Genomic DNA, 263,221 nt, shown 5'->3' with positions numbered 1-263,221 from the left:
GCACGCTCCTGATGAGGCTAAGTATTGTGTGTGGCCTCCACGTGCCTGTATGACCTCCCTACAACGCCTGGGCACGCTCCTGATGAGGCTGAGTATTGTGTGTGGCCTCCACGTGCCTGTATGACCTCCCTACAACGCCTGGGCATGCTCCTGATGAGGCCGAGTATTGTGTGTGGCCTCCACGTGCCTGTATGACCTCCCTACAACGCCTGGGCACGCTCCTGATGAGGCCGAGTATTGTGTGTGGCCTCCACGTGCCTGTATGACCTCCCTACAATGCCTGGGCATGCTCCTGATGAGGCTGAGTATTGTGTGTGGCCTCCACATGCCTGTATGACCCCCCTACAACGCCTGGGCATGCTCCTGATGAGGCTAAGTATTGTGTGTGTGGCCTCCACGTGCCTCTATGACCTCCCTACAACGCCTGGGCACGCTCCTGATGAGGCTGAGTATTGTGTGTGGCCTCCACGTGCCTGTATGATCTCCCTACAACGCCTGGGCATGCTCCTGATGAGGCTGAGTATTGTGTATGGCCTCCACGTGCCGGTATGACCTCCTTACAACGCCTGGGCATGCTCCTGATGAGGCTCAGTATTGTGTGTGGCCTCCACGTGCCTGTATGACCTCCCTACAACGCCTGGGCATGCTCCTGATGAGGCTGAGTATTGTGTGTGGCCTCCACGTGCCTGTATGACCTCTCTACAATGACTGGGCATGCTCCTGATGAGGCTGAGTATTGTGTGTGTGGCCTCCACGTGCCTCTATGACCTCCCTACAACGCCTGGGCACGCTACTGATGAGGCTGAGTATTGTGTGTGGCCTCCACGTGCCTGTATGATCTCCCTACAACGCCTGGGCATGCTCCTGATGAGGCTGAGTATTGTGTATGGCCTCCACTTGCCTGTATGATCTCCCTACAACGCCTGGGCATGCTCCTGATGAGGCTGAGTATTGTGTATGGCCTCCACGTGCCTGTATGATCTCCCTACAACGCCTGGGCATGCTCCTGATGAGGCTGAGTATTGTGTGTGGCCTCCACGTGCCTGTATGACCTCCCTACAATGCCTGGGCATGCTACTGATGAGGCTGAGTATTGCTTGAGGCCTCCACGTGCCTGTATGACCTCCCTACAACGCCTGGGCATGCTCCTGATGAGGCTGAGTATTGTGTGTGGCCTCCACGTGCCTGTATGACCTCCCTACAATGCCTGGGCATGTTGCTGATGAGGCTGAGTATTGTTTGAGGCCTCCACGTGCCTGTATGACCTCCCTACAATGCCTGGGCATGCTCCTGATGAGGCTGAGTATTGTGTGTGGCCTCCACGTGCCTGTATGACCTCCCTACAACGCCTGGGCATGCTCCTGATGAGGCTGAGTATTGTGTTTGGCCTCCACGTGCCTGTATGACCTCCCTACAACGCCTGGGCACTCTCCTGATGAGGCTGAGTATTGTGTGTGGCCTCCACGTGCCTGTATGACCTCCCTACAACGCCTGGGCACGCTCCTGATGAGGCTAAGTATTGTGTGTGGCCTCCACGTGCCTGTATGACCTCCCTACAATGCCTGGGCACGCTCCTGATGAGGCTGAGTATTGTGTGTGGCCTCCACGTGCCTGTATGACCTCCCTACAACGCCTGGGCATGCTCCTGATGAGGCCGAGTATTGTGTGTGGCCTCCACGTGCCTGTATGACCTCCCTACAACGCCTGGGCACGCTCCTGATGAGGCCGAGTATTGTGTGTGGCCTCCACGTGCCTGTATGACCTCCCTACAATGCCTGGGCACGCTCCTGATGAGGCTGAGTATTGTGTGTGGCCTCCACATGCCTGTATGACCTCCCTACAACGCCTGGGCATGCTCCTGATGAGGCCGAGTATTGTGTGTGGCCTCCACGTGCCTGTATGACCTCCCTACAACGCCTGGGCACGCTCCTGATGAGGCCGAGTATTGTGTGTGGCCTCCACGTGCCTGTATGACCTCCCTACAATGCCTGGGCATGCTCCTGATGAGGCTGAGTATTGTGTGTGGCCTCCACGTGTCTGTATGACCTCCCTACAACGCCGGGGCATGCTCCTGATGAGGCTGAGTATTGTGTGTGGCCTCCACATGCCTGTATGACCCCCCTACAACGCCTGGGCATGCTCCTGATGAGGCTGAGTATTGTGTGTGTGGCCTCCACGTGCCTCTATGACCTCCCTACAACGCCTGGGCATGCTCCTGATGAGGCTGAGTATTGTGTGTGGCCTCCACGTGCCTGTATGATCTCCCTACAACGCCTGGGCATGCTCCTTATGAGGCTGAGTATTGTGTGTGGCCTCCACGTGCCGGTATGACCTCCCTACAACGCCTGGGCACGCTCCTGATGAGGCTGAGTATTGTGTGTGGCCTCCACGTGCCTGTATGATCTCCCTACAACGCCTGGGCATGCTCCTGATGAGGCTGAGTATTGTGTATGGCCTCCAGGTGCCGGTATGACCTCCCTACAACGCCTGGCCATGCTCCTGATGAGGCTGAGTATTGTGTGTGGCCTCCACGTGCCTGTATGACCTCCCTACAACGCCTGGGCATGCTCCTTATGAGGCTGAGTATTGTGTGTGGCCTCCACGTGCCTGTATGACCTCCCTACAACGCCTGGGCATGCTCCTGATGAGGCTCAGTATTGTGTGCGGCCTCCACGTGCCTGTATGACCACCCTACAACGCCTGGGCACGCTCCTGATGAGGCTGAGTATTGTGTGTGGCCTCCACACGCCTGTATGCCCTCCCTACAATGCCTGGGCATGCTCCTGATGAGGCTGAGTATTGTGTGTGGCCTCCACACGCCTGTATGCCCTCCCTACAATGCCTGGGCATGCTCCTGATGAGGCTGAGTATTGTGTGTGGCCTCCACGTGCCTGTATGACCTCCCTACAATGCCTGGGCATGCTCCTGATGAGGCTGAGTATTGTTTGAGGCCTCCACGTGCCTGTATGACCTCCCTACAACGCCTGGGCATGCTCCTGATGAGGCTGAGTATTGTGTGTGGCCTCCACGAGCCTGTATGACCTTCCTACAACGCCTGGGCATGCTCCTGATGAGGCTGAGTATTGTGTTTGGCCTCCACGTGCCTGTATGACCTCCCTACAACGCCTGGGCACTCTCCTGATGAGGCTGAGTATTGTGTGTGGCCTCCACGTGCCTGTATGACCTCCCTACAACGCCTGGGCACGCTCCTGATGAGGCTAAGTATTGTGTGTGGCCTCCACGTGCCTGTATGACCTCCCTACAACGCCTGGGCACGCTCCTGATGAGGCTGAGTATTGTGTGTGGCCTCCACGTGCCTGTATGACCTCCCTACAACGCCTGGGCATGCTCCTGATGAGGCCGAGTATTGTGTGTGGCCTCCACGTGCCTGTATGACCTCCCTACAACGCCTGGGCACGCTCCTGATGAGGCCGAGTATTGTGTGTGGCCTCCACGTGCCTGTATGACCTCCCTACAATGCCTGGGCATGCTCCTGATGAGGCTGAGTATTGTGTGTGGCCTCCACATGCCTGTATGACCCCCCTACAACGCCTGGGCATGCTCCTGATGAGGCTAAGTATTGTGTGTGTGGCCTCCACGTGCCTCTATGACCTCCCTACAACGCCTGGGCACGCTCCTGATGAGGCTGAGTATTGTGTGTGGCCTCCACGTGCCTGTATGATCTCCCTACAACGCCTGGGCATGCTCCTGATGAGGCTGAGTATTGTGTATGGCCTCCACGTGCCGGTATGACCTCCTTACAACGCCTGGGCATGCTCCTGATGAGGCTCAGTATTGTGTGTGGCCTCCACGTGCCTGTATGACCTCCCTACAACGCCTGGGCATGCTCCTGATGAGGCTGAGTATTGTGTGTGGCCTCCACGTGCCTGTATGACCTCTCTACAATGACTGGGCATGCTCCTGATGAGGCTGAGTATTGTGTGTGTGGCCTCCACGTGCCTCTATGACCTCCCTACAACGCCTGGGCACGCTACTGATGAGGCTGAGTATTGTGTGTGGCCTCCACGTGCCTGTATGATCTCCCTACAACGCCTGGGCATGCTCCTGATGAGGCTGAGTATTGTGTATGGCCTCCACTTGCCTGTATGATCTCCCTACAACGCCTGGGCATGCTCCTGATGAGGCTGAGTATTGTGTATGGCCTCCACGTGCCTGTATGATCTCCCTACAACGCCTGGGCATGCTCCTGATGAGGCTGAGTATTGTGTGTGGCCTCCACGTGCCTGTATGACCTCCCTACAACGCCTGGGCATGCTCCTGATGAGGCTGAGTATTGTGTGTGGCCTCCACGTGCCTGTATGACCTCCCTACAACGCCTGGGCATGCTCCTGTTGAGGCTCAGTATTGTGTGTGGCCTCCACGTGCCTGTATGACCTCCCTACAACGCCTGGGCATGCTCCTGATGAGGCTGAGTATTGTGTGCGGCCTCCACGTGCCTGTATGACCTCCCTACAACGCCTGGGCATGCTCCTGATGAGGCTGAGTATTGTGTGTGGCCTCCACGTGCCTGTATGACCTCCCTACACCCCCTGGGCATGCTCCTGATGAGGCTGAGAATTGTGTGTGGCCTCCACGTGCCGGTATGACCTCCCTACAATGCCTGGGCATGCTCCTGATGAGGCTGAGTATTGTGTGTGGCCTCCACATGCCTGTATGACCTCCCTACAACGCCTGGGCATGCTCCTGATGAGGCTGAGTATTGTGTGTGGCCTCCACGTGCCTGTATGACCTCTCTACAATGACTGGGCATGCTTCTGATGAGGCTGAGTATTGTGTGTGGCCTCCACGTGCCTGTATGACCTCCCTACAACGCCTGGGCATGCTCCTGATGAGGCTGAGTATTGTGTGTGTGGCGTCCACGTGCCTCTATGATCTCCCTACAACGCCTGGGCATGCTCCTTATGAGGCTGAGTATTGTGTGTGGCCTCCACGTGCCGGTATGACCTCCCTACAACGCCTGGGCACGCTCCTGATGAGGCTGAGTATTGTGTGTGGCCTCCACGTGCCTGTATGATCTCCCTACAACGCCTGGGCATGCTCCTGATGAGGCTGAGTATTGTGTATGGCCTCCAGGTGCCGGTATGACCTCCCTACAACGCCTGGCCATGCTCCTGATGAGGCTGAGTATTGTGTGTGGCCTCCACGTGCCTGTATGACCTCCCTACAACGCCTGGGCATGCTCCTTATGAGGCTGAGTATTGTGTGTGGCCTCCACGTGCCTGTATGACCTCCCTACAACGCCTGGGCATGCTCCTGATGAGGCTCAGTATTGTGTGCGGCCTCCACGTGCCTGTATGACCACCCTACAACGCCTGGGCACGCTCCTGATGAGGCTGAGTATTGTGTGTGGCCTCCACACGCCTGTATGCCCTCCCTACAATGCCTGGGCATGCTCCTGATGAGGCTGAGTATTGTGTGTGGCCTCCACACGCCTGTATGCCCTCCCTACAATGCCTGGGCATGCTCCTGATGAGGCTGAGTATTGTGTGTGGCCTCCACGTGCCTGTATGACCTCCCTACAATGCCTGGGCATGCTCCTGATGAGGCTGAGTATTGTTTGAGGCCTCCACGTGCCTGTATGACCTCCCTACAACGCCTGGGCATGCTCCTGATGAGGCTGAGTATTGTGTGTGGCCTCCACGTGCCTGTATGACCTCCCTACAACGCCTGGGCATGCTCCTGATGAGGCTGAGTATTGTGTGTGGCCTCCACGAGCCTGTATGACCTCCCTACAACGCCTGGGCATGCTCCTGATGAGGCTGAGTATTGTGTTTGGCCTCCACGTGCCTGTATGACCTCCCTACAACGCCTGGGCACGCTCCTGATGAGGCCGAGTATTGTGTGTGGCCTCCACGTGCCTGTATGACCTCCCTACAATGCCTGGGCACGCTCCTGATGAGGCTGAGTATTGTGTGTGGCCTCCACGTGCCTGTATGACCTCCCTACAACGCCTGGGCACGCTCCTGATGAGGCTAAGTATTGTGTGTGGCCTCCACGTGCCTGTATGACCTCCCTACAACGCCTGGGCACGCTCCTGATGAGGCTGAGTATTGTGTGTGGCCTCCACGTGCCTGTATGACCTCCCTACAACGCCTGGGCATGCTCCTGATGAGGCCGAGTATTGTGTGTGGCCTCCACGTGCCTGTATGACCTCCCTACAACGCCTGGGCACGCTCCTGATGAGGCCGAGTATTGTGTGTGGCCTCCACGTGCCTGTATGACCTCCCTACAATGCCTGGGCATGCTCCTGATGAGGCTGAGTATTGTGTGTGGCCTCCACATGCCTGTATGACCCCCCTACAACGCCTGGGCATGCTCCTGATGAGGCTAAGTATTGTGTGTGTGGCCTCCACGTGCCTCTATGACCTCCCTACAACGCCTGGGCACGCTCCTGATGAGGCTGAGTATTGTGTGTGGCCTCCACGTGCCTGTATGATCTCCCTACAACGCCTGGGCATGCTCCTGATGAGGCTGAGTATTGTGTATGGCCTCCACGTGCCGGTATGACCTCCTTACAACGCCTGGGCATGCTCCTGATGAGGCTCAGTATTGTGTGTGGCCTCCACGTGCCTGTATGACCTCCCTACAACGCCTGGGCATGCTCCTGATGAGGCTGAGTATTGTGTGTGGCCTCCACGTGCCTGTATGACCTCTCTACAATGACTGGGCATGCTCCTGATGAGGCTGAGTATTGTGTGTGTGGCCTCCACGTGCCTCTATGACCTCCCTACAACGCCTGGGCACGCTACTGATGAGGCTGAGTATTGTGTGTGGCCTCCACGTGCCTGTATGATCTCCCTACAACGCCTGGGCATGCTCCTGATGAGGCTGAGTATTGTGTGTGGCCTCCACGTGCCTGTATGACCTCTCTACAATGACTGGGCATGCTCCTGATGAGGCTGAGTATTGTGTGTGTGGCCTCCACGTGCCTCTATGACCTCCCTACAACGCCTGGGCACGCTACTGATGAGGCTGAGTATTGTGTGTGGCCTCCACGTGCCTGTATGATCTCCCTACAACGCCTGGGCATGCTCCTGATGAGGCTGAGTATTGTGTATGGCCTCCACTTGCCTGTATGATCTCCCTACAACGCCTGGGCATGCTCCTGATGAGGCTGAGTATTGTGTATGGCCTCCACGTGCCTGTATGATCTCCCTACAACGCCTGGGCATGCTCCTGATGAGGCTGAGTATTGTGTATGGCCTCCACGTGCCTGTATGATCTCCCTACAACGCCTGGGCATGCTCCTGATGAGGCTGAGTATTGTGTGTGGCCTCCACGTGCCTGTATGACCTCCCTACAACGCCTGGGCATGCTCCTGTTGAGGCTCAGTATTGTGTGTGGCCTCCACGTGCCTGTATGACCTCCCTACAACGCCTGGGCATGCTCCTGATGAGGCTGAGTATTGTGTGCGGCCTCCACGTGCCTGTATGACCTCCCTACAACGCCTGGGCATGCTCCTGATGAGGCTGAGTATTGTGTGTGGCCTCCACGTGCCTGTATGACCTCCCTACACCCCCTGGGCATGCTCCTGATGAGGCTGAGAATTGTGTGTGGCCTCCACGTGCCGGTATGACCTCCCTACAATGCCTGGGCATGCTCCTGATGAGGCTGAGTATTGTGTGTGGCCTCCACGTGCCTGTATGACCTCCCTACAACGCCTGGGCATGCTCCTGATGAGGCTGAGTATTGTGTGTGGCCTCCACGTGCCTGTATGACCTCTCTACAATGACTGGGCATGCTTCTGATGAGGCTGAGTATTGTGTGTGGCCTCCACGTGCCTGTATGACCTCCCTACAACGCCTGGGCATGCTCCTGATGAGGCTGAGTATTGTGTGTGGCCTCCACGTGCCTGTATGACCTCCCTACAATGCCTGGGCATGCTACTGATGAGGCTGAGTATTGCTTGAGGCCTCCACGTGCCTGTATGACCTCCCTACAACGCCTGGGCATGCTCCTGATGAGGCTGAGTATTGTGTGTGGCCTCCACGTGCCTGTATGACCTCCCTACAATGCCTGGGCATGTTGCTGATGAGGCTGAGTATTGTTTGAGGCCTCCACGTGCCTGTATGACCTCCCTACAATGCCTGGGCATGCTCCTGATGAGGCTGAGTATTGTGTGTGGCCTCCACGTGCCTGTATGACCTCCCTACAACGCCTGGGCATGCTCCTGATGAGGCTGAGTATTGTGTTTGGCCTCCACGTGCCTGTATGACCTCCCTACAACGCCTGGGCACTCTCCTGATGAGGCTGAGTATTGTGTGTGGCCTCCACGTGCCTGTATGACCTCCCTACAACGCCTGGGCACGCTCCTGATGAGGCTAAGTATTGTGTGTGGCCTCCACGTGCCTGTATGACCTCCCTACAATGCCTGGGCACGCTCCTGATGAGGCTGAGTATTGTGTGTGGCCTCCACGTGCCTGTATGACCTCCCTACAACGCCTGGGCATGCTCCTGATGAGGCCGAGTATTGTGTGTGGCCTCCACGTGCCTGTATGACCTCCCTACAACGCCTGGGCACGCTCCTGATGAGGCCGAGTATTGTGTGTGGCCTCCACGTGCCTGTATGACCTCCCTACAATGCCTGGGCACGCTCCTGATGAGGCTGAGTATTGTGTGTGGCCTCCACATGCCTGTATGACCTCCCTACAACGCCTGGGCATGCTCCTGATGAGGCCGAGTATTGTGTGTGGCCTCCACGTGCCTGTATGACCTCCCTACAACGCCTGGGCACGCTCCTGATGAGGCCGAGTATTGTGTGTGGCCTCCACGTGCCTGTATGACCTCCCTACAATGCCTGGGCATGCTCCTGATGAGGCTGAGTATTGTGTGTGGCCTCCACGTGTCTGTATGACCTCCCTACAACGCCTGGGCATGCTCCTGATGAGGCTGAGTATTGTGTGTGGCCTCCACATGCCTGTATGACCCCCCTACAACGCCTGGGCATGCTCCTGATGAGGCTGAGTATTGTGTGTGTGGCCTCCACGTGCCTCTATGACCTCCCTACAACGCCTGGGCATGCTCCTGATGAGGCTGAGTATTGTGTGTGGCCTCCACGTGCCTGTATGATCTCCCTACAACGCCTGGGCATGCTCCTTATGAGGCTGAGTATTGTGTGTGGCCTCCACGTGCCGGTATGACCTCCCTACAACGCCTGGGCACGCTCCTGATGAGGCTGAGTATTGTGTGTGGCCTCCACGTGCCTGTATGATCTCCCTACAACGCCTGGGCATGCTCCTGATGAGGCTGAGTATTGTGTATGGCCTCCAGGTGCCGGTATGACCTCCCTACAACGCCTGGCCATGCCCTGATGAGGCTGAGTATTGTGTGTGGCCTCCACGTGCCTGTATGACCTCCCTACAACGCCTGGGCATGCTCCTTATGAGGCTGAGTATTGTGTGTGGCCTCCACGTGCCTGTATGACCTCCCTACAACGCCTGGGCATGCTCCTGATGAGGCTCAGTATTGTGTGCGGCCTCCACGTGCCTGTATGACCACCCTACAACGCCTGGGCACGCTCCTGATGAGGCTGAGTATTGTGTGTGGCCTCCACACGCCTGTATGCCCTCCCTACAATGCCTGGGCATGCTCCTGATGAGGCTGAGTATTGTGTGTGGCCTCCACACGCCTGTATGCCCTCCCTACAATGCCTGGGCATGCTCCTGATGAGGCTGAGTATTGTGTGTGGCCTCCACGTGCCTGTATGACCTCCCTACAATGCCTGGGCATGCTCCTGATGAGGCTGAGTATTGTTTGAGGCCTCCACGTGCCTGTATGACCTCCCTACAACGCCTGGGCATGCTCCTGATGAGGCTGAGTATTGTGTGTGGCCTCCACGTGCCTTTATGACCTCCCTACAACGCCTGGGCATGCTCCTGATGAGGCTGAGTATTGTGTGTGGCCTCCACGAGCCTGTATGACCTCCCTACAACGCCTGGGCATGCTCCTGATGAGGCTGAGTATTGTGTTTGGCCTCCACGTGCCTGTATGACCTCCCTACAACGCCTGGGCACTCTCCTGATGAGGCTGAGTATTGTGTGTGGCCTCCACGTGCCTGTATGACCTCCCTACAACGCCTGGGCACGCTCCTGATGAGGCTAAGTATTGCGTGTGGCCTCCACGTGCCTGTATGACCTCCCTACAACGCCTGGGCACGCTCCTGATGAGGCTGAGTATTGTGTGTGGCCTCCACGTGCCTGTATGACCTCCCTACAACGCCTGGGCATGCTCCTGATGAGGCCGAGTATTGTGTGTGGCCTCCACGTGCCTGTATGACCTCCCTACAACGCCTGGGCACGCTCCTGATGAGGCCGAGTATTGTGTGTGGCCTCCACGTGCCTGTATGACCTCCCTACAATGCCTGGGCATGCTCCTGATGAGGCTGAGTATTGTGTGTGGCCTCCACATGCCTGTATGACCCCCCTACAACGCCTGGGCATGCTCCTGATGAGGCTAAGTATTGTGTGTGTGGCCTCCACGTGCCTCTATGACCTCCCTACAACGCCTGGGCACGCTCCTGATGAGGCTGAGTATTGTGTGTGGCCTCCACGTGCCTGTATGATCTCCCTACAATGCCTGGGCATGCTCCTGATGAGGCTGAGTATTGTGTATGGCCTCCACGTGCCGGTATGACCTCCTTACAACGCCTGGGCATGCTCCTGATGAGGCTCAGTATTGTGTGTGGCCTCCACGTGCCTGTATGACCTCCCTACAACGCCTGGGCATGCTCCTGATGAGGCTGAGTATTGTGTGTGGCCTCCACGTGCCTGTATGACCTCTCTACAATGACTGGGCATGCTCCTGATGAGGCTGAGTATTGTGTGTGTGGCCTCCACGTGCCTCTATGACCTCCCTACAACGCCTGGGCACGCTACTGATGAGGCTGAGTATTGTGTGTGGCCTCCACGTGCCTGTATGATCTCCCTACAACGCCTGGGCATGCTCCTGATGAGGCTGAGTATTGTGTATGGCCTCCACTTGCCTGTATGATCTCCCTACAACGCCTGGGCATGCTCCTGATGAGGCTGAGTATTGTGTATGGCCTCCACGTGCCTGTATGATCTCCCTACAACGCCTGGGCATGCTCCTGATGAGGCTGAGTATTGTGTGTGGCCTCCACGTGCCTGTATGACCTCCCTACAACGCCTGGGCATGCTCCTGATGAGGCTGAGTATTGTGTGTGGCCTCCACGTGCCTGTATGACCTCCCTACAACGCCTGGGCATGCTCCTGTTGAGGCTCAGTATTGTGTGTGGCCTCCACGTGCCTGTATGACCTCCCTACAATGCCTGGGCATGCTCCTGATGAGGCTGAGTATTGTGTGTGGCCTCCACGTGCCTGTATGACCTCCCTGCAACGCCTGGGCATGCTCCTGATGAGGCTCAGTATTGTGTGTGGCCGCCACGTGCCTGTATGACCTCCCTACAACGCCTGGGCATGCTCCAGATGAGGCTCAGTATTGTGTGTGGCCTCCACGTGCCTGTATGACCTCCCTACAATGCCTGTGACGCGCCCCCTGGGCCAGTGCTGTTAGGGATACCCGGAGCCGGATCAGATGGGGGTTGTAGTCTCCGAGTGGCTGTGACCCGGTCCGTGCCCAGGGTGTCAAGCTCAGTGTGTGGCAGTCCTTACTGATGTTACTAAGTTCTTTATGTCGACTACGCCACCCGTTGAATTGCGGTCACTACGGCCGCCGCTGCAGCAGGGTCCGCTGAGGCTGATGGTGTTTGTGCAGCTTTGGTAGTATAACCCCCAACGGGAGGGGTATAGCCTCAGGGGGTCAGGTGCAGAGGATGGTGGTTGTGGAAGTGCAGGGAAGATGGTAATGAGAGTCAGAGTCGGGTTGTGCAGTTCAGGGTTCTTTACTTACTGCTGTTCTTGTACCGGTCACTCCGGCCTTGAGTGACCACCCGAGCCGTGCTGCGTCCACCAGGTCCTGGACTCGGCCAACCCCCAAGTAGTTCTGGAGCGTGGTTCTGAGCTCCCTCTCTGTCCTGTCCTCGTCTCTGGCCTTCCCCACCAGGGATCCACCTATGTCCGGCTCCCTCGGGCCTCTTGGTGGGTAAACCCTTGTCTCTGGGTTCCCTGACCCTATTCGTGGTCTGCCTTCCGGGTGGATTTGGTGGGTGGCCGTGGCAGATGCTGCCCATGGCCTCCGGTCTCTGGCTGAGGTATGCTGTAGCCCCCACCAGTTTGGGATCCGGTACCCTGTTGCCAACTCTTCACCCTGTGGTTTAATTTGGGCTCTCAGAGTTCCTTCTTTCTCCCCCTCTGGGTCTTTCGTTCTCTCCTCTCTCACTCTGGGCCTGGGGCTGCTCTGCTCCTCTGCTTTCTTCCACTGCTCTGCAAAGTCTTCACTACAACAGGCTGACTGGCTGCTGTCTGCCTGTCTGACCCTGATCTTAGATGGTTCCCACCTTTTATACTCCCTCTATGTGTGAGCTCAGGTGACCAGCACCCAATGAGCTCCTAGCACTACCCAGACTGCTCCCCCTATCTGCCCCTACACTACTGGGATGGTCCACCCCCCTCCCACTCCAGCCAAGGACAGACTCGGTCGTACCTGCACATTATTAAGTGGGAGTACCATTGGTCTGTCCTCCGGAAATGGGATGTGTGTAGTGCATGCAGCTAACTGAGCTCAGTTCCACACTCCATCCTTACCCGGGAGTGGAATATCACACCTCTGGCTGAGGTGCAATACCCCTGTAGCAGCCGAATCCTCAGGGTGCTACACCTGCGCATGCTCCTGATGAGGTGGCGGATGGTCTCCTGTGGGATCTCCTCCCAGACCTCGACTAAAGCATCCGGCAACTCCTGGACAGTCTGTGGTGCAACATGACGTTGGTGGATGGAGCGAGACATGATGTCCCAGATGTGCTCAATCGGATTCAGGTCTGGAGAACGGGCAGGCCAGCCCATAGCTTCAATGCCTTCATCTTGCAGGAACTGCTGACACGCTCCAGCCACATGAGGTCTGGCATTGTCCTGCATTAGGAGGAACCCAGGGCCAACCGCACCAGCATATGGTCTCACAAGGGGTCTGAGGATCTCATCTCGGTACCTAATGGCAGTCAGGCTACCTCTGGCGAGCACATGGAGGGCTGTGCGGCCCTCCAAAGAAATGCCACCCCACACCATTACTGACCCACTGCCAAACCGGTCATGCTGAAGGATGTTGCAGGCAGCAGATCGCTCTCCACGGCGTCTCCAGACTCTGTCACGTCTGTCACATGTGCTCAGTGTGAACCTGCTTTCATCTGTAAAGAGCACAGGGCGCCAGTGGCCACTTTGCCAATCCTGGTGTTCTGTGGCAAATGCCAAGCGTCCTGCACGGTGTTGGGTCTGTGAGCACAACCCCCATCTGTGGACGTCGGGCCCTCATACCACCCTCATGGAGTCGGTTTCTAATCATTGGTGCAGACACATGCACATTTGTGGCCTGCTGGAGGTCATTTTGCAGGGCTCTGGCAGTGCTCCTCTTGTTCCTCCTTGCACAAAGGCGGAGGTAGCGGTCCTGCTGCTGGGTTGTTGCCCTCCTACGGTTCCCTCCACGTCTCCTGGTGTACTGGCCTGTCTCCTGGTAGCGCCTCCAGCCTCTGGACACTACGCTGACAGACACAGCAAACCTTCTTGCCACAGCTCGCATTGATGTGCCATCCTGGATGAGCTGCACAACCTGAACAACTTCTGTGGGTTGTAGAGTCCGTCTCATGCTACCACGAGTGTGAAAGCACAACCAACATTCAAAAGTGACCAAAACATCAGCCCAGAAGGCATTGGTACTGAGATGTGGTCTGTGGTCCAACTGCAGAGCCACTCCTTTATTGAGGGTGTCTTGATAATTGCCAATAATTTCCATCTATTGTCTATTCCATTTGCACAACAGCATGTGAAATTGATTGTCAATCAGTGTCGCTTCCTAAGTGGACAGTTTGATTTCACAGAAGTTTGATTCACTTGGAGTTATATTCTGTTGTTTAAGTGTTCCCTTTATTTTCTTGAGCAGTGTGTGTGTGTATATATATATATATATATATATATATATATATATATATACAGTACAGACCAAAAGTTTGGACACGCCTTCTCATTTAAAGATTTTTCTGTATTTTCATGACTATGAAAATTATACATTCACACTGAAGGCATCAAAACTATGAATTACCACATGTGGAATTATATACTTAACAAAAAAGTGTGAAACAACTGAAAATATGTCTTATATTCTAGGTTCTTCACAGTAGCCACCTTTTGCTTTGATGACTGCTTTGCACACTCTTGGCATTCTCTTGATGAGCTTCACGAGGTAGTCACCGGAAATGGTCTTCCAACAATCTTGAAGGAGTTCCCAGAGATGCTTAGCACTTGTTGGCCCTTTTGCCTTCACTCTTCGGTCCAGCTCACCCCAAACCATCTCGATTGGGTTCAGGTCTGGTGACTGTGGAGGCCAAGTCATCTGGTGTAGCACCCCATCACTCTCCTTCTTGGTCAAATAGCCCTTACACAGCCTGGAGGTGTGTTTGGGGTCATTGTCCTGTTGAAAAATAAATGATGGTCCAACTAAACGAAAACCGGATGGAATAGTGTGACACCCCAGGGGTCTGGTTGTCACAGTGATAGAGATATTACGTCTGAGAGCAGGTGGGAGGTCCTTTGGTCAGGGATCCTGTGCATGCCACACCTCCTGCCCAGCCTTGGGAGGGGAAGAACTTCCCCTGTATAAACCCGGGGCTGAGGCAGAGTTAGGGAGTCCAGGAAGAGTAGAGACAAGAGCAGCATAGGAAGCAGCAGAGTCACAAGGAGTCAGGGGCTGGCAGCTAAAGAGCTCGCCCTGACTAAGAAGATTCTTTACCGGACCCGGAGTCCGAGGCTGTGGGGACTAACTTCTACCCAGCAGCAGAATCCGTCAGGCAGGGGATTTCAGGTCCCCTGGCCCAGAAGCCCGAAGGCACGGTCACACGCGTGGGACCAGCACCGCCATCGTGGAGCGGAAGCCATTAGAAGGCCCCGAGTCACCGGCCATACGGGTGAGCACCACACGGTACACTCAGGGACGTGGGCTACTTACATCAGCTTCTAGCAAGGTAGCCAGAAGAGTACAGTCAGCTTGGGAGGCCTACAACTACGCCTGGCCAGGGGAGATCCCATCTGCTCAAGGACTGACCAGGCCCCGTTCGCTAGCAAGTACTCCGGGAGGGTCTATCGTTGTTACCAGTAAAGACCCTGAACGCTACCATACCGTCTCTGAGTGGTTCCTGCTACCCTCATCATCCACGTCGGCTGCCCTGAGGCCATACCCCTCCCGTTGGGGGTTATACTATCACGCTGCACCATCCTTCCACCGGCCTCAGCGGTCTGCCCTGCAGCAGCAGCCCCCTGGCTGCATTCAACGGGTGGCGTAGTCATCAACCATTTTCTACCGCTAACAGACTGCCGTCCAGTTTGACCCCCTGGGCACGGACCGGGTCACCGCCACGAGACTACAACCCTAAACAGATCCGGCTCCGGGTAAGCTCCCGCGTGCGCAACGCAGCGCGACACAGGCCCAGGGGCGCGTCAACTTTGGCGTAGTCGGCAGGATCACGTGCCCGCAACCACCGGGTACTGCGTGCCTGAAAAGCAAAGACTGTTCAAACTTACCAGTGGTGAAGATTCCCGCCATCGGTGAAGTTTCCCGCCATCCGGCGCCATCTTCAGCCTTCTTCCCGCCATCCGTGGAGTTTTCCCGCCATTGGACGCCATCTTGAGGACGCCGCGCGGGAAGAAGAGGGGCGTGGACTCCGAAAGCGCGCGAGAACTGAAGCCCCGCCTCACGTCCGGACGTTGCGTAAGGTCCTGGAAGGAGCCCAGCAGACGCCGACGTCACAGGAGCGCGACGGAAGGTCCTCAACCCTGACGATCCACTGCGGAGCCGCGGCCTACGGAACAGGATCATCGCAAGGTAGGCCACGGTCCACTAGGGGGGAGGAAGATGTCGGATACGGAGGAGAGCTCCACTGCCTCAACCCCCGCCAGCGCTACCGCTGTTGCAGTTATGCCCTTCACCATGCCCTATATCCCGGGAGCAGCTTGGCTACCCCAGTACTCAGGGGAGTCACATACCCTGCATGACTTTAGAGAAAAGCTGGATAGCCTCTTCCAGGTGTACCCCCTCACAGAAGAGCAAAAAGTGAGCATCCTGGTGGCCCAACTAACTGGGGCAGCCAAAAGAGAAGTAAAATCCTGGCCACCTGGGAGGAAGACTGTCGCGGGGATACTAACCCGGCTGAAGGACACCTTTGACACCCGCACCTCAGCCGAGATTAAACTTAGATTCTACGGGTGCAAGCAGCGAGCGCATGAGAGTATAAGGGACTATGCACTCAACCTACAAGAGGCCCTGAGGGCCATTAAGCAGACCGACCCTAATGGAGTGGGAAACGAGGACAGGCTGTTGACCGAACAATTTATAGAGGGTTTATATTGCAATGCCCACCGCACCCAGTTGCGGGCAATGGCCTTACAGGACCCTCATCTAGAATTTGCACAGTTCAAGGACAGAGCCATCCGGGTGCTCCGAGAACCGGCACCAGGTGGCGTTGTGACCCACAGACGCCCCACTACCACTTACTACCAGGAGGCGGCGCCCTTGTCAGCAGGGCCTGTGGGAGCTGATGCGCAGGCTTTGGACAATGACCCGGCTCCAGACCTACACCATCAGGTCCAAGAGCTAGCTAAGAGCGTTGCTGCGCTAACCCGAACTGTGCAGTCTTTACAGGTTTCCACCCCAGGGAAGATCCAGCTGGCATCCGGACCGGAGGACATCCCGTGGCGTCGACCAAGGAGGACCCCACCGGCCAGAGGAAGACCCAGTGACCGATACAGCGAGGACGGACGACCCATCTGCCGCCGCTGCAATCAACCCGGACATATGGAAAGGTACTGTTCTTTAAACGGGCACAACCTGGGGTAGAGGGCCAACCCCCAGGAAAAAGATCACCAGGCCCATCGAACTGGCGCGACAGATATGTGGGAGGACGTCCAGTCTTGCCTGTGGTACTGGATGGCATTCCCATGAGTGCCCTACTGGACACCGGGTCACAGGTCACCACCATCCCGTACGTGCTCTTCAAGCAGTACTGGAATGACTCGGATATTACCCGCTACCCTGACGACGACTTGAGTATCATCGCCAGCAATGGTCAGCCCGTGCCACAGATCGGATTTAAAGAGGTGACCATCAAAATTGGTAGAGTCGAACTGGCCGCACAGGGACTGATCATTGTAGATATTGACAAACATGAGAGTCACCCAAAAATAACTCTAGGAACTAATGTAATTGAAAATTGTCTTGCAGAGGTGATTTTCCTTTTACAGCAGGTTGCCAAGAATGCCAGCTCCGGCGAGCAGCGGGTGCTCCAGAAAGAGATCCGGGCACTAATGCAACGGCAACAAGTGGAACTCTCCGGCGGTGAGATTGGTAGCGTAAGAATGTGTGACCCTTTTCCTATTGCCATGCCCCCAAAAAGTGAAATGATGATTTGGTGCCGGGCAGCTATTGGTCTGAGAGGTAGAGATTACCAGGCAATGGTAGAACCAGTTTACTCAGACAGTAGGCCCACCATTTTGACAGCACGGGGGGGTGGTCAATGTACGCCATGGGAGGGTGCCCGTTCGCATAATAAATATCGGGGAGAGGGAAGTGTACCTGCCCCGGTATGCCACGCTAGCCAAATTATATACCACTAATCAAAATTCTATACAATCTGTGGAACCCTTGCCTCCATCTCACCCGGAGGAAGGTAACGGCTCTAAGAAAGACATGGAGGACTGGTGTCAGCAACTACATCTGGGTACTGACTCCACTCCCTCACACCAGAAACAAGGAGTCTATCGGGTGGTTCAAGAGTATGAGAGAGTGTTTAGTAAACACCCGTTAGACTTCGGGCGAGTCAAGGGGGTAGAACACCGCATCCCCACGGGAGATCATCCTCCCATAAAAGAGAGGTATCGACCCGTACCCCCTGCACATTACCAACACGCCAAGGGGATGCTTAGAGACATGAAGGAGGCTGGGGTAATCCGGGATAGCTGTAGCCCCTGGGCAGCCCCACTAGTTTTAGTCAAAAAGAAAGACAACACCATGAGGATGTGTGTAGATTACCGGAAAATCAACCGTATCACACACAAGGATGCGTACCCCTTACCAAGGATAGAGGAGTCATTGGCTGCTTTAAGATCTGCTAACTTCTTCTCTACCTTGGATCTCACTAGCGGGTACTGGCAGGTTCCTGTAGCAGAGGCGGACCGGGAGAAGACCGCATTCACCACCCCGATGGGACTTAGCGAGTTCACCTGCATGCCGTTCGGACTCTGCAACGCCCCAGGAACCTTCCAACGATTAATGGAGTGCTGTCTGGGCCACAGAAACTTCGAGACGGTCCTGTTGTACCTGGACGATGTCATCGTATACTCCAAAACTTATGAGGACCACCTGAAACACCTGGCGGAGGTGTTCGAAGCTCTGGCGAGTTACGGCCTAAAGGTGAAACCCTCCAAGTGTCACCTCCTGAAACCAAAGGTGCAATACCTGGGACACGTGGTGAGCGCTGACGGAGTGGCTCCCGACCCCGATAAGATCACCGCAATTAAGGGATGGCCAAGCCCCTCCAGCGTAAAAGAAGTGCGGCAGTTCCTAGGGTTGGTAGGCTACTACCGAAGGTTTATTCCCGGTTTCACCAAAAAGGCAGCACCTATGCAGGACCTCCTGATAGGCCAGTCCCGGAAGGCCAAGAACCAGAAGCCGCCCTTCAAATGGGAAAAGCTAGAAGAAGAGTCCTTCCGCCAGCTGAAGATGGCCCTCACGGGGGATGAAATCTTGGCGTACCCGGACTATAGCCAGCCCTTCATCCTCTACACCGACGCCAGTAACATCGGGCTAGGAGCCGTGCTGTCCCAGATTCAGCAGGGGAGAGAACGAGTAATCTCCTATGCCAGCCGAAAACTGCGACCCACCGAAAGGAACCCCGAAAATTACAGCTCATTTAAGCTAGAGTTCCTGGCCGTGGTATGGGCAGTCACCGAGCGCTTTAGGCATTACCTCGCTTCTTCCCGGTTCACCGTATACACGGATAACAACCCGCTGACACACCTGGACACGGCAAGACTCGGTGCCCTGGAGCAGAGGTGGATGGCCCGTCTGTCCAACTACGAGTTCACAATTAAATACCGGGCAGGGCGCTCCAATACCAACGCGGACGCCCTGTCCAGGATGCCCAACCTGCCGGACGGAGGAGAAGATCCGGAGGGACTGGAAGAAGTTGAACTCCCTGCGTTCCACCGTCATGGGACTATCCAGTATTCCCACCGGGTAAGGAGTAAGCAGGCTGCTACGTTGAACCCCTTACCTCACTACAACTGGGCGGAAACGCAAGACAGCGACCCTGCCGTCCGACTGGTGAAGGAGATGCTGACTCGCCCGGAGGCTAGCCTGGAATCAGACGCTCCAGAGGAAGCCAAACAACTATGGGCAGAGAAGAGTCGACTGTTCCTTTACAAGGGGAAGTTGTGCCGCAGAATGGTTAACTCCAGGACGCATGAACTACTCTGGCAAGTAGTGGTGCCACGAAGAGACGCAGCCATGGTGATGGAGGCATACCACGACGGAGCTGGACACTTCGGGTGGAAAAAGCTGGAGTTCCTGCTGCGCGAGCGGTTCCACTGGGTAGGCATGAGGGGAACCATCGAGAAGTGGTGCAGAGACTGTGGCCCGTGCAATCTGAGAAGGAAGGACCGGGCCAGCCAGAAGACTCCCCTGCAGTCCATCGTCACCCGGCAACCGTTGGAACTGGTAGCCTTGGATCATGTAAAACTGACCCCCAGCAGAAGTGGCTACGTCTACGCGTTAACCATCGTGGATCATTACTCCCGGTTTCTGGTTGTCGTCCCCGTCAAGGACTTAACGGCTCGAACAGCAGCTAGAGCCTTCCAGCAGCACTTTTGCCGTCCACACGGGTACCCGGACCAAGTGCTGACGGACCAGGGACCTGCCTTTGAAGCGGAGGTCTTCCAGGAATTCTGCAATCTGTATGGCTGCCGGAAGATAAGGACGACACCCTACCATCCGCAAACTAATGGACTTTGTGAGAAAATGAACCAGGTGGTAATGGATCTTCTAAAAACGTTGCCCCTGGAAGAACGCAGTCTGTGGCCTGAGAAGTTGCCCGATCTGGTGGACCTATACAACCACATCCCGGTAGGTTCCACCAACTGTACCCCGGCTTACCTAATGAGGGCAAGACCTGGTAAGTTACCTGTTGACCTGGAAATGGGAGTCCTGACGCCCGAGGACACTTCACCAGAAACAGACTGGGACACAGAGAGGCAGCAGCAGTACCGGAAAGTACAGGAGAGCGTGGAGCGAAGTCTCTGTCAGGCTAGGGAAAGACAAGAGAAGACTTACAACCAGTATGCTCCCGCTGTTCCCCTGGTACCCGGAGAGCAGGTCTTGAAGAGGAAGAGACGGCTCCACAAGTTGGACGACCAGTGGGAGAAGGACCCGTACACCGTACTGCCCTCAAACCACGAGAACCCGAAGGTCTGTACCATCAGTAAAGACGGAGGGGAAACCACAGCCATTGTATCCCGGGACCACCTGAAGAAGTGCCCCGAACAACTGAGGAACCCTGAGGAGGAACAGGAAGACCATCGACCCGTGGAAGAAAGGGAAGATATGGTTAGTACCGTGCTCGGGGACTTCCCTCGGTCTTGGACTCAAGTCAATGGTGCAGTTGTGGTACCCGTACTCACCTTCCTCCAACCATCATCCCAAGAACCTACGGAGCAACGGGTAGAGCTGGAAGAGCAGCCGGTCCAGGAGGCAGAAGACTCCACCCAAGCGGAACAGGAGAATCCACCCTCTGCTTATAGTGAGCCTGCCGTACCCCTAGTGAGACAAAGAGCCGGTAGACAGCTGCCCAGTTTACCCTTGACAGCTCCTACACCCTGTAGTTCAGGGCCAGACAGTCAGCTCCGTAGGTCCACTAGGGCCACTAGAGGCCAGTTACCCGCACGTTGGAGGATCTAAATGTTTAAGTTGTTTTACAATGTTTACCTGTTTATTGTTGCTTGTGTGTAATTTTGTGTTTCTAGTTGTTTTTAGGAGTCTTCGGTGGATTTGCCGGGAATCCTTTGTATATAGTTGGAGCGTAACCCAGGATGGACTAGAGACTGTTAAGGACTCGGGGTAGGACAGACCCCTACCTGGTTACGTCTCCCTGTGTTGGTGAAATGGACACCTTTGCTTTTCTTCAAAGACTGCACCCGGTTGCGGACATCCGTGACCATCTTATTGTGTTTCCTTATTGTATTTTATTGTTCTTTGATATACCTTGTTATATTTTTCTAAAAAGTGTTTAGTCCCGGAGTACTAAATTTCACTAGGGGGGAGTGTGACACCCCAGGGGTCTGGTTGTCACAGTGATAGAGATATTACGTCTGAGAGCAGGTGGGAGGTCCTTTGGTCAGGGATCCTGTGCATGCCACACCTCCTGCCCAGCCTTGGGAGGGGAAGAACTTCCCCTGTATAAACCCGGGGCTGAGGCAGAGTTAGGGAGTCCAGGAAGAGTAGAGACAAGAGCAGCATAGGAAGCAGCAGAGTCACAAGGAGTCAGGGGCTGGCAGCTAAAGAGCTCGCCCTGACTAAGAAGATTCTTTACCGGACCCGGAGTCCGAGGCTGTGGGGACTAACTTCTACCCAGCAGCAGAATCCGTCAGGCAGGGGATTTCAGGTCCCCTGGCCCAGAAGCCCGAAGGCACGGTCACACGCGTGGGACCAGCACCGCCATCGTGGAGCGGAAGCCATTAGAAGGCCCCGAGTCACCGGCCATACGGGTGAGCACCACACGGTACACTCAGGGACGTGGGCTACTTACATCAGCTTCTAGCAAGGTAGCCAGAAGAGTACAGTCAGCTTGGGAGGCCTACAACTACGCCTGGCCAGGGGAGATCCCATCTGCTCAAGGACTGACCAGGCCCCGTTCGCTAGCAAGTACTCCGGGAGGGTCTATCGTTGTTACCAGTAAAGACCCTGAACGCTACCATACCGTCTCTGAGTGGTTCCTGCTACCCTCATCATCCACGTCGGCTGCCCTGAGGCCATACCCCTCCCGTTGGGGGTTATACTATCACGCTGCACCATCCTTCCACCGGCCTCAGCGGTCTGCCCTGCAGCAGCAGCCCCCTGGCTGCATTCAACGGGTGGCGTAGTCATCAACCATTTTCTACCGCTAACAGACTGCCGTCCAGTTTGACCCCCTGGGCACGGACCGGGTCACCGCCACGAGACTACAACCCTAAACAGATCCGGCTCCGGGTAAGCTCCCGCGTGCGCAACGCAGCGCGACACAGGCCCAGGGGCGCGTCAATAGCATGCCGCTGCAAGATGCTGTGATAGCCATGCTGGTTCAGTATACCTTCAAATTTGAATAAATCCGCAACAGTGTCACCAGCAAACCCCCCCCCCCACACCATCACACCTCCTCCTCCATGCTTCACGGTGGGAACCAGGCATGTAGAGTCCATCCGTTCACCTTTTCTGCGTCGCACAAAGACACGGTGGTTGGAACCAAAGATCTCAAATTTGGACTCATCAGACCAAAGCACAGATTTCCACTGGTCTAATGTTCATTCCTTGTGTTCTTTAGCCCAAACAAGTCTCTTCTGCTTGTTACATAGTTACATAGTTTATAAGCCCGAAAAAAGACAAGCGTCCATCCAGTTCAGCCTATTTCTTGTGCACTGCAGCTATTCCGCAGCATTGATCCAGGGGAAGGCAAAAAAAACCCATGTGGTATAGGCCAATTTACATCATTGAGGAAAAATTCACTTCCCGACACCAATCTGGCAGTCAGATTAAATCCCTGGATTAATTAACTATCACTAAGCATAAGATGTAATTTTATTGTTCTCAAGAAAGGCGTCCAGGCCTCTCTTGAACTCATTAAGTGAGTTGGACATCACCACTTCCTCTCCCAGAGAGTTCCAGAGTCTCACGGCTCTGACCGTAAAGAATCCCCTTCTATGCTGGTGCAGGAACCTCCTTTCCTCCAGACGCATAGTGTGCCCCCTCGTCTTTGTCACCATCCTTGGTATAAACAGGTCATGGGAGAGATCTCTGTACTGCCCCCTCATGTATTTATACATGTTTATGAGGTCTCCCCTAAGCCTTCTCTTTTCCAACGTAAATAGGCCTAATTTTGACAACCTCTCTGGGTATTCTAGTCCCTCCATTCCCTTTATTACCTTAGTCGCCCTCCTTTGTACCCTCTCTAGCTCCAATATGTCTTTCCTGAGCACCGGAGCCCAGAACTGTGCACAATATTCTAAGTGCGGCCTTACCAGCGCTTTATACAGAGGAAGAACAATGTTCTCATCATATGCCCCTATTCCTCTTCTGATGCATGCCATGACTCTATTTGCCTTCGCAGCTGCTGCCTGACACTGGGCACTCCAATTTAATTTGCTGCTAACCAAGACGCCCAGGTCCTTCTCCATGTCAGATTTCCCCAACGGTTTCCCATTTAATATGTATGGGTGACTGCTGTTTTTCTTTCCCATGTGCATGACCTTACATTTATCGGCATTGAACCCCATTTGCCATTTTTTGGCTCAACTCCCCAATTTATCTAAATCCTCCTGTAGCTGTGCCCTATCCTCATCTGTATTAACTACTTTACAAAGTTTAGTATCATCTGCAAATATTGCTATTTTACTATGCAACCCTTCCACTAGATCATTAATAAATATATTAAATAATATAGGGCCCAAGACAGACCCTTGAGGCACCCCGCTAGTAACCCTGACACACCCTGAGCTTACTCCATTGATAACCACCCTCTGCTTTCTATCACTCAGCCAGCTATTTACCCACTTGCACACATTATCCCCCAGACCAAGCATTCTCATTTTATATACCAACCTTTTGTGTGGCACGGTATCAAACGCTTTGGAGAAGTCAAGGTCTACAACATCCACTGACTCTCCCCGGTCCAGCTGTGAGCTCACCTCCTCGTAGAAGGCCATCAGGAGCGATCCCTCATGAATCCATGTTGATATGGAGTTAGACAGATATTATCATTAAGATATTCTACAATAGCATCTCTAAGAAATCCTTCAAACAATTTACCCACAACAGACGTTAAGCTGACTGCTCTATAGTTCCCAGGGTCACTTTTACACCCCTTTTTGAATATTGGTACCACATTTGCTTGGTGCCAGTCTAGTGGGACAGTCCCTGTCCATAAAGAGTGCTTGAATATAAGATACAGCGGTCTGTCTATCACATTACTTAATTCTTTTAGTACCCGGGGGTGTATGCCATCTGGGCCTGGTGACTTGTCTATTTTGATATTATTTAGGTGTTTCTGAGCTTCCTCCTGGGTTAGGTGGGTGATATTTAGCGGAGGGTTTACTTTATCACTCTGCATTTCCTCCGATAAATTGTTTTCTTTTGTGAAAACAGTGGAGAAGAAGCTATTGAGTAGGTTTGCTTTACCCTCATCGCCCTCTATGATTTTACCCAGGTTATTTTTCAATGGGCCAACGCCATCAGTTTTAATCCTTTTACTGTTTATATAGTTAAAGAACAGTTTGGGATTCGTTTTACTTTCCTTGGCAATTAGTCTCTCTGTCTCCTCTTTTGCTATTCTTATTTGTTTCTTACAGATTTTGTTTTTTTCCCTATAAGATATTAGCGCTTCCTCGCTGCCTTCTTGTTTAAGTTTACCGAAAGCCCTTTTTTTGTTTTTCATTGCCCTCTTGACGTCCTTATGTAGCCACATTGGCTTCCTCCTATTCCTAGCCCTTTTATTCCCATAAGGTATGTACCTTCTACAGTGACTATGTAGGACTGTTTTGAAAATTTCCCATTTTCTATCCGTGCTCCTATTACTGAAGATACTATCCCAGTCTATAAGGTGAAGGGCATCTCTTAGCTGAAGTTCAGTGTTTTTGTGACTCCCTTGCTGGGCACCTACTGAAGCACATGTGGAATTGTATAATGTTGTGGTCACTATTTCCCAGGTGCCCCCCGACCTGCACCTCAGTTATTCTGTCTGGCCTGTTAGTTAATATTAAGTCTAAAAGGGCCTCCATCTAGTTGGTTCCTGCATAAGTTGTGACAAATAATTGTTGCCTGTCCTTAGCAGTGGTTTCCTAGCAGCTATTTTACCATGAAGGTCTGCTGCACAAAGTCTCCTCTTAACAGTTGTTGTAGAGATGTGTCTGCTGCTAGAACTCTGTGTGGCATTGACCTGGTCTCTAATCTGAGCTGCGGTTAACCTGCGATTTCTGAGGCTGGTGACTTGGATAAACTTATCCTCAGAAGCAGAGGTGACTCTTGGTCTTCCTTTCCTGGGGCGGTCCTCATGTGAGTCAGTTTCTTTGTAGCGCTTGATGGTTTTTGCAACTGCACTTGGGGACACTTTCCAAGTTTGCCCAATTTTTCGGATTGACTGACCTTCATTTCTTAAAGTAATGATGGCCACTCGTTTTTCTTTACTTAGCTGCTTTTTTCTTGCCATAATACAAATTCTAACAGTCTATTCAGTAGGACTATCAGCTGTGTATCCACCCGACTTCTGCACAACACAACTGATGGTACCAACCCCATTTATAAGACAAGAAATCCCACTTATTAAACCTGACAGGGCACACCTGTGAAGTGAAAACCATTTCCGGTGACTACCTCTTGAAGCTCTTCAAGAGAATGTCAAGAGTGTGCAAAGCAGTCATCAAAGCTAAAGGTGGCTACTTTGAAGACCCTAGAATATAAGACATATTTTCAGTTGTTTCACACTTTTTTGTTAAGTATATAATTCCACATGTGGTAATTCATAGTTTTGATGCCTTCAGTGTGAATGTATAATTTTCATAGTCATGAAAATACAGAAAAATCTTTAAATGAGAAGGTGTGTCCAAACTTTTGGGCTGTACTGTATATATATATATATATATATACATATATATATATATATATATATATATACACATATATACATACACACACACACAATGGTGGCCAAAAGTATTGTCAGATAATGCTCAGTTTCTTCCTGAAAATGATTGCAATCACAAATTCTTTGGTCTTATTATCTTCATTTAATTTGTCTTCAATGAAAAAACACAAAAAGAATTGTCCTAAAGCAAATTGGATATAATTCCACACCAAACCTAAAAAAGGGGGTGGACAAAAGTATTGGCACCGTTTGAAAAATCATGTGATGCTTCTCTAATTGGTGTAATTAACAGCACCTGTAACTTACCTGTGGCACCTAACAGGTGTTGGCAATAACTAAATCACACTTGCAGCCAGTTAACATGGATTAAAGTTGACTCAACCTTTGTCCTGTGTCCTTGTGTGTACCACATTGAGCATGGAGAAAAGAAAGAAGACCAAAGAACTGTCTGAGGACTTGAGAAACCAAATTGTGAGGAAGCATGAGCAATCTCAAGGCTACAAGTCCATCTCCAAAGACCTGAATGTTCCTGTGTCTTCCGTGCGCAGTGTCATCAAGAAGTGTAAAGCCCATGGCACTGTGGCTAACCTCCCTAGATGTGGACGGAAAAGAAAAATTGATGAGAGATTTCAACGCAAGATTGTGCGGATGGTGGATAAAGAACCTCGACTAACATCCAAACAAGTTCAAGCTGCCCTGCAGTCCGAGGGTTCAACAGTGTCAACCCGTACTATCCGTCGGCGTCTGAATGAAAAGGGACTGTATGGTAGGATAACCAGGAAGACACACTTCTTACCCTGAGACATAAAAAAGCCAGGCTGGAGTTTGCCCAAACTTACCTGAGAAAGCCTAAAACGTTTTGGAAGAATGTTTTCTGGTCAGATGAGACAAAAGTAGAGCTTTTTGGCAAAGAGCATCAACATAGAGTGTACAGGAAAAAAAAAGAGGCCTTCAAAGAAAAGAACACGGTCCCTACAGTCAAACATGGCGGAGGTTCCCTGATGTTTTGGGGTTGCTTTGCTGCCTCTGGCACTGGACTGCTTGACCGTGTGCATGGCATTATGAAGTCTTAAGAATACCAACAAATTTTTCAGCATAATGTAGGGCCCAGTGTGAGAAAGCTGGGTCTCCCTCAGAGGTCATGGGTCTTCCAGCAGGACAATGACCCAAAACACACTTCCAAAAGCACTATAAAATGGTTTGAGAGAAAGCACTGGAGACTTCTAAGGTGGCCAGCAATGAGTCCAGACCTGAATCCCATAGAACACCTGTGGAGAGATCTCAGAATGGTCTACAATTCCAGCAGAGCATTGTAAGAAACTCATTGATGGTTACCGGAAGCCGTTGTTCGCAGTTATTTTGGCTAAAGGTTGTGCAACCAAGTATTAGGCTGAGGGTGCCAATACTTTTGTCCGGCCCTTTTTTGGAGTTTTGTGTGAAATGATCAATGATTTGATTTTTGCTTCATTCTCTTTTGTGTTTTTTCCTTGCAAGCAAATTAAATGAAGATAATAAGACCAAAGAATTTGTGATTGCAATCATTTTCAGGAAGAAACTGAGTATTATCTGACAGAATTGCAGGGGTGCCAATACTTTTGGCCACCACTGTACAGCATCGCACACGAGTCACCGGCGAAGGAAGCGGTCGTCACAAGCAAAGCGGAGATCGGCATCCCACAGGAGGGGTCACAGGTCGCGGTCCTCAAGGTGGCGCTCACCATCCTCTGCATCAGAGATGTCGAGCGCATCGTCAAGCCCCAACAGCCGCAGGAACCGATCCCTTTCTCCGGGGGACAGAAATGATATAAGGGCACCCTCCAGAGCTTACAGCCTGCACGATGCATCGATTTCACGCAGGTCTACGAGCAGAGGCACGCCGCTCACCCCAAGCGAGACTGGTGTCGGAGTCCCTCCACACATCGGAGTCCCTCCTCCAGCTGCAGAAATGGGTGAGTGCAATATAAGGATAACTGAAATGGGAAATAGTAACACCAACTTAATAGTCGAACAACTATCCACGCCACCAGGCGCAATAAATAATCCTACTAAAACAACTCCACCATTAGCCAGCGTACACAAGGACGCATTCTTTTGTGGGATTAGCCCATTAGGCTCACACATAGACGAGGAAACCAGAATTAAAATATGGAATAATGACTACATCGACATTTGGTCGCTAGTAACCGCTGACCAACATACTATAGACAAAGAGAGAAGGATAGCCGACAGACCATTCGACAGAAACAGACAAAAGGTCGCAAAGACAATGAGTAACTGGTTACAGACGTTTTTGGTGCTGGGTTGCATCATGGGCCAAAAGCATCCGGAGCGCTGCTCAGAACTATTCATATACCAGGATACGGTGTATAACTCGTACAAAGCCCACGGCGGTTCAGCATGGTAGCGCTATGACGAAGAGTTCCGGAGGCGGTGGGCCCTGCAACCACAGCTGGGCTGGCGGGTAAAAGCTACAGACGTCTGGTTGCGATTAATGCTGTCACAGAAACACCATCCCTTTCCAACAACGGCTACTGGACAACCGGCAACAGCATGCCAAAATTCAGTGGTCGTACGTAGACCAGGGGCCTGCTGGTAGTATAACGACAGACATTGTCATTTTTACGCCTTATGCAGATACAAGCATGAATGCTCAGCCTGCGGAGGAGCCCACCCCGCAGCAAGATGTTCTCGTCCCGCAAGCAAATTATCAATTAAACTCCCGCAGTCAGAATCCAAGGACCCCGGTGAGCATAAACGCGATGGGCCCCTGGCTAGACCAATATCCTAAGAAAGACGCAGCGGGGCAGTTACGTTTTGGTTTCACATACGTTTTTTCATTCCTTTCAAACGTAATAAATCGCCCACCTTTACAAATCACCTTAAATCTGCACAAGAGCACCCCGAAATAATTAGGCAAACAATACAAAAAGAAGTAGCTCTAGGCAGAGTGGCGGGCCCTTTCCCAACACCACCATTCAGTAACCTAAGAGTTTCCCCTCTTGGAATAATCCCCAAAAAAGAGCCAGGTTCATTCCAGCTTATCCATCATTTATCTTACACAAAAGGAGAGTCTGTAAATGACGGTATTTCTTCTGAAGACGCCTCGGTCTCCTACGCGTCGTTCGACAGAGCAGTAATGTTAGTACGCGATGCGGGGCCCGGAGCGCTGCTCGCTAAATCCGACATAGAATCCGCCTTTCGCCTACTTCCGGTCCACCCAGACTGCTACCACCTGCTCGGATGCCAAGTGGACAATGAATACTTCTACGACACTTGCCTCCCAATGGGTTTTTCAATATCTTGTTATTACTTCAAACTATTCAGTTCCTACCTAGAATGGGTGCTGAGGTACGAAACCGGCAGTAGGTCCGTCACACATTACCTAGATGACTTCCTATTCGTCCGACCCAAAGACTCAAATCAATGCCAATCATTACTTAACGAATTCACAAACATCTCTCGACGGTTCGGAGTCTCATTATGCCCTACAAAAATCATAGGCCCCACAACAAAGCTATCGTTCTTAGGCATCGAAATTGACACCACAGCAAGGTTGTTCTGCCTCCCAACGGAAAAAATACAAAAAACATTACACCTGATCGAGGGATTTTGCGCGGTACGGTAAGTAACGCTACATCAGATGCAAGTGTTACTCGGCCTCCTCGTGTTTGCGAGCCGGGTGATGCCAGTCGGAATGGTTTTTTCTCGTCGTTTATCCCTTGCAACAAAATGTGCATTAAAACAGAGTCATAGAATCAGAATCACCAGGCAGCTTCGGGCGGACTTAGAGGTGTGGAAAAACTTCTTATAATCATTCAACGGTCACACGTTATTTATGTCAGCAGAACAGTCCAACATTCAACTAAGATTATTCACCGGGGCGGCAGAATCAGGCGGATATGCAGCAATACTAAATAACCAATGGTGCACAGGCTTATGGCCTCCGTATTGGTCTGAACAAGGGTTAGCAAGAAAACAGACACTTTTGGAACTCTTCCCAATAGTGGTAGCCATAGAAATATGGGGCACGCACCTAGCGAACAAAAATATACGCTTCATAACAAATAACACCAGCCTAGCACACTGCATTAATAAGATGGCATCATCGTCTCTCCCGGTGCTAGGCCTACTACGCCGGCTAGCATTCCTGTGCCTAAAACACAATGTATGGGTCCGCGCTAGCCACGATGCTGAGGGGTCTAACGCTGCTGCTAACGCTTTATCACAATTCAATTGGCAGGTTTTCAGAGAGCTCCTCCCCAACGCCCACCCGTCGGGCACCAGTTGCCCACCCTCCCTATGGGATCTAGTGGCGAACAGCTGATGCCATTAATCAGAGCGTCAGTTGCCCCGTCAACGTGGAAAGCATACGGTAAGGCATGGGAAGACTGGACACGACTAGTAGCAGGCAGACGGGTTGACCAATGTGAACAAGCCAGATTAGATGTAACCATAGAGTTTCTCCACCAGCTAATGATGAGGGGCATATCAGGGGCGTCAGCACAGCGGTGGCTGATCGGAGTAGCATTTCACTTCCAACTACTGAATTGGGGAGATGTGACAAAAAGATTCATCATCTGGCAAGCCTTAAAAGGATGGAAAAGGGGTCAGCCAAGTCAGGAGTGTAGACGTCCCGTCCCGTGTCACTAAAACTGATTTCTCACATCATATCCCTAACACCATTAATATGACACTCACAATTTGAAGCAACACTAATGTCTACTGCATTTGCAATCGCCTTTTTCGGGGCGCTATGCATAAGCGAATTAGTCCCTCGATCCAAAATCACCACCAGTGGAGGCTTATTATACCAGGACGTAGTCATAGCCAATAATGCAATACGCATACGCAAATCCAAAACGGGCCCAGCAGGCAGGGGCACTTGGGTGCTTCTAAAACCCACAAACAGTACACTGAGTCGGGTAACAATAGTAAAAACATATCTAACCATCAGATCACAAAGTAATTTGTTCCTATCACACATTGATGGAACGCCACTATCAAGATACCAGTTCCAAGCTATATTTAATAAATGCCTAACATCAGCAGGGAACCACCCCAAAGATTACGGGACACACTCATTCCGCATAGGCACGGCCACGGAAGCAGCAAGAGCAGGACTGTCAGAAACGGAAGTTCAGAGGATAGGGAGATGGCGATCCACGTGTTTGGCGAGATACATAAGACCGGACTTGTTATCCTAACGTGGTTTGTTTCTTTTACAGGTGACGATAAGCCAACAGTGTGGGTGATAGGCCACTCGTATATATACTGGGCAGAAAAAAGGGCGACAGTCCGCCCGGGCGGGAGGAATATGGGGTTTCATAACACATATTTCAACTGGAGAGGTATTAGAGGCCTGCGATGGCCACAGGTACTAATGGAGGTAATCGACATAGGGAGAGAAGCAACAGGTCCTGTCATATTAGTGATACACGCCGGGGGAAACGACCTCGGTCATCACAAGAGCGCAGAGCTAATGGCAATAATGAAACTAGACACTGAGCGCTTCAGAGAATTTTTTAGTAAACTAACTATAGTATGGTCAGAGATTGTGCCGAGAGCAGTATGGAGAGGTGCGCGAGACATCACGGCCATCGAACGGACAAGGCGGGTAATAAATATTCGGATGGCAACATTTGTAAAGGAAAGAGGTGGTGTAGTGATAAGACACCGAGAACTGGAAGAAGATAAAGCAGGCCTCATACGGCCCGATGGTGTTCATTTAACGGATATTGGACTGGACATATTCCTGTCAGGACTCCAGGACGGAGTGGAACAAGCGTTAAGAGTGATGGATGGGGGTCAGAGTCCTGCATACGAGTACACAGGATCCTCCGTGGCCTGGAAATAGAAAGGACATGTTGGAGAGTTACACTTGTTGGCCATCTTGCCGGTGTGGAGACCCAGGGCATGCTGTAACAAGCTGAATTATTTTAGAAATAAAATGCCTTTCTAATGGAATGAGTATAAAGAGTTAATAAAGCTGTGACCGATCCTCACCCATCCAGTTGTAAGAGTTACATTATTGTATTGTCAAGGAAAGGGTGGCGGTAGGGGGGCTGAGCATCTAGGTTTGGTTGGGGGTCCCTACAGTCTTGGCTAAATGATAGGAAACAAAGAGTCATCATAAATGGTACATTCTGTAAATGGGACATATTCAGCAGTGGGGACCCCATGGATTTGTACCGGGAGCAGTGGGGGCCGCATGGATCTGTACTGGAAACAGTAGAGACCGCAGGGATCTTTACTGAGGGCAGAGGGGGCCGCAAGGATCTTTACTGGGGGCCGCAGGGATCTGTACCGGGAGCAGTGGGGGCCGCAGGGATCTGTACCGGGAGCAGTGGGGGCCGCAGGGATCTGTACCGGGAGCAGTGGGGGCCGCAGGGATCTGTACCGGGAGCAGTGGGGGCCACAGGGATCTTTACTGGGAGCAGTGTGGGCCGCGTGGATCTGTACCGGGAGCAGTGGGGGCCGCAGGGATCTGTGCTAGGATCGATTATTTTTAGCCTCTTTATTAATGACCTTGGGGATGGGATTGAGAGTAGAGTGTCAGTCTTTGCTGACGACACCAAACTATTTAGGATATTAAAATCTCCTACATTACACGTGATGGAGGCCTCTCCTACATTACACGGGATGGAGGCCTCTCCTACATTACACGGGATGGAGGCCTCTCCTACATTACACGGGATGGAGGCCTCTCCTATATTACACGGGACGGAGGCCTCTCCTACATTACCCAGGATGGAGGCCTCTCCTACATTACCCAGGATGGAGGCCTCTCCTACATTACCCAGGATGGAGGCCTCTCCTACATTACCCAGGATGGAGGCCTCTCCTACATTACCCGGGATGGAAGCCTCTCCTACATTACCCGTAATGGAGGCCTCTCCTACATTACCCGGGATGGAGGCCTCTCCTACATTACCCGGAATGGAGGCCTCTCCTACATTACACATGATGGAGGCCTCTCCTACATTACACGGGATGGAGGCCTCTCCTACATTACACGGAATGGAGGTCTCTCCTATATTACACGGGACGGAGGCCTCTCCTACATTACACGGGACGGAGGCCTCTCCTACATTACACGGGATGGATCCCTCTCCTATATTACCCGGGACGGAGGCCTCTCCTATATTACCCGGGATGGAGGCCTCTCCTACATTACCAAGGATGGAGGCCTCTCCTACATTACCCGGGATGGAGGCCTCTCCTACATTACCCGGAATCATAGAATCATAGAATGGTAGAGTTGGAAGGGACCTCCTGGGTCATCTGGTCCAACCCCCTGCTCAAAGCAGGATTCACTAGATCATCTCAGACAGATGTCTGTCCAGCCTCTGTTTGAAGACGTCCATTGAAGGGGAACTCACCACCTCTCGTGGCAGCCTGTTCCACTCATTAATCACCCTAACTGTCAAAAAGTTTTTTCTAATATCTAATCTGTGTCTCCTCCCATTTAGTTTCATCCCATTGCTTCTAGTCTTTCCTTGTGCAAATGAGAATAAAGATGATCCTTCTACAATGTGACAGCCCTTGACATATTTGTAGACAGCTATTAAGTCTCCTCTCAGTCTTCTTTTTTGCAAGCTAAACATTCCCAAATCCTGCAACCGTTCCTCATAGGACATGGTTTGCAGACCAGTCACCATTCTGGTCGCTCTTCTCTGAACTTGCTCCAGTTTGTCTATGTCTTTTTTAAAATGTGGTGCCCAAAACTGTACACAGTATTCCAGATGAGGTCTGACCAAAGAGGAGTAAAGACCGATAATGACTTCACGTGATCTAGACTGTATGCTTCTGTTAATACATCCCAGAATTGTATTTGCCTTTTTTGCTGCTGCATCACACTGTTGACTCATGTTCAGTCTATGATCTATTAGTATACCTAAGTCTTTTTCACATGTACTGTTGCTTAGCTCTATTCCTCCCATTCTGTGTATGCTTTTTTCATTTTTATTGCCCAGATGTAGTACTTTGCATTTTTCCCTGTTAAAAACCATTCTGTTGGTTGCTGCCCACTGCTCCAGTTTATTTAGGTCTTTTTGAATCCTCTCTCTCTCTTCTCTAGTATTAGCTATCCCTCCTAGCTTTGTGTCATCAGCAAATTTAATCAGTTTACCCTCAATTCCTTCATCTAAATCATTGATAAAGATGTTGAACAATACAGGTCCCAGGACGGAGCCCTGTGGTACCCCACTTGAGACAATCATCCAGCTGGATGTGAAGCCATTTACAACCACCCTTTGAATGGAGGCCTCTCCTACATTACCCGGGATGGAGGCCTCTCCTGCATTACCCGGGATGGAGGCCTCTCCTACATTACCCGGGATGGAGGCCTCTCCTACATTACACGGGATGGAGGCCTCTCCTACATTACACGGAATGGATCCCTCTCCTATATTACATGGGATGGAGGCCTCAGAGGGGATCTCATTTACATGTATAAATATTTGTGTGGTCAGTACAAAGGACAGCAAAGGACTTATTCGTTCCAAAGTCCATACTAAGGACCACGGGGCTCATTACTGGAAGAAGAAAGGCGATTACAGCACCTAACCAGGAAAGGGTTCTTTACAGTCAGACCAGTCAGACTGTGGAATACCGAGCACAAGAGGTAGTGATGGCCGACACTATAACAGCTTTCAAAAAAGGGCTGGACGATTTCCTCGATACACATAATATTGTGGGTTACAATTAAATATGACAAAATGTTACTCCTGTAGTCAGGGCCTCCATCAGGGCATTACTGCCCTTACTAGCGCATGGGGCCCGGTGAGCATAGCGGGCCCGGTCGGGGCCCCATTCTTCTGCTCACCAGGCCCCAGCGGCCTGTGAACGTGCGTCCTCGGATGCAGGTTCACTTTAAATCTATTGCCGTGCGGGAAGCTTCCCGCACCATAATAGTTAACAGTTGCCGGCCAATCACAGTGATTGGCCGGCGGCTGAAGTCAGCGCGCACATCGCTGGCATATGACGTCACTGTCATGCACCAGCGATCGTGCTTACTGCGATGGCAGAGCAGGACACCGTGGGAGCGCCGCAAGGTAAGAAGAGACTGTTTTTTGTTTTGTTTTTTTTAAAAAAGACGCACCAGGACAGGATGGGGAACATTGGGGGCCAAAAACATGGGGGCAGGATGGAAACATGGGGGGCAGAAAACATGAAGACAGGATGAAAATATTAGGGACCTTGGGGCAGAAAACATGAGGGCAGGATGGAAACATGGGGCAGAATAGGGACATTGGGGGCCAAATGGAAACATGGGGGCAGAATGTGAGACATTAGGGGGCAGAATGGAAACATTGGGGGCAGAATGGAAACATGGGGGCAGAATGTGATACATGGGGGCAGAATGGAAACATGGGGGGCAGAATGTGACACATTGGGGGCAGAATGTGATACATGGGGGCAGAATGAAAACATGGGGGGCAGAATGTGACACATTGGGGGCAGAATGTGAAACATGGGGGGCAGAATGGAAACATGGGGGGCAGAATAGAAACATTGGGGTCAGAATGTAAACATGGGGGCAGAATAGAAACATGGAGGCAGAATGGAAACATGAAGGTAGAATGTGAGACATTGGTGGCAGAATGGAAACATGGGGGGCAGAATGGAAACATGGGGGGCAGAATAGAAACATTGGGGTCAGAATGTAAACATGGGGGCAGAATGGAAACATGAGGGCAGAATAGAAACATGGGGGCAGAATGTGAGACATTGGTGGCAGAATGGAAACATGAGGGCAGAATAGAAACATGGCAGAATGTGAGACATTGGTGGCAGAATGGAAACATGAGGGCAGAATAGAAACATGGGGGCAGAATTGAAGCAGGGGGCAGAAAGTAGAGACATGGGGGGCAGAATGGAAACATGGGGGCAGAATGGAAACATGGGGGCAGAATGGAAACATGGGGGCAGGAAGGAGAGACATAGGAGGCAGGGTGAAGAGACATGGGGGCAGAATGGAGACATGAGGGGCAGGATGGAGAGACATGGGGGGCAGGATGGAGAGACATGGGGCAGGATGTGGGCCATTATTACGGTAGGGGCTAATTAAAGGATATTATTACTGCTGTGATGTATTTTATTTTAAATTGGGGAATGTGCTCTGTAAGCTGCTCTAGATAGCTGCGCTATTTTATGCAGAGACGAGTCCTGGCTAGAAGAGGTGATGGCGGTTTTCACAATTACTGAATAATTTTGGATGAATTTCCGGTAAAAATTAGTAAAGCCCAGAAAACGTTGTAGAGCCTTCAGGTTCTCGGGACGGTCCCAATCAAGGACTGCATGGATCTTCTCCGGATCCATCCGAGAACCAAAGATGACAACAAGTACCCCGAAAACTGCACCTCCTGGACGGCGAAAACACATTTCTCTAGTTTGGCATATAGTTTGTTATCCCTTAATATCTGGAGGACCTGGTTAACATGCCCCCGATGAGTCTCAAAATCAGGTGAGTAAACCAAAATATCGTCCAGATAAACCACCACAAACCTCCCCACCAAATGATGGAAAATGTCATTTATGAAATGCTGGAATACCACAGGTGCATTGGTCAAACCAAAAGGCATAACTAGACTCTCGAAATGCCCTTCCAGGGTATTGAACGCTGTTTTCCATTCGTCCCCTTCTCTGATTCTAACCAGATTGTAGGCTCTCCTTAAATCCAACTTGGAGAATACCTTAGCTCCTACAACCTGGCTGAACAAATCTGGAATCAGAGGAAGAGGGTATGGATCTCGGATGGTAATTTGATTTAATTCCTGGAAATCTAAACAGGGACGTAGACCGCCATCTTTTTTCGTCACGAAGAAGAACCCTGTTGCCATGGGCAAAGATGAGGGTCTGATATGTCCCTTCTCCAGACTTTCCGCAATGAAATCCTTCATGGCTTGTCTCTCAGGGCCAGAAAGATTATACAGTCTAGACTTCGGTAGTTTAGCTCCGGTGGTCAGGTTAATAGGACAGTCATATGCATAATGAGGAGGCAAATCCTGACACCCCCTCTCAGAAAAAAACATCCTCAATGCCAGAAAGAAAAGCAGGTAATATTTCCGTAGAGACTGTAGAAAGGGAAATATCTAAACAGTTCTCATGGCAGTAATCTCCATATTCAATGATCTCCCTGGCTTGCCAATTTATCAACAGATTATGTTTCACCAACCAGGGTAGACCCAAAACAATTGGGGTGGCAAGACCGTCCATGACATAGCAAGGGATTATTTCGCAATGAACCGACCCCACCCTCAGTTTAACATTATGTACAATCTGAATTAGAGCTTTCTGTGCAAGTGGCGCTGAGTCGATGGCGAAGGTGGGAATAGGCTTAATTAAAGTACAGCAAGCAAGACCATGAGTTCTCACAAACTCAGCATCAACCATGCTGACTCCAACTCCACTGTCAACAAACACAGAAATTTTCTTGGTTTTGCTCTCTAGCACTACCTCTGCTGTCAAGACAAACCGGGAACTGCAGGTTGTCGATAAATGCACCCCTTGCTTATCCAAATCCAGACTACCAAAGGATAATCGAGTTTTCTTTTACTTAGGAATCGAAGGACAAGCCCCAATAAAATGTCCCTTTTTCCCACAAAAAAACATATGCCTTTTGTTTGCAAATCTTCGGGGAAATGTATGATGCAGAGGCACCCTCTAACTGCATGGGTTCCTCCACCTCCCCCCAGTACTGGTTCACCGCCAGACCACTCCCCAGCGGCATAACCCCGACAAGAAGGCCCCGGAGAAGGTGATCTCACCCACCTATCTCGAAGGCGTCTATCAACACATGTAGCCAACGACATGGCAGCCTCCAAGGACTCTGGGGTTTCATACACTGCCAAAGCATTTTTCAACCTTTTAGTAAGACCCTGAAAAAATTGGCTTCTAAGAGCTGAGTCATTCCATTTTGCATCCATTGCCCAGCTACGGAATTCAGAGCTGTATGCCTCCACTAACCGATTCCTCTGTAGGAAGCGACGTAGCCTAGACTCCGTCAGGACGACTCGGTCAGGGTCATCATACATGATGGCCATGGCTCAAAAAAACCCCTGTGGCACAGAAAAAAAACAGGATTGAGGATCTCCCTGCAGCAGTGAGGAGTCGGGCCTAGTCAGAGAAGACAAAAAAGGGGTGGGGTGGAAAAGCGCAGTGCTTGTGTGAACCTGTATGGAAGTAGAATATGCGTGCAGATACAGTGGTCTGCTCACCTGGGTGGGTTGTGCAGACCGCACAACCCAGGTTAAACAGCTGCTGGTGCTGATAGCACTTCCACGATGCCTTCGGCGTCTCCTCTGGGTTAGCAGACGGAGCTTCCAATCACGTGGTTCCGGGTGGGATCACGTGGGTGATGACATCATCGCAGGTCCTACAGGTCCTGCAGCTGAAAATGTATCCAGATCTCCGCAGCCCCGAACCACAACTCCCAAGGGAAAAGTGAACAGTGTGCAAATTGAGGTGGTCAGTGGGGCGCTATGAACTGGATAAGGCGCTGGATAAGGATAAAGCAAACCTCTTTATTGAAGTTCTAATGCCCACAACGCGTTTCTGCAGCGATCTGCTGCTTTCATCAGATGGAGTTCCTGCAGAAACACGTTGTGGGCATTAGAGGTTTGCTTTATCCTTATCCAGCGCCATATCCAGTTCATAGCGCCCCACTGACCACCTCAATTTGCACACTGGGCCTAGTCAGAGAGGCCCAGGAGGAGAGAGTGAGAGAGGACGGGAGCAAAGGGAAAGGCTCCAGAGACAGAGGGGATCCCAGGGGCACGGTGAGTGCAGGAAGCCACCCGTGTGCCCGAATTCACACGGATGTGGAGGGATCAGGCCGCAGAAGGGGGACCGGCCCCAAAACTAGTGGAGAACAACCAGGCTCAGCTAGGCAACCGGAGGCTGCAGCATTTTCAAGGTGTTGCAGCCAAAACCCACAATTATATAGCTGAAAAGGTGGTCACATAGTGTCCAGGGGATTGCAAGTCGCCCGTTAGGACCCGAGGCCACTGGCTTGGGACACTGATTGTGAGGCACAGGGTAGAAGGGTGAGAGGCAGCACAGTGAGATGACCAGGAAAGGTACATAGAATGGGGTCCCATTTAAGTGCTCCTGAGGTACCTGAGAGATTGCAGGATCCCTACCCCGGAGGACACAGGAAGACTTGGGCGGTCATTCCCGGCTGCAGCGGTGACCTGGAACTGCTTTGAACTATGAGTAAAGCCTGAAGACTGCAACCCACTGTGTCCTTGCGCCATCAGCCCTGCACTACCCCGCACCAACAACATCTACCTCATAAAATCATCATATACTGCCCTGGAGCTTAGCTCTGCCTGTGGAGAGCTGAACCAACTCTGCTGCGTCACCACCAGCTCCAGTAGATCTGCACCGCAGCGGCGGCCCCATATAGCTGCATACCACAGGTGGCGTCGTGAACATTATCTCTAAAAACTTTATTCCCCTTTTACTTTCCCTTTAATTGACCGCCCTGCGTCACGGACCAGGTCACTGCCACCGTGACATCCCCAGCACCGACTGGCCCGGTTATCGAGTACCCCACGACCCAGGGGGTGTGCCATAGAGACCCCCACATTAGTGACTTGTAGTCGCTGATGCTGTTGCTTAACCTCACAGCGGAGGCCAATCACCTCCAGAGACAGACAGCGCAGCTGCTCTGCGAGCTCTGCAACCGAAACCATACTGTAACGGGTCTGGGAGGCGGAACCTCTGAGCAACTATACAAGGGGGCGGTCCTTGTAAGGAAGCGGGTGGCTCCCAGGGAAGACGGGCAGGTAGTCACGGCAAGTGACAGGGACAGTCTCTGGGTAGAAGGGTAGGTAGTCACGGCAAGTGACAGGGACAGTCTCTGAGTAGAAGGACGGGTACTCACGGCAAGTGACAGGGACAGTCTCTGGGTAGAAGGGTAGAAGGACAGCAGGCAGGTGGCTGGTGAGCGCTCCCAGGTGAGCGGGCGAGAGTCTTTGGACAGGCAGGTGGTCACGGCAAGTGACGGCAGAGCCTCCAGGTAGGCTAGCAGGCAGGTAGCAGGTGAGCGCTCCCAGGTGAGCGGGCAAGAGTCTCTGGACGGGCAGGTGGTCATGGCAAGAGACGGCAGAGCCTCCAGGTAGGCTAGCAGACAGGTAGCAGGTGAGCGCTCCCAGGTGAGCAGGCAAGAGTCTCTGGACAGGTAGGTGGTCACGGCAAGTGACGGCGGAGCCTCCAGGTAGGCTAGCAGGCAGGTAGCAGATGAGCGCTCCCAGGTGAGCGGGCAGGCTGGTCCATAGACAGACTGACAGGTGTCGGAAGGCAGACCGTCGGACCGCAGGCATGCAAGCAGGTAAACGGATATCAGGCAGGTATCAAGCAGGAATCTGGCTGGTGACTGGCAGGTAACAGGCAGGAATCTGGCAGGTGACTGGCAGGTAACTGGTAACGGGACCTGAGTGCTGAAGCAGAGTGAAGGCTTTGCAACAACATTGCTCGGGCACCTCCATTTTAGAGGAGGTGCCTTATATATGGTGAGGTCCTCCGGTCATTGGCCGGGGACTCCTTAGAACGGCGCGCGCGGCCCATTTAAGAGAGGGGGAGCGCGCGCGCGCACGCGCCCTAAGCACAGTGGCCGGGAAGCAGCGCGCGCTGCCAGCAGAGCGGGAGGAGGACGCCGGGCACGGAGTGGAGAGGTGAGGGGAACAGCGTCCCTGCCTAGCAGGAGGCAGGGACGCCGACGCTACAGTACCCGCCCCTTTAGGCCCCCCCATTTTTAGGCCAGACAGAAATTTATCAAGGATGAGAGGGGCATGGATGTTCTCCCGGGGCTCCCACGTTCTCTCCTCAGGACCAAACCCCTTCCAATCTACCAGAAAAAAGGTTTTTCCTCTTACCCTTTTGGTGGCCAGAATGTTCTCTACCTCAAACTCGTTTTCAGCAGAAACCGGAGCAGGAGGCGTACCTGTAGACTTGGAAAAAGAGTTAAGTACCACGGGTTTGAGGAGAGATACATGGAAGGAGTTAGAGATCCGCAAGTTGGCCGGGAGTTTCAATTTATAGGCCACTGGGTTGATTTGTTTGATAACTTCTAGTGGGCCGATGAACCGAGGCCCTAACTTGTAGGAAGGAATCTTGAGCAGGACATGCTTGGACGAGAGCCAGACTTTATCTCCAGGACGGAATTGTGGAGGATCCAGGCGTTTTTTGTCAGCGTGTTTTTTCATCCGCTCGGACGACTGAAGGAGTGCGGATCGGGTACTCTCCCAAATGGAGGAAAATTTGGTAACGAGAGATTCCGCAGCCGGATTGTCCACCGAGGTGGAGACGGGAAATGGGATCCGAGGATGCTGACCGAAGACTACAAAAAACGGGGATTTGGAGGAAGATTCGCTCTCGTGATTATTGTAAGAAAATTCGGCCCATGGCAGGAGATCCACCCAGTCTGAATGGTGGGCATTAACGAAGTGCCGGAGGTAACTGGTCAGGATCTGATTGATCCGCTCCACTTGACCATTGGACTGTGGGTGGTATGCGGAGGAGAAGTCCAGGGTGACGTCTAGCAGCTTACATGTGGCTCTCCAGAAGCGTGAGGTGAACTGAACCCCACGATCCGACACGATATGGAGGGGCAGGCCATGGAGACGGAAGATGTGGCGGATAAAGTCTTTAGCCAGCTCGGGTGCAGACGGGAGGCCTGGCAGGGGAATGAAATGAGCCATTTTGGAAAAGCGGTCAGCAACCACCCAAATGACCGTACAACTGGCAGAGACAGGGAGATCTGTTATGAAGTCCATAGCTATATGCTGCCAGGGGGCAGCAGGTACTGGAAGAGGAAGGAGGCGACCGGCTGGCAGGTGTCTCAGAACCTTGTTGCGGGCGCAGGACACACAGGCAGAAACAAAGTCTGTTACGTCCTTGTGCAGGGTAGGCCACCAGTAGTGCCGGGTGATAAGCTGGAGGGTCTTTTTCTGACCGGCATGGCCAGCAAGCTTAGACGAGTGACCCCAGTGTAGGATCTTCTCCCGATCAGGTACCGTTACGAACGTCTTACCGGGAGGGAGACGATTTAGACTCACGGGGGCCACCTGCATTACTCTGGCGGGATCGATGATGTGTTTAGGTTCCTCCTCAAGATCAGACACCAGGAAGGATCGGGACAAGGCGTCAGCTTTGATGTTTTTGTCAGCCGGGCGAAAATGAAGAACAAAATCAAAGCGAGAAAAAAACAAGGACCACCGGGCTTGGCACGGGTTAAGTCTCTGGGCACTCTGGAGGTAAGCCAAGTTCTTGTGGTCCGTGTAAATTATTACCGGGTGAAGAGCCCCCTCGAGCAGATAATGCCACTCCTCCAATGCCAGCTTAATGGCCAATAACTCTCGGTCTCCTATAGAATAATTGCGCTCGGAAGAGGAGAAGAGTTTGGAGAAGAAGCCGCAAGTTACCATTCTCCCGGAAGATGATTTTTGGGTAAGTACCGCTCCGGCTCCAGAGGAGGAGGCGTCAACTTCCAGGAAGAATTGCTTGTTGCCGTCCGGGCGATGCAGCACTGGGGCGGAAGAGAAAGCCTGTTTTAAGGAAAGAAAGGCTTCCTCAGCTTCGGGCGGCCATTCTCTGGGATTAGTGCCCTTACGGGTGAGCGCAGAGATTGGGGCAGTCCGGGAAGAGAAGTGCGGTATGAAGAGGCGGTAGTAGTTGGTGAAGCCCAGGAACCGCTGAATAGCCTTCAACCCCTCTGGTCGAGGCCACTTCTCGATGGCAGACAGTTTCTCAGGATCCATTCGTAGGCCGGTCTGAGAAATTATGTAGCCCAAAAACGGAAGCGAGGTCTGCTCAAAGAGGCACTTCTCATATTTAGCGTAGAGGTGGTTCTGCCTGAGCCTGAGCAGAACCTGACGAACATCCCTCCGGTGTGTAGGGAGATCCGGAGAGAAGACCAAGATGTCGTCCAGGTACACCACTACGCAGGAGTAGAGAAGGTCCCGGAAGATGTCATTGACCAACTCTTGAAAGACGGCGGGAGCGTTACAGAGACCGAAGGGCATTACCAGGTATTCATAGTGGCCGTCCCGGGTGTTGAATGCCGTCTTCCATTCATCCCCCTGACGGATACGGACCAGGTTATACGCCCCACGGAGGTCCAGCTTGGTGAAGATTCTAGCCCCCCTCAGACGGTCAAATAATTCCGGAATGAGCGGAAGGGGGTATTTATTCTTCACCGTGATCTGGTTAAGGCCTCTATAGTCTATACAGGGACGGAGTGAGCCATCCTTCTTTTTGACGAAGAAGAAGCCTGCTCCCGCCGGGGAAGTAGATTTCCGGATGAATCCCCGAGCCAGATTCTCCTCAATATATTCTGACATGGATCGGGTCTCAGCAACGGACAAAGGGTAAATGCGCCCACGGGGAGGAGTAGCGCCGGGCATCAGGTCGATTGGGCAGTTGTATGGTCTATGAGGGGGTAATGTCTCTGCCTCCTTTTTATTAAAGACGTCCGCATATGACCAATAAGGAGCCAGAAGACCAGGTAGATTGGCTGGAGTAGGAGAAGGACGGACAGGATGGACGGGAACTAAACAAGTCTTATGGCAGTCCTGTCCCCAGCGAAGGACTTCTCCGGTCTGCCAATCAAGCACGGGTGCATGTCTCTGAAGCCAAGGTAGGCCTAGTAAGAGGGCGTGAGAGAGTCCAGGCAGAACATGAAAGAAGATGCTCTCAGAGAGCAGCATTCCCACCTGCAGGGTTATGGATTCGGTGATGAGTTGGATGGGATGTGGTAAGAGGCCCCCATCCACGGAAGTGACAGATAAGGGTACAGCTAGAGGTTTGGTGGGAATGCGGTATTTCTCTACCAGAGACTGAGAAATGAGATTTCCGGCAGCTCCAGAGTCAAGTTGGGCTAGTTCAAAATAACGGTTCTCCCCGCAGATGATAGAGACCGACAGCAACAGAGATGGAGAGGGTTTACTCTTGTCTAGGACGACCTCTCTGAGCGATCCTAGACACAGGCGTTTCCCGACCTCTCCGGGCAGGAACGGATCCGGTGCTCCTTACTGCCACAGTAGAGGCAGCTCCACTTGGCACGGCGTAACTCTTGACGGGTTTTGACCATCTTGGTCTGGTCGACCTGCATAGGCTCGGGTGAGTGCGCCTGGGGAGTAGCGGGAGAAGTGACAGATTTCTGAAAGGTAGAGGCTAGACGTGGAAACCTCCTCTCACGGTGACCTCTTTGGCGCGTTCCTGGAACCGGATGTCAATCCGGGTGGCAAGAGTTATTAAGTCGTCGAGAGTGGTAGGTATGTCCCGACCGGCGAGTTCATCTTTAATACGGCCGGACAGATCTTCCCAAAAGACAGACACCAGGGCGTCGTTATCCCAGGCCAGCTCCGAAGCAAGGGTACGGAACCGTATGGCATATTGGCCCACGGTGAGATTTCCTTGATGGAGGCGTAGCAGAGATGATGCGGATGAGGTCTTCCGTCCGGGTTCGTCGAAGACTTTCCGGAAAGCCGTGAGAAAGGCTGGCAGGTTGGACACCAGGGGGTCTCCTCTCTCCCATAGAGGATTTAGCCAAGCCAGTGCCTCCCCCGTGAGATGGGACATGATGAAGGCTACTTTGGCCTGGTCGGAGATAAACTGGTGGGGCAGGAGTTCAAAGTGCAGGGTGCACTGGTTTATGAAGCGGGGCCGCCTCCGAAGCGTGGAGGTGCAGAAAGCCGGGGTCCGGGGCAGGATGCCATGGTATTGGTGGGCAGCGGCGCTGCCGGGCTGCGAATCATGACACTAGCGGTGGTTGCTGGTGGAGCAGTCAGGGTGTCCAGGCGAGAGTTGACATTCCGCAGATGACTCAGGATGGACTCCTGTTGGGACCTCTGACGGGACAGTTCATGACATAGGTCCGAGAGCGAGGGAGCTTGGGTGCCACCGGGTTCCATGGCCCGAGCAAACTGTAACGGGTCTGGGAGGCAGAACCTCTGAGCAACTATACAAGGGGGCGGTCCTTGTAAGGAAGCGGGTGGCTCCCAGGGAAGACGGGCAGGTAGTTACGGCAAGTGACAGGAACAGTCTCTGGGTAGAAGGGCAGGTAGTCACGGCAAGTGACAGGGACAGTCTCTGAGTAGAAGGACGGGTACTCACGGCAAGTGACAGGGACAGTCTCTGGGTAGAAGGACAGCAGGCAGGTGGCTGGTGAGCGCTCCCAGGTGAGCGGGCGAGAGTCTTTGGACGAGCAGGTGGTCACGGCAAGTGACGGCAGAGCCTCCAGGTAGGCTAGCAGGCAGGTAGCAGGTGAGCGCTCCCAGGTGAGTGGGCAAGAGTCTCTGGACGGGTAGGTGGTCACGGTAAGAGACGGCAGAGCCTCCAGGTAGGCTAGCAGACAGGTAACAGGTGAGCGCTCCCAGGTGAGCAGGCAAGAGTCTCTGGACAGGCAGGTGGTCACGGCAAGTGACGGCGGAGCCTCCAGGTAGGCTAGCAGACAGGTAGCAGGTGAGCGATCCCAGGTGAGCAGGCAAGAGTCTCTGGACAGGCAGGTGGTCACGGCAAGTGACGGCGGAGCCTCCAGGTAGGCTAGCAGGCAGGTAGCAGATGAGTGCTCCCAGGTGAGCGGGCAGGCTGGTCCATAGACAGACTGACAGGTGTCGGAAGGCAGACCGTCGGACTGCAGGCTTGCAAGCAGGTAAACGGATATCAGGCAGGTATCAAGCAGGAATCTGGCAGGTGACTGGCAGGTAACAGGCAGGAATCTGGCAGGTGACTGGCAGGTAACTGGTAACGGGACCTGAGGGCTGAAGCAGAGTGAAGGCTTTGCAACAACATTGCTCGGGCACCTCCATTTTGGAGGAGGTGCTTTATATATGGCGAGGTCCTCCGGCCATTGGCCGGGGACTCCTTAGGACGGCGCGCGCCCTAAGCACAGTGGCCGGGAAGCAGCGCGCGCTGCCAGCAGAGCGGGAGGAGGACGCCGGGCACGGAGTGAAGAGGTGAGGGGAACAGCGTCCCTGCCTAGCAGGAGGCAGGGACGCCGACGCTACACATGCCAAGTGAGAATGGAGAAAAAAACATGCCCGAAAAAAACCCACAAATAAAACCACGTATCAGTTTTTTTTTTCCCTAAATATGCTCGTCCGGTGATAATATCACGCACAGTGTAGGAAAGACAAAGTGAAAAACAAGGGGATGAGGGGAAGGGAGCCCAGACACAAGGGAAAGGAGAAGTGGAGACCTCATAGGCTGATCTAATATCACCCTGTCTCCCCTACCATCCCTATATTGGTTCCTCACCAATCACTGAACAGTAAACCTAAGCCCTAGAGCTATATCCTGGATAGGGAACTGGGGCGAGGGTGAGCACTGGTCAGTCCCCACTATAAACTAAAGACAACAAGAGAGACAAACACGGGGGGAAAAAACTTAGCTTGTCCTGACTTCAGAGACATTACACCAAACATCCTCCAAGCACCAGAGAGGAAGTAAGCAGACTGCAATAGCTCCAAGCCTTCACAAGGGAACATGTGAATATCACAGGCCCCTCCCAGCAACAAACTGAAAGTATTTAAACACCCGGGCCAGGAAGTCAATCAGAGCAGGAGGGAGGTAGCCGTTGGGTCCTAAAGTAAGACAGATTTAAGAAGGCGTCTGTTATGCCAAACGAGGTGACATCTGCAACCAGCTGCAGAACGACTGTCTGCTACATCTGACACACCTGTGACAAACAAACCAACTGCCATTAGAGAAGAAGAGCAGCTGCAGAGATAGAGGCAGTGATACAACATCTACTAATGCTGGAGGAGGAGGGAGCTGTGCGCAATCAACAGTGTGTTACAATGTATGGTGTGTACAGTAAAGTGGTGTGTAGTGTGTGTAATGAGCAGTGAGTGTTGTGTACACAGTGTAGTTTGTACACGTTAGTGGTGTGTACAGTGTGTAATGAGCACTGTGTGGTGTATAACATGTAGACATAAGTGTAGAAAAAAGACATGGACTGCACATCCAAAAATCATACATTAATCTAAATTTGCTAAGAAAAAATTTACAAAACCGAACATGAGGATCTTAGTTAAATATTCTGATCAGACTGAATGAAGCCCACTACCACGTCACGGTGAATATCTCAATAGGTCTCCAGTCTAAAAGGTATGGCTCAGTGCACCAACCACCGGCACTGCGACGGCGCACAAGCAGGTGGAGCAACTCGGTGCCCCACACCACCCATGCTGCAAGACAAAGCCCCCATGGCTCCTGGCCGGGCAGCCACACAGGCATTCCATCACAGCACCAGCAGCAAGTGAATGGATATAAAAGACTCACTTTTCACATGTTCTCAGACAGTGAGCTCAGAGCAAAAATAGGCGGTACCCCTCCTGTAGTTTCCTGCTAATTTAAAACACCTGGGTCAAATTGGTGGAGCGCTGGTCCAAGTAAAGCAAAAAAATATAGCATATGCCACACTGTCCAATCTTTTTTTACTTGGATCAGCACTTCTCCCATTTGACCCAGGTGTTTTTAAATTAGCAGAAGACACCAAGAGGGGTCCCGCCTATGTTTGCTCTATGCTCACAGTCTGAGAGTATATGTAAGGTGAGGGGTTTTTTTTAGCTCCTTTCACTTGGTATTGGTGCTTTGTGGCGGCGATTGCTGCTGTGGTGTTGTGCCTGTGGGGTGGCCTGGAGCTGTGGGGACCCTGCCTTGCAGCACGGGTGCGGTGGGGCACCGGGTCGCTCCCCCTGCTGGTGCACTGTTGCTCTGGTGGTGGTTGGTGAATGGCACTGCATCTTGTAGGTTCACCGTGACGTGGTAGTGGCTTCATACAGTCTGACCCTAATGTTCTACTTAGACCACCATGTTCATCTTTGTAAACTTTTGCCTAGCTGCAGTAGATCAATGTATGATTTTTGGCTGTGCAGTCCATGTGTTTCTTTTCTTCTACAGTTATATGTAATATGTAGCTTGTGCATTGTTCAGACTGAACATTGAGCAATGTGTGCAGCTAGTGGTGTGTACACAATGTAGTGTGTACAGTGAGCAGGTGTCTAGCGTGTTGTGCGCAGTGTAGGTGGTGTGTGATGGTGTCTAGTTCAGCAGGATGCTTCTGACTCACACATACAAATTCTTACAAGAACAATCGTGCACTTGGAGACACAGTCAGGATGTGACATCACTGGAGGAGCAGAGCCAAGTGTGTGTGTTCCGGGTGTACTCACTTTTGGAGCTTCTCAGTCACTAGAGCTCGAAGGATTGTGGAGCTTCAAACAGGACCAGCTGCTCTGTCCTCTCAGGTAGTGAGGGAAGGGGGTGATCACAGATGTAAAAAGTTGGTTCGGTTCTCACAAAAAGCTCTAGTGTAATATCTGGGGGTAACAATGATGGGTAACACTGAATGAGGAGACGGCTGAGATGTCACTGACCCCATCTTCAGAAGTTGTGTAAAATACAGGGGTAATAGTGACCTAAGCGTTAACACTGGGGAAGGAGACACCTGAGCTGTCACTGACCCCATCTTCAGAAGCTGCTTTTTAGGATGTGGGGTCATAATGACACTAGAGAAGTCCTGTGATGTCACTGACTCCATCTTGTGCAATATCTGGGGGTAATAGTGACATGAGGGAAAAACACTGTCTGGAGTTGAAGGTTTCAAAGACCCCCTAAACCTCTGAGCTAGTTTAAAGGCAAGGACCTGTACACTCCTTCACACAGGGTAGAGGGGCTTTGAAGTTTCTGGATATTGTCTGGACGTTTCTTGTGTACGTTGAGTTTATATGTTGTACCCAGCGACAGAATGTGGAGTGACCAGCGGTGACCTCCTCATTAGATTTCACAATGGTTTTACGGCATGTTTTGGGCATGGCTTTCAGTTACTTATAGTGTTGATTGGCGCTCGACTTTCTTTTTGAATTCCTATGCATAAGGACCATTATTGTGTAGGAGAAAAGCAACATGTCCACAGAGCGAGCATGCTGGACTGTCAGAAAGGGTAAAGCCCTGCTCCCTCCTGACAGCGTTACAACTGGTTAATAGGCGATTTCTAACCCATGAAGTCACTAGATGTGTTTCGTGAGAGTCTTCCACTGTTATGATGGTGATGTAAAGTCTGGGAACATACCATAACTTTCTCCATTATTCTTCTCTTAGGACTGCTGTCCTTCAGCCTGTGACTGGCATTGTGGTGTGGTCTGGTCACCATGGCATTGTGCCTCACCCAGGTCTTTAATAAAGACAGAACGTTCCGTCCAAGGAAGAGGTTCGAGCCCGGAACCCAACGCTTTGAGCTTTATAAAAAGGCTCAGGCCTCCCTGAAATCTGGCCTGGATCTGAGGAGTGTGGTGCAGCTTCCTCCTGGGGAGAACATCAATGACTGGATAGCCGTGCACGTTGTTGACTTCTTTAACAGGATCAACCTGATTTATGGGACAATGTCTGAGTTCTGCACAGAGAGCAGTTGTCCCATCATGTCTGGAGGTCACAAGTATGAATACAGGTGGCAGGATGAGCTCAAGTACAAGAAGCCCACAAAGGTATCTGCTCCGATTTATATGAACTTGCTAATGGACTGGATAGAGACGCTGATCAACAATGAAGACATCTTTCCAACCAGAACAGGTGAGCCAGATCCACAGTGCCCTCCGACAGGAAAATCTGCTTGCTTCATGGACAGGGTTAGAGTGACCAGTCTGAGCCCCCATGTAATATACAACAGTTCTGAATGGTGGCTCCGCAATGTCCCTGGGGCCCAAAACCTGAAGGGGCTTCACAAGCTGTTTATTTTTTTCTAGTGTTAGAAAACAAGATAACAAGTAATATTTCCACTCACGACCCAGTACTGTTTATCAAGAGCAAAAGTGTATAGTTCCCAAATGTCTCGGATCTAGCGGGATAGTCCCGGATTTGTGTTTCTGTCCTAGCAGTCAGCCAAACGTCCAGCCATACCATCATCAGTGTAGCACTGCGCAGCATGAGCACTTATCTGCTGAGCTGACGCTGCGCAGTGCCATACAGATGAGCCGACTCCTGTGTGCAGCACTTTCCAGCACTACCAGGAACCGCAGTGCCCCTCTCAAGGACAGAAGCAGTTTATTACCGCAGCCACATAGATCTCAATGAGCTTCATGTGCTTAGCAGAAGTGATGGCATAAATCCACTGGTCACATGATCACTGGGTGTCTGCCTGACACAGAGCTGCTGGGTCCTAGCGCTGCCAGTGACTTCTCACTGGATGTTTTCCCTGTAGGGCTATGTGCCCACGATGCAGAAATGCTCAGGATTTTTTCCTGAGCTTTCTGCTTCTCCCTGGCAGAAAAAAACTCATGCGGATTGTGCGTGCGGACTGTGCGTGCGGATTGTGCGTGCGGACTGTGCGTGCGGATTGTGCGTGCGGACTGTGCGTGCGGATTGTGCGCGCGGGTTGTGCGCGCGGGTTGTGCGCGCGGGCTGTGCGCGCGGGTTGTGCGCGCGGGTTGTGCGCGCGGGTTGTCCGCGTGGGCTGTGCGCGCGGGTTGTGCGCGCGGATTGTGCGCGCGGATTGTCCGTGCGGATTGTCCGTGCGGATTGTACGTGCGGATTGTACATGTGGATTGTGCATGCGTTTTTCCTGCCAGGGACTTGCGGATGTGAAGCGTTCTTCACTTGCATTTCCGCATGTGGGTTGACAAGCGATTTTAGCATCACTTGGAAAGTGCTTGACAACTTGGTCACACTATATAAATCCATGCAACCGGCATATATAGTGTGACCCGAGAGAGTGTCAAAAAATAAAAAATAAACCTATACTTACCTTCTGATGGCCCCCGGAGTCTTGCTGCGCTGCTGTGCTCGCTGACGGCAGATCGCGGTACACTGTACTGAAGGACCTGCCGTCACAGGACTATGACGTCAGCGCAGGTCCTTCAGTCCTGCACGATCTGTCGGCAAGCAAAGAGAAGGAGTCCAGGGGCCGTCGGAAGGTGAATATAATCTTTATTTTTTATTTTTTTTACATTTTTCAATGGTACCCGGGTCCGGAGGAGACTCTCCTCTCCTCTACACCCGGGTACCATCCGCACATTAGAACGAGCCAATTATGCAAGTACAGATGCAGTGATGCGGATTCCATGCGTTCTAATGCAAGTCAATGTTGGCAAAAACGCAGCGCTTTCGCAAAATAATTGGTAGTGCTGCGGATTTTTCCACAATGATAATCCGCAGCGGAAATTTCCGCAGCATGTGCACAGCAGATGCGGATTATCATTGGGGAACATGGCAGACCTTCTACCAAGCGATTTTTAAGCATTTCTGCAGCGTTTTTGCCGCTGCGGAAACGCTTAAAAAACGCATTGTGGGCACACAGCCTAAAAGAGGCTCGTAGAGATGTCTCTTTTATTGTGGAAAATAAATACAGTAACAAAATATTTGTACCAAAGAAACTTGCTATGAGCTTTTCAGAGACAAATTACGTTTAAAAAAAAAAAGAAATACAATCTGTCTATTCTATATAGCTATCTTATATCTATCTATGTATCGATTTGTATCACATATTGATTTATTCTATCACATAGATAGCTATGTGATAGATATCTAACTTTGAAATATCTAATAAAAAATAACACTAACCCCTGTAATGCAGCGCCTTGCTTGGCATTACTGTATGGTCCAGGGTATGTTTTGGCCGACCAGGTACCTCCCCATCAGCTGACTGGTCACATGACTGTGACATCACACAGGTCCTTTTGCACACAGGAGGTCTGAACACATGACTGTGACATCAGCTAAGGTCATGTCTGTGTATGTGTGTGTGTGCTACAGGATATATAAACCCTGGTAGTCTTGAGACAGTGTGATAGGCGTGAGGCCTGTTCCCCGTGTGTGGGACACCCTTCGTGTGATGCCTAGTGAGGCCGAGTGAAGCCTGGCAGACTGAAAGGTCGAGCCTGGATCCTGTGTGTGGATGCTAGTGGCCTTGCAGGGAAAGCCGGCTTGGTGAAGAGTCCTGAAAGGCGCAGGCTGGATGTCAAAAGTGAAAGTCATACCAGTAGCCTTAGAGGGAGCGACGGCTAGAGACCACCATCTGGGAAGCCGCAAAGCCACAGTGGTGGCAAACAAAATGGACTGAAGCAGCTAAAAACCCGGCAAAGGTAATACACTGCGTTATATGGACGTTGATATGGACATTGCTATATTATTACCTTGCTGAAGGCTGTAACCTGGAGCCAAGTGGGCCTGTCTGCCACTTGGGGCTCGTGGACATTATATGTGTGAACTGCGGTTTATGATAAAATAATAAACTGCTGCATTCTGAAATACTGAAAAGACATTGCTGGTGTGCTTAATTTACCCGGTGCAGCGAGTATCCCCCAGTATGATGACTTACATGTGGCTCGAGAATGCGGGCAACTGCAGTCCGGTTGCTAGGGGCAACTGCAGCCCGGTTGTTAGGGGCAACGGCACAGGACGACGAGTGTGGATAAAGCATCTTGCTGTGGCTCGGCGGGGTCACGAAGATCAAAGCATCTGGCTGCAACTTGGTGGGGTTGCGAAGATTGTCGTCGCACTCAAATCCGGTTTTGCTGTGGCTCAGTGGGGTCACGAAGATTAAAGCATCTTGTGGTAACTTGGCAGGGGTTACGAAAATTGTCCTCGCACTCAAACCTGGTTTGCTGTGGCTCGGCGGGGCCACGAAAATTTTTCCGGGGAAAGCGGTGAAGTGAATAGTGTACCGCGATGGCTGTGAACAGAGCAGCAAAAGTGAATGAAGCTATTGAGCGTTTAAGGTGCCGGTTGGGACCGGAGCAGGTATTTGGGAAACGTTTACAGGACATGGTGCAGGAACTGCAGGAGCGGTGGGCACCGTATAGAATGGCGGCAGTGGACCATTCTGTGAACTCTCCGGGGGCGCCATTGTTGTCCTAGAGTGCCCAGGGAGGTGGTAAGAGCTGTTGTGAACTGAGTCCTAAGACTATTGTTGATTTTTCTTGTAAAAATTCCCCTACCGGTGTGGTTGTTAAAAAGGGGGCGGAGTCTAAAAAAGGGGTGGTTGTTCAAAACAGCGTGGAATATATAAAATCAAAAAAATTTACTGGTGGTGGGTTGGTACCGCCTAAAAATGACAATGTGACCGTTGATAATGGAGTAGCTCCAGTAGAAGGGGGTGACGTCAAGGTGGGAGGTGACTTGTTGGTCCACGACACCATAGGGAGTGACGCAGACCCCACAACTGACGGTGACACTACAAAAGTAAAAGAGAGGTCAGTCAGGAGGGGCTAGACGAGGGGAGAGAGTCCCCCTCTCGTCGTCGACGGCGAAAGGGCCACAAAAAGGTTGGTCCTGTAGTCTTTGCTGCAAGTGAAAATAAAGAAAATGTAGTTCTATGTGCCTTTGTTTCAAGTGTGGATCCTCCTTTAGAGGCAGAAGAGGAGGTGACGTTGCCAGTAGCAACCTCCGGTACGGTACTGAGACAGAAGGATCAGGATCTGACAGCCCTGAAAGAGGAGGCGGCCAGTCATGACCAAGAGCTGGAGCCGATCAGGCAGCAGTGTCAGAGTGACGTGCAGCAACTATGGGAAAACCTGGAGGACGTGTCCTCAAACTAGCTGAACCTGGAGTCTGAACGGCAGAAAATATACCAGGTTGTGAGGAACTGGCAGCGAGACCTGGAGGGAAGCGTCGAGGAGGTTAACTAATGGAAGGAAGCGTTCTACAAAATCAAGGAGGAGGTTCTTCAATTAGAGATTGACAAAGCGAAGTGTGAAGATGAGTTGTGCGAGGTGAAAGGTCGCTTCTCTCTGGTACAGTTAGAGCTGTCTGCCCTCAAAGAGGCGCTGCAGGATGAAACTTCTGGGCATGAACAAAACCTAGAACGATTGCGCGAACAGTTCAACCGGGAGCTGTGTGACTCCAAGAAGGAATATGGTGAACTCATGAGGGAGCTGCAGCAATTCCAGGACCAAGTAAAGCCTCTAATGCAGGAGAAGGAGCGGCTGGTGGACTCTCTGTACCAGCGAGACCGGGAGCTATCCACCCTGAAAGAGGCAATAAAAGTTGAAGTGTCTGGTCACGACCATGAGGCAGAAAAGAGGCATGAAAAGTTCAGTGAGGAACTGCAACAGATTAAGAGAGATTATGAGGATCTCCTCAAGGTTAAAGAAAAACTAGAGGAGGGTAAGGCGGATGCAGAACACATGCGCCAAGTGGTTGAGACCACTCTGCAAGACACCCGTGGTGAAAATGGTGAACTCCGCAGAAAGACCTTAGGTCTGGAAGCTCAGGTGAAGGAGCTGCAGACTTTCTGTGATAATCTCCAGAGGGCAGAGTCGTGCCTTAAGGAAAGGCTCAGCAAGATGGAAGCTGAACCGGAAAAGATGGAGGAGTCCATCGGAGAAGCCACAGACCAGGGCCAGGAGTTGGCCGCTGGTGATGGGAGGTATGAAGCAGATACCTCCTTGAGTGATGTGAGCTCGGATGATTCGGTGGATGTAGGAGCCGAGATCAAGGAGCTCAAGGAGTCACTACAAACCCATTGGAAGCCAGAGAAGCTTCAGAGAATGGCTGTCGAGAGCCGAGCGGCCGCATTGGAAACAGAGAGGTCTGAGAGAACTCTACTGTTAAAGGAACAATTGAAGCAGGAAGAGCTTCAGAGACGGGCCGCTGAGAGGCGAGTGGCGGAGCTAGAGGAAGAAGTTTTCGGGGTTCAAAAGTCGCCTGACAAAGTATCACTCAGTGAGCGAGGCCTCCTTGGAGAAGGAAAAGGGCAAACACGTTGCACTCACTCCCTTATACCATGAGAAGGTGGACCTGAGGAGAGCTAAGAGAGGGTTAACGGAAGATAAATATGAAATGGAAGTAGTCAGGACGGAAATTCGTGAATTTGTAGCTGTGAGTCAGCTCAGGGGAAGCATACAGGGTGAAGAAGCTGAAAGTCAGTTGTCCCTGAAACCTGAGCTAGATGATCGTTTGGAGACCACTGGTGAGACAGAAACGTCTCGGTACAAGTGCCTCGTAGATGTACCCGAGGATTTGAGGGAAGAATGCACCAGTGAGTCCGTACATGAGGAGTTAAGAAGGCCGTGGGAGCCTGTAAGGTGTACTTGACCTCAGAAGCTAAACAGCTGGTGGTTCTGTCCATGACCGAAGTCACAGTGAAGAGGGTGGCGATCCTAAGTGACATGCACTGGCGATGTATTCGCACGAAGCGGGTTCTCCGGTTGAAGACGGAACAAGCAGTTAGACAACTGGAGCTTATGAGAAAAGCTCAGTCTGCGGGAAGAGGTCATCCGGGTGCCTCATGTTCTGGTGAGAAAGCTCGTTGGGAGAAATGGCCGAGCCATGCAGATAATGGTCAAGAAGTCTGGTGTGGTAAAAGTAAGCAGTCCACGTGATCGTCAGGACTGGATACCAGATGAAGACGGTATGGTGTCATTCTCCACTGTAGGAACGGAAGAAAATCTTGCATATATGAGCATGCTGATGGAGTACCGAGTGACCTACCTGCGAGAGGTAGAACAGTTGAATCTCGCTAGACTGCGAGTGGATAGACAGCATCATCTGAGCAGCAAAAGATGGCAGCCATCTAGAAATTGTGAGACCAGATAGAGAAAGGGCCCCCTAAATAACAGAACAGCTACAGCTGGAGTTAGGGACCTTTCAAGATGTCCTGAGAGTAGAGGGCGTGGGTTTAGAGGTAGTGAGACCTCCAGTAACTCAGGTTTGAGAGGCCCATACAAACGACTCAATAGAGTACAGGACAGTACGGAGTCTAACCGGACCTTAGATATCAGAGCATGTGAGTCACACTGCTGTATGACTGACCGCTGGGAGCGGGGGAGACCTGACAAGGTTACGACTGACCGCTGGGAGCAGGGGAGGTCTGACAAGGTTACGACCCAGAAAGGTGACCTGACGAAGTCAGTGATATTGACAGATGGTAGGTCCCTAAGGAATGGGCTAATGTCGATTACTAATGTTCCAGGGGCTGAACAATGCAAATGTCAAGTACATGGTCTCGGTGTGAACTGTGGGTTATAGTGGTTTGTGTATGTTATGTGTTCAAACTTTCTTAAAGGATTGTTGCTACTGGATACCTGTGCTTCTATCGTTTTACCTGTTGTCTGGAGGTTTGGGGACTGTTACTACAGACTATACTGGCACAAAGTCAGTGGAACTACCGTCGTGGGAAGGGGATCCTGTGGACTAAGACAATTGTATTTTAGACATTTACCTAGAACTGCTGTATTACCATAGATATGAGGAATAAAATATTGTTGCATCGTTGCCCTGCCTAGGTGATTTTTAGTGATGAGCGAGCATGTTCGCTACTGCTCGGTGCTGCCCGAGCATCTCACTGCTCGACGCGCTCGGCGAGTATTTCTGGGGTTGCTCGGCGGGAGTTCGGGTCTCCGCCCTGCATGTTTGGCGCTCTTTAGAGAGCCAATGAACATGCAGGGATTTCCTGCCACTCACTGTAATGCCGTAGCCATGTTGGTTGTGGCATTACAGTGATTGGCTGGCCGCACAGCATCATCAGGTCTATATCAGACCTGGCGCCGCCATGTTCGTCACAGTCACTCCGGAATCAGACAGTGTAGGGAGAGCTGCTGCTGAGATAGGGAGAGATTTGCTTGTTTCTAGTTAGTGTATGTGTACAGACTATATTAGAGAAACATATCCATCTCAACAAACAGTCCTTCTAAGGACTAATCCATCTGCAGAGATATCAGGCAGGCAGTGTATATACAGTTATATGAAAAAGTTTGGGCACCCCTATTAATCTTAAGCTTAATGTTTTATAAAAATTGGTGTTTTTGCAGCAGCTATTTCAGTTTGATCTATGTAATAACTGTTGGACACAGTAATGTTTCTGCCTTGAAATGAGGTTTATTGTACTAACAGAAAATGTGCAATCTGCATTCAAACAAAATTTGACAGGTGCATAAGTATGGGCACCTCACCAGAAAAGTGACATTAATATTTAGTAGATCCTCCTTTTGCAAAAATAACAGCCTCTAGTCGCTTCCTGTAGCTTTTAATGATTTCCTGGATCCTGGATGAAGGTATTTTTGACCATTCCTCTTTACAAAACAATTCCAGTTCAGTTAAGTTTGATGGTCACCGAGCATGGACAGCCCTCTTCAAATGATCCCACAGATGTTCTATGATATTCAGGTCTGGGGACTGGGATGACCATTCCAGAACATTGTAATTGTTCCTCTGCATGAATGCATGAGTAGATTTGGAGCGGTGTTTTGGATCATTGTCTTGCTGAAAGATCCATCCCCTGCGTAACTTCAACTTTGTCACTGATTCTTGAACATTATTGTCAAGAATCTGCTGATACTGAGTGGAATCCAAGCGTCCCTCAACTTTAACAAGATTCCCGGTGTCGGCATTGGCCACACAGCCCCGAAGCATGATGGAACCTCCACCAAATTTTACTGTGGGTAGCAAGTGTTTTTCTTGGAATGCTGTGTTTTTTTGCCGCCATGCATAATGCCTTTTTGTATGACCAAACAACTCAATCTTGGTTTCATCAGTCCACAGGACCTTCTTCCAAAAAGAAATTGGCTTCTCCAAATGTGCTTTTACATACCTCAGCCGACTCTGTTTGTGGCGTGCTTGCAGAAACGGCTTCTTTCGCATCACTCTCCCATACAGCTTCTCCTTGTGCAAAGTGCGTTGTATAGTTGACCGATGCACAGTGACACCATCTGCAGCAAGTTGATGCTGCAGCTCTCTGCAGGTGGTCTGAGGATTGTCCTTGACTGATCTCACTATTCTTCTTCTCTGCCTTTCTGATGTTTTTCTTGGCCTGCCACTTCTGGCCTTAACAAGAACTGTCCCTGTGTTCTTCCATTTCCTTACTATGTTCCTCACAGTGGAAACTGACAGGTTAAATCTCTGAGACAGCTTTTTGTATCCTTCCCCTGAACAACTATGTTGAATAATCTTTGTTTTCAGATCATTTGACAGTTGTTTTGAGGAGCCCATGATGCCACTCTTCAGAGGAGATTCAAACAGGAGAACAACTTGCAAGTGGCCACTTTAAGTAGCTTTTCTCATGATTGCATACACCTGGCTATGAAGTTCAAAGCTCAATGAGGTTACAAAACCAAAAAAAGTGCTTTAGTAAGTCAGTAAAAAGAAGGTAGGAGTATTTAAAACAAGAAAATGATAAGGGTGCCCATACTTATGCACCTGTCAAATTTTGTTTGAATGCAGATTGCACATTTTCTGTTGGTACAATAAACCTCATTTCAAGGCAGAAACATTACTGTGTCCAACAGTTATTACATATATCAAACTGAAATAGCTGTTGCAAAAACACCAATTTTTATAAAACATTAGGCTTAAGATTAATAGGGGTGCCCAAACTTTTTCATATAACTGTAGGCAGGCAGGCAGTGTATATAGCAGACTGCAGTGCACATAGCACAAGAGGCTCCATTCCAATTCTGCCTTCTGCTGCTGTTAGATATTTCTATACATAGGCCCAGGTCTCAGGGGCCAGGAATACTTTTGTTTGGATCTTAATCCTCATTATTTGCTTAAAAAGCAATCCAGAGAACACCGTTTATCTGCGCCATTTTCTTGTTGGCACTGAAGAATACAGCCAGGTCCTTTCCATATTACAGCGCTAAAAATCCAGCTATTTAAAACTGTGTTTTCTCCGTCACACGGATCACATATACGTTTTCAGAAAATACTGCCATTTCTGGCCTCCATAAAAAATTTGTTGCAGTGTGTCAGTGAAGCAATTGACACCAGATTGCTGTTCAAAATAGTTACCTACAGTCTAGGTATTTAAAACTGTGGTTTGTCCGTCACACAGATAAGTTCGCTCCAAATTCAGTTATTTGTTGTGAGCGTGGAAGATATTGTTCTCCATTTAAAATGGGCAAGGAACGTGGCAAGGGACGGGGAACTAGACATGATGGTGATGATTGTGCATGCAGAGGCTGAGGCCATGGGCAAGCTGAAATTGTGCCACAACAAACACCCACATCTTCTCGCTCGACCTTCCTGTCCCAATTAATAGGGGACCGCAGAACAAATCTATTGAACACAGAGCATTGTCAAAAGGTTATTGGTTGGATAGCAGATAATGCTTCCAGCCACTTAGCCAACACCACCACCACCTTGTCTTCCACACGGTCAAGTCTCAGTATCTGTCAGTCTGGACCGCATATTCCTCCTTCCTCCCACCATTCCGAGTGCCCAGAGACAACTGATCCCACACTTGGACACTCCGAAGAGCAGTACACTTTCCCATTCATAGATTCGAGCCTCTCGCCCGGTCCACTTGAAGCGAGGCAAGAGGAGATCGCATGTAACGATGCCCAAATATTTGAGCAGCCACGGTCACACGAAGGCGACGGTGGGAAAGTGTCCCAAGAGGTGGACGATGATGAGACACAATTGCCAGAAAGTCAGGAGGAGGACCAGAGTGCGGAAGTGGAAGATGAGGTGATGGATGATATCGTAACTGACCCAACCTGGCAGGAGGACATGCAGAGCGAGGACAGCAGCACACAGGGGGAGGGAGGCAGAGCACCCCAACTGGTAGGAAGAAGCAGTGTGGTGGCCGCAGAAAGAAGGCAGGCAACCGTTCCCCATAACACCAACACGAAGGAAGTTGCCAGTACAACTGTTAGGGCTTCCCAAGTCTGGTTGTTTTTTAAAGACTCTGCCGATAACCCCAAAAAGGCCATTTGCACCACCTGCCAGGCCAGCATCAGCAGGGGTGGCAAAACGACCAGCCTGGCCACCACCAGTATTATCAGGAACATGGCAGCAAAGCGCCCGAGTTTGTGGGCCGAACCCCAGGGTCCAGGAACAGTGTCTGCGGGTGGCACCATTGCTTCTTCCGCTGTTGTGCATGCAAGCCAATCCCCTGTCCATGGTGCATGCAAAGATGCCACCTGCCCTGCACCTGTCGTTGCACACTCTCAACTAGCACCATCAGTAAGCACATCCACGTCCTTGTCCCAGCGCAGCGTTCAGTTGTCCCTACCCCAGTCCTTGGAACGCCATCGCAAATGCACAGCCAATGCCCCACAAGCCACACTACTAAATTCACAAATTTTGCGATTGCTTGCGCTCAAAATGTTGCCTTTTAGGCTCGTGGAGATGGAAGCTTTCCGCAACCTGATGGCCGGCCGTCCCTTGGTACTCAGTCCCCAGCCGCCGCTATTTCTCCTGATGTGCCGTCCCCGCATTACACGAGCACGTGCCCCACAACATTAGCCGTGCCCTCAACAACGCAGTTACTGGGAAAGTCCACCTAACCACGGACACGTGGACAAGTGCTTGTGGGCAGGGATGGTGCATCTCATTGACCGCACACTGGGTTAATATAGTGGAAGCAGGGACCCAGTCGGACTTTGGGACGGAACATGTCCTCCCGACATCGAGGATTGCGGGCCCTGGATCAATCAGGGTTGCCCCCACATTCTACAGCTCCTGCACCTCCTCCTTCTGCTTTTCAGCCTGCATTTCCAAAATGACCACATCAGTCAGAAGCTGGAAGCACTGCAGTACTGCTCCAGCCAAGCGGCAACAGGCTGTGCTGCAGCTAATATGCTTAGGTGACAAATCGCACACCGCTGAAGAGTTGTGGACAGCTCTGAAAGAGCAGGCAGATCTGTGGCTGACACCACTGACCCTACAGCCAGGCATGGTCGTGTGTGACAATGGCCGGAACCTGGTGGTGGCTCTGAAGTGAGACGAGCTCACACACTTACCATGTCTGACCCATGTGCTTAAACTCGTGGTTCAGTGGTTTCTCAAAACCTAGCCAGATCTGTCGCATCTGCTTGTCAAAGTACACCGCCTGTGTGCCCATTTTAGAAAGTTAGCTACAGCTTCCGCCGCCCTTGCCATGCTTCAGCAGCATTTGCAGCTTCCAGCTCACCGACTGGTGTGCAATGTCCCCACGCGTTGGAACTCTATAATGCAGATGTTTAGAAGGATTTGTGAGCAGAAAAGGGCAGTTGTTGACTACTAGCATCAACATGACTGTCGGTATTCAGGTCAGACTCCACACATAAGACTTCAGGAGTGGACATGGATGCCAGACATCTGTACCATACTCCAAACCTTTTAGGAGTCCATCCAGATGGTGAGCGACGATGACGCCATAATTAGCATCACCATCCCCCTTCTCTGTCTTCTAAAATGCTCTCTGCTCACAATTAAAGAGGATACATTGCAGGCAAAACACGATGAGATGGAGCAAGGAACCATACAGGGTGATTCCATACAGCCCAGCCTCATCTCATCCCAACGTGGATTGGGTGACAATCAGGAAGAGGAGGAGGAGGAAGAACAGGAGCTAGTTTCCTGTGCTATAGATGGTACTACCTGCACAACTGTCATACCGTCTGTTCAGCATGAATGGCCTGAGGACAGGGAGGAGGAGGAAGAGGAGGAGGAGAGCATGGTCAGTCGTTCTCTTGGTGAGGACACGGAAGTCTTGCCTCTTTGCAGTATGGCACATATGGCTGAGTTTGTTACGCTGCCTTTCCCATGACCCTCGAGTTGTCCAAATTTTGGGTGACAGTCATTACTGGTTGGTGACACTTTTAGACCAACATTACAAGCTACAAGGAGAACTTTATGTCTCTTATTCCCTTGCCGGACAGGCCTAATAAAATGGGGCAGTACCAGAATGTTCTTGTTGCGGAATTATTAAAAAAATTCCCATCTGAAAATGCTGGCGACAGAGGTCACAGTTCGTTGGACAACCAAGGACTACAGGCGAGAGAGACACAAATGCAATCCAGCAGAGGCAGGGGAACACTGTTAAAGTTCTGGGACAGTTTTCTCAGACTCTCCCATCGCACAGGCCCTAAAGCCGTCCTCCGTGATTACTCTGTGCGTTATAATTATTGGGTATCCAAGCTGGTCACTAGGCATGAACTGGCTCTCTACGCCTTGGAGGTCCTAGCCTGCCCTGCCGCTAGCATTTTGGCAGAGCGGGTTTTTAGTGCCGCTGGTGGAATTATAACCGATAGGCGCATCCGCCTGTTAACTGAAAATACTGACAGGCTGACTCTTATAAAAATGAACAAGGGCTGGATTGGGCCAGACTTCTCAACAGCACCGGATGATAGCAGCGTAGCATAAACTCAAATACAGTGTATTTTTTTGGGAGGTCTAACTCTATTCGCATTCACATCTGTCTTCACAGCCAGGCACGGGTATATGCTTCCTGATTTTGTCTATTTGCTCTTGTCCTCCTCCTTCTCCTCATCCTCCACCACCATATCACCACAATATCTACCATATCACCATATCTACGTCTCTTGCAAGGGACATTGGAGTTCCTCCAAATTTTTGGCAGTCGTTGCATTCACTGCATAGGCAAACAGTATGGGAGACCCACTTCCTAATAATGGGAACATTGTTTTCAGGAGGCGGAAGCCCTCCGACCTCTACCTCTCTTGCAAGGGACATTGGAGTTCCTCCAAATTTTTGCCAGCTGTTGCATTCACTACATAGGCAAACAGTATGGGAGACCCACTTCCTAATAATGGGAACACTGTTTCAGGAGGCTCTCCGACCTCTACGTCTCTTGCAAGGGGCATTAAAGTTCCTCCAAATTTTTGGCATACCGTTATAAGCAATAACAGTATGAGAGACCCACTCCTTTTTTAATGGGAACATATCATTACTGTGGCCCACATCTATGTGTCTTTAAATTGTTATTGGGGTTTTTCCCAAATTTTGGCAGCCCTTGTAGTCATTGCATGGGCATTACCACTATAGGAGACCCACTTCTTTATAACATGAACATTTTTTTACTGAGTCCCTCCTCTAAGTCTGTTCAACGGGGTATTGGGGTGTGTCCAAATTTTTGGCAGCCTTTGCAGTCACTGCATACACAATAACAGTATAGGAGACCACTCTTTAATAATGGGAACAACAAAGCATAGGCGACTGCTGGCCCTTTAAGAATAGTAAGGGCCACCTGATGGCCCTGTAAAAATAGTGTTTGTGACTTTCAGAGTCCCTCCATCATAAATGAAACAGGATGTGTCTGATGATGTGTCACACACCACATGGCCAGATAAGGTAGTAAAATGCTAAAATGACATTTCCCGGTGAATGCATTTGCCTTGGTTGAAAGCAATGCAAAAGTGCAAAAACGCATTAAAAAAGCTACGTGTGAACATAGCCCAATGTGTGGAGGAGTATTTTTGTTTTTGGTTATTTATTTTGCCTTATATACAAGTCATTACCCTGGAAAGGATGTTCCTTAACATTTTTCCCAGGAAAATCCATTTTGATTTTGTTTTATTGTGAGCCCGTAAAAGTGGCGTAATACTCTGACAACGTTGTTGACAGCAGTGACCTGGGGGTCAGAGATGCTCCCAGGGGTCTTCCCCATGTTGTTCCCATGTCATTTGAGCACTGCTCCCATCGATTTGGGCAATTTTTAGTCCTCTGCAGACTGCTGGTGGGGGGGCGGCCGCTAGAAAAATGCTGGAGTTTCCCATAGACTTACATTGGGCTCGTTACTCGGGTTGAGCACCCGAGTATTCCAATGTGCTCGACCCGAGCATCCAGCACCGGAGCATTTTAGTGCTCGCCCATCACTAGTTTAGATCATTAAATTTTTAATTAATACTAGAACATGGTTTCAAATATCCAATCTTCCTCTCTCTTTCTCTCCCCATCCCACTACTCTACATACCTGAATATATTTAGTTTTCTTTTTGCTTTATTTATGTATCAATGTATTATTTGTATAGCGATGGCTACTCTAAGTATGCACCTGTACACACCAGTTTTCTGTTTGGAAGTGACGGTCAGTCTTTTGTTATTCAATCTATCATTTGTATATATGAACTTCAGCATCTGTAATTTGCCCATGGAATAGTGTTAATAAACATTTTATACACATTCTTATACATGCCTTATTTTCGGGCTTTATTCTTGTTCCGTATTCTATATATACCAAGCATATTTTTCTATTCTGAAATGTGCCAATTTTTGAAAAAATTACGGATTATCACTTTGTCTTTATGCTTTTCTTCTGAATCAATCAATCATTCTTCTCCACGGACTATCCATGTATTTAGCCTTTGTTTATGTGCTTCCATTGTTGCCCAGTAGTGATGAGCGAACACTAAAAATGCTCGGGTGCTCGACCCCGAGCAACGAGCCCAATGTACAGTACAGACCAAAAGTTTGGACACACCTTCTCATTTAAAGATTTTTCTGTATTTTCATGACTATGAAAATTGTACATTCACACTGAAGGCATCAAAACTATGAATTATCACATGTGGAATTATATACTTAACAAAATAGTGTGAAACAACTGATCAGGGGTGGATTAAGAGTAGCAAGGGCCCCGGGCAGTTTAGAAGGCGCGGGCCCTCCCCCCACCCCACACCTGATGTATCACATGTCACATGATCCCCTATGATAGATCATGTGATAGTTTACGTGAAATTAATTTGGCACAATATTAATTATAATAATTTTTTTTTAGGCTGTGTGCCCACTATGATTTTTTTTAAGAGTTTCCGCAGCAGCAATTCCACTGCAGAAACACTTAAAAATCGCTTGGTAGAAGGCCTGCCATGTTCCCCAATGATAATCCGCATCTGCTGTGCACATGCTGCGGAAATATCCACTGCGGATTATCATTGCGGAAAAATCCGCAGCATTACCAATTATTTTGCGAAAGCGTGGCGTTTTCGCCGCCATTGACTTGCATTGGAACGCATGGAATCCGCATCACTGGATCTGTACATGCAGAATCCATGTGTTTCAATGTGCGGATGGTACCCGGGTTTGGAGAAGAGGAGACCCTCCGGACCCAGGTACCATAGAACCTGTAAAAAAAGAATAAAATAAAAAATAAATATTATACTTACCTTCTGATGGCCCCCGGTGTCTTTATCCGATGCGTCCTGGCTTGCCGGCAGCTTGCGATGGTCTGAAAAGGACCTGCCGTGACGTCATTTAGCCATGTGACGGATCACGCGACCGTTGACGTTGGCAGGTCCTTCATTGTACCGCGAGCTGCCGGCAAGCCGAGACAAGGACACCGGGGGCCATCAGAAGGTAAGTATATATTTTTTATTTTTTACCATTCTTTTACGGTCACACTATATATGCCGGTTGCAAGTTGCATGGATTTATATACAGTTATATGAAAAAGTTTGGGCACCCCTATTAATCTTAAGCTTAATGTTTTATAAAAATTGATGTTTTTGCACCAGCTATTTGAGTTTGATCTATGTAATAACTGTTGGACACAGTAATGTTTCTGCCTTGAAATGAGGTTTATTGTACTAACAGAAAATGTGCAATCTGCATTCAAACAAAATTTGACAGGTGCATAAGTATGGGCACCTCACCAGAAAAGTGACATTAATATTTAGTAGATCCTCCTTTTGCAAAAATAACAGCCTCTAGTCGCTTCCTGTAGCTTTTAATGATTTCCTGGATCCTGGATGAAGGTATTTTTGACCATTCCTCTTTACAAAACAATTCCAGTTCAGTTAAGTTTGATGGTCGCCGAGCATGGACAGCCCTCTTCAAATGATCCCACAGATGTTCAATGATATTCAGGTCTGGGGACTGGGATGGCCATTCCAGAACATTGTAATTGTTCCTCTGCATGAATGCCTGAGTAGATTTGGAGCAGCGTTTTGGATCATTGTCTTGCTGAAAGACCCATCCCCTGCGTAACTTCAACTTTGTCACTGATTCTTGAACATTATTGTCAAGAATCTGATGATACTGAGTGGAATCCATGCGTCCCTCAACTTTAACAAGATTCCCGGTGTCGGCATTGGCCACACAGCCCCAAAGCATGATGGAACCTCCACCAAATTTTACTGTGGGTAGCAAGTGTTTTTCTTGGAATGCTGTGTTTTTTTGTCGCCATGCATAACGCCTTTTTGTATGACCAAACAACTCAATCTTGGTTTCATCAATCCAGAGGACCTTCTTCCAAAAAGAAATTGGCTTCTCCAAATGTGCTTTTGCATACCTCAGCCGACTCTGTTTGTGGCGTGCTTGTGTAGCGCCCCGAGGGTTCGGCCGCTACAGGGGTATTGCTCCTCTTCCAGAGGTGTGATATTCCACTCCCAGGTAAGGATGGAGTATGGACCAGGGCTCAGTTAGCTGCATACAGCACACACACCCCATTTCCGAGGGACAGCTCAACGGTGCTCCCACTAGACAGAAGTGCAGGCACGACCGACTATGTCCCTGCCTGGAGTGGGGAGGGGGGTGGAACACCCAGTGCTGTAGGGGCAGATAGGGGTTGGTTCCTGAGCGTAGGAAGGAGCTCATTGGTTGCTGGTCACCTGGGCTCATGGTCAGAGGGAGGTATAAAAGGTGGGCACCATCTTAGTTCTGAGAGAAGAAGTTCAGTCTGTGAGGAGAGGAGAGCTGACAGGGAGCAGCCGCTCAGGCTGAGTGCTGCTCCAGAGGCAGGCCTAGAGAAGAGGCCGGAGCCTGAGAGGAGAAGGAGAAGTGGGCCTGGAGAAGAGGCCAAGGGAAGGAGGAGAAGACACAACAGGAAAGAAAGAGAAGAGCCAGAGAAACTGAAGGGCTCAGGAACAAGAAGGTGGAAGGGACCCTAAGAACCCACGAGAATCCAGGGTGAAGGGTCAGGCAGATTAAGGGTACCGGATCCCAAGTTGGTGGAGGTGAAACTACCCTCAGCCAAAGACCGGTCGTCGTGATCATTTATTGGTGCGACACCTCATCAAACCTGCTAGGAAGGCACCATATAGGACAGCGGAGGACGGGGCCCACGTTTAACCGCACAAGTCCGCGGCAGCTGGACAAAAGTGGGTCACTGGTGAGGCAGGCCAGAGAAAGGATTAAAGGGGGTCCTGTGCCATGCTCCTGAACTGCCTGGGAGTTGACCGAGCCCCACACCTGGTGGACGCAGCACGGCTCGGGCGGTCACTACCTGTATAGAAGTGACCTGGACTACCTGATCTGTGAGTAAAAGACATTGGACTGCAGTACGTTGTCTGTGTGCTCTTTCGCTCCTCCAGCACTACCGGTACTGGGACTCTCACCACCATCACTCCCACCATCCCCTACACTGCCCTGGGGCCGCACTCTTCCCGTGGGGAGTCACACCATCCCAGCTGCATACATCATCAGCCCCAGCGGACTGCCTTGCAGCGGCGGTTCCTAATAGCCGCAATCCACGGGTGGCGTAGTCGGACATTATCTAAAGCACGTAGCAGACTACCATTGGTCTGACCACCCTGAGCCGCGGGACCAGGTTGCCACTACTACTCCCATCGTCCCCCTATTGCTCGGTTCCGCGTGCCCCACGGCCCAGGGGGCGAGTCACTTGCCGAAACGGCTTCTTTCGCATCACTCTCCCATACAGCTTCTCCTTGTGCAAAGTGCATTGTATAGTTGACAGATGCACAGTGACACCATCTGCAGCAAGTTGATGCTGCAGCTCTCTGGAGGTGGTCTGAGGATTGTCCTTGACTGATCTCACTATTCTTCTCTGCCTTTCTGATGTTTTTCTTGGCCTGCCACTTCTGACCTTAACAAGAACTGTCCCTGTGTTCTTCCATTTTCTTACTATGTTCCTCACAGTGGAAACTGACAGGTTAAATCTCTGAGAAGCTTTTTGTATCCTTCCCCTGAACAACTATGTTGAATAATCTTTGTTTTTAGATCATTTGACAGTTGTTTTGAGGAGCCCATGATGCCACTCTTCAGAGGAGATTCAAACAGGAGAACAACTTGCAAGTGGCCACTTTAAGTAGCTTTTCTCATGATTGCATACACCTGGCTATGAAGTTCAAAGCTCAATGAGGTTACAAAACCAAAAAAAGTGCTTTAGTAAGTCAGTAAAAAGTAGGTAGGAGTATTTAAAACAAGAAAATTATAAGGGTGCCCATACTTATGCACCTGTCAAATTTTGTTTGAATTCAGATTGCACATTTTCCGTTAGTGCAATAAACCTCATTTCAAGGCAGAAACATTACTGTGTCCAACAGTTATTACATATATAAAACTGAAAAAGCTGTTGCAAAAACACCAATTTTTATAAAACATTAAGCTTAAGATTAATAGGGGTGCCCAAACTTTATCAAATAACTGTAGTGTGACCAAGTTGTCAACAACTTTCCAAGTGATGCTAAAATCGCTTGTCAACCCGCATGCGGAAATGTATGTGAAGAATGCTTCACATCCGCAAGTCCCTGGCAGGAAAAACGCATGTACAATCCACATGCACAATCCACATGTAAAATCCACATGCACAATTCGCATGCACAATCCGCATGCATTTTTTCTACCAGGGAGATACAGAAACGCTCAAAAAAAATCCGGAGCATTTCTGCATCGTGGACACATAGCCTTACATTAATTGTATGACTCAATATGGAGCACACGTAGCCATCTATACACAGCAGGAGGCCGCACGTAGCCATCTATACACAGCAGGAGGCCGCACGGTGCCATCTATACACAGCAGGAGGCCGCACGGTGCCATCTATACACAGCAGGAGGCCGCACGTAGCCATCTATACACAGCGGGAGGCCGCACGGTGCCATCTATACACAGCGGGAGGCCGCACGGTGCCATCTATACACAGCGGGAGGCCGCATGGCGCCATCTATACACAGCGGGAGGCCGCACATAGCCATCTATACACAGCAGGAGGCCGCACGTAGCCATCTATACACAGCAGGAGGCTGCACTTAGCCATCTATACACAGCAGGAGGCCGCACAGCGCCATCTATACACAGCGGGAGGCCGCACGTAGCCATCTATATACAGTGCGAGGCCGCATGGCGCCACCCCCAGAGACAGCAGGAGGCCGCACGGCGCCATCTATACTCAGCAGGAGGCCGCACGCAGTCACGCAAACACACAAACATATACAGACATATACATACATACACGCATAAACACATTTGAAACACAAAAATACATATAAACAGACATTACACAATGATATCTGCCTGCACACACACACACTCACTCAATCTCACACACTCTTACACACACACTCTCACACACACTCTCGCACACACACCATCCCCCGGCTCAGCTCCAGTCCTCCTGCTCCTCTCCGATGCAGCAGTGCACGCTGGGCGCAAACTGCGTGACGTCACAGCTAGGAGACACGGCCGCGCACAGGGCCATATCTCATAGCTGTGACGCGGCCGGGCCAGCACAGGGAATTTAACTGCAGCAGTGCTGGCCCGGCTGGAGAAGAAGTAGCGGCCGTGCGCCGCTGCTGGGGGAGCGGTCCGGGAGCCCCCCTCCACTGTCTGCTGGTAGGTGCTGCGGCGCCGCACATATGAGGGCAATCTGGCCATAGCCACCCCGGAGCCCCGGGCCCCCTGGAGGCGCGGGTCCCCGGGCAGTTAAATTTTAGTTTCATCAGACAACAGGACATGTCTCCAAAAGTTAAGATCTTTGTTCCTGTGTGCATTTGCAAACATTAATCTGTTTTGGAGTAATGGCTTCTTCCTGGCAGAGTGGCCTTTCAGCCCATGTTGATACAGTACTCGTTTCACTGTGGATATTGACACAATCTTACCAGCTTCCGCCATCATCTTCACAAGGTCTTTTGCTTTTGTCCTTGGGTTGATATGCACATGTCGGACCAAAACACGTTCATCTCTGGGACACAGAACCTGTCTCCTTCCTGAGCGGTATGATGGCTGGACATTCCCATCTTTTTTGTACTTGTGTATAATTGTTTGTACAGATGAACGAGGCACCTTCAGGTGTCTTGAAATTGTACCCAAGGATGAGCCAGACTTGTTCAAGTCCACAATTCTCTTCCTGATATCTTGGCTGATTTCTTTAGACTTTCCCATGTTGCTTCACAAAGAAGCAAGGTTTATTCTGATTTCATGTCATATATTGAGAAAAACCTGCAGATGTGTCTTTTTATATAGTGTATGGAAACTTCTGGTTTCAACTGTAGATACAGGTGCTTCTCACTAAATTAGAATATCATCAAAAAGTTAATTTCAGTTCTTCAATGCAGAAAATGAAACTACTATATTAGGGTAGTGGGGGAGGGGCGCTGGTAAGTTGCCCACAGAACCTGCTGCGGATAAGAGCTGTAACCATAAAGCTGCAGTAAAGGAGAATGCGTGAGTGATAATCTGCGCTGGTCCTGGGGGGGCTGAGGTGGTCACAAATAACTGGAGAAGAGTGGTATTTAAAACATAAATATTTTTATTAGAATAAATTAATGATAAATTCGTGAGTTTATAAATAAAAGGAATTGAGGTTTGGATGGAAGTCCGATAAAGGGTAATTAGGAAGATTCAAGTTGGCGGGAGGGTCAAACCTGGATAAGGTCCAGTAGGAAGAACATGAGATATAGATCAATAGGATTGCCAGTGGAAGTTCAGTGAGAACTGGCTGAGTGTTGGTTGAAGGTCATTTACCTGAAGTGGTCTAAGGTTGGCATAAGTGGATAACACGTCCGGTTCCGGTGGTGTTAGAGGGATTGGGTTATGATGCTAAAAAAGGGGGGGGGGGGACACCTTTTAGGAGGGTTGTAAAACTGATTTTTTAGGTTACTAGTAGATATAATGTTTATACACTCTCAGGGTACAACTGAGAGTGTTGAGGTTGATTGAAGTGGAGCGTCTAGATTGGCGGGCAGAAATAGTAGTGGGATATGCGGTATCCTATGGATTAGAGTCAGATAGTTGTGTGGTGGGCAAGGACTTATGGTGAGGGACCAGTAATGCCCTAGGGTAGAGTTACCTGGTGTTGGAGAGGCCAGGTATAAATATATGATTAAACCTGATAGCAGCTGTAGGTAGCCCCAATAGGTGATTCAGGACAGGAAGCTTAGGTGGCCAAACAGGATGCCTTGATGAAGGTGAGCCTGTATGGGTGGACCTGGCTAGTGATGTCCTTACAGGTAGAGGAAACTGGTGGGGGTTAGACACACCGATTCCTAGTGGTGAAAGCATCACATATATTAGGTTTGAGGCCTAGTATAGGTGATGCTTGCGGCGTGGCCAAGATATAGAAGGCTGTATATTGCTTGGTTCAAGTAGCGGTGAACCTGGTCTGTCCCCGGAGGGGTGCAGTGGCTCAGGGCCAGAGACGAGTGCAGCTGGCAGTGTTCACAGGCTGCTAGGTGTGAGCAGCTTACAGCGTTGCCAAAATGTGATGTGCTGGACCGTACTGGGTATCAGGTAGCGGTAGTGCTGGTCAGCGTCTTACCGGAGGGATGCAGTAACCCAAGTCTTGAGGATGCCTGCAGCTGGTGGCGTCACCAGACTGCACGTGCAGCGTACCTGGATGTCAGATGCAGCGGTAGCCGGCGATGGTCCGGGGTAGCTGGAGGGCTTCATAACTCACCGGTGAATCCAGGGAGGGTTTGCTTGGCGGTTCTGGTGGCGTGGGTGTCTTGTGTCTCATGGAGTCCCGGCTGGACGCTCCGACGAAAGCAGGCACTGGAGGCTGGTAGCACACTCAAATGATTGCGGGAGAGGACCTGCGTGACTTCAGGACACGTGGTCTCCCGGGCTGAGGTTAGGACGGATAGCACAAAGGACATTTCCTACACGTTTCGGATTTCACAGAATCCTTCATCACGGATGGTCCTGTAGTGTTGAGTACTTCTTTATATACACACGTACTCAGTCCTCATTTTGCTAAATAATTGGGTGATTGGGAAAAGAGAGTAATGCTTCACTGATGAGGTCTTTGGTCCTTCTCTATATGTGCATGTTCAGTCCACATTGATTAGTTAGAACTCTATGACTTTAAATAATTATACTATTTGGGAGACCTTAGGGTCTCAATGAGTCCAAGATCCAGCCCTTTTCTATTCTTGACATCTGTCCAATAAAGTCACCTTGCCACCAATGTTTATGTACTAGTTGGATGCTTGTAACTTGAGTGTCTTTTAATGTCCCCTCGTGTTTTTCTGTAAAATGTTTTGAAAGGGGGTGTCCCTCATATTTATTCCTGATATTACGCAAATGCTCCCCCAATCTTTTGTTTAAGGGGCGTATTGTTCGCCCCACATACAATTTTTTACACGGGCACTTCAGCCCATATATCACGCCTTTGCTAGTGCAAGTAATGAAGTCCTTAATAGGGAATTCAATGTTACCGTGAGTGATTGTACTTTGTTTCTTGATATGTAAATTTTTGCACAACGTGCATTTTTTGCATGGATGAAAGCCATTAGAGATAGAGAAGGGCTTCCGTGGCAGGGAGAGGGGCAGGAGATTTTTCATTGACGGGTCAATAATGTTGCCTAGGTTCCTAACTTTTCTAAAGATAAACTTTGGTTCTAAGGGGATCTAATCCCCTATTACCTTATCACCTTTAAGGATGTTCCAATGACGTTTAATAATCTTCCTCACAATATGGGCATGTGAGTTGTAAGTCGAGATAACCGGAACGTCAGTGGTGGAACCTACAGGTTCCTGGTTATAGGCTTCTTTGTTACCCAGGAGTTCTGCATGGGGAATATTTTTCACATGGTTTCTAGCATTGTTTAATAGGAGTGGTTCATAGCCTTTGTTAAGGAATTTCTTAGTGAGGAGATCAGCTTCCCTGTTAAAATCATTTGGGTTTGAGCATTTCCTGTGAAGTCTCATATATTGGCATCTTGGAACATTGAGGAGCCAGCTGGGGAGATGGCAGCTCTCCATATGAATAAAGCTATTAATGTCTGCCGGTTTAAAGAAAGTGCGTGTGCATAGTTGGCCTTGGCCGATGTAGATGTTTAGGTCCAGGAAGTTGACCTGGTCGTTACTAGTGATGGAGGTAAAATTAAGATAAAATTCATTGTTGTTAAGATCCGTTAAAAATTGGTTGAGGAAAGCTTGTTCACCTGACCAGATAAATAAAATGTCGTCAATGAAGCGGCGCCAGAGGACCAGGTTTGAGTGCAGCACCCCACCCAGGAATATGGTAGTGTGTTCCCACATGCCCACGTAGGGATTGACATAGCTGGGCACGAACCTGGTCCCCATAGCAGTGCCCCACCGCTGGCTGTAATGTTTTTGGTCTTACTTAAAAGAATTGTGAGTCAAAATAAAAAGCATACATTCCTCAATGAAATCTATCTGGGTATCTGGCATTGCATTGAATTCCTTTAGGAAGAATCTAGCTGCTTTGCAATCCTTTTGGTGTTGAATTACAGTGTATAGCGACGTGATGTCAAGAGTCCCTAATACGTAATGGCTCTCCCATGTGGCCTGGTCCAGTAGCTGGAGGGTACGTTTTGTATCCTTTAGGTGGACAGGTAAAAGTGGGACTAAATTCTGTAGATGGCAGTCCACAAATCTGGATAGGTTTGACATGAGACTTTGTATACCTGAGATGATTGGTCTCCCTGGTGGATCAGTTAACCCCTTTCCGGCCCAAGGTGTACTAATACCTTTCTGCGCCCTGAGACTTAAAGGGGTATTCCCATCTCCAAGATCCTATCCCAATATGTAGTAGGTGTAATAATAATAATATTAGCAAATATCTACAATTAGAAATGTAGTATAGTATTTTTAATTCTCTATGTCTCTTTCCTCATGAGCAAGCAATACAGGACCTTGGGTATCCATGGTTACTTCCACTGATGAAGTGACAGTTAGGTAGCTGCTAGTGGTCGTAACCATGGATACCTAAGGTCCTGTATTGCTTGCTCATGAGGAAAGAGACATAGAGAATTAAAAATACTATACTACATTTCTAATTGGAGATATTTGCTAATATTATTATTATTACACCTACTACATATTGGGATAGGATCTTGAAGATGGGAATACCCCTTTAAGAGCCAGATACGTATTAGTACGCCCTGGCGATTTCGCCCGCACTCAGGCTGTGCGGGCACGATCGCCGCCGGGTGTCAGCTGATAGTCACAGCTGACACCCGGTGCTATGTGCAGAGAGCGATCCTGCACACTCCCAGCACGTTAACCCCCAAAATGCTGCAATTGAAGTCGATCGCAGCATTGCAGGAGCAAGGGGGGGAGGTAAGCTCGATACTTACCTCCTCTCTGGCGTCCCACGGCATCTGAGTCCAGTCCCGGATGTTGTCATGGTGACCCGATGTCATCATGACAACATCCGAGTCACCAGGTGGCAAGAAGTTACTTTGGTTATGCGCAGTGCGTGACCAAAGTAACTTCTCCCTGTGTTGCATTCCTATGCTATACAGCCGATTAGAATGTAAAAAGTGAAAGTCCCATAGTGGGACAAAGTGTAAAAATAAGAAAATTTCAGAAAGTGAAAAAAAAAATTGTAAAAATATAAAAAAAAAAAAATGAGAAAAAAAATAATAAAAAATATATATATATATTGTACACATAAATAAATAATCTTATGAAAAAAAATAAACCAATGAAAGTACACATATTTGGTATTGCTGCGTCCGGAACGACCTGACTTATAAAACTGTCCAACTAGTTAACCCCTTTAGTGAACACAGTAAAAAAAAAAAACTAAGAAAAAACCGATGCTTTATCATCATACCGCCAAACAAAAATTGGAATAAATCGCGATTAAAATGACGAATGTAAATAAAAATGGTACCGCTGAAAACGTCATCTTGTCTCGCAAAAAAACAAGCTGCCATACAGCTCCATCAGCCGAAAAATAAAAAAGTTATAGCTCTCAGAATGAAGGGATGCAAAAACAATTCTTTTTTCTATAAAATAATTTTTTTTGTGTAAAAGCACCAAAACATAAAAACAAAAATATAAATGTGATACCGCTGTAAACGTACCGATCCGAAGAATAAAGCTGCCTTATCAATTTTACCACACGCGGAACAGCATAAAAGAACCCCCAAAAGAACAATTCCTGAATTGTTGTTTTTTGTTTATTCTGCCTCACAAAAATTGGAATAGAAAGTGATCAAAAAATGTCACGTGCCCGAAAATGGCACCAATAAAAACGTCAACTTGTCCTGGAAAAAAAAAGCTGTCACATGACTCTGTCGGCCGAAATATGGAAAAATTATAGCTCTCAAAATATGGCGATGCAAAAACTAGTCTTTGCAAAAAACTGGTTTTTTAGTGTGTGACAGCTGTCAGTCCTAAAAACCTGATATGATTCTGGTATCGCTGTAATCGCACCGACCCGAAGAATAAAGTCGTCTAATCACTTATACCGCACGAGGAATGGTATAAATAAAATCTAGGGTTAGGGTAAGGTTTGTGCTAGGATTAGGTTTGTGCAAGGGTTAGGGTTGTGCTAGGGTTGTACTAGGGTTAGGGTTAGGGCTGGGCTAGGGTTAGGGTTGAGCTAGGGTTATGGTTAGGGTTGTGCTAGGGTTAGGGTTAAGGTTGGGCTAGGGTTAGGTTTGTGCTAGGGTTAAGGTTGGGCTAGGGTTAGGGTAGTGCTAGGGTTAGTGTTGGGGTTGTATTAGGGTTGGGGTTGTATTAGGGTTGGGGTTAGGGCTGTGTTGGAGTTAGAGTTGGGCTAAGGTTAGGGTTGGGGTTGGGATTTTTTCAGAAGTAAAGAAAAAGAAATGACGACAATATGGCGACTAGTGTTGAGCGCAAATGCTCGCTACTTGAGTTTGCATCGGGTGCTTGGGTTTGCACCGAGTATCGCGGGTGCTCTAGTGACATGCTCGAGTCTCCGCCCCATATGTTTTGCAGCTGTTATACAGCCAAAAAAATCTTGCGAGGATTACCTGCCACGCACAAGTGATCCCCATGTTTTTTTTGGGTGTCTAATAACCGTGAAACATGCGGGCGGGGTCACTTGAGCACCCCCGATACTTGGTGCATACCAGTACCCGATGCAAACTCAAGTAGTTGAGGAGTGTAGTTTCCAAAATGGAGTCACTTGTGGGGAGTTTCCACTGTTTAGGCACATCAGGGGCTCCCCAAATGCAACATGGGTCCGCTAATTATTCAAGCAAATTTTACATTCAAAACGTTAAATGGCGCTCCTTCCCTTCCAAACCCTGCCGTGCACCCAAACAGTGGTTTTCCCCCACATATGGGGTATCTGCTTACTCAGGAGAAATTGCACAACAAACTGTATGGTGCAATTTCTCCTGTTGCCCTTGTGAAAATGCAAAATTGGAGGCTGAAAAACATTTTTGTTGGAAAAATGTGAAAATTTTATTTTCACGGCTCAATGTTATAAACTTCTGTGAAGCACCTGGGGATTCAGGGTGCTCACCACACATCTAGATAAGTTCCCTGAGGGGTCTAGTTTCCAAAATGGGGTCATTTGTGGGGAGTTTCCACTGTTTAGGCACATCAGGGGCTCCCCAAACGCAACATGGCGTCCGCTGATTATTCAAGCAAATTTTACATTCAAAAAGTCAAATGGCGCTCCTTCCCTTCCGAACCCTGCAGTGCGCCCAAACAGTGGTTTTCCCCCACATATAAGGTATCAGTGTGCTTAAGAGGAATTGCCCAACACATTTTGGGGTTCATTTTTTAATGAAACCCTTGAGAAAATATAAAAATTGGGGTCTAAAGTAACATTTTTGTGAAAAAAAAATAAATGTTCAATTTTTTCTTCCAAATTCCAAAAATTCTTGTGAAGCACCTGAAGGGTTAATAAACTTCTTGAATGTGCTTTTGAGCACGTTGAGGGGTGCAGTTGTTAGAATGGTGTCACTTTGAGGTATTTTCTGTCATAAAGACCCCTCAAAGTGACTTCAAATGTGATGTGGTCCCTAAAAAAATGGTTTTGTAAATTTTGTTGGAAAACTGAGAAATCGCTGGTCAACTTTTAACCCTTATAGCTCCATAACCAAAAAAAATGTTGGTTCTAAAATTGTGCTGATGTAAAGTAGAAATGTGGGAAATGTTATTTAGTAACTATTTTGTGTGACATATCTCTCTGATTTAAGGGCATTGAAATTCAAAGTTTGAAAATTGCAAAATTTTCTACATTTTTGCCAAATTTTGTTTCTTTTCACAAATAAACGCAAGTGATATCGAAGAAATTTTACCACAATCGTGAAGTACAATATGTCACGAAAAAACAATCTCAGAATCAGGGGGATCCGTTGAAGCGTTCCAGAGTAATTACCTCATAAAGTGACAGTGGTCTGAATTGTAAAAATTGGCCTGGTCATTAACGTGCAAACCGCCCTCGGGGGTAAAGGGGTTAATGATTTATGAATCTTAGGAAGATGATAAAATATAGCTAATCAGGGATATGGGGTGTAGATAAATTCATACTCTTGTTTGTTCAGGAAACCTTCCCTTAGCCCTTTGTCTAATACATTTTTCATTTCGAGGAGGTAGTCAGGCTTGGGGTCATTGGGTAACATTTCATATGTGCGCCTATCATTTAAGAGTCTTAGGGATTCGTTGTGGTATTGGGCGCAGTCTAGCACCACAATGCCCCCACCTTTATCAGCTGGGCATGTGACTATTTGATGGTTGTTTGAGGGGGTCTGGATAGCCATGCGTTCACCCCTAGTGAGATTATCTTTAATTCTGGAACCTCTTTTGACGTTCACCCGACGGATGTCATCAATTACGTTTTTCTGGAAGGCTTCAAAGGATTCTGAATATTCATTCACGGGACGAAAATTTGATTTCTTTTTTAGAGAGCTATGATGAAAATTATGGGTAGTGGTATTTGGCGGGTCTGGGGTGTTAGTTGCGTCTTTTTTCATGAAATGTTTTTTAATTGACTGTTGTTTCATTAATTTTTTGACCCCAATAAATGCTTTTGTCAGTGCATACTTCAGTCCTTTGCTTAGAAGTGTGATTTCATCTGGTTGCAATGTGTAATGGCTAAGGATCTGACATCCAGGTACGCTGTACGTGCAGTCTGGTGACGCCGCCAGCTGCAGGCATCCTCAAGCCTTGGGTTACTGCATCCCTCCGGTAAGACGTTGACCAGCACTACCGCTAGCTGATACCCAGTACGGTCCAGCACATCGCATTTTGGCAATGCTGTAAGCTGCTCACACCGAGCAGCCTGTGAACACTGCCGGCTGAACACGTCTCTGGCCCTGAGCCACTGCACCCCTCCGGGGACAGACCAGGTTCACTGCTACTTGCACCAAGCATTGTACAGCCTTCTATATCTTGGCCACACTGCAAGCATCACCTATACTAGGCCTAAAGCCATTGCGACATCTTTCACCACCAGGAATCGGTGTGTCTAACCCCCACCACTTTCCTCTAACTATAAGGACATCACTAGCCAGGTCCACCCATACAGGCTCACTTTCATCAAGGCATCCTGTTTGGCCACCTAAGCTTCCTGTCCTGAACCACCTATTGGGGCTACTTACAGCTGCTATCGGGTTTAATCATATATTTATACCAGGCCTCTCCAACACCAGGTAACTCTATCCTAGGACATTACTAGCCCCTCACCATAAGTCCTTGCCCACCACATAATTATCTGACTCTAATTCATAGGATACCGCATATCCCACTACGATTTCTGCCCGTCAATCTAGACGCTCCACTTCAATCAACCTCAACACTCTCAGTTGTACCCTGAGAGTGTATAAACATTATAACTACTAGTAACCTAAAAAATCAGTTTTACAACCCTCCTAACCGGTGTCCCCCCCCCCCCCCTTTCTAGCATCATAACCCAATCCCTCTAACACCACCGGAACCGGACGTGTTATCCACTTATGCCAACCTTAGACCACTTCAGGTAAATGACCTTCAACCAACACTCAGCCAGTTCTCACTGAAATTCCACTGGCAATCCTATTGATCTATATCTCATGTTCTTCCTACAGGACCTTATCCAGGTTTGACCCTCCCGCCAACTTGAATCATCCTAATTACCCTTTATCGGACTTCCATCCAAACCTCAATTCCTTTTATTTATAAACTCATGAATTTATCATTAATTTATTCTAATAAAAATATTTGTTTTAAATACCACTCTTCTCCAGTTATTTGTGACCACCTCAGCCCCCCCAGGACCAGCACAGATTATCACTCACGCAAACTCATATATTATACAGAGTCATTACACACAGAGTGATCTATTATATAGAGTCATTACACACAGAGGGATCTTTATATAGAGTCATTACACGCAGAGGGATCTATTATATAGAGTCATTACACACAGAGGGATCTATTATATAGAGTCATTACACACAGAGGGATCTGTTACATAGAGTCATTACACACCAAGGGATCTATTATATAGAGTCATTACAGACAGAGTGATCTATTATATAGAGTCATTACACACAGAGGGATCTGTTACATAGAGTCATTACACACAGAGGGATCTATTATATAGAGTCATTACACACAGAGTGATCTATTATATAGAGTCATTACACACAGAGGGATCTATTATATAGAGCCATTACACACAGAGGGATCTATTATATAGAGCCATCACACGCAGAGGGATCTATTATATAGGGTCATTACACACAGAGGGATCTATTATATAGAGTCATTACACACAGAGCGATCTATTATATAGAGTCATTACACACAGAGCGATCTATTATGTAGAGTCATTACACACAGGGATCTATTATATAGAGTCATTACACACAGAGGGATCTACTTCACATGTTTAGTTCTGTTAATGTTGATGATTATTATTGCTTACAGCCAATGAAAACACAAAAGTCATTATCTCAGTAAATTAGAATAATTAACAAAAAACACCTGCAAAGGCTTCCTGAGTGTTTAAAACGGTCCCTTAGTCTGTTTCAGTAGGTTCCACAATCATGGGGAAGACTGCTGACTTGATAGATGTCCAGAAGGCAGTCATTGACACACTCCACAAGGAGGGTAAGCTATAAAAGGTCATTGCTAAAGAAGCTGGCTGATCAGAGTGCTGTATCCAAGCATATTAATGGAAAGTTGAGTGGAAGGAAAAAGTGTAGTAGAAAAAGGTGCACAAGCAACCGGGATAACAGCAGCCTTGAAAGGATTGTTAAGAAAAGGCCATTCAAAAATATGGGGGAGATTCATAAGGAGTGGACTGCTGCTGGAGTCATTGCTTCAAGAGCCACCACACACAGACGTATCCAGGACATGGGCTACAAGTGTCGCATTCCTTGTGTCAGGCCACTCATGACCAATAGACAACGCCAGAAGCGTCTTACCTGGGCCAAGGAGAAAAAGACCTGGACTGGTGTCAGTGGTCCAAGGTGTTTTCAGATGAAAGTACATTTTGCATTTCATTTGGAAATCAAGGTCCCAGAGTCTGGAGGAAGAGTGGAGAGGCCACAATCCAAGCTGCTGGAGGTCTAGTGTGAAGTCTCCACAATCAGTGATGGTTTGGGGGGCCATGTCATCTGCTGGTGGAGGTCCACTGTGTTTTATCAAGACCAAAGTCAGCGCCGCCGTCTACCAGGACATTTTACAGCACTTCATGCTTCCCTCTGCCGACAAGCTTTATGGAGATGTCCTTCTCCAGCAGGACTTGGCCCCTGTCCACACGGCCAAAAGTACCAATACCTGGTTTACACACAACAGTATCACTGTGCTTGATTGGCCGCAAACTTGCCTGACCTTAACCCCATAGAGAATCTATTATAGAGAATCTATGGTGTATTGTCAAGAGGAAGATGAGAGACCGCAGACCCAACAATGCAGACGAGCTGAAGGCTGCTATCAAAGCCACCTGGGCTTCCATAACACCTCAGCAGTGCCACAGGCTGATCCCTCCATGCCACAGGCTGATCCCTCCATGCCACAGGCTGATCCCTCCATGCCACAGGCTGATCCCTCCATGCCACAGGCTGATCCCTCCATGCTACAGGCTGATCCCTCCATGACACAGGCTGATCCCTCCATGCCACAGGCTGATCCCTCCATGCCACAGGCTGATCCCTCCATGTCACATTGCCGCATTGATGCAGTAATTGATGCACAAGGAGCCGACCAAGTTTTGAGGGCATTTACTGAACAGACATTTCAAGAGGACGACAAGCTGTTGTTATAAAGTATTCTAATTTACTGAGATAATGACTTTTGTGTTTTCATTGGCTGTAATCCATAATCATCAACATTACCAGAAATAACCACGTGAAATAAATCACTCTGTGTGTAATGACTCTATATAATATAGGAGTTTCACTTTTCGTATTGAAGAACTGAAATAAATTAACTTTTTGATGATATTCTAATTTTGTGAGATGCACCTGTATATATAGAATATATATACAGTACAAACTAAAAGTTTGGACACACCTTCTCATTTAAAGATTTTTCTGTATTTTCATGACTATGAAAATTGTACATTCACACTGAAGGCATCAAAACTATGAATTACCACATGTGGAATTATATACTTAACAAAAAAGTGTGAAACAACTGAAAATATGTCTTATATTTTAGGTTCTTCAAAGTAGCCACCTTTTGCTTTGATGACTGCTTTGCACACTCTTGGCATTCTCTTGATGAGCTTCAAGAGGTAGTCACCAGAAATGGTTTTCACTTCACAGGTGTGCCCTGTCAGGTTTAGTAAGTGGGATTTCTTGCCTTATAAATGGGGTTGGGACCATCAGTTGTGTTGTGCAGAAGTCAGGTGGATACACAGCTGATAGTCCTACTGAATAGACTGTTAGAATTTGTATTATGGCAAGAAAAAGGTCAGTCAGTGCGAAAAATTGGGAAATCTTTGAAAGTGTCCCCAAGGGCAGTTGGACAAACCATCAAGCACTACAAAGAAACTGGCTCACATGAGGACCGCCCCAGGAAAGGAAGACCAAGAGTCACCTCTGCTTCTGAGGATAAGTTTGTCCGAGTCACCAGCCTCAGAAATCGCAGGGTAACAGCAGCTCAGATTAGAGACCAGGTCAATGCCACACAGAGTTCTAGCAGCAGACACATCTCTACAACAACCGTTAAGAGGAGACTTTGTGCAGCAGGCGTTCATGGTAAAATAGCTGCTAGGAAACCGCTGCTAAGTACAGGCAACAAGCAGAAGAGACTTGTTTGGGCTAAAGAACACAAGGAATGGACATTAGACCAGTGGAAATCTGTGCTTTGGTCTGAGGAGTCCAAATTTGAGATCTTTGGTTCCAACCACCGTGTCTTTATGCGATGCAGAAAAGGTGAACGGATGGACTCTACATGCCTGGTTCCCACCGTGAAGCATGGAGGAGGAGGTGTGATGGTGTGGGGGTGCTTTGCTGGTGACACTGTTGGGGATTTATTCAAAATTGAAGGCATACTGAACCAGCATGGCTACCACAGCATCTTGCAGCGGCATGCTATTCCATCCGGTTTGTGTTTAGTTGGACCATCATTTATTTTTCAACCTGACAATGACCCCAAACACACCTCCAGGCTGTGTAAGGGCTATTTGACCAAGAAGGAGAGTGATGGGGTGCTACACCAGATGACCTGGCCTCCACAGTCACCAGACATGAACCCAATCGAGATGGTTTGGGGTGAGCTGGACCGCAGAGTGAAGGCAAAAGGGCCAACAAGTGCTAAGCATTTCTGGGAACTCCTTCAAGATTGTTGGAAGACCATTTCCAGTGACTACCTCTTGAAGCTCATCAAGAGAATGCCAAGAGTGTGCAAAGCCGTCATCAAAGCAAAAGGTGGCTACTGTGAAGAACCTAGAATATAAGACATATTTTCAGTTGTTTCACACTTTTTTGTTAAGTATATAATTCCACATGTGGTAATTCATAGTTTTGATGCCTTCAGCGTGAATGTACAATTTTCATAGTCATGAAAATACAGAAAAATCTTTAAATGAGAAGGTGTGTCCAAACTTTTGGTCTGTACTGTATATATATATATATATATATACACACATAAATGTTTAAATGCACTGAATAATATCAAAAGGTGACTGAGTCCAGATGAGGCGACGTGACTAGGTGGACAGGTGAGTCCTCTGTGGAAAAAGAGAAAAAAAAAAAGTGAGTAAGAACAGCAAATACTGGAACAAAGTGTAAAACATGTGTTAACATTCCCGCACTGTGCAAGAAAAAATACAGTGACCTGTTTTCCTGTAATCCACCTCCGACACACGAACATGCACAAAACTAAAAGTCCCCCATACCGGCTGCAAATATGGCTAACTGGAGAGAATAAATAAAACCTACCCAGTGATAGCCGCTGCAAAATCACAGCAGTTGTCACTAATGCTGCATGATAAATTATTTATAAAATCCTTTGAAGAGAAGTTCTTCATTAAAGGGAACATGACATGAGGTTTTCCCCATATAAAGTATGACCAGCACCTGTACGCCCCTGTGACAGCACACTAGAATGCAGTATATGAGTCCCCAATCCAATAGCTTTTATTATACTCACAGAACGCGGCAGTCCGGTCCAATGGGCGTCTCTGGTCTTGATCCGGCGCCTCCTTTCTTCTTCCGATCGCCATCCTCCTTCCTTGCTTCGTGTGGATGATGCATACTACGTCATCCACACTGTGTCCTCCATCTTGCCCTTGCGCAGACGCACTTCTCTCTGCCCTGCCGAGGGCAGAGCAGAGTACTGTAGCGGGGAAAGATGTAAGAGTGCTGATGACTTATGGGTTAAAGCTGGCTCATGTGCACTACGGCACTTTTCTCTGTCCTCGGCAGGGCAGAGAGAAATAAGGCTGCGCAGGAGCATGATGGAGGACACTGTCTGGGTGAAGTAGGACATGTCATCCACACAAAGCAGGGAAGATGGATGGTGATTTTAAGGCCTCTTTCACACGTACTGATATTTCCAGTACTGGAAAAAATAGTACTGGAGATATCCTTGTCCGTGGGCCCCTGTGTGGCATATGTGTGGCAACCATGAGCCACGTCAGAATCACACATACCAGCTCCTAGAAATCAGTGCGAGCAAGGGAAAATGTTGAGAGTAGTATTCAGCTACTGCTGTTTCCACATCAGCATGTGTGGTGGCTTCAGGTGACTGCACATGCTGAGGAGCAGGGGAGAATGACTCACTGCAGCGAGCAGGCCCCTGAACTGCGCTGAGCTCACTGCGCTGAGCTCACTGTCACTCACTGAGCTCAGATCAGATCACTGCAGCGAGTTATGCTCCTAGGCTCCATCAGCGTGTGTGGTGACCTTGAGGTACCGCACACGCTGATGCAGAAATGTCGGTCAAATGGATTACGGCGTGGGACACTGGAGTATTTCAACTTCAGACAGGTGAGTACAAGGATTTTTTTTATTTTATTGTTATTTTTACACCAGGACACAGCGGGAGCTGAATACTACTCTCAACATTGTCCCTTGCTCATGCTGATCACAGAGCAAGCAGGGGACAATGATGACAGACGCCTGTAGCAACTGGTGCTTGGGAACAGTGCTAACTGTACCGCAGATTCTCAGGCGCCGGTACGTGTCACACTGATGACACATGAATATCATCTGTGTGTCATCAGTGTGCACGTGTGTGGGACGTTTTGCAGCCCATGCTGCTGATAAAAAACTGACATGTCAGTGTTTTTTGCTCATGGACACATGGTCCATGGAAACACACTGACATGTGCACAGACCCACTCATTTGAATGGGTATATGTGTGTATGTGTCTCCGGAATGTGTGGAAACTGTCACCACTGGCCACTTAAGTCCACTAAATGGCAGTATCTGCCCACAATTGTTCCATAGCATCATTCTACTGCATTATCCTTTGCAGATCCCTTAGATTGTCTTTGCCTGTGTTTATGTTCTTTTATCATTCCATCTTTTGTAATCTTTTTAAGCATTATACTCTTTTTGAATATTCAATCAATACTATAATATGTTTGTTTCTTGCTACTCTATACATACCCACAAACCTTGAGGAGGGCAAGAATAGTTTGTTTGTGTTACCTGTGTTTGCAAGAGTACAAGAAAAGTACCTATCAGGTGCTTGGGAAATCTGGGCAGTGTGTGTGCTTTTTTGTGACCCAGTGCAGCCATCTTGCTGGCCTATCAAAACAGCTAGTGGTGGCTGAGAGTGGTGATGTGGGTGTGATCTGGTTGTGGGGTGCTCTTAGCTCATTGTCAGCCTATGATGATAGGAAAGTGGATGAATATGAGAAGCAGAGTTAGCCTTTACACTAATGTCCGAGGCATGTGTGTCATGAGCAGTTGGTGACAGGGGGGGCCATTTGTCTCTCAATAGTAATTTGGGCATGGTCTTTGATTCTACATAAGAAGTGGTGCGGGTCTTAGTTTCTCTATAGAAAGTGTTGTGATTATTTCTCTCTCTACAGGATGTGGTGGCAGTTGTTTGTCTACAGGTAGTGGTGGCAGGTCTATGTCTAAAGGTAATGGTGGCAGGTCTATGTCTACAGGTAGTGGTGGCAGGTCTATGTCTACAGATAGTGGTGGCAGGTCTATGTCTACAGGTAGTGGTGGCAGGTCTATGTCTACAGGTAGTGGTGGCAGGTCTATGTCTACAGGTAGTGGTGGCAGGTCTATGTCTACAGGTAGTGGTGGCAGGTCTATGTCTACAGGTAGTGGTGGCAGGTCTATGTCTACAGGTAGTGGTGGCAGGTCTATGTCTACAGGTAGTGGTGGCAGGTCTATGTCTACAGGTAGTGGTAGCAGGTCTTTGTCTAGAGGAAGTGGTAGCCGGTCTTTCTCTATAGGGAGTGGCGGCATGTCTTTGTCTGCAGGTAGTGGTAGCAGGTCTTTGTCTAGAGGAAGTGGTAGCTGGTCTTTGTCTACAGGTAGTGGTAGCAGGTCTTTGTCTAGAGGAAGTGGTAGCAGGTCTTTGTCTAGAGGAAGTGGTAGCAGGTGTTTGTCTACAGGTAGTGGTAGTGTTATGATCTGCAACAAGTACTAAGGAAAGAAAGGGGAAAGCTGTCCCTACAGTAAGACTAAGCTGAATCCCTACGATGTAGCGGACTGCCTGTTCCTTGTGAACAGACCCGCCTCAGTCCTCGGCTAGTCTGAACGAAGACCTATAGAATTAAGGGAGGGGTCCCTAAAAGAACTAAGGACTGGGACAAAAATGGGACACCTCCTGAACAGAGAAGGTTGTTGCAGAACACAAAAAGATAAACTGACAAAAAGGTACTAGAGGTCCCAGAACGACCAAGCAAACTGACAGAGATAGGCACAGAAGCACCTGGCTAGCAAAACAGTGAAACAACACTGAAGTCCAGCACAGCCAAAAGGGCGGAGCTGGAATATATAGGCTGATGGTCACGTGACCGCAAAACACAAGATGGAAAAAACAAACAGGAGGGTTCTAACCGGTAGCAGGTCTTTGTCTACAGGTAGTGGTAGCAGGTCTTTGTCTAGAGGAAGTGGTAGCAGGTCTTTGCCTAGAGGAAGTGGAAGCAGGTCTTTGTCTAGAGGAAGTGGTAGCAGGTCTTTGTCTAGAGGAAGTGGTAGCAGGTCTTTGTCTACAGGTAGTGGTAGCAGGTCTTTGTCTACAGGTAGTGGTAGCAGGTCTTTGTCTACAGGTAGTGGTAGCAGGTCTTTGTCTAGAGGAAGTGGTAGCAGGTCTTTATCTAGAGGAAGTGGTAGCAGGTCTTTGTCTACAGGTAGTGGTAGCAGGTCTTTGTCTACAGGTAGTGGTAGCAGGTCTTTATCTAGAGGAAGTGGTAGCAGGTCTTTGTCTACAAGTAGTGGTAGCAGGTCTTTATCTAGATGAAGTGGTAGCAGGTCTTTATCTAGATGAAGTGGTGGCAGGTCTTTATCTAGATGAAGTTGTAGCAGGTCTTTATCTAGATGAAGTGGTGGCAGGTCTTTATCTAGATGAAGTGGTAGCAGGTCTTTATCTAGATGAAGTGGTAGCAGGTCTTTGTCTACAGGTAGTGGTAGCAGGTCTTTATCTAGAGGAAGTGGTAGCAGGTCTTTGTCTACAGGTAGTGGTAGCAGGTCTTTATCTAGATGAAGTGGTAGCAGGTCTTTATCTAGATGAAGTGGTGGCAAGTCTTTATCTAGAGGAAGTGGTAGCAGGTCTTTATCTAGATGAAGTGGTAGCAGGTCTTTATCTAGAGGAAGTGGTAGCAGGTCTTGATCTAGATGAAGTGGTAGCAGGTCTTGATCTAGATGAAGTGGTAGCAGGTCTTTGTCTAGATGAAGTGGTAGCAGGTCTTTATCTAGAGGAAGTGGTAGCAGGTCTTTATCTAGAGGAAGTGGTAGCAGGTCTTTATCTAGATGAAGTGGTAGCAGGTCTTTATCTAGAGGAAGTGGTAGCAGGTCTTGATCTAGATGAAGTGGTAGCAGGTCTTTATCTAGATGAAGTGGTAGCAGGTCTTTGTCTAAATGAAGTGGTAGCAGGTCTTTATCTAGATGAAGTGGTAGCAGGTCTTTATCTAGATGAAGTGGTAGCAGGTCTTTATCTAGATGAAGTGGTAGCAGGTCTTTATCTAGATGAAGTGGTAGCAGGTCTTAGTCTAGATGAAGTGGTAGCAGGTCTTAGTCTAGATGAAGTGGTAGCAGGTCTTTGTCTAGATGAAGTGGTAGCAGGTCTTTGTCTAGAGGAAGTGGTAGCAGGTCTTTGTCTAGAGGAAGTGGTAGCAGGTCTTTGTCTCTCTACTGTAAGTGGTGGCAGAAGTAAAGGAAGGTCTTTGTCTCTCCATAAGACATGGTTATTGGTCTTTCCCTATACATTAAGTAGGGATGTTTTTTGTCTTTATGGGAAGTGGGCATGGGCCAATGTCTCTCTATTGAAAGTTGTGTGGGCTGTACTTTTTGTTTGTTTAGGAATTGGGATGGGTCTTTTTCTCAGTAGAGCCGGGATGTCAAACTCAAATACACAGAGGCCAAAATTAAAAGCTTGGAAAAAGTTGTGGGCTAACCTTAATTTTTATTAAAACATGTCTACAATCGAGGAAGTTTTTCCTTATCATCAAATAACGATGAACCTTTTCATATGGAAATAAATTTAAAGGGTTGTCCCACAAACAAAGTACATTTTAATTATTTGATCTTAGAATAAAATATTGGAATAATATAATATGTAAGAGCAGTAAAAAGCGTATGGCTCAATGGCCTAATTAAAATATGTCATAACAAAAGATAAACAACCTTGAATTAATAATAATACAGATAATAAGGTATGATGCAAACAAAAGTGCCCCCAAACACAGAATGATACCCCCACAGTGAATTCCTCTACATGCACGGTATGATGACCCTACTGTACCCCACCTCAGTCTTCCATACAGTATAATGGCCCCACATAGTCCTCCATACAGAATAATGGCCCCACAGTCCTCCATACAGGATAATGGGCCCCACATAGTCCTTTATACAGTATAATGGCTCCACATAGTCCTCCATACAGTATAATGGCCCCACATAGTCCTCCATACAGTATAATGGCCCCACATAGTCCTCCATACAGTATAATGGCTCCACATAGTCCTCCATACAGTATAATGGCCCCACATAGTCCTCCATACAGTATAATGGCCCCACATAGTCCTCCATACAGTATAATGGCCCCACATAGTCCACCATACAGTATAATGGGCCTCACATAGTCCTCCATACAGTATAATGGGCCCCACATAGTCCTCCATACAGTATAATGGGCCCCACATAGTCCTCCATACAGTATAATGGCCCCACATAGTCCTCCATACAGAATAATGGGCCCCACATAGTCCTCCATACAGTATAATGGGCCCCACATAGTCCTCCATACAGTATAATGGCCCCACATAGTCCTCCATACAGTATAATGGCCCCACATAGTCCTCCATACAGTATAATGGGCCCCACATAGTCTTCCATACAGTATAATGTCCCCACAGTCCTCTATACAGTATAATGGCCCCACATAGTCCTCCATACAGTATAATGGCTCCACATAGTCTTCCATACAGTATAATGGCCCCACATAGTCCTCCATACAGTATAATGGCCCCACATAGTCCTCCATACAGAATAATGGCTCCACATAGTGCTCCATACAGTATAATGGGCCCCACATAGTCCTCCATACAGTATAATGGCCCCACATAGTCCTCCATACATAAAATGGGCCCCACATAGTCCTCCATACAGTATAATGGGCCCCACATAGTCCTCCATACAGTATAATGGGCCCCACATAGTCCTCCATACAGTATAATGGCTCCACATAGTTCTCCATACAGAATGGGCCCCACATAGTCCTCCATACAGTATAATGGGCCCCACATAGTCCTCCATACCATATAATGGGCTCCACATAGTCCTCTATACAGTATAATAGCTCCACATAGTCCTCCATACAGAATAATGGGCCCCACATAGTCCTCCATACAGTATAATGGCCCCACATAGTCCTCCATACAGAATAATGGCCCCACAGTCCTCCATACAGGATAATGGGCCCCACATAGTCCTTTATACAGTATAATGGCTCCACATAGTCCTCCATACAGTATAATGGCCCCACATAGTCCTCCATACAGTATAATGGCCCCACATAGTCCTCCATACAGTATAATGGCTCCACATAGTCCTCCATACAGTATAATGGCCCCACATAGTCCTCCATACAGTATAATGGCCCCACATAGTCCTCCATACAGTATAATGGCCCCACATAGTCCACCATACAGTATAATGGGCCTCACATAGTCCTCCATACAGTATAATGGGCCCCACATAGTCCTCCATACAGTATAATGGGCCCCACATAGTCCTCCATACAGTATAATGGCCCCACATAGTCCTCCATACAGAATAATGGGCCCCACATAGTCCTCCATACAGTATAATGGGCCCCACATAGTCCTCCATACAGTATAATGGCCCCACATAGTCCTCCATACAGTATAATGGCCCCACATAGTCCTCCATACAGTATAATGGGCCCCACATAGTCTTCCATACAGTATAATGTCCCCACAGTCCTCTATACAGTATAATGGCCCCACATAGTCCTCCATACAGTATAATGGCTCCACATAGTCTTCCATACAGTATAATGGCCCCACATAGTCCTCCATACAGTATAATGGCCCCACATAGTCCTCCATACAGAATAATGGCTCCACATAGTGCTCCATACAGTATAATGGGCCCCACATAGTCCTCCATACAGTATAATGGCCCCACATAGTCCTCCATACATAAAATGGGCCCCACATAGTCCTCCATACAGTATAATGGGCCCCACATAGTCCTCCATACAGTATAATGGGCCCCACATAGTCCTCCATACAGTATAATGGCTCCACATAGTTCTCCATACAGAATGGGCCCCACATAGTCCTCCATACAGTATAATGGGCCCCACATAGTCCTCCATACCATATAATGGGCTCCACATAGTCCTCTATACAGTATAATAGCTCCACATAGTCCTCCATACAGAATAATGGGCCCCACATAGTCCTCCATACAGTATAATGGCTCCACATAGTCCTCCATACAGTATAATGGGCCTCACATAGTCCTCCATACAGTATAATGGGCCCCACATAATCCTCCATACAGTATAATGGGCCCCACATAGTCCTCCATACAGTATAATGGGCCCCACATAGTCCTTCATACAGTGTAATGGGCCCCACATAGTCCTCCATACAGTATAATGGGCCCCACATAGTCCTCCATACAGTATAATGGGCCCCACATAGTCCTCCATACAGTATAATGGCCTCACATAGTCCTCCATACATTATAATGGCCCCACATAGTTCTCCATACAGTATAATGTGCCTCACATAGTCCTCCATACAGAATAATGGGCCCACATAGTCCTCCATACAGTATAATGAGCCCACATAATCCTCCATACAGTATAATGGGCCCCACATAGTCCTCCATACAGTATAATGGGCCCACATAGTCCTCCATACAGTATAATGTGCCTCACATAGTCCTCCATACAGTATAATGGGCCCACATAGTCCTCCATACAGTATAATGGGCCCACATAGTCCTCCATACAGTATAATGTGCCTCACATAGTCCTCCATACAGTATAATGGCCCCACATAGTCCTCCATACAGTATAATTGGATGCTGATATAGTTGAAAGTTTACTGCCAAGCGGGGGATATGCTCGGGGTCGCGGGTCAAATATACTCGGGGGGCCCGCCTGACGTCTTGGGCCAAATAGACTTACCCTCCGGGCCAGATTTGGTGAACGGACCAGAGTTTGACATATGTGCACTAGAGGAAGCGTTTTTTTTTTTTTCTTCAGGAAACAGATTTGGTGCCCTCTACAGGAAGCAGTGCTAGGCCTTGGTTTCTGCTCTGGTGTCCGTCAAACTGCCTACAGATGTAGAAGAAAGACGGGCTTTCAGTTTGGGGCAGGCAAACCATTAGACAAGAGAAGCAGCAATGTATGTTGGATAGTTAGGGAAAGGAAGCTCCAGAAACTATAGTGCTGGCAAGATGCTAATGAAGAGTAAGAGCCCACTTTTAATATCTTGTTACAGAGCATGAGAATTTGGCCATATCAGACATTGTTGTGGGGAAGGAAGACACAAGGACCGCACTTCCTTACAGACTTTATGTGAAAACTTTCACTTTCCATCTTATGGTCACTTGGACTAATCTTCTCATTCTCGTCCTCTGGACATTTCCTTGGACCATCGCATTTACTTGGCTGAGTTTTTTTTACTGTTCAGGTTTGTTCTCTTACCATAATGTGTTCATCTTGCAGGGGTGCCTTTTCCAAAGAACTTTCAGCAAGTTTGCACCAAGATCCTGACGCGGTTATTCCGGGTGTTCGTCCACGTGTACATTCATCACTTTGATGGGATCATCAGTGTGGGAGCCGAAGCTCATGTCAATACCTGCTACAAGCATTTCTACTACTTCATTACAGCTTTCAGCCTGGTGGATCATCGTGAGCTGGTACCATTGGTAAGAGACAGTGGCCGGGAGACTAGGTGTCCACTATTCATTGGGAGACAGATACTTTGGTGCATCCTATACTTAGCGCTAACCTACACTTAAAGCTGCATTTTAACAATGGCCGAGATATTGGTACGTTGCTCCAATAGTGGGGCATATATCGAATACTATGGTGTGTGCCTCACAGCACAGATAACACATGGGCAGCCATTATTATGACCTTCATGACCTCTCCTTGAATGTCATACCACAAAAATTGGGACAATAGTGTCGTGCTGTAGATGGGTTGAATCTTGTGTTGGCCCATTATGGAATAGGCTCGAGTAAGTGCTTTCAAATATCGGCATAGTAAAGGGACAGGCATCAGACTGTTCATTTCTGAGCACTTCTGGAAGAGGCAGAGGAGTCTTCAGGAAGCCGGCGCTGACATCGCCTCCTCTGCAGAACCCTGAGCACTTCATGTGGCAGCAGTATGAGCCCAAACTCCTGACACACCAGTATAATACAACCGGACAGATGTACATGGCCAGGACAGCGTCTATCTGCTATTACTTGTGATTTTATATGTTTTTTCTGGGGGGGGGGGGGTCACATATATTGAACAAAATTAACATTTAACTAAGAAGTAAACACTAAAGCATTGCACAATGTCATGTGGGCAGCTGCACAGATAATACATCCAGTCACCTGCTCAATTCATAGCACCTGGACTCTGCAACACATAAGACTATTACGACAATCTTGATTTCAATCCATGAAGACCCCTACTCTCCGCACATCGTCAGTATCCATGAAACTGGTCATACACAGTTTATTGGGACCCCATGACCATTTCGTATGTGTGGTGGCCTCATTGGGCCAGACAGCGGATGTCTGGTGAGCGAAGGATTCAAGTAATTTAGACCAATTCTTTTGTTCTCGTCAATGAGACAATACAAATAGTATCTGACAGCAAAATACGCTGCATTCAAAGCGCTGCTATAGCCTGATCGTGGGCACATAGCCTTAAGCAAGAAGAAGCAGAAGAGCAGCCCAGAAAGCAGGCAGCCATGTGACATGAGTGGTCTGCCTTGGGAAGCAGGAACTGAGTGGTAGTGCAGCAGTCTGTCCCCGGCGAGCAGGAACTGAGTGGTAGTTCAGCAGTCTGTCCCCGGCGAGCAGGAAGCTGAGTGGTAGTGCAGCAGTCTGTCCCCGGCGAGCAGGAAGCTGAGTGGTAGTGCAGCAGTCTGTCCCCGGCGAGCAGGAACTGAGTGGTAGTGCAGCAGTCTGTCCCCGGCGAGCAGGAAGCTGAGTGGTAGTGCAGCAGTCTGTCCCCGGCGAGCAAGAAGCTGAGTGGTAGTGCGTGCAGTCTGTCCCCGGCAAGCAGGAAGCTGAGTGATAGCGCAGCAGTCTGTCCCCGGCGAGCAGGAAACTGAGTGGTAGTGCAGCAGTCTGTCCCCGGCGAGCAGGAAACTGAGTGGTAGTGCAGCAGTCTGTCCCCGGCGAGCAGGAAGCTGAGTGGTAGTGCAGCAGTCTGTCCCCGGCGAGCAGGAACCTGACTGACAGAGGATCGGACTGCTCCTGGAAAGAAGTAAGCCAAGTCACAGAAGAACGGTCTGCTCCTGGCAAGTAGTAAGCCCAGTCACAGAGGAACGGTGTGCTCCTGGCAAGTAGTAAGCCGAGTCACAGAGGAACGGTCTGCTCCTGCCAAGTAGTAAGCTGAGTCACAGAGGAACGGTCTGCTCCTGACAAGTAGTAAGCCCGAGTCACAGAGGAACGGTCTGCTCCTGGCAAGTAGTAAGCCGAGTCACAGAGGATCGGACTGCTCCTGCCAAGAAGTAAGCCAAGTCACAGAAGAACGGTCTGCTCCTGGCAAGTAGTAAGCCCAGTCACAGAGGAACGGTCTGCTCCTGGCAAGTAGTAAGCCGAGTCACAGAGGATCGGACTGCTCCTGGCAAGTAGTAAGCCGAGTCACAGAGGATCGGACTGCTCCTGCCAAGAAGTAAGCCGAGTCACAGAGGAACGGTCTGCTCCTGGCAAGTAGTAAGCCCAGTCACAGAGGAACGGTCTGCTCCTGGCAAGTAGTAAGCCGAGTCACAGAGGAACGGTCTGCTCCTGGCAAGTAGTAGGCCGAGTCACAGAGGAACAGTCTGCTCCTGGCAAGTAGTAAGCCGAGTCACAGAGGAACTGTCTGCTCCTGGCAAGTAGTAAGCCCAGTCACAGAAGAACGGTCTGCTCCTGGCAAGTAGTAAGCCCAGTCACAGAGGAACGGTCTGCTCCTGGCAAGTAGTAAGCCGAGTCACAGAGGAACGGTCTGCTCCTGGCAAGTAGTAGGCCGAGTCACAGAGGAACGGTCTGCTCCTGGCAAGTAGTAAGCCGAGTCACAGAAGAACGGTCTGCTTCTGGCAAGTAGTAAGCTGAGTCACAGAGCAACGGTCTGCTCCTGGCAAGTAGTAAACCGAGTCACAGAGGAACGGTCTGCTCCTGGCAAGTAGTAAGCCGAGTCACAGAGGAACGGTCTGCACCTGGCAAGTAGTAAGCCCAGTCACAGAAGAACGGTCTGCACCTGGCAAGTAGTAAGCCCAGTCACAGAAGAACGGTCTGCACCTGGCAAGTAGTAAGCCGAGTCACAGAGGAACGGTCTGCTCCTGGCAAGTAGTAAGCCCAGTCACAGAAGAAGTAAGCCGAGTCACAGAGGAACGGTCTGCTCCTGGCAAGTAGTAAGCCGAGTCACAGAGGAGCGGTCTGCTCCTGGCAAGTAGTAAGCCCAGTCACAGAGGAACTGTCTGCTCCTGGCAAGTAGTTGACCGAGTCACAGAGGAACGGTCTGCTCCTGGCAAGTAGTAAGCCGAGTCACAGAAGAACGGTCTGCTCCTGGCAAGTAGTAAGCAGAGTCACAGAGGAACGGTCTGCTCCTGGCAAGTAGTAAGCCGAGTCACAGAGGAACAGTGTGCTCCTGGCAAGTAGTAAGCCGAGTCACAGAGGAACGGTCTGCTCCTGGCAAGTAGTAAGCCGAGTAACAGAGGAACGGTCTGCTCCTGGCAAGTAGTAAGCCCAGTCACAGAGGAACAGTCTGCTCCTGGCAAGTAGTAAGCCCAGTCACAGAGGAACGGTCTGCTCCTGGCAAGTAGTAAGCCCAGTCACAGAGGAACGGTCTGCTCCTGGCAAGTAGTAAGCCCAGTCACAGAGGAACGGTCTGCTCCTGGCAAGTAGTAAGCCGAGTCACAGAGGAACGGTCTGCTCCTGGCAAGTAGTAAGCCGAGTCACAGAGGAACGGTCTGCTCGTGACTAGTAGTAAGCCGAGTCACAGAGGAACGGTGTGCTCCTGGCAAGTAGTAAGCCGAGTCACAGAGGAACGGTCTGCTCCTGCCAAGTAGTAAGCCGAGTCACAGAAGAACGGTCTGCTCCTGGCAAGTAGTAAGCCGAGTCACAGAGGAACGGTCTACTCCTGGCAAGTAGTAAGCCCAGTCACAGAAGAACGGTCTGCTCGTGGCAAGTAGTAAGCCCAGTCACAGAGGAACGGTCTGCTCCTGGCAAGTAGTAAGCCGAGTCACAGAGGAACGGTCTGCTCCTGGCAAATAGTAAGCCGAGTCACAGAGGAACGGTCTGCTCGTGTCTAGTAGTAAGCCCAGTCACAGAGGAACGGTCTGCTCCTGGCAAGTAGTAAGCCGAGTCACAGAGGAACGGTCTGCTCGTGTCTAGTAGTAAGCCCAGTCACAGAGGAACGGTCTGCTCCTGGCAAGTAGTAAGCCGAGTCACAGAGGAACGGTCTGCTCCTGGCAAGTAGTAAGCCGAGTCACAGAGGAACGGTCTGCTCGTGTCTAGTAGTAAGCCCAGTCACAGAGGAACGGTCTGCTCCTGGAAAGTAGTAGGCCGAGTCACAGAGGAACGGTGTGCTCCTGGCAAGTAGTAAGCCGAGTCACAGAGGAACGGTCTGTTCCTGCCAAGTAGTAAGCCGAGTCACAGAGGAACGGTCTGCTCCTGGCAAGTAGTAAACCGAGTCACAGAGGAACGGTCTGCTCCTGGCAAGTAGTAAGCTGAGTCACAGAAGAACGGTCTGCACCTGGCAAGTAGTAAGCCCAGTCACAGAGGAACAGTCTGCTCCTGGCAAGTAGTAAGCCCAGTCACAGAAGAAGTAAGCCGAGTCACAGAGGAACGGTCTGCTCCTGGCAAGTAGTAAGCCGAGTCACAGAGGAACGGTCTGCTCCTGGCAAGTAGTAAGCCCAGTCACAGAGGAACTGTCTGCTCCTGGCAAGTAGTAAGCCCAGTCACAGAAGAACGGTCTGCACCTGGCAAGTAGTAAGCCGATTCACAGAGGAACGGTCTGCTCCTGGCAAGTAGTAAACCGAGTCACAGAGGAACGGTCTGCTCCTGGCAAGTAGTAAGCCGAGTCACAGAGGAACGGTCTGCACCTGGCAAGTAGTAAGCCCAGTCACAGAAGAACGGTCTGCACCTGGCAAGGAGTAAGCCGAGTCACAGAGGAACGGTCTGCTCCTGGCAAGTAGTAAGCCCAGTCACAGAAGAAGTAAGCCGAGTCACAGAGGAACGGTCTGCTCCTGGCAAGTAGTAAACCGAGTCACAGAGGAGCGGTCTGCTCCTGGCAAGTAGTAAGCCGAGTCACAGAGGAACTGTCTGCTCCTGGCAAGTAGTTGACCGAGTCACAGAGGAACGGTCTGCTCCTGGCAAGTAGTAAGCCGAGTCACAGAAGAACGGTCTGCTCCTGGCAAGTAGTAAGCAGAGTCACAGAGGAACGGTCTGCTCCTGGCAAGTAGTAAGCCGAGTCACAGAGGAACAGTGTGCTCCTGGCAAGTAGTAAGCCGAGTCACAGAGGAACGGTCTGCTCCTGGCAAGTAGTAAGCCGAGTCACAGAGGAACGGTCTGCTCGTGGCAAGTAGTAAGCCGAGTCACAGAGGAACGGTCTGCTCCTGGCAAGTAGTAAGCCGAGTCACAGAGGAACGGTCTGCTCCTGGCAAGTAGTAAGCCCAGTCACAGAGGAACGGTCTGCTCCTGGCAAGTAGTAAGCCCAGTCACAGAGGAACGGTCTGCTCCTGGCAAGTAGTAAGCCCAGTCACAGAGGAACGGTCTGCTCCTGGCAAGTAGTAAGCCCAGTCACAGAGGAACGGTCTGCTCCTGGCAAGTAGTAAGCAGAGTCACAGAGGAACGGTCTGCTCCTGGCAAGTAGTAAGCCGAGTCACAGAGGAACGGTCTGCTCGTGACTAGTAGTAAGCCGAGTCACAGAGGAACGGTGTGCTCCTGGCAAGTAGTAAGCCGAGTCACAGAGGAACGGTCTGCTCCTGGCAAGTAGTAAGCCGAGTCACAGAGGAACGGTCTGCACCTGGCAAGTAGTAAGCCCAGTCACAGAAGAACGGTCTGCACCTGGCAAGTAGTAAGCCCAGTCACAGAAGAACGGTCTGCACCTGGCAAGTAGTAAGCCGAGTCACAGAGGAACGGTCTGCTCCTGGCAAGTAGTAAGCCCAGTCACAGAAGAAGTAAGCCGAGTCACAGAGGAACGGTCTGCTCCTGGCAAGTAGTAAGCCGAGTCACAGAGGAGCGGTCTGCTCCTGGCAAGTAGTAAGCCCAGTCACAGAGGAACTGTCTGCTCCTGGCAAGTAGTTGACCGAGTCACAGAGGAACGGTCTGCTCCTGGCAAGTAGTAAGCCGAGTCACAGAAGAACGGTCTGCTCCTGGCAAGTAGTAAGCAGAGTCACAGAGGAACGGTCTGCTCCTGGCAAGTAGTAAGCTGAGTCACAGAGGAACAGTGTGCTCCTGGCAAGTAGTAAGCCGAGTCACAGAGGAACGGTCTGCTCCTGGCAAGTAGTAAGCCGAGTCACAGAGGAACGGTCTGCTCGTGGCAAGTAGTAAGCCGAATCACAGAGGAACGGTCTGCTCCTGGCAAGTAGTAAGCCGAGTCACAGAGGAACGGTCTGCTCCTGGCAAGTAGTAAGCCCAGTCACAGAGGAACAGTCTGCTCCTGGCAAGTAGTAAGCCCAGTCACAGAGGAACGGTCTGCTCCTGGCAAGTAGTAAGCCCAGTCACAGAGGAACGGTCTGCTCCTGGCAAGTAGTAAGCCCAGTCACAGAGGAACGGTCTGCTCCTGGCAAGTAGTAAGCCGAGTCACAGAGGAACGGTCTGCTCCTGGCAAGTAGTAAGCCGAGTCACAGAGGAACGGTCTGCTCGTGACTAGTAGTAAGCCGAGTCACAGAGGAACGGTGTGCTCCTGGCAAGTAGTAAGCCGAGTCACAGAGGAACGGTCTGCTCCTGCCAAGTAGTAAGCCGAGTCACAGAAGAACGGTCTGCTCCTGGCAAGTAGTAAGCCGAGTCACAGAGGAACGGTCTACTCCTGGCAAGTAGTAAGCCCAGTCACAGAAGAACGGTCTGCTCGTGGCAAGTAGTAAGCCCAGTCACAGAGGAACGGTCTGCTCCTGGCAAGTAGTAAGCCGAGTCACAGAGGAACGGTCTGCTCCTGGCAAATAGTAAGCCGAGTCACAGAGGAACGGTCTGCTCCTGGCAAGTAGTAAGCCGAGTCACAGAGGAACGGTCTGCTCGTGTCTAGTAGTAAGCCCAGTCACAGAGGAACGGTCTGCTCCTGGAAAGTAGTAGGCCGAGTCACAGAGGAACGGTGTGCTCCTGGCAAGTAGTAAGCCGAGTCACAGAGGAACGGTCTGTTCCTGCCAAGTAGTAAGCCGAGTCACAGAGGAACGGTCTGCTCCTGGCAAGTAGTAAACCGAGTCACAGAGGAACGGTCTGCTCCTGGCAAGTAGTAAGCTGAGTCACAGAAGAACGGTCTGCTCCTGGCAAGTAGTAAGCCCAGTCACAGAAGAAGTAAGCCGAGTCACAGAGGAACGGTCTGCTCCTGGCAAGTAGTAAGCCGAGTCACAGAGGAACGGTCTGCTCCTGGCAAGTAGTAAGCCCAGTCACAGAGGAACTGTCTGCTCCTGGCAAGTAGTAAGCCCAGTCACAGAGGAACTGTCTGCTCCTGGCAAGTAGTAAGCCCAGTCACAGAGGAACGGTCTGCTCCTGGCAAGTAGTAAGCCGAGTCACAGAGGAACGGTCTGCTCCTGGCAAGTAGTAAGCCGAGTCACAGAGGAACGGTCTGCTCCTGGCAAGTAGTAAGCCCAGTCACAGAGGAACTGTCTGCTCCTGGCAAGTAGTAAGCCCAGTCACAGAGGAACTGTCTGCTCCTGGCAAGTAGTAAGCCCAGTCACAGAAGAACGGTCTGCACCTGGCAAGTAGTAAGCCCAGTCACAGAGGAACGGTCTGCTCCTGGCAAGTAGTAAGCCCAGTCACAGAGGAACTGTCTGCTCCTGGCAAGTAGTAAGCCCAGTCACAGAGGAACGGTCTGCTCCTGGCAAGTAGTAAGCCCAGTCACAGAGGAACGGTCTGCTCCTGGCAAGTAGTAAGCCGAGTCACAGAGGAACGGTCTGCTCCTGGCAAGTAGTAAGCCCAGTCACAGAGGAACTGTCTGCTCCTGGCAAGTAGTAAGCCCAGTCACAGAAGAACGGTCTGCACCTGGCAAGTAGTAAGCTGATTCACAGAGCAACGGTCTGCTCCTGGCAAGTAGTAAACCGAGTCACAGAGGAACGGTCTGCTCCTGGCAAGTAGTAAGCCGAGTCACAGAGGAACGGTCTGCACCTGGCAAGTAGTAAGCCCAGTCACAGAAGAACGGTCTGCACCTGGCAAGGAGTAAGCCGAGTCACAGAGGAACGGTCTGCTCCTGGCAAGTAGTAAGCCCAGTCACAGAAGAAGTAAGCCGAGTCACAGAGGAACGGTCTGCTCCTGGCAAGTAGTAAGCCGAGTCACAGAGGAGCGGTCTGCTCCTGGCAAGTAGTAAGCCGAGTCACAGAGGAACTGTCTGCTCCTGGCAAGTAGTTGACCGAGTCACAGAGGAACGGTCTGCTCCTGGCAAGTAGTAAGCCGAGTCACAGAAGAACGGTCTGCTCCTGGCAAGTAGTAAGCAGAGTCACAGAGGAACGGTCTGCTCCTGGCAAGTAGTAAGCCGAGTCACAGAGGAACAGTGTGCTCCTGGCAAGTAGTAAGCCGAGTCACAGAGGAACGGTCTGCTCCTGGCAAGTAGTAAGCCGAGTCACAGAAGAACGGTCTGCTCCTGGCAAGTAGTAAGCCCAGTCACAGAGGAACGGTCTGCTCGTGGCAAGTAGTAAGCCGAGTCACAGAGGAACGGTCTGCTCCTGGCAAGTAGTAAGCCGAGTCACAGAGGAACGGTCTGCTCCTGGCAAGTAGTAAGCCCAGTCACAGAGGAACGGTCTGCTCCTGGCAAGTAGTAAGCCCAGTCACAGAGGAACGGTCTGCTCCTGGCAAGTAGTAAGCCCAGTCACAGAGGAACGGTCTGCTCCTGGCAAGTAGTAAGCCCAGTCACAGAGGAACGGTCTGCTCCTGGCAAGTAGTAAGCAGAGTCACAGAGGAACGGTCTGCTCCTGGCAAGTAGTAAGCCGAGTCACAGAGGAACGGTCTGCTCGTGACTAGTAGTAAGCCGAGTCACAGAGGAACGGTGTGCTCCTGGCAAGTAGTAAGCCGAGTCACAGAGGAACGGTCTGCTCCTGCCAAGTAGTAAGCCGAGTCACAGAAGAACGGTCTGCTCCTGCCAAGTAGTAAGCCGAGTCACAGAGGAACGGTCTACTCCTGGCAAGTAGTAAGCCCAGTCACAGAAGAACGGTCTGCTCGTGGCAAGTAGTAAGCCCAGTCACAGAGGAACGGTCTGCTCCTGGCAAGTAGTAAGCCCAGTCACAGAGGAACGGTCTGCTCCTGGCAAGTAGTAAGCCGAGTCACAGAGGAGCGGTCTGCTCGTGGCAAGTAGTAAGCCGAGTCACAGAGGAACGGTCTGATGCTGCCAACTAGTAAGCCGAGTCACAGAGCAACGGTCTGCTCCTGGCAAGTAGTAAACCGAGTCACAGAGGAACGGTCTGCTCCTGGCAAGTAGTAAGCCCAGTCACAGAAGAACGGTCTGCACCTGGCAAGTAGTAAGCCGAGTCAAAGAGGAGCGGTCTGCTCCTGGCAAGTAGTAAGCCGAGTCACAGAGGAACGGTCTGCTCCTGGCAAGTAGTAAGCCGAGTCACAGAGGAACGGTCTGCTCATGGCTAGTAGTAAGCCAAGTCACAGAGGAACGGTCTGCTCGTGGCTAGTAGAAAGCCGAGTCACAGAGGAACGGTCTGCTCGTGGCAAATAGTAAGCCGAGTCACAGAGGAACGGTCTGCTCCTGGCAAGTAGTAAGCCGAGTCACAGAGGAACGGTCTGCTCGTGACTAGTAGTAAGCCGAGTCACAGAGGAACGGTGTGCTCCTGGCAAGTAGTAAGCCGAGTCACAGAGGAACGGTCTGCTCCTGCCAAGTAGTAAGCCGAGTCACAGAAGAACGGTCTGCTCCTGGCAAGTAGTAAGCCGAGTCACAGAGGAACGGTCTGCTCGTGGCAAGTAGTAAGACCAGTCACAGAGGAACGGTCTGCTCCTGGCAAGTAGTAAGCCCAGTCACAGAGGAACGGTCTGCTTCTGGCAAGTAGTAAGCCGAGTCACAGATGAACGGTCTGCTCCTGGCAAGTAGTAAGCCCAGTCACAGAGGAACGGTCTGCTCCTGCCAAGTAGTAAGCCGAGTCACAGAGCAACGGTCTGCTCCTGGCAAGTAGTAAACCGAGTCACAGAGGAACTGTCTGCTCCTGGCAAGTAGTAAGCCCAGTCACAGAAGAACGGTCTTCACCTGGCAAGTAGTAAGCCGAGTCACAGATGAACGGTCTGCTCCTGCCAAGTAGTAAGCCGAGTCACAGAGGAACGGTGTGCTCCTGGCAAGTAGCAAGTCGAGTCACAGAGGAACGGTCTGCTCCTGGCAAGTAGTAAGCCGAGTCACAGAGGAACGGTCTGCTCCTGGCAAGTAGTAAGCCGAGTCACAGAGGAACGGTCTGCTCCTGCCAAGTAGTAAGCCGAGTCACAGAGGAAAGGTCTGCTCCTGGCAAGTAGTAAGCCGAGTCACAGAGCAACGGTCTGCTCCTGGCAAGTAGTAAACCGAGTCACAGAGGAACGGTCTGCTCCTGGCAAGTAGTAAGCCCAGTCACAGAAGAACGGTCTTCACCTGGCAAGTAGTAAGCCGAGTCACAGAGGAACGGTCTGCTCCTGCCAAGTAGTAAGCCCAGTCACAGAAGAAGTAAGCCGAGTCACAGAGGAACGGTCTGCTCCTGGCAAGTAGTAAGCCGAGTCACAGAAGAACGGTCTGCTCCTGGCAAGTAGTAAGCCAAGTCACAGAGGAACGGTCTGCTCCTGGCAAGTAGTAAGCCGAGTCACAGAGGAACAGTGTGCTCCTGGCAAGTAGTAAGCCGAGTCACAGAGGAACGGTCTGCTCCTGGCAAGTAGTAAGCCGAGTCACAGAGGAACGGTCTGTTCCTGCCAAGTAGTAAGCCGAGTCACAGAGGAACGGTCTGCTCGTGGCTAGTAGTAAGCCAAGTCACAGAGGAACGGTCTGCTCCTGGCAAGTAGTAAGCCGAGTCATAGAGGAACGGTCTGCTCCTGCCAAGTAGTAAACCGAGTCACAGAGCAACGGTCTGCTCCTGGCAAGTAGTAAGCCCAGTCACAGAAGAACGGTCTTCACCTGGCAAGTAGTAAGCCGAGTCACAGAGGAACGGTCTGCTCCTGGCAAGTAGTAAGCCGAGTCACAGAGGAACGGTCTGCTCCTGGCAAGTAGTAAGCCGAGTCACAGAGGAGCGGTCTGCTCCTGGCAAGTAGTAAGCCCAGTCACAGAGGAACGGTCTGCTCCTGGCAAGTAGTAAGCCCAGTCACAGAGGAACGGTCTGCTCCTGGCAAGTAGTAAGCCGAGTCACAGAAGAACGGTCTGCTCCTGGCAAGTAGTAAGACGAGTCACAGAGGAACGGTCTGCTCCTGGCAAGTAGTAAGCCGAGTCACAGAGGAACAGTGTGCTCCTGGCAAGTAGTAAGCCGAGTCACAGAGGAACGGTCTGCTCCTGCCAAGTAGTAAGCCGAGTCACAGAGGAACGGTCTGCTCCTGGCAAGTAGTAAGCCGGGTCACAGAGGAACGGTCTGCTCGTGGCTAGTAGTAAGCCGAGTCACAGAGGAACGGTCTGCTCCTGGCAAGTAGTAAGCCGAGTCACAGAGGAACGGTCTGCTCCTGCCAAGTAGTAAGCCGAGTCACAGAGCAACGGTCTGCTCCTGGCAAGTAGTAAACCGAGTCACAGAGGAACGGTCTGCTCCTGGCAAGTAGTAAGCCGAGTCACAGAGGAACAGTCTGCTCCTGGCAAGTAGTAAGCCGAGTCACAGAGGAACGGTCTGCTCCTGCCAAGTAGTAAGCCGAGTCACAGAGGAACAGTCTGCTCCTGGCAAGTAGTAAGCCGAGTCACAGAGGAACGGTCTGCTCGTGGCTAGTAGTAAGCCAAGTCACAGAGGAACAGTCTGCTCGTGGCTAGTAGTAAGCCGAGTCACAGAGGATCGGTCTGCTCCTGGCAAGTAGTAAGCCCAGTCACAGAGGAACAGTCTGCTCCTGGCAAGTAGTAAGCCCAGTCACAGAGGAACGGTCTTCTCCTGGCAAGTAGTAAGCCCAGTCACAGAGGAACGGTCTGCTCCTGGCAAGTAGTAAGCCCAGTCACAGAAGAACGGTCTTCACCTGGCAAGTAGTAAGCCGAGTCACAGATGAACGGTCTGCTCCTGCCAAGTAGTAAGCCGAGTCACAGAGGAACGGTGTGCTCCTGGCAAGTAGCAAGTCGAGTCACAGAGGAACGGTCTGCTCCTGCCAAGTAGTAAGCCGAGTCACAGAGGAACGGTCTGCTCCTGGCAAGTAGTAAGCCGAGTCACAGAGGAACGGTCTGCTCCTGGCAAGTAGTAAGCCGAGTCACAGAGGAACGGTCTGCTCCTGCCAAGTAGTAAGCCGAGTCACAGAGCAACGGTCTGCTCCTGGCAAGTAGTAAGCCGAGTCACAGAGCAACGGTCTGCTCCTGGCAAGTAGTAAACCGAGTCACAGAGGAACGGTCTGCTCCTGGCAAGTAGTAAGCCCAGTCACAGAAGAACGGTCTTCACCTGGCAAGTAGTAAGCCGAGTCACAGAGGAACGGTCTGCTCCTGCCAAGTAGTAAGCCCAGTCACAGAAGAAGTAAGCCGAGTCACAGAGGAACGGTCTGCTCCTGGCAAGTAGTAAGCCGAGTCACAGAAGAACGGTCTGCTCCTGGCAAGTAGTAAGCCAAGTCACAGAGGAACGGTCTGCTCCTGGCAAGTAGTAAGCCGAGTCACAGAGGAACAGTGTGCTCCTGGCAAGTAGTAAGCCGAGTCACAGAGGAACGGTCTGCTCCTGGCAAGTAGTAAGCCGAGTCACAGAGGAACGGTCTGTTCCTGCCAAGTAGTAAGCCGAGTCACAGAGGAACGGTCTGCTCGTGGCTAGTAGTAAGCCAAGTCACAGAGGAACGGTCTGCTCCTGGCAAGTAGTAAGCCGAGTCATAGAGGAACGGTCTGCTCCTGCCAAGTAGTAAACCGAGTCACAGAGCAACGGTCTGCTCCTGGCAAGTAGTAAGCCCAGTCACAGAAGAACGGTCTTCACCTGGCAAGTAGTAAGCCGAGTCACAGAGGAACGGTCTGCTCCTGGCAAGTAGTAAGCCGAGTCACAGAGGAACGGTCTGCTCCTGGCAAGTAGTAAGCCGAGTCACAGAGGAGCGGTCTGCTCCTGGCAAGTAGTAAGCCCAGTCACAGAGGAACGGTCTGCTCCTGGCAAGTAGTAAGCCCAGTCACAGAGGAACGGTCTGCTCCTGGCAAGTAGTAAGCCGAGTCACAGAAGAACGGTCTGCTCCTGGCAAGTAGTAAGACGAGTCACAGAGGAACGGTCTGCTCCTGGCAAGTAGTAAGCCGAGTCACAGAGGAACAGTGTGCTCCTGGCAAGTAGTAAGCCGAGTCACAGAGGAACGGTCTGCTCCTGCCAAGTAGTAAGCCGAGTCACAGAGGAACGGTCTGCTCCTGGCAAGTAGTAAGCCGGGTCACAGAGGAACGGTCTGCTCGTGGCTAGTAGTAAGCCGAGTCACAGAGGAACGGTCTGCTCCTGGCAAGTAGTAAGCCGAGTCACAGAGGAACGGTCTGCTCCTGCCAAGTAGTAAGCCGAGTCACAGAGCAACGGTCTGCTCCTGGCAAGTAGTAAACCGAGTCACAGAGGAACGGTCTGCTCCTGGCAAGTAGTAAGCCCAGTCACAGAAGAACAGTGTGCTCCTGGCAAGTAGTAAGCCGAGTCACAGAGGAACGGTCTGCTCCTGCCAAGTAGTAAGCCGAGTCACAGAGGAACAGTCTGCTCCTGGCAAGTAGTAAGCCGAGTCACAGAGGAACGGTCTGCTCGTGGCTAGTAGTAAGCCAAGTCACAGAGGAACAGTCTGCTCGTGGCTAGTAGTAAGCCGAGTCACAGAGGATCGGTCTGCTCCTGGCAAGTAGTAAGCCCAGTCACAGAGGAACAGTCTGCTCCTGGCAAGTAGTAAGCCCAGTCACAGAGGAACGGTCTTCTCCTGGCAAGTAGTAAGCCCAGTCACAGAGGAACGGTCTGCTCCTGGCAAGTAGTAAGCCCAGTCACAGAGGAACGGTCTGCTCCTGGCAAGTAGTAAGCCCAGTCACAGAGGAACGGTCTGCTCCTGGGAAGTAGTAACCCGAGTCACAGAGAAACGGTCTGCTCCTGGCAAGTAGTAAGCCGAGTCACAGAGGAACGGTCTGCTCCTGGCAAGTGGTAAGCCCAGTCACAAAGGAAAGGTCTGCTCCTGGCAAGTAGTAAGCCGAGTCACAGAGGAACGGTCTGCTCCTGGCAAGTAGTAAGCCGAGTCACAGAGGAAAGGTCTGCTCCTGGCAAGTAGTAAACCGAGTCACAGAGGAACGGTCTGCTCCTGGCAAGTAGTAAGCCGAGTCACAGAGGAACGCTCTGCTCCTGGCAAGTACTAAGCTGAGTCACAGAAGAACGGTCTGCTCCTGGCAAGTAGTAAGCCGAGTCACAGAAGAACGGTCTGCTCCTGGCAAGTAGTAAGCCAAGTCACAGAGGAACGGTCTGCTCCTGGCAAGTACTAAGCTGAGTCACAGAAGAACGGTCTGCTCCTGGCAAGTAGTAAGCCGAGTCACAGAAGAACGGTCTGCTCCTGGCAAGTAGTAAGCCAAGTCACAGAGGAACGGTCTGCTCCTGGCAAGTAGTAAGCCGAGTCACAGAGGAACGGTCTGCTCCTGGCAAGTAGTAAGCCGAGTCACAGAGGAACGGTCTGCTCCTGGCAAGTAGTAAGCCGAGTCACAGAGGAACGGTCTGCTCGTGGCTAGTAGTAAGCCAAGTCACAGAGGAATGGTCTGCTCCTGGCAAGTAGTAAGCCCAGTCACAGAGGAACAGTCTGCTCCTGGCAAGTAGTAAGCCCAGTCACAGAGGAGCGGTCTGCTCCTAGCAAGTACTAAGCCCAGTCACAGAGGAACGGTCTGCTCCTGGCAAGTAGTAAGCCCAGTCACAGAGGAACGGTCTGCTCCTGGCAAGTAGTAAGCCCAGTCACAGAGGAACGGTCTGCTCCTGGCAAGTAGAAAGCCGAGTCACAGAGGAACGGTCTGCTCCTGGCAAGTAGTAAGCCGAGTCACAGAGGAACGGTCTGCTCCTGCCAAGTAGTAAGCCGAGTCACAGAGGATCGGTCTGCTCCTGGCAAGTAGTAAGCCGAGTCACAGAGGAACGGTCTGCTCCTGGGAAGTAGTAAGCCGAGTCACAGAGGAACGGTCTGCTCCTGGGAAGTAGTAAGCCCAGTCACAGAGGAACAATCTGCTCCTGGAAAGTAGTAAGCCCAGTCACAGAGGAACGGTCTGCTCCTGGCAAGTAGTAAGCCGAGTCACAGAGGAACGGTCTGCTCCTGGCAAGTAGTAAGCCGAGTCACAGAGGAACGGTCTGCTCCTGCCAAGTAGTAAGCCGAGTCACAGAGCAACGGTCTGCTCCTGGCAAGTAGTAAACCGAGTCACAGAGGAACGGTCTGCTCCTGGCAAGTAGTAAGCCCAGTCACAGAAGAACGGTCTGCACCTGGCAAGTAGTAAGCCGAGTCACAGAGGAGCGGTCTGCTCCTGGCAAGTAGTAAGCCGAGTCACAGAGGAACAGTGTGCTCCTGGCAAGTAGTAAACCGAGTCACAGAGGAACAGTGTGCTCCTGGCAAGTAGTAAGCCGAGTCACAGAAGAACGGTCTGCTCCTGGCAAGTAGTAAGCCGAGTCACAGAGGAACGGTCTGCTCGTGGCTAGTAGTAAGCCGAGTCACAGAGGATCGGTCTGCTCCTGGCAAGTAGTAAGCCCAGTCACAGAGGAACGGTCTGCTCCTGGCAAGTAGTAAGCCCAGTCACAGAGGAACGGTCTGCTCCTGGCAAGTAGTAAGCCGAGTCACAGAGGAACGGTCTGCTCCTGGCAAGTAGTAACCCGAGTCACAGAGAAACGGTCTGCTCCTGGCAAGTAGTAAGCCGAGTCACAGAGGAACGGTCTGCTCGTGACTAGTAGTAAGCCCAGTCACAGAGGAACGGTCTGCTCCTGGCAAGTAGTAAGCCGAGTCACAGAGGAACGGTCTGCTCCTGGCAAGTGGTAAGCCCAGTCACAAAGGAAAGGTCTGCTCCTGGCAAGTAGTAAGCCCAGTCACCGAGGAACGGTCTGCTCCTGGCAAGTAGTAAGCCGAGTCACAGAGGAACGGTCTGCTCCTGGCAAGTAGTAAACCGAGTCACAGAGGAACGGTCTGCTCCTGGCAAGTAGTAGGCCGAGTCACAGAGGAACGGTCTGCTCCTGGCAAGTAGTAAGCCGAGTCACAGAAGAACGGTCTGCTCCTGGCAAGTAGTAAGCCGAGTCACAGAAGAACGGTCTGCTCCTGGCAAGTAGTAAGCCGAGTCACAGAAGAACGGTCTGCTCCTGGCAAGTAGTAAGCTGAGTCACAGAAGAACGGTCTGCTCCTGGCAAGTAGTAAGCCGAGTCACAGAGGAACAGTGTGCACCTGGAAAGTAGTAAGCCGAGTCACAGAGGAACGGTCTGCACCTGGCAAGTAGTAAGCCGAGTCAAAGAGGAGCGGTCTGCTCCTGGCAAGTAGTAAGCCGAGTCACAGAGGAACAGTGTGCTCCTGGAAAGTAGTAAGCCGAGTCACAGAGGAACGGTCTGCTCCTGGCAAGTAGTAAGCCGAGTCACAGAGGAACGGTCTGCTCGTGGCTAGTAGAAAGCCGAGTCACAGAGGAACGGTCTGCTCGTGGCAAATAGTAAGCCGAGTCACAGAGGAACGGTCTGCTCCTGGCAAGTAGTAAGCCGAGTCACAGAGGAACGGTCTGCTCGTGACTAGTAGTAAGCCGAGTCACAGAGGAACGGTGTGCTCCTGGCAAGTAGTAAGCCGAGTCACAGAGGAACGGTCTGCTCCTGCCAAGTAGTAAGCCGAGTCACAGAAGAACGGTCTGCTCCTGGCAAGTAGTAAGCCGAGTCACAGAGGAACGGTCTGCTCCTGGCAAGTAGTAAGCCCAGTCACAGAGGAACGGTCTGCTTCTGGCAAGTAGTAAGCCGAGTCACAGATGAACGGTCTGCTCCTGCCAAGTATTAAGCCGAGTCACAGAGGAACGGTCTGCTCCTGGCAAGTAGTAAGCCGAGTCACAGAGCAACGGTCTGCTCCTGGCAAGTAGTAAACCGAGTCACAGAGGAACTGTCTGCTCCTGGCAAGTAGTAAGCCGAGTCACAGATGAACGGTCTGCTCCTGCCAAGTAGTAAGCCGAGTCACAGAGGAACGGTGTGCTCCTGGCAAGTAGCAAGTCGAGTCACAGAGGAACGGTCTGCTCCTGCCAAGTAGTAAGCCGAGTCACAGAGGAACGGTCTGCTCCTGGCAAGTAGTAAACCGAGTCACAGAGGAACGGTGTGCTCCTGGCAAGTAGTAAGCCGAGTCACAGAGGAACGGTCTGCTCCTGCCAAGTAGTAAGCCGAGTCACAGAGGAACGGTCTGCTCCTGGCAAGTAGTAAACCGAGTCACAGAGGAACGGTGTGCTCCTGCCAAGTAGTAAGCCGAGTCACAGAGCAACGGTCTGCTCCTGGCAAGTAGTAAACCGAGTCACAGAGGAACGGTCTGCTCCTGGCAAGTAGTAAGCCCAGTCACAGAAGAACGGTCTTCACCTGGCAAGTAGTAAGCCGAGTCACAGAGGAACGGTCTGCTCCTGCCAAGTAGTAAGCCCAGTCACAGAAGAAGTAAGCCGAGTCACAGAGGAACGGTCTGCTCCTGGCAAGTAGTAAGCCGAGTCACAGAAGAACGGTCTGCTCCTGGCAAGTAGTAAGCCAAGTCACAGAGGAACGGTCTGCTCCTGGCAAGTAGTAAGCCGAGTCACAGAGGAACAGTGTGCTCCTGGCAAGTAGTAAGCCGAGTCACAGAGGAACGGTCTGCTCCTGGCAAGTAGTAAGCCGAGTCACAGAGGAACGGTCTGTTCCTGCCAAGTAGTAAGCCGAGTCACAGAGGAACGGTCTGCTCCTGGCAAGTAGTAAGCCGAGTCACAGAGGAACGGTCTGCTCGTGGCTAGTAGTAAGCCAAGTCACAGAGGAACGGTCTGCTCGTGGCTAGTAGTAAGCCGAGTCATAGAGGAACGGTCTGCTCCTGGCAAGTAGTAAGCCGAGTCATAGAGGAACGGTCTGCTCCTGCCAAGTAGTAAACCGAGTCACAGAGCAACGGTCTGCTCCTGGCAAGTAGTAAGCCCAGTCACAGAAGAACGGTCTTCACCTGGCAAGTAGTAAGCCGAGTCACAGAGGAACGGTCTGCTCCTGGCAAGTAGTAAGCCGAGTCACAGAGGAACGGTCTGCTCCTGGCAAGTAGTAAGCCGAGTCACAGAGGAGCGGTCTGCTCCTGGCAAGTAGTAAGCCCAGTCACAGAGAAACGGTCTGCTCCTGGCAAGTAGTAAGCCCAGTCACAGAGGAACGGTCTGCTCCTGGCAAGTAGTAAGCCGAGTCACAGAAGAACGGTCTGCTCCTGGCAAGTAGTAAGATGAGTCACAGAGGAACGGTCTGCTCCTGGCAAGTAGTAAGCCGAGTCACAGAGGAACAGTGTGCTCCTGGCAAGTAGTAAGCCGAGTCACAGAGGAACGGTCTGCTCCTGCCAAGTAGTAAGCCGAGTCACAGAGGAACGGTCTGCTCCTGGCAAGTAGTAAGCCGGGTCACAGAGGAACGGTCTGCTCGTGGCTAGTAGTAAGCCGAGTCACAGAGGAACGGTCTGCTCCTGGCAAGTAGTAAGCCGAGTCACAGAGGAACGGTCTGCTCCTGGCAAGTAGTAAGCCGAGTCACAGAGGAACGGTCTGCTCCTGCCAAGTAGTAAGCCGAGTCACAGAGCAACGGTCTGCTCCTGGCAAGTAGTAAACCGAGTCACAGAGGAACGGTCTGCTCCTGGCAAGTAGTAAGCCCAGTCACAGAAGAACAGTGTGCTCCTGGCAAGTAGTAAGCCGAGTCACAGAGGAACGGTCTGCTCCTGCCAAGTAGTAAGCCGAGTCACAGAGGAACAGTCTGCTCCTGGCAAGTAGTAAGCCGAGTCACAGAAGAACGGTCTGCTCGTGGCTAGTAGTAAGCCAAGTCACAGAGGAACAGTCTGCTCGTGGCTAGTAGTAAGCCGAGTCACAGAGGATCGGTCTGCTCCTGGCAAGTAGTAAGCCCAGTCACAGAGGAACAGTCTGCTCCTGGCAAGTAGTAAGCCCAGTCACAGAGGAACGGTCTTCTCCTGGCAAGTAGTAAGCCCAGTCACAGAGGAACGGTCTGCTCCTGGCAAGTAGTAAGCCCAGTCACAGAGGAACGGTCTGCTCCTGGCAAGTAGTAAGCCGAGTCACAGAGGAACGGTCTGCTCCTGGGAAGTAGTAACCCGAGTCACAGAGAAACGGTCTGCTCCTGGCAAGTAGTAAGCCGAGTCACAGAGGAACGGTCTGCTCGTGACTAGTAGTAAGCCCAGTCACAGAGGAACGGTCTGCTCCTGGCAAGTGGTAAGCCGAGTCACAGAGGAACGGTCTGCTCCTGGCAAGTAGTAAACCGAGTCACAGAGGAACGGTCTGCTCCTGGCAAGTAGTAAGCCGAGTCACAGAGGAACGCTCTGCTCCTGGCAAGTACTAAGCTGAGTCACAGAAGAACGGTGTGCTCCTGGCAAGTAGTAAGCCGAGTCACAGAAGAACGGTCTGCTCCTGGCAAGTAGTAAGCCAAGTCACAGAGGAACGGTCTGCTCCTGGCAAGTAGTAAGCCGAGTCACAGAGGAACAGTGTGCTCCTGGCAAGTAGTAAGCCGAGTCACAGAGGAACGGTCTGCTCCTGGCAAGTAGTAAGCCGAGTCACAGAGGAACGGTCTGCTCCTGGCAAGTAGTAAGCCGAGTCACAGAGGAACGGTCTGCTCCTGGCAAGTAGTAAGCCGAGTCACAGAGGAACGGTCTGCTCGTGGCTAGTAGTAAGCCGAGTCACAGAGGAATGGTCTGCTCCTGGCAAGTAGTAAGCCCAGTCACAGAGGAACAGTCTGCTCCTGGCAAGTAGTAAGCCCAGTCACAGAGGAGCGGTCTGCTCCTAGCAAGTACTAAGCCCAGTCACAGAGGAACGGTCTGCTCCTGGCAAGTAGTAAGCCCAGTCACAGAGGAACGGTCTGCTCCTGGCAAGTAGAAAGCCGAGTCACAGAGGAACGGTCTGCTCCTGGCAAGTAGTAAGCCGAGTCACAGAGGAACAGTGTGCTCCTGGCAAGTAGTAAGCCGAGTCACAGAGGAACGGTCTGCTCCTGCCAAGTAGTAAGCCGAGTCACAGAGGATCGGTCTGCTCCTGGCAAGTAGTAAGCCGAGTCACAGAGGAACGGTCTGCTCGTGGCTAGTAGTAAGCCGAGTCACAGAGGAACGGTCTGCTCCTGGGAAGTAGTAAGCCCAGTCACAGAGGAACAATCTGCTCCTGGAAAGTAGTAAGCCCAGTCACAGAGGAACGGTCTGCTCCTGGCAAGTAGTAAGCCGAGTCACAGAGGAACGGTCTGCTCCTGGCAAGTAGTAAGCCGAGTCACAGAGGAACGGTCTGCTCCTGGCAAGTAGTAAACCGAGTCACAGAGGAACGGTCTGCTCCTGGCAAGTAGTAAGCCGAGTCACAGAGCAACGGTCTGCTCCTGGCAAGTAGTAAACCGAGTCACAGAGGAACGGTCTGCTCCTGGCAAGTAGTAAGCCCAGTCACAGAAGAACGGTCTGCACCTGGCAAGTAGTAAGCCGAGTCACAGAGGAGCGTTCTGCTCCTGGCAAGTAGTAAGCCGAGTCACAGAGGAACAGTGTGCTCCTGGCAAGTAGTAAGCCGAGTCACAGAGGAACGGTCTGCTCCTGCCAAGTAGTAAGCCGAGTCACAGAGGAACAGTCTGCTCCTGGCAAGTAGTAAGCCGAGTCACAGAGGAACGGTCTGCTCGTGGCTAGTAGTAAGCCAAGTCACAGAGGAACAGTCTGCTCGTGGCTAGTAGTAAGCCGAGTCACAGAGGATCGGTCTGCTCCTGGCAAGTAGTAAGCCGAGTCACAGAAGAACGGTCTGCTCCTGGCAAGTAGTAAGCCCAGTCACAGAGGAACGGTCTGCTCCTGGCAAGTAGTAAGCCCAGTCACAGAGGAACGGTCTGCTCCTGGCAAGTAGTAAGCCGAGTCACAGAGGAACGGTCTGCTCCTGGCAAGTAGTAACCCGAGTCACAGAGAAACGGTCTGCTCCTGGCAAGTAGTAAGCCGAGTCACAGAGGAACGGTCTGCTCGTGACTAGTAGTAAGCCCAGTCACAGAGGAACGGTCTGCTCCTGGCAAGTGGTAAGCCCAGTCACAAAGGAAAGGTCTGCTCCTGGCAAGTAGTAAGCCCAGTCACCGAGGAACGGTCTGCTCCTGGCAAGTAGTAAGCCGAGTCACAGAGGAACGGTCTGCTCCTGGCAAGTGGTAAACCGAGTCACAGAGGAACGGTCTGCTCCTGGCAAGTAGTAAGCCGAGTCACAGAAGAACGGTCTGCTCCTGGCAAGTAGTAAGCCGAGTCACAGAAGAACGGTCTGCTCCTGGCAAGTAGTAAGCCGAGTCACAGAAGAACGGTCTGCTCCTGGCAAGTAGTAAGCCGAGTCACAGAAGAACGGTCTGCTCCTGGCAAGTAGTAAGCTGAGTCACAGAAGAACGGTCTGCTCCTGGCAAGTAGTAAGCCGAGTCACAGAAGAACGGTCTGCTCCTGGCAAGTAGTAAGCCGAGTCACAGAGGAACGGTCTGCTCCTGGCAAGTAGTAAGCCGAGTCACAGAGGAACGGTCTGCTCCTGGCAAGTAGTAAGCCGAGTCACAGAGGAACGGTCTGCTCCTGGCAAGTAGTAAGCCGAGTCACAGAGGAACGGTCTGCTCGTGGCTAGTAGTAAGCCGAGTCACAGAGGAACGGTCTGCTCCTGGCAAGTAGTAAGCCCAGTCACAGAGGAACAGTCTGCTCCTGGCAAGTAGTAAGCCCAGTCACAGAGGAACGGTCTGCTCCTGGCAAGTAGTAAGCCCAGTCACAGAGGAACGGTCTGCTCCTGGCAAGTAGTAAGCCGAGTCACAGAGGAACGGTCTGCTCCTGGCAAGTAGTCAGCCGAGTCACAGAGGAACGGTCTGCTCCTGCCAAGTAGTAAGCCGAGTCACAGAAGAACGGTCTGCTCCTGGCAAGTAGTAAGCCGAGTCACAGAGGAACGGTCTGCTCCTGCCAAGTAGTAAGCCGAGTCACAGAGCAACGGTCTGCTCCTGGCAAGTAGTAAACCGAGTCACAGAGGAACGGTCTGCTCCTGGCAAGTAGTAAGCCCAGTCACAGAAGAACGGTCTTCACCTGGCAAGTAGTAAGCCGAGTCACAGAGGAACGGTCTGATCCTGGCAAGTAGTAAGCCGAGTCACAGAGGAACGGTCTGCTCCTGGCAAGTAGTAAGCTGAGTCACAGAGGAGCGGTCTGCTCCTGGCAAGTAGTAAGCCCAGTCACAGAGGAACGGTCTTCTCCTGGCAAGTAGTAAGCCGAGTCACAGAGGAACGGTCTGCTCCTGGCAAGTAGTAAGCCGAGTCACAGAGGAACGGTCTGCTCGTGGCTAGTAGTAATCCGAGTCACAGAGGAACGGTCTGCTCCTGGCAATTAGTAAGCCCAGTCACAGAGGAACGGTCTGCTCCTGGCAAGTAGTAAGCCCAGTCACAGAGGAACGGTCTGCTCCTGGCAAGTAGTAAGCCCAGTCACAGAGGAACGGTCTGCTCCTGGCAAGTAGTAAACCGAGTCACAGAGGAACGGTCTGCTCCTGGCAAGTAGTAAACCGAGTCACAGAGGAACGGTCTGCTCCTGGCAAGTAGTAGGCCGAGTCACAGAGGAAAGGTCTGCTCCTGGCAAGTAGTAAGCTGAGTCACAGAAGAACGGTCTGCTCCTGGCAAGTAGTAAGCCGAGTCACAGAAGAACGGTCTGCTCCTGGCAAGTAGTAAGCCGAGTCACAGAAGAACGGTCTGCTCCTGGAAAGTAGTAAGCCGAGTCACAGAAGAACGGTCTGCTCCTGCCAAGTAGTTGTTAGAACCTTGCTCTTAGGTTTTTTCCTTTGCTGGTCACATGACCTTGTTGGCCTATTTAATCCTGCTCCGCCCTTCTGGCTTTGCTGGACTTCATTGTATAACTACTTTCTAGCTAGCCTGTGCTCTGTATCTAACTCTGTTAGTTTGCTTGGTCTACGGACCTCTATGTTCTATATATTTTGTTTGTTCGTCTGTCTGCTACTATTTCTGTTAGGAAGTGTCCCATTTTCCTCCCAGTCCTTAGTACTTGTAGGGATTCCTTCCCCATATCTATAGGTCTCCGTACAGACTAGCTTAGGACTTTAGCAGGTCTGATCGCAGGATCAGGTCCCCTGTTACATCGTAGGGATTTAGCTGAGTTCTATCGTAGGGACAGATCTCCTCTCTTTCCTTAGCTCTGGTAGCTGAACATAACAGTAAGTCCAGCCTGCAAATTCTCTAAGGAAAGATTTTTCTGTTCCATCATGGTGTCAGTTCTGGATTTGGCTAAACGCCTGCAGGGACTCTCTCTGGAGGTGGACGAGCTCCGTCAGCACGTGAGTAACTGTCCTGGAGCACATTTCTTGGAGCCTAAGGTATGTTTGCCGGATTTATTTTTTGGTGAACACCGAGAATTTTTTTCATTTAAAAATGCTTGCTTATTGTATTTTCGTTTGAGACCCAAGTCCTCTGGGGATGAATCCCAGCGCATAGGGTTCATAATGTCACTTTTGCGCAAAGAGCCTCAGGAGTGGGCCTTTTCTTTGCAACCTAGTGATACATGCTTCAGATCAGTGGATAGTTTTTTTTCTGCTTTGGGACTATTATATGATGATCCTTACCGTGTCGCATCAGCTGAGACTGAGTTGAGACGTTTGAAACAGGGATCAGGTAATGTGGAAAAATATTGTACTCATTTCCGTCGTTGGTCTACTCAAACAGGGTGGAACGATTCTGCTCTGAAAAGTCTATTTCTTGCTGGGCTCAATGAAAGGGTTAAAGACCTGCTAATTGCTTATCCTACACCTGAAGATTTGCAACAGGCTATGCAATTAGCTATACGGGTGGATAGGAGACTGCGTGCAAGGGTTAATGAGAGCAAATCCTCTGCTATGTCAGTTTCTGGTTATGAGAATGTGTGTACTAACAGTGGTGAACCGATGGAGATTGGATCGGTGGCACCTCGCTCTCAAGAAAAAGACCGTAGATTTTCTGAAGGCTTGTGTTTCTATTGCGGAAAATCTGGTCATTTGATTAAAGGCTGTGAGCTTCGTATGAAGAAAGAAAAAAAAATGGTCAGTCATGCCCGTATTGCCTGTTTAAATTCCAAGGGTGTATTTTTAGCTGCTTCCACGATTGCTCAGGAAAAATTAATGGAATTTCCGGTGTTTGTTGATTGTGGGTCTACTCTGAATGTAATTGATGGGGGATTCTTGGAAAGACTCAATTTAAAACCCGAACCTTTATCATCCCCCATTGCTGTGGTTTCTGTGGATGGTTCCCCTTTGAAGAATATTACTCTCAAGGTCTGTGAATTTCCTCTCACTATTAATGGTGTTCACCATGAGAAATTGGATTTGGTAGTGTTGAATAACTTGCCTTCTCCAGTAATATTGGGATTGCCCTGGTTAAAATTTCACAATCCTGTACTGGATTGGTCTACCAATGAAATTAAATCCTGGAGCCATAAATGTTATGACAAGTGTTGTAACGTGCGTATTGCAGCTTTGGATAGGGGAGAATTGCCTGTTCCTATTCAGGATTTTTGGAGAGTTTTTTCTGAGAAGGAATCGCAGGTTTTGCCTCCCCATAGAGACTATGATTGTTCTATTGAATTTGTCCCTGGAGCGACTCTTCCTAAAAGTCGTTTATTTAACCTTACTATTCCTGAGAGGAAGGCTTTGGAGGAATACATACAGACAAGTTTGGCCGCCGGTCACATTAGGCCCTCTAAGTCTCCTGTGGCTGTTGGATTTTTTTTTGTAAAAAAAAAAGGACGGCGGTTTACGTCCTTGTCTGGATTTTCGTGAGATTAACAAAATTACTGTACGCAATCCTTACCCACTGCCATTGATTCCTGATCTGTTTAACCAGTTAATGGGGGCCAAGTGGTTCTCTAAAATTGACCTTAAGGGGGCATACAATCTGTTGCGCATGAAGGAGGGTGACGAATGGAAGACTGCTTTTAACACTCCTGTGGGTCATTTTGAGAATCTGGTTATGCCTTTTGGTCTTACCAATGCTCCTGCATTTTTTCAGAATCTTATTAATGACATCCTTAGACCTTTGATCGGCAAAAATGTGGTTGTGTATTTGGATGACATTTTGATTTATTCGCCGGATCTGGAGTCTCATTGGCGGAGTGTACGTGAGGTATTACAGTTATTAATGGACAATTCGCTTTTTGCTAAGCTGGAGAAATGTGAGTTCGCTGTACAGAGAATTAGTTTTTTGGGTTACATTATCTCCAGCGAAGGTTTTGAGATGGACCCGGTTAAAGTTCAAGCTGTACAGGAATGGCCTAGGCCTATTGGTTTGAAATCGATACAGAGGTTTTTAGGTTTCGCCAATTATTACAGAAAATTCATAAAAATTTTTTCTAGTATTGTCAAACCTCTGACCGATCTCACCAGGAAAGGTGCTGATGCGGTTCAGTGGTCTTCTGAGGCCATTGAAGCTTTTGTGTATCTCAAGGAGAGGTTCACCTCTGCTCCCATCCTTATGCAGCCTGATGTGACTAAGCCGTTTTTGGTTGAGGTTGATGCTTCCTCTGTGGGGGTTGGCGCAGTATTGTCTCAGGATAACGGGGATGGATTACATCCCTGTGCCTTTTTTTCAAAAAAATTTCCGGAGACTGAACTGAATTACAATATTGGTAATCGGGAATTATTGGCTATTAAACTCGCATTTGAACACTGGCGCCACTTCTTGGAAGGCGCGGAATTTCCCGTTCAGGTTCTTACGGATCATAAAAATCTGATATATCTTGATGCTGCCAAGCGCCTGAATGCCCGTCAGGCTAGGTGGGCACTGTTTTTCTCGCGGTTTAATTTCTCCGTTACTTACATCCCTGGTACTAAGAATGTTAAGGCGGATGCCTTGTCTCGCAGTTTTTCTCCCATAGTCGGTGCTGAGAAAGAGGAGAACATTTTACAAGAAGGTGTTGTGATAGCTGCTTTGGACTCCGTTTTGGAAGATGAGATTCTTAAAGCACAGGAGAATGCCCCATCTAACACTCCTCATGGGAGGTTGTTTGTGCCTGGGACCTTTAGGAGAGATTTGTTTGTTGAGTGTCACGAATCTCGGTTGGCAGGTCATCCCGGAATCTCTGAGACCAAGAGACTGGTGGGTCGCAGTTTTTGGTGGCCTGGATGGCAGAAGGAAGTCATTAAGTGGGTGCGTCAATGTACTATATGTGCTAGATCTAAGTCCTCACATACTCCTGCTGCGGGGTTGCTTTGTCCTTTGGAGGTTCCCAGTGCTCCTTGGACACATTTGGCTATGGACTTTATAACTGACCTTCCCCCCTCTGAGGGTTTTACTGTCATCTGGGTGGTCGTGGACCGTTTTAGCAAGATGTGTCACTTGGTTCCCTTCGTCAAACTGCCCTGCGCTAAAACTCTCGCTAAGGCCTTTGTCAAGGAAATTGTCAGACTTCATGGCGTTCCTACTGACATTGTTTCTGATAGGGGTCCTCAGTTCGTGGCTCGTTTTTGGCGTGCCTTTTGTGACAGGTTGGGAGTTCATTTGTCGTTCTCGTCCGGATATCATCCTGAATCTAATGGCCAGACAGAAAGGAAAAACCAGGATGTTGAGCAGTTCTTGCGCTGTTTTGTGGCAGACAATCAAGAGGGGTGGTCTGAGTTTCTGCCACTTGCTGAATTTGCTCTGAACAATCATACATCTTCTTCTGCTGGTTGTTCGCCTTTTTTTTGTTGTTCTGGGAGACATCCGTCGTTTGGGTCGTTCTCCAAGTTGGGATCTGCCGTGCCTGAGGAGGAGAATTTTTCCGGTGATTTGGAGAGAGTTTGGACGGATGTGCGTGGTAATCTTCAGGAGGCCAACAGAAAATCTAAAGACTACTTTGATAGGAAACGACAGGAGGTTTTGTTCGCTGTTGGTGACATGGTTTGGTTGTCCTCTAGGAATCTGCGGTTGAGGATTCCTTCTAAGAAATTGGGTCCCAAGTTTGTAGGGCCCTTTAAGGTGCTTCAGGTTGTCAACCAATCTGCTGTTAGGTTGGAGGTTCCTACCTCCTGGAGAATTAATCCGGTATTTCATGTCTCTCTGTTAAAAAAAGCTGTTGTGTCGGATGGTGACGCCTCTGCCTCTGTTCCTCCGGTGGTGGAGGACGGGGAATATGAAATTTCTCGCATCCTTAACTCTAGACGGTATAGAGGTAGTTTGCAGTATCTTGTGGCCTGGAAAGGTTTCGGACCCGAGGATAACTCTTGGGTGAGGTCAGATGATGTTTCCGCGTCCAGACTTATCAGAACATTTCACAGGAGATTTCCTGATAAGCCTGGTCCTAGGGGATCCGGAGGATCCTCTTAGAAGGGGGGGTACTGTTAGAACCTTGCTCTTAGGTTTTTTCCTTTGCTGGTCACATGACCTTGTTGGCCTATTTAATCCTGCTCCGCCCTTCTGGCTTTGCTGGACTTCATTGTATAACTACTTTCTAGCTAGCCTGTGCTCTGTATCTAACTCTGTTAGTTTGCTTGGTCTACGGACCTCTATGTTCTATATATTTTGTTTGTTCGTCTGTCTGCTACTATTTCTGTTAGGAGGTGTCCCATTTTCCTCCCAGTCCTTAGTACTTGTAGGGATTCCTTCCCCGCATCTATAGGTCTCCGTACAGACTAGCTTAGGACTTTAGCAGGTCTGATCGCAGGATCAGGTTCCCTGTTACATCGTAGGGATTCAGCTGAGTTCTATCGTAGGGACAGATCTCCTCTCTTTCCTTAGCTCTGGTAGCAGAACATAACAGTAGTAAGCCCAGTCACAGAGGAACGGTCTGCTCCTGGCAAGTAGTAAGCCCAGTCACAGAAGAACGGTCTGCTCCTGGCAAGTAGTAAGCCGAGTCACAGAGGAACGGTCTGCTCCTGGCAAGTAGTAAGCCCGAGTCACAGAAGAACGGTCTGCTTCTGGCAAGTAGTAAGCCGAGTCACAGATGAACGGTCTGCTCCTGCCAAGTAGTAAGCCGAGTCACAGAGGAACGGTCTGCTCCTGCAAGTAGTAAGCCCAGTCACAGAGGAACGGTCTGCTCCTGGCAAGTAGTAAGCCGAGTCACAGAGGAACGGTCTGCTCCTGCCAAGTAGTAAGCCGAGTCACAGAGCAACGGTCTGCTCCTGGCAAGTAGTAAACCGAGTCACAGAGGAACGGTCTGCTCCTGGCAAGTAGTAAGCCGAGTCACAGAGGAACGGTCTTCACCTGGCAAGTAGTAAGCCGAGTCACAGAGGAACGGTCTGCTCCTGGTAAGTAGTAAGCCCAGTCACAGAAGAAGTAAGCCGAGTCACAGAGGAACGGTCTGCTCCTGGCAAGTAGTAAGCCCAGTCACAGAAGAACGGTCTTCACCTGGCAAGTAGTAAGCCGAGTCACAGAGGAACGGTCTGCTCCTGGCAAGTAGTAAGCCCAGTCACAGAAGAAGTAAGCCGAGTCACAGAGGAACGGTCTGCTCCTGGCAAGTAGTAAGCCGAGTCACAGAGGAGCGGTCTGCTCCTGGCAAGTAGTAAGCCCAGTCACAGAGGAACGGTCTGCTCCTGGCAAGTAGTAAGCCCAGTCACAGAGGAACGGTCTGCTCCTGGCAAGTAGTAAGCCGAGTCACAGAAGAACGGTCTGCTCCTGCCAAGTAGTAAGCCGAGTCACAGAGGAACGGTCTGCTCCTGGCAAGTAGTAAGCCGAGTCACAGAGGAACAGTGTGCTCCTGGCAAGTAGTAAGCCGAGTCACAGAGGAACGGTCTGCTCCTGCCAAGTAGTAAGCCGAGTCACAGAGGAACGGTCTGCTCCTGGCAAGTAGTAAGCCGAGTCACAGAGGAACGGTCTGCTCGTGGCTAGTAGTAAGCCAAGTCACAGAGGAACGGTTTGCTCGTGGCTAGTAGTAAGCCGAGTCACAGAGGAACGGTCTGCTCCTGGCAAGTAGTAAGCCCAGTCACAGAGGAACAGTCTGCTCCTGGCAAGTAGTAAGACCAGTCACAGAGGAACGGTCTGCTCCTGGCAAGTAGTAAGCCCAGTCACAGAGGAACGGTCTGCTCCTGGCAAGTAGTAAGCCCAGTCACAGAGGAACGGTCTGCTCCTGGCAAGTAGTAAGCCCAGTCACAGAGGAACGGTCTGCTCCTGGCAAGTATTAAGCCGAGTCACAGAGGAACGGTCTGCTCCTGGCAAGTAGTAAGCCGAGTCACAGAGGAACGGTCTGCTCCTGGCAAGTAGTAAGCCGAGTCACAGAGGAACGGTCTGCTCCTGGGAAGTAGTAAGCCGAGTCACAGAGGAACGGTCTGCTCCTGGCAAGTAGTAAGCCGGGTCACAGAGGAACGGTCTGCTCCTGGCAAGTAGTAAGCCGAGTCACAGAGGAACGGTCAGCTCGTGACTAGTAGTAAGCCCAGTCACAGAGGAGCGGTCTGCTCCTGGCAAGTAGTAAGCCGAGTCACAGAGGAACGGTGTGCTCCTGGCAAGTAGTAAGCCGAGCCATAGAGGAACGGTCTGCTCCTGCCAAGTAGTAAGCCGAGTCACAGAAGAACGGTCTGCTCCTGGCAAGTAGTAAGCCGAATCACAGAGGAACGGTCTGCTCGTGGCAAGTAGTAAGCTCAGTCACAGAGGAACGGTCTGCTCCTGGCAAGTAGTAAGCCCAGTCACAGAGGAACGGTCTGCTCCTGGCAAGTAGTAAGCCGAGTCACAGAGGAACGGTGTGCTCCTGGCAAGTAGTAAGCCGAGTCACAGAGGAACTGTCTGCTCCTGCCAAGTAGTAAGCCGAGTCACAGAGCAACGGTCTGCTCCTGGCAAGTAGTAAACCGAGTCACAGAGGAACGGTCTGCTCCTGGCAAGTAGTAAGCCCAGTCACAGAAGAACGGTCTGCACCTGGAAAGTAGTAAGCCGAGTCACAGAGGAACGGTCTGCTCTTGGCAAGTAGTAAGCCCAGTCACAGAAGAAGTAAGCCGAGTCACAGAGGAACGGTCTGCTCCTGGCAAGTAGTAAGCCGAGTCACAGAGGAGCGGTCTGCTCCTGGCAAGTAGTAAGCCCAGTCACAGAGGAACGGTCTGCTCCTGGCAAGTAGTAAGCCCAGTCACAGAGGAACGGTCTGCTCCTGGCAAGTAGTAAGCCCAGTCACAGAGGAACGGTCTGCTCCTGGCAAGTAGTAAGCCGAGTCACAGATGAACGGTCTGCTCCTGGCAAGTAGTAAGCAGAGTCACAGAGGAACGGTCTGCTCCTGGCAAGTAGTAAGCCGAGTCACAGAGGAACAGTGTGCTCCTGGCAAGTAGTAAGCCGAGTCACAGAGGAACGGTCTGCTCCTGCCAAGTAGTAAGCCGAGTCACAGAGGAACGGTCTGCTCCTGGCAAGTAGTAAGCCAAGTCACAGAGGAACGGTCTGCTCGTGGCTAGTAGTAAGCCAAGTCACAGAGGAACGGTCTGCTCGTGGCTAGTAGTAAGCCGAGTCACAGAGGAACGGTCTGCTCCTGGCAAGTAGTAAGCCCAGTCACAGAGGAACAGTCTGCTCCTGGCAAGTAGTAAGCCCAGTCACAGAGGAACGGTCTGCTCCTGGCAAGTAGTAAGCCGAGTCACAGAGGAACAGTCTGCTCCTGGTAAGTAGTAAGCCGAGTCACAGAGGAACGGTCTGCTCCTGGCAAGTAGTAAGCCGAGTTACAGAGGAACGGTCTGCTCGTGACTAGTAGTAAGCCCAGTCACAGAGCAACGGTCTGCTCCTGGCAAGTGGTAAGCCCAGTCACAGAAGAACGGTCTGCTCCTGGCAAGTAGTAAGCCGAGTCACAGAAGAACGGTCTGCTCCTGGCAAGTAGTAAGCCGAGTCACAGAAGAACGGTCTGCTCCTGCCAAGTAGTAAGCCCAGTCACAGAAGAACGGTCTGCTCCTGGCAAGTAGTAAGCCCGAGTCACAGAAGAACGGTCTGCTCCTGCCAAGTAGTAAGCCGAGTCACAGATGAACGGTCTGCTCCTGCCAAGTAGTAAGCCGAGTCACAGATGAACGGTCTGCTCCTGCCAAGTAGTAAGCCGAGTCACAGAGGAACGGTCTGCTCCTGGCAAGTAGTAAGCCGAGTCACAGAGGAACGGTCTGCTCCTGGCAAGTAGTAAGCCGAGTCACAGAGGAACGGTCTGCTCCTGGCAAGTAGTAAGCCCAGTCACAGATGAACGGTCTGCTCCTGGCAAGTAGTAAGCCGAGTCACAGAGGAACGGTCTGCTCCTGGTAAGTAGTAAGCCGAGTCACAGAGGAACGGTCTGCTCCTGGCAAGTAGTAAGCCGAGTCAGAGATGAACGGTCTGCTTCTGCCAAGTAGTAAGCCGAGTCACAGATGAACGGTCTGCTCCTGGCAAGTAGTAAGCCGAGTCACAGAGGAACGGTCTGCTCCTGGCAAGTAAGCCGAGTCACAGAGGAACGGTCTGCTCGTGGCTAGTAGTAAGCCCAGTCACAGAGGAACGGTCTGCTCGTGGCTAGTAGTAAGCCCAGTCACAGAGGAACGGTCTGCTCCTGGCAAGTAGTGTAGCGTGGTTGGGGGCGGTAGCCGTGTGCGAGGTGCTCGTCTCTTACGCCCCAGCATGTTACATGATAGTGGGGTTCCTGGCTGGGTGCGTGAACTTGTGCTTTGAGGGCGCTACGCGCATGCAGGCCGCATGTGACCGATGTTGCTGGTTTGCTAGGACCAGGTGTTGGACAGTTCAGTGAGGGAGACCACCAGTCAAAAATAAACTCTCTACTCAACGGGAACTTGGTAGGGAATATGTACAACAGATAGCGGGTACACAGTCTTATAAACGTTTCCTTTACAATTCGAAGCATTTTCCACACAGTTTCCTTCCTTCTTTTCTCTATATTCACTTTTCCTCTTTACTGTTTCCACTTGTCCTGTGTATTCACGGTTTCTCCCTACTTCACCACAACCCCGCTCGACACCGCAGTCCTGTTTAGCAAAAGTCCTTTACACGACCCGTGGTTCTGCGTCTTCTCTCCCCTTAAAGAAGCTATGGTGCCAGTATGGCTGATACTTATCTTGTCTAATGTTGACGCTCTGGAACTCCTTCCCAGGACAATCTATTTGTCTCAAGTACTCAATCCTGTCTAGGCCCGTTACCTTCAAGAGTTGTGAACTCTGGGCCTTTCTGCTAGGAGTCCTCTCTCTGAACCTATTTTTGGTAGATCACTGTGTCTCTTAGCGTGATCTGGAGCAGAAGTGACTCTTTCCTTTTGGTCTCCTCTCTCCTTAGGCCGCGTGCCCACTATGCGTTTTTCAAGCTTTTTTGCCGAGGAATTTCCACAGCGATAACGCTTAAAAAACGCTTGGTAATCCGTGCCCCATGGTCCACAATGATAATCCGCATGTGCTTTGAACATGCTGCGGAAATTTCCGCTGCAGATTATCATTGTGGAACAAAACGCAGCATGTCCATTAATTTTGTGGACACGCAGCGTAATCACTACATGTGCACACGCGGATATCACACGGTTCAATGTGCGGATGGTACCCGGGTCTGGAGAAGAGGAAACTCTCATCCAGACCCGGGTACCATAGTACCTGTAAAAAAAAGAATTTAAAATAAAAAATAAAGATTATACTCACCTTCTGATGTCCCCCGGTCTCCTCAGCGATGCGCGCGGTGTGTTGGGCGGCTCGCGGTGGCGTGAGGACCTGACATGACATCATTGAGTCATGTGACAGGTCACGTGACCGCTGACATCGGAGGTCGCGTGACCTGTCACATGACTCAATGACGTCATCACCGCTCCTTCACACCAACGCGAGACACCGGGGAGACCGGACGGAGCGGAGAAGGAGACCGGGGGCCATCGGAAGGTAAGTATAATCTTTATTTTTTATTTTTCACCATTCTTATTCTTTTTTTTTACTATTTACTTGGTCACACTATATATGCCGGTTGCATGGATTTATATAGTGTGACCAAGTTGTCAAGCACTTTTCCAAGTGATGCTAAAATCGCTTGGAAAAGCGCTTGATAACCCGCATGCAGAAATTCATGCAAAAACGCTTTACAAACGCTTCTACCTGGCGGGAAAAACGCATGTAAAATCCGCATGCGTTTTTCCTGCCAGGAAGAAGCGGAAAGAATATGCAGCATTTCTGCATCGTGGGCACATAGCCTCAGGGACACCTCAGAATCCGACACTGCTCACAATGGACCTTAGGTCCTCTTTTTATTCACTCCAAGCCCTATCTCACTCCCTGACAAGAAAACCATCACTTTCTCTTAAACGGAGCCTCTCCCACTCTGGGCTAGTTCCAAACATTAACTAACTGTGACATGCAGAAGTAGTGCTGTTGCTTCAAAAGCATTCAGCAACTGTTACAAATAACACAAGCACAGGAGACAGGAAGTGTTGTGCTTCAGAAGCATCCAGCAACTAGAGGGTTTAACAGAGTCAAAGGAGACAGGGAGTGTTTTAGCAGAGCCCCAGAGGGATTGTGGGGAACTTCTTATTGTAGTCTAGCTGAAGCCGAATAGGAAGGTGGTGTGTTATCTGGATCTGACAGAAGGCAACTGAACAGGATTCAGATAAAGAGAGAAACTAAACACAGGTCACATAAACTCCCTGAACTAACAGTGCAGAGTATTATCGTGCAGGAAGATAAGGACTGGAAGAAATTGTGTCACAGGAATCATCTCCCTCATCAAACCCTCCCCCCCTCCATCTCCAAGCAGGATAAAGAATACTATGTACTATTGTGTCCTTGTGAAGGAAAAGCCTGTGGTTGTGTATGCATAGAAGTGCTGCTAAGAGATCTAATCTATGCTGAATTATGCTACTGAAGAGACTATAATACTGTGCCTTGTGAAGAAACTACTGTATTGTTACTGGAGCCGGTTGCTCAAGAAACTCAGACTGTACTGTAATGAAGATTGTTGCTGTAATATCCCTGAATTACACTGCCTGTGCTTGAGATTAAATTCCACTGTTAAACTGTTGAAAAAGACTCTTGTCAGATGTGTCTGGTTAGCAACTGAATCTATCGTGTGCCTGAGAGAAGCTGCAGCCTATGGTCGTCCTGAGTAACGGTTCCCCCAGGATTCCAAAGAATTCATGAAACCCGTCTCGCCCTATCTGAACCTAGCGGGGTGTGTGTAACATTGGTGGCCCGTACGGGGAATCTTGAGTGGAATTAGCGTGTAGAGGGAGAAGAGGAAAAGTGTCTGGATATCACAGCAGCACATCACCTCAACTCAACTCTGCTACACCAGTTAAAGGGGACCAGCCCTAAAGAAAACTCACTAGCAGCAATGGATGTGGAAATACAAATGGACAGAATTAGTGAGCTGCTTCTTCAGTTAACCTGGGAAGAACTGAGAACAGTAGCAGAACATACAGTGGTGGCCAAAAGTATTGGCACCCCTGCAATTCTGTCAGATAATACTCAGTTTCTTCCTGAAAATGATTGCAATCACAAATTCTTTGGTATTACTCTCTTCATTTAATTTGCTTGCAAGGAAAAAACACAAAAGAGAATGAAGCAAAAATCAAATCATTGATCATTTCACACAAAACTCCAAAAAAGGGCCAGACAAAAGTATTGGCACCCTCAGCCTAATACTTGGTTGCACAACCTTTAGCCAAAATAACTGCGAACAACCGCTTCCGGTAACCATCAATGAGTTTCTTACAATGCTCTGCTGGAATTGTAGACCATTCTTCTTTGGCAAACTGCTCCAGGTCCCTGATATTTGAAGGGTGCCTTTTCCAAACTGCCATTTTGAGATCTCTCCACAGGTGTTCTATGGGATTCAGGTCTGGACACATTGCTGGCCACCTTAGAAGTCTCCAGTGCTTTCTCTAAAACCATTTTATAGTGCTTTTGGAAGTGTGTTTTGGGTCATTGTCCTGCTGGATGACCCATGACCTCTGAGGGAGACCCAGCTTTCTCACACTGGGCCCTACATTATGCTGCAAAATTTGTTGGTAGTCTTCAGACTTCATAATGCCATGCACACGGTCAAGCAGTCCAGTGCCAGAGGCAGCAAAGCAACCCCAAAACATCAGGGAACCTCCGCCATGTTTGACTGTAGGGACCGTGTTCTTTTCTTTGAATGCCTCTTTTTTTTTCCTGTACACTCTATGTTGATGCTTTTTCCCAAAAAAGTTCTACTTTTGTCTCATCTGACCAGAGAACATTCTTCCAAAACGTTTTAGGCTTTCTCAGGTAAGTTTTGGCAGACTCCAGCTTGGCTTTTTTATGTCTCGGGGTAAGAAGTGGGGTCTTCCTGGGTATCATACCATACAGTCCCTTTTCATTCAGACGCCGACGGATAGTACGGGTTGACACTGTTGTACCCTCGGACTGCAGGGCAGCTTGAACTTGTTTGGATGTTAGTCGAGGTTCTTTATCCATCATCCGCACAATCTTGCGTTGAAATCTCTCGGCAATTTTTCTTTTCCGTCCACATCTAGGGAGGTTAGCCACAGTGCCATGGGCTTTAAACTTCTTGATGACACTGCGCACGGAAGACACAGGAACATTCAGGTCTTTGGAGATGGACTTGTAGCCTTGAGATTGCTCATGCTTCCTCACAATTTGGTTTCTCAAGTCCTCAGACAGTTCTTTGGTCTTCTTTCTTTTCTCCATGCTCAATGTGGTACACACAAGGACACAGGACAGAGGTTAAGTCAACTTTAATCCAGGTTAACTGGCTGCAAGTGTGATTTAGTTATTGCCAACACCTGTTAGGTGCCACAGGTAAGTTACAGGTACTGTTAATTACACCAATTACAGAAGCATCACAGGATTCTTCAAACAGTGCCAATACTTTTGTCCACCCCCTTTTTTAGGTTTGGTGTGGAATTATATCCAATTTGGCTTTAGGACAATTCTTTTTGTGTTTTTTCATTGAAGACAAATTAAATGAAGATAATAAGACCAAAGAATTTGTGATTGCAATCATTTTCAGGAAGAAACTGAGTATTATCTGACAGAATTGCAGGGGTGCCAAAGGGGTGCCAATACTTTTGGCCACCACTGTATAAAGATGTCAGAAGAACAGATTTATAAAGCACACAACCGCAGGCTGCCATTAATGCAAAAATGGATGAGCTTGGGGAGAAAGAAGCTGAAAACGTCATGTGGACGTTCCTCCAGGAGCTAACACAGTTTCTAACCAGGTTGAAGTTGGAGGATGGAGGGGCGGCACCAATTACCTAAAGTGGGAATCTCCGTCCGTAGACAGAACTACAGGAATTGAAAGAACAATTCAAAGCCCTAACAACAGCCCTGCAGGAATCGACCAAAACCTCTGAACAGGTGACAGACTCAAACAGAACCTTTAACCTGCTTGGGTTAGATAAATCAGGAAGACAGTCCTCTCTAACACCACAAATCACCATAAGGAAAGAATTCAAGATCCTGGGACAGATTGGAGAGTGTGAATAGAAAGAGAGACTGTCTTATATGAACTTGTTGCACCAGATTGATGCAGGCTTACAGAAAGGCTACCAACCAGATGAGATCGTTGAGGGGGTGCTGAAAGCAATTAGCCCAGGACTGAACCTCCGTAGTTTGCTAGAAATGAAGAGTCAATTAACCTTGCAACAGCTGAAGAGGATTTTAAAAGGGCACAATAAAGAAGAGAGTACTTCAGACTTGTTCCACCGACTCATTAACCTCTCGCAGAAAAATAATGAATCACCCAAAAGTTTCTTGTACAGAGCAATTGAACTGAACTGTTGTTTGCATCCAGAGATGTAGAAGCGGAAGAGAAGTTTGATGCTGGACTAGTCCAGAAGAAGTTCTTGAGATCATTGGGAAGGGTGTTAATCTGCAAAGACATCATGTTGCAGCTGAAACAGTATCTAGAAGATCCTGGCATTCTGGACGAAGTCCTAATTGAAAAAATGAATGAGGCAGCTAGTTTGGAGTCAGAGAGTGAACAGAAGTTAAAGAAAGGCTCTGCTGCTAAAATCACCAAAATGAGTGAGCTGAAGTTGGAGACCCCCGGTGGCCAGTTCGAAGATCATCATGGAGACCCTCCAGTGCCACCTCCGAGAGGGAACCTTAAATCACCAACAAAAGAGAGGGCTGCCAGCGCTGACTGGTAGGAAGTAATAGGAGAACTGATTGAGGTGAAAAAGTTAATTTGTTCCAGGCCAGAACTGGTATCCCTCAGACTCAGGAGTGGGTTCCAAAACAGAAGATACCAGGCTTGTGATGCATGCCGTTCATCAAATCAGAGTACTGTGTGTGTCCACTGTCTAAGATGTGGTGAGGAAGGACATTATGCCAAGAAATGCCAATGGTCATGGTCATTTGGGTTAAAACACAGGAGGTTACCAATGCGGGGCGACTGGTAACCGCGACACGGAGGAGGCCCCAGAAGCAAATACAAATCTCACCAAACCCCAGAATGGCGCATGAGGTAAAACAGAAGCGTCAGTACTATCCCCAAGTGTGTTCCCATCTAGAACACCTACTAGAGAGGTGGGGCATGAGTTACTTAATGCCCAGTGTGGAGGTCAACCGATGTACTCCTGGGAGAAGGCTTCCTCTGTCAGTAAAGATAGCCTCATCAGCCTAATGGGTGAAAGGTGCTTTATACAGTGCCAGCTAGATGGACTCCTGGTAAAAGCACTGTGGGACACAGCAGCCCAAGCAAGCCTTTTAAATGAAGAAAGGAGAAGGCGCTACCTCCAGGACAAAGATGTCAACCTGACCGAAATCCCTTTCATAGGCTGGGTGGAAGTGACTTTCCAACTGAGGGCCACGAAGAACAGCAACACCATTGATCTTTTGGTACCTTTTCTCGTGACCAGTGATCAGAACGTGGCAGAGGATCCTATCCTGGGTTATAATGTAATCAGTGAGGTCATCACGAAACACAAATCAGGGACACTGGTGATGGATGCAATTGCCACATCGCTTGCCATACCCAACGCCGTGGCGGAAAATGTGATTCATAAAGAAAGCACAGAATACAATGGACCTAAAAGAAGTCAAGGTAGGCTGGCGCCCAACCATCGTCCCTGCAAACCAAATGGTGGGGGTGAGGTGTGGAGTCCGGGTAGAACCGGGAAGAAAAGTCCAGAAAAGACTGTTCGTGCCAAGAGACTCCTCAGAACTTCCGGAAGGCCTAGTTCAAGGTGAGACTGTGCTTACTATTCCTACTGGTGGGTTTGCTTGAGTGACAGTTCCGGTGATGAATACTACAAAACACGAAATTAGACTGGATCCAAGCACTGTGTTAGGTCACATTGAAACAGTTAAAACGGTATATCCAGCCAGTGTGGGACCCGACCATGGGTCTACCATGAATTCAGTCTCCCCTCCAAGGAACAGGAGTTTCCCAGGGGAGGAAATTGCATGACCCACCTCAGGGTCCTGGGATCCCCCAATATCCCTGGAACATTTGTGTGCTGAAGATATAGCGATAGCAAAACAAATGCTGAGAGAAGAGTGTCATGCGTACTCCAAAGATGACTCTGATATAGACTGTATCCCATCGTTGCAATTGAAAATCAATTTGAAAGACACAACCTCAGTAACCAGAAGTTACATGTCTGTGCCGAAACCATTACACCGTGAAGTGAAAGAGTATTTACAAGACCTAATCAACAGAGGTTGGGTCCAAAAGTCGAAGTTGTCTTATTCCTCTCCTGTTTTTGTTAGGAAGAACGGTACCCGGACAATGCCCGGTCACAAGTCTATGTACAAGGCTCGTCTGCTCTCAGACGCCCGGTCACATGTCTGTGTACAAGGCTCGTCTGCTCTCAGATGCCCAGTCACAAGTCTGTGTACAAGGCTTGTCTGCTCTCAGATGCCCGGTCACGAGTCTGTGTACAAGGCTCATCTGCTCTCAGATGCCCGGTCACAAGTCTGTGTACAAGGCTAGTCTGCTCTCAGATGCCCGGTCACAAGTCTGTGTACAAGGCTCATCTGCTCTCAGATGCCCGGTCACAAGTCTGTGTACAAGGCTCATCTGCTCTCAGATGCCCGGTCACAAGTCTGTGTACAAGGCTTGTCTCCTCTCAGACGCCCGGTCACGAGTCTGTGTACAAGGCTTGTCTGCTCTCAGACGCCCGGTCACGAGTCTGTGTACAAGGCTTGTCTGCTCTCAGGTGCCCGGTCACGAGTCTGTGTACAAGGCTTGTCTGCTCTCAGGCGCCCGGTCACGAGTCTGTGTACAAGGCTTGTCTGCTCTCAGACGCCCGGTCACGAGTCTGTGTACAAGGCTCGTCTGCTCTCAGACGCCCGGTCACGAGTCTGTGTACAAGGCTCGTCTGCTCTCAGACGCCCGGTCACGAGTCTGTGTACAAGGCTCGTCTGCTCTCAGATGCCCAGTCACAAGTCTGTGTACAAGGCTTGTCTGCTCTCAGGCGCCCGGTCACGAGTCTGTGTACAAGGCTTGTCTGCTCTCAGACGCCCGGTCACAAGTCTGTGTACAAGGCTCGTCTGCTCTCAGACGCCCGGTCACGAGTCTGTGTACAAGGCTCGTCAGCTCTCAGATGCCCGGTCACAAGTGTTTATTACAACCACAGAGATATGAAAAGGGGGATGGATTTATATTACCTGGGGAAGAAAGTATTTTAGTTGGGAATAACAAGGTGGTAAATTATGGAAACTTGGAACTTAACTAGCTCTGTCCAATAATTATACTTTTAAAAGTAGAGGAAAGCGTAACATAAAGACACCTCTATATAAGATACAACACCCTGTGTCATTGCTTTTATGAATAACACTTATAAAGCTAATACTAAAATACAAAATGATCAAAGATATATGAATTGTCTAAATAATAATCAAAGCAAAGTATAAATATATACCATAACAATGGCGGTATACTCTGTGACTATGAATATGTTACGGTCCTGTATGTGATCCCCATTCCACTATATTTGGTTGTTATTCTGATATATTCTAGCTCTTTTGTGCTTTGTTAGTGTTGTGCCAGGGCTTAGCCATCATTGACCGAGGGGCACCATTTACGCTATTTTTAGGGTGCCAACCTCCACAGCTAGGTAGGGGTTACTAAGATTTAGGGTCCTACAGGCACTTTGTAGTTGCTTAGCCCTCCTTCTCCCCCTTTTTGAGGGGATTTCTTTGCTCCCCTCTTTTAAGTATGTATAGTGTTTTAGTCCTTTTGTATGGTTTTAATCTTTATTTGAGATCCTGATATTGTTTGTTTCTTTCTATGATTTTATGTGCTATGTGCCTGTGCTCTTCCATCTAATCCAGTAGATTAAGTCATCTTGTATTTGTCTTGTTTTTTGTAGAAAGAAATGACAGAGAGAATCTGCCAATGACAGTGGAGAAGAAGTGCTGGGACCGGCTGCTAATTCTGGAAGAAGAAACCACATTCCAGCATGCAATGTGAATGAGACAGTGGTAATAATTATCATTGCTTTATACCAAGGACCTTATTTAATGATGAACTTCAGAAGTTATGCCATGGAAGCCGCTCATCACAAAGTGGAACAAGGGACGCGAATTACTGTGGGAGTCTCTGTTAATTTCTTAGTCCGTCAGTGGGATGTGTCAGGTTTGGATAGAGTAATGGCATCATAGGATGTTCTACATCACACAGTCACAGCTGCCATACGTCTCCTATGTAGCCCTGACAATCAGTCCTTAGCATTCAGAGCTGAACTCTACCGCGGGTAAGTGACCGATGAGCAGATGGTGAAGCCACTGGTGCCATTAGAGGTGGCAGATGTGGATGGAGCGTCCACTCACCTTCCATTTCCAATCTTCGGGCCACCACCACCTGTAGCTACGCCGTTCACTTCCGTCATTGTTCTGGGTCACTCAGCTTTCTGTAGTACTCTGGATCCTACATGTGAAGATCTGAGCTCTTCTGGATCCAGGTGATCAGTGATAATCATGAACTAAGTGCTGAAGGGTTATGATGATGGTTTCTCACTTTAGAGGTGACATCCGAGGGGCAGTGCTGGAATAATGACCGTGGACACAGTGTTCCAGAATATGAAGTATATTGTGGAATCTGGACTCTTCTCTTACGTGATCGGATTTTCAGGACCATAAGAACTGCACACGGAGCCACCAGGATCTTCCGCATCCTTATTATATGACTGGATACAGACAGATGGGGTCATAACTGGTCGGTTCAGCCCTCAGAAACACGTCCTTGATGGCGGTGATAGGTATCAGTAATGGTAGGCTCTACACTAAATAAGGAAAGAGCCTCTGACTGTGGTGGCCCCTCCCTGGGCCATGGCGATTGGTGATCCCTCTTAGCTGCCCCCTTACTGACCAGTGATCCTGAAGTCCCTGAAGGGACCAATGTAACGGAAGGGACGACTGCCACAAGCCTTCCCATGGATATATAAACACAGGATGTCCCACCCCTCCTTCATTTTCCCTGGTGGTCTTGGAGTCGAAAGTCCATGGAGGGATCAGGTCAGATTGCTGAGGCCCTGCGGGCTGGGTTTTCACAGGGGGGAGAGCGCTGGTTGCAGGCCCTCATCTCTGGCTCAGCGCTTATCCCCCTGGCCCCAGCTCCGAATCCCCACTCCCATTGTCACTCCCCGTAGCCCAGGCCTGTCCCCCGCAGACCCTTATGGGCTAGGGACCCATATTATCGGCGACCTCCTCTCTATGCATGCCCCCTCGCTCCATGCTGCCCCTGCAATCGCATGTTTTTTGCGCCGGCGGACAGCGCTGCCCTGGCGTTATGCCTGCAGGATGCAGTGGGTCGTGATTCCCCCTATCGGGCACTGTGAGTTGCGGCAGCCTCCGCAGCGCCGGATGTGGGCCTACACTCACATCCTATTGAAATAGCTGAGTCAGCGCCCCCAACACACGGGCAGGCGCGAGCAGCGACGAGCCGCGTTGTACCTGCACTTAGTTCGCACCCGCCACCAGCGTGCGGCATGGATGCGGTGCCCAGCCGTCCCCTTTGTTTCCCACACAGGCGCACCTGGCACCGGCACCCGCGGAGCCTGAACTCCCCGTACTCACCAATGCCGAAGGAGCGCCCTGGAGAGCAGAGGTCCGGCCGGCACTCCTGCCTTCCAGGGCACTTCAGGCATAGCACCCCGCAGCTCAGAAGCCGCCGGTCACATGTGCAGGATTCCCCGCCCCCTCAGCAGCACACAGCAGATGAGACGGCACACAGTTCCCTGCCGGCGTCTGTGGTCTGCTACCCCCTCTGGTCACAAACCAGAATACAACCAAAAATAAAAAGAAAAGTAAAAAAAATTCAAACACAGTACATATCACAGTTCATACATTGATAGCCCACTAACAAGCACTGCGAAAGAGTATACGCTTCAGCAGCCACCCTGCCCTCTTACATACACCCTCACAATGGTGCGGCGACGGACTTATTTAAACCCGCATCAACAGCAGCGCAGCTGCCATACAACCAGATCACTTTCAACGTCCCCCTGACACCTACCAGCTGGCCACAAGTTGCACCCACCGGTCCTAGCGGGACACCTGATAACATAGAACGACCCCCCATACCACCCTATGGAGAGAGAGACACCAGGCGTACTCGCACCAGACGAACTCGCCATAGTTCCTCTGAAGAAACGTTCACATCCTCACACAACCACCAGCAAAGGAAGCGGTTGTCGCACTCATGGAGGAGATCGGCATCCCACAGGAGGGGGCACAGGTGTAGGTCCTTGAGGTGGCGCTCACCATCCTCAGCATCAGAGATGTCGAGCGCATCGTCGAGCCCCAACAGCCGGTTGCAATGACCCCGTCCTCCAGGGGATAGACGCGAAGCAAGGGCACCCTCTAGAGCTTCCAGCCTGCACGATTGAATGGTTTCACGCAGGTCTAAGAGCAGAGGCACGCCGCTCACCCCGATCGAGACTGGTGCCGGAGTTCCTCCACACATTGGAGTCCCTCCTCCAGCCGCAGGCACGGGTGAGTGCGATATAACTGAAATGGGAAATAGTAACACTCACATGATAGCGGCTCTTATGGCCCTAGTTGAACAACTATCCGTGCGATCAGGCGTGGAAAATAATTCTACGAAAGCGACACCACCATTAGCCAGCAAACACAAAATATGGAATAACGAGTACATCGACATTTGGTCACTCGTATCCGCTGATCAGCATACTATAGACAAAGAGAGAAGGATAGGCGACAGACCGTTCGACAAACACAGACAAAAAGTCGCAAAGACAATGAGTAATGGTTACAAGCGTTCTCCGTGCTGGGTTGCGTTATGGGCCAAAAGCATCCGGTACGCTGCTCAGAACTATTCATATACCAGGATACGGTGTATAACTCGTACAAAGCCCACGGCGGTTCAGCATGGTGGCGCTACGATGAAGAGTTCCGGAGGCGGTTGGCCCTGCAACCACAGCTGGGCTGGCGGGTAAAAGCTACAGACGTCTGGTTGCGATTAATGCTGTCACAGAAACACCATCCCTTTCCAACAATGGCTACTGGACAACCGGCAACAGCATGCCAAAATTCAGTGGTCGTACGTAGACCAGGGGCCTGCTGGCAGTACAACGAGGGACATTGAGTTAAATTATAAATATGATTTAATGTATTTTTATTGAAATGTCCAATTATTATAATAAAATATACATTGTCTTTTTCTACTTTGAGAAACTTGGATCAGGTTTATCCATAGAGGAGAAGTGAAAAAATAATCTGCTTTTTTGGTTGTTTTTTCTCTTATAGCGCGGCTTTATACATATGAGAGAAGTGAGGAATGCTGGGATAAAGACGACAGGAGATCGATCTCATTATCATCAACAGAATCACTTTAAAGTTAAACTCCTTTTCTCATATGATGGATACTAGATGGTGGCCCGATTCTAACGCATCGGGTATTCTAGAATATGTATGCGGCCGACCGCGACCAATCAGCGAACCGTATTACTGAGGACCGGGCAGCGGCGCCGTCCCTCCCTTCACACTTGCCCAAGCCGCTGATCTCCCGACGGTAGCCGCATGGGGGTCAGCGGCGCCGCAGGTCGGGGTACTTATGCTTCTAGCGGCTAGCGCCGCTCATCTCCCGGCTGCATCGCCGCTGACCTCCGTGTGGCAGATGAGCCGCTAAAGGCCGCCATCTTTTTCTGAAATCCCGCGTCGCTGATTGGCCGCGGCCGGACCAATGAGCGACGCGGGATTTCCTGGACAGACGGGATAAGACAATTATATATATTAGATATTGGAGATTGAGCAGTATTTCAGCTATTCCTGTTACTTATAGATGCAGATATTTTTCAGGATATCACTCATCTTTGTGAAATATACGTTTTTGAGTAAACTTTTTTCTTTTAATTGAATTGTATTTTTTCTTCTTCCGTCCCCATAGTTGTTTTCCCCTCCCCCTCCCTTTCCTTTCTCCTGTGTACACATAGGGTTAACAATGCAGCACATCTGTGACTGGTCTATTCCTCACCTACTTTTCTATGCTATACGGTAGATTTCCATCGCTCCTGCATGTTACTTGTCATGATGAAGAGCTAGTGTAGCTCGAAACGCGTCGACTGTTGCACTATCATGGTTTTTAAATTTTCCTTTTTCATGTTTTAATCTACTAATAAATGTGATGTTTTTATGATTTTTGCGGTTACTGGACTTTCCATTTTTTTTCCAAGGTAGATCTGTGTGCCATCAGCATAGAGGTGATACTAAAAGCCGTGAGACTCTATGAGATGTCCGAGGCTGAAGGTGTAGATGGAGAAGAGCAGGGGTCCTAGAACTGAGCCTTGAGGGACACCGACACATAGGGGGCGAGATGAGGAGGTGGTGTGTGAGTGGGAGACACTGAAGGTCCTGTCTGTTAGGCATGAGGAGATCCGGGATAGGGCCAAGTCTGTGATACCGAGAGATAAGAGAGTCTGTAGTAGGAGGGAATGGTCCACTGTATCAAAGGCAGATGACAGGTCCAGGAGGAGGACAGATTAGTGTCGCTTGCATTTGGCGGTTAGTAGGTCGTTGGTGACTTTAGTCAGTGCAGTTTCAGTAGAATGGTGCGGTCGGAAACCAGATTGGAGGTGGTCAAAGATGGAGCAGGAGGAGAGGTGGGAGGACAGTTCAGAATGGACGTGTTGTTCCAGTAGTTTTGAGGCATAGGGGAGAAGTGATATGGGGCGATAGCTACACAGAGAGGATGGGTCAAGGGATGGCTTTTTGAGGATGGGTGTGATCGAGGCATGTTTGAAGCATGAGGGGAAGACACAAGTTGTTAGTGACAGGTTGAAGAGGTGGGTTAGGGTTGGGATGAAGATAGTGGTAAGGTTTGGGATGAGGTGGGATGGGACTGGGTCAAGATCACAGGTGGTGAGGTGTGATTTGGAGAGTAAAGAGGAAAGTTGATCTTCTGTAATGGTGGAGAAGCTGGTTTTGGACTAGAAGGATTGAGTAGATGTGAGGAGGGGCTGTGGGGACTTTAGGCAAAAGCTTTGTCTGATGGTGTCAACCTTCTGCTTGAAGAATGAGGCAAAGTCTTTGGCTGAAATAAAAGGAGAGGAAGGAGGCACTGGGGGACGGAAGAGAGAATTGAAAGTGTTAAATAGCTGTTTAGGGTCGTGAGACAGGGAGGATATGAGAGATGAGAAGTATGTTTGTTTTGCTGCAGGGAGTGTGAACTTGAAGGTAGTGAGGGAATGCGATGAAGTGTTCATTGGAGTGGGACCTTTTCCATCTACGCTCAACAACCCTGGAGGCCCGTCACAGTTCTTTAGTCAGGCTGGTGTGCCAGGGTTGCCTGTTGATTGTGCGAGCTTTGGTATGTGTGAGGGGGGGGCAACCGAATTGACAGCTGCAGCTATTGTGGTGTTATATAAAGCAGTAGCATCATCTGCGTCATGAAAGGAACTGATGTCTGTAACAGGTAGAAGGGATTCAGAGAGTGAGTGTAGGTCAAGGTGTTTAAGATTTCTGCGAGGTTATGCAAGTTTGTGGAGTGGGGAATGTTGCCCTGGAGAGGAGAGGGAAGAGAATGTAAGTAGGATGTGGTCAGAAAGAGGGAGAGGTGAGTTAGAAAGGCTAGATAGGGAACAGAGGCGGGGCAGAAGACCATTGAGCAAGGCTGAAGGAGGAAGTGAGGGATTGAAGCTTAGGGGCAGGTGAGAGAGAAGTGTCAATGGGGACGTTGAAGTCGCCCATGATGATAGTGGGGATGTCAGCGAAAAGGAAATTAAGTAGCCAGATGGTGAATGGTCGAAGAAGGTTGTGACTGGCCCTGGCAGCCAGTTGGAGGGGAGAGTAGATGCGCACACAGTGCATCTCAAAAGAAGGGAGAGTAATGGAGGGTGGTAGTGGGATTTGGGTGAAGGAGCAGTTATCTGGCAGGAGAAAACCAACTCCTCTGCCATGCTTGCTGCTTGGGCGGGGGGTGGGGGAAAGGTGGAATCCACCGTATGAAAGTGCAGCTGGAGAGGCCGTGTCAGAGGGGGTGAGCCAGGTTTCGGTGATAGCGAGGAAGGAAAGTTTGTTAGTAATGAAAAGGACATGGATGTAGGAAAGTTTGTTGCAGACGAAGCGAGCGTTCCATAGAGCTCCTGTTAGTGGGACTGGGGAAGCAGGGGCTGGGCGGATGTGTATGAGGTTAGAAGAGTTGCGAGTTTGTGATAGATCATGGATAGGAGGTAAAAGTGACTGTGGGGATGGGGTGAGGAGGGCAAGGATTTGGGGAGATATCGCCAGCAGTGAGGAGGAGCAGAGAAAGTGTTAGTAGGTGGGAGCAGGAGAGGCCACGAGGTGGCTGTCTGTGTTTGGAGACACAGGATTGCATGTTGAGGAATAGTTCTGAGGAGGAGGTGAGATGAATGGGGAGGATGGAGGGAGAGATGAAGAGTTCATTACTAGGTGTACGGATTAGGGGTGGTTGTAAAAAGTGGAGGATTATAGGGGAGGGAGTGGAAACAAAGAAAAACATTGTTTACCGTGCCCAAGTATCCAGTTACCTTCATGTTCAATTCGTATTTCTCAATTCCTGGTATAGAAGGCTCACTGGCCTGTCGTTCCTGGTATAGAAGGCTCACTAGCCTGTCATCCCTGGTATCGAAAGCTCACTAGCCTGTCATCCCTGGTATAGAAGGTTCACTGGCCTGTCATTCCTGGTACATAAGTAAGGCTCACTGGCCTGTAATTCCTGGTACATAAGTAAGGCTCCCTGGCTTGTCATTACTGGTATAGAAGGCTCACTGACCTGTAATTCCTGTGTGGGATCTCTGAATTCTACAGTACTTTCCTAGCTTGGCAAAGAGCTGGTTCTCAAATTCTCTTCCTTGGTCATGGTGTAATCTCGAAGGGAACCCAAACCTCAAAGCGAAATCATTGAAGATCTTCTCTGCTGCTGTTCGACCAGATTTATTGGTGGTGGCATATGCTCAATTTGAGCAAATCAAGTGAAATGGTCCATCACCACCAAGATGTATTCGTAACCACCCTTGCATGTCTCGAGATGTAGAAAGTCTATTGAGACCATCTCAAATGGATACGTAGTTTGGATGTTGCCCATAGGTGCCCGGGAAGATGTGTTGAGACGTTCATCTTTCAGACACCCACACTCACTGGTCACGTACCTCTCAATATCTCTGCATGTACAGCCAGAAGAAACATTCACGGATCAAATTTGTTGTCCTTTCCACTCACAGGTGTCCCATGTTTTCATGGAGTTCTTTGAAGACCAACCTACAGAATACTCTGGGTAGTACCAACTGCCGATTTTGTCCTCCTTTACAATACAGGATACCATCTTCACTGAGGTAGAGCTGCTTCCATTCTTTAATTAAAACAGATACTGCTGGTGACTCTCCCGTTTACTTGGGAACCGATTTTGGTCCACATAAAGTAGTATTCTACCAATTATGTGATCTTCCTGTTGTGCTCTACGGATTTTCCCTTTTGGTAGTTCTTGAAAAGATCGGGGGGTGATCTTGTTCTCTCGCTTTTATAGTGGTTTCCACCATCAACAGACACCACAATGATGTGTCTTCCTCCTGATAAGCTTGTACTGCTTGGGTAGTGCTTGTTAGAACCCTCCTGTTTGTTTTTTCCATCTTGGGTTTTGCGGTCACGTGACCATCTGCCTTTATATTCCAGCTCCGCCCTTCTGGCTGTGCTGGACTTCAGTGTTTGACTGTTTCTCTAGCCTGGTGCCTCAGTGCCTTTCTCTGTCAGTTCGCTTGGTCCTTCTGGGACCTCTAGTACCTTTTTGTCAGTTTGTCTTTGTGTTCAGCAACAACTTCTCTGTTTAAGAGGTGTCCCATTTTTGTCCCAGTCCTTAGTTCTTTTAGGGACCCCTCCCTTAATGCTATAGGTCTTCGTTCAGACTAGTCGGGGACTAAGGCGGGTCTGTTCGCTAGGAACAGGCAGCCCGCTACATCGTAGGGATTCAGCTTAGTCTTACTGTACGGGCAGCTTTCCCCTATCTTTCCTTAGTACATGTTGCAGATCATAACAGTGCTCTCAATTGCTTCCAGACTGATTTCCTCCGAGCATTCTTGCATGAACTCCTCAGGCTCTAGTGGCATTCTTGATAATCCAACAGCATCCGCATTGCATTTTCCTGGTCTGTACTTGATGCGGAAATTGAAGTCAGCTAGTTCAGTGACCCATCTCTGACCCGTTGCATTCAGTTTGGCTGCAGTGAGGGCATAGGTCAAAGGGTTGTTGTCTGTGTATACCTCAAACTCTTTGGTGAAGTAGAGAGAGATAATCTCTAAATCGTTCACAGATAGCCCATTTCAATGCCAGGAACTCCAATTTTCCGGAATGTAGATGGTAATTCTTCTCGGCGTCTGTCAATGTTCTAGAACCATAACCGATGACTCATTTTTTCCATCTTGATGCAGATACAAGGCAGCACCCAGTCCAACTTGAGAAGCGTCACAATGAAGAAAAAATGGCAAATTGAAATCAGGATATCCCAAGATGGATGGTTTTACCAGGTAGTCTACTAGTTCTTCCAATACCTCCTGGTGGTCTGCTGTCCAAAGAATGGGCTGTTGGGACGAAACGGCGTTGTTTCTTTTAAGCCCAGTCCTACCCGCGTTCTTCTTTTTCTCCGTGGGTGTTGTGGTCTTTGTCGTCCCCCCAAAGAGGAGGTAAAGTGGGGCGGCAATCCTGGAGAAGTTCCAAACGCAAGTACGATAGTAGGAGAGGAATCCTAATATCTGCCTCAACTCCCTGACGGTAGAGGGCCGCTGGTCTTTTAAGGCCAGTACCGGAGCTATTTCTGCTCGGTCCATGGTATATCCTTCTCCAGACACAATTTTCCCTAGAAATCGGACTTGTCTTTTGAACAGTTCACACTTCTTTGGGGTCAACTTAACTCCATGTTGTTGATACTGTTGTAATACGGTCCTCACGTGTTCAACATGCTCCCGGAAGGTTTTGCTGTGTATCACATTGTCATCCAAGTACGGCTGGCAGATATCGTCCCTCAATCCTTCTAAACATGTCTCCATGCTCCTCTTGAATTCTGCTGGAGCTGAACTGAGCCCAGACGGTATGCGGATCCACTCATACAATCCCCACGGTGTTATGAATGCTGTCAAGGGTCTACTGGACTCTTCGACAAACCCTTGGTGGTATGCCTTACCCTCATCGAGGACAAAAGAACCAGGTGCTTCCTGATAGGCTATCCAGCATATCTTGGATCTTTGGTATCGGGTGTCGATTAGGTACTGACTTTCAGTTTAGCTCCTGGTAATCACAACAGAGTCTCATACTGTCCTTCTTCCTAACACAGACAATAGGAGAGTGATAAGACGACTTTGAATTTTGGACCCAACCTCTGTTGATTAGGTCTTGTAAATATTCTTTCACTTCACGATGTAATGGTTTCGGCACAGACATGTAACTTCTGGTTACTGGGGTCGTGTCTTTCAAATGCAACGACGGGATACAGCCTATATCAGAGTCATCTTTGGAGAACGCATGACACTTCTCTCAGCATCTTGTTTTGCTATCACTAGTTCTACACACAAGTGTTCCAGGGGTACTGGGGGATCCCAGGACCCCGATGTGGGTAGAGCTATTTCCTCCCCTGGGCAACTCCTGTTCCTTGGTGGGGAGACTGAATTCACGGTAGACCCCTGGGCTGGTCTCGCACTGGCTGGATATACCGTTTTAACCTAACACTGTCTTTGGGTCAGTCTAATTTTGTGTTTTGTATTCATCACCGGAACGGTCACTCAAGAAAACCCATCTGCGCCAAACTACTGTTACAGATGTGGTAATGTCGCCGCCATCCTGGAGCTGGATGAGCATCAGCAGAAGGAATTCATCAAAAAAACCTGTTTCAGCTGCAACATGATGTCTTTGCTGATTAACACCCTTCCCAATGATCTCAAGAAATTCTTCTGGACTAGTCCAGCATCAAACTTCTCTTCCGCTTCTACATCTCTGGATGCAAACAACAGTCTATCCTTCAGTTCAATTGCTCTGAACAAGAAACTTTGGGGGGATTCATTATTTTTCTGTGAGAGGTTAATGAGTCGGTGGAACAATTCTGAAGTACTCTCTTCTTTATAGTGCCCTTTTAAAATCATCTTCAGCTGTTGCAAGGTCAATTGACTTTTCATTTCTACCATACTACGGAGGTTCAGTCCAGGCTGATCGCTTTCACCACCCCCTCAACGATCTCATCTAGCTGGTAGCCTTTCTGTAAGCCTGCATCAATCTGGTGCAACAAGTTCCTATATAAAAAGTCTCTCTTTCTGTTCACACTCTCCAATCTGTCTCAGGATCTTGAATTCTTTCCTTATGGTGATTTGCGGTGTTAGAGAGGACCTTGTTTATCTAACCCGAGCAGGTTAAAGGTCCTGTCTGAATCTATCACCCATTCAGAGGTTTTGGTCGATTCCTGCAGGGCTGTTAGGGCTTTGAGTTGTTCTTTCTATTCCTGTAGTTCTGTCTGTGGACCGAGATTCCCGCTTTTGGTAATTGGTGCCGCCCTTCCATCCTCCAACTTCAAACTGGTTAGAAACTGTGTTAGCTCCTGGAGGAATGTCCCCATGATGTCTTCAGCTTCTTTCTCCCCCAGCTCATCCATTTTTGCATTAATGGCAGCTAACAGTTGCCTGCGGTTGTGTGCTTTGGAAATCTGTTCTTCTAACATCTTTATATGTTCTGCTACTGTTCTCTATACTTCACAGGTTAACTGAAGAAGCAGCTCACTAATTCTGTCCATTTGTATTTCCACATCCACTGCTGCTAGTGAGTTTTCTTTAGGGCTGGTCCCCTTTAACTGGTGTAGTAGAGTTGAATTGAGGTGCTGTGCTGCTGTGTTTTTCCAGACACTTTTCCACTTCTCCCTCTACACGCCAATTCCCATTCAGGATTCCCCGTACGGGCCACCAATGTTACACGCACACCACTAGGTTCAGATAGGGGTGAAACAGGTGACATGAATTCTTTGGAATCCTGGAGGAACCATTACTCAGGGCGACCATAGACCATGTGCTGCAGCTTCTCTCAGGCACACAGGGGTATTGACCCTCAGGTACAGACACGTAGATTGTTTCACTTGCTGACCAGACACACTTGACAAGAGTCCTCATAAAAGGTAGAACAGTAGCATTTAATAAGAAGCTGTACAGCCAGTGCAAGTTAAGTCTTATGAGCAACAGGCTCCAGTGAAAAACAATACAGTTTCCTTAGAAGCACAGCAGTTCACAGTCTTCCCAGTAGTACGGGACAGCACAGTTCTAATGCAAAGGCACATTAATGAACACAGCATTCTTTACAGCACAGTGAGATGGAGGAGGGGGGAGGGTTTGCTTAGGGAGATGATCCCTGTGACACCATTTCTTCCAGTCCTTATCTTTCTGCCTGACAATACTATGCACTGTTAGTTCAGGAACTCCACCTGACCTGTGCTTAGCTTCACTCGTGACTTGAATCCTTTTCACTTGCAGGGGCGCTTCTGTGAGATACAGAATACACACACCACCTTTCTCTTAGGCTCCAGCCAGACAGTAAACAACTTCCCCACAATCCCTTTGGGGCTCTGCTAAAACACTCCCCTTCTCCTGTGACTGTGTCAACCCCTCTATTTGCTGGATTCTTCTGGAGCACAACACTTCCGGTTTCATGTGCTTGCGTTACTTCTAATAGTTGCTGAATGCTTTTAAAGAAACAGCACTACTTCTGCATGTCACACAAGGCTCGCTGGCCTGCCATCCCTGGTATAGAAGGCTCACTGGCTTGTCATTCCTGGTATAGAAGTAAGGCAAACTGGCCCGTCATCCCTGGCATAGAAGCAAGGCTCACTGGCCCGTCATCCCTGGCATAGAAGCAAGGCTCACTGGCCCGTCATCCCCGATAGAGAAGTAAGGCTCACTGGCCCGTCATCCCCGGTAGAGAAGTAAGGTTCACTGGCCTGTCATCCCCGGTAGAGAAGTAAGGCTCACTGGCCCGTCATCCCCGGTAGAGAAGTAAGGCTCACTGGCCCGTCATCCCCGGTAGAGAAGTAAGGCTCACTGGCCCGTCATCCCCGGTAGAGAAGTAAGGCTCACTGGCCCGTCATCCCCGGTAGAGAAGTAAGGCTCACTGGCCCGTCATCCCCGGTAGAGAAGTAAGGCTCACTGGCGCGTCATCCCCGGTAGAGATGTAAGGCTCACTGGCCCGTCATCCCCGGTAGAGAAGTAAGGCTCACTGGCCCGTCATCCCCGGTAGAGAAGTAAGGCTCACTGGCCCGTCATCCCCGGTAGAGAAGTAAGGCTCACTGGCCCGTCATCCCCGGTAGAGAAGTAAGGCTCACTGGCCCGTCATCCCCGGTAGAGAAGTAAGGCTCACTGGCCCGTCATCCCCGGTATAGAAGTAAGGCTCACTGGCCTGTCATCCCCGGTAGAGAAGTAAGGCTCACTGGCCCGTCATCCCTGGTAGAGAAGTAAGGCTGAGTGGCCGGTGATCCCCGGTAGAGAAGTAAGGCCTGTCATCCCCTGGTATAGAAGCAAGGCTCACTGGCCCGTCATCCCTGGTAGAGAAGTAAGGCTCACTGGCCCGTCATTCCTGGTATAGAAGTAAGGCTCACTAGCCCGTCATCCCCGGTAGAGAAGTAAGGCTCACTGGCCTGTCATCCCTGGTATAGAAGTAAGGCTCACTGGCCCATCATCCCTGGTATAGAAGTAAGGCTCACTGGCCTGTCATCCCTGGTATAGAAGTAAGGCTCCCTGGCCTGTCATCCCTGGTATAGAAGTAAGGCTCACTGGCCCGTCATCCCTGGTATAGAAGTAAGGCTCACTGGCCTGTCATCCCTGGTATAGAAGTAAGGCTCACTGGCCCGTCATCCCCGGTAGGGAAGTAAGGCTCACTGGCCCGTCATCCCCGGTAGAGAAGTAAGGCTCACTGGCCCGTCATCCCCGGTAGAGAAGTAAGGCTCACTGGCCCGTCATCCCCGGTAGAGAAGTAAGGCTCACTGGCCCGTCATCCCCGGTAGAGAAGTAAGGCTCACTGGCCCGTCATCACCGGTAGAGAAGTAAGGCTGAGTGGCCGGTGATCCCCGGTAGCGAAGTAAGGCTCACTGGCCCGTCATCCCCGGTAGAGAAGTAAGGCTCACTGGCCCGTCATCCCCGGTAGAGAAGTAAGGCTCACTGGCCCGTCATCCCCGGTAGAGAAGTAAGGCTCACTGGTCCGTCATCCCCGGTAGAGAAGTAAGGCTCACTGGCCCGTCATCCCCAGTAGAGAAGTAAGGTTCACTGGCCCGTCATCCCCGGTAGAGAAGTAAGGCTCACTGGCCCGTCATCCCCGGTAGAGCAGTAAGGCTCACTGGCCCGTCATTCCCGGTAGAGAAGTAAGGCTCACTGGCCCGTCCTCCCCGGTAGAGAAGTAAGGCTCATTGGCCCGTCATCCCCGGTAGAGAAGTAAGGCTCACTGGCCCGTCATCCCCGGTAGAGAAGTAAGGCTCACTAGCGCCTGACATCCCCGGTAGAGAAGTAAGGCTCACTGGCCCGTCATCCCCGGTAGAGAAGTGAGGCTGACTGGCCCGTCATCCCCGGTAGAGAAGGCTCACTGGCCCGTCATCCCCGGTTGAGAAGTAAGGCTCACTGGCCCGTCATCCCCGGTAGAGAAGTAAGGCTCACTGGCCCGTCATCCCCGGTAGAGAAGGCTCACTGGCCCGTCATCCCCGGTAGAGAAGTAAGGCTCACTGGCCCGTCATCCCCGGTATAGAAGTAAGGCTCACTGGCCTGTCATCCCCGGTAGAGAAGTAAGGCTCACTGGCCCGTCATCCCTGGTAGAGAAGTAAGGCTGAGTGGCCGGTGATCCCCGGTAGAGAAGTAAGGCCTGTCATCCCCTGGTATAGAAGCAAGGCTCACTGGCCCGTCATCCCTGGTAGAGAAGTAAGGCTCACTGGCCCGTCATCCCTGGTATAGAAGTAAGGCTCACTGGCCCGTCATCCCCGGTAGAGAAGTAAGGCTCACTGGCCCGTCATCCCCGGTATAGAAGTAAGGCTCACTGGCCCGTCATCCCCGGTATAGAAGTAAGGCTCACTGGCCCGTCATCCCCGGTATAGAAGTAAGGCTCACTGGCCCGTCATCCCCGGTATAGAAGTAAGGCTCACTGGCCCGTCATCCCCGGTATAGAAGTAAGGCTCACTGGCCCGTCATCCCCGGTATAGAAGTAAGGCTCACTGGCCCGCCATCCCCGGTATAGAAGTAAGGCTCACTGGCCCGTCATCCCCGGTATAGAAGTAAGGCTCACTGGCCCGTCATCCCCGGTATAGAAGTAAGGCTCACTGGCCCGTCATCCCCGGTATAGAAGTAAGGCTCACTGGCCCGTCATCCCCGGTATAGAAGTAAGGCTCACTGGCCCGTCATCCCTTGTATAGAAGTAAGGCTCACTGGCCCGTCATCCCTGGTATAGAAGTAAGGCTCACTGGCCCGTCATCCCTGGTATAGAAGTAAGGCTCACTGGCCCGTCATCCCTGGTATAGAAGTAAGGCTCACTGGCCCGTCATCCCTTGTATAGAAGTAAGGCTCACTGGCCCGTCATCCCTGGTATAGAAGTAAGGCTCACTGGCCCGTCATCCCCGGTATAGAAGTAAGGCTCACTGGCCCGTCATCCCCGGTAGAGAAGTAAGGCTCACTGGCCCGTCATCCCCGGTAGAGAAGTAAGGCTCACTGGCCCGTCATCCCCGGTAGAGAAGTAAGGCTCACTGGCCCGTCATCCCCGGTAGAGAAGTAAGGCTCACTGGCCGGGGGTCCCCGGTATAGAAGTAAGGCTCCCTGGCCCGTCATCCCTTGTATAGAAGTAAGGCTCACTGGCCCGTCATCCCTGGTATAGAAGTAAGGCTCACTGGCCCGTCATCCCTGGTATAGAAGTAAGGCTCACTGGCCTGTCATCCCCGGTATAGAAGTAAGGCTCACTGGCCCGTCATCCCCGGTAGAGAAGTAAGGCTCACTGGCCCGTCATCCCCGGTATAGAAGTAAGGCTCCCTGGCCCGTCATCCCTTGTATAGAAGTAAGGCTCACTGGCCCGTCATCCCTGGTATAGAAGTAAGGCTCACTGGCCTGTCATCCCTGGTATAGAAGGAAGTATCTATATATGATGACCCTTCTGAAATCGACATGTTCTGACATATCTGCAACAGTCATCGCCATTTTGTAGGTTTCCCGCCATCTTCCAAACCGTTAGAAACAGCAGCAGGTGGGCGCACTCTAACATCAGCAGCGACACTTCCGGGTTGCTCTCCAAGCCTCGCTCTCCTTACTATAGCAACAAATCAGGGTGTCATAAGTGATGACAGCGGAGCGCAACCAATCATCTGAGGGGTGGGAATAGATCAGCCAATTACATCAGTGAGACAGCTGACCAATGAGTGAAGTGGGCGGGAAGAGTATAGCAGCGACCAATGAGTGAAGAGCACTGTGGTGGGCGGAGCGATGTCTGGCTCCAGGTTCCTGGTTGAGTTGTTCTGGACTGGTCCCGTCACAGCACGGAGATGCCGGCAGGTGAGAGGAGAGTGCCGGGCTGGGTGGAGCGCTGGCACCGGACACGGCCGGCTCTGTGGCCGCCTTGTACGCTGCCGGCACTTCCTCCACGTCACAGTGAGCAGAGCTGACACCAGAGAGCAGAGGACGGTGAGGAGCTCCCGGGGCCCCGCTGCGAAAGTCCCGGCGATCTCCAGAGCCTGACTCCTGGCACTACTGTGTCCCTCCCTCCTGTGAACCCCCCCCCCCCCTCTGTGTGTGCTGACCACCCCCCCCCTCCCTCTGTGTCCCCCCCCCCCCCCCCACCTCTGTGTGTGCTGACCACCCCCCCCCCCCTCCCCTGTGTGTGTCGCCATAGTGACTGACTACAGACCACTGGGGGCTCAGTGGGAGCAACTTTTTTTGTTGATGTCACTACTTTGGGGCTCCGGCCTCTCAGCTACCCTGATCTGACGTGGTGGGGTCTACCCTGATCTGACGTGGCGGGGTCTACCCTGATCTGACGTGGTGGGGCCTACCCTGATCTGACGTGGCGGGGCCTACCCTGATCTGACGTGGCGGGGCCTACCCTGATCTGACGTGGCGGGGCCTACCCTGATCTGACGTGGCGGGGCCTACCCTGATCTGACGTGGCGGGGCCTACCCTGATCTGACGTGGCGGGGCCTACCCTGATCTGATGTGGCGGGGCCTACCCTGATCTCTTCCTGTTGCAGAGATGGTTAGCAGTCAGCGTATCCCGATAGATGATACTGGGAAGCGGAAAAAGAAGAAGAAGCGCGTGCGGGCGGCGGAGACCTTCACCGCGACATTTGCAGGTCTGTAGCTGCTGTGTGGACCCTCTCGCTGTGCTGCACTTATTGGGGGTCTTCTCTGACTAGTGTCCCTTGTTCTCCACCCAATATTCACCTCTACATGCTAATAATGCGGGAAGAAACTCTGCTGATGTCCACTATATACCCTATACACACACACACACACACACACACACACTAAAATATATACATACACATACACCCTGTACACACTATATATACCCTATACTTATACTGTTTGCCCCCCTCCTGTATTATACTCCAGAGCTACACTCACTATTCTGCTGGTGGAGTCACTGTGTACATGCATTACATTACTGATCCTGAGTTACCTCCTGTATTATACTCCAGAGCTACACTCACTATTCTGCTGGTGGAGTCACTGTGTACATACATTACATTACTGATCCTGAGTTACCTCCTGTATTATACTCCAGAGCTGCACTCACTATTCTGCTGGTGCAGTCACTGTGTACATACATTACATTACTGATCCTGAGTTACCTCCTGTATTATACTCCAGAGCTGCACTCACTATTCTGCTGGTGGAGTCACTGTGTACATACATTACATTACTGATCCTGAGTTACCTCCTGTATTATACTCCAGAGCTGCACTCACTATTCTGCTGGTGCAGTCACTGTGTATATACATTACATTATTGATCCTGAGTTACCTCCTGTATTATACTCCAGAGCTGCACTCACTATTCTGCTGGTGCAGTCACTGTGTACATACATTACATTACTGATCCTGAGTTACCTCCTGTATTATACTCCAGAGCTGCACTCACTATTCTGCTGGTGCAGTCACTGTGTACATACATTACATTACTGATCCTGAGTTACATCCTGTATTATACTCCAGAGCTGCACTAACTATTCTGCTGGTGCAGTCACTGTGTACATACATTACATTACTGATCCTGAGTTACCTCCTGTATTATACTCCAGAGCTGCACTCACTATTCTGCTGGTGCAGTCACTGTATACATACATTACATTACTGATCCTGAGTTACCTCCTGTATTATACTCCAGAGCTGCACTCACTATTCTGCTGGTGGAGTCACTGTGTACATATATTAGATTACTGATCCTGAGTTACCTCCTGTATTCCAGAGCTGCTGTCAGGCAAAATGTATTTTTGGTCCCAGTTTTAAAAAATGAAAGCTGTCTTAAATTTCCACCCCTGTCCATTTGTAAGACATAGAACTGCAGTGCTGGCCTCCACCCTAAGAATTTTTATTACCGTCGTAAACCCTCCAATTCTTTTATTTAGCTGGACAAACGTTTAATGTCAATTTTAATAACGCACAGGGCTGTCACAAACACAGGGACCACATTTTTGGAATGCTCACCTTTTTCCCATTATAATAGTATATCTTGCATAACTGAGAAACGACCGGGAACTTTGCGAGCCCCACTTGAGAGGTAAATAATGGGTGTCTCCCAGAGTTTTGGCTGCGTTGCTAAAAACCAGATCGGCCATTTTCCAAGTCGTTATTCTCAGGGACGTCAGACGCATGCCCTACACGCTGCGTGGAAGAATCGCCTCTAATTTCCGGGGAGCTCCCCCCCCAGAATCTGAGACCATCACATTGTGAAGCAGGTTTTGCTATTACTTATCCCTTTTATTTTAATAACTGTCTTATGCATATATGTAAATTGTCTCTTTTATAATATCTTGTATATCTTTTGTAAACACTGCCCCCTTTTGTGAGTAAATCATTATTATTTACCAGTTTCTTTCTTCTTGTCCTATGTCGAGCAAACACGTTCCTCACCCGCTAATTCACGTTACCTAACGGGTACCCGATCCACCTGTTAAGCGATCGGTGGTGGCAGTATACCAGTATTTGTGATATTGTGGTTTGAGGGTGGCTGGTCGGAGGTATATATACGTTCCTGGAAGGAACTGGTGGTATATATACAGTACAGACCAAAAGTTTGGACACGCCTTCTCATTTAAAGATTTTTCTGTATTTTCTTGACTTTGAAAATTGTACATTCACACTGAAGGCATCAGAACTATGAATTACCACATGTGGAATTATATACTTAACAAAAAAGTGTGAAACAACCGAACATATGTCTTATATGCTAGGTTCTTCAAAGTAGCCACCTTTTGCTTTGATGACTGCTTTGCACACTCTTGGCATTCTCTTGATGACCTTCAAGAGGTAGTCACCAGAAATGGTTTTCATTTCACAGGTGTGCCCTGTCAGGTTTAATAAGTGGGATTTCTTGCCTTATAAATGGGGTTGGGACCATCAGTTGTGTTGTGCAGAAGTCTGATGAATACACAGCTGATAGTCCTACTGAATAGACTGTTAGAATTTGTATTTTGGCAAGAAAAAAGCAGCCAAGTAAAGAAAAATGAGTGGCCATCATTACTTTAAGAAATGAAGGTCAGTCAGTCCGAAAAATTGGGCAAACTTTGAAAGTGTCCCCAAGTGCAGTTGCAAAAACCATCAAGCGCTACAAAGAAACTGGCTCATATGAGGACCGCTCCAGGAAAGGAAGACCAAGAGTCACCTCTGCTTCTGAGGATAAGTTTATCCGAGTCACCAGCCTCAGAAATCGCAGGTTAACAGCAGCTCAGATTAGAGACCAGGTCAATGCCACACAGAGTTCTAGCAGCAGACACATCTCTACAACAACTGTTAAGAGGAGACTTTGTGCAGCAGGCCTTCATGGTAAAAATGGCTGCTAGGAAACCACTGCTAAGGACAGGCAACAAGCAGAAGAGACTTGTTTGGGCTAAAGAACACAAGGAATGGACATTAGACCAGTGGAAATCTGTGCTTTGGTCTGATGAGTCCAAATTTGAGATCTTTGGTTCCAACCACCGTGTCTTTTTGCGACACAGAAAAGGTGAACGGATGGACTCTACATGCCTGGTTCCCACCGTGAAGCATGGAGGAGGAGGTGTGATGGTGTGGGGGGGGGGCTTTGTTGGTGACACTGTTGGGGATTTATTCAAAATTGAAGGTATACTGAACCAGCATGGCTACCACAGCATCTTGCAGCGGCATGCTATTCCATCCGGTTTGCGTTTAGTTGGACCACCATTTATTTTTCAACAGGATAATGACCTCAAACACACCTCCAGGCTGTGTAAGGGCTATTTGGCCAAGAAGGAGAGTGATGGGGTGCTACACCAGATGACCTGGCCTCCACAGTCACCAGACCTGAACCCAATCAAGATGGTTTGGGGTGAGCTGGACCACAGAGTGAAGGCAAAAGGGCCAACAAGTGCTAAGCATCTCTGGGAACTCCATCAAGATTGTTGGAAGACCATTTCCGGTGACTACCTCTTGAAGCTCATCAAGAGAATGCCAAGAGTGTGCAAAGCAGTCATCAAAGCAAAAGGTGGCTACTTTGAAGAACCTAGAATATAAGATATATTTTCAGTTGTTTCACATTTTTTTGTTAAGTATATAATTCCACATGTGTTAATTCATAGTTGTGATGCCTTCAGTGTGAATGTACAATTTTTATAGTCATGAAAATACAGAAAAATCTTTAAATGAGAAGGTGTGTCCAAACTTTTGGTCTGTACTGTACGTCCTGTCACATCACGTGCCGCAATAGTCGACATAAATTAGAGCAGCTGCACCCGTGCTCATCCTCGGTCAATACCGTGTGTGACCAGCAGGATAAGGGGGTGCCAGAGAGCTGCAAGGTCTGACCCAAAAGTGGGTGTTGTTTTCATGACAAATTGGTGGCAAGCGGTGGGATCATAGGACATTAGTGATCGGGTTTGAGCAATCATTCCTCTCACTAAATACTTGCACGGTTCTTACCTGGACCCTGCACAAAAGTTTTGAATATCGAACTCAGTGTTTATTAGATCTGAGACAATACTGTATGTGTAGCAGTTACCCCTACCCTTCTTCGTTTTTTCTTTTCTATCTATATTTTGGTGATCATGGTCATCGTTGGGGAGCCCTGGTACAGCCAGCAGAAAAAGGACACTCTTATTGGAATATGTATGACCAAAGGCATTGACCCCCTCGGCAAAAACAAAGAACAAATGGCTGCTGCACTGGCGCAGCTGGAGACCGAGCAAGCCCTTCTCCAGACCTCAGCAGGGCCAGAGGTCAGCCGAGATATGGACAGTAGTACTGCAGGGGTCCCACCTGTAGACGCACGCCGCGTCAGCGACCAGGGCAGCGTGGACCCCTATCTGCAGATGACTCTACAGCAACTGCCTCCAGAGGATCATGAAGGACGGCTGAAAGTAATTCAGCAGCACCAGGAGGCTGCCGAGAGAGCCCAGCGAGAGGCCAAAGCCCAGAGGGCCCATGAACTGCAGATGGCCCAACTCGGGATCCCAGCTTCCACCTCACGGAACGGTGAGACCAACAATGCGACCCTGTTTAAGCCCCGTCCAGAGCATTTTCCTGTGATGGAAAAGGACGGCGACCTCGACAGCTTTCTGAGGGGTTTTGAAAAGACTTGCAGACAGTACCAGCTGCCTGAGGAACAGTGGGCGCGATACTTAACTGCAGGGCTGCGAGGCAAAGCTCTGGATGTGTTTGTGGCTCTTCCTCCGAGCCTCGATGGGAACTATGATGCCATTAAGCAGGCCCTAATCCAGAGGTTTCAACTGACTCCTGAGGTGTACCGTAAAAAGTTCTGGAACCTCCAACTTGGACCACATGACACCTACAGCGATGTTGTAGACGGGCTCCGAACCAACTTTGAGCAGTGGATCCAAGGACTGTCAGCGACCACCTTTGAGCAGCTTAAGGACCTGATGGTGAAAGACCAGTTCCTGCATCTGTGTCCGACTGAGGTACGGCAGTTCGTGATGGATCGGGAGCCACCAGACTCCAATAAAGCAGCGCAGATCGCAGACACCTACGACGCCAACCGGAGACCAGAGGTGCGGAAGCTGGTCTTCGCCGGCTGGAAAGGGGGTAAGCCATCAACCACCATCCCTGCCCCTGCCAACCGACCTTCCGGAGGCCTTTTCCCATTACCAATGCGCGGCCTGCATCTGATGCCCGCTGGTGTTATTTCTGCAATCAGACTGGTCATCTCAGCGCCACTTGCCCAGAGAAGCAGAGGAAGAACCCCCCCCATCCAAGGTCTCAGGGCCTTAGGCATCAGTTCTTTTGGTGGGTGGGCCGGTTGGGAGGGCCTGTGAAAACTTGCAGTCTGTCAGGGTGGGGAACACTCTCACTATAGGCCTCAAGGACACTGGGGCCGAACGCACCCTCATCCGACCCGAACTGGTGTCCACTGAAGAGCTTATTCCGGGAAAGACCATGACTGTCACCGGGATTGGGGGCGTCCGATGCCCCTTGCCCATGGCCCGGGTTTTTATTGATTGGGGAGCGGGGAGTGGGGTGAAGGAAGTGGCAATATCTGTAAACCTACCTGCAAATGTTTTGTTGGGAACTGATTTGGGAAGGATGTTTGCTTATTATGCCCCTGAACCCCCTCCCAGACCTGATACGGTTGGTAAGGTTAATGCTAATAATGGGAATGTCAATGCTTTACATGATGATGTTGTATTGGAAGGTGCAGGAGAACTCAGCCATGTCACTCTGCGGGATGATGTTGCTGAGGATCCCCTAGCAGGAGCAAATGTCAGTGCCAAGGGTAATGGGGAGAGGCACGAGGACCATGAAGCAGGTGGTGCTGTGCCAGTGACTGTTACCCGCAGTCAGAGTGCCCAGAAGGCAAGTAACGCCCTGCCTTCTGGACCCTCCTCGGACAGAGGAATAACCGGATCAGGTATAGACCCAGAGCCGGTCCCAGAGGGTCTCAGTGAGGACGTGGCCTTAACCTCACTTCTGGCTTCCTCCAGCCATGAGTTTCAGGCAGCTCTGCACTCAGATGCTAGCCTGGAGACGTTAAGGAGCCTCGCTGAGAAGCCCACCTCCGAGTCGGATAAGGAGAGGGTATTCTGGGACCAAGGGAGGTTGTACCGGGAGACAGTTCCCTGTACATCCCAACAGGAGTGGCTGAGGGAAAGACAGCTGGTCGTCCCCTACCAATTCAGGGATGAGTTGTTGCGGATCGCCCATGAAATTCCACTCGCTGGACACTTGGGGGTCAGGAAAACCAAGGCCCGGCTGTCTCATCACTTTTATTGGCCCAAAATGAGGACAGATGTGGTGAACTACTGTCGCTCCTGTACCACGTGTCAAAGAGTGGGAAAGTCAGGGCTGGCTCCCAAAGCCCCTCTGATCTCTTTGCCAGTGATAGAGGAGCTTTTCCTGAGGATTGCTGTGGACATTGTGGGACCACTGGCCATACCCAGCAGCTCTGGAAAGCGTTTCATCCTTACCGTGGTAGACTATGCTACCCGGTATCCGGAGGCAGTAGCCCTGTCCTCAATTAGGGCGGATAAGGTGGCGGACGCCCTCTTGGCCATCTTTTCGTGAGTAGGATTTCCCAGGAAGATGCTTACCGACCAGGGGACCCAGTTCATGTCACGCTTAATGGAGGCCATATGTAAGAAAATGCAGGTGCAGCATTTGGTATCGAGCGCGTATCACCCACAGACCAATGGTTTGTGTGAGCGATTCAACGGTACCCTCAAACAGATGTTAAAAATGCTGGTTGAAACCCAGGGTCGCGACTGAGAGCGTTACCTCCCACACCTGTTATTTGCTTACAGAGAGATTCCACAGGCCTCGACGGGGTTCTCCCCCTTTGAGCCCCTGTATGGCAGACGTGTCCGAGGACCCCTTGGGTTGATAAGGGAATTCTGGGAAGAAGAGCCGAGCTCCCCAGGAGTGTCAATCGTGGAGTATGTCATGCGCTTCTGTGACCAGATGCAGACCTTGACGCAGTTGGTGCATGACAACATGGCGCAAGCCCAGGCTGACCAGAAGCATTGGTACGAACAGAACGCCCGAGAACGGACGTACCAGGTGGGTCAGAAGGTGTGGGTGCTGGTCCCCGTACCAAAGGACAATCTTCAGGAGGCCTGGGAAGGCCCGTACGTCATTCACCAACAGCTCAACCCGGTCACCTACGTGATCACACTTGACCACAAGCGGGGTAGGCGGAAGGCTTTTCACGTTAATATGATGAAGGCTCCTCAAGAACGTGGAACCTGCGTCCTACCGGTCTGCAACCTGCCCGTGGATAGGGAGGATGACCCCCTCTTGGACATGCACGCCCAAGCGAAGGCCAGCGGGTCCCTAGAGGATGTAGAGATAAGCGCCTTGCTATCCACAGACCAGAGGTCTCAGCTGCAAGCAGTGCTGAAACCCTTCCAAGCAGTGTTCACCAACATGCCTGGCAGGACTGAGGCGGCGGTCCATGAAGTGGACACCGGGAATCATGCCCCACTCCGGCGGACAGCCTATCGAATCTCCGACGAGGTGCAGCATGTCATGCGCCAGGAGGTCGAGGAGATGCTGAAGCTGGGGGTGATTAAGCGGTCCAAGAGCACGTGGGCCTCACCTGTAGTCCTGGTGCCAAAAAAGGACCGGACCTCCCGGTTCTGTGTGGACTACAGGGGGCTCAACGCTATCACAGCCTCTGATGCACAACCAATGCCACGCATTGAGGAGCTGCTGGAGCGGTTAGCCAGTGCGAGCTACCTCTCCATTATGGATTTGAGTCGGGGATATTGGCAGATTCCCTTGAGCCCCGGGGCCCAGGAGAAGTCCGCCTTTATCACCCCCTTCGGATTGTATGAATCCACGGTCATGCCTTTCGGCATGAAAAATGCCCCTGCCACTTTCCAGCAAATGGTCAACCACCTGCTCCAGGGACTGGAGAGGTACGCAGTGGCGTACCTGGATGACATTGCCATCTTCAGTCCCACCTGGGAGGATCACCTCGAGCATCTGCAGCAGGTGCTCGGGCGCATTCACCAGGCGGGCTTGACCATCAAGCCGGGAAAGTGCCAGATGGGCATGAACGAGGTCCACTACCTGGGGCACCGGGTAGGTGGGGGTACTCTGAAGCCAGAGCCTGGAAAGGTGGACGCTATCGTGTCCTGGCCCACCCCCAGGACCAAGAAGCTGGTGCAGTCCTTCTTGGGCACCGAAGGGTACTATAAACGCTTTGTACAAAACTATAGTAGCCTTGCGAAGCCCTTGACAGATCTCACCAGGAGGAGCCTACCCCATTCAGTCAAGTGGACAGATGAATGCGAGGTGGCCTTCCGGGCTTTGAAGACTGCCCTGAGCAGTGAATTTGGCCTCGGTGCTGTACTCAGCAAGGTCGACTCGGGGAACCAAGAACACCCCGTGTTGTACCTAAGTCGGAAACTGCTGCCGAGGGAAGTGGCCTATTCCACCATAGAGAAGGAGTGCCTGACCATTGTATGAGCCCTCAACCGCTTACAGCCTTACTTGTACGGGCGCCCCTTCACTGTCGTGACTGACCACAACCCCCTGAGTTGGCTGCACACCATGTCCGGTGCCAATGGAAGGTTATTACGCTGGAGCCTCACCCTCCAGCAGTACGACTTTACCGTTCAACACCGCAAAGGCAGCGAGCATGGCAATGCCGATGGGTTGTCCCGGCGTGGGGAGCCTCCAGAGATACGCTTGGAGGAGTACCAGAAGGTCCTACCTCCATAGCGCAGTCTAAAATGGGGAGTTGGCAGGCAAAATGTATTTTTGGTTCCAGTTTTAAAAAATGAAAGCTGTCTTAAATTTCCACCCCTGTCCATTTGTAAGACATAGAACTGCAGTGCTGGCCCCCACCCTAAGAATTTTTATTACAGTCGTAAACCCTCAGCGCACAGCAGCGTCTAGTTTAAACTGGTCTCTCCCTCCAATTCTATTGTTTAGCTGGACAAACGTTTAATGTCAATTTTAATAACGCACAGGACTGTCACAAACACAGGGACCACATTTTTGGAATGCTCACCTTTTTCCCATTATAATAGTATATCTTGCATAACTGAGAAACGACCGGGAACTGGGATAATGGATTCTGAGCGTCATAGCGATTTTCATATTTTATATCAATTTTGATGAATAGTGGTGACAGTCAAGATGATGTCTCCCTCTTGGATGTGGGACCCCCCACACCAAGATATGAAATCTGAAGGATTTTTAGGTCTTCTGCAGCTGGGTGGGCTCGCAAAGCCGAGCCCTCCTTGTGAGGTAAATAATGGGTGTCTCCCAGAGTTCTGGCTGCGTTGCTAAAAACCAGATCGGCCATTTTCCCAAGTCATTCTTCTCAGGGACGTCAGACGCATGCCCTACACGCTGCGTGGAAGAATCGCCTCTAATTTTCGGGGAGCCGCCCCCCCCCCCCCCCCCCACAGAATCTGAGACCATCACCACAAGGCGCAGGTTTTGCTATTACTTATCCCTTTTATTTTAATAACTGTTTTATGCATATATGTAAATTGTCTCTTTTATAATATCTTGTATATCTTTTGTAAACACTGCCCCCTTTTGGGAGTAAATCATTATTTGCCAGTTTCGTTCTTCTTGTCTTATGTCGAGTAAACACGTTCCTCACCCGCTAATTCACGTTACCTAACGGGTACCCGATCCACCTGTTAAGCGATCGGTGGTGGCAGTATACCAGTATTTATGTGATATTGTGGTTTGAGGGTGGCTGGTCGGAGGTGTCACATCACGTGCCGCAATAGTCGACATAAATTAGAGCAGCTGCACCCGTGCTTATCCTCGGTCAATACTGTGTGTGACCAGCAGGATAAGGGGGCGCCAGAGAGCTGCAAGGTCTGACCAAAAAGTGGGTGTTGTTTTCATGACACTGCATTATACTCCAGAGCTGCACTCACTATTCTGCTGGTGCAGTCACTGTGTACATACATTACATTACTGATCCTGAGTTACATCCTGTATTATACTCCAGAGCTGCACTCACTATTCTGCTGGTGCAGTCACTGTGTACATACATTACTGATCCTGAGTTACATCCTGTATTATACTCCAGAGCTGCACTCACTATTCTGCTGGTGCAGTCACTGTGTACATACATTACATTACTGATCCTGAGTTACATCCTGTATTATACTCCAGAGCTGCACTCACTATTCTGCTGGTGCAGTCACTGTGTACATACATTACTGATCCTGAGTTACATCCTGTATTATACTCCAGAGCTCCACTCACTATTCTGCTGGTGGGGTCCCTGAAGTGACGCGGCCGGGAGCGGAGGGGGTCCCTGAAGTGACGCGGCCGGGAGCGGAGGGGGTCCCTGAAGTGACGCGGCCGGGAGCGGAGGGGGTCCCTGAAGTGACGCGGCCGGGAGCGGAGGGGGTCCCTGAAGTGACGCGGCCGGGAGCGGAGGGGGTCCCTGAAGTGACGCGGCCGGGAGCGGAGGGGGTCCCTGAAGTGACGCGGCCGATAATAGAGGGAAACATGGTTTGTTGACTAGAAGCCTCCCCTGTGACTCTTGTGTGACGGAGTCTTGATAGACCCTGATTTGTTTCTCGAGACCCTTTATTTTTGGGGTCTTTTCTTGCTGTTTGTCCTCTGACTGTTTTCTCCTTTGTCTGTAGACTTGTACAGACTGACAGAGGAGATGCTGGGAGAGGGCGCCTACGCCAAGGTGCAGGGCTGCGTCAGCCTCCAGAGTGGGAAGGAGTATGCCGTCAAGGTGACCGCACTCTACTGTCCCCATGGCATTGTGACTGTGTGCGGGGAGGACGCTGCGTCACTTGTGGGTAACTGGCTCTTCTTTCTGCAGATTGTGGAGAAGAAAACTGGCCACAGCCGAGGTCGTGTCTTCCGAGAGGTTGAAACTTTGTACCAGTGTCAAGGCAACAAGTAAGACATCAGAGACCCGCGGGGTGGCCCTGCGCGGCGCCTCGGAGACCCGCGGGGTGGCCCTGCGCGGCGCCTCGGAGACCCCGTGGGATCCTTACGGCTTGTTTTTTATTCTACAGGAACATTTTGGAGCTGATTGAGTTCTGTGAAGACGACGCTCGTTTCTATCTGGTGTTTGAGAAGTTGCGGGGCGGTATTTCATCTAATTATATTTTGTGATTAGGGCTCCGGGAACCTCCCTTTGCGGGCACTGTTATGGTGGGGTTGAGCTGGGCCCACCTGCTGCCCTTTGTGCTTTTTTGCACATTAGGGTCTCTAGTGTCCTGGGCTCAGCGGACGGATGACACTTATGTCAGATACTTTGCTTTTCCTGCAGGTTCCATCCTGTCACATATCCAGAGGAAGAAGCACTTCAATGAGAAAGAAGCCAGTATGGTGGTCCGCGACATCGCCATGGCCCTGGACTACCTCCACACAAAAGGTGGGAACAGTGCTGCTCTTCATATCACAACATTTAGAATTAGATTGTACTCTTCTACTCATCATGATAGAGGGATACATACATACATACATACATACATACATACATACATACATACATACATACATACATACATACATACATACATACATACATACATACATACATACATACATACATACATACATACATACATACTGGTCCAAAAGTAGGTGGACAGAAAGTGTAATAAGGTTATGAAGGGGGAGATTTATCAAACACTAAATTGCAGCCGCCTGTCGGGATCATCCTCCAATAACCCATGAATTAGACGTGGAGGATCAGCTTCCACCCAATAGATTTCAGGACTTGCAGGATAGAAGCTCATGAGATCCCAGTTCCAGAGAGGATCTTCTGGGGACTTTTTTTTTTTACTCTGAACAAGTAGTTTCTTATCTTCTGTACAGACTGTTTTGGGTCGAGCAGTTTTTGGAGCATTAAGGATGGAGCCGGTGGCATTGAATTTGTCACAAATGTGGTAAATGGTTTGTCTCTTTGGGGCTTGAGTGCCAAATGTTTCACCCCAACTTGCTCTAACGGTTTCAGCATTTTGAGATTTCCAATACTCTGTTAAAATCCATTCTCTTTGATCTGTGTTTAAATTATTTGCCATTATGTGTTATCTGAATTATCTGAAAAGAAAACAGATTTGGGGGAGATCTATCTGTGAAAACTAGATCTGTGAAACTGGCTCAGTTGCCCTTAGCAACCAATCAGATTCCACCTTTCATTTTCCAAAGAGTCTGTGAGGAATGAAAAGTGGAATCTGATTGGTTGCTAAGGGCAACTGAGCCAGTTTCACTTTACACCATGTTTGATAAATCTCCCCCTTCATAAACTTATTACACTTTCTATCCACCTACTTTTGGACCACCCTGTGTGTGTGTATATGTGTATATATGTATGTATGTGTGTGTATATATATATATATATATATATATATATATATATTCTAATTTACTGAGATAATGACTTGTATTCTCATTGGCTGAAAGCCATAATCATTAACAGAAATAACCACGTGAAATACATCCCTCTGCGTGTAATGACTCTATATAATAGATCCCTCTGCGTGTAATGACTCTATAGAATAGATCCCTCTGCGTGTAATGACTCTATAGAATAGATCCCTCTGCGTGTAATGACTCTATAGAATAGATCCCTCTGCGTGTAATGACTCTATAGAATAGATCCCTCTGCGTGTAATGACTCTATAGAATAGATCCCTCTGTGTGTACACTCTTAATCTATCCTTATCCATTATCCCTATACTGCTCCTGTGCTGGACCCCTGCCAACCAGTGGAGGGCGTCCCTGAGGTACTCTGATATACACTATATTTGGCAGTGCGTGTATATATGGCTTCAAAAAGGTTCATATCTTGGGACCGAAACGTTGCACAGCCACATCAGCTATTAAAAGACATTTTTTTCATCATCAGTTTGATTGCTGCCTCCATTCTTTTTCTTGGATATTTAAAGGACTGATGTGTACCTGGGGGGCTTTGCACCTTTTTTCCAAAAAATCTTTTTCTTGTGCTGCTTTTGATCTAATGTATATATACAGTACAGACCAAACGTTTGAACACACCTTCTCATTTAAAGATTTTTCTGTATTTTCTTGACTATGAAAATTGTACATTCACACTGAAGGCATCAAAACTATGAATTACCACATGTGGAATTATATACTTAACAAAAAAGTGTGAAACAACTGAAAATATGTCTTATATTCTAGGGTCTTCACAGTAGCCACCTTTTGCTTTGATGACTGCTTTGCACACTCTTGGCATTCTCTTGATGAGCTTCTAGGGGTAGTCACCGGAAATGGTCTTCCAACTATCTTGAAGGAGTTCCCAGAGATGCTTAGCACTTGTTGGCCCTTTTGCCTTCACTCTGCGGTCCAGCTCACCCCAAACCATCTCGATTGGGTTCAGGTCTGGTGACTGTGGAGGCCAGGTCATCTGGCGTAGCCCCCCATCAGTCAAATAGCCCTTACACAGCCTGGAGGTGTTTGGGGTCATTGTCCTGTTGAAAAATAAATGATGGTCCAACTAAACGCAAACCGGATGGAATAGCATGCCGCTGCAAGTTGCTGTGGTAGCCATGCTGGTTCAGTATGCCTTCAATTTTGAATAAATCCCCAACAGTGTCACCAGCAAAGCCCCCCCACACCATCACACCTCCTCCTCCATGCTTCACGGTGGGAACCAGGCATGTAGAGTCCATCCGTTCACCTTTTCAGCGTCGCACAAAGACACGGTGGTTGGAACCAAAGATCTCAAATTTGGACTCATCAGACCAAAGCACAGATTTCCACTGGTCTAATGTTCATTCCTTGTGTTCTTTAGCCCAAACAAGTCTCTTCTGCTTGTTGCCTGTCCTTAGCAGTGGTTTCCTAGCAGCTATTTTACCATGAAGGTCTGCTGCACAAAGTCTCCTCTTAACAGTTGTTGAAGATATGTGTCTGCTGCTAGAACTCTGTGTGGCATTGACCTGGTCTCTAATCTGAGCTGCTGTTAACCTGCGATTTCTGAGGCTGGTGACTCGGATAAACTTATCCTCAGAAGCAGAGGTGACTCTTGGTCTTCCTTTCCTGGGGCGGTCCTCATATGAGCCAGTTTCTTTGTAGCGCTTGATGGTTTTTGCAACTGCACTTGGGGACACTTTCAAAGTTTGCCCAATTTTTCGGACTGACTGACCTTCATTTCTTAAAGTAATGATGGCCACTCATTTTTCTTTACTTGGCTGCTTTTTTCTTGCCAAAATACAAATTCTAACAGTCTATTCAGTAGGACTATCAGCTGTGTATTCATCAGACTTCTGCACAACACAACTGATGGTCCCAACCCCATTTATAAGGCAAGAAATCCCACTTATTAAACCTGACAGGGCACACCTGTGAAGTGAAGACCATTTCTGGTGACTACCTCTTGAAGGTCATCAAGAGAATGCCAAGAGTGTGCAAAGCAGTCATCAAAGCAAAAGGTGGCTACTTTGAAGAACCTAGCATATAAGACATATGTTCGGTTGTTTTCACACTTTTTTGTTAAGTATATAATTCCACATGTGGTAATTCATAGTTCTGATGCCTTCAGTGTGAATGTACAATTTTCAAAGTCAAGAAAATACAGAAAAATCTTTAAATGAGAAGGCGTGTCCAAACTTTTGGTCTGTACTGTATATATACCACCAGTTCCTTCCAGGAACGTATATATACCTCCGACCAGCCACCCTCAAACCACACTATCACAAATACAGTTGTTGAAGATATGTGTCTGCTGCTAGAACTCTGTGTGGCATTGACCTGGTCTCTAATCTGAGCTGCTGTTAACCTGCGATTTCTGAGGCTGGTGACTCGGATAAACTTATCCTCAGAAGCAGAGGTGACTCTTGGTCTTCCTTTCCTGGGGCGGTCCTCATGTGAGCCAGTTTCTTTGTAGCGCTTGATGGTTTTTGCAACTGCACTTGGGGACACTTTCAAAATTTTCCCAATTTTTTGGACTGACTGACCTTCATTTCTTAAAGTAATGATGGCCACTCGTTTTTATTTACTTAGCTGCTTTTTCAGCAGCAGAAGGGAAGGAAGGGAGACACAGATCCATTACTAGTGGGTAGGCGGAGCCCCACAGGATAGTTCACCTCAGATTAGAAAAAGTGACGACCTGCCCCTCCAGCTTGGGCTCCTCCTACTCCCATGTCCTTCAGTCTAAAATTTGAGGTCGCAGAGGATAGTCGCTGCCTTTGCAGCTCCTCAGAAGAATTTTTTATTTTACTCAGGAGACCTGGACCCCCTGTGGTCTAGAGGTCTCAGGGGGTCTCGTTTCTGCTGGGACCCCTGACCCTCCACTGGCAGATCCGCGTACCCCCTAAGGAGGTCCCCACAGAAGCCTGCCGGTCCCGGGGAATACAGGGCGCTCCATGGCGGAGACGCACACCGCTTCTGTGGGGTCCCTGCGCGCTCCGCCGTGGAGGGGAGCAAAGGGCCACGGCGCCACACATCCCTGGGGGTCCCTGTGGCGCTCAGCTGGGTAAGTGCTCTCTGTGGTCTGAGTGCTGTTACTGTACAAGTGGTGACTGCTTTTTTTTGTCCCTGCAGGAGGATATCTCCGCTGCAGGCGTTTGTATTATCGGCAGGGGAGCAGGGACGGAGGAGCGCGGGCTCCGTTAGTAGCGGCGGCGGGGGGGCGTGGCTTTGAGCCTCTCTGCTGCCTGTCATCATAGCCTCAGACAGGAAGTGCCAGGAAAGCGCGCGCTGGAGCTGACCCAGCCCCCTCTTCTTCTTCCGGCCATTACCTCATGCTACCTCCTGCTCCCTGTTCCCCGCTCTCTACACCAGACACCAAGCACTGTGTAAGGAAGAGCAGTCACCACGGCAAGCTGGTGAGTCACTTCTGTCTTTTAAGGCAGAAGATTCCTTTTTCACACTATTGCAGCGCAGAGCACCTCACTGCTGGCCTGTTAAGGCAGACAGGGTGTGCTATATACGGCGCTGCTACTTCCCCGCTGAGGAGGCTCTGGGACTCGCACACCGCTGTCCTTTTAAGGCAAAGGTATATTGCGTGGTCAGCAGCATTAACCCCTTCTGAGGCGTCTGGCCTCATCAGGGCAGTTAACCCTTTCTGGACCCTAGTCTGTTAGGTTAACTCTTGCTCTGCAGGCAGCTGGGGTAGCTCTTCTCCCTCTAAGGAGGAGCTTTTACCCTTCAGTGCTTGGGGGTTTTTGTGTGGGAACAGGCTGTGGTAGCAGAATCACACCGCCTTATCCGCGACGCTCGCAACTGTGTGGGGGCATGTCGGATCAGGGACCAGGGGGCGCGGACCTCTCTCCCGGTCCGCTTCAGGATCGGTCACGCGTATCTGATACGCCGGGGTCTTAGGCGTCAGGTTCGACACTGGTCGGGGGTCTCAGTGATGTTAAAGTGGAGGCGCTCACTCGCTCCATTGACAGTCTGTCTGACCTCCTGGGTCATTGGGTATCAGCTAAGTCCCAACCGACGTCACGAGGCAAGAAGCGCCACAGGCCTGTGGTGGCGCTGTCTCCTCCGCGCAGTGCGTCGGAGGCTTCGGAATCACCGACAGACTCTGGTGGTGCGATCTCCGATTCTGATGAATAGGATCTGCAGGGTCGCTCTGCTTCGCTTTCGGGCCGCGTGGACGCTTTTATTGGAGCTATGCGGGAAGCGTTACAGCTGTCTGAAGAGGTGACGAGGCGTCATGGCAAGTCGGCCCGGCTGTATCAGGAGTCACGTCGGGCTCGTTCGACGCTGCCGGCGCACTATGAACTTAACGAGGCGGTCGAGAAGGAACGCCTGTGTCCGGATAAACGCTTCCAGGGGATGCTTTTTTTTGATGCCCTGTATCCCTGCTCCACGGAGACTATCGCTAATTGGGTCCCCTCTCCAGAAGTGGACGTGCCATTGTCTCAGCTGAGCAAATCTTCTTTGCTTCCTGTTAAAGGGAAGGCGAGTCTACAGGAACCTCTGGACAGAAGGACGCAAAGTCCATCTACGAGGCCGCGGGTCATGGATTCCGAGCGGCCTTGGGCGCCATGTGGGCTAGTGAGGCTTCTCTGCGGTGGTTGGATCAGCTGCGGATGGCATGGCAAGATGGGGACTCCGCTGTCTCTGGTGGAAAGGCTTTTCCAGCTGTTGGAAGAGGCGGCCCGATATGGCAGGGACGCAGTGCTGGATACTACTTTGGTTCTGTCCAGGGCTCAATCCTCTGCCATCACTGTCAGGAGAGCACTGTGGCTTAAACAGTGGACTGGAGACGCAGTATCCAAACAATGTCTGGTGTACAAGGGCGGTCAGCTTTTTGGTTCAGACCTCACGGAGCTGATTGCCAAGGCCAAGGATTCGGCTTTGCCGCAGTGGAAAGCAGCGGTTTCTACGTCTGGCAAGTCAAGTGCCTGTAGTGGTCGTCGGTCCTTTCGGCCCAGGGGACGGTTCGGTCAGCCCTCTTGGAGATCGAGTCGTCCCTCGTCTTCCGGGAAAAAGACCACCCAGAAATCCCGTACTCCCTGGAAACAACATTTCCGTCAGGACAAACGGGAGGTTGACAAAAAGCCCGCTAAGGCGGACTGACGCCAGGAACCCTCTCGAGGGCTCTCGGGTGGGAGGTCGTCTGCTACAATTCGGGTCGATTTGGGCGTCCCACGTATCGGACGCCTGGGTGACGCGGGTTATGTCGGCAGGCTATTTCATAATTTCATTCTCGACCCCCGGACAGGTTTTGTCAGTCACGCATACCGTCCGAGCCCAAGCTGGCTGCCGCACTGCTGCGGGAGGTCGACTGTCTTCTGCAGCAGGGTGTGATGGTTCCGATTCCGCCAGAGGACCGGGGAAGGGGGTTTTACTCCAACCTTTTTGTGGTCCCCAAAAAGGACGACAAGTTTCGCCCCATTCTGGACCTCAAAGAATTGAATGTTCATGTCCGGACCCGGAAATTCCTTATGGAGTCTCTTCGCTCTGTCGTGGCGGCCCTGTCACAGTACGATTTCTTGGTGTCGATCGACATCCGCGACGCCTATTTGCATGTCCCTGTCCCTATCGGCAGGGCTCACCAGCGCTTCCTGCGTTTTGCCATAGGTCAGGCCCATTACCAGTTTGTGGCCCTACCATTCGGGTTGGCCTCTGCGCCCAGGGTTTTTACAAAGATTCTGGCGCTGCTCATGGCGCTCCTTCGAAGGCAAGGATTCACGATTCTCCCCTACCTGGACGACCTGCTAATTGTGTCGCCCACAGCGGAGGAGGCGGTGACAGCTCGCGATCTCTCCCTTCAGCACCTGGAGGACTTCGGGTGGCTGGTCAATTAGAAGAAGTCGTCATTGGAGCCGTCGCAGTCAATCCTGTTCTTGGGGATGCATTTCGACACGGTACGGGCATTGCCACCTTGCGGGCTGCCAGAGGTCCAGCTACGACTAGGATTTATCACAGAACTTGGGAGGCCTTCTATTCATGGTGTTCTGGATCGTCAAGGAACCCGAGAGTTTTCCATTCCCAACTTCTTTGGCTTTTCTGCAATGTGGTTTGGCCAAGGGTCTGGCATTTGGTACCTTGCGGGGTCAGGTATCTGCACTATCCGTACTTTTTCAGAAGGCTATATCCTCGCGCAGGGACGTGCGTTCTTTTTTTCGCGGGGTTGCACGTCAGTTTCCGCCTCGGTGGGCGTTAGTGGTTACTTGGCGGCTCAATCTAGTCTTGGAGGCTCTTCAGCATGGGCCATTTGAGCCTATGGATTCAGCTACGCTTTACTTGCTTTCTTGGAAGGTGGCCTTCCTGGTGGCTGTCACCTCCTTGAGAAGGGTTTCTGAGTTGGCGGCACTGTCTTGCTCGCCCCCTTTTCTGGAGTTCCACTCGGATCGCGTGGTGCTTCGTACCCGTGGCGATTTTTTTTTTTTTGCCTAAAGTGGTGTCGCGTTTTCACGTCAATCAGGACATCGTGTTGCCCTCCCTCTATCCGAATCCAAAAAGTCCAAAGGAGCGAGCCTTGCACTCGTTTGGATTTGGTGCGGGCTTTGAAGTTCTATCTTACAATCACGCAAGGGTTTTGGAAGTCGGACTCTCTTTTTGTGATTCCTGCTGGTCGTCGGTGTGGTCAGCGGGCTTCCAAGGACAGTATAGCTCGGTGGATACGTTCGGCTATCCTGGAGGCGTACTGGCTCAAGGGCGAGCCTTGTCCGGTTAAGGTTCGAGCTCATTCCATGAGAGCTGTTGGTTCATCGTGGGCTCTTCATCAGGGGGCCTCGGCAGCGCAGCTCTGCAGGGCGGCTACCTGGCGCTCCGTTCACACTTTTACTAAATTTTATAAAGTGGATGTGAGTGCTTCCGCCGATGCGGCCTTGGGACGCAGGGTCCTGCAGGCGGCGGTGGTTTAGGTTATCTCTTTATCTAGTTTTGGCGCTTGTTGCGCGCTTACCTAAGTTGTTGGGGTGTTGGCGATTCTGCCACGATTTCCCACCCTTGAGTTCTGGACTGCTTTGGGACGTCCCACTAGTAATGGAGCTGTGTCTCCCTTCCTTCCCTTCTGCTGCTGAAAGACGGATTTTGGTAAGGCCTTACCTGTAAAATCCTTTTCAGCGAAGGAAGGAAGGGAGACACAGCGCCCTCCCAGGGCAGAAGTGCATTATTGTTTTCCAGATGCGGCGCGACTCCTCTCTGATGGCGGTCATCTGGAGTCGGCGCGCTACAGCTCTGTTCCAGCATTGCCAGCTCATCGCAGTTGTCAGGTCCAGTGAGTAGTGCCTGGGACTGTGTGTTCTTTCTGTTATATGCATAACCTGTTCTCTCGCATTTCTGAATTTTCGGAAGGGGTTGTGTTGTTCCGGTGGTGTTGTCTGCTCTTCCTTAGCTTGTGTACGGACTGAAGGACATGGGAGTAGGAGAAGCCTAAGCTGGAGGGGCCGGTCGTCACTTTTTCTAATCTGAGGTGAACTATCCTGTGGGGCTCTGTCTACCCACTAGTAATGGATCTGTGTCTCCCTTCCTTCCTTCGCTGAAAAGGATTTTACAGGTAAGGTCTTACCAAAATCCGTCTTTTCTAGCCATAATACAAATTCTAACAGTCTATTCAGTAGGACTATCAGCTGTGTATCCACCAGACTTCTGCACAACACAACTGATGGTCCCAACCCCATTTATAAGGCAAGAAATCCCACTTATTAAACCTGACAGGGCACACCTGTGAAGTGAAGACCATTTCTGGTGACTACCTCTTGAAGCTCATCAAGAGAATGCCAAGAGTGTGCAAAGCAGTCATCAAAGCAAAAGGTGGCTACTTTGAAGAACCTAGAATATAAGACATATTTTCAGTTGTTTCACACTTTTTTGTTAAGTATATAATTCCACATGTGGTAATTCATAGTTTTGATGCCTTCAGTGTGAATGTACAATTTTCATAGTCATGAAAATACAGAAAAATCTTTAAATGAGGTGTGTCCAAACGTTTGGTCTGTACTGTATATATACATTAGATCACACATATATATATATATATATATATATATATATGTGTGTCACTAGCACTAGACCATTTTCCATTTCAATCCTTTAGCATTGAGGGATCTTATGATACAACAATATCCGGAGAGCAGATAAATGGCCACAAGTTATCACTGACCTCATTGGTGGAGGGCAGCCATCCCAGTACAGTCAGATATTTAATAAGTTGAGTATATATATTATTCCCCTCTGGCCCCGTGTCGTCGGCCGTTAGTAGGATTTGTCGTTCTCGTGCGGCCGCTCCTGGAAACGCTCCACTATCTGCTGATTTCTGAAGAATACTTATTAGCTTCTATTTTCAGATTATTTTTTTTAACAATGAAATTTTTATTGGAGTTTTTGAACAGAACATCGGAGAAGGGTATCAGGCACATAGGATGCGACATTTAGAATACTATAAAGCATCTGAGAGAATATAGCAAGAAACTTCTAGAGTCATGAACCTGGGGAACAAGAGAGGAAGGGCAGCCGAATATACCCCAACCTCTCAGTAGGGGAGGAAACAAGGAATGGGTGTATTCTCCAAAATCAATACCGTCAGAAATCATACGCAGAAAAAAAAAAAAAAAACTAAAGTTTTTACAGTTTCCACGGAAAAGCAAAATATGGTACACCGGTAACAGTGAACAAATTACACCTAAGATTTTTGGCTATGAAAAAGTGCTTTATCTTCCGGCCATGCGCACCACCGTTGTTGGGTCTTGTCTTTTTTCGAAGCATCCCATGACAGAATGATTTCATAAGAGTTATAGGAGTCCATTCTCCACCAGATGTCGTCCATTGATGGAGCAGAGTGGGATTTCCACTTGGAGGCCAGGGCTTGTCTGGCCGCAGTTAATACAAAAGAGCCGAGCCATCTGTTCTTGTACGGGAGGTCGGTAATGCCAATGTTCAGTAGGGCCAATGCTGGATTCATTGGGACATCATTTCCCGCACAGGATGATAATATCTTAAACGCATCTTTCCAAAAGCTATTTAGTTTAGAACACGACCACCAAGAGTGCAGAAGTGTGCCTATTCCTCCACATATTTTCCAGCATAAGGGAGATGTTCCCTGGGATAGGTGAGCTGTACGGTTTGGGGGTAAATACCAACGGAGTTGGATTCTTTTTTGCAATTTCTAGGTGGTTTATGCATGATGAACTTTTAAGGGGCCATGATAAGGCTAATTGCCATTGATCAAGAGTAAACGAAGTGCCCGAGTCCGATTCCCATTTAACCATGTACGGGAGCTTAGTATTATTAGAGGGAGAATTGAGAAAGTTATATGCTACCGAAACACCCCTGGAAAATCCTTTCTTCCCCAAAACAAAGTGTTGTATTGTGGATGGAGCCAGCCGCGACACAATTGTTGGAGAAGAAGATGGAAAACTCTTCAGTTGAACCTAGGAAAAGTGAAGATTACCGGGGAGTTGATATATGGAGGATAGTTCATCAAACGTTTTGATAGAACTAGCTGAAAACATAGACTGCAAATTAGGAATGCCGTAATCTACCCAACGGCGGAAGTGGGAGAGCGGGACCACCAGATCAACGCTCCTAAGCGAGATATATTTCAACGGAATGTGTATAATCTTTTTAAAAATCATCTCTCTACATTTTAAGAGCGTGTGTCATTATAGGGAGGGAGCAGGAATTCTGCCTCCAACATGAGTCTAGTGGAATGAAGTTTGGTATCTAATTTTTCCATTTGAACCCAAGAGAGATTGGACTTAGTGTCCCACCACTCTCTAAGAGCGTCAATCGTGCATGCTCTATAATAGAGGTGGATATTCGGTAGTCCCAAACCTCCCAATTTATAGAACAGCAAGGAGCTCTGGAATCTGGATTTTTTGCCACCCCAAATAAAACGAAGTAGTAGAGCTTGGATTTCGTCTAGTAGTGTTTTTTGTATGGGAAGTGGTATACATCTTAAGATATAGAATTTGGGGTAAAAAGGTCATTTTACACGTTTGTATACGGACCATACAAGAAAGTTCTAAGGTGCTCCGTCTTTTGAGCTCTGGTTTGATTGAATTTAGTAGCTCTGAAATATTTTTAGTGACTAAGTTTTTTGAGGGGGAGACTAGGTGAATTCCTAGGTAGATAATGGAGTTTTTAGCCCATGGAAATGACAGTTTTTTTTTAAATTGGAAATTAATCCTGGGGGACAGCCAATCGTGAGGGCCATTGATTTCGCGGAGTTCAATTTGTAAAGGGATACTTCTGAGAACTGAGAGAGGATAGACAGCCGTGCTCGGAGGGAAGTTTTGGGGTGTGTTACAGAGATAATTACTTCATCCGCATACAGACCAACTGGGTGAGCCACGGACCCCATTTTTATTCCAAAGATATCTTTACAAGTACGAATCTCCTGCGCCAAGGGTTCCATTACCAATGCAAAAATTGCAGGCGACAACGGGCACCCCTGGCGGGTTCCATTCGAGATATGTAACCGTTCCGAGCTAAAGCCTGCTGCTAATACCTTCGCACTCGGGGAGGCGTATAACGCCATTATATCCTTCTGTATGTGTCCAATTAACCTGAATTTAGTCAAGACTGCTTGGAGGTATCCCCAGTGTACTCAAACGCTTTTTCTGCGTCCAACGAAACGAACACACTGGGGACCCCAGATTTTTCTGCTCTGTGGATCAGGTTTAGAACCCGTCGAGTGGCGTCTCTGGCTTGCCTCCCCGGCACAAAACCCATTTGATCTGGCGCTACCAGCTGAGGGAGGACCGTATTAATTCTTTGAGCTAGGATCTTAGAGTATAATTTAAGATCACAGTTCAGGAGTGAAATAGGTTGGAAATTCTCAGGTTTATTTGGGGGTTTGTCTGGTTTTGGGTGGGTAACAATAGTCGCTTCCAAGAATAATGGGTTGATTTTACCCTTGCCTCTCCAGTGTAAAAACAGTCGCTGCCAGTATGGGGATAGCTGCTCCGAGAGCAGTTTATAAAATCCGTTAGCAAAGCCATCTGGCCCTGGAATGGAGTGGAGTTTAGACGCTTTAATTGCACTTTTTATTTCACCAGCCTGTATAGGCGAGTTCAATGATTCAAGTTGGGATTGTGAGATTTTCGGTAAGTCTATAGATTTTAGAAATTGTTTTATATCTGGAGTTGAGGGATGACGGATGGTATGGTCCATGTTCAGATTGTACAAATGAGAATAAAAGTCCGCAAATGCGTTGGCAATCTCTATTGGGTCATAAATTTTATCCCCGTTCGGCTGGAGCAAATGGTCAATCCTCCCCTTAGCAGTCAGTTTTTTTCACTCTACGGGCAGTACAGCGCTTGCTCTATCACCCAAAGCATAGTATTTTGCTTTAACCCGCTTTAGATTATGTTCATAGTTGAATAATAAGAGTTTCCGAAGGTCATTTCTACTCTCCAGTAAAGCATTATTAACTGCCGGGGTCTTGTTTTGTTTCTGGTTGTTTTCCAAAATGTTAATTTTATTGATGACCGATGACACTTCGCACTCTCTGCCTCTTTTCTCGTGAAGCCAATTTTATACATAAACCTCTCATAAAGTCTCATCGAAAACTTCTCCATTGTCATTAATTTCGAGAAAATGTTTCAGTTCATTAGAGAGATTTTCCTTATTATGAGCAGATTTTAAAAGAAAAGTATTCAGACGCCAGGTAACCGCAGAGGGTGGACCGCCGATAATTGGGGCATGATCGGACCAGGTTATCGAACCTATATGTGAGGATTTACATAATGGTAAGGCTGTTCTATGTACTAAGAAATAGTCTATTCGAGAAAGTGATGAAAATCTAGGGGAAAAGTACGTATAGTCCCTTTCGTTGGCATGATGGTATCTCCAGACATCGTGGAGAGCTTCTTCTGATATAATACCTTTAAAATCCTCCAGACCCATGGTTCGATCCAAGTCCGTGTCTAAATCTCTAGATACAGGGGCGTTGAAATCTCCGCAAATTATCAATGGTCCCTGAGAGACGGAACAAATTTTTTTAAGAACTTTAGAGAAGAAAATTGTTGGTTTTTTTATTAGGGCTATATAAGGTCACAATCGTGTATTGGGAATTATTTAGTAAACAGGATAGGACTATATATCTCCCTCTGGGATCAGTATAAAGGGACAACATGGAGTATGATATGTTTTATGAGTATCACAACACCCGCTTTTTTATGTGGGGCATTAGCCAGAATTATTGTGGGGAAGTGAATGTTGGATAATCTAGGTGCGTCTTAGGAAAGCAAATGAGTCTCCTGTAAACAGATGACTTCGCATTTGGATGATCCTATCTCTTTCCAAAGGAGAGACCTCTTAAAGGGGGAGTTTAAGCCCCTCACATTCAGAGATAAGATCTTAATGCCTATCGTGGGGTTCAAAGTTCTCGAATACAATCAAAGAATAAAGCATTTGTACATCAATACATATTCCTGGCATGGAGAGAGGTAGAAGAATACAATATCGTGTATCTGGAGAATAGGGACCCAATGGTTGAAGGTTAATTAACCAAACATAAACACATTTAGGGAAAAGATAAAATAGAACAACTAAAAACACATATATGGAACAAATGTCCAAATGATGGCGAACCATCTGGATATACGCTATCGAGTATTCAAAGAGTACGGACATAACAGAAGAGGACGGCCGAGGTTGTCAGGACCGTACTCCCGTGCCGGAAGGCAACAGAAGGAAACAGCAAGTACAGATTCAGAGATTAGAGGTGACTCCTAAAAAGGGAAGATTGCTGACCTCAACGATTTACACTGATCCAATCAGTTGGATTTTTTATGCTGTTGCTCTGTGGGGAGAGGTGAAACAAACCCCTCCAGAAGCAGCTTCCATTTGGCGAGTTGTTTTTCTGCATGTCGCGGTGATAGGCAGACCACCACGTCATCCTCTTTACTGATGAACAGTTTGACCGGGTGTCCCCAGCGGTAGGGAATGCCGACCTTTCTCAAAATTGCTGTGTAAGGAGCAAGCTCCTTCATTTTGCTAAAGTGGCGGCTGACAGATCTTGAAAAATAGTGATCCCTTGAAACGGAGCCGGTAGATCTGGTTTATCTCTGATGCAGCGTAGAAATTATTCTTTGATGGTGTTAGTGAATCCTTGCCAGAGTCTCAGGGCAGTGAGGGATTTACATGTTTAGGTTTAGGAACCCTGTGAATTCTGTCCACCACCAACTCAGAGTTAGATGCGTCTGGGAGTACGGACTGCAGCAGATTGTGAAAGAATTGGGATAAATCAGAGTGTTTAACGCTTTCAGGAACCCCACGAAGTCTCACGTTATTCCTACGAGACCTGTCCTCCTGGTCTCCCATTTTATTTCTGAGATATTCTGAGGTATCTTTTAGTTTGTAGTATGCATCGACCAGAGAGTTGTGAGAGTCCGCAAAATCCACCATTTTGTCCTCTAACCGTGAGGTACGCTCCTCCAGGTTTCTCACCTCTTTTTCTCACCATTTGTTTCATGTCATCTTTCAGAGACTTGTGCAGAGTGCTCAGTAGTTCTTGCACCGTGTTTTTGGTTAGTGGAGCATCTGCAGACCCTGGGTCCTCTCCCATAGTTGAACTTTCACGGGAGGAGCGACCCAAGGGTGACGAGGAGACTCGCTGGGATTCGCTCAGATTGGATGTAGAATGTGCCGCTCCCCGTGAGAAAAATCCAGTCAGTTTAGTAGGGGACGCTGTTTTACGAGGTCTGCCCCTGGTCCTTTTTGGTTTTATTAATGGGATCAAGATATAAGAGTATTAAGCGTGTTCTCTGTCTTGGGGTATGAGCTTATCTTCACTGCTCTCTGTGAGTAGAAATGCGTCGTACCGCTTTTATAGAGGTCTATGCAGTAGGAGTCACCTCATCTTGGGGGTAACATAGTGGGTTAGGCACCGGACAGAGTCATGTTACTATATATTGGGAATGACTTGGTGTTATCTACTTTTCCCAGAAGCTCCAGCAGATGGCAGACTTGCGTTAGAAAACACAGGGGAAGAATCTGACAGCCATAGCGTGGAGACTACAGCTTGTATCATAGGTAACTCCACGCCGCTGTCTCCAGGGGGACGGAACCGCGGTATAGGTAAAAAACAGTGTGGGGTCCAACCCGTGTGGGGTTAAATTACACTTACAGTCCTGGCCCATCTAGCCCTTGTTGTGGAATGAGGAGCGGAGTGCTGCACAACGGCCTCTCAAGAGCTCCGGACTCACACCCGACGTCTCCGCTGACTCCCGACGTCTACTCGGTGTTGTTCCCGGTAGGTGAAGCGATAAGCATCTGGGGATGGCCGAGAGAGGACGCGGGTGTCAGCAGGAGCGTTGCTCCACACCTCCGTCTCCTTCGGCCTTCACACACACCCCTCTATTTCCAGATTAGACTCGGGGTCAGTATTGGTCACGGTTTGTCTTTCCTCTATTCCCGCAGCCGCCTGCGTCGCTCCCATTCTATCTTTTTTAGTGTCTCATTAAATTTTTGCCTGAAATTCACTTTCTTTAATTTATAATAGTAATTTGCAAGTGTTGATGAGCGATGTCCGGGTGATTGGCAGCAACTAGGGTAAAGTGAAGTTTATGTTATTGGACACGAGTAGTAATAACACTGGTACAAAGGCCTCCGCCTCGAGTGTGGCCGTGCGGGGGCTCCGCCTTCGCCGGCCGAGTGTGGCCGTGCGGGGGCTCCGCCTTCGCCGGCCGAGTGTGGCCGTGCGGGGGCTCCGCCTTCGCCGGCCGAGTGTGGCCGTGCGGGGGCTCCGCCTTCGCCGGCCGAGTGTGGCCGTGCGGGGGCTCCGCCTTCGCCGGCCGAGTGTGGCCGTGCGGGGGCTCCGCCTTCGCCGGCCGAGTGTGGCCGTGCGGGGGCTCCGCCTTCGCCGGCCGAGTGTGGCCGTGCGGGGGCTCCGCCTTCGCCGGCCGAGTGTGGCCGTGCGGGGGCTCCGCCTTCGCCGGCCGAGTGTGGCCGTGCGGGGGCTCCGCCTTCGCCGGCCGAGTGTGGCCGTGCGGGGGCTCAGTCTTCGCCGGCCGAGTGTGGCCGTGCGGGGGCTCAGTCTTCGCCGGCCGAGTGTGGCCGTGCGGGGGCTCCGCCTTCGCCGGCCGAGTGTGGCCGTGCGGGGGCTCCGCCGGCTGAGTGTCTGGCGGGCTGTGTGTCATTTTTTTAAGATGGTTCAGATAAAGTTTACAATTGTGATCTGTTCGGCCTCATACACAGAAGATCTGGGGAAGTTCTCCAAATTGTTTGTTTTTTTTGTTTGTTTTCCTCCATTTTGTTAGTTTATTTTTATTCCCACTTTGACTTCTTCTTTTTCCCACCTGCCTAACACTTGTGCACAGTTTTGTGTGTGACTTCCTTTTTATTTCTTTTGTCGTTTAGGGATCGCACATCGAGATCTCAAACCAGAGAACATCCTGTGTGAATGTGAAGATAAGGTGAGGAGATGAGGGCTGATGTCTTACGTGCCGCCGCCGCGTGCCCTCCCCTCCTGCCGCCGCCACGTGCCCCCCCCCTCTGCTGCCTCCGCCGCGTGCCCTCCCCTCCTGCCGCCGCCACGTGCCCCCCCCCCTCTGCTGCCTCCGCCGCGTGCCCCCCCTGTTGATGTGTCCTCTGCTTTTATAGGTGTCGCCTGTGAAAATCTGTGATTTTGATCTTGGAAGTGGCATGAAATTGAACAGCGCCTGCACGCCGATCAGCACCCCAGAGCTCACCACGCCGGTAAGTCCAGGCCGCCGATCAGCACCCCAGAGCTCACCACGCCGGTAAGTCCAGGCCGCCGATCAGCACCCCAGAGCTCACCACGCCGGTAAGTCCAGGCCGCCGATCAGCACCCCAGAGCTCACCACGCCGGTAAGTCCAGGCCGCCGATCAGCACCCCGGAGCTCACCACTCCGGTAAGTCCAGGCCGCCGGTCAGCACCCCGGAGCTCACCACTCCGGTAAGTCCAGGCCGCCGGTCAGCACCCCGGAGCTCACCACTCCGGTAAGTCCAGGCCGCCGGTCAGCACCCCGGAGCTCACCACTCCGGTAAGTCCAGGCCGCCGGTCAGCACCCCGGAGCTCACCACTCCGGTAAGTCCAGGCCGCCGGTCAGCACCTTGGAGCTCACCACTCCGGTAAGTCCAGGCCGCCGGTCAGCACCCCGGAGCTCACCACTCCGGTAAGTCCAGGCCGCCGGTCAGCACCCCGGAGCTCACCACTCCGGTAAGTCCAGGCCGCCGGTCAGCACCCCCGGAGCTCACCACTCCGGTAAGTCCAGGCTGCCGGTCAGCACCCCGGAGCTCACCACTCCGGTAAGTCCAGGCCGCCGGTCAGCACCCCGGAGCTCACCACTCCGGTAAGTCCAGGCCGCCGGTCAGCACCCCGGAGCTCACCACTCCGGTAAGTCCAGGCCGCCGGTCAGCACCCCGGAGCTCACCACTCCGGTAAGTCCAGGCCGCCGGTCAGCACCCCGGAGCTCACCACTCCGGTAAGTCCAGGCCGCCGGTCAGCACCTTGGAGCTCACCACTCCGGTAAGTCCAGGCCGCCGGTCAGCACCCCGGAGCTCACCACTCCGGTAAGTCCAGGCCGCCGGTCAGCACCCCCGGAGCTCACCACTCCGGTAAGTCCAGGCCGCCGGTCAGCACCCCGGAGCTCACCACTCCGGTAAGTCCAGGCCACCGGTCAGCACCCCGGAGCTCACCACTCCGGTAAGTCCAGGCCGCCGGTCAGCACCCCGGAGCTCACCACTCCGGTAAGTCCAGGCCGCCGGTCAGCACCCCGGAGCTCACCACTCCGGTAAGTCCAGGCCGCCGGTCAGCACCCCGGAGCTCACCACTCCGGTAAGTCCAGGCCGCCGGTCAGCACCCCGGAGCTCACCACTCCGGTAAGTCCAGGCCGCCGGTCAGCACCCCGGAGCTCACCACTCCGGTAAGTCCAGGCCGCCGGTCAGCACCCCGGAGCTCACCACTCCGGTAAGTCCAGGCCGCCGGTCAGCACCCCGGAGCTCACCACTCCGGTAAGTCCAGGCCGCCGGTCAGCACCCCGGAGCTCACCACTCCGGTAAGTCCAGGCCGCCGGTCAGCACCCCGGAGCTCACCACTCCGGTAAGTCCAGGCCGCCGGTCAGCACCCCGGAGCTCACCACTCCGGTAAGTCCAGGCCGCCGGTCAGCACCCCGGAGCTCACCACTCCGGTAAGTCCAGGCCGCCGGTCAGCACCCCGGAGCTCACCACTCCGGTAAGTCCAGGCCGCCGGTCAGCACCCCGGAGCTCACCACTCCGGTAAGTCCAGGCCGCCGGTCAGCACCCCGGAGCTCACCACTCCGGTAAGTCCAGGCCGCCGGTCAGCACCCCGGAGCTCACCACTCCGGTAAGTCCAGGCCGCCGGTCAGCACCCCGGAGCTCACCACTCCGGTAAGTCCAGGCCGCCGGTCAGCACCCCGGAGCTCACCACTCCGGTAAGTCCAGGCCGCCGGTCAGCACCCCGGAGCTCACCACTCCGGTAAGTCCAGGCCGCCGGTCATGTAAAAAAAAAATCCTAAGAAGAATCATTTCAAAACTTTTTCCCTCTGTAATGTCCCCCGTAATCTGTACAAATTCATTTAGGAACAAACTGAAAACAATTTTAAAGGTGGAAATAAAAACAGCCAAACTCCAATAATGTGGTTGCGTAAGTGTGCACACCCTCTTACAATCAGGGATGTGGTTGTACTCAGAATCTGCCAATCACATTCCCCCATGTTACACAGTAGTCAGCGCTCGGCCGCCGTCATTTACAATTATTCTGATTAACCCCAGAGAAAGTGTCGCTGCTCTCGGATGATGTTTCTGACACTTTTTGGTAAATAGTTGACAACACAGCAAAGGATCTCATTGTGGAAAGTTGTCAGTCAGGAGAAAGGACAAAAAGATTTCCCAGATATTAGATCCACCATGGACAATGTGAAGACGTCACCAAGAAGCACAGTGACATTACCCAAAACTGGACGTCCCTCAACATCAGAGAAAAGACAAGAAGAACATTGGTGCTGGAGGCTGCAAGAGGCCGACAGCAACATTAGAGGAGCTGCAGGAGTTTCTGACCAGTCCTGCATGTGACCACAATCTCCCGTATTCTTCATATCTCTGGCCTGTGGGGTCAGGGGGAGACGGAGTCAGTTTGTTGCGAAGAAAAACATCCAGGCCAGTGACTTTCTGCCAAATCCTCCAGCCCGTCGGCTAGAAGGGAGGAAAAGCATTGACTGAGGGGAACATTTTGTCCATAACTTCAAAACGTACAAAGCCAACACTGGTCCTCACCAGAAGACTCCCATTCCCACAGTGAGGCATGGCGGGGCAGCATTGTTCTTTATTACTGTTTTTCAGCAACCAAAACTGGGGCTTTAGTCAAGATGGAGATGATGATGGACTGTTCCCATATCGGTCAGTTTTGCTTGAAAACCTTTCGGCCTCCACTAAAAAGCTGAAGGAGAGGAGGAATGTCGCCTCTAGACAACGACCCCAAGTCACCGCCAAATCACCAAAAGGACGGCATCATCGGAAGATGGAAGTTCTGGAACATCCGAGCCCAAATCTGTGGTGACCTGAAGAGGGCACTGTACACAGGAGATGCCCCCACAATCTGACACGTGGCGCTGCTGCAGGAGAAGCCGCAAAGATCCCCCAATTCTATATGGACCCCGACCGAGAGACTGAACACCGCCAGAAATACACAGGGGACTGCAGCAAGGTATTGGAGTAAGGGCGTGAAGATTAATGCAACGACATTATTTTATCTCCCCTCATAGACTTATTCACTGCCATTGATGCGTCTATATGTATCACACTGGCTGACTAGTCTCCCTGCAGCGACTCCTCGATGCCAATGACTGACAAGTCTCCCTGTACTCTCCCCGGGAGAATCTGCCGCGGACCCTCTGTCCGCCTGCTCTCCTGCACAGCTCTCCAGCCGGACGGCTTTTAAAGTGTTTATCTTTGAGATGTTCCAGTGATATCACTCATACAGCCGGTATCTGTGGCCTGGAGACCACGGGCGGGGTCCCTCTGCGCCCGGGGCCCCCTTTGCGCTCGGGGCCCCGTCATATTTGCTACGTCGTTGATTCACTGCTGGTCAAGTATTTGGTTTCTGATTTCTCAGCCCCAGGCACATAAGTCTTCGATCCTGCTCTGTGTCTCACGCTCTCCACCAGGTGGAGCTCTTAGGTTCAGTTCTTGTTCTGAACCAACCTGCAAATGAAGGGGGTCTTGCGTTCAATTATAATAAATTGCAGGTTTACGGCCCCCCAGGGTACGAGGGGCTGTCGCACGCGGCAGGTTCGCAGCCCCCCAGGGTATGAATAGGAGTGACTTCTACCCTCCTGTTTTAGTACTCTGGGGTTGACCGGGCTGCAGTTGCCTGTGATCTGTCTTTTCAGTGCGGCTCTGCGGAGTACATGGCCCCGGAGGTGGTGGAAGTCTTCACAGAAGAAGCGACCTTCTATGACAAGCGCTGTGATCTGTGGAGCCTGGGGGTCATCCTGTACATATTGCTGAGCGGGTATCCTCCCTTTGTGGGACACTGCGGGACGGACTGTGGCTGGGACCGAGGAGAAGTGTGCAGAGTGTGCCAGGTAAGGACCGAGGGGGGCTGAGGGGTGGTGGCAGTACCGAGGGGGGGGGCTTCAGTACCGAGGGGGGGCGGCGGTGGGGTTGAGGAGTGGTGGCGGGGCCTAGGAGAAGTGTGCAGTGTGCCAGGTAAGGACTGCAGGGCCGAGGAGGGATGGCGGCGGGGCCGGGGTGGGGAGGGGCGGCAGGACCTAGGAGCAGTGTGCAGGTAAGACTCCAGGGCTGAGGAGGGATGGTGGCAGCTTGACAGAGGGGTGGGGGGGGGGGGGGCAGAGCCTAGGAGAAGTGTGCTGTGTGCCTGGTAAGGACCGCAGGGCCGAGGAGGGATGGCGGCGGGGCCAGGGTGGGGAGGGGCGGCGGGACCTAGGAGCAGTGTGCAGGTAAGACTCCAGGGCTGAGGAGGGATGGTGGCAGCTTGACAGAGGGGTGGGGGGTGGGGGGGCAGAGCCTAGGAGAAGTGTGCTGTGTGCCTGGTAAGGACCGCAGGGCCGAGGAGGGATGGCGGCAGGACCGAGGAGGGGGGCGGTGGCGGGGCCAAGGGGTGGCGACAAGCACCATGTTTACTAGCGTGACGTTTACTTCCTAGAATAAGCTGTTTGAAAGTATTCAAGAAGGACACTACGAGTTTCCTGAGAGAGACTGGGCGCACATCTCCAGCCAGGCCAAGGACCTCATCTCTAATCTGCTGGTACGTGATGCCAAGGACCGGCTGAGTGCTGCCCAAGTTCTTCAGCACCCTTGGGTTCAAGGGGTGAGTAATGTGTTCCCCAGTCCACAACCTGCCCCCTGGCACCTGCAGGAGGCGCTCTGACACCACCACATATGAAGAATGAATTTCCTTATTGAGTCTTTGTGTTTTCAGGATGCTCCAGAACGAGGCCTGCCAACACCTCTGGTTCTTCAGAAGTAAGTGCTACCATGTGCATGATCTCGGGGCTGCCGCTTTCTCCGGCTTCTTGTGGCCACATGGGGATGGGGGTTACTAAGTGAATGTGCTAGAATTCTGACTTAACCCCTTAATGACATATAACCTCCAGGGTACGTCCTATGCCGGTTCTGTGCCTTTGATGCGGGCTCACAAGCCATAACCTTTTCTCCCGATGATGGCTGTAATAATCGGCTATCATCTGCCTGTAATGCCACGGGTGTAACTGGGGGGCGCTGTTGTGTGATCATGCAGTGCCCATAGGTTGCCATGATGGCCAGGGGTCTGCTGAAGACCCCTGAGCCTGTTGTGACTACTCCTGTGAAGGCCGGGCTGTGTATAGTAGAAGCGATCGGATGACAAATACAGTGAAAAAAATCAGCTCAAATCCCCTTTTTACCCTCATTACAAACTAAGAAATGAAAATCTGCAGCTTTGATATCGCGGCGTTTGTGGAAGTCCAGTCTATTATCCAATGGGTAAACGGTGTAATGAGTGAAAAATAAGCGGCCGCCGGAACAGGACAAGTAATGGGGCGACAACGAGGCGACGGCGGGGCGACAATGAGGCGACGGTGAGGTGAGGCGACGGCGGGGCGAGGTGTTCAGTGAAGACTTTCCCATCACAGAGGAAGCAAGAGCTGGAGGTGGGGCTAGAGACACAGCCCCTCGTATCGACACAGCCCCTCGTCAGTAGCCGTTCAGCTATGTAGATGGGCAGGGGAGGAGTTCTGCCTTTAGCCTTGCCCCTAGCGCCTCCCTCCCATCTACATAGAACCTCATCAGTAGCTGCTCATCTCCTGTGTTGGGGGGAGGGGCTTTGGCTCTAGCCCCGCCTCCAGCTCCTCCCTCCTCTGTGATGGGGAAGTCTTCACTGAACACAGATTTGACCCCAGATGATGGCGGATCCGTCCGGGAGGAGCCGATCTCGCTGATCACATTCATTATAAAGCTTCTTATTTATTCGGTCGCCCATGACAGCACCACGTGAGAGAGAGGATGCGCCCATCAAGGACCGGAAACCTACAGGTTAAAAAGGGCGGCCCTCTCTTCCCGCCTCAGTTTAAGTTTCCTTTCCATGATGGGGGACCTTGCAGGCTTACCTGCAGAAGATGGACTCCTGTCCCAGAGAGGGCCACAGCAGGTGGTCGGAGACGCCACGGCAGGGCTCAGTGGGGCGCCTCCGTGAGCGTTGCGGCGGGCGTGACATCGCCTCACGGGAGGTAGATGTCCGCCAGGTGTGGGGCCGCTAGCGGGCTTCCCCCCCCCCCCCCCCGCTGCAGCTTGCAGGAGATCCAGGTCGCGCCGGCGGTGCACGTGACGGGCGCGACCTTCTGACGCGACTTCCGGTGCGCCGGGCAGGAAGCCCTGTGACGTCACCGGAAGGGGCGGGGTTCGTTTGAATTTTTTGGCGCGAGCAGCTGAACGCCGGGGGATTGAGGACCTGGCGGCGAGGAGCCCACCTGGATCCCACCTGGACCTGGGGAGGAAGACCAAGGAGCAGGTAACGCCCTCCTGGGCAAAAAAACAAACAAAAAAAAAAAAAAAACACACACCCACACATGGTACCGGTATGGCCAGTATATAAAGGGTCTGGTAACATACAGAGGTGCTTCCCAGCCCATTATTACAGTGTAAGCTATGGAAGATTCACAGGAGCGGTCACCTAGGCAACAACATCTGCTGCAGGAGCAGCCCTCTGGGGGGCCCTCACAGCTAGTGGCGCAGCGTCATTCCCGGCTAGGGTCTGGTCGTGCAGCTAGAAGAGCTACCACTAAGAGCAGGAAGGAAGGTCCGGTGCGGCGTGATTCCTCGCCATGCATGCTGGATTCTTCTGCTTCTACGGTACCGAAGGTTCTGTGGGGTGAGTGGAATCTTCGTGAAAGTTCTACTAATGTTTCCTCCTTCTTTCTATCTATGACTTTCTTTTAGAGCAAGAAATGTTCCTCGAAGTCCAAGCACAGAGAGTGTGCCTTATGCAGCTGTCCACTCCCTGATTCTTATAGCAAAAGGTTGTGTCAGCTTTGTATCAGCAAAATGATATCGGAGGAGACCCCAGATTTTTCCCTAGGCCTAAGAACTTTAATAAGGGAAGAAATAGGCAAAGCATTGCAAGGTTCAGAGTCTGGGCATATTCCTCAAGAAACCCAGCCGGGTTCAGACTCTGAGCTATCGGTCGCTTCCTCCTCCGCCTTCTCTTCCTCTGATAGTGAGCCAGATAGACAGTGTTTCCCCCTGAAGGAGGTCGATGCCCTAGTAAAAGCCGTCCGATCTACAATGGGGATAGTGGACTCGAGGGTAGAGAAGTCAGCTGAGGATGTTATGTTTGGTGGTCTGGGGCTAAAGAAGAGAAGGGTCTTTCCAGTAAATTCAAAGGTGAAAGACCTCATTGATAAGGAGTGGAGAAAGCCTGACAAGGAAGGGTAGTGTTCCTCCATCCTTTAAAAGGAAATATCCGTTTGAGGATGCTATGTGTTCCTCCTGGTTAAAAGCACCCAAGCTGGATGTTGCTGTTACCAAAGCAGCGAAAAGAACTTCCCTCCCGTTCGATGATATGGGTGCATTGAGAGATCCCCTAGACAGACGGGCTGATGCTTTCCTGAAAGGGGCATGGGAGATGGCTGCGGGAGCACTGAGACCAACAGTAGCAGCTACCTGTACGTCCAGAGCCCTGATGGTGTGGCTTGAACAGCTAGACAGTCAGTTGAAGGATGGGACTTCTAGGAAAGACATTATTTCTTCCCTTCCACTGGTTCAGGGGGCAGCAGCTTTTCTTGCTGATGCATCTGTGGACTCGGTGAGGTTGGCAGCAAAGTCAGCAGCACTGTCAAATGCGGCTCGGCGAACCTTGTGGATTAAAAGCTGGCCAGGGGATTTACAGACTAAGTCTAGACTGTGTACAATCCCGTGTGAAGGGGAATACCTCTTTGGTCAGACCATGGACGACTTATTGGAGAAAGCGGGGGACCCTAAGAAGGGGTTTCCATCAGTACCTCTACCCTCCTTTAAGAGATCGTTCCGGAAGAGGAAATTTTTCCTGAAGAGATATTTCAGGGAGCAAGACAAGTCTGATGGAAGAGGTCGAAAAGGTAGAGGTCTACTCTTTGGTCCGTCTCCAAAAATTGAGCAGAAGCCAGGGGATACACAATCAGCCCAGGTGGGAGGGAGATTGTCATTTTTTGTCCCAGCTTGGGAACAGATTTCTCATAGTAATTGGATTTTGAGCCTGATTAAGTATGGCCTTAAATTTCAATTTAAAGCATTGCCTCACAAAAGATTCATGGTTGTTCCCTCCAGTTCTTCCCCAGAACGCCAGGCTGCCCTCGTTTCGGAAGTACAAACCCTAATAAGAAAGCACGTCCTGATTGAGGTTCCGGAAGCTGAAAAGGGTCTTGGTTTCTACTCCCCGCTCTTCTTGATTCCAAAACCGGATGGAAGTTTCAGGACAATTATAAATCTGAAATCTCTGAATAATTTCCTTAAAATACACACCTTTAAAATGGAGTCTTTAAAATCCGTAATAAAGTTACTTTTTCCCCACTGCTATATGGTAGTGCTCGATCTCAAAGATGCGTATTACCATATCCCAATTCATAGTGATTACCAGAAATACTTGAGGCTGGCCATTGAAATAGACGGGGTGGTTAAACACTTCCAATACACTGCACTCCCCTTCGGTTTAGCTATAGCCCCACGGGTTTTTACTAAAGTAATGGCGGAAGTTATGGCCCATATAAGAGAGGGACATTCTAATTATCCCTTACCTGGATGATCTCCTGATAGTGGGGAATTCGGTGGTTCAGTGCGAGACCCACCTGCAGGAGACCATGTCGGTCTTAAAGAGTTTGGGGTGGTTTCTAAATTTAGAAAAGTATAGACTATCTCCACTCAAGGTACAACAATATCTGAGGGTCATATTAGATTCCAGGAAACAGCTATGTTGTCTTCCAGAAGAGAAAATTGATAGAACCCGGGAGTTAGAAGGTTTACGTATACATTGTTCTACCATGTCACTCCGTAAGGCCATGTCACTATTGGGAACCTTCACCTCCACTTTTCCTGCGGTTCGTTGGTCACAATTGCATTCAAGAGCCTTTCAGTGGGATGTGTTGTACAATAACGCAGCTTTAGAGGGGCATCTAGACCGTAGGTTTACGCTAGGTCCTCGTGCCATATGGTCCCTTCGTTGGTGGTTACGACAAGACAATCTTGCTAAAGGGGTTCCCTGGGAATGTAGTCCAACTGCAGTCTTGTCCACTGATGCAAGTGCTACAGGTTGGGGAGCTCACTTTGAAGGGAAATTAGTGCAGGGAACCTGGTCAAGCAGTGAGCAACAGTTGTCATCTAATGTTAAGGAGCTTCTGGCGGTGCAGCATGCGTTCAACGAGTTCCAGCATGTCCATGTACTCTCGGACAATCAAGTCACGGTAGCTTACATAAACCACCAAGGGGAAACCCGCTCAAGAAACTTGATGAGGGTAGCGAACGCACTTTTGCTGAAAGCCGAAGATCACTGTCTCTCTCTTTCGGCTACTCATCTAAAAGCCAATGAAAACATCACAGCGGATTTCCTCAGCCGTACTTCTGTAAAAGAGGGAGAATGGTCCCTAAATACACAAATATTCTCCAGAATCGTAGAAATGTGGGGCCTTCCGACTGTGGACTTATTCGCAACAAGAGCCAATCGGAAAGTGGAAAATTTTTGTTCCTTAGACCCCAGAGAAGGACCCCTGGCAGTGGACGCCTTTATGGTTCCCTGGAGATTTCCTCTGGCATATGCCTTCCCTCCCATGATCCTGCTCCCAGCGGTGATAAGAAAGATCAGGGCAGACCGGGCCACAGTGATACTCCTATGTCCCTTTTGGCCCAAAACACCGTGGTTCCCTTGTCTCCGGAAGATGTCCATATCAGATCCCTGGGTTCTTCCGGAGATTCCGGACCTCTTCACTCAAGGGCCACTTTCCCATCCTCCAACCCCGAGTCTACATTTGACGGCGTGGAATTTGAGAGGGTGTTATTGACCAACAAAGGATTCCCCGCAAATGTAGTGAATACTCTCCTGGCTAGCAGAAAACCTGTTACCACCCGTATTTATGCCAGGACCTGGAGGAAGTTTCTGTCTTTTGCAGAAGTTAAGGTGGAGGAGGGGCCCCCTATTGGGAAAAATCTGGAATTTCTGCAGCGAGGCTTAGAATTAGGTCTCACTACCAGTACCTTGAAAGTACAGGTGTCGACGTTGGGAACTTTTTCTTCCAATATTGCAGATAACTATTGGATAGCCCGTTTTTTAAAAGCATCCTTTAGGTGTAGACCCATTACCAAGGTAAAGATGTCTCCCTGGGATTTGAATTTTGTCTTAGATGCCTTGACCAGTCCTCCTTTTGAGCCACTAGATTTAGTCTCCCCCAAAATTATTTTCCTAAAGACGGTCCTGTTAGTAGCCCTAACTTCAGCCAGGAGAGTCAGTGACCTACAGGCCCTTTCAATATGCCCTCCATATACGCAAATTCTGGACGATAGGCTGGATCAGGTTTTAATATAATCCTTTCTTCCTAAAGTGGCCACTCGATTCCATAGAACCCAGGAAATAGTTCTCCCAACTTTTTGCTTTCCGCCCAAAAACCAAAAAGAGGAGAGACTTCACACTTTAGACCAGGGGTCTCAAACACGCGGCCCGCGGGCCGCATGCGGCCCCTGAGGCTGCTTTATGCGGCCCGCAGGCACAGACCCCTTGACGATCCCGACCTGGTCCAGGAGGAGCCGCCGACAGCAGCGCTGAATTGCCACACAGACTTTCCCAGCACTGCATTTCCAATGCCAGCCGCTGGCCAATCAGAGGCCAGCAGCTGATATCTGCGTGTCGGCGCAGCGAGTATGACGTCATTGCCATACGCAGCTATCAGCTGCTGGCCTCTGATTGGCCGGCGGCTGACATTGAAAATGCTGTGCTGGGAGACAGTCTCTGTGCGGCAATGCAGCGCTGCTGTCGGCGGCTCCTCCTGGACCTGGTCGGGATAGTCAAGGGGTCGGACTCTGTGGTGCCTGCGGGCCACATCTGCAGGAAGGACGCCGAGGGAACGGAGGACAGGTGAGAATCATCTTTTTTTTTTTTCTATTTTATGTGTGTGAAGAACAGCACAGGGGGCACATAGCCACAACATGGGGACCGGGATGGGGCCCAGAGCCACAAGATGGGGACCTGGATGGGGCACATAGCCACAAGATGGGGACCTGGATGGGGCACAGAGCCACAAGATGGGGACCTGGATGGGGCACATAGCCACAAGATGGGGACCTGGATGGGGCACATAGCCACAAGATGGGGACCTGGATGGGGCACATAGCCACAAGATGGGGACCTGGATGGGGCACATAGCCACAAGATGGGGACCTGGATGGGGCACATAGCCACAAGATGGGGACCTGGATGGGGCACATAGCCACAAGATGGGGACCTGGATGGGGCACAGAGCCACAAGAGGGGACCTGGATGGGGCACAGAGCCACAGGATGGAGACCTGGATGGGGCACATAGCCACAGGATGGGGACCTGGATGGGGCACATAGCCACAAGATGGGGACCTGGATGGGGCACATAGCCACAGGGTGGGGACCTGGATGGGGCACATAGCCACAGGGTGGGGACCTGGATGGGGCACATAGCCACAGGGTGGGGACCTGGATGGGGCACATAGCCACAGGGTGGGGACCTGGATGGGGCACATAGCCACAGGGTGGGGACCTGGATGGGGCACATAGCCACAGGGTGGGGACCTGGATGGGGCACATAGCCACAGGGTGGGGACCATTACTACAAGATGTTTTCCATTATTACTATATGATGCTAATTGTAAGACAATATTACTGTATGTGGCCAATTGGGGGAAATAAAATTGTAAAAAAAATAAAAAATAAAATAAAGCATGAAAAAATATTGGGCACTAAAAATGCTGTTTTATATGTAAACTAAAGTAAACACAAAAAAGTGCACGTTTATTATCGCCACATCCATAACGACCCAAGCCATAAAAAAATAAACACGGCAAAAATGTTCAAAAGGTGTATACAAAAAAAATGGTATCACTAAAAATGTCACATTGAACAAAGAATGCGGCCCCCCAAATTCAAATTTTTTCCATGTGCGGCCCATATACCCAGCCGAGTTTGAGACCCCTGCTTTAGACGTTAGGAGGTGTGTACTAAGGTACTTAGAAGTATCACGTGGCTTTAGAAAGGATAAGTCCCTATTTATTTGCTATCAGGGGGCTAGGAAGGGTTGTAAGGCCTCAAAGGCTACAATCGCTAGATGGATCAAGGAGGCCATTTCCCTCGCGTACTCCTCAGGGGATAAAGAGATACCGGAGGGATTGAGGGCGCATTGTATCAGAGCGGTATCAACCTCCTGGGCGGAGAAGACAGGGATTTCCATTGAGGAAATTTGTAAGGCTGCCACTTGGTCTTCTCCCTCTACTTTCTATAGGCACCATAGATTGGATCTGGGTGGCTCTGCAGATCTCACTTTCGGGAGAAGGGTGCTTCAAGCTGTGGTCCCTCCCTAATTTCCTTCTTCTCTGTAATTCTCTCACGTGGTGCTGTCATGGGCGACTGAATAAAGCCTTAGTTACTTACCGGTAACGGGATTTTTCGGAGCCCATGACAGCACCCGTATATTCCCTCCCTTCACTGGTGTTGTGCACTCCCGTAGAGTTGTTTTCTTTTTGTGCACCCTTGCGGGAAATTGATGAAAAGTAATGTACTTAATGTGATCATGTTTTGTTATAACTAACCTTGGCGGTACTCATGCTCTGTTAACTAAACTGAGGCGGAAAGAGAGGGCCGCCCTTTTTAACCTGTAGGTTTCCTGTCCTTGATGGGCGGATCCTCTCTCTCACGTGGTGCTGTCATGGGCTCCGAAAAATCCCGTTACCGGTAAGTAACTAAGGCTTTTCTTGTGCACTATTCATTTATAAAATAAGAATTACAACGATCGCTTAAGTAAAACAAAGCGCACCCGCGACTGTATGGTATCACCGTAATGGTGCTGACCTGGAGAATCATTGCAAAGTCATTTTTACCGTACAATAAGTGATGTATGAAAAAAAAAAAGAAATTTTCAAAAGAGTCTTGAATTGCAGGCTTTGATCACTGTTTCGCCACACTTGGAATTTTTCTCACTTTCCAGTTTATCACATGATAAAATGAATGGAGTCACTCAAAAGTACAACTTGCTCCCCAAAAAATCAAAAATAAGCCCGCACGCCGATGTCGCCGGAAAATAAAAAAAAAGTTATGTTTCTTGGAGTAAGAGGAGGAAATAACGAATGCGCCGAAACGAAAAACCGCGCAGTCTTTTAGGGGTTAAAGTGAATCTGTCTGCAGGTTTTTGCTATGTAATCTGAGAGTACCATAATGTAGGAGACCCTGATTTCAGCTGTGTGTCACTTACTGGGCTGTGTTCTGCTGTTTCAATACAAGCAGTGTTTTATCAGCAGGAGATTATCGCTACAAGACAACTTGGCAGGTGCAAGGTAGTCCAGCCCTCTGCACTGATGAGCTGTCACTATACAATGTACCCAGAAATCATTATTCCCAGCTTGACACCTGAGCTCTGCTGCATCTGAGAACACTGCTGTGACGGGTTATACACAGCTTGACACCTGAGCTGTGTTGCATCTGAGAACATTGCTGTGACGGGTTATACACGGCTCGACACCTGAGCTCTGTTGCATCTGAGAACATTGCTGTGACGGGTTATACACGGCTCGACACCTGAGCTCTGCTGCATCTGAGAACACTGCCGCGACAGGTTATACACGGCTCGACACCTGAGCTCTGCTGCATCTGTGAACAGTCCCGTGACTGGTTATACATGGCTCGACACCTGAGCTCTGCTGCATCTGTGAACAGTCCCGTGACTGGTTATACATGGCTCGACACCTGAGCTCTGCTGCATCTGAGAACACTGCCGCGACGGGTTATACACTTCTTGACGTCTGAGCTCTGCTGCATCTGAGAACACTGCCGGGACGGGTTATGCACTGCTCGACACCGGAGCTCTGCTGCATCTGAGAACACTGCCGGGACGGGTTATGCACTGCTCAACACCGGAGCTCTGCTGCATCTGAGAACACTGCCGGGACGGGTTATGCACGGCTCCACACCTTGCTGGAATCGGCTTTGTCCTGCCTCATGGTGCTTACAGATTACTTTTACTGTGTCCCAAGAATTGTAGGTTTTGCATCAGTTGTTTGTGTTTAAACTTTTTGCTCCTGGCGGAGCAGGGGGTATCCTAATACGAGGTGGCCGGGTGTGAAATGCTGTTACCCTGCGTGCAGCCGCTGAGGTGGTCTCGTAACCTGCCATATTCTTATTGTACAGGAACAGCAGCACTAAAGACTTGACCCTGTTTGCCGCTGAGGCCATCGCAGTGAAGCGCCAGCTTTCCCAGCACGACAGTGACCTGAGCGAAGATGGCGAGAGCTTCATCCAGAAGATTTGCTCCATGAGACTCTCCCCTCCCTCAAAGTCGCGCCTGGCAAAGCGGAGAGCACAAGCCCTGGCCAGTAAAGGCAGCGCCCTCTAGCTGCCATTCTGCAATGCTTCCATACTCTTTTTAACATTTTTGCCAATGGTTCTGATATCAGTACATTGGTCTTTTTTTTTAATAGAATTTTAATTTTTAAAGAGGACTTGTCACATTGGATAATGTTATCAATCTGTAGATATAGGGTTAATCTGCAGGTTAACTGTGTTATGAAGGTGCCCGGCTGCTGTCGTACAGGTGCGGCACTGATGCTGGGTGAGCTGTCCGGGCAGCCTGTGTGACTGAAAGCCAGCGACTCCCCGCCGGGAGGAAGAAGGCCGGTGTTCTCCGCACTTGTAGTACAGCGGCCGAGCACCTTCATATCGCTGTTACCTGCAGATCAGCCCCATATCTGACCCGATCCCTGTAAATAGCTGTGACCCTGAACTTCAGCCTCGCCCCGTGCCATGTGCGGACCTTTGCATCTGCCGTAGGGTGGTATCCGGGAAATGATGGAAATCCCGCCCCCCATGTAATGTCTATGGTCTCCTCCGGCCTTTCCCAGTCTCCGTCTGCCCTCGGTCTCCCCTGGCCTTTCTCCGTCTGCCCTCGGTCTCCCCTGGCCTTTCTCCGTCTGCCCTCGGTCTCCCCTGGCCTTTCTCCCCATGCCCTCGGTCTCCCCCGGCCTTTCTCCCCATGCCCTCGGTCTCCCCCGGCCTTTCTCCCCATGCCCTCGGTCTCCCCCGGCCTTTCTCCCCATGCCCTCGGTCTCCCCCGGCCTTTCTCCCCATGCCCTCGGTCTCCCCCGGCCTTTCTCCCCATGCCCTCGGTCTCCCCCGGCCTTTGTCCCCATGCCCTCGGTCTCCCCCGGCCTTTGTCCCCATGCCCTCGGTCTCCCCCGGCCTTTGTCCCCATGCCCTCGGTCTCCCCCGGCCTTTGTCCCCATGCCCTCGGTCTCCCCCGGCCTTTGTCCCCATGCCCTCGGTCTCCCCCGGCCTTTGTCCCCATGCCCTCGGTCTCCCCCGGCCTTTGTCCCCATGCCCTCATTCTGATTCTTGTCTATGTAGATAGCAGTTTTTGTTATTTATCACAGCCCTGCGGTGGGTCTGAGCCGCCTCATCTGCTCCTGGACCTAAACAGATATAATTTATATAATGTATATGGGAAGTTGGGATCTGAGCTGCGGATGGGTATGCTGGGGTCTCTGGACTCTTCCATCTCTGGAGGTCTCTGCCATTTTACACAGAATAAACTTTCAAGTTTTCATTTTGTTTAATTCTTTGTTTCAGAAGAAAAATCCAACATCCCCCTGAATCATGGGACAAAAGTCCGATGGCAGCAAGAAGTGGCTCATCCGCTCGCAGCGTCACCTTCCGCCTTCATTTCTTTCCCCATTGACCGGAGACTGGCGCTGTTTGGTCGTTCTTCTTAGATTTTTTTTCATTACAGCGTTTACCAAATGGATTAATTCATTACTTTTATAGACTTGGTGATGCTGCATCTATGTATATTATTGGGGAGGGAGGGAGTCAAATATTTTATATTTTTTCCAATAGCAGTAAACTGTTTTTAAACATATTTTTTAGCCGTCCTTCTAGGACTTAACCCTGCACTTGTATGATGGCTTTTACTATATAGAGTACCGCTGTATATAGGATATAATTACAGGCCCCTGTGCCACCGAGCCCCAGGCTGCCGTTCAGGGAGGTACCGTCATGACCGGCTCCCGAGTCCTCAGCAGACCACCCGGCTGTCATGTCCACCCATCAGCTCCTGCAGTTGTGCCCATGTGTGCCGCTGTCCAGCTATCCGGTTAGCTTGCGGCTGTTAGACATATTATGGCTGAATAATACAACTATCATCTCTTTGTCAAAGATGTGGGTTCAGGATTGGCGTCAAAGACTGAGCCAACATCTCAAGTACCATAATGTTATGACGGTAAAGGGGGACATTTTGCTCCCCTTTTCATGACCATTATACGAGCGGATACAGGGTATTTTTTCCCTTCTCCTGTGACTGCACCACCTGAGAGAGAGGATCTGTCCATCCAGGATGGGAAACCCATTAAAATAAAAGGGCGGCATCTCTCCTCTGCATCAGTTTGGTTTCCTGTCCTTGATGGGAGACCTCAAGAAGAAGGTGCTGCTGGAAGAATGTCCCAGGCCTGACCCAGTAGCTGGAAGAGCGGCTTGCCTGGCCATGGCACTGGCGAGTTGGGTCCGGAAGCGCCACCCCAGAGGTATTAAATAGCCGATGTGGTAGGCGAGCGTGGGCAGTAAGGGGTCTGGCTTGATCCGCTGCTCACACACATGCTCGGGTGTCACAGATGTGACAGACAGTCGCCCTGCAGTTGGTTGTAGGAGATCTCTGTTTTGGCATTACAGACACCTTCTTAGAGGCTGTCTCTCTAGGACCCAGCGGCTACCTTCCTCTTGCTGATTAGCACCCTGGCCTGGGTGTATAAATACCTTCTGTCTGCTGGAGGGAGGTGCTGGTAATATTCACATTACCCCTTGTGAAGGCTCCGAGCAAGTGCATTACTACTTCCTCTCTGGAGCTATGAGGATGGGTGTTCATCTCTCTGAAGTCGACGAAAGCTAAGCTATCTTCCCTGGTTTGTTCCCCCTTGTTGTCTTTAGCTTCAGAGGGGATCGACTAGCGTTCATCCCCCTCCCTTCCCTAGCTAGGGCCTAACGCCATGGAAAGACAGGGCGAGGTTCGCATGTGGCGATTGGTGAAGAACCAATGTAGAGACGTTAGTGGAGATAGAGTGATATCAGATCAGCCTAGGAGGTCTCCACTCCCCCCTTTCCCTTTGTGTTGCACTAGGTCTTTCCCACATCTTGCGTGACATTATCGCCAGCCTAGCGCATTTTGAAAAGGGGAAAAAAAACTTTGTCACACCTTGTGTGTGTTTTTTGGGTGTGGTTTTTATTTTTCCTTTCTCCCTTGGTATGAGTACTCTTGCAGAGCTCACAGAGCAGTTCCGCTGTCTGTCTCTGGAGGTGAATGACCTCCGCTGTGAGGTTCAGCCGCAGCGTCAGCGGCTACAGGTCACCAATGTGGGGGTCTCTGCAGGTAGGCCTGTCCAGCCTGAACCCAAGGTTGCCCTCCCGGACAGGTTTTCAGGAGATAGGGACAAGTTTTTTGTATTCAAGGAGGCCTGCAAACTGTATTTTAAGCTTCGTCCTTACTCCTCCGGTAATGAGGAGCAGCGGGTTGGTATTGTGATCTCTCTATTGCAGGGAGATCCTCAGTCATGGATATTTTTGTTACCGCATGACTCGGTCTTCAGTCTGGAGGGGTTTTTCGGGGCTCTGGCCCTCATCTATGATGACCCTGACCGTGTCGTCTTGGCTGAGTCTAGGCTACTTCGCCTTCAGCAGGGGATTCGGTCAGTGGAGACGTACAGTTCTGAGTTCTGAATTCTGTAGATGGGCAACGGATTCCAAGTGGAATGACTCAGCCCTCAGAAGACAATTTTGTGAGGGTCTTACTAAAAGGTTGAAAGATGCCTTGCTGTATATGAAACCCCTCAGTCCTTGGAGGCTGCCATGTCATAGGCCATACGTCTTGATAGAGGCCTTTTGGATAGACAGGTGAGACCACCTTCTCTGTGGCCTTCTGGTCGGGGTTGTGTGCCTCTGCCAGGGAAGCGGTCTGGGGGTGAACCAGTACTGGGGGAGGTGAAGGAACCCATGCAGTTGGGGGTGTCGCTACATCATACATTTCCCCGGAGATTCACAAGAAAAAAGGCGTATGTTTGTTGTTTGTTTTTTTGTGGGAAAAAGGGACATTTTTTTGGGACCTGTCCTTCAATTCCTAAACAAAAGGAGACTATTTAACTCTTGGTAGGCTGGAGTTGGATAAACAAGGGGTGCATTTGTTACCAACCTGCAGTTCCCGGTTTGTCCTGACAGCAGAGGTGGTGCTAGAGAGCATAACCGAGAAAATTTGATGGTGGAGCCGGAGTCAGCATGGTTGATGCTGAGTTTGTGAAAACTCAGTCTTGCTTGCTGTACTTTAGCTAAACCTTTTTCCATCTTTGTCATTGACTCGGCGCCACTTGCACAGAAAGCATTTACTCAGATTGTACATAATGTAAAACTGAGGGTGGGGTCAGTTCATTGTGAAATCATCGCTTGCTATGTTCTGGACAATCTTCCCACTCCGATTGTCTTGGGTATACCTTGGCTTGTTAAACATAATTAGTTGGTGGATTGGCAAACCGGGGAGATTATTGAATGGGGAGATTACTGCCATGAGAACTGTCTAGATATTTCCATTGCTACTGTCTCTATGGAAATATTACCTGCTTTTCTGTCTGGTTTTGAGGACGTTTTTTCTGAGAGGGGGTGTCAGGATTTGCCTTCTCATTGTGCGTATGACTGTCCTATTAACCTGACCCCCCAGAGCTAAACTACCGAAGTCCAGACTGTATAATCTTTCTAGCCCTGAGAGACAAGCCATGAAGGATTTCATTGAGGAAAGTCTGGAGAAGGGACATATCAGACCCTCATCTTTGCCCGTGGCGGCAGGGTTCTTCTTTGTGAAGAAAAAAGATGGCGGTCTACGTCCCTGTTTAGATTTCCGGGAACTAAATCAAATTACCATCCGTGATCCATATCCTCTTCCTCTGATTCCAGATTTGTTCAACCAGGTTGTGGGAGCTAAGGTATTCTCCAAGTTGGATTTAAGGGGAGCCTACAATCTGGTTAGAATCAGAGAAGGGGACGAATGGAAAACAGCGTTCAATACCCCGGAAGGACATTTCGAGAGTCTGGTTATGCCTTTTGGTTTGACAAATGCACCTGCGGTATTCCAGCATTTCATAAATGACATTTTCCATCATTTGGTGGGGAGGTTTGTGGTGGTCTATCTGAACAATATTATGGTTTATCATCTGATTTTGAGACCCATCGGGGGCATGTTCGACAGGTGCTCCAGATATTAAGGGATAACAAACTATATGCCAAACTAGAGAAATGTGTTTTCACTGTTCAGGAGGTGCAGATTTGGGGTACTTGTTGTCCTCTTCGGGTTTTCGGATGGATTCGGAGAAGATCCGTGCAGAAATTCATCCGGAATTGTTCTGTTCTAGTGAAACCCTTTACTGACATGACTAAGAAGGGGTCTGTATTTTATAAATGGTCGGATGCTTCCCTCCTTTCCCGCCACGGGAACAGCCGCCATCTTGCTGAAGCTGTGCTTCTCGTGTGGAGACACTGAAGCTGCAGCTCCAAACTGTCTAGATCGCTACTAAATCTATTCAAAATCAGATAAACCCTTCTCCCTCCTCAGCATTTTTATCTAACCCTTACTGAGAGCCACAGATCTCTAACCCCGTAGAAAATCACTTGTTTTTCCACTGATTCACAGTAAAGGACAACATTCTCTTTTGACATAAAATCCCCAAGTTGAACTTTTTGTCCTTATTAACAAGGAATAAGAGGAGCAACTTATAAGAAAAAGGAAAAAAAAGGGGTTCATCTTTATTTGAAAAGCAATTCCTAATTTACATCTAAACTCCATCCAGGTGACATGTGTAATAGAACAGCTACTTTTCACTACTCACTTCAAGCGCCATCTTGGGGACCACAAGGACATTAGTCTCAATCTATTACAATTACTGTTCACTCACTACTCTTGTGATATCATCCAACTCTCCATGGGCGTTTAATAACCAACCTTGCCCCACATATTCAGTCTCGCTGGTCAATAGATAATCTGCTCTGGTGATTTCTCCATTCCTTATCATGTAGTAGGTACAGTCTACGAACTATGAATCTGTGAGCCTTCCGGTTCAGGCGCCGACCATGTGAGCTCTGATTAACCGTTCATGTTCACCCCCCTGTACATCTACTCCAGGCTACTGCAGCTCTGCGATTCTTCAAAACTTTCATACAGCTGAAGGCCATCTTCAAACAATATCATTGGCCTATATGCGGGCAAAAACAATCTACCTTTTCTAACCACTCGAACTTCTCCAATCTTCATAATATGGCTCCTACTTTTGACCAAGAGGAACAACCCGCCCAATCTGAGGGTGGAGAGGATTTGCGGCAACCCCCCAAAATGCCCCGCAATTCTGCTTCAAGGAAAGGGGAGACACAAATTGACCCTTCAGAACTAGCGGCTGAGGTCACTGCTACGCTATTACCCGAAATCAAAACCATAATACAATCCACACTAAACACTGCCTTGCTGGATCTACAAACCAGACAGGATGAACGAGCCGAACAGCTTACCGAATTAGAATCCTGAATATCGAACATCGTGGATGATTCAAAAGAGGACTTCCAAAATATCTGCTATCGTTCGTGAAAACCATAATTTTGAGAGATCATATAGATGACCTTGAATTGCTCTCATAGAAGCAGTCTGCGTTTAGTGTGTCTACCTGAATCGAATCTTCAGAACACCTTGAAATTCCTATGCGAAAATGAAGTCACAAAAGCCCTAAAACTACCTGAAGGTAAAAAGGGGGAAAGACTTCACAGAATCGGTTCTCCACCTGCTATCTCTGGAGCCCATAATACAATCAGGCCAAGACAGGTCATCATGAAATTTCTGGACTTCATTGATAAAGCGGACATTATCCGAGCATACAAACAACTAAACCACCCATTGATCATTCAAGGCCATAAAATCTTGCTTTTCGAAGACTACTCCATCGAAGTAACCAGGAAAAGGAAGTCCTTCAGCTCTATATGCACCAGACTGCACAAAGAAAAATCCGCTTTCAACTACACTACCCGGCTACTCTACGCCTGAAGGACATGGATGGCTCATTCTGGGAATTTATTTCACCTGTTAAAGCAGATACTTTTGTCAGCAGTCTCCTGTGCCCAAGAGCTAGCCCTGAACAGATCCACCATGAGGATATTCTTTCTTGCTCACGGTCCCCTAAGGGATCTACGAGGCGAGGAGACAAAGGAGGTCAGAGCTATAATAACCGTTGATTCAGTGAGCTTCTCCTTTCATACACATGGAGACTCCGGAGTAAAGGTATTATGGAGGCAATTGCTTCCGACCGTCTTCCCTCTCAGACTTTTAAAACTTTGACTAAAGTTATTATTTTCCATAAATATGTTGGGAGGGGTAAATGGAATTAATAAGGGATCAAAATGGAAGAAAAATGTTGATGAAAAACAACATAGTAAAAGAGGGTAAATAATAATTTGTAATGTTACACACATGGTCGGGCAGAAGTGAAGCCCAGGGGAAAGTTTTTTCCTAGCGAGCAGATACAAAGTGTCTACGCTCTTGCTAGGTCAGTGTTCTAAAATTTTGGTTTATTGTTACTTAAATTTGTTACACATGTTTGAGCATTGATCCTTATTGTACAATCCAGTTACATGTCATCATTGTCTTGTAAGTATTTCACCAGTCATGCTTATTCTTACAGTCCCTGACTGTTTATCGTGTCATGGAGTGTTAAAGGTTTGAGGTCTCCCCAAAAACGAATGAAAGTCCTTAGACATTTAAAACGTTTAAAGCCCGATATAGCCCTCCTATAGGAAACACGTTTACTGGAGGCAGATTTCCCCCGGATGAAGAAAAAATTATGGGTGGGTGGTGTCTATGGCTCATCGTCCGTAGATAGAAAGGCTGGAGTCTTAATCCTTATCAATAAACAATTTATACACCAGATCATAAGCCAACAACAGGATGGAGAGGGAAGATTGGTACAATTAACATTAACTACATCTTGTGGAACCTTCTCTATCTATAATGTTTATGTCCCTAATATAGGAAACAAATCCTTTTTCAAACAATTGGAGACTAGACTTTTGCTCGACTCCAATCCCAACAAAATAGTAGGTGGAGATTTTAATTCGGTGGTTTCAGTCCACGAGGATAGGAAAAACACTGCTGGTACTCCGCAATCAATGACCTCGCATGACAAAGCGCTAGCCCCTCTTATGTCCACCTGCCAATTAATCGACTCGTGGAGGTTCCTGAACCCTACCAATAGAGAATTCACGCATTTCTCACACGCCAACGACGCTTGGTCTTGAATCGATTATATTCTTCTCTCCTTCTTTGGCTAAATTGATAACTGTACACATTGATAACATTGTTATTTCAGACCATGCTCCAGTTAATTTGAAACTATGAAAGAAATTCCCTCGGGGCTCTGATTTCTTATGGAGATTTCCAGATTATTTTTGTAAAAACGATTCATTTATTTCCTCTCTCAAATTATCATGGCAGGAATTCTTGTCAGACAACTCGGCACACCAAAACCATCCGACATTATTATGGGAATCGGCCAAGGCGGTACTTAGAGGGAAAATTTTGGCGTATACGTTTCCTCACAAAAAAAAAAGTTATGAGAAGATATAGAGAACTATCATCTGAACTGAAACAAGTCTACACTACATTGCTTCTTGACCCTTCCCCTTTAAATAAAACACTTTGGTCCCAAAAAACAGTCTGAATTCAACCAATACCCAGATATGAGAGAAAAGTTCCACTTATCCCAAACAGAAGCGTATTTTTATAGGTTTGACAACAAATCAGGGAGGATGATGGCCAACTGAGCAAGAGGTCTGAAAAAGCCACAGGGAATTTTCCAACTAAGAAATATCAGTGGGGTAATTCACACGAATCCTAAATCAATTAATGAAATCTTAGGCTCATTTCATAAGGACTTATATAAAAATCCAAATCAAGCCTTGCCCCTCTCCGATACACTCTTAGATAGGGTCAAATTACCTTTATTCTCAGAAGAACAGAAATCGATATTAAACCCATCTCATTGGAAGAGATTACTAATATAGTTAGAAATCTGAAACCAAACAAAGCCCCTGGACCTGATGGACACTTCTGATTTCTTTAAATCCTTAACGGAAGAGGTTTTATCTTTAACAAAATAACTAATGGCGATCCCATTTTCCCTTCCGCAAATATGGCTTATGTCAAATTATTACTAAAGCCAGACAAAGATCCATTATCCCCCGATTCATACAGACTGATTTGCCTCATAAATATCGACATTAAGCTTTTATCTAAAATAATGGCTGACAGACTGGCCTCTATTCTACCTCACCTTATATCCCATGTACAAGCCAGCTTTAAGGGTCGCTCAGCCAGGCTAAATATTAGGAAAGTACTGTTGGCGCTGGATAAAATCCCCTCTACACCTAATTTAAAAGGTTCCCCGGTGATTGTCTCCCTAAATGCCAAAAAGGCCTTTGATAACATTAGTTGGGATTGGTTGTATAAGGTCTTAACTAAGATGTCGTTGTCAGGCCCCTTCTTTAATTATATACGTAGTTTTATACATGTCTCCAAGAGCTCAGGTGTATACTCCGGGCTTTCTATCCACTCCCTTCCCTCTTGAGAAGGGAACGAGACAAGGGTGTCCTTTGTCCCCCCTACTTTTTAACCTGGCACTAGAACCCTTAGAATATGAACTATCGGACCCTAAAACTTTCTCAGGCATCCAATTTAATAAGAAATCAATTCAGGCGGCATTTTTTGCAGACTATATCATTCTGTTAATGTCGGATCCCATCCTGCATTTACCTCTAGTATTGGATTTACTTAAAAAGTTTGGTACTTACTCTGGGTTTAAAATTAATGCTAAAAAATGTGAATTATAACCATTAACTGATAAAGGAATAAAACTTTACCCAAAAGGATCTTTTAACGATATTACTATAGCTCCCTCTCATATCACGTATTTGGGCATCAAAATAGGTTGCTTGCCATCCTCTTTGTACACGTTAAATTATACCCCCCTCACCAAAAAGTCACTAATCAATTGTAGTCATGGCAGGATTTGCCCTTGTCATTTTTGGGTAGGGAACATTTGGTCAAGATGATCAGTACTTCCAAAATTCTGTATCAACTCCAAACTCTACCATTACTACTGAAACACTGACGTGACTACACTCAACAGGGCCTTCAGTCACTTTATCTGGAGGCGAAAACGTCCTAGGATTAATCTAGACAAACTTATGTCATCCAAAGACGATGGTGGCATCAATTCTCCAAGCATCAGGAACTATAACCTTGCCTGCCTCTTTCGCTACGTAATAGCTTGGCTCCACAAAAGACCTACATACTCTGATTACTCGTTGGAATCAGACTATGCGTATCCTTCAATTTAACTGCTCTTCTACACTCTCACTATACTCCCCTATCCCTAGAAATCAAAAAAATCAGTAACTTTTAAAGACCCCATTTCTGCTTGGAAAGCGTTAGGAAGAAATATGGCCTTTCTTTCAGAATATCTAAGTGCCTGCAGCTATGGCAGAATCCAGAATTTCCACAGGGCATTGAAAACAAATTATTTTTCAATGGCAGCAAGCGGGTATAGATAATATATCTCACCTCCTCCACCCAACCGATCAGAGATGGTTGACGTACCCAGAGTGTATGGATAAGTATGGTCTACCTCTCCAACATGGCTTCCAATACGAACAAATCAGCCTTTCCGTTATGTCAAACTTAAGGGATGTTACTTTGGAGACCTCCCAAAATCAATTGGACGTGATTCTACTATCCCCAACGGGTACTCCCTCAATATCTAATCTTTATTCGGTTATGAAATCTAATTTGTTAAAGATACACCCTGACGTTTTCTTTAAATATTGGAAACAACAATAGGAAGACGTTGAAATTCCCACTAAGATCAGATTAGGCTGGAAGGTATTTAGAAAATACATTATAAATGAAACATGGAGAGAAACTCAGTATAAAATAATACATGGAGCCATAATACACCTTTAATATACCGAAAAAAGATCCATTATCAAATAGACTAATTGCATGCCCTAAGTGTCATCATCCATACTATGACCTCATACATGGTCTATGGTCCTAGAGCCGATTCAACGGTATATTAGGATCTGGTCTCAGATACGATTCACACTATATGGGGTCCAGAGTACACCCTCTCTCCATACTTAGCCCCACTACATTATTGGAGTAACCCAGGGAACCCTACAAAATAACAATAAAAAAAAACAAAAAACTGCTCCATACTCCTCCTCTGCCTGGCAAAAAAACATATACTCCGATATTGACTAGCCCCAACATTCCCCCCATAGCAGAGCTGATGATCCAACTGAAACACTTTATGGGAGTAGAACAACTAGATGCCCTCAGGAACAACAAGCCGGCAAAGTTCTATCAAAATGGAGACAGTTTATTATAACATGTTGCTCTCTGACTGAAAAAGATTAAAATTGTCGAACCATTTACCTCTACAGAATGGTATATTCTAGAGGGTCTAAACAACAACTTAGGACTATTACGCGTAAACTAAACCATGGGGGATAATTAGTACGAATTACTTATATTTACTTAATTCCTTTTGCTGACAATGATGACTGTAAGTTGTTAATATTTAATCTTTCTTTATTTGTTGTGCCAGCTAATCACAATTTATTGATTATACAATGTGTCTGATCTGCGTACGGGCTCCTGATTAATGGTCCTTTTGGCATTGTTTATATGTCTTTTATATGCTTTTCTTTTCTGAAAATCCTAATAAAAATGATGTTTGAAAAAAAAAAAAAAAAAAAAGTGGGCCCAATACTGACCCCTGTGGTACCCCACTGTTAACTGAGACCCAGTCTGAGTGTGCTCTATTAATAACCATCCTTTGTTTCCTATCATTGAGCCAATTCTTAACCCACATACATACAACCCCTGGCAAAAATTATGGAATCACCGGGCTCGGAGGATGTTCATTCAGTTGTTTAATGTTGTTGAAAAAAAGTCGATCACAGACATGGCACAAAACTAAAGTCATTTCAAATGGCAACTTTAGGGCTTTAAGAAACACTAAAAGAAATCAAGATTAAAAATGTGGTACTCAGGAAGGCTGAGTTCACACGATGCGGTTTTAATGCGTTTCCGCGGTGTTTTTGCAGTTGCGTAAACGCCGCGGAAACGCATGAAAAACGCATGGTAGAAGGGCAGCAATGTTCCCCAATTGAAATCCGCATGTGCTGTGCCCATGATGCGGATTTTTCTGCAGCGTAAACGCTGCGCTCATAAATCCGCAGCATGTCAATTAATTTTGCGGAAACGCTGCTTTTTTGGCGCCATTGACTTGCATTAGACCGCATGGAATCCGCATCACTGTATATGTTGATGCGCTTTTCATGCGGTCTAATGTGCGGATGGTACCCGGGTGTGGATGAGAGGACTCTCATCCAGACCCAGGTACCATTAAAAAAAAAAAAAGAATAAAATAAAAAATATATATATATATATACTCACCTTCTGACGGCCCGCGCAGCGCTCCTGCTTGGTTCCCGGCACTTCGCGGTTGAATGAAGAAGGACCTTCGCTGACGTCAGAGTCATGTGACGGGTCACGTGACGCTGACGTCGGCAGGTCCTTCAGTCTTCACTGCCGGTAGCCGGGACCGAGCGAAGCAGGACACCGGGGGCCATCAGAGGGTAAAGTATAGATTTATTTTTTGACATTCACACACTATATAAATCGTTGCCGGTTGCATGGATTTATATAGTGTGAAGTTGACAAGCACTTTTTTGACAAGCGCTTGGGAAGCGCTTGTCAACCCGCATGCGGAAATGAAAGTGAAGAATGCTTCACATCCGCATGTCCCTGGCAGGAAACTGCATGTACAATCCGCATGTGTTTTTTCCTGCCAGGGAGATGCAGAAATGCTCAGGAAAAAATCCTGAGCGTTTCTGCATCGTGTGCACATACCCTAAGGGTAATTTTTTTTCAGACCAAGCAGAGGGAAAACATTATGAAATCACTCAATTCTGAGGAAAAAATTATGGAATCCTGAAAAACAAACACACAAAAGAAGACTCCCATACATCACTAGTATTTTGTTGCACCACCTCTGGCTTTAATAACAGCTTGCAGTCTCTGAGGCATGGACTTAATGAGTGACAAACAGTACTCTTCATCAATCTGGCTCCAACTTTCTCTGATTGCTGTTGCCAGATCAGCTTTGCAGGTTGGAGCCCTGTCATGGACCATTTTCTTCAACTTCCACTAAAGATTTTCAATTGGATTGAGATCCGGACTGTTTGCAGGCCATGACATTGACCTTATGTGTCTTCTTTCAAGGAATGTTTTCACAGTGTTTGCTCTATGGCAGGATGCATTATCATCTTGAAAAATGATGTCATCATCCCCAAACATCCTTTCAATTGATGGGATAAGAAAACTGTCCAAAATATCAATGGAAACTTGGGCATTTATTGCAGATGTAATGACAGCCATCTCCCCAGTGCCTTTACCTGACATGCAGCCCCATATCATCAATGACTGTGGAAATTTGCATGTTCTCTTCATGCCGTCATCTTTATAAATCTCATTGGAACGGCACCAAACAAAAGTTCCAGCATCATCACCTTGCCCAATGCAGATTCTCGATTCATCACTGAATATGGCTTTCATCCATTCATCCACAGTCCACGATTGCTTTTCCTTAGCCCATTGTAACCTTGTTTTTTTCTGTTTAGGTGTTAATGATGGCTTATGTTTAGCTTTTCTGTATGTAAATCCTATTTCCTTTAGGCGGTTTCTTACAGTTCGGTCACAGACATTGACTCCAGTTTCCTCCCATTCGTTCCTAATTTGTTTTGTTGTGCATTTCCTGTTTTGGAGACATTGCTTTAAGTTTCCGGTCTTGACGCTTTGATGTCTTCCTTGGTCTACCAGTATGTTTGCCTTTAACAACCTTCCCATGTTGTTTGTATTTGGTCCAGATTTTAGACACAGCTGACTGTGAACAACCAACATCTTTTAAAACATTGCGTGATTATTTACCTTCTTTTAAGAGTTTAATAATCCTCTCCTTTGTTTCAATTGACCTCTTTCGTGTTGGAGCCACGATTCGCGTCAGTCCACTTGGTGCCACAGCTCTCCAAGGTGTGATCACTCCTTTTTAGATGCAGACTAACGAGAAAATGTAATTTGATGCAGGTGTTAGTTTTGAAAATGAAAATGTACAGGTTGATTCCATACTTTTTTCCTCCGAATTGAGTGATTCCATAATTTTTTCCCTCTGCTTGGTCTGAAAAAAATTACCATTACGGAGTACCACATTTTTAATCTTGATTTCTTTTAGTGTTTCTTAAAGCCCTAAAGTTGCCATTTGAAATGACTTTAGTTTTGTGCCACGTCTGTGATCTGCTTTTTTTCAACAAGATTAACCGCTTCTTGACCACCCACTGTACATAAACGTCGGCGCTGCCTGGGCTCTGTGCAGCGCCGACGTTTATGAACGGTCGGTGGTCCCACAGCCCTCAGGACCCCCAGGTTGCGGTTCAGAGCAACCGCTTTGACAGGGGACATCATCGGTACCTGATTGGATCAGGTCCCAATGATGTTAACCCTTTGCTATCTTCTATATGCCACAATCTATAGTGATCGCGGCATATAGAAGATAGTGAGAGGAGAGGGGGTCCACTTACCTCTCCGACGGCCCCCTGATGCCTTCCAGGACCTGTCGTTATGGCAGCTGGAGGTCACATAACCGCCTCCAGATCTGCCATATATGGTGTCCTGCTAGGCTCAGCCTGCAGCTGAAGCCTGGCAGGAGACACTGACTGTGAAACAGTCAGCAAAGATGTCATGTAATGTAATACATGTCTATTACATTGCATGACATCAGTGATTAGAAAAATAACAATTAATGTCCCATACAGAGACTAAGTATAAATGTAAAAAAAAAAAGTCAAAAAAATGTTTTCAAACTGTTAAAAAAAAAAAAAAAAAAAAATCACAAAATAAATAAATAAAATATTAAACCAATAAATCCGTATATTTATGTAAAACCAAAAAAAGTACACACATTTGGTATCGCCGCGTCCGAAACAACCCGATCTATAAAACTGTCACACTAATTAACTCCTTCTGTGCACACCGTAATAAAAATAAATTAAAAACGGAGCAAAAAACTATGCTTTTTCATCATACCGCCAAACAAAAAGTGAAAAAAAATGCGATCAAAAAGCAAAATGGAAATAAAAATGGTACCGCTGAAAACGTCATCTTGTTCCGCAAAAAAAAAGCCGCCATGCAGCTCCATCAGCCGAAAAATAAAAAAGTTATAGCTCTCAGAATAGAGATGCAAAAAAAATATTTTTTCTATAAAATTGTTTTATTGTGTAAAAGCGCCAAAACATAAAAAAAATATACAGTAAGTGTAGTATCGCTGTAAACGTACTGACCCGAAGAATAACGCTGCCTGATCACTTTTACCACACGCAGACCGGCATAAAAAAAACCCTCAAAAAACAATTCCTGAATTGTTGGTTTTTGTTAATTTTACCTCCCAAAAAACCGAATAGAAAGCGATCAAAAAATGTCAAGTACCCAAAAATGGTACCAATAAAATTGTCAACTCGTCCCGCAAAAAACAAGCCGTCACATGTCTCTTGTCGGCCGAAATATGGAAAAATTATAGCTCTCAAAATATGGCGATGCAAAAACTAGATTTTGCAAAAAAAGCGTCTTAGTGTGTGACAGCTGTCAGTCATAAAAACCCGATATAAATCTGGTATCCCTGTAATCGCACCGACCCGAAGAATAAAGTAATCTCATCACTTATACCGCACGAGGAACGGCGTAAAAAATAAATAAAACCAATTCTTCACCTGCTACTGATTTGTTTATTATGTCTCCCAAAGATCGCAGTAAGGCTCTGCTCACATTTATCCTGCGCTCTGCGCTGAGCGCTTACACCAGAGTTTCCGTGTAAATCTCTGAAATACGTGATTCAGCCGGAACCCATGACGGAAGATTCCCTGTAATGAGGCAGATATAGGCCACTGTGGATGCCGTCTGGCCTGGGATCCCACAGTGTCATTTGTTTTAGGCGTGCATAAAAGTGCGGTTGGCCACAGTTTTGTGCACTTCTGAAAAAAAGGACACCGCTAAGCAGAGGCCAGACGGAGTCCAGAGTAACTCTGCTGCCTCATTACAGTGAATGGATCCCGCAGGGGTTTCATCTGAATTACATCACTTGGAAATTTAGATGGAAACCCCGATGTAAGTGCTCAGCCTAGAGTGCCGGATAAATGTTACGTAAAATGTTCCCAATAAAAGCTTCAACTCAGTCCTCAAAAAAAGCTAGTCCCCACTCAGGTCCGTCATCTGTTAAAAATATAAGGGACTTCCAAGTTACTGGTAGCAGAAAGGCTCTGGAAAAGCGAAATGGCCCTTGCCCCCCAAAAGAAATTCAGAAAATGTTGTGCTCCCAAATCCAAATGCCTATTCTACAATAATTTGTTCTCCAATTGTCAAATAGCGCTCCGTCCCCCCTAGATCTCGCCGTATGGCTGAGCGGTACGGTACAGCCACATATGGGGTATTGCCACTTTTGGAAGAAATTGTGTGACACATTTCGGCACCATTTTTACCCATTGCCCTGTGTGAAAATGTAAAATCTGAGGGTAAAACATTTTTTTGTGGTAAAAATATAATTATGCTTTTTTCACTGCCCAATGGTATAAATTTAAAAATTACTCACTACTCCCCTAGATGAATTCCTTGAGGTGTAGTTTACAAAATGGGGTCACTTGTGGGGGGTTTCTGCTGTTTCGGCATGTCAGCGACTCTTCAAATGTGACATGGTGTCTGCAACCTATCCCAGCCAACATAGCGCTCCTTTCTCTTCCGAACCCTGCCGTACACCAAAGCAGTGGTTTTCCCCCACATATGGGGTATCGGCGTACTCAGGAGAAATTGCACAACAAATTTCATGGTGCAATTTATCCTATTACCCTTATGATAATGCAAAATTAGGGGATGAAAAACGTTTTTTTGTGGTAAAATGTGAAAATTTTATTTTTACGGCTCAATATTATAAACTTCTGTGAAGCACCTGGGGTGCAAGGTGCTCACCACACATCTAGATAAGTTCCCTAAGGGGTCTAGTTTCCAAAATGGTGTCACTTGGGGGTTTCCACTGTTCAGGCACACAGGGGCTCTCCAAACGCAACATGGCGTCCACTGATTATTCAAGCAAATTTTACATTCAAAAAGTCTAATGGCGCTCCTTCCCTTCCTAACCCTGCAGTGCGCCCAAACAGTGGTTTTCCCTCACATGTGGGGTATCAGCTCATGAGAAATTGCACTACAAATTGTGTATTCCATTTTTTCCTGTTACCCTTGTGAAAATAAAAAAAATTGGGTCTAAGGTAACATTTTTGTGAAAAAAGTTAAATGTTCATTGTTTTCTTCCACATTCCAAAAATTCCCGTGAAACACCTGAAGGGTTAATAAACTTCTTGAATGTGGTTTTGAGCACCTTGAGGGGTGCAGTTTTTAGAATCGTGTCACTTTTGGGTATTTTCAAAGACCCCTCAAAGTGACTTCAAATGTGATGTGGTCCCTAAAAAAATGTTTTTGTAAATTTTGTTGGAAAAATGAGAAATTGCTGGTCAACTTTTAACCCTTATAGCTCCATAACAAAAAAAAAACTTTGGTTCCAAAATTTTGCTGATGTAAAGTAGACATGTGGGAAATGTTATTTATTAACTATTTTGTGTGACATATCTCTCTGATTAAAGGGCATGAAAATTCAAAGTTTGAAAATTGCAAAATTTTCAAAATTTTCTCCAAATTTCCGATTTTTCACAAATAAACGCAAGTGATATCGAAGAAATTTTACCACTATCATGAAGTACAATAGGGTTCAATAGATTGAAAAAACAATCTCAGAATCAGGGGGATCGGTTGAAGCGTTGCAGAGTAATTACTTCATAAAGTAACAGTGGTCAGAATTAAAAAAATTGGCCCGGTCACGAAGGCAAAAACAGGCTCTGGTGCGAAGTGGTTAATGAAAAAATGTAAGGATAGAAATTATTCAATGAAAGTATTGAAAAGTGTGAGGATAGAACCAAACAGCTTGATCGCTCAACATTATTAAATGATAAACATCAAAATAGCGATACATCTAAAAGGATTCCTATTGTCTCAATTTATTCTGAAGAGAGTAGTGATGTTGTAGGTATAATCCGGAAACCTTGGGATATATTGGGAAAATGTATACGAGGGGTTGAGGAGTTTACAGTCCCACTTCTGTTTTCATATAAGCGTTCTAGGAACTTAAACGATGGTTTGGTTCATTCTGACATTGGATCATTTAAAAAGAAGAGTCAAGTTACATTGCCATGGAGGAAAAGAACTGGATGTTTCCCTTGTTTCAGCTGTGTAAATTGCTCATATATGTTAGGATGTTGAAAATTCTCTCCTTTAATTTCTGGGAAAGTATATAAAACCAAGTTCTATTTAACGTGTGACACGGATTATGTTATATACATTTTCCAGTGTCCATGCAAATTGATATACACTGTGTGCAGAATTATTAGGCAAATGAGTATTTTGATCACATGATACTTTTTCTACATCTCATCCTACTCCAAGCTGCATAGTCTTGAGAGCCAACTACCAATGAAGTAAATCTGGTGATGTGCATCTCTGTAATGAGGAGGGGTGTTGACTAATGACATCAACACCCTGTATAAGGTGTGCTTAATTATTAGGCAGCTTCCTTTCCTTTGGCAAAATGGGTCAGAAGAGAGATTTGACGGCTCTGAAAAGTCCACAATTGTGAGATGTCTTGCAGAGGGATGCAGCAGTCTTGAAATTTCCAAACTTTTGAAGCATGATCACCGAACAATCAAGCGTTTCATGGCAAATAGCCAACAGGGTCGCAAGAAGCGTGTTGGCCAAAAAGGCGCAAAATAACTGCCCACGAATTGAGGAAAATCAAGCGTGAAGCTGCCAAGATGCCATTCGTCACTAGTTTTGCCATATTTCAGAGCTGCAACGTTACTGGAGTATCAAAAAGCACAAGGTGTGCGATACTCAGGGACATGGCCAAGGTAAGGAAGGCTTAAAAACGACCACCTTTGAACAAGAAACATAAGATAAAACATCAAGCATGGGCTAAGAAATATCTTAAGACTGATTTTTCAAAGGTTTTATGGACTGATGAAATGAGAGTGACTCTTGATGGGCCAGATGGATGGGCCAGAGGCTGGATCAGTAAAGGGCAGAGAGCTCCACTCCGACTCAGATGCCAGCAAGGTGGAGGTGGGGTACTGGTATGGGCTGGTATCATCAAAGATGAACTTGTGGGACCTTTTCGGGTTGAGGATGGAGTGAAGCTCAACTCCCAGACCTACTGCCATTTTCTGGAAGACAACTTCTTTAAGCAGTGGTACAGGAAGAAGACGGTATCGTTCAAGAAAAAGATGAATTTCATGCAGGACAATGCTCCATCACATGCATCCAACTACTCCACAGCGTGGCTGGCCAGTAAAGGTCTAAAAGAAGAAAAAATAATGACATGGCCCCCTTGTTCACCTGATCTGAACCCCATAGAGAACCTGTGGTCCATCATAAAATGTGAGATCTACAGGGAGGGAAAACAGTACACCTCTCAGAACAGTGTCTGGGAGGCTGTGGTGAGATCTACAGGGAGGGAAAACAGTACACCTCTCGGAGCAGTGTCTGGGAGGCTGTGGTGAGATCTACAGGGAGGGAAAACAGTACACCTCTCGGAGCAGTGTCTGGGAGGCTGTGGTGGCTGCTGCACGCAATGTTGATGGAAAACAGATCAAGCAACTGACAGAATCTATGGATGGAGGCTGCTGAGTGTCATCATAAAGAAAGGTGGCTATATTCATCACTATTTTTTGGGGTTTTTGTATGTCAGAAATGTTTATTTCTAAATTTTGTGCACTGATATTGGTTTACCTGGTGAAAATAAGTGAGATGGGATTATATTTGGTTTTTATTAAGTTGCCTAATAATTCTGCACAGTAATAGTTACCTGCACAAACAGATATCCTCCTAAGATAGCCAAATCTAAAAAAAAAAAACACTCCAACTTCCAAAAATATTAAGCTTGGATATTTGAGTCTTTTCGGTTGATTGAGAACATAGTTGTTGATCAATAATAAAAATAATCCTCTAAAATACAACTTGCCTAATAATTCTGCACACAGTGTATGTAGGTGAGACTACTTATGATTTCAAAACGAGAATTAACCATCATCGGTACAGAAGACTAAGAAAGAAATTGGATCTACCAGTTCCAAAACATTTTGTAGAAGCAGGACACAGAGAGGGATCTTAACTTTGACATTATAGATCATATTCCCCCTTGAGAAGGGGTGGTAATCGGGAGAAATTACTCAAAAAGAAAAAGTTGGAATGGATCTATAGATTGGGATCTTTAAAACCTAATGGCCTTAATGTGGACTTTAAATTGCATACATTAATCTAGAGATACTAGATGGTGGCCCGATTCTAATGCATCGGGTATTCTAGAATAGGTATGCGGCCGACCGGGTGCAATCAGCAGAGCTGTGTTTAAATTTTGCGCCAAAACCGCTGATTGGTCGCGATCTGCGACCGCGACCAATCAGCAAAGCGGTGTTTAAATTTGGCGGCAATATCGGTGATTGGTCGCGGGCGGTGGCCGTGACCAATCAGCAAACCGTGTTAGTGAGGACTGGAGAGCGTGTTTAAATTTGGCACCAAAATCGCTGATTAGTCGCGACCAATCAGCAGAGCGGTGTTTAAATTTGGCGCTAATACTGCTGACTGGTCGCAGCCCCCGACCGCGACCAATCAGCAGAGCGATGCAGAGCGTTGTTTAAATTTGGCGCCAAAATCGCTGATTAGTCGCGGCTGACGGCCGTGACCAATCAGCAGAGCTTTGTTTAAATTTGGCGCCAAAATCGCTAATTGGTCGCGGCCGCCGGCCTCAACCAATCAGCAGAGTGGTGTTTAAATTTGGCGCCCATCTCGCTGATTGTTGGCGGCTGGCGGCCGTGACCAATCAGCAGAGCGGGGTTTAAATTTGGCACCAATAATGCTGATGGGTCACGGTCACAGACTCCGCGACCAATCAGCAGAGCGTTGTTTAAATTTGGCACAAAAAACGCAGATTGGTCGCGGCCGGTGGTTGCGACCAATCAGCAGAGCGGTGTTTAAATTTGGCGCCAAGCTCGGTGATTGGTCGCGGCTGGCGTCCGCGACCAATTAGCACAGCAGTGTTTAAATGTGGCAGCAAGATCGGTGATTGGTCGCGTCCGCTATTTAAATGTGGCGCCCAAATCGGTGATTGGTCGCGGGCAGCGGCCGCGACCAATCAGCAGAGCGCTGTTTAACTTTAGCGCCAAGATCATTGATTGGTCACGTGCGGAGAGCGCGACCAATCAGCGAATCGTATTTGTGAGGAGCGGGGAGCGCCGCTGCCTGTGCGGGTACTTCCGCTGCGAGAACCCGGGACATGAGCGGGCGCTCGCAGAAGTATCCCGACCCGCAGCGCCGCTCCCCGGTCCCCCCTTCACATCCTAGCCGCTGATGTCCCCACAGTATCCGCATGGTGTTACAAAGGTCCGGACATTTGTGTTAAAAATCGCTGATTGGTCGCTGGCGCTGCCCGCGACCAATCACCGATTTGGGCGCCAAATTTAAATATCGGCTGCAACCAATCACCGATCTTGGCTCCACATTTAAACACCGCTGTGCTGATTGGTTGCGTCCGATATTTAAATTTGGCGCCCAAATTGGTGATTGGTCGCGGCCAGCGTCGGCGACCAATCAGCGATTTTTAACACAAATGTCCGGACCTTTGTAACACCATGCGGATACTGTGGGGACATCAGCGGCTAGGGTGTGAAGGGAGGACCGGGGAGCGGCGCTGCGGGTCGGGATACTTCTGCTGCGAGCGCCCGCTCATGTCCTGGGTTCTCGCAGCGGAAGTATCCGCACAGGCAGCGCCGCTGACATCCATGCGGCAAGGGTGTGAATGGAGGACCGGGGAGCGGCTCTGACATCCAATTGGTCGCGGCCGCTATTTAAATGTGCCGCACAAATCGGTGATTGGTCGCGGTCTTGGCCCGCGACCAATCACTGATCTTGCGGCTAAAGTTAACCACTACTGTGCTGCCCGCGACCAATCACCGATCTTGGCTCCAGATTTAAACACCGCTGTGCTGATTGGTCGCGGCCGATATTTAAATTTGGCGCCCAAATCGGTGATTGGTCGCAGACGCTGCCCGCGACCAATCAGCACAGCGGTATTTAACTTTTGCGCTAAGATCAGTGATTGGTCGGGTCCGAAGACCGCGACCAATCATCGAATCGTCTTCGTGAGGACCGGGGAGCGGCGCTGCCTGTGCGGCTACTTCCGCTGCGAGAACCCGGGACATGAGCGGGCGCTCGCAGCAGAAGTATCCCGACCCGCAGCGCCGCTCCCCGGTCCTCCCTTCCGCATGGAGGTCAGCGGCGCCGGCGGTCCTTCCGCTGCTACCAGCCGGGAGATGAGCGCCTCGCGCCGGTCATCTCCCGGCTGCATCTCCGTCCCGCAGATGGGTCCGGCGGTCGGGGTCCTTCTGCTGATACCGGCCGGGAGATGAGCGCCTCGCGGCGCTCATCTCCCGGCTGCATCGCCGCTGAGCTCCGTCCTGCAGATGAGCCGCTAACGGCCGCCATCTTTTTTCTGAAATCCCGCGGCGCTGATTGGCCGCTGCCGGACCAATGAGCGACGCTGGATTTCCTGGACACACAGACAGACAGAGACAGACGGGATAAGACGATTATATATATATAGATACCGTATTTTTCAGACTCTAAGATGCACCTAGGTTTTAGAGGAGGAAAATAGGAAAAAAAATGTAAGCAAAAAATGTGGTCATGATGCCCTGTTATAGCGGAGGGGGTCTGCTGCTGACACTGGTATTGGGGTAATATCCCCCATCCTGGTATGTATGGCCCATCCCATCCTTGTATACGTGGCCCCCATCCCATCCTTGTATATGTGGCCCTCATCCCCATCCTGGAATGCATGGCACACCTTGATCCCCCATCCTGGCATTCATGGCACAGCTTTCATCTACCATTCTGGTATGCATGGCACCCCTTGATTCCCCCATCCTGGTATGATGGCACCCCTTGATTCCCCCATCCTGGTATGCATGGCACCCCTTGATACCCCATCATGGTATACATGGCACACCCCCTTGATCACCTATCCTGGTATGTATGGCACCCCTTGATCACCCATCCTGGTATGTATGGCACCCTCTGAGCCCCCATCCTGGTATGTATGGCACCCTCTGAGCCCCCATCCTGGTATGCATGGCACCACTTGAGCCCCCATCACGCTGCCCACAAAAAAAATAAAACAATCGTACTCACCTCTCTCCTCCAGCGCTGTCCCGCTCTGCTGACAAGACTCTCACTGTGTGAGCTGTGCATGGCATCCCTGCCATGCACACTCATACAGTGTGAGACGCTGTGCTGGAATAGTCACTGCTCCCCACGCCGGGACTCTGTGCGTGGGGAGCAGTGACCATTCAGTCTGTTCAATAGCCGATACACTGTACCGCAGCGCGGCTCCTGCTGCCGCTCTGCGGTCAGTGTGCCTGCTATTAAAAACCATGAATATTCACTACAACCCATGGGAGTGGGTTGTAGGGAATATTCATGAGCTTTAATAGCAGGCGCACTGACCGCAGAGCGGCAGCAGGAGCCACGCTGCGGTACAGTGTGCCAGCTATTAAGGAAAATGAGCCCCCATGCCCCATGGGCGTGGGGAGCAGGGAATATTCATTTTCTCTAGTAGTGGGCACAGGATAGGCTGCAGCAGGCGGATGCTGCCTCCTGTGCCTCGCTGATCCCCCACTGCCGCTCCCCCACACCTCTTACAACATAGAGCCACAGTATATACAGGTAGATAGTATTCGCAACCCCCACTTTCCTCCAAAATTTTGGAGGAAAAAAGTGCGTCTTATAGTCAGAAAAATACGGTATGTAATTCTCTCCTACATGACAGTATAAAGAATTTGATTTTCATATTTTTTTAATCATAACACTTTGTTTTCACAGATTTCCACTTCTCGAAGAACTTTTGTGAAATATGACTCACCATGTAAAGAAGCTAATTTTGAAAAACCATATTAAAAATTGTGTAATATCTACCTGGCCTTTATTCTGTAGGCCTATTGTTTCTCATGTATAGATAGATAGACATAGCACTATGGCCAAGATACATAAAGACAATAAAAATATGATCTAGATTGTATTAATACTCAGTAAGCTGTACTTACTTTAAAAAACAGAGGTTCTTAGCGCATAAATTGGCCAATTCATGTGTGCCCATCAACCGCTCCAAGGTGACCTCCCGTCTGATGGGTACTACTCTGCCTACATGCCTCTCCTGGTACTATAAGCCTACATGGACAAAACATTTCACTAGCAAGTGAGGTATATTCTATTCTACCAGCCCATGTAAATTTTAGGTTTAGCCCAAAAGAGACCTGTTTTGTCCATGTAGGCTTATAGTACCAGGACAAAACATGTACCTCCGTTTTTTAAAGTAAGTACAGCTTACTGAGTATTAATACAATCTAGATCATATGTTTATTGTCTTTATGTATCTTGGCCATAGTGGAGTGCTGCTGCGCTTTCTTTATATATATTATGCAGTTTCTTCACCTGGCACCTGTTCATACTTAGGACATGTTGATCAGTTTTCTTGTTACATAGATATACAGATAGATATATGGAGTGGTAGATAATTGATAGTGTGAAGACCTGGGGTCTTCCGTGGGCGTAACACTACTCAGACAACACAGGGTGATGGTAAAGCAGCGTGGCAATACTTTATTGAACCATGGAAGTGCATTGAGCTGTAGGTTGGATTGCTGCTAAAGGGAAAAACAAACCTCTTTAAATCTTCTTCCTTAGCGAGTGTGACCGGAGTGTAAGTGCAAACGGAAGTAAGTGTGTGACTTGTTTTTCAGTGACTTTGGATTCAGGGAGTTTGGAAGAGAGGAATTTGGGCTGAATTGCTGACTGTATTTTATTAATTCTTTACATTTCTTTTTACATAATATTTCTGTCTAGTATAATCCTCATTAGGAAATGAGCTCCACTATTGACAATGCTATCCAGTGTACATCTTGCCACATGTATGCCATCCTTGAACAGCCGTCGTGGGTGCATACTGCTGTGCGAGATGTATGCACGTTGTGAGTTTGGAAGCCCAGGTACTGGATCTAAATGAACAGCTGGCAACACTGAGATCCATTGACAATATGGAAAGGAGTCTGCTGCTCACTGGGGTAGATGTGGGGGAGGGTGGTAGTCGGGAGCTGCAGGACAGTGAGGCCGCTAGCTGGATGACAGAAGGAGTAGAGGGAAGAGTGCCAGGGAGGCTAGTCCTGATCTGACACACCCCAATAAGTTTGCCAAGTTGGCAGATGAGGGCGGTGTCGGTACAGGGGTAGCACTGCTGCAGCAAGGCATGTCCTCTGAAAGGGGGGAAATAGAAGAACAGGGCAGGCCAGGCAGGTGCTGGTAGTGGGGGACTCAATTATTAGGGGAACAGATGGGGCAATCTGTCACAAAGACAGGGATCGTCGAACGGTGTGCTGCCTACCTGGCGCTCGAGTCCGGTACATCGCTGATCCGGTTGACAGATTACTGAGAGGGGCTGGTGAGGACCCAGCGGTCATGGTACACATTGGTACAAATGACAAAGTTAGAGGTAGGTGGAAGGTCCTTAAAGATGATTTCAGGGAATTAAGCTGAAAGCAAGCACCTCCAAGGTGGTATTCTCTGAAATACTACCGGTACCACGTGCCACGCCAGAGAGGCAACAGGAGATAAATAAGTGGCTCAGGAACTGGTGTAGGAAGGAGGGGTTTGGGTTCCTGGAGAACTGGGCCGACTTCTCAGTTGGTTACAGGTTCTACGCTAGGGAAGGGCTGCACCTCAATGGGGAGGGAGCAGCTGTGCTGGGGAAGAAAAGGGCTAGAAGGTTGGAAGAGTGTTTAAACTAGGGATTGGGGGGGAGGGTATTCATTTTATAGGTGGGGAAGATAGTGCAGATAGTGACCTGGGCACAAATAAATAAATTGGGGGTGGGGTTAGAAGAGTCAATATAGTAAGAAGGAATAGAGGTACAGAGAGATACATAAAATGCATGTACACTAATGCCAGAAGCCTCACCAACAAAATGGAGGAATTAGAATTAATTTTGTTCGAAAATAATTCTGACATGGGGATATCTGAGACGTGGCTGGACGAGAGCCATGACTGGGCAATTAATTTACAGGGCTATAGTCTGTTCAGAAATGACCGTACAAACAAGTGAGGGGGGTGTGTGTTTATATGTAAAATCATCCTTAAAACCCATCTTGCGTGAGAATATACACTGCTCAAAAAAATAAAGGGAACACTCAAATAACACATCCTAGATCTGAATGAATGAAATCTTCTCATTGAATACTTTGTTCTGTACAAAGTTGAATGTGCTGACAAAAAAAATCACACAAAAATCATCAATGGAAATCACATTTATTAACCAATGGAGGCCTGGATTTGGAGTCACCCCCTAAAATTAAAGTGGAAAAACACACTACAGGCTGATCCAACTTTGATGTAATGTCCTTAAAACAAGTCACAATGAGGCTGAGTAATGTGTGTGGCCTCCACGTGCCTGTATGACCTCCCTACAACGCCTGGGCATGCTCCTGATGAGGCTGAGTATTGTGTGTGGCCTCCACGTGCCTGTATGACCTCCCTACAACGTCTGGGCATGCTCCTGATGAGGCTGAGTATTGTGTGTGGCCTCCACGTGCCTGTATGACCTCCCTACAATGCCTGGGCATGCTCCTGATGAGGTTGCGGATGGTCTCCTGTGGGATCTCCTCCCAGACCTGGACTAAAGCATCCACCAACTCCTGGACAGTCTGTGGTACAACGTGACGTTGGTGGATGGAGCGAGACATGATGTCCCAGATGTGCTCAATCGGATTCAGGTCTGGGGAACGGGTGGGCCAGTCCATAGCTTCAATGCCTTCATCTTGCAGAAACTGCTGACACACTCCAGCCACATGAGGTCTGGCATTGTCCTGCATTAGAAGGAACCCAGGGCCAACCACACCAGCATATGATCTCACAAGGGGTCTGAGGATCACATCTCGGTACCTAATGGCAGTCAGGCTACTTCTGGCGAGCACATGGAGGGCTGTGCGGCCCTCCAAAGAAATGCCACCCCACACCATTACTGACCCACTGCCAAACCGGTCATGCTGAAGGATGTTGCAGGCAGCAGATCGCTCTCCACGGCGTCTCCAGACTCTGTCACATGTGCTCAGTGTGAACCTGCTTTCATCTGTGTAGAGCACAGGGCGCCAGTGGCGACTTTCCCAATCCTGGTGTTCTGTGGCAAATGCCAAGTGTCCTGCACGGTGTTGGGCTGTGAGCACAACCCCCATCTGTGGACATCAGGCCCTCATACCACCCTCATGGAGTCGGTTTCTAACCGTTTGTGCAGGCACATGCACATTTGTGGCCTGCTGGAGGTCATTTTGCAGGGCTCTGACAGTGCTCCTCCTGTTCCTCCTTGCACAAAGGCGGAGGTAGCTGTCCTGGTGCTGTGTTGTTGCCCTCCTACGGCCCCCTCCACGTCTCCTGGTGTACTGGTCTGTCTCCTAGTAGCGCCTCCAGCCTCTGGACACAACGCTGACAGACACAGCAAACTTTCTTGCCACAGCTAGCATTGATGTGCCATCCTGGATGAGTTGCACTACCTGAGCAACTTCTGTGGGTTGTAGAGTCCGTCTCATGCTACCACGAGTGTGAAAGCACAACCAACATTCAAAAGTGATCAAAACATCAGCCAGAAAGCATTGGTACTGAGATGTGGTCTGTGGTCCCCACCTGCAGAACCACTCCTTTATTGAGGGTGTCTTGATAATTGCCAATAATTTCCATCTAATGTCTGTTCCATTTGAACAACAGCATGTGAAATTGATTGTCAATCAGTGTTGCTTCCTAAGTGGACAGTTTGATTTCACAGAAGTTTGATTTACTTGGAGTTATATTCTGTTGTTTAAGTGTTCCCTTTATTTTTTTTGAGCAGTGTATGTGAATCTAATGAAAATGTAGAGTCCCTGTGGGTGGAGATAAGGGAAGGGGGAAAAAATAATAAATTACTGATAGGGGTTTGTTATAAGTCTCCAAAAATAATGGAAGCAGCGGAGAATATCCTCGTAAAGCAAATAGATGAAGCAGCGACTCAAGGAGAAGTCATTATTATGGGGGACTTCAACTACCCAGAAATACATTGGGGAACAGAAACCTGTAGTTCCAGCAAAGGTAATAGGTTACTGACAACTATGAGAGACAATTACCTTTCACAACTGGTTCAGGACCCAACAAGAAGGGGGGCACTGCTAGACCTAATATTAACCAACAGGCCAGACCTCATATCAAATATATGAGTTGGGGGTCACTTGGGTAATAGTGATCACAAAATAATAAGTTTTCATGTATCCTTTAATAAGGTGTGTAGTAGAGGGGTTACAAGGACACTAAACTTCAGGAAGGCAAATTTCCAACGGTTGAGAGATGATCTTAGTGCAATAAACTGGGACGATATCCTGAGACATAAAACTACACAAAGCAAATGGGAGACATTTATTAGCATCCGGAATAGGAGCTGTGCACAATATATACCCTATGGGAATAAACATGCTAGAAATAGAAGGAAACCACTATGGCTAAATAGAGCTGTAAGGGGCGCAATAAGTGACATAAAGGAAGCATTTAGAGAACTAAAGCAAGTAGGTAGTGATGAGGCATTAAATAAATACAGAAAATTACATAAATTCTGTAAAAACCAAATCAAGGCAGCAAAGATTGAGGCAGACTCATTGCCCGAGAAAGTAAAAATAATCCCAAAATATTCTTTAACTACATAAACAGTAAGAAACTGAAAAATGATAGTGTTGGCCCCCTTAGGCTATGTGCCCACGTTGCAGAAATGAAGCAGAAAATTTCTGCTTCACTTCTGCAAGTCCTCTCCCGGAAAAACGCATGCGGAATTCCGCACGCGTTTATCGCGCGTTTTTCGTGCGTTTATTGCGCATTTTCCACATGCATTGCTCAAGGCAATTCCGCATGCGGAAACGCAAAATTAATGAACATGCTGCGGATTTTTGAACGCAGCATAAACGCTGCGGAAAAATCCGCAGCATGGGCATAGAACTTGCAGATTCTCATTGGGGAACATGGGGTGCGGCTTACCAAGCATTTTACAAGCGTTTCCGCTGCGGAAATTCCGCATCAAAAACGCTTGTAATCTGCATCGTGGGCACGCAGCCTTAAAAATAGTCTGGGTGAAATGGTGGATGAGGATGAGGAAAAAGCCAATATGATAAATGATTTTTTTTCAACCGTATTTACACAAGAAAATCGCATGACAGAAAACATGATTAGTGATAACAAAAATTCTCCATTAAATGTCACTTGCTTAACCCAGCAGGAAGTACAGCGGCGTCTAAAAATCACTAAAGGTGACAAATCCCCGGGCCCGGATGGGATACACCACGAGTACTGCAGGAATTAAGTAACGTCATGGATAGATCATTATTTTTAATCTTTAAAGATTCCATAATAACAGGGTCTGTACCATAGGACTGGTGTATAGCAAATGTGGTGCCAATATTCAAAAAGGGGACAAAAACCGAACTGTGAAATTCTAGGCCAATAAGCTTAACCTCTACTGTGGGTAAAATCCTGGAGGGTTTCCTAAGAGATGCTATACCAGAGTATCTGAAGAAGAATAACCTCATGACCCAATATCAACATGGGTTTACGAGAGACCGTTCCTGTCAAACTCATCTGATCAGTTTTTATGAGGAGGCAAGTTCTGGACTGGACCAAGGAAATGCAGTGGATGTTGTGTATATGGATTTTTCAAAAGCTTTTGATCCAGTTCCACACAAAAGGTTGATACATAAAATGAGAACAATGGGGATAGGGGAAAATATATGTATGTGGGTTAAGAACTGGCTCAGTGACAGGAAACAAAGGGTGGTTATTAATGGAAAACACTCAGACTGGGTCTCAGTTAACAGTGGGGTACCACAGGGGTCAGTATTGGGCCGGCTTCTTTTTAACATATTTATTAATGACCTTGTAGGGGGCATACAGAGTAATATTTCAGTATTTGCAGATGACACTAAACTCTGCAGGGTAATCAATACAGAGGAGGACAATTTTATATTACAGGAGGATCTATGTAAACTAGAAGCTTGGGCTGATAAATGGCAAATGAGCTTTAATGGGGATAAATATAAGGTAATGCACTTGGGCAGAGGAAATAAAATGTATAATTATATGCTTAATTGTAAAACACTGGGCAAAACAGTTACTGAAAAAGACCTGGGCGTATTGGTGGACGACAAGCTCACGTTTAGTGGCCAGTGTCAGGCAGCTGCTGCAAAGGCAAATAAAATAATGGGATGCATTAAAAGAGGCATAGATGCTGATGAGGAGAAGATAATTTTACCTCTATACAAGTCACTAGTGCGACCACACTTAGAATACTGTGTACAGTTCTGGTCTCCGGTGTATAAGAAAGACATAGCTGAACTAGAGCGAGTGCAGAGAAGAGCGACCAAGGTTATTAGAGGACTGGGGGGTCTGCAATACCAAGACAGGTTATTAGAGGACTGGGGGGTCTGCAATACCAAGACAGGTTATTAGAGGACTGGGGGGTCTGCAATACCAAGACAGGTTATTAGAGGACTGGGGGTCTGCAATACCAAGACAGGTTATTAGAGGACTGGGGGGGTCTGCAATACCAAGACAGGTTATTAGAGGACTGGAGGGTCTGCAATACCAAGACAGGTTATTAGAGGACTGGGGGGTCTGCAATACCAAGACAGGTTATTAGAGGACTGGGGGGTCTGCAATACCAAGACAGGTTATTAGAGGACTGGGGGGTCTGCAATACCAAGACAGGTTATTAGAGGACTGGGGGGTCTGCAATACCAAGACAGGTTATTAGAGGACTGAGGGGTCAGCTATACCAAGACAGGTTATTAGAGGACTGGGGGGTCTGCAATACCAAGACAGGTTATTAGAGGACTGGGGGGTCTGCAATACCAAGACAGGTTATTACACTTGGGGTTATTTACTGTGGAAAAACGAAGGCTTAGGGGGGATCTTATTACTATGTACAAGTATATGAGGGGACAGTACAAAGACCTTTCTACTGATCTTTTTACTCTGAGGCCTGAGACGGGGACACGGGGGCATCTTCTACGTCTGGAGGAAAGAAGGTTTAAACATAATCACAGACGCGGATTCTTTACTGTAACAGCAGTGAGACTATGGAGCTCTCTGCCGCATGATGGTGTAATGAGGGATTCACTACTAACATTTAAGAAGGGCCTGGATGCCTTTCCTGAAAAGTATAATATTACAGGTTATATATACTAGATTCCTTGATAGGGCGTTGATCCAGGGAACTAGTCTGATTGCCGTATGGAGTCGAGAAGGAATTTTTTTCCCCAATGTGGAGCTTAGTGTTTGCCACATGAGTTTTTTTTACCTTCCTCTGGATCAACATGTTAGGCTATGGGTTGAACTAGATGGACTTAGTCTTCCTTCAACCTAAAAACTATGTTACTATGTTACAAAACAGACAATAAACTTACAGAACAGTCCCAGCAAATACCCAAGATGGTGCAACACTACACAGTCTCACCCTTTCGCTCCACCCGCCTGGGATAGATCAGCTGCGACTTTGGGACTTCCAGGGCCAACTACCTCAACCAGTGGCCCTCCCACTTTTGGCGGACCCCCACAAGATAAGGTAGCAGCCATAAGACGCCCCCATTACTAATTCTATAGTAAAATTTGAGAAATATATTGAGAAAATTCTCACGCAGCACTAGTGCCGTAAGTGAAGTCACATGAGTTCATCAGCTGATGAACTCGTGTGACCTCTCTGCCAGCAGCACATCGTGATACACTGCGGGAGTGAATGCGCTCCTGTCAGTGTATCGCGGATGCTGAATAGAGCGGTCACATTTTCGGATGTGGTCGTTCTATTCATCAGATCGACGTGGGACACTCGGATTATATGGACTACGCCGGACAGGTGAGAATTATGGTGGTTTATTATTTTTTCTTTATTTCAGGAGACATGGGCATCAGAGATTAGGTATAAGATGAGTATATGGTGTTTTTTTATTTTTTTTACAGGGGACGAGTGCATCGGGAACAAGGTGTAGGTGAGTATAATGTGTTTTTTTTTCTTTTAATTTTTTTTATTAATTTTAACATTTTTTTTTTTTTACTTTCAGTACAGGCACCGCTGACGAGAGACTACTGCTCCCATCCAGCCGCGCCTGCGCTCGCTATTTCCATTGACAGCAGGTGTCGGCTAATGGGGTAGTAGTCCCATCAGCCGGCGCCTATCACCCGCGACTAACTTTTTACATCTGACAGCATGATCCCACAGCGCTCTGACCGCGGTAACGATGTTACTGCCGTTTAGAGCCCGTGTTTCCCGCACTGTCACAGAGGGGATAGCGTAGGAAACACCTGGACCCGAACAGTAACATGGACATCCTGAGGAAGTCTGTATTCGGGGTCCATGCCCGAACAGTAGGTGATCGGCACGGACCCCAAACTATACTGTTCGGGTTCGCCAATCACTAGTAAAGATCTGAGTTTCCCTTTGTGTGCTTGCTAGAAATTAAAAAGGGAGGTTTGCACAAACTGTGTTGATCCAATAGATGGGAAAATCATATTTGCGGGAACGTGATGAAGTGGCGAATGCAAAGCATGGTTTCAAGTCGCTGAGCGATGACCAGAATCCTCTCAATTGAATACGGACCTGATAGACGAGGCTGCACCTGGCGTATTTGGTCTCTATGTAAAGATAAAATCATGATAAAAAATATGACATCGATATCGAGCATCTGCGACTCTTCGGAGCAAAGATAGTCAATGTAGGGAATTTTATAATTTTCTGAAACTGAAGCCACGTCCCAAGTCCAACCCTGAGAGGAGTTATGAAGGGAAGGTAGGATGGTGTAACTTAGGAGATATTAAAAGGCAACTGCAACTTTTGGGCGTCATCAGTAATTGGAGGTACAGTTCACTGTGGGTGCTGTTAGTTTTTCCTGAAGTGCCTTCCTCCCTAAATCTGAAGCCATTGCTGTGATGACAGGTTTAGCAAGTTTCCTTGGTTTATCCTTTTATTTTATGTAACTATATTCTGTATTGTTTTGTCCCCTTTGTAAAATATTTTGTATATTTTTATAAACACTGCCTATTGTTCTGGATTAAATATAAAATGTAATAGTTCTGTTGCTTTTGTTCTGTAAACTGCACCCCGAAGTCTTATGCTACCAGCACCAGACCTAGACAGTGTCTATATGTGCATGTAGCAGAGCTTGTACATGTAGCAGAGCTACGTGTGTGTGTATTTGTGCATGTAGCAGAGCTATGTCAGTGTATAACACTGCAGAAAGACACTGACAATAGATTTATTACCTCCCTATTCTACTCTGCTACATTAAAATTAGTGATAATGACCCCTCCACTTTACACCACCAGGGAAGTTCTAATTAATAGGAAAAAAATGGGACCAGCGTCTCAAATATTACCGTTAGTAACACATTAAACAGTCATGGATTAAAATCCTGCACAGAACGTAAGGTTCCCCTGCTTACACCGGCAGCAGGGGACCATCTGGATGATCCTGAGGAGGCAAGGGAGAAGGTCATGTGGTCAAATGAGACCAAAATAGAACTTTTTGGTATCAACTTAACTCGCCGTGTTTGGAGGAAGAAGTATGAGTACAACCCCAAGAACACGGTCCCAACCGTGAAGCATGGTGGGGGAAACATCATACTTTGGGGTGCTTTCCAGCAAAGGGGACAGAACGACTGCATCATATTGAAGGGAGGATGGAAGTGGTCATGTATTGAGAGATTTTAGCCAACAACCTCCTTCTCTCCATAAGAGCATTGAAGATGGGTCGTGGTTGGGTCTTCCAGCATGACAATGACCCGAAACACACAGCCTGGGAAACTAAGGAGTGACTTCGTAAGAAGCATTTCAAGGTCCTGGAGTGGCCTATCCAGTCTCCAGACCTGAACCCAATAGAAAATCTTTGGAGGGAGCTGAAACTCAATATTGCCCAGCGACAGCCCCAAAACCTGAAAGATCTGGATAAGATCTGTATGGAGGAGGGGGCCAAAATCCCTGCTGCAGTGTGTGCAAACCTGGTCAAGAACTGCAAGAAACGTCTGACCTCTGTAATTGTAACAAAGGTTTCTGCAACAAATATTAAGTTCTGTTTTTTTATGCAAACTAATTATGTAAATATTATTGTGTGATTTTCTGGATTTTTTTTTTAGATTCTGTCTCTCACATGTGAAGTGACCTATGATAAAAATTACAGATCTCTCCATTCCTTGTTGGTGGGAAAACTGCAAAATCGTCAGTGTATGAAATACTGATTTTCCCAACTGTAGGAATGTAAATAGTTGACTATTGCATGGATTGGCCATTAATTTTCCCGGGGGCCACATGACAGACCCTGACTGCTGTGGAGGGCTGAAACAATAGGCTGAAATTAATTATTCTCAATATTAATATAAACATATTACAATTAAGAATATAAAATAATTATATGACTTAATATTGAGCAGAATTAAGTATGTTGACATCCACCATATACCGTATGAGCCCGCACACAGTCCCCCTATATACCCTGTGAGCCTGCACACAGCCCCCGTGTGACGAAACAGCTTCTAATTTTAATCAGCCAGACATCTAGATTTGTTAAGCCAAGAGAAATACACTATTATCTTTGTTGTCTTTTAATGATTGTGTTTCTTTGGTGGGTCAAGAAGGACAGACCAATATTTGTATAACCGTGAATGTTGTCTTCTCTTGGTTCTGAAACAATGATGTTTGTTATTATGCTAATTGCATATTGTACTAAAGTCAGCTAGATGTTCTTTCAGCCACCTGCTATACCAACTATGTAAATTGATTAAAGGCTCAAACAATGAGACCTGAGCCCTGTGGAATAATACCCTCCCTAACTCTTGCCCTGTGGATGTGTACTTGAAAGAACAAATGTGAACTATTTAAGGAACATATGCCTCTGTAGCAGGCAGATTTGAAACAAATTGAAAGAGACTTTACAAGGAGAATCAAAGATCAGACTCTCTTCAGACCATCAGCTTAGTAGCATGACTTTTTCCAAAGAGACACAGATTTTGATTCTACATGATTCCAGCCTAAGGGTATATGGCCCTGACTGGAAAGATACGGATCTGCTCCATTGACCATCAGAGAGCCCATGGATACATTTGGGGAGACCAGGTTGGGACGATTAAGTCACCTGGCCCCATGGATATGTTGTTTGGGGTTGCCAATTGGGACCCTCCGGTCACCTGGAACCCATGGAGACATTCAGAGAAGCCAGATTGGGACCAGCCAGTCATCTGGCCCCATGGAAACTCTCAGAGAGGCCAGGGTTGGACCCTCGGGTCTCCTGGCTTTGTACCTTGATGGACTGTCAGCTTCCTAAGATTTCTGCTATCTTCTCTCTGTGGGGGCTCGCCAAAAGTGGGGGGTCACTGGTTGAGGTAGTTAGCCCTAGAAGTCCCAAAGTTGCAGTTGTTCTATTCCCAGGCGGGCCAGCGGAAGGGTGAGACTGTGTAATGTTGTACCATCTTGGGTATTTGCTGGGAATGTGTTTATTGTCCATTTAGTGGTTCAATAAAGTATTTCCACACTGTTTTACCAGCACCCTTTGTTGTCTGAGTAGTATTACGTCCACGGAAGACCCCGTGTCTTCACACCCCATATATACTGTATGAGCCACAGACAGCCCCATATATACTGAAAGAGCCCCCACACAGCCTCCTATATACAGTATGAGCCACCACATAGCCTCCTATATACAGTATGAGCCCCCATATAGCCTCATATGTACAATATGAGCCACCACATAGCCTCCAATATACAGCATGAGCCACCACATAGCCTCCTATATACAGTATGAGCCCTCATATAGCCTCCAATATACAGTATGAGCCCCATATAGATGCCCTATGCAGGAAGTCCTTTTGAAGCCCAGATGATGGAAAGAAGATACCTTTTGTGAGAAAGACTGAGATTTAGAATGGACAGCACTAATATTAGACAAAAGGTCTTGTCAGATAACAATAGGGACCCGTGTTTACGCATATACAGAAGTGGAAGAAGCCTTTGTCCCCAGAAAATACATTGTCTTTTCAGGGGAAATGTTCTACACTGATGTCCCTGTAAGAGAAATATCTGACACCTGGTAGAGATAGCCATTGTCCATGCAGGATGCACAGTTCCTTCATAAACACATCTCACATCCCGATTTCTCCAGCGATGCTCTAGAAGTGCCGAACGGCTATGGAGGAAAACTCGGACACCAGAAAACTTTATCCACTACAAATTTATGTTAAAAACATATAACTCTGCCCTTCACCTCGCCAAACAGACCTACTTCACCACCCTGATCTCCTCACTATCCAACAACCCCAAAAAACTCTTCGATACCTTTCACTCCCTCCTCAGTCCTAAAGCGCAGGCCCCCACCACGGACATTTGTGCTGAAGACCTGGCCTCCTACTTCACAGAGAAAATAGACACCATCCGTCAGGAAATCAGCTCCCAGCCACAAAGTGCCGTGACTCCCACCCCCCCCGCACATCCCCTCTGGATCCCTCTCCACATTTGACCCAGTCACAGAAGACGAAGTCTCCAGGCTCCTCTCTTCTTCTCATCCCACCACATGCACCACTGACCCCATCCCCTCACATCTACTCCAGCCTCTTTCTTCAGTCGTCACTACTCACCTAACTAAAATCTTCAACCTCTCCCTCTCTTCGGGTATCTTCCCCTCCTCCTTCAAACACTCCATCATCACTCCATCATTAAAAAAGCCCTCTCTTGACCCTTCCTGCACAAACAACTACAGACCAGTCTCCAATCTTCCCTTCATCTCTAAACTCTTGGAGCGCCTGGTCTACTCCCGCCTTACCAGCTACCTCTCCACTCACTCTCTTCTAGACCCATCACAGTCCGGCTTCCGCCCTCTACATTCTACAGAAACTGCACTCATCAAAGTAACCAATGACCTTCTGACAGCAAAACACAATGGTGACCACTCTTTGCTCATTCTTCTTGACCTCTCTGCAGCCTTTGACACCGTTGACCACCACCTCCTACTCTCTATGCTTCACTCAATCGGCATAAAGGACACTGCTCTCTCCTGGTTCTCCTCCTACCTATCTGACCGCTCTTTCAGTGTATCGTTCGCTGGCTCCACTTCTTCCCCTCTTCCTCTCACTATTGGGGTTTCTCAGGGTTCAGTCCTTGGCCCTCTTCTCTTCTCTCTCTACACAGCCCCAATTGGACAGACAATCAGCAAATTTGGTTTGCAGTATCATCTTTATGCTGATGACATACAACTATACACCTCATCCCCTGACCTTACCCCCGCTGTACTACAGAACACCAGTGACTGTCTGGCCGCAGTTTCTAAAATCATGTCCGCTCTCTATCTGAAACTCAACCTCTCAAAAACTGAACTTCTTCTGTTCCCGCCGTCCACTCACCTCTCTAAATCTGACATCTCTCTCTCAGTGTGTGGCACCACAATAATGCCGAGCAAGCAGGCGCGTTGCTTGGGCGTTGTGTTTGACACCAATCTCTCCTTCACCCTCCACATACAATCTCTTGCCTGCTCTTGTCGCTTGCACCTGAAGAACATCTCTAGAATCCGCCCCTTTCTCACCTTGGAAACAACAAAAACCCTCACTGTTGCCCTGATCCACTCCCGCCTTGACTACTGTAACTCTCTCTTAATTGGCCTCCCCCTCACTCGACTTTCCCCCCTCCAGTCCATCCTTAATGCTGCAGCCAGGGTCATCTATCTGGCTAATCGTTACTCAGACGCTTCCGCTCTGTGCCAGTCATTGCACTGGCTGCCCATGAATTATAGGATCCAATTTAAATTGCTTGTTCTCACCCACAAAGCTCTCCACAGTGTGGCACCCCCCTACATCTCTTCCCTCATCTCTGTCTATCGGCCTACCCGTTTTCTACGCTCTGCAAGCGACTTTCGACTAACATCCGCACTAATCCGTACCTCCCACTCCCGGCTTCAAGACTTCTCCCGAGCTGCACCTATTCTTTGGAATGCTCTACCCCAAGAAATTAGGATGAACCACAATTTACACAGTTTTAGGCGCTCCCTAAAAACACATCTGTTTAGGGTGGCCTATCACGTTCCCTAATGAAAGTCCTTTTATATTCTCATAGCCCATTCCTTATTTCTCCAAACATAGGTCTCCACCCAACCAAAAAGCACTAGATACTGGCTGGTGATAAGCTCATGCAGCCTCTATCTATCCCTCATCCCCTCAAGATGGCTGGACCATCCTTGTAAATAAGCCATTGTACTTTGTGTCACCCCCACCTCATTGTAGATTGTAAGCTCTTAGGAGCAGGGTCGTCATTATTTTTGCTGTAATTATTGTATTATCTTTAGCTATGTTACTTATGACTGTTGTACATGAACCTGTGAATTGTTAAGCGCTGCGGAATATGTTGGCGCTATATAAATAAAGATTATTATTATTATTATCTCTGGCAGACTTAATGTCTCTGAAAGAAAATATTGAATATCGGAGTTTGTATAAATCCAATATTGATGAACCAGGGAAGAAGATGCATATTTTCTCATAACTGTGACTCCTGCCTATAAGCCCCAAATCCATAGTGACCAGATAACTGACAGCAGCCATGTCATGATTTGTCTCTGGGTACAGGTAAAATCCCAATAAAAATATGATGGTGATCTCGAACTTCTGCGATCATCTGGAGAGGAATTATTGCAGAAGTTGAGAATTCCATAAAATCTTGAAGGGCTGGTAACACACAACCCGGCCCACTTGAGGTCATCATGATGAGGGGGGGGGGGGAGGGTGTGTGTGTGGAACTCAGGTCCTAATAAAAGATCAAGCCGAATTATGATCCGGGTTCCTGTAGAGAGATAAACATAGTGTATACATCAATCCCGCTCACTGAACGACCCCAAGCGAAGCGCTCTCCTTCAACAAAGTTGAATAATCACTGTGAGAGGCGTAGTAAGTTCTTTTGTTAATCGCTTTTATTGCTTTTATTTTATGTAACTGTATACGCTGTATTGTTTTGTCCCCTTTGTAAAATGGTTTGTATAATTTTTATAAACACGGCCTCATTTTAGATTAAATATTGTTATGGTAAATATTTACACTTTGCTTTGATTATTATTTTGGACAATTTAATATTAGCTTTAGAAGTATTATTAATAGAAGCGATAACACCGGGTGTAGAGCTGTGTTTCTGTTACGCTTTCCTTCTTTTTAAAAAAAAAAGTATAGTTAATTGGACAGAGCTAGCTTTCAAGGACGACTCTGTTATTTCCAATTAAAATACTTTCTTTATTAGGTAACGTTAGTTATCCCCTTTCTACTGGGGGTCTACAATTCTTTTGCTTTCCCCATGACTCACAATCCAGAAACGTCAGTGGCTGGATGAAAGATGCAAGAGTCTGTCTGGTTCCCAGAAACTCACTCAGCTTTTATGCACACACACTGATTAAAAGCAAACAGGTGACAGGTGAGGAGTAGCCATTCAAACCCATTTGTGTCAAATTCTGTGCATGTTATCAGGCCAAAATCAGCAGGGTATGTGAACTTTTGATCAGGGTCATTTGGATGTTTTTGGTTGTCATTAAGATTTAAATGGAGAAAACACAGTAGTTTGACAATAAATGGATTCCCCCAACCAATAACCATGAGTGGAGAGAAAATTTTTGTTATCATTCATATTCTCTGAAACAAGGCCAAGAAAGGAAAAATTCTGCCGGGGTATGTAAACTTTTGAGCACAACTGTACATGTATTCCATGTGTTGGAATCAGAGGTGTATATACCATATGCTCACTGTTAGTTGCCGGATAACCGGCCTATTAGTGGTGACAGCCTGCGGTCTCCTCCGTTAATCGTCTAGCGTAAATTTCCTACCAAGGACTTCTTCCACAGCTCCCTTGAGAATAAATTCCTCTACTAATAGAAAATGAGGATTATCTGTTTGATTCAGATAGAATTTTCTTTTTGGAACAGTTCTGAGGTCCAGAGCTTAAGAAATGTAGAAAAACCCAAGAGTCTTTTAAAGTTACGAGTTTGGTCCAAGCACAGGAATAAGTCTGTACCAGGCACGGGAAAGTGTTTATACCAGTTACATTTGTACCAGATGAGTCTTAAGCCGGCACAGGAATGAGTTTGTACCAGGTGAATAAGTATATACTTAATTCAGTTCATACCAGGCACAGCAATGGATTTATACCAGGTAAGTCGGTACAAGGTGAATGAGTCTGTACCAGGGAAATGAGTTTGCATGGGTCTATACCAGGTGTCCCATAAGTCTGTCCCAGGCAATAGGTTTTGTGTCTAGGAGGAGATTGGTTCCTCTGAGATGAGGTTGTCCGTAGCCATGAACAAGCTGTGAGATGGGATCCATCACAATAGTCTTTTCACTCCGCAGAGGGACTAGTAACAGTTTTTGGAGTCCTCTCGGCTCTTTGTTATCTCACAGACTATGAACAGACCAGCATTGCTGTGACCTGAGAGCTACAGCTCTTTCTGACGCCAAAGTTGACTTTTTTCTGTTTCCTTAGAAACCAAGTTACCATGGCAACTGAATGGCACAAGGATTGTCAGGATATTCCACATCGTATGTTTTCTGTAATCGTTACAGGATTCAGAAATTTATTGTTTTTAATAATCCATTCTGCAAGCGGAAAGATGAAACCACAGCCCTCAAAGACCACCTCCCCATGTTTGTTCAGTGTTTTCCAGGCTTCTAACTCTGGAATCCTAGTAGTGTGACATGGGGCGGTAGTGACGGGTGAGCGACATGGGGCGGTAGCGACGGGCGCGCGACGTGGGGCGGTAGCGACGGGCGCGCGACATGGGGTGGTAGCAATGTGCGTGCGACGTGGGGCAGTAGCGACGGGCGTGTGACATGGGGCAGTAGCAATGTGCGTGCGACGTGGGGTGGTAGCGACGGGCGTGGGGCAGTAGCGACGGGCGTGCGACATGGGGCAGTAGCGACGTGCGTGTGACATGGGGCGGTAACAATGTGTGTGCGACGTGGGGCGGTAGCGACGGGCGTGCGACATGGGGCAGTAGAGACAGGCGTGTGACATGGGGTGGTAGCAATGTGCGTGCGACGTGGGGCGGTAGTGACGGGCGTGCGACGTGGGGCGGTAGCGACGGGCGTGCGACGTGGGGCGGTAGCGACGGGCGTGCGACGTGGGGCGGTAGCGACGGGCGTGCGACGTGGGGGCGGTAGCGACGGGCGTGCGACGTGGGGCGGTAGCGACGGGCGTGCGACGTGGGGCGGTAGCGACGGGCGTGCGACGTGGGGCGGTAGCGACGGGCGTGCGACGTGGGGGCGGTAGCGACGGGCGTGCGACGTGGGGCGGTAGCGACGGGCGTGCGACGTGGGGCGGTAGCGACGGGCGTGCGACGTGGGGCGGTAGCGACGGGCATGTGACATGGGGCGGTAGCAATATGCGTGCAACGTGGGGCGGTAGTGACGGGTATGCGACGTGGGGCGGTAGCGACGGGCGTGCGACGTGGGGCGGTAGCGACGGGCGTGCGACGTGGGGCAGTAGCGACGGGCATGTGACGTGGGGCGGTAGCAATGTGCGTGCAACGTGGGGCGGTAGTGACGGGTATGCGACGTGGGGCGGCAGCGACGGGCGAGACACTCGTCTCCTCTTTTTATGCCCTGGAGCGCTACATGAACGTGTGGATCCTGGCTGGGTGTTGGTGTTAGTGCTGTGAGGACCTCCCGCCTGTGCCAGCCACCTGTAGCCGGTGCTGTGGACTTCCCAGGACCATAGGGTCCACAGTTCAATAATGAGACTCCTGTTCTAAAACAGTCTTTACTGAACGATAACTTGGTAAGAGTTCTCTATAAAGGATAGCAGGTTTGAAGGCTTATGGACGTCTCCTTTGCATTATAAAGCATTTTCCTTAGTGATGAGTGAATAGTGAAATATTCGGATTTGGGAAAATCGGCACTAATAATTTCTAATATCCGTGTATTTGTACCGAATAACGAATCCAATGCAAATCAATGGGAAAGCCGCATATTTTTCTGCTGGACCCAACAAATAGGTCTGGGGCCTAAGAAAAAAGCTGAAATAGATGGGAAAGTGCTAAAACTAAATGGGAACAGCATGGAGAAGATGCCTGCATGCCTTTCTGACTCACATATGGTATCTGGGAGTAATGTTGTAAGACTATTGCGCCGGTTTTACAGAAGACCTACCAAACCAAACCTAAATTTTTTTTAAAGGGAAAAATGCTAAGAAACATTTTTTCCTTCACAATTTACTTGTATTTAACACAAACGAAAAATAAAAAAAAATAATATTTTTTTTACCTCCCCTTTAGCACATGTTTACACGTAGCTGTGAAGAATATTCAAGATAATCCCATGTCAATCATCGTGCACTGTTTGGCGGGGGTTAAAAAGATCTACAAATGCAAATCTGAAACTTTCAGCTTCAGCTGCAAGGGAGGGTGCCGAGAGGCAAATAGTGACATACCTCACAGCAGCTGTGGCACAGGATGACCCCTCTACCAGATCATGCGGTCCTTTGTGTAAGATAGTATAATTCAACACTGAGTTATGGGAATATGATACATCAAAGTGATAAACCAACTAGATTTTTGAAAACCCAAGAGAATGGGGAATGCCACTCTAGCTTTCAGCACAGTCCAGCGTGTAGGAAAAAGGAGATACGCTGCACAGCCTTGTGGGGGCCCCTAGGGCCCTGGTGCTTGGTATCCACGCATAGCAGGGGCCCGGCTGGGTTCGATGACACCAGAATCGGCTCTCTAGTTCCACCCATTAAGGAGATATAGCCCATATTAGTTTTTGTGAGTTTCTAGCTGGGAGAGAACAGGGGTGGAGATTTGGGCGCAGTCAGGAGCCAGGAGCAGGAGTGACCCAGAGAGGTTAAGAGTCCCTGCAGCTAGAGCCCAGTGTCTTTTTCCTTAGGAGGTCGTGATCTCACATCGTGTGGGAGAAGTCCGGCAACAAAAAGAGGGCCCCACTAGCCTCCCATGTGGCAGGCCTTCCCCCAAAAGCCAGGTTGTCCATCTGACTGGTAACTGACTCTTAATAACTGCTTTATATCTTTTTTGTACCCCTACTATTGTGTTTGCAACTCTGACAATTGTGTATGTATAACCCTTATGTATATAGTGTAATGTCTAGTGTGCCCTTCGGCGATTAAATATATAATTTAACCTTGGGCTGCTCTTTTATCTCGATCCACGAACTCTCATGTCCGTTGTTTGGTCCAACGAACACGCTATCTGGCGGGTTTCTAGCCCGATATAAGTCGGTTATATCTAATAGAAACTGGTGGCAGCTCTCCCAGTCTGACCAAGCTCTGCTTCACTGAAGCTAGTGAAGGAGCATGTCAGGGGTGTGAGCGAGTGTGGTGCCACGTCAGTGACTGAGTGGGCCACCTCGTCTCACTCCCTGGTGCCGTCCTGTACCCGTGTGGACAGGGGGTGTATGTGTATAACTGTACCAATCTGACCTTACGCGTCCTCGAGAGGGTGCGGAATGTCATGGTGCAAAAGGCGATCCGCATCACGTGATCCGTCTGACGTAATAGTGATGTCAGGTGGGTGGCGGGGTGTGGATCCATCACAAGTGGTGGCAGCGGTGGGATTCTGCGGGGTCCCTCTGGTGCCATTTCATCACATTGGTGTCAGCGGTGGGATCAATATAATAGTGTGTGTGAGTGTGGAACGCATACTCACAGACACTAAGGACTGCCAGTAGTAGATTTTGCTCTTGGAGTCTTAAGATCAGCTCAGCACTAGACAGTCCGAGTGCAAGTACTGTAAGGTGCGTGGGTGCATCAGGTTTCAGTCTTTTGTCAGTGACTGTGAGGAACTGGCCACTTACTAAAGATTTTTCCAGCACCGAGCACCCATTTTCATCAATATTATTATTGTGTTTTATTAGAGATTACTGGCTGTGTTTTATTAATGTTCTGCTTGCTCATCAGTTTATGTACACTAATTTTACTTGTAGCGTATCCAGCATTCCACTAATCTCATTCGTATCTCAGAAGCCTCTAACCATTGTTCAAAAATCGTCTCGGTCGATTGTGTAAGTGTTGAAAGAAGATCCGGCGGAGCCTTCACCACAGGGAGTCTCACATGTAGACCCAGGTGATGCGATTGACCTGAGAAAGATACCTCCACTAATGCAGACTAAAGCCCCCGTCTCACATAGCGAGATCGCTAGCGAGATCGCTGCTGAGTCACGGTTGTGGTGACGCAACAGCGACCTCACCAGCGATGTTGCTATGTGTGACACTTTGCAGCGATCAGGCCCCTGCTGTGAGGTCGCTGATCGCTGCAAAATGTCCTGGACCATTTTTTGGTCTTTGCCCACCTGCTGGTCAGCACACATCGCTGTGTGTGACCAGCGGGACCAGAGATCAGGCTGGTAACCATGATAAACATCGGGTTACTAGGGCCACATGCGCACTTAGTAACCCGCTGTTTATTATGGTTACCACTCTGCTACGGTGAGCAGTAACCTCCCGCTCACCGTAGCAGGCTCGTAACCATGATAAACAACGGGTTACTAGGTTCGCGTGTGCCCCTAGTAACCCGCTGTTTATCAAGGTTACCAGCCTGCTCCTGCTTCAGCAGGCTGGTAACCAGGAGCAGGACATCGTGGAAAGATTCTTTCCACGATGTCGCTGCTCCCCTGATCGCTGGTGAGCCTGCCTGTTTGACAGCTCACCAGCGATCACATAGCGACGTAGCAACGATCCCTGGCAGGTCGTATCGTTGTCGGGATCGCTGTAGCGTCGCTAAGTGTGACGGGGCCTTTAGATTTTGGGGGAAGGGTGAGAGCAGTTCTGCCCATTCAGGGGGCTGATCCCAGTGAAGAAGAAGAGAGACATGATTTTAGTCAAGGAGTGTGTGGAAGGACAGTGAAGGAAGAGGATGGAGACTGTGGACTTGAAGGATGGATGGATAAACATGTTACCATTATGGGATGTGTTGTTTGGATTTAAACTCTCGTAAAGGATTATGGCTACTGGATACCTATGTTTCTGTTGATTTATCTGTCGTCTGGAGGATCGTGGACTGTGGCTACAGACTATACTGGCTGGAGATACGAAATCTGCGGGCCAACCAAAAATTGGGAGACAGTGAGTATGGCCTGATACAAAGCCAGTGGAACTACTGAACCCAAGTTGGGAACGTAAGGACTGAGAGAACTGTAGTTTGCCCGTTTACCTGGAATTGCTTTATTACAATGGCTGTGATTAATAAAATATTGTTGCATCGTTAGCCTGCCTAGGTGATTACTTACAACCCACAATCTCAGATTTTTACAGTGACTATAGAGTGCAAGGATAGCCAGTGGCACTAGGGGCAGAACCAAGTAGATGGCCTGTGCTACGGATGGTGTTGAGGAAGTGGAAGACGATGTCGCTTTAAGAGAAGGGGAGTCCAACTCAGGCCCCCTAGAGAGAGAGTTGCTGGTAGTCTGTCCCACAGTGGACCACCCACCACCTGCCCATGCCCCTCAGCCAGGCAGGCTTGGATGAACTTGTGCAAGCTGCCTTTGCCCATCTCATGGCTATGGACAAGGCCACCTATGAGGCCCTCACAGTCGAAGTAGAACGTCGCGAGGCAGCCGCCGCAGCAGAACGTCAGCGGAGCACGAGCACCAGGATAAAATGCTTAAGCTCCAGGTCCGGCTGCAGGCCCCAGCTGGACAAAGGAGGGGACTTGGACACTTTCTTGCTGGCAAGAAACAAAGGCCCTGGAAATCTTTGGGTACTTGCCCAGTGAGACTACCCTGAGTTATGAGGACATCAAGCAGGCCCTGGTCCGGGAGTACAACTTAACCACTGAGTCGTACCAGAAGAGCTCCTGAGTATGCAGCGGGGTTCTACAGACAGCTGGGTCAATCACATACGGGCCCGACTGAGAGCAGTTGATCAATGGACCACGGGACTGGAGCTCACCACCATCCAGCAGCTGAAGGAGTTCATCGCGACTGAGCAGTTTCTGTGGATCTGCCCGGAGGATCTCCAACAGTACCTCCATAATCGGAAGCCAAAGGGGGCCTCTGCAACAGCGACACTGGCTGATGAGTACTCCAACAACAGGACTCCAGAGGCCAAGAAACTTGCCGGCTGGAGAGGGAGTAAGATGAACGCGGTGCCTGCTGTCCCTGCCCCCAGGCCTAAGAGGGCATCTACCCATGCTTTCCTCTCCATGCCCGACTGTGTTACCTTTTCAGACAGCCAAGCCACTTCAAAGTCATGTGTCCCCAGCACCAGAAGGGCCTATCCCCGCCCCAGAAAATGTCCACTGTTTTGTGTGGGAGTGGGGGTGGTGGGAGGTCCCTTGACAACCTTCTGACTGTTACCATAGGCCACACCAGGGCCATGGGACTGAGAGACACCGGCGCTGAGATGACCCTTGTGCGGCCCGAATTGGTGTCATCCCAGGATTTGATACCTGGAAAAACTTTCGCCGTCTCCGGGATTGGAGGCGGCAAAACGGCGCTGCCCGTCGCCAAGGTGTATTTGGACTGGGGCGCTAGGAGGGGAGTGCGGGAGGTGGAGGTAACTCCGAACATTCCTGCAAGTGTTTTGCTTGGGAGAGACTTGGGGCAGCCAGTGTCCCACTATGTGACCACTGAACCCCCAAGGCCTGACCCTCCAGACAACGTCATGTCCACCCCTGTTGATGCGAATGTTACTGACATGCCTACTGATGGGGATGTGGGGGTGGGTGATGCACTGTGTCCCTCGCCCCTCGGGGGGAGGAGATCAATCAAGTCAGCTGTGATAAGGCTTCAAAGTGTCGCCAGCCGGTATGCTGGAATGATTCGTCCTGTGAGGTTGTCACAGAGGGGACAGACAGGGGGCAAACAGCTGTGGAGGGGGAGCATGCCATGGAGGGCGGGGCAGTCCCAGGAGAGGTAGGGCTCCCAGGTAAGGCAGCATGGCAGGATTCCTCCACAATCGGGATGTCAGAGGGCCAGGCTAATCCGTTTAGACCGGAGGCTTGGTCAGAAGCAGAGGAGAGGCGGGCGCCACCCGCGGTCACAGCGGCCGTGGCCGCAGTCACGTGCAGTGGTTGCATCCGGGCCTCAGGGGCCACTCGGGAGTCCGACGGCTTCTCCCCTTCTGACCAAGTGGCTGCTGGGTCAGACAGAGGCCAGGAGACAGGTCCCGGGAAACTGACAGAAGACGTGACAGTTTGGCCTATTCTGGCCACGTCCAGTCAGGGGTTTCAGGCGGCGTTGGAAACTGATGACAGCCTTAAAGCTCTCAAGGAGCAGGCAGCACAGCCTCCCTCGGACTCAGACCTTGAGTAAGTGGTCTGGGACCAAGGACGGCTGTTCCAGGTAACGGTCCAGCGAGATTCACCGGAGGTGTGGCCCAGGGTCCGACACTTAGTGGCACCCTATCCGTTAAGGGCAGAGTTGTTGCAGATGGCGCATGAGATTCCGATGGCCGAACATCTAGGGATCACTTTTTTGCAAGCTAAACATTCCCAAATCCTGCAACCGTTCCTCATAGGACATGGTTTGCAGACCAGTCACCATTCTGGTCGCTCTTCTCTGAACTTGCTCCAGTTTGTCTATGTCTTTTTTAAAATGTGGTGCCCAAAACTGTACACAGTATTCCAGATGAGGTCTGACCAAAGAGGAGTAAAGACCGATAATGACTTCACGTGATCTAGACTGTATGCTTCTGTTAATACATCCCAGAATTGTATTTGCCTTTTTTGCTGCTGCATCACACTGTTGACTCATGTTCAGTCTATGATCTATTAGTATACCTAAGTCTTTTTCACATGTACTGTTGCTTAGCTCTATTCCTCCCATTCTGTATATGCTTTTTTCATTTTTATTGCCCAGATGTAGTACTTTGCATTTTTCCCTGTTAAAAACCATTCTGTTGGTTGCTGCCCACTGCTCCAGTTTATTTAGGTCTTTTTGAATCCTCTCTCTCTCTTCTCTAGTATTAGCTATCCCTCCTAGCTTTGTGTCATCAGCAAATTTAATCAGCTTACCCTCAATTCCTTCATCTAAATCATTGATAAAGATGTTGAACAATACAGGTCCCAGGACGGAGCCCTGTGGTACCCCACTTGAGACATTCATCCAGCTGGATGTGAAGCCATTTACAACCACCCTTTGAGTCCGATCACTAAGCCAGTTATGAATCCACCTAACAGTTGCCTGGTCCATTGCATACTTGGTCATTTTTTCAATAAGGATGGTGTGAGATACTTTGTCAAATGCTTTGCTGAAGTCAAGATATACTATATCTACAGCATTTCCCTGATCCACCCAGTCAGTGATTCTGTCATAGAAGGAAATTAAGTTAGTCTGACATGACTTGTTAGTTACAAACCCATGCTGACTCTGGTTAATCACTTCATTCTTATCCATGTACTTACATACATGTTGTTTAATAATTTGTTCAAAGATCTTTCCTGGTATAGAAGTCAGACTCACCGGCCTATAGTTCCCTGGGTCCACCTTCTTCCCCTTTTTGAAGATAGGAACATTCGGGCCGAAAAGGTGGCCACCGCCTTACTGGAGATTTTCTCCCGAGTGGGTTTTCCCCAGGAAATGCTCACCGACCGGGGGACCCAGTTTATGTCGCAGCTGATGGAGTCCCTCTGTAAGCAAATACAGGTGCAACATATGGTGACCAGCCCGTACCACCCACCGACCAATGGCCTGTGTGAACGGTTCAATGGCACCCTGAAGCAGATGCTTAAGATGTTGGTCAACTCCCATGGGCGTGACTGGTAGCGATGCCTCCCACACCTACTATTTGCCTACCGGCAGGTTCCACAGGCCTCAACAGGGTTCTCCCCCTTTGAGCTCCTATACGGCCGGCATGCGCGGGGCCCCCAGGCTCTGGTGAAGGAGGTCTGGGAAGGGGACTTAGCCACCCCTGGAGTGTCGGTCATTAAATATGTTGAGTGCTTCCGTGACAAGATGCAGGCCTTGGCGCAGCTGGTGCACGATAATATGACGCGAGCCCAGGCCGACCAGAAGCGATGGTACGACCAGAATGTTTGTGAGAGGACCTACCAAGTGGTGGCAGTGGTAGGATTCTGTGGGGTCTCCCTGGTGCCATTTCATCACATTGGTGGCAGCGGTGGGATTCTGCGGGGTCTCTCTGGTGCCATTTCTTCACATTGGTGGCAGCGGTGGGAATCTGCGGGGTCTCTCTGGTGCCATTTCTTTACATTGGTGGCAGCGGTGGGATTCTGCGGGGTCTCTCTGGTGCCATTTCTTCACATTGGTGGCAGCGGTGGGATTCTGCGGGGTCTCTCTGGTGCCATTTCTTCACATTGGTGGCAGCGGTGGGATTCTGCGGGGTCTCTCTGGTGCCATTTCTTCACATTGGTGGCAGCGGTGGGATTCTGTGGGGTTTCTCTGCTGCTATTTTTTCACAGTAGCGTTTTGGATTTAGTTTTTCCTTTTACATTTGAGAGGCCCCTCCCTTATTCAAAATTGTTAGCTAGATAGTGGAATACATATTCCCCAGCACTTTACAATGCCAGCTAAAACATGCCCATTTGAATTTTGGGCTTCACCCGCCACCACCGCCACGTCCTACGCCATGTCGTTATGCGGCCCTCGCTTCACATTTTCAGAGGGGCAGCAGGTGCCGTGAAACCTGAGTTTTGTGAGCTCCACAGTTTATTTTGACCACCAGTTCCCAATGGAGCCACTGTCATAGCGGGTGAAGCTGCTGTAAGGTGATATAATACAGGAGTTGTGGGAGCTGTATGCTCAATGTCAGTAAATTGGATTCTACCAGACACCAAGAGCATTTAAATTAAATTCTGAATACAGTGTATGCAAGCGAGGGAAGGATCAGGAAGGACGTTGGTATGGTCACTTAAATACTCCTTCACCATCTTGGTCAACTTCTCCCTCCTCGTCATAGTTACACCCACAGATAGCCCTTGCTGATGTGACGGTTTCATGAAAATAGCCCAGTTGGTGGACATTTCCTCCCCCCTGAGTTGCACCTGGTGTTCGTGTCCCTCCCCTGTAATCCTTGTGGGTGAAAAGAGACAGTACCTCTGCCAAGAGCGTTGTCTGAGGATAATCTTTTCAGCAAGTCTTCCACAACGGCCCTCTGGCATGCATGCACTGAAAATGGCACGTCTAGCTCGGACATGTGAGAAGGAAATTTTTCCTTGTACCATGGGTCAAGAAAGGTGCACAGGCAGTATTTAATGGGGGACAAAATGTCTTTTATGCGAGGGTCTTGGGAAAGGCATCTGGACATGAACTGTGTCATGTGTGACAGACTACAAAGAGTCAAACGTTCAGTGTCCCCACCAGGATGAACACTAACCATCCTCTCCTCCTCATGACGCGTTGCCTCCTCCTCCTCCATGCTGGACAGGCATGAAGCTGGGATTGGGAGTCCCCTCTGTAGCGCAGACCAAAAACTCCTCTTCCTCTTCATCATCACCCAATGTGGCGTGAGAATATTGTGTGAGGCTGGGCTGTGTGGTATCAGCCACTGTAAAATATTGCTCCATAGCCACCTGCTCGGCATTCAAAGCTTCCTCTTTGAGATTCTGCAGCGAACGTTTTAATAGACAGAGCAGCGGGATGGTTACGCTGATAATAGCGTCATCAGCGCTCACCATCTTGGTGCAGTACTCAACGTTTTGAAGAACCTCACATATTTAAGCGATCCACACCCACTTGGCAGTTTCTATGTGTGGGGTCTGAGTGTTACTCTGATGGGCATTGAGAAGCTGGAATTCAGCCACTGCCCTCTGCTGCTCACTAAGCCTTGCCAACATATGAAACGTCAAATTCCATATGTTCCGACAAGGCAAGTTAAAGAGCTGCTGCAGCGAAGCCAGACTGGCAAAAGCCTAAGATGACTTTCTGAAATGGGCGCTGAAAGGGCGTACCTTCGCAAGTAGGTCCGGCAAGTTAGGTTATGTTTTTAAAAACTGCTGTACAACCAAGTTAAGCACGTGGGCCATGCATGGAACGTGTACCAGCTTTAAATCCGCCACCAAGTTACGCCCATTATCGCACACAACCAGACCTGGTTGGAGGTTTGGCGGGGAGAGCCACTGATCGGTCTGGTCTTTTATCCCTTTCAACAGCTCTGCTGCGTTGTGAGCTTTACCACCTAAACAGATGAGCTTCAGCAGAGCGTGCTGCCGCTTCGCCAAGGCAGTGCTGCAGAGCTCCCAGCTGGGGAGTGATGGGGAGGCTAGTTCAGCTGAGGATGAGGAGGAGGAGAGACAGGAACTGGCATATGAGGAGACTGAAACCCTGATGGAAGTTGGGCCCGCTATTCTTGGTGTGGGTAAGATGTGTGATGTCCCAGCCTCTGACTCTGTCCCAGACTGCACCAGGTTCACCCAGTGTGCCGTCAGGGAAATGTAGCGTCCCTGTCCAAAAGAACTTGTCCATGTGTCTGTGGTTAGGTGGACCTTCCCTGTGACTGCGTTGGCCAAAGAAGAGCTGATATTGTGTAACACATGCTTATGTAATGGGGGGACGGCACACCGGGAAAAATAGTGGTGGCTGGGAATCGAGTACAGTGGGGCTGCCACCAAGAGATCGCGGAAAGACTCAGTTCCCACAAGCCGAAACGGCAACATTTCCAGGGCTAGCAATCTGGCATTGTGGGCGTTTAGAGTTTAGGCCTGTGGGTGGGTGGTTATTTCTGCTTCTTGTGAAACGTCTGAAGCAGGGACAACTGAACGCTGCCCTGGAACAACGAACTGGACATGGTTGCTGATTGTTGTGTCTGTGCAACCGCAGGTTGTGGGCAGGAGGCATCAGCTCCTGCTTCCTGGACAGCAGATTGGGAAGGCCATAACACAGGGGAAGGGGCAGTGGTTTCCCCCTCAGACACATATTTTGTACCCAGGTGTTCCACCCACCTACTAGGGTTCTTGGCTGCCATGTGCTTCTGCATGCTGGTGGTGCTCAGGTTGGCAGTGTTCTTGCCTCTTCTCAGCTTGGTCTGGCAGATGCTGCAAATTACAGTTGTTTTGCCTGAAGGACTTTAAAAAAACACTGGTGCACGTTGAGAGGTCTGAATAATTACAAGGGAACGTAAACAGTTCCTCGGAGTGGCCAGCTTTGGGTTCATATGTCTCCTGGGACTCTTGATGGGGGAAGGAAGGAGGACCAGGTTGAGGATTGTGAGGCCCAGCCTCTTGGCTACTGAGACTTGACCGTGTTGAAGACTTGTTGGCGCTGTTTGTCAACACACTGGAGCCTTTGCTTTCCATCCAACCCACAACCTCCTCGCACTTGTCTGGGTTCGACAGTGGTGTAGCGCGAGGACTGAATTTGGACAGGAAGCTAGAACGAGATACAGTCACCTTCTGATCCATCACACGAGCTTGACGGGCACCACCACATCCATGTCCACGTTCCTTAACGTCACCCTTTCCCATATTGAATGCGTTATAAAAAAAAAAATGTCCTGGCTTTATTTTTCACAAGTGCCCTCCCAGAGGTGTTATATACAAATTCCCTGGATCTAGCAGTATGTGGGTATTTTTTTAAGATATCAGCTTTATGACACTCCAACAGCAGACTCAGGGAAATTACTGGTAACTAGTGACGTTTGCGTATCTCTGCAGACTTTGCGCCAGTCGCACAACTGCTAGATAAATATTAGCTATATCAGCAATGGGCCAGGAATATTATTTAGCAATTAGCTTTTAAAACAGATGTTTACTATATGCTGTCACTGACGATTATTATTTAGCTGGGAAAAAAAACAACTTTTTTTATATACTGGTACGCAGGAATATTATGTAGCTCCAAAAAAAATTAAAAAAATTGGTTTAGTATATGCTGGTACTACTAAGTAATATTATTTGCCTCTGCTTTATATATGATGCTAGTGGATGAAACTCTGTCTCTCGCCCTAATCCTGCAGTCTGGTCCTACACTATACAACACAATGCGAAGTAGCAGAGATCTGCAGCAAGTACCTGCGAACAGCCAGGTGCCGGACTTTACTCTCCCTCGGTTTACATCTCTCCCAACGCTATCTCCACCTAACAGAGAACTAATCTTCACCCTCAGCAGCTCTTAAAAGAGCTTTTTGTGATCACTAACTCTCCCTATACGCTGCTTTCACTCTCCCTATGTTCACACTACGCTGTCACTGCGATGCTTCCAGTTGTAATGTGTGCAAGATGCCGCTGGCAGGGCTTAAATAGACCCTATGACGCAGTAAGGCCAGCCAATCACAGCTATGCCACACCAAAGATGGCACCGGCATTACTGTGATTGGCAAGCAAGCCCAGCATGTTCATTGGCTGCAAATAAAGCGCCAAACATGCTGGGGGGGTCACTTGAATATACCGAGGCGAATAGCTAATTACTCGCCGAGTAACGAATTGTGCAGTATGTATTTGTGACACCCCAGGGGTCCGGTTGCCACAGTGGCATTGCCTCCCTCACAAGGGGTGATGCCACATGCCTGGAAGCAAGGAGAGGTCCTCTAATCAGGTATACCAGCATGCAACACTTTCCTGGCTCCAGACCAGCAAGGGGAGCTCCTCCCCTTAGCAACTGGAATCTGGGGGCGGGGTTAGTAAGAGTGAGTTGAGAGGAGTTGGAGACAGGAGAGCAACGAGGAAGGACCTGAGGAAGGGAGCTGTGAATAAGCTCGCCCCTGACTGAAGTGCAAGGGTACCGGACACTGGAGTCTGTGGTTGTGCGGGCACTGAAGGCCCAGCAGCTAAATCCGGAGGGCAGGAGACTACAGGTCTCCTGGCCCACCAGACGCCCGGCGGCTCAGTAGCATATAGGGGCCAGCGCCGACACGAGGGAGCGACACTCCAGGAAGGCCCGAGCTGCCTGCCATAAGGGTGAGGAAGAGACGTTTTACTCAGGGACAAGGGCCACAGCATAGCTACAAGCAGCAGGGCCAAAGAGAATAGCGCAGAGGGAAGGCCTACAACTCCACCTGGCGAGGTGGATTCCCAACTTGCTTCCAGGCTGCCCGGACCTCTACTACCAGCTAGTACCCGTGCCCCGGTCTGCTCTAACAAACAGCAAGTAAAGATAGAGGAAACCGCCATTAATCTGTTGACTGGTCATTATCTGCGCCATCACCTGCATTACACCGCACCAACCATATCTACCTTCACAATTCTTCATATCTTACCCTGGAGCTAAGCTCTGCCTATGGAGAGCTGAACCAACTCTGCTGCGTCATCATCAGCTCCAGAGGATCTGCACCGCAGCGGCGGCTCCATATAGCCGCATACCACAGGTGGCGTCACGAACATTATCTCTAAAAACTATAATCCCCTTTTACGTTTCCTTTAATTGACCGCCCTGGGTCACGGACCTGGTCACTGCCACCGTGACATCCCCAGCACCGAGTGGCCCGGCACCGAGTACCCCACGGCCCCAAGGCGCGCGTCAACTTGGCGTCACGAACAGGAATTGAACCCCGGTATAACCGGGTACAGTGTGCCATAGACTTTGCTGAGCTGTATAATCTCGTGATTTGACATCAGCGGTGGGGAAGCAGGATGCCCCGATCCGCCGGGTAAGCGATCCCTCTCGCCTGCAGAGCAGCATACTGGTACGCTAGCAGGACCTGGCTGAGGTTCACTAGGGGGGGAGGAAGATGCCCAACCTGGGAGAGGATCCAGCTGCGGGTGCGGCCGCCGCCACTGTAATGCCTTTATCCATGCCATATATACCGGGGGTGGCATGGTTGACCCAGTACTCAGGGGAGTCGCACACCCTGAGCGAATTTGAGAAGAGACTGCGCAGTTTGTTTCAAATGAACAAACAGCGGCCCACCTTATAAAGCTGAACGGACCACGGTATCTGGTCAAGAATGCCAGACCCTGGGCCGATTGTTGCCTACTCATATGATAAATATTTAGAAAAAGGAGAAGAAATGAGTATTGCGGCATAAAAAACATGATTTTATTCAATAAAGATTACATAATGACATATACAAAACTCACATCACAGGGGGTATAAAGTGCACGGTGCCAGATATCAGGGGGTCACATGAATAATGGGGCAAAAGTACTACATGGGTGTAACTAGTTGTACACAAATGCTGAGGGTGAGCATGGGATCAAAGTAGCGTCTGCTTTCACCATCACCTCTGTTGGTGGGTCCCAGTGACTTGAGGGTCTTGCGGATATCCGTTTTGGGTGAGTTACTCATGTGACGCTACTTTGATATAGAGGGGTGGGCTGGGCATTAATTGGGACCACTTATATACTCTGATTTAATCATTTGCCATTGGTACTGAGCAGTATATTACTGAGTAGTGGCTCCCGTTATTTATTTTTTAATACATGATCCCATGCTCACCCTCAGCATTTGTGTACAACTACTTACACCCATGTAGTCCATTCGCCCCATTATTCATGTGACCCCCTGATATCTACACTATTAATGGTGTTCACCATGAGAAATTGGATTTGGTAGTGTTGAATAACTTGCCTTCTCCAGTAATATTGGGATTGCCCTGGTTAAAATTTCACAATCCTGTACTGGATTGGTCTACCAGTGAAATTAAATCCTGGAGCCATAAATGTTATGACAAGTGTTGTAATGGGCGTATTGCAGCTTTGGATAGGGGAGAATTGCCTGTTCCTATTCAGGATTTTTGGAGAGTTTTTTCTGAGAAGGAATCGCAGGTTTTGCCTCCCCATAGAGACTATGATTGTTCTATTGAATTTGTCCCTGGAGCGACTCTTCCTAAAAGTCGTTTATTTATCCTTACTATTCCTGAGAGGAAGGCTTTGGAGGAATACATACAGACAAGTTTGGCCGCCGGTCACATTAGGCCCTCTAAGTCTCCTGTGGCTGTTGGATTTTTTTTTGTAAAAAAAAAAGGACGGCGGTTTACGTCCTTGTCTGGATTTTCGTGAGATTAACAAAATTACTGTACGCAATCCTTACCCACTGCCATTGATTCCTGATCTGTTTAACCAGTTAATGGGGGCCAAGTGGTTCTCTAAAATTGACCTTAAGGGGGCATACAATCTGTTGCGCATGAAGGAGGGTGACGAATGGAAGACTGCTTTTAACACTCCTGTGGGTCATTTTGAGAATCTGGTTATGCCTTTTGGTCTTACTAATGCTCCTGCATTTTTTCAGAATCTTATTAATGACATCCTTAGACCTTTGATCGGCAAAAATGTGGTTGTGTATTTGGATGACATTTTGATTTATTCGCCTGATCTGGAGTCTCATTGGCGGAGCGTACGTGAGGTATTACAGTTATTAATGGACAATTCGCTTTTTGCTAAGCTGGAGAAATGTGAGTTCGCTGTACAGAGAATTAGTTTTTTGGGCTACATTATCTCCAGCGAAGGTTTTGAGATGGACCCGGTTAAAGTTCAAGCTGTACAGGAATGGCCTAGGCCTATTGGTTTGAAATCGATACAGAGGTTTTTAGGTTTCGCCAATTATTACAGAAAATTCATAAAATTTTTTTCTAGTATTGTCAAACCTCTGACCGATCTCACCAGGAAAGGTGCTGATGCGGTTCAATGGTCTTCTGAGGCCATTGAAGCTTTTGTGTATCTCAAGGAGAGGTTCACCTCTGCTCCCATCCTTATGCAGCCTGATGTGACTAAGCCGTTTTTGGTTGAGGTTGATGCTTCCTCTGTGGGGGTTGGCGCAGTATTGTCTCAGGATAACGGGGATGGATTACATCCCTGTGCCTTTTTTTCAAAAAAATTTTCGGAGACTGAACTGAATTACGATATTGGTAATCGGGAATTATTGGATATTAAACTCGCATTTGAACACTGGCGCCACTTCTTGGAAGGTGCGGAATTTCCCGTTCAGGTTCTTACGGATCATAAAAATCTGATATATCTTGATGCTGCCAAGCGCCTGAATGCCCGTCAGGCTAGGTGGGCACTGTTTTTCTCGCGGTTTAATTTCTCCGTTACTTACATCCCTGGTACTAAGAATGTTAAGGCGGATGCCTTGTCTCGCAGTTTTTCTCCCATAGTCGGTGCTGAAAAAGAGGAGAACATTTTACAAGAAGGTGTTGTGATAGCTGCTTTGGACTCCGTTTTGGAAGATGAGATTCTTAAAGCACAGGAGAATGCCCCATCTAACACTCCTCATGGGAGGTTGTTTGTGCCTGGGACCTTTAGGAGAGATTTGTTTGTTGAGTGTCACGAATCTCGGTTGGCAGGTCATCCCGGAATCTCTGAGACCAAGAGACTGGTGGGTCGCAGTTTTTGGTGGCCTGGATGGCAGAAGGAAGTCATTAAGTGGGTGCGTCAATGTACTATATGTGCTAGATCTAAGTCCTCACATACTCCTGCTGCGGGGTTGCTTTGTCCTTTGGAGGTTCCTACCTCCTGGAGAATTAATCCGGTATTTCATGTCTCTCTGTTGAAAAAAGCTGTTGTATCGGATTGTGACGCCTCTGCCTCTGTTCCTCCGGTGGTGGAGGACGGGGAATATGAAATTTCTCGCATCCTTAACTCTAGACGGTATAGAGGTAGTTTGCAGTATCTTGTGGCCTGGAAAGGTTTCGGACCCGAGGATAACTCTTGGGTGAGGTCGGATGATGTTTCCGCGTCCAGACTTATCAGAGCGTTTCACAGGAGATTTCCTGATAAGCCTGGTCCTAGGGGATCCGGAGGATCCTCTTAGAAGGGGGGGTACTGTTAGAACCTTGCTCTTAGGTTTTTTCCTTTGCTGGTCACATGACCTTGTTGGCCTATTTAATCCTGCTCCGCCCTTCTGGCTTTGCTGGACTTCATTGTATAACTACTTTCTAGCTAGCCTGTGCTCTGTATCTAACTCTGTTAGTTTGCTTGGTCTACGGACCTCTATGTTCTATATATTTTGTTTGTTCGTCTGTCTGCTACTATTTCTGTTAGGAGGTGTCCCATTTTCCTCCCAGTCCTTAGTACTTGTAGGGATTCCTTCCCCACATCTATAGGTCTCCGTACAGACTAGCTTAGGACTTTAGCAGGTCTGATCGCAGGATCAGGTCCCCTGTTACATCGTAGGGATTAAGCTGAGTTCTATCGTAGGGACAGATCTCCTCTCTTTCCTTAGCTCTGGTAGCAGAACATAACAGCAGTACCTAGGTCATGTTCATGTGGTAAGCGCCGAAGATGTAGCACCGGACCCTGAAAAAGTCACCATGATCAAGGACTGGCCAAGATCCTCCACTCTCAAGGAAGTGTGGCAGTTCCTAGGGCTGGTAGGCTACTACAGGAGATTCATCAAGGGTTTCACCAAGATAGCGGCACCCATGCAGGACCTCTTAGTGGGCTAGTCCAAGAAGGCCAAAAACCCGAATCCTCCATTCAAGTGGAGTAAAACAGAAGAAGAATCCTTCTCTTGACTGAAAGTGGCTCTTACGGGAGACTAAGTCCTGGCCTACCCCGACTATGGTCAACCCTTTATATTCTATACGGATGCCAGCAATGTGGGATTGGGATCGGTGCTGTCCCAAGTACAGCAGGGCAGAGAGAGAGTAATTGCCTACGCCAGCAGGAATCTCCGTCCCACAGAAAGGAACCCCGACAACTATAGTTCCTTCAAGTTGGAGCTTTTAGCCATAGTCTGGGCTGTAACAGAGCGCTTCAAACACTACCTGGCTTCAGCGAAGTTTACAATTTTCACAGACAATAATCCGCTGACCCACCTTGAAACGGCAAAGTTAGGAGCAGCGACGGATGGCCCGGCTGTCCAACTACGAGTTTACCATCAAGTATCGGGCGGGGCATAAAAACGCTAATGCTGATGCGCTGTCCAGGATGCCCAACTTGCCAGATGGGGGAGAAGACCCAGAAGAGCTGGAGGAGATAGAGCTACCGGCTTTCCATCATCACAGGGTGACCCAGTGCTCCCACTCTGTGAGGAACAAGCACTCCGCCAACAGAGAGGCCACGTTTAACCCATTGTCCCACCATGGATGGGCAGAGATGCAGGATAGCGACCCGGCTGTCCACCTAGGAAAGGAGTTGCTGACACAGTCTGACTCGCACCCTGGTCCAGATGCTCCACAGGAGACCCAACAGTTGTAGAAGGAGAAGGGCAAGCTGTTCATCTAGGAGGGAAAGCTGTGTCAGAGAAGCATCAACTCCTGAACACACAAACTGGTCTGGCAGGTGGTAGTCCCGAAGCGGGATGCGCCAATGGTCTTAGAGGTGTATCACGATGGAGCAGGACACTTCAGGTGGAAGAAGTTGGAAGTCCTGCTACGTGAGTGATTCTACTGGGTTGGCATGAGGAAAGCAATCGAAAGATGGTGTCGAGAATGTGGTCCATGCAACCTGAAACAGAAAGACTGTTGTAGCCAGAGGGCTCCCCTGCAGCCCATAATCACCAAACAACCACTTGAACTGGTAACCTTGGACCACGTGAAGCTAGCCCCAAGCCGGTCAGGCTATGTCTACACTCTCACCATAGTAGACCACTACTCCCGGTTCCTGGTAGTAGTGCCAATGAAGGATCAGACGGCTAAGACGGCATTAAAAGCATTTTATCAGCGTCATTATCTGTGCCATCACCTGCATTACACTGCACCAACAACATCTACCTCCACAATTCTTCATATACTGCTCTGGAGCTTAGCTCTGCCTGTGGAAAGCTGAACCAACTCTGTTGCGTCACCATCAGCTCCAGTGGATCTGCACTGCAGCGGCGGCCCCATATAGCCGCATACCACAGGTGGCGTCATGAACATAAACTATAAAAACTTTATTCCCCTTTTACTTTTCCTTTAATTGACCGCCCTGGGTCACGGACTGGGTCACTGCCACCGTGACATCCCCAGCAAAGACCGGCCCGGCACTGAGTACCCCACGGCCCCAAGGGGCGCGTCATATTCGTTCATCACTAATTTTCATACAAATAGTTTCCTTCCTTTGTAGTCTACTCCAGGGCTGGTGAAGCACACTGTTTCGCCCTACATAGTCACAGCCTAGCTTGTCGCCACAGTCTTGATCAGCAAGTTTCTCTACTTGCTCAGTGGTTTCGCGTCCTATTTCTTCCATTACTGGTGCCCTGGATCTACTGCTCAGGACTCCCACTAGTCCCTCAAACTCAGTCCTTTGACATGTTGTTCTATCCAAGGACCCCTTTAAGGTGGAAGGTGACTCTGTCTCGTCTTCGGTCTGTTCCAGGTTGGACTACTCCCTTGTCCCTTAGTCTCCTTTTCTTAGTAGTTCACCCAAACGGCATCATTGCTTACAGACACTTCCTACTAGAGCTTGAACTAGTCCCTATCTAACTAACTATCTACAGTAAGCAATCACTTGCCCTAACACTAAACCCCTCCCACTATGGGCTAGTCCCAAACATTAACAATATCCTATCTTACCCTAACTTCACTACCTAAACTACAGTCACTATGTCTATGATAGACATGCCCCCTGAGGAAGTGGTTGGCATGAAACGTGCGTTGGCACTGTGAGACAGGAGACCGCACTATGCACTAGGTGTGCACCACTACTCTGCACAATAACATGTAAGTTGTCATATGATATTTGTTTCTGTTGTTCCCCTTTAGCACCTTGTTCCCATGTTTTGTGTACTGGGCTATATAATGCATTAGGAAAGTGGAGCATCCATTTAATATAGGACAATAGCTTGTATTCATCTAGTTACTATTATAGACTATGCAGCATTTAGCAAGCTATTTACCATAAATTTGAATATACTAGAAGCCATTCATTGGATAGTGTAGGGGTTTTACTCTCTTGGGTGTGACGGGAGGAAAACAGGAAGCATGTTCCTTTAAAAGTTCATGTTGGTTTATTGCTTCATAAACCCATAAGCCAAAAGGAAAAGCAAACAGTCTTTAGTTCAGGCAAACACAAAGAAAACAGTCCTTTGAACAAAGTCTCTGGTAAACCTAACCTGTGGTCACACAGGCAGGTAAACATTCAGTACACGGCTCAGTCTGGAGACAACACACAGGAGGCCTTCTCCCTCCAAGCACACAGACCATGTGCCAAACAACAGCCTCCATTATATCAGCTGTTAAGCACACCCAGAGGTGAGGTATGTGGGTAGCTAGACCTGCCCAACTCTCTAAACTACCCGTAACCCGGCTCCCAAGTGCACCAAATGAACCTCTTTTGGCTTACGTGCACTAGAGAAATACTCCGGGTTACATTACATTGCCCAGCCATCTCTGTGACGCATACCTCCCATTGATTATGCGACCATTAGCCACCTTACATACCTCCCCCTCTGCCTAAAGTCGTGGGGCTTGGCACTTTCTACTACCAGACAAGGGATTCTCGAGAGGGCATCGGCATTACCATGTAGCTTCCCTGCTCTATGCTCTACATGGAAGTTGAAATCTTGTAGGGCTAAGAACCAGCGAGTGACCCTAGCATTTTTACGCTTTGTTTCCCTCATCCATATGAGTGGGGCATGATCAGATACCAATCTAAACGTACGTACTACCAGATAGTACCATAATGTGTCCACCGCCCACTTTATGGCCAAGCACTCCTCTATGACCAAATCATTCTTCTCACATGAGGACAGCTTCCTATTCAGGTAGAGAACAGGGTGCTCTTCCCAGTGTATCTCCTGGGAAAGAACTGCTCCCAAACCGACATCTTAGACGTCCGTTTGGAGTATAAACTCTTTCTTAAAGTCAGGGGCCACCAGGACCGGTTGCTTATATAGAGCCTCTTTCATTTTTTTGAAAGGCCGTCTCTGCCTCTTCAGACCATTTGGCCATTGCCGATTTTGTCCCCTTAAGGAGGTCAGTCAGGGGTGCGGTCATCACGGCGAAATTTGGGATGAACCTCCTGTAGTATCCCACGATCCCCAGGAAAGCTCTAACCTGTTTTTTTGACAGCAGTCTCAGCCAGGTTGGGATTGCCTCCACTTTACTGATTTGGAGTTTGATCTCGCCTCTACCCACTACATAACCCAGGTATTTGGCTTCTTCTTTCTTCATGGCACATTTTTTCAGGTTTATTGAAAGCTCAATAGAGCATCAAACCCCGCCTGGACCTTTTCCAGATGACTCTCCCAATCCGGGCTGAAGAGAACAATATTGTCCAGGTATGCAGCAGCGTATTGCTTATGGTGTGCAAGGATTTGATCCATAGCTCTCTGGAAGGTTGCAGGGGCCTCCTGCAGTCCAAACGGCATCCGGACATACTGGAAGCATCCATCCAGCGTACAAAAAGAAGTCTTCTCCTTGGCTTCCTGTGCCATGGCGATCTGCCAATATCCCTTTGGCAAATCCATGGTGGTTATGTACCTTGCTGGCCCAAGTCTCTCGATCAGCTCATTGACGCGTGGCATGAGATATACTTGGAGACCTCATTCAACTTATGATAGTCACTGCAGAACCTCCATTCCCCATCGGGCTTTGGGACCAGGACAATCGGGCTCGACCAACCACTCTTGGATTCCTCAATGACTCCGAGTTTCAACATACGCTCCACCTCCTTGGAGATAACTTCTCGTCGGGCCTCCGGAATTCAAAAGGGCTTCACGTTTGTGTACACATGTGGCTCCATCAGAACTTCGTGTTCTAAGACCTTTGTGCACGAATTCCGAGAACAGGTCCCTGTTCTTCTGGAGCAACTCCCAGCACTGCTGTTTTTGGGCCTTCGACAGCGTCTCCGCTATCGCAACACCTCCAACCTCGCCTTCTGGCTTGCCTAGCAAGCATGGAGTTTCAGCCAGCTCTCTGTCTTGCCATGGCTTGATGAGGTTGACATGGTAGATCTGACATGTTTCCGTCTTCCTGGTTGATGAATCTTATAGTTGATATCACCAGGCTTCTCCACCACCTCCTACGGCCCTTGCCATTTGGCCAAGAACTTGCTCTCCACAGTAGGAATTAGCACAAGGACTCAGTCTCCTGGACTGAACTGCCTCACTCTGGCTGACCGGTTGTAGACCCTGGCCTGAGCTTCTGGTGCCTGGAGGAGATGCCCTTTTACGATGGGCATGATCTTCGCAATCCTCTGCTGCATCAGTGCCATGTGCTCGATGACGCTTCTGTCGTGTGTGACTTCAGCTTCCCATGTTTCCTTGGCTATATTAAGGAGACCCCATGGATGTCAGCCATTCAGAAATTCGAATGGCGAGAACCTTGTAGAGGCCTGTGGAATCTCACACATGGAGAACAACAGATACAGTAGGAGACAGTCCCAGTCTCTCCCGTCCTTTTCTATGGCTTTCCTCAGCATACTTTTCAGCGTTTTATTAAACCTTTCCACAAGGCCATCTGTCTGAGGATGGTACACTGAAGGCCTCAACTGGGAGATTTGCAGGACCTTGCATAACTCCCTCATCACTTTACCCATAAAAAGTGTTCCCTGGTCGGTCAGGATCTCCTTTGGTAAAGATGTCCGTGGACCAACTCGTGGGTTATACTCTTTGCGGAGGAGTTTCCCAGGGGAATTGCTTTAGGATAGCATGTGGCTTAGTCCTTCCATCTATAGGGACCCGGCACTATTAACTGTTCCACCAGCTCCTCCCTCACTTTTGTGACTTGGTACAACAATTACCCACTTATCATAAAATAGGGAAACCCTGTGTTAGCCCCCAGCTCCTGTGCAACCCCATTTATGACTGTCTTCAGGCTTCCTTCATAGTCAGGTCTCTATGTTGGGCAGACCCACAATTTTCACTGGTCGCCCCTAACTCCGGAATGTCAGACTCAGGGGACACTATCGCCTAATTCCCCACAAGGACACAAAAGGGAAACCTGTCTGACTCTGGGTGTGGTGATATCTAGTGATGAGCAAGTGTGTTCGTTACTACTCGCACGGATAGTACGGTATTCAGGTTACTCGTTATTCTGCGAGTATTTGTGTACTCGCCTCGCTATATTCGGATGTCTCGCCCTGCAGTTTTGGCGCCTCCTTTGCAGCCACTAAACTTGCTGGGCTTCTTAACCAATCACAGTAATGCCGCAGACATCTTGGTTGTGGCATTACTGTGATTGGCTGGCCGCCCAGCATCATAGGGTCTATTTAAGCCCTGCCGCCGCCATTTTGTGCACATTGCGTCTAGAGCCTGTGTTCTACAAGCATAGGGAGAGATCGCTGAGCTGCTGGGGAGAGATCGCTGAGCTGCTGGGGAGAGATCGCTGAGCTGCTAGGGAGAGATCGCTGAGCTGCTGGGGAGAGATCGCTGAGCTGCTAGGGAGAGATCGCTGAGATGCTAGGGAGAGATCACTGAGCTGCTGGGAGAGATCGCTGAGCTGCTAGGGAGAGATCGCTGAGCTGCTAGGGAGAGATCGCTGAGCTGCTGGGGAGAGATCGCTGAGCTGCTGGGAGAGTGTTTAGGCCTCTTGATAAAAAAAAGCCCTTGTAAGGGCTACCTGCAGTGTATACTAGTTCTATGTGGAGTAGGGAGGGAGAGATACTCGAGCAGGGACAGTTTAAAGGAGCCGCTCACTAGCTCCATAAGACCACCAAAAAATAGCTCTTTTCAGAGCTGCAGACACACAACAAAGTCAGAGTACAGGGAGGGAGAGATTGTGTATTAGGTAGGGAGAGGATAAAGTGTTCTTCCAGTGTCCATCTTAAAACAGCTCTTTGCAGAGTCAAAGCAATATTTTTCCAGCACACAGAGTAGTAGCATTTTGTGCTGCCTTTTTTTTTTAGCACCGGTCTATTTTCCCTGCTGCTTTAGGGGTCAGAGCCTGGATTCTGCTGTCCACATTAGTCCACTTAAAAAAGCGTTTAGTGCCCTACGCAAAGCAGTAGTCCAAACATTTCCTGCTGCCTGCTACCAAGCACGCACCAGGCCATTTAACCCACTATTTTGTCTGTGACAGCTAGCTTGGCTTGTGCCATCAACATCTGAAAATCTGTCAACAAAACCCAAAATGCCAAAGAAGCCTGTTGTTAAGGTACGTTGATGTGGTGTTGTCAGTGGTGTGTGAGAAGGCACTCAGTCAGTTCAGGAGAAGCTTGATGCATTCACTATGTTCCTGGAAAAATTTCCCGGTCTTGAACGTAAACGTGTGTGGAAGCCAGAAGAGCGAGAGCAGATTCTGTCTTGGATAGTAGGCAAGGTCTCTATGCATTTTCCAAGCAGCAACAAATATTCCACGACCACACAGTCTGCTGTCAATACACAGAAGGCTAGCCCATCCAATCATGAAGCTGGTTCTCCTTCCTCCCACCATTATTAGTCACTGGAAACATATGACCCAAAGCTTGGCCACTCCGAGGATCTGTTTGGTACGTATAATTTGGTTGGCTCTGGCCTATCACCGTGCAGCATGGTTGAGGGACAAAAGGAGGTGGCATGCATTGATGCTCAAGTATTTGAGGACCTACGGCCAGAAGAAAGCCACTTGGAGGAAAGTCATTTACTGTCTCAAGAGGTGGAGGCTGATGATGATGAGACACAGTTGCCATCGGGTCAGCCTACAATGTCAACTGGGAAACAGGATGAGATGGAAGATGAGGTGATCGAGGATGAGTCCACTGATCTGACCTGGACCGTTGACATGTATAGCCATAACAGCAGGAAGATGGATATGTAGCACCAACACAGGCACCAATGGGTCGTGGTTTGCCCAGAGTGAGAACTGGGTCAATTGTTCCCAAGAGCACCCCAGCTGTGCGCCAAGTCACGGCAAGGGGGCGTTCCACTGCTGTGTGGAATTTTTTTTCTGAAAGTCCTTCAGAGAAAACTTTGTAGTCTGTAGCATCTGCCATACCAAGTTGAGCAGAGGCCATGGCAAAAGCAACCTGAGAACAGTCAATATGCGAAACCACATGGCAGCCAAGCACCCCAGTAGGTGTGCGGAACACCAGGGTACCCAATCTGCGTCTGCGGGTTAAACCAATGCCATGTCGCCTGGGCTATGTCCTTCAGAATCTGCTGTTCAGGAAGCAGGCGCTCATACCTTCTGCCCACAAGCTGCGGTTGCTCACACACAACAAACAACAACCACATCCACTTCCTTGTCCCAGCGAAGCATCCAATTGCCCGTGCCTGAGAGCTTGGAAAGAAAGCGTAAATACCCAGCCACGGGCACAAATACTAAACTTGCACATTGCCAAATTTCTAGCTGTGGAGATGTTACCGTTTAGGCTTGTGGGAACACAGTCTTTCCGTGATCTCTTGGCTGTGGCTGCCCTACGATACAGTGTTCCCAGCCGCCACTATTTTGCCCAGTGTGCTGTCCCTGTGTTTCACAAGCACGTGTTAAACAATTTGAACTGTGCTGTCACCAACGCCGTAACCGGGAAGGTCCACCTAAAAACAGACACCTGGAAAAGTTGTCGTGGACAGGGACGATACACTTCTGTCACGGCACACTGGGTGAACCTCGCGGAGGGTGGGACAAAGGAGCAAACGGGAACATCACACATCCCACCCACACTAAGAATAACAGGCCCAACTTCTGTCAGGGTTTCCGCCTCTTCATATTCCACTTCCTCTCTCCCCTCCTCCTGCTCCTCATCCTCTGCTGAATTACCCTCCCCATCATTGCCAAGCTGGGACCTGTGCAGCAGCGCATCGGCAAAGCGGCAACACGCCCTGCTGAAGCTGATCTGTTTAGGTCAGAAAGCACACACTGCAGCATAGCTGTGGCAAGCCTTAAAACAACAGACCAATCAGTGGCTCTCCCTGCTGTACCTCCAACCCGGTCTGGTCGTCTGCGATAATGGGCGTAACCTGGTGGTGGCTTTAAAGATCGGCAAGCTGGTACACGTGCCATGCATGGCTCACGTGCTGAACCTAGTTGTTCAGAAATTTCTGAAAACTTACTGTGACTTGCCGTACCTACTTGAGAAGGTGCGCCGTATTAGCGCCCATTTCCGCCATTCCTCTACTGCTTTTGCTGCTGTTACAGCACTGCAAAAGTGCTTGAATTTGCCAAGTCACCAACTCAATTGCGACCTGCCCACGCGGTGGAACTCAACCTATGATATGTTGGTGAGGATTAGTGAACAGCAGAGGGCAGTAGCTGAATACCAGCTTCAACATGCCCGTCAGACTGAGAGTCAGCCACCACACATAACAACTGTCGAGTGGGTGTGGATCGCTGACATTTATGAGGTTCTTGAGAACTTTGAGTAGTGCACCAACCTCGTGAGCGGTGATCAGGCTATTATCAGCGTAACCATCCCGCTGCTGTGTCTCTTGAAACAATTACTGCATAATCTCAAAGAGGAAGCTTTGAGTGCCCAGCATGTTGGTATGGAGCCAGATTTCCCAATGGGTGTTACTACCCAGCCCAGCCAATATTCTGAGGCAACAATGGGTGATGAGGAGGAAGATGAGGAGGATCAGGAGGGAGAGGACTTGTTTTTCTGTGCTACCAATGGGACTCGTAATGCTACAGAGGGGACACCCAGCCCAAGGTTCATGTCTGTCCAGCCTAGATGGGCTGGAGAGGAGGAGGTGGAGGAGGAGGAGGAGGCGAGTCAGCGTGAGGAGAGGATGGGTACTGTTTCTACTGTTGGGGACACAGAACATTTGCCTTTTTGCAGCTTGGCCCACATGGCACAGTTCATGTGTAAGTGTCTATGGCAAGACCCTAGCTTGATACACATTTTATCCAACAGCCTATACTGGTTGGCCACCTTTCTCGATCCACGTTACAAGGAGAAATTTCCTTCTCTCCTTTTGGAGTCACCAAAGAGTTTTATAATGGAATCGTTCAAGAGAGCCGTTGTAGATCAGTTGCTGAAAACATCACCCTCAGACAATGTAGGTGGCGGAGGTACCGGCTCTTTTTAACACCAAGGGATAATGAGGAGAGACAGGAACACCAGCTCCAACAGAGGTGGGGGGAAAATGTGCACAAATTGGGCAATTTTCAATAAACCAGCACAACAGCAAGGGCTATCTGATCCTGTAACAATGCCAAGGAGGGATAAGTTGCAGAACATGGTCAAGGGGTACTTAAGTGACCATATGTGTGTCCTTTCTGACATTTCAGTTCCCTTTAATTATTGGGTGTCTAAGCTGAACACTTGGCCCGACCTCTCCTTATATACCTTGGAGGTGCTGGCCTGCCCAGCTGCTAGTGTGGTGTCTGAGCATGTTTTCAGTTCTGCTGGGACAATCATCACTAATAGGCGCACACGCCTCTCCACGGAAAATGCAGACAGATTAAATTCAACAAGGACTGGATATCTCCACAGTTTGGAATCCCTACAGATGACAGCAAGCCAACCTAAATTCACCAAAAATTCAGATTCATGGTACTGTTGTTAACATGACCCCTTCCCATAAAAAAATGTTTCCTTTCTTAAACAACCATGACTCAGCCCATAGGGTTAATTTTTGCAAACCCTATGCACATTGTGCAGTGGACAAACCAGGACAGTATTCCTACTCCAGCCTAACTACTATTTGTGATTGGAGGCCCTTGAGATGATGGCTTCCTGCATCAACCATGACTCCGCCCAGAGGGCTAATTTTTACAAACCCTATGCACATTGTGCAGAGGACAAACCAGGACAGTATTCCTACCCCAGCCTAACTACTATTTGTGATTGGAGGCCCTTGGGATGGTGGCTTCCTGCGTCAACCATGACTCAGCCCATAGGGCTAATTTTTTCAAACCCTATTCACAATGTGCAGTGGACAAATCTGGAATGTACAGTGGTCCTACCAAACTAATATTTGTCATTGGAGGCCCTTGTCACAGGTTGTGCCACATTGTGACTGAGATAGGGGATACATATTCAATAGAAATTTACACTGACTGTTGATGACTGACTGATGGCCCTCTGAAAACTTGAATTGAAGGCCACAACTGCTACAGTACTCCATCGTAGATAATGTTTGTCAAGGGAGGCCCTTGTCATGGAATCTCCCTGCACCTATGACACAGCCCCCAGGAGTAATTTTTGGAAATACGATGCACATTCTGCACTGGACCAAGTAGTACAGTATCAAGAAGTCTTCTCTTCCTATATAATCGGTGGAATATTGACAATCAAAATCTCTGAGCCATTTGCAGAAGCTTCTCCAACCCATCCTGGAGGGGGGCACCATATATCCTTTGTCCATTGACTTGCACAAGTGATATCACTAATCACTTTGATCACAAATGATCAAAGGACCAAGTTCTCCAAAAAATATGAAGTAGTGGTCATGGGAGATTTCAACTATCCAGACATTTGTTGGGAATCTCTCTCAAGTAAAACTAACAGGTCAAGCAAATTCTTATCCTCTCTTGCTGACAACTTTATCTTCCAAAAGGTAGGGGAGAAAACAGGGGGATCTGCTACTTTGGATCTAATCCTTATAAACAGGGAGGAAATGGTTGAGGAGGTAAAAGTGGCTGGAACCCTACGAGGCAGCGATCATGCTATTATAGAATTTTGGATAACTAGAGGAGGAAGACATGTGAAGACTCAAACTTCAAGGTTAGATTTCAGAAAGGCAGATTTTAAGCGACTCAGAAAGAGAATAGGAGGGATCCAATGGCTGGATGTCCTTAAGGACAGAAATGTCCAGGAAGGATGGGAAACTTTTAAAAATGAGATTCTCAAAGCACAATCGTTAACAATCCCGAAAAGTAGGAAGAATGGGAAGCATTTAAGGAAACCAGGATGGATGAACACAGAACGTAAACACATGCTAAAAAGAAAGAAAGAAATGTTTATCAAATGGAAAGAGGGAGGCATATCTAAAGAAGATTATAATGCAGTCTGCAGAACCTGTAGGGCACGTATCAGGTTAGCTAAAGCTGACAATGAATTAAGGCTTGCAAGAGATGTCAAAAGCAATAAAAAAGGATTTGGGGGTATGTCAAAAGTAAAAGAAAAGTCTAAGATGCTATAGGATTTTTACAGGATGAAAATGGTGAAATGGTAAGAAAGGCTGTTGAGAAGGCCGAACTTTTTAATTCCTATTTTGCATCTGTTTTCTCTCAGAAAGAAAATGTAACATCAACTGATCTTCACTGTCCTATTAAAGAAATAGAAGAATCCAAGTTATCTGTAAACAGAGAGATCGTGAGGGAATATTTAGCTAACATAAATGAGTTCAAGTCTCCAGGTCCAGATAAATTACACCCCAGAGTACTGAAGGAGATCGCAGAAGAAATTTTAGAACCACTCTACATAATCTTTGAAAATTCTTGGAGAACAGGAGAAGTCCCAGAAGACTGGAGAAGAGCAAATGTTGTTCCTATCTTCAAAAAGGGGAAGAAGGTGGACCCAGGGAACTATAGGCCGGTGAGTCTGACTTCTATACCAGGAAAGATCTTTGAACAAATTATTAAACAACATGTATGTGTAGCGTCGGCGTCCCTGCCTCCTGCTAGGCAGGGACGCTGTTCCCCTCACCTCTCCGCTCCGTGCCCGGCGTCTTCCTCCCGCTCTGCTGGCAGCGCGCGCTCCTTCCCGGCCACTGTGCTTAGGGCGCGCGCGCTCCCCCTCTCTTAAAGGGGCCGCGAACGCCGTCCTAAGGAGTCCCCGGCCAATGGCCGGAGGACCTCTCCATATATAAGGCACTTCCTCCAAAATGGAGGTGCCCGAGCAATGTTGTAGCATAGTCTTTCACTCTGCTTCAGCCCTCAGGTCCCGTTACCAGATACCTGCCAGTTTCCTGTTTGATACCTGCCTGATACGTGTCTATCTGCTGACATTCCTGCGGTCCGACAGTCTGCCTACCAGCCCTGCCAGTCTGTCTATGGATCCGTCTGCCCGCTCACCTGGGAGCGCTCACCTGTTACCTGCCCGCTAGCCTACCTGGAGGCTCTGCCGTCACATGCTGTGACCACCTGCCCATCCAGAGACTCTTATCCGCTCACCTGGGAGCGCTCACCTGCTACCTGCTTGCTAGCCTACCTGGAGGCTCTGCCGTCACGTGCTGTGACCATCTGCCCGTCCAGAGACTCTTGCCCGCTCACCTGGGAGCGTCCATCTGCTACCTGCCTGTTAGCCTACCTGGAGGCTCTGCCGTCACTTGCTGTGACCACCTGCCTGTCCAGAGACTCTTGCCCGCTCACCTGGGAGCGTCCATCTGCTACCTGCCTGTTAGCTTACCTGGAGGCTCTGCCGTCACTTGCTGTGACCACCTGCCTGTCCAGAGACTCTCGCCCGCTCACCTGGGAGCGTCCACCTGCTACCTGCCTGCTAGCCTACCTGGAGGCTCAGCCGTCACTTGCTGTGACCACCTGTCTGTCCAGAGACTCTTGCCCGCTCACCTGGAAGCGTCCACCTGCTACCTGCCTGCTAGCCTACCTGGAGGCTCAGCCGTCACTTGCTGTGACCACCTGTCTGTCCAGAGACTCTTGCCCGCTCACCTGGGAGCGTCCACCTGCTACCTGCCTGCTAGCCTACCTGGAGGCTTAGCCGTCACTTGCCGTGACCACCCGTCTGTCAAGAGACTGTCCCCGTCACTTGCCGTGACCACCCGCCTGTCGAGAGACTGTCCCCGTCACTTGCCGTGACCTCCTGCCCTCTTACCCAGAGACTGTCCCCGTCACTAGCCATGACTGCCTGCCCGCCTTCCCTGGGAGTCACCCGCTTCCTTACAAGGACTGCTCCTTTGTATAGTTGCTCAGAGGTTCCACCTCCCAGACCCGTTACAGTATGTAAGTACCTGGATAAGAATGAAGTGATTAACCAGAGTCAGCATGGGTTTGTAACTAACAAGTCATGTCAGACTAACTTAATTTCCCACTATGACAGAATCACTGACTGGGTGGATCAGGGAAATGCTGTAGATATAGTATATCTTGACTTCAGCAAAGCATTTGACAAAGTATCTCACACCATCCTTATTGAAAAAATGACCAAGTATGGAATGGACAAGGCAACTGTTAGGTGGATTCATAACTGGCTTAGTGATCGGACTCAAAGAGTGGTCGTAAATGGCTTCACATCCAGTTGGATGTGTAACATACCTGGCGGCGTCCTTGCATGGTGGTCCATCTCCCACTGTGCAAGAGCGCGCACTTGATCTCCAATCCAGAATGTCTCTCTGGCTTCCCTCCATGCTGACTGTTTGCTTCTGTTTCTGCTGCTTAAGGGCGGCGCCCGATCACTTCCTGCTTTTGTACCTGCTGCAGGCACACCCCTTGTGCGTCCTCAGCCTATTGCTGTCTGTCACCTGGTATTTAAACCAGCTGCTCCAATTAACCCATGCCTGAGCATCTTGCCCTGTCAGTTGGCTTCTTGTCTCTGACATGCCAGGTCCTGTGTATGTTACCTGTCTTGCAGTATCTGTTCCCGTGTCTGTACTGTGTCCTATCTGTGTACTTTAACCTGCAGTCTGTACACGCTCTCTAGCCTGTTGTCTCCTGCCTATCCTGGAGGCTGTATTTCCAGGCCTGTGTGAACACGCTCCTAGCCTGTTCTTTCCGCCTTCTAGGGGCCGCATACCTAGACCTGTTCCTGTATCTTGCCTGTTCTTGTCTGTATACTCTCCTAGCCTGTCACCTGTTTTTCTCCATGTCCGTACCTTCCCTTTTCTTGCAAAATCTGATTCCGTACCTATCTCCTACTCGTTGTCTCTGTACTCCCGTTTGTGAGTTTAGAGTCCACTCGCTACTTCATTGCAAGTATCCTGTGTGTACCTGGTTCTGCCTTTCCCTTCCAGTCTGTTCCGTGTGAACAGAGCCCTGTCCCCTCCGCTCTGCCTTGCTTGCCGCTTCGGCGGTTCTTGCCTGCTCAGCCCTGTCCACCGCGTCTGCAGTTTCGCTTTGCTCAGCCCTGTCCGCCGCGTCTGCGGTTTCGCTTTGCTCAGCCCTGTCCGCCGCGTCTGCGGTTTCGCTTTGCTCAGCCCTGTCCGCCGCGTCTGCGGTTTCGCTTTGCTCAGCCCTGTCCGCCGCGTCTGCGGTTTCGCTTTGCTCAGCCCTGTCCGCCGCGTCTGCGGTTTCGCTTTGCTCAGCCCTGTCGGCCGCGTCTGCGGTTTCGCTTTGCTCAGCCCTGTCCGCCGCGTCTGCGGTTTCGCTTTGCTCAGCCCTGTCCGCCGCGTCTGCGGTTTCGCTTTGCTCAGCCCTGTCCGCCACGTCTGCGGTTTCGCTTTGCTCAGCCCTGTCTGCCGCGTCTGCGGTTTCGCTTTGCTCAGCCCTGTCCGCCGCGTCTGCGGTTTCGCTTTGCTCAGCCCTGTCCGCCGCGTCTGCGGTTTCGATTTGCTCAGCCCTGTCCGCCGCGTCT

The 263,221-nt window shown here is 49.1% G+C and overlaps 2 protein-coding genes across 6 annotated transcripts; both read left to right on the top strand.

Annotated features, from left to right (window-relative positions):
* Window positions 1-48,137: 48,137 nt before the first annotated feature.
* MOB3C (MOB kinase activator 3C) lies at window positions 48,138-135,739 on the top strand. Its single transcript, XM_073644058.1, has 4 exons — window positions 48,138-48,273; window positions 49,127-49,594; window positions 91,426-91,628; window positions 131,454-135,739. The coding sequence occupies exons 2-4, from the start codon at window positions 49,177-49,179 to the stop codon at window positions 131,481-131,483; spliced, it is 651 nt and encodes a 216-aa protein (XP_073500159.1). The 5' UTR covers window positions 48,138-48,273; window positions 49,127-49,176; the 3' UTR covers window positions 131,484-135,739.
* An 11,227-nt stretch (window positions 135,740-146,966) lies between these two features.
* MKNK1 (MAPK interacting serine/threonine kinase 1) lies at window positions 146,967-214,116 on the top strand. 5 transcript variants are annotated; one of them, XM_073644057.1, is made up of 12 exons: window positions 146,967-147,086; window positions 147,780-147,881; window positions 158,345-158,442; window positions 158,533-158,612; window positions 158,732-158,805; window positions 158,989-159,093; window positions 175,452-175,507; window positions 175,695-175,790; window positions 179,465-179,659; window positions 180,241-180,405; window positions 180,517-180,560; window positions 189,957-191,367. In XM_073644057.1, exons 1-12 carry the CDS (start codon window positions 147,077-147,079, stop codon window positions 190,159-190,161), a joined length of 1,230 nt encoding a protein of 409 aa, XP_073500158.1. In that variant the 5' UTR covers window positions 146,967-147,076; the 3' UTR covers window positions 190,162-191,367. The 5 variants fall into 5 exon arrangements, with proteins under 5 accessions (XP_073500158.1, XP_073500156.1, XP_073500157.1 ...); XM_073644055.1 differs by lacking the exons at window positions 146,967-147,086; window positions 147,780-147,881; window positions 189,957-191,367 and adding exons at window positions 151,513-152,804; window positions 174,039-174,125; window positions 191,391-201,834; XM_073644056.1 differs by lacking the exons at window positions 146,967-147,086; window positions 147,780-147,881; window positions 189,957-191,367 and adding exons at window positions 151,661-152,804; window positions 174,039-174,125; window positions 213,967-214,116.
* Window positions 214,117-263,221: the final 49,105 nt, after the last annotated feature.

The sequence above is a fragment of the Phyllobates terribilis genome, unplaced genomic scaffold (assembly GCF_046119375.1).
Source record: "Phyllobates terribilis strain yellow unplaced genomic scaffold, ASM4611937v1 Scaffold_8__6_contigs__length_399053987, whole genome shotgun sequence".
Taxonomy (NCBI): Eukaryota; Metazoa; Chordata; class Amphibia; order Anura; family Dendrobatidae; genus Phyllobates; species Phyllobates terribilis.
The sequence above is the reverse complement of the archived record's forward strand: the minus strand, read 5'-3'. Positions and strand labels throughout refer to the sequence as shown.

Coding starts and splice junctions, on each gene's coding strand:
- MOB3C (XM_073644058.1), top strand. CDS start 49,177: ATGGCATTGTGCCTCACCCAGGTCTTTAATAAAGACAGAACGTTCCGT. Junction 49,595..91,425: donor CATCTTTCCAACCAGAACAG/GTGAGCCAGATC, acceptor TTCATCTTGCAG/GGGTGCCTTTTCCAAAGAAC. Junction 91,629..131,453: donor ATCGTGAGCTGGTACCATTG/GTAAGAGACAGT, acceptor TGTTTTTTGTAG/AAAGAAATGACAGAGAGAAT.
- MKNK1 (XM_073644052.1), top strand. CDS start 151,811: ATGGTCATCGTTGGGGAGCCCTGGTACAGCCAGCAGAAAAAGGACACT. Junction 158,613..158,731: donor TACCAGTGTCAAGGCAACAA/GTAAGACATCAG, acceptor TTTATTCTACAG/GAACATTTTGGAGCTGATTG. Junction 174,126..175,451: donor GACTACAGCTTGTATCATAG/GTAACTCCACGC, acceptor TTTGTCGTTTAG/GGATCGCACATCGAGATCTC.